Source organism: Rissa tridactyla, chromosome 5 (assembly GCF_028500815.1).
Source record: "Rissa tridactyla isolate bRisTri1 chromosome 5, bRisTri1.patW.cur.20221130, whole genome shotgun sequence".
NCBI classification, from domain to species: Eukaryota; Metazoa; Chordata; class Aves; order Charadriiformes; family Laridae; genus Rissa; species Rissa tridactyla.
Genome location: NC_071470.1, coordinates 21,487,493 through 21,745,853, shown reverse-complemented (window position 1 = coordinate 21,745,853; position 258,361 = coordinate 21,487,493). Strand labels below are relative to the sequence as shown.

At 40.8% G+C, this 258,361-nt stretch overlaps 6 protein-coding genes across 14 annotated transcripts; 3 read left to right on the top strand and 3 right to left on the bottom strand.

Moving 5' to 3' along the window:
- The first annotated feature begins 41,428 nt into the window (after positions 1-41,428).
- Positions 41,429-42,935, top strand: SOD3 (superoxide dismutase 3). The gene is made up of 2 exons (XM_054203140.1): positions 41,429-41,563; positions 42,015-42,935. Exon 2 carries the CDS (start codon positions 42,031-42,033, stop codon positions 42,739-42,741), a length of 711 nt encoding a protein of 236 aa, XP_054059115.1. The 5' UTR covers positions 41,429-41,563; positions 42,015-42,030; the 3' UTR covers positions 42,742-42,935.
- Positions 42,936-43,792: 857 nt separating this feature from the next.
- Positions 43,793-98,895, bottom strand: CCDC149 (coiled-coil domain containing 149). 3 transcript variants are annotated; one of them, XM_054203407.1, is made up of 13 exons: positions 98,757-98,895; positions 89,489-89,650; positions 88,912-88,950; positions 76,334-76,441; positions 70,679-70,795; positions 68,326-68,498; positions 66,771-66,843; positions 65,352-65,436; positions 63,962-64,106; positions 57,674-57,750; positions 52,499-52,606; positions 47,345-47,938; positions 43,793-46,723 (listed from the first exon to the last, which is right to left on the bottom strand). In XM_054203407.1, exons 1-12 carry the CDS (start codon positions 98,802-98,804, stop codon positions 47,346-47,348), a joined length of 1,728 nt encoding a protein of 575 aa, XP_054059382.1. In that variant the 5' UTR covers positions 98,805-98,895; the 3' UTR covers positions 43,793-46,723; position 47,345. The 3 variants fall into 3 exon arrangements, with proteins under 3 accessions (XP_054059382.1, XP_054059383.1, XP_054059384.1); XM_054203408.1 differs by having other exon boundaries at positions 47,345-47,935; XM_054203409.1 differs by lacking the exon at positions 98,757-98,895 and adding an exon at positions 98,088-98,452.
- A 31,619-nt stretch (positions 98,896-130,514) lies between these two features.
- On the bottom strand, positions 130,515-147,393 carry LGI2 (leucine rich repeat LGI family member 2). Its single transcript, XM_054203035.1, has 8 exons — positions 147,206-147,393; positions 146,995-147,066; positions 144,178-144,249; positions 141,225-141,296; positions 140,640-140,711; positions 139,370-139,539; positions 134,018-134,182; positions 130,515-132,222 (listed from the first exon to the last, which is right to left on the bottom strand). Exons 1-8 carry the CDS (start codon positions 147,391-147,393, stop codon positions 131,405-131,407), a joined length of 1,629 nt encoding a protein of 542 aa, XP_054059010.1. The 3' UTR covers positions 130,515-131,404.
- Positions 147,394-158,970: 11,577 nt separating this feature from the next.
- Positions 158,971-198,627, bottom strand: SEPSECS (Sep (O-phosphoserine) tRNA:Sec (selenocysteine) tRNA synthase). 5 transcript variants are annotated; one of them, XR_008466775.1, is made up of 13 exons: positions 198,359-198,623; positions 196,944-197,098; positions 195,750-195,868; positions 195,504-195,662; positions 192,767-192,920; positions 188,627-188,729; positions 186,240-186,369; positions 186,034-186,125; positions 178,640-178,733; positions 177,905-177,995; positions 175,615-175,917; positions 162,694-162,961; positions 158,971-160,871 (listed from the first exon to the last, which is right to left on the bottom strand). XR_008466775.1 is itself a non-coding variant. In XM_054203994.1 (12 exons), the coding sequence occupies exons 1-11, from the start codon at positions 198,470-198,472 to the stop codon at positions 175,653-175,655; spliced, it is 1,476 nt and encodes a 491-aa protein (XP_054059969.1). In that variant the 5' UTR covers positions 198,473-198,623; the 3' UTR covers positions 158,971-162,961; positions 175,615-175,652. The 5 variants fall into 5 exon arrangements, 4 of the variants coding, with proteins under 4 accessions (XP_054059969.1, XP_054059970.1, XP_054059968.1 ...); XM_054203994.1 differs by having other exon boundaries at positions 158,971-162,961; XM_054203995.1 differs by lacking the exons at positions 158,971-160,871; positions 162,694-162,961 and adding an exon at positions 171,363-174,745.
- A 3,299-nt stretch (positions 198,628-201,926) lies between these two features.
- PI4K2B (phosphatidylinositol 4-kinase type 2 beta) lies at positions 201,927-224,917 on the top strand. The gene is made up of 10 exons (XM_054203997.1): positions 201,927-202,321; positions 206,629-206,786; positions 212,100-212,300; positions 212,818-212,949; positions 214,326-214,479; positions 216,078-216,145; positions 216,602-216,701; positions 219,309-219,442; positions 220,537-220,596; positions 223,192-224,917. The coding sequence occupies exons 1-10, from the start codon at positions 202,045-202,047 to the stop codon at positions 223,363-223,365; spliced, it is 1,458 nt and encodes a 485-aa protein (XP_054059972.1). The 5' UTR covers positions 201,927-202,044; the 3' UTR covers positions 223,366-224,917.
- Positions 224,918-225,033: 116 nt separating this feature from the next.
- On the top strand, positions 225,034-257,333 carry LOC128910581 (anaphase-promoting complex subunit 4-like). 3 transcript variants are annotated; one of them, XM_054203990.1, is made up of 40 exons: positions 225,034-225,171; positions 225,459-225,577; positions 226,946-227,028; positions 227,428-227,703; positions 228,199-228,279; positions 228,589-228,661; positions 230,288-230,438; positions 230,938-231,038; positions 231,916-232,037; positions 232,668-232,743; positions 233,244-233,295; positions 233,816-233,960; positions 236,070-236,166; positions 237,588-237,693; positions 239,883-240,015; positions 240,961-241,035; positions 241,177-241,203; positions 241,308-241,352; positions 242,945-243,029; positions 243,424-243,534; positions 244,080-244,163; positions 244,418-244,504; positions 245,199-245,263; positions 245,357-245,399; positions 245,511-245,587; positions 246,031-246,131; positions 246,211-246,262; positions 246,565-246,620; positions 247,835-247,881; positions 248,802-248,858; positions 249,021-249,077; positions 249,575-249,668; positions 251,338-251,435; positions 251,947-252,008; positions 252,092-252,130; positions 252,218-252,319; positions 253,412-253,489; positions 254,293-254,463; positions 255,477-255,600; positions 255,984-257,333. In XM_054203990.1, exons 1-40 carry the CDS (start codon positions 225,069-225,071, stop codon positions 256,197-256,199), a joined length of 3,771 nt encoding a protein of 1,256 aa, XP_054059965.1. In that variant the 5' UTR covers positions 225,034-225,068; the 3' UTR covers positions 256,200-257,333. The 3 variants fall into 3 exon arrangements, with proteins under 3 accessions (XP_054059965.1, XP_054059967.1, XP_054059966.1); XM_054203992.1 differs by lacking the exons at positions 225,034-225,171; positions 225,459-225,577; positions 226,946-227,028; ... (8 more) ...; positions 233,816-233,960; positions 236,070-236,166 and adding an exon at positions 236,637-236,821; XM_054203991.1 differs by lacking the exons at positions 225,034-225,171; positions 225,459-225,577; positions 226,946-227,028; ... (8 more) ...; positions 233,816-233,960; positions 236,070-236,166 and adding an exon at positions 236,637-236,821 and having other exon boundaries at positions 247,835-247,884.
- The last annotated feature ends 1,028 nt before the right edge of the window (positions 257,334-258,361 follow it).

The following is a 258,361-nucleotide window of genomic DNA, read 5'->3' as shown; positions in this document are numbered from 1 at the left end:
GGTCAGAAACGCTCTTGGTGCTTCGATGGACCAGCCTCTGGTCTCACACAACTTCCTTCAGCCTTTTCTGCTCCCTCCCAGCACGAAGTCTCAGCAGCTGTCTCGCCTTCCAGTGCGGTCACTTGATACTTCAGCACAGCTCATAAAAAGCCAGTCTCTAAGAGCTTCTGGAAAGGCAGGAGACACTGTTCTTCTGACAGCTATTTGGAGAACATCAACCATTGGACGTTCTGTTCTCTGTCCCTCCCCTCTCCATTCCCAGTCTATTTCATGCTCCTTAAGCACCACTGTAGTGATTTAAATTCATACCATAGACAAGTAGTGTTAAGATGGAAATTAAAACACTAGCATTGTATCATTATCTCTCTTCATCTAGGTACATTTGTTGAAAAACATGCACTTTGCAAGGCTTGTTCACCGTCACTATTCACAGCCCTTCTGCCAGAGATTACCCCAACTTTTGCTCAGCTACTTGCATGAGCACTCGCTCCCTAAGCATTTTGGTCAAAGGAATTGGGTTAGTTCAGATGTTTTAAATAAATTTTTGTTAACTCCATCTGACTGTGAGAGCAAGGGAGCATTCACATAAATAGCTCAGCTAACAAATACAAAAGTGGTGAGGAAAGATCATCTAACAGCAGTGACCTGTTCCACAAGTCCAGTCAGCTCAGCAAGTGTGTGTTTGTCCATAGCTTCATGTTCCAGAGATTTTTCTGGGATTACATCAGGGCAACTACTAAAATGTCTCATGTAGACAAGTCCTTAGAGTATGTTCTTTAGTAGGAGAGCATTCCTGTCCCTAATTTTAGATAATATAATAAAATGGCACCCACAGCTCAATTGGAGTTCTAGACAGCAGTGTAATAAAAATAATTTTTTTCTGATTATAGCTATCAACCAAAATAAACAGTCATGAAAAAACTGGATTTTGAGCTTTTCCTTTGAAGCTGGAAGTAGTTTTTAAGTTATATTACAAAAAATGCTGGAATATCTATGTCAGAAGTTACCAGAGGGTAAGTGTTACAGGGTGTCTCTCTCTATCCCAAATATCAAGCTTATTTTTCAGATGCTGTGGTAGTGTACACAGAGCTGCGTTCTCAGAATTCAGCTAAGGGAGGGCTTTCTGCACATCTCCCCAAGTGGATTTTAAATGATGGCAGTCTTAAACAAAAGCAAATTATTGTTGAAATGGACTGTTTAAATAGCACACATTTAGCTTCTCAGAGAAGGGAGAGAAAAAAAAAATTGTGGGTAGGTCTCCCTGGAAAGTGGGAAAGCTGGGAGGGAGATAAAAGCATTACATGCATTAGTCAGGATGAGCTGTGTGGTTCTCAGAAGGCAGCAACCATCCAAGAACGGGAGCCTGGAGAGCTCTGCAGCTACACATTCCAGAGCTTGATTGCTTCTCCCTAGGCACAGCAGCATAAAGCTACTTATGGTCTTGCTCCAGGTGACCACATGGCCAACACCAGGGAATTTTCTGCTTTAGGAGGTGGGAAAAAAGGAGCAGGTATCTCAGCAGCCATGAGATCTCAGGCTAAGCCTCAACTGCAGATGCAAAAAAGAAGGGAAGAAGATTGTGTGTTAGTTGGGGAGAGCGGCTGCCTGAGTGCTGTGCCCCAGACATCTCCCACATACCGGTTCACTCTGTTCACAATACTTTGCAAACTCCTGAACTCATCTTCCACCCAACCATGCTTTGAGCTATACAGCTGCATAATAAATGATCTGGTCCCATCCCAGAGAGTTTATAATCTAAGGCCTTCATCCTGCAAGCACACACATGCCTTATTTCACTAATGCAAATAATCCTTTTAACTTCAAAGGGATTACTAAGAGTAGCAAAACTAAGCATGTAGGTAAGTGTTTGCAGGATCACAGCCTAAATATGAGATGAGACAAGAGAAAAAAAAAAAGATTGGTAAGCACAAATTGACATAATGACAAAGTGATAAGCATTACGTCAAAAGCCTAAAGGATGAAAGGAATGTGTAAAATAGGGCATATTTAAGCATATTTTCTGCCTTTTCAAAGTCATTTGTTAAATAAGAGGTTTTTATATTCCCCCCCCCAAGCCTTTTATATCCATCTATAAAAATTAAAATCTTAGATTACTGAAACAGGAGACATTAATATGAGTTGCCATTTGACTATCTGTTCTTCCACTCTCCGTTTCTTACCCTAGTTTTAAAAAGTATACTCATTGGTATCAAAATCCTCTTAGCCAATTTCCAGTGAATATTTCTTTGCTTTGGGTATGGGCATAATACTTACTATGCTATTTGGGTTGAAAGGAGCATTAACATTTAAAACTGAAACGATGGCTTAGGAGAATAACGTTATCTTTAAAAATTTTTTTTTTCTGATTGTGCGTTGCCTTCTCCCACAAAAATAAACATGGGTCTCAGACAAGCTGTAATTCAAAGACATACCCTGAATCAGGTGAGGTTTCTGACAGAGGTCTAGTGTCACAGTTTAGGATATTATTGCCTGTAGCTGGTTGCTTCACCCCTTTGCTAGAGATTACCAAATCTATAAAGGGCAGAAAAATGAGATCTAGCATCTTAGTTGAAACACACCTTCTTCACTGGCTTAAGCTAAAACGGAATGGTGAAGTGAAACCACACAGTGCTGCTGCAATGGAAGCCATAATCATGAGCCGAGTTGTAAGCCAGGCAGCTAGGAGAGGTTAAATCTGCTAAAGTTTGTGTGTTAGAGCGCTAAAACCTCTGTAGTACATATTTCTTTTACAGCTGGCTGGCTTGTGGTAGATCCTAAGCTACAGTCTATATGCTCCCAATGCTACAGCCACACTTGTGCTGACAATATTTTTTTTTTAATAGTTTGCTTTCTAAAAACAAGTCTAACCTCTATTTTTTATAAATCTACAAAACATGGTATTAAATATTTTCCTGCAAATTAATTTAAAAATATTAAAACTGGAAGTATTGCTGATAATTAACATTGCAACCACTGTTTTAAAAGAATATATATAAAAATGGGTAATACCCCTCAAAAATTATGCAGCAGCCTTAAATGCAAATGCTTATCACAGACAAGCTCTCATTCTGTCCTCTCCCACCAAGCCCATGTGGATAAATGGATCTTATCCTCATGTTCTGTTATATCATCAGAGAAAGAATGCTCGAGACAAGAATCCACAATCAGAGTGTGTTTAAAAATGTCAGACTTCCACATTTTTCAAATTTAAAAATATGAAGATGAATACATGAACTGATCTCAATTTCTGCAGTGGAGAAGCGAGGCAGCTTCTCTGTAATTACAGAAACTAAACTTTGCAACACTTCAAATATATATAAATCAACACCCTGAATTGCTCTGGGAGGTACGCTGTAGGAAGCCAGCAGGAAACAGCAGTATTGCCATGACAGCAAACTTTATCAGCCGTACAGGCACCATCTGAATTTTGTGAATGGTTGTTAAATGTTATCCCATATAGAACATGCCATTGTAACGTCTGAATGGTTTTGGTAAAGTTTCGTAAAGAAGAAAAGAGAGAGAGAGAGAGAAAGAGAGATTGCAGTTGTTGTACCTACTAGAGCATTAACCGGAGTGACAAATCACTTTTTAAAACAAACCGCATTCTCCATAAGGAAATACATTGTTGTGGACAACCAGCTGCTCTTCTAAGCCTCTCAGTCACCTGCTCAGGCCTCATGGTCACCTTTAGTACCCTCTGAGAAACCTTGCAAGAGCAGATATTCATTATGTGCTTTGAATACCAGTTGAAGAAACAGTGTAAATAGAAGATATCACCCCTGAGTAAATTAGGTTATGCATCTACTTTAAAGTTATTATACACTGAATTTACACATTGTTCTGGGAACTTCTAGATCTTTGTGGTTAAAGTGGCATTGTTTTAATACTTTACGTCTCAAAGTACAGGCTAATATGTAGTACATGAAGGCAGTTTATCTTTTAAGCTCCTTACAATCTGACTGCTTTCTAGGCCAAATCTGAAATCTTGGGAGAAGCTCCCTAAATATAAGGTGTTTTTAGGGACCAGTAACTATTTCACAGGGAACTGTTTAAAATCAGGGATGACCACAGTTTCAAGCTTGTTGTTTGACCTTGTGCTGGAATACTGGAAAAAGGGCAAATACAAGTTTTTCTGCTGGCACTTCTTTTGCAAAGGTCTGATTCTTTCTTGCATTTTCTTTGCAAATTTTTCACATCAGCGGATGGAAAAAGTGTGCTACATTAGTATATGTTTTTCATTCCTTTTGTATTGAGTACAATCGTCTCTTAGTCACTGTTGTGTTAGCTCCTCAAAATTTTTTTTTTTTTTTTATACCTAAGATGAGGCATGCTGGTTATACCAGTGGTACATCTTCACTTTGAGTATCTATTTAAGTATTAGGAAATTTATTTGCTTAGTTTTTGCTATCTATATAGAGCATACACATCTTCAACAAGCTAAGATTACAAAAAAGCTACTAAGCGGTGAAATAGGTAATCTAGTAGCCTCTACTTCACAGGCTACTAACATCTACATGGTAAATGCTAATCCTTATCTTCATTAAAAGTTCCAGACTACATGACAAAATAATAGCAGTAGAAAATTATGCAGACTAAAAACCCATCATATCCTAGAAATAGTTTGTAACAAACCATAAGCATTAACAATCATACCTTGCCCATCTGGGCCCAGCTTTTTAACAAATGGTCTTCCTTATTCTTTCCACAGATGATCAAGACTTTTTCCCCCAGCTGTGTTAAAAGACCACTTGCAGAAAAATCCACAGCAGACAATGAAAACACTGAAAGCTGATTTAAACTTGTGCAGCTGTGTAACCTCCTGCTTTACAACTTATTACCTTAATGCCCTAGCCTTATAGAAGTGAGGTTATTTGTTAGTGTCTGTCATTCTACCCCCAGCTCACAGCTGGGAGTAACAACCTCAGTATAGTCTGAAAACCAGTATAAGAGTCCTAAAGGAGCTGAAAGAAGATATTAAATAAGTTCTGGAGGTTTTTTTTGGGGGGATGGGGATTAATGCACTATTATATTATATGGCATGCCCTGTAATGATATCCTTCTATCTAACAAGCAAGACTGTTCCCAAAGGGGAAGGAGAAGGTGCTGCTGCTAGAGCTGCTCCTTCTTGTAAAAACAAAAGAGCTGATACAATACTCTGGTGAGTGACCTTCTTTGTAGAGATAGAGCAACTTGTCTCTCAACTGAAAACAAGGAGAATGCTATACTTACAGTATTTTTAAAAATTGTAACAGCCCTATCTAGGTTAATATAAAGAACTGTCTCATGTGCCCTGAGGCTCATTTTTGTATTTAGTGTAGTGGTGACCTTGTCTTCTACACAATTCTGCATTTGCAAGGGTGAGGCATACGTATGGCCTCTTTCTTGTCTTATAACTGGGCCTGTCCTAGGCACATAGGATAGTTGATCTATACATGGACAGGTTGGATTTATTATGTAAGTGCTGCTTTCTGGACAGATCTGGAAAATACTGGGAAAGAGGATGGTGAGGAGCAAGCCGTTGCCATAATGTCGCTCAGACTCTTTGGACCTGGACTGCAGAGCAAATAACTTGTTCAGAAGGCAGCAGCTTGCTTTCAGGCTTCGTTTTCTTGGGCCCCATCTTGCATCATGTCAGTGAACATTTACTTGTTGTAGGAGATGCCTCCAGAAAAGAGAATGGCTGGGAGTCATCTGTGCTTCTTAGGTATTATGCAGCCTACGTGGCCTAAATAAAGCAATGCTAGTTCTTTTTGTCTTCTGTGAATGTGTGATACTACTATATTGTGCATAGCATTGTGTAGCATTGTGTATGGTATTTTCATGTACTATATAAATGTGTAATACTATTATAGCAGTACTGTACTATTACTGTAATACTACTATAATAAAAAAGGAGGCAGAATTAGGGTTATCAGAGGTAAAGAGGTGCTTTCCTCTGCAATTCTAACGTTTTTTTGAAGCACCTTCTGTCTACGCAATGGTACATGAAATACATAATACGCAGCCCACTGTTACGTTATATTTAACATACAGCAAATAGTTCCATGGGAGTAAATGCGGTTTTTCAAGATCGTGCTGCAGCACTACCTAAGCAGTCCCTGACCTTCCCGGTCCTGACTGCTCAGTCCCATCTCTGCAGTCCCCTCTCCCTCGGTATGGCCTAGTTGTTTGGGTAGTCACGCAGCGCATCAGGCTGTGAAACTGATATGACTAAGAAATAGCCTTGCAACAACAATGTAAAAGCAGTTTCTTAGCCTGTTTGGTTTCCCAACAAGGACAACAGACGGAGCAGCATGGGGACACAGACAAGCAAGCGGAGACAGGACACTGTGTCAGCTGCCAGATCACCTGAAAAAGTCCATCACATAACAGCCTGACACTGCTCAGAGTGAATTAAGTTCAGTACTTGAATGTGTCTCTGGAGGATCAGGACCAAAGAATTGTGTATTTTCTTGTAAAAGCTATTTTTTAATATGCATTTTTCCATACCAGATGACTGATCTTGCATTGAAGTGACATCCTGATTGATTTGGATACATTTACATGAATAATATTAGCTGTTCTTAGAAAAACACTTATTCAGCATTTGTTTGCAGAAATATTCAGATATTTGACATGTGCTTTCTTTTTCCACAGGTTCTAGTGGAAATTAATTAATACATTGCAGCAATTTTATAGTGGAGAGAGAATTTTCTTTTCTTTAGAAGAAGGCAATGCTGCTTAGCACCCTGTGTGGGAAAGTCATGGGGTAAGGTCTGAATCTTCAGCACAAATATCCTCAGAAAAGCTTTCATATTCTATGAAAAGCGTGCAGTATCCTACAGTGAAGCATGTTGGTCTGCAGGAATGGTAAAGTAGGAAAAACCATTTCAAGTCCTCCAAGACGTAGCTGAAACACCGTGGACCTCGTGGAGGATGTTAAATCAAATGAGACTCTTATGTGCTCATCTTTTTAGCAGTGTCTATTTGAACACCTAAAAATAAATCTAAAATAACCAGAACAAGACTTGTGCGCTCTGTTGCCTGCCTATTGATAGACATTCATACAACAGAAAGCTCTAATATCCCTCCTACACATCCTTTAACTCTAAAGTTCTCCCATAGGTGCAGTTTTTATAGGCTTTCTGGTCTACTTTTCTCAAATAAGCCGCATTAACAAAGAGCTGATTTTTGAACTATTTTAAGTTAACCTTTCTCATTTGGACAGAAATGAGTTAGAGAGCGCTTACATAAATTGCTTTCTTGAAAGATTAGGGTAGTGGGAAACTATTAGCAGTCCAGCAGAGGACATTGCTAGGAAGCTGAGGGTAATAATGTCTTGTAATCCTGAGGATGGATCTGGGAGAGGTTTGCTGCTTTGTGTTTTAGGAACGCCACTAAAGAATAACCAATGCAGATTCTGCAGGTGGTCTATGGTAGCTTTATTTGTAGCCACAGCATTTCCCATCTCTATTCTGATTCAGAGTAAGTGCCACCCCTGGCTAATGCCATGGTGATTAATACTATTGAATTAGCACGTTCTCTGTAGTTAATACTAAGAAATAGCTGGGAGACATGTTCATAATCTACTTTGTCATATCTTAACAACAAATCACTTTTCTGTACTAACTCCACAATAGTTAAGACTGAGATTGGTGTGAGTGCTTTTAAAAACATCTGCTGACTTGCTCTGAAAATTGTGTTGTTTCATAGGTCAGTATGAAAAATACTAATTTATTTCAGCACAAAGTTTTTGAGATATAGTTTGTCCTATGCACTCTTGCATTCGCAAAATCATCGTGTTCTGCTCATGCCTTTCATCTGTATGTTCCCTGGAGGGATACTGCTTCTTTACGTTTATCTCAGCCCCAACATTGTGTTCCCCTGGGACGAAGGAAAAAGAGCAGGGTGTATAAAAGATGAGAATGCCAAGGGAAAAAACAGAGGTGGCAAAGGGACAGAAGAACATAAGACAGCTTACAGTTACAAGAGAAAGAGAAGCAGAAACAGAAGAAAGATGAAGAAAAATTCAGCCTTCTGAACAGAGACTCTTCTCAGACTTTCTAAAGGGATAAACCTTTAAGTGAAGATGGAAGAGTCACAGGAAGTGAAAGACAAATCACTTAAGGAAAAGCAAGGATATCCCCTTCTTTTGGCTTAAAGCCCCCATCAAACACCTAATGTGCAAGCTTGTGTCTCTTCACCAGCGCATTTATATGAAATAGCAAACCTCAGACCTGTTTCTTACCCATTGTTCCCCCTTTATCATAACACTCTAAAATATGTACAGCTTGTGGCTACACAGCCCTGCCTGTCCTCAGCAGTCTTCCTCTGCGCTGCACACATGCACAGGCTTGCATGGGCTGTGTATGTACTCCCACGCACCACCATTTACTTTCAATTAAAAATAATTTGCAAGTTACCAATGGTGAGAGATCAATTCTAAACCACAAAGGAGAGAGAAACAGAGCTAATATTTCATTGGAGGAAAAAGAAGAATATAGAACAAATTAAGAGAGAAGGCTGCAGGTGGAACTTTGGTCAGGGAAAACGCAAAGTGGCCATATGTTCTAGGTACAATGTCACAGATCTCCCAGGAGATGAGCCCAGATGCTACGCAGAATGCTACTGTGACTTTGTCATTGAGGCAGGTGAGGATAAGAAAGAAGAAACAGAAAGAGAAAAATTCCTAGTGTTAAATAGCACATAAATCTAATTACCCTACACTAAGTCAAGATCAGAGCTAAGCGTTAACCTAAATTCTGACCTTGCTGTTGTTCAGTGAATGCAGCTTTCTGATTTTCATCATATTTTGTTTCAAGACACCTGTGACGCAGTTCATCCCAGTCTGCACTGGTGCTACTCTTAGTGCCTCTTCCTTCCTGCCCATTTCTCAATGTGGTGTGTACCATACACGGCTAATCAGCACTGGGCTGCTGCACTATATTTTTTATTTCTTCCGTCAGCTTTCATTTCAATTCAAATAGATCTGTTGCTATTGCAAGCAGCTCCATAAGCCAGGGCTGTGCTGGAATATTAACAAGGGCTTTGAATTTTGAAGAGAAGATAAGTAAGGGTTTCGTTATCTCTTATTACAGTGTTCTTGTACCTTCAACATTAAGACGCCCTCCCAGTTTGCATTCTATATTTCTGGGTAGGTCTTCACTGACAGAAATCTGTACATAATATTATGTAGCAAAAAATTGCCACATGATTAAATTTAGCTCTTGAAACTAGCATTACAACCCACCCTCCCCCCCACAGTTCCCCAAACCTCCAGCTCTTTCCCATCCCCATCAAAGAGCATATTAGGGAAAAAAACAGAGCAAAGGACTGTATTTTGCTTGATATTTATTTGGAGTGTACTTAAATTGTGGTTTCCTGAAACCTGTAAGCAGCTCCAGTAGTCAAGAGGCAAAGCCAAGACTGTACCAAAAGTTGTGTATTCCACAATAGTTCTCTAAGAACCGTAGGTCTTTATGGTTCAAAGTCCTAATACAGGAAAACTACTGCAAAAACTCAATAGCCAACAGTATTAAATAGTACCTGTTTTCTTAAGTCAGCTGTGAAGAGGGTGATTCATTCAGACACTCTGAGTGAGGTGCACTGGCCAGGGCATATCTGGAGTCTGTGTCCAACTTTGAAGGGGATGCGGAGAAACTGGAGAGGGGCCATCTGAGGGCCACCGAGACAGTTGTGGCATCAAGGAGGAGTGGTTGGTCATTGGCCATCACTGTGCAATGGGGGAGCCGGGCTTGTTCAGTCTGGCAAAGAAGAGCTGAGCGGCAACCTATTAGCAGCCTACAATGCCTGAAGGGGAATCACAAAGGTGACGGAGCAAAACTCTTCTCTGTAGTAACAAACAATCTGAAAAGGGGCAATGGGCACAAATTTCAGTTAGGTTTGGACTCGCTAGGAGGACAGTGCAGCACTGGAGCGGGTTCATGCTGTTGTTTCCCCAGGGAGACAGTGAAATCTCCATCCTCGGGACTTTTCAAGACTCACATGGATAAAGCCACAGCTGACCTGACCTAGCACTGGCAAAAGTCCCAAATCACACAGGCAGTTAGACCAGATGATCTCCGAAGGTCCCTTCTGACCAATATTTTTACGACTCTGTGAACTGAAAGTAAAACAAAAAGTCAGGAGTGCTTCAAGACCAGTTCAGTCATGGCAGAATGAATTAAGCGACATCATCAAATTATTGCTTGGCTGATGTTGCTGACATTTGAGGTGAAGTAACTATATTCGAATTGCATAATTCAGAATCTTCAATGATGGTTTCAGTAAGAGTCCTTGTAATGTAAGGTACATGGATATTAAATCACATTACCCTTTAAACTGTAGAGATGTAAATTGCTGTAGATTACTAGTGGATAACTTACATCATAGATGTCCAGGCCAAGTTACATATCTATGCGAGCTGCATTATTTCTCAGTTTTATCGAGCTGGCACTTTTTCCTAAAGGTAAATTCACTTTTAAATAAAAGCACCAAACAGACTGAAAAAATTGTCTCCCTCTAAAAACAAGGCTTCCCAAAGAAATTCTCTGAAAGTGAATGGAAAAGAAAAAGCAGCCAAGGTGGGGAAAAAAAAGGAAAACACTGATTAATGAGATTTGTTTGTTCTGGGGTGTGATCAAACAGGCCAGCACCACAGTCAATGATAAAAGAAGGCAAAGTGCTGCGCAGACTGTTATATTCATCTGCTTAAAATTCACATGGTCTGAGTGCTAGAATAATTTGCTCCACACCATCTGGCAGACATAAGAAGTACGAATATGTAGCTGGGGGAGGGCGTGAGGAAATTTTCTGCATTTCTATAACATGTAGAAATACTGTGTTGGAGTTTGCAACTTAAATCGCATGTGACTCTTCGATACATTAAGTGCACAAGTAAGCCCTAAACCATCCAACGGTAATTTTTAAAAACATGTAGAAACAAACTTAGTACACTAGTATAATCCCACTCTTTGTGCTTTATATTTGGAACCAGAATATAATACAAGCCCTGAAACGCAATGCAGTAAGTCAGTACAAGTATTACTCACTGGACAGTATGAATTGTACAATGTCATCCATGGCCAAACCAGAGAGGATGACTGTTGTAGCTCTCAGCTAAACCTCTTAGCCTCTCTTATAAGGTCAGGTTTTAAAAACTTCTGCTCGGAACAGTGAAAACCTTCAGCATTGGTCAAGGAGGGAGATGCCACAGAAGCAAATATTCCTAGAAGATTCTAGCTGCTGCAGGATAGAGATATGTAGAATGAACTTGCGTATCTCAAGGAAATATGAAAGCCACTTTTCTAAATGTGTTTCTATATTCTCTCTGTAGACACCATAGTATTCTCATACCTTTTCCTTTCATAGTTTGGTGTGCAAGCTGTGCAGTTTTTTCCAGATTTGGTTAAACTTGCTATCCGCTGAAGTGGTGGCTGTTTGACAGAGGTATACAAAAACCGCCCTGGATGCAGCCAGGTGGTACACGAGTCTTGAGTCAGCCATAGTGTCCAGGTAAACCTGAAGGACAGAAAAGTTTCTCATTTACTCACATAATTTATCCCTTAGCTATTTTGGTTGGGTGTTGTTGTTGTTTTGTTTTGTTTTGTGTTGTTTTGTTTTTTACACTGTAGAAATAGTGTTATTTCTATATATTTAATTATAATGATAGTGTGACTGTATACAAGTTTACTGCCATAGAATAAAATATCACTTATCAGAGTGAGCCGTTCCCAAAGTTTGTCCTTACCTTTTGTCACCAAAGAATTCTTGGAGAGCACAGAAGCTCATATTGCATATGCTACATGTACTTATTGCTCTCAGATTCACCTGTAGCTACTAAGACAGAGAGGAGTAGCCGAGTAGCTGTTTTCTCTAACGTGAAATAGCTGTGGGGGTGAGAGCCTGACAGATGGGCTCAGGAGGATTCAGCCGGACAGTTTTGGATGTTCCTGGTCTGCCAACTTCTCCATTCTGTCTTGGAGGCTACTCATGTCCAGTGGGAGGCCTCCATGCGCCTCTGCCACCCCTCCACCCCACACGTGTTGTAACTGGAAATCTGTCTGCTCTTTTGGCTATGGCACAGACACACATCCCATCCTGTTCTCTCTGCCCTTGAAAGTGTAACCACAAAAGGCTGAGGGGGGGAACAGTCTCAAATGGCTAAAGCTAAATCTCCCAAATCCCATAACAGACAGCTTTAAGAATTCCCTCATTCATAACGACAAAAGTTTTGATTAATAAAATATATAAATTAAATCATTATATCAATACATGCTGCTGTCTGAGCTATATATGTGGGTAATGATGCTGTCACATTTCAATGCCAGAGAAAGAGTTAACCCTTGTGCACATCTCAGTCCCAAGGGTGTTGCTCTACTCCGCATCTTAGATGACCAGAGTGTTTCCGCTTCTTCAGGCTGTTGCAAAGGATATTTAATTACAGCAATACTGCTGTCCCAGTGCTATTACAGTGTTGCAAGGCAGTCATAAAGGCTGAGAAAGCATTCTCCTTCTAAGCTTCTGTTGTTAAGTGGCTTATAATGTTTCCAAAATGTGACCTTTAGAGCTGGAATTTATTGTGTTCTTGCATTCTACCCAAAACTAATTTAATTAGGAAGTTCAAAGAAAACCTGTTTACCAAGTTTTGAGTAATCTAGGTGGTTTTTCAATTGCTAAAATAATTCTTCGAATGCAGGAGAAAATTGTACAAAAATAGAATTCTTTTTCCCCCTCCACTTTAGGCATGCCACATGTCACAACTGAAGAATAACCTCATTGAGTGCAACCTCTTTTCAGATTTCTCTGTGTCATTTGCAGTCGGTTTTCTCTCTCAGAACAGTCTCTGATGGCAATTTCCACATGTTGGCTGTTATTGTCTCAGCTCAGTCGCTGCATCTTTACTCTTGCTAGAGCCATGACAACAGCAAGTGGTGGCCAAATCGCATTCTTACAGTGAATAGCGAGCGTTCACTTCAGCTTAGGGTGTGGAAGAATGTCAGTATCTTTGCAGGGTCTGCCTGTTTGTTCTTATTAGAAAGCCAGCGTATTTTTTTCTTGTAGAGAGAGATGAAATTCTAGTGCTTAGTAACGCCCCCCCTCCCCGAAAGTTAGATGAAGACAGTCATGCAAGAAACTAGTAGTTCACGTACATAACTCTGCTGTGACTTTCAACATTGATAGAGTAAAATAAAGAGTTCATGGCTTTTTTTGTAACATTTTACTGGCTTGTGTCAGCACTGTACTGATACAGACTTGGGCATTTAGACAGTAGAAGCACTATTGCCTTCAAAGAAAGGAAAGGAGGAGGGAAAATGTGACTGGGAAGTGGCTGAGTTCTGCAGCATCACAAGGCGTGGGCAGCTTGACACTTGGGGTGAAGGACCAAGAGGCAGATGGAGGACGTGGAGCAGGAGCTCCTGATGCTCTGAACATGACAGGGCAGTGCAAATGAGCCTGAACATCACCTCTTGTGATGGACAGAAAGCCAAAGATGACAGGGAGATTTATAGGAGTGGGGTGGCTGGGAACAGATGTCCTGGAGGTGAGGAACCCCCAGGATGATGCATTGTGGAGACAGGATGAAACCTAGTCACTTACCATATTTTAATCTGCAATTGTTATTAATAGTTTCTAGGCTAATATACTATTTCCATCAGTCTTACTAAAGAAAAACCTAGGGCCTGAAGAGCCTACTGTGGCAAGAATTAGTACATTTACTTCTAAAATGTGGTTCCTTATCATACTAGTGAGCATCTGGGGACTGGTGTGCAACCATTGCAGGAGAAACAGTCTTCTGTGGGATCAGATACAGTAGGAATTTCACCCAGTCCCTGTATGAAAGCAAATGCCAACTAGTAGATAGGCCAGCCAGAATGCTAAGACAACTGCTGGAAATCTTTACCTCATGGAAGAGGACAGAGTTAGGAAAAATGAAGAAACGAGTAGGTAAGTGTAGATCAAAAAATGGAATGAGAAAACCAAGGAAAGAAAAAACAAAGCGTAAGGACAGAATGATGGGGAGAAGGATTTTTCTATCAAGGAAAAAAAGAGAATGGAGAAGGCCAAAAAGAGACAAAGGAAACATTAAAGATGACAAAATGGGTCAAGGAAAGAAGATGTAGAACCTCAGGCTGCTGTGTTTTGTGTAGCTCTCTGCGTATGTTATGCAAATAGACTGCTTTGCATATATAAGAATAATTACAAACGTCAGTTTACAAAAGAAATTAGAAGTGCTAGATAATAGCTTTTTTGAATTAAATCATGTGTTTATCTTCAAGAAAAGCTTTCCACAGATACAACTCTGCCTATATGACCCCACCCCACTCTGAGAAGGATGTGTCTCCTGGGGATAACTGCTTCGGCCTCCAACGCTCATGCAATTTGCAGCCTCTTTGATAAACCTGCAAATTATTCCATAGTGTAATAACAACATGATTTAGGGGCAGAAATTTTTCAAATTCCAGGTTCTGTGGATGGATCTAACGGCTTGAGTACGTGCAAATGTTACTCCAGAACAATGTAAGGTACAAGCTTAAAGAAGAAACAGCTCTTCCACAATAATTCTGAGTGTAAAAACACCAGCTGGAGCTGAAGCAAGTCTTTTTCCAGTTCTTAGTTTAATCTACTCCCAGCGTGGTTGATGTAATGATTCCTATACTGGTCCCTTCACACAGAAGCTCTTAAAGATGAAATTTTAATCATTGTTCAGTTGAGTTGGTTTTAGCTAGTGACTTACAGGTGGAAAGCTCAGTGTCCAAAATGTCACACCTACCTCAGCATGTGTCCCCAGACCTGGCTGGCTGGCTTTTGTTTCCGAACACGTGTACTTAATCTATGAATAAAGAGAGTAGGGAGGACCAGAAAACGGGTATGAAATGGATGAGGAAATGATACATGATAGAGAAGGAGATGCAAGTAGCAGCTCTCAGCAGTTCCTCTACTGAAGGGCTGCATGTTGTCAGGTGTACTAAGCGCTAAGGTAGGTCTTGAGATTCATGTGTTAAATAAATGGAGGTAAATAATGTCTTCTTTCACACTGAAAGCACACCTGGATTCCAGATATTTAAAGAAAAACAAAAAGTGATAAAGTACATAAGTTACTCACATGGTCGTTGCTTGGTACCTGGACTCTAATTGTAAGTAGATACAGAAAATGAACAGTTAAGGATGAAACATACCATATGTCCTTCTGGCAACAGCCCAGCAAGGTACCACAGAAAGAACTGTCTTAACGCCCCCTGTTGAGGTCTCATATTGAAGGCTGTTGCATGCTTCACCCCTAACTTCATATTTCCTGGAATTTCCTGGTTTTCCCACAATTTTAGCACTACTAACATGGAGCTTTGATCTTTGGAACTATTTATAATATATTTAACAAAGATTGAATTATTTTGTATTTAAATAATTTAATAGCCAACATGCAACAGGACTCAAGGTTTATCTTTGGAATACTTATAAAAGGTACCTTTAAGGACAGAAGAAGATGTATTTGTCTGTCCACTTAACATACACATTCCAAGTAAATATAGTTACACTATTCACACTTTACTAGTAGATTTGAATGCGTTTCATGCTATACAAGTATGTCACTCAGTTTTTTTCCAACAAAGCCCGCCAAAATTAAATAATGCTTTCTCTTTCCTCGTCATTATTAACAACTTTACTATCTTTAGCTAGTTACAAGCTCATGGCATTGCTGGAATTTCTCTCATTCTAACTATACTTCATAAAATTATCATTCACTGGCATGGATTTTTTTCCTTGTCTTTTCCATCTCTTATCAATTTGCTGTACCTGTGACATTCAGTCTGTTTGTATTGACACTTCCCATTTGTTATGACTCCCAATGTAATTTATTATACACGCAACTAGTAGGTTTGGTTTCTAATTGCTAAATTTACTTTATCACTGAATCTAGATGGCATTTAGCCAAACATTTCCTTGATGTGAAACTGATTTCTTTGGTCCAGTCCTGAAATATACAGCTGTATTTAGAAGGCCAGTAGTAAATTTTAAAGAAAACCTTGTTTACATCACCCAAAATATTACAAATATTTATCCAAGCCTAAATAAAAGACAAATATATTTGCCTGTTTTGTACAATGTACGCCCATCCTGATGCATCAGAATGCTACAGTTAGAGAAATAAATTTATGGGTGAAAATATTTAATTGCACGTTAAATACAGTTTGTATTATTCTAAGTGTAAAATATGAAACCAAGTATTAAGAATCATTAGTGGTATGTGATAATTAAAGCCTATATGTAACTGAGGATTTCTCATCTGCAAGTTTACTGTAGAGAGCTCATTGGATTTCTAAGACAAATCATCGGGGACTGGACAAATGATATTTACACTCTTTTAATTATCCAGTGAGATTAGCGTTTGCGGTCTGTGTAAGTAGGTCACAAACATAGCAATGAAAATTAATTGTGCTACAGAACAGCAATGATTCATATGTTTTCTAGTCATAATTCTGGTAGTATTTTAAAGATAAGCCTCCTTAAATAATTTATTTTTAAGAAGATCTATTAACAACATTAAAAGGATACTTAAAAAACAGAACAAAACACCACTCTCGGTGGAAGTAATTTCTCTCTGCGTTTATCCAGTTTTACTTTGAGGTACAATTACTTCCATTTTCAGAGATACGCAGAGTCAGCACTCCATCACACATGCTGTCTGTCAAAAATCTATGCCTTCAACTGAATTTTTTTTTTTTCCCCAAGTATGGGAAATGGGAAGGGATAGTATGTCACAGAGAAAAAGGTTCTGAGCCTATTTTTTAAATCTGCTGTTTTGCCAGTTTCAGTAGAAATATGCTGGACTTGACCACATTTATGTCCACACACAGGTAATTCTTTTTCACTGTGCTCCAGAGTTCATTACGTTGCGATGTTCTTGCTCTCAGACACTTCTTACCACAGTGCTGGCACAGCACAAAGCTCTGCGAATGGCAGCAAAGACTCCTGCTATATGCTGTAGCTGATGACTGGTTTGGTTTTTCTCATACCCCCCCCTACACATTAGGCTCAAAATCACACCATTTTAAGGCATTACCAACCTCCGTGGGTTTATTCTTTCATTACACTCATTCGTTTTAGTTATTACATTAGTTCCATTTCCACAGTCATGGTTACACTAGTGTATCAGCATTTCCCACTTCAGTTGTTTTCAGTGCATTAAAAATTAGTCATAAATACTGTTTCATGATCAAATTTGGCATAACTTGCTTTACAGGTCAAGCAAACATATTTTTCTTTCATGGATTAAAAGCAAAATCTGTTTGATCGCATTCAAGCCCTTTCATTAGTTGAAAAACATTTAGATTTATTAATTTGGAAACACTGTGCCAAGTTCTGCTGTTATTTATACCACTGTTAATCCAGAGTAACCCAACTATATTCTGTAGATTAGTCTTAATTTATACCTGTTTTTGTAAAAATAGTCAAAAACTGGCCACTTTCAGCTTAAATAAATAGCAAGTGGGAAAGAAAAAAAAAAGGGAAAGAAAAGAAACAGACTGATTAGAAGAAAAAAATGCCTGCTCTTTGAATGGTCAAAACGAGTTGGTGTATAGTGCTTTGTTGCTGCAATACTTGCCCCAGGAAGGGAGATGACTGCAAATGCAATTCCCACTGATAGCTCTGTATTTCCAGTTCAGCTGGGGATTTAATTTACTTATATTTTAATTGTTGAATAGCAAAAGGAAACTAGTGTCTCAAGGAGCAAGGCTGCTTTTCCTGAGTAAACATTAACCTCTTTCACATATGGGAATGGGTTAGCATACAAAGAGACTTTTCTACACTATGTCCAGTTGGAAACCACTTAGGTCACCAGAAGACCTTGAAGATAAGTATTCAGAAACCTGATAACCTTTCACTAGCATTAAAAACATTTTACAAGATCAAGACCTGCCGTGGAGAAGTCTTCTCAAGCGTATCTATTGCTCAAGAAGGCAATGCTATAACAGCTACAATGACGTTTTAGGTTACTTTGATGCAGGTTGTGTATCTTGAAGTGAAGATTTCTGAATAAGGTGAATCAAACACATCGTGTTGGAATAGCTCCTCTGAAGGTTTTTAAAGTTGCAAATACTGAAGAGCCATTCCCAGGGAGGTCTCAGTCCTTTGCACATTACTCGGAGGATTTCAGGATTCCACAGCTGTATAAATCCTTTAATTAAAATTCCTCTGTGCACGTTTCAAGGTGGGCTACGGTGTTCTTGTTGTAGGTAGGTTGCCTAACTGTTCTTTCCATCTCCTACTCAAAACCCCAACAGCTTTGCCAGGTGACAGTAGCCACCTCTGCTACTGAGCTGCAGTTTTTGGCTCCTTTTTGAATTCCTGCGTAGTCATATATCTCTCTGACAAGGATATACCTGCTGCCTTCCGTTTGATGGCTGTGCCACTGATGGATTCCTTCTCCAAAAACCAGCAAGGAAACCCTTCCAACCCAAATGAAGATCAATCGCACTGCACCTGAAGTTTTGATAAATACTTTTGATCATCCAATAATGACTAATTGCTTCAGGAGAGCACAGTAATTCTGATGACACTCATTTATCAAACAAGGGAGAAGAGAAACCTGGACCTTTATAGCAAAGTCAGCCATCCCACTTTAGCAACTATATTTTATTTCATACACTGTAGGTCAGCAGAGAGCCTCTCCTACCCTGTTCAAATGAATAGGTAAGCTGCTCTGAAGCCTCAGAGTGAGCACAACATGAATGTTAGTGCAAATGATGCTCTTTGTCTACACAGTCTCTGTCCTTATCCAGTTCATTTGATGTCTGAAGGAGATTATCAATAGAGTTTAGTAAGAAATGGCCAAAGCACATTGTAAATTACAGAAACTGTTTCCACATCTGCAAATGGTGATCTTCTCGGACCTTTTGCTTTCTTCTGAAACCCACATGGCTAAAATAATCACAAGTATTTCATGTTATGCCCATGGGAAGATGAATCCCCATGTGTGGAATACAGAGCCGGTAACTGCACTCCTCTCAGATGTCTTACTGTGCCTGACTTTGGGGGACCGTGCCAAAGTAAAGCCAGAGTTCTCCTGCTGGAAACGTGGGACCTACCTGCTGTTACAGCTGGTTTTGTCACACAGTGCAGGTCACCCTTCAGCTGCAGTATGCAGGGCGACCTGCGGGTGGAAGTCCTGCAGAAGGAAAAGGGAGGCACAGAGGCAAGTTTCTGAAACACTGAAAAACCAAGGGTGTTACCAAGACCCAAATATGGTGTCACTCTGGAGGACGTTCTTGCAGTCCTCTTCCAAGTGACACAAGGTAATTGTGCTTCTGTCCTCTCTCAAGGTGTCGGTGAACCAAAGGGAGTGAACGAGTATCAACTGCACTCTGTGGGCTGCGCAAAATGTCTGGTACAACTCTTCTCTCCCTTCGATGCATGCAGTGGTGGCTGAAGCTAATACATCAGTCCATAAGCTACTGCTTTAGTTCATGCTGTAGAATACTGTTTCACACTGAGCTCTAGCTATGGGAGCTAAGAAGCAAATGCGCTTATTCTGTCATATCCATGCAAAACGATAACTTATTTCAGAGGGCATTGCAGGCAGTGGGGTGATGATCTTTTAGTTACTACAGAAAAACTGAGCAGGAGTGGAGGATCAGAACCCTTGGAAATAAGAAGGAATCAGTGACTGTCTCTTTGGTCAGCTCACCATTGAGTTTCATAGTGTTCCCTTGCACATCTTTATGTAGCTTCCAGTCAGGAAGTGACTTAGCTGATACCTGCAAGATTTCATGCTATACACAGGCATGGGTAAAATGCTGTCAATTTTAGGGTGATAGCCATAGAGGCTGGTAGCCTCAGAGACAAACCTACTTTGCTTTGAAGGGAGAAAAAATTGCACTTGACCTCCTCCTTTGTGTAGAAACTGCCTCTGGAGCCAGCTGGCCACAGTATCCAGTACTCCATCTTCATCTCAGCAGTCTCTATGGAGTTTTGAACTGCCGCCTGCACTTAGAAAATCTAAGTCAGATTCCAAATACTGTGGATTGTTGTCACCCTGGAGGTCAAATGCCTAGAAGAGAGGAACATCTACAGCAAGGATGCTTTAAAGGTGTACGCATACATCAGATGCAATGCTATCTTTGCTACATCTTGATAATATATTGGCCACTTTTACTTTAAGCAGTAGCTGATGTGAACTTAACTTGTCCCAAGACAGTTCTCAAATCGAGCTCTATATACATAGGTATATAACTCACTTGTTACCATTAGTGCCAGAGAGCATACTGATGAATACATTCAGATTCTTTCTAAGGTTGGTGGTTATTATTCTGGCAAATCTTCATGGCATTAAGAATACTGCTCCTCAGAGGGCAATTTATAAAAGCCCCAACGTCATCCCTGTTAACGCAGTATTGATGCTATAGGAAGAATTGCGGGGAACAAAGAAAGAAAAAAAAATGCATGCATGAATATTCCTGTTACAATTTCTATATAATTCCCACCTTAACGATAGATAAGTAAATAGATAATACTGATTGACCTAGCCAGCCAACAACTCTAATGGATTCTTGGTAGAATGGCAATAGCCTCATCTGCTGGCTCAGAGCAACCATGGAGCTGAGTGAGTAGTTGTTGCCTTCTTGGCCACCACTGTTCTCTGGACAGAGAAGAGACGTTATACACCTGGTTCTTTCCTAGTTTGGCCAATACAATGATTCCTGATAAGCCAGGCAGCAAGGCTGAAGAAACCAGTTAAAGATTTGGGTGAGAACATGGTGTGAGGGCTGTTTCTTTCTGAGGCTCCCCTTGCTTGGTGGTGCAAGTTTTAGCTTGGAAATCAACAACTTTTACATACCGATGGTTACTGCATGCTTAAGTGATTAATTCAGTATGTAGGATCTAGACCATCCAGATCCTTGGATATAAACAAATATCCTTTATTTATGACAGATGAAATGATAATGAAAACCATTGTCCCTGGGTTGTGGTTTAACCTTGGCCAACAAGTAACCACTAACTAAGCTGCTCACTCACTCACTCACTCCCCCCGCAATGGCATGGGGGGAGAACTGGAAAGGTAAAAGTGAGAAAGAAACTCGTGGGTTGAGATAAAAACAGTTTAATAATTAAAAAGAGATCATAATTTTTAAAAAGTAAGGAAAAGAGGAAAAAAATTACCAAAGAGAGAGTAAAATAAACCCAAGAACGACAAGGGATGCAAATGAAAACAATTGCTCACCACCAACTGACTGATGCTCAGCCAGCTCCTAAGCAGCGTCCCCTCCACCAGTCTCCCCCCAGTTTTATTGTTGAGCATGACCTCACATGGTGTGGAATGTCCCTTGGGTCAGTTGGGGTCACTGTCCCAGCTGTGCCCCCTCCCAACTAAGTGTGCAGCCCCAGCCTGCTCGCTGGTGGGGTGGTGTGAGGAGCAGAAATGGCCTTGGTGCTGTGTCAGCACTGCTCAGCAGTAACTAAAACATCCCTGGGTTAGCAACACTATTTTCAGCACAGATACAAAGCATAGCCCCATACAAGCTACTATGAAGAAACCAGCACACCCAGAAGAAACCCAGACAAAACCAGCACACCCTGATGGATTTTTTAGAATCCTTCACTTCTCCGCACACCAGCCTCGTAAGCCTGCTTTATGCACATAAGTGCACCAATATTTCTGCGTTCCTATTATCATAAACTTGTTACAATGTGAGCTGCAACTACAAAAATACAGTTTTTTAGCTATTCAAGAAAGAACACATGCAAAGGGAGCTGACTTTAGAGAGGCAGAAGATGAGATGATGCCATTTCTTTTTTCACTTTGTTAGTTTGCTTGGTTTTAAGTGCTGCATTTGTCTGAAAGAGAGGCAGAAATGGACTGGCTGGACCCCACTTCTCTAAAGTGCCAACCTTTTTGCCACTGGCATCGTGGTAGTTTGCTCCTGTTCTGCAACAGCTCTCCCCTGTTGGAGTAGCCGCTGTAGCTGTGACGAGTCTGTGCTATAATGATCAGCAGATAACAGTGGCAGGAGCTTATCAGAGAAGGAGAGGGATTTCTGAGCCTGTCAGGCTGCTAATACTAACTCCAAACAGCTAGCCTGTGCCACGATATTATACCAGGAAGACCATGGTTCAGTACAAACCACTGAAGAGCTATTTATATCTCTCTCTTCCAAAGGGAAAGGACAAAGTATATACGCTGTGAGACACCATACCTTATATTCTCAGTCTGCGAGGTGGTTTGCTTTCTAGAGCTGTGAAACATCTCACTTGTGCTAGGTCTTTGCATTGTTCTTCTCAGTCCATCCTTGTAAAGATGTCAGACTCTTCCGTGACCTTCTGATAATGGGATTCAGCGTCCAAATCCCTTTCCTCTTCTGAAGGCACATCCTCTTCATTTTCTTAGTCTGTTCTGGTTTAAAAAACACAAAAACAACTTAAAAAAAAAGGTTTTTTAACCTATATTTATTCTTCATATAATATTCATATTGTTCTGCCTTAGCATAGACTGTAGCTCCTTTTTCATTATTTCTGTGGTTTTGTGTGCTTGCTTCTAGCGTTTAAAAGACTCCACAGCTCCCTATTTTTAATTTTCAGGCTTCAACAATCAGGTTGTTTGGTAATAACCTTTCTGTTGAACAACTGTTCCTGCAGGTGACAGCTCTGCGTGCAGGGGTATCACATTCCTTAGCTTTTTATTTAAAACATTATTTTAACCATGTTAATGTTATCTTCAATGGAACCATTGGCTATTCTGGTCTCAGAGGAGAGTGCTTGTTATCGTTTCTTCTGATAAATATTTAAACACGTAACTATCAAGTTACAGCTCAGTATTTCTTACTACAAGTGGTTTCTGTCAATGCACGCGAGATTACCCATTTTGTAGCTGCCTCCACAAAAAACGCAACTCTGGACAATGGTGGTAACAATCCAAACCCCATACATATTTGTCTGCAGTGTAAAGAAACAAAGAAACAAATGCCAACCTTAGACCACGCTCTTACAATTTCTGGATTGTCCTTCCTGATTTTTCATTCAGCTATTTTTTGATAATATTTTTTAAACATCTGTTGATATTTTTTCTCTACTTAGGTTCATGTGTCCCCGCATAGCACGGTTCTGACCCATGGTCTAGATTTTTACATATCTACATATCCTATAGCGCAGATGTAATGTTTCTTGCTTCAAGGATTTAGGAACAATCAGTCCGTTCCACTCCAACAAAACTCTAACAAGATTATGATATATGTGTCGCATAGAACAACCAGTTTCAAAAGCTGGGGTTACTTTTGGCGATTCTCATTACATTGTGACTTTCGCAGTGACCACCTCTTCTTAAAGGCTGAAAACCTCCTCTTGAGCAGTGGTGCGCAGGAAGGGCTGTACTCAGCCAGACTACCAGTCAAACTAGTCGGCATCCTCTGCTGATGATGGCCAGGGGCACATGAGTGAGGAGAAATTGCAAGAACAGGGCAAATGCAGCATCAAACATTCCTGAGAATACTCTCAAGTCCTTCTGCAGTCAGTCAGTAGTCTTTTTCTTTTCTCCTATGCCAAGCTCTGCCTTTTTCTGATATAGTCACAGCTAAAGACAAAGAAACAGAAACTCTGGGTCTTGTTCCTTCAGGGCAATTACTGCACTCTGGATGACATCTCTTCAAGAGCCATGCATCCTCTCACTCGTTGCTTTCTACCTGTTCTGCAGCTACTCCCACTCCTGCCTTTACATCGTTTTTTTTTTTTTTTTTTTAAACTCACATTAAATCGGAAAGAAAAAAGTCTTGTAACCTATGTGTGCCTCAATTTCCCATTCCGCTAAATGTGAATTGCAAAACTGAGCACTACTTCAAAGGTAAATTATAGAATAGAGTAGAATAGGCTATTTCAGTTGGAAGGGTCCTACAACGATCATCCAGCCCAACTGCCTGAGCAATTCAGGGCTGACCAAGTTAAAGCATGTGGTTAAGGGCATCATCCAAACGCCTGTTAAACGCCAACAGGCTTGGGGCATCAGCCACCTCTCTAGGAAGCCTCTGCCAGTGTTTGACCACCCCCTCAGTAAGGAAATGCTTTCTCATGTCCAGTCTAAACCTCCCCTGGAGCAGCTTTGAACCATTCTTACGCATCCTATCACTGGATACCAGGGAGAAGAGATCAGCACCTGTAAGTTTAAGTAATTCATGCAGAGTAATTTATCGTTATTAACATGAAAAAGGGAAACTGGGTGCCAGTGCTACATACTCTACCCTGTTATTTCTACTCTCTTGTTAATTGTTGTGCTTATTCAGATAGTACCTTTAATAGAACATCACCTCTGACACACCAATCAGTATTACACAAATGCATAATAAAAAGAGAGTCTGAGTCTTCCCAGAGCTGTTGCTCACAGTTGGTTGGAGCGAGGAGTAAAGAATGATGCTCCTTGGTCCTCTCTGTCACCAGCTCCCACTGGCCTGCATGACAGGCTTTCCCATGAAATTCCTTTCCTTCCTTCCCCCTCTTCTGCCCTTACTACAGCTCTTGATATATTTTACTGTTACTATAGTTATTCAAAAGACCGATTCTTAAGCTTCCTTTGACCCAGTTATGGTGGGATGTCCACACATCTACTTACCAAGGGAACACGCTGAGAAGTCAATCTAAAGGACGCAAATAGTTGTTTTGAATAAGACTCTGTGTGGCTGCCATCAGAGGCAGCTAAGGCAAAAGTAAAATCCCTCTGTTCTGTATTCTGATATGGAAAAGTTTAGGGAAAGAGAGTGATACACAGGAGAGAGCTATGATAAATTATCCTTAAGTTCGCACTCTCGCTCTGCATGCTGCATAGCCCTCAGGAGCATAAGTTAATGTTCCAGTAAGATGAAAAAGAGATAGAGTTTTGGGAGCTGGTGCCACCTATATACACACTGAATATCAATGTCATTTATTTCACCTGACATGCTTACACAAATATGTTAAACTTCAAGAAAATTAGCTTTTCATCTTACTCTAGAAAGCTGAATTTAAGCTTTGGAAAGAAACCACAGAGCAATTCTTTATTTGTTAGAAAGCTAGCAGCTTTCTAAAATAAGGCGCTTCTGAGAATAGATGCATTGATCAAAGTTGTTTTGATCAGGGGACCAAAGGCTTCGGTTTTGGCATGGTTTTTCTGTTTGTTTGTTCTTTTGTTTTTGGTTTTTTTTTCTTAGCTCCTTTTCCTTCCCCCTCCTTCCCGCGTAGGTTTGTGGGTGTTTGTTTTTTTTTCTAATGCCGATGAGAGACAGCAGATACTCCCCACCTTTTCCTTTCAAACCCGAGCATCAGGAGGAGCCCAGCGCCATGGTGATGGTGCTGCTCGGCCTGGTTCAGCAGCCGACACAAACCGCTGCCTCTTCAGAGCCCCAGTGCCTTCACTTTTGCCGTCTCCACGGCGCTTGCCAGGACAGTTGCTAAAAGCAGCACTGAGGATTTGCAACGTGGTACCTAAGCCTCAGCCTTGGACCACTATTTTAAGTGGAAGTAGGATCAGGTCCTTAATTCTTTTGGATCTGGACTGTGGTTTCCAATCTGATTTAACACGGTCCGCAAGAGGCAGCAAACGGCTGGTGCCTTGCATTCTGCACTAGCCTCGGCCGTCTGGCTTACAAATGAAGCCCCAGCAGCCTTCATCTCAGTCCCCCGAGCCATCCCGTCCCCATCTAGTTGGCATTTTTAAATTTACGCACTTTTGTTCTCAGAAGCAGGTGAGATGCAAGATTAAATAGTCATTTTACAACCACCTTTCAAATAATTGGAGAAATCTCTGGCAGTTACGTTAATCCTCCTCTCTCTCTCCTCCTCACACGAATACTTTGTATGAAAGTAAATTCTGCAATTAGTCTCCTAAATCCTCTAATCCCACCTGTCGTGCTTTGAATCCTGGCAGATGGCTGGGTCGGTGCGGTCTGTGCCTGCACCTCCATCCTGCGATGCCGGTGGCTCTCCCTGGCCGTGGGCAGGGACAACCCGCTCCTCCGGCTGCCCTGCACCATGCCGCTTGCAGCACAGGGGGAATTCTGCACAGGTACAGCCTCTAAAGGTCCCAGAGAGCTGCCCTCTGGCCATGCAGGCAGCACCGAGGGAGAGGTTGTGCTTTTTGAGGTTCTACAGCTTGGTCCCCAAATGGAAATTTTGTTCCGAGCTCCCAGGAACAGAAATAGGATCAAAAGCCTCTGGTTGGGAAAGTGGTCAGTTGGATGCGGTTTGACACAGCTTGGCATCATGGCATCGGGATGTGTAACTGTCCGGAAAATGAAAGCAGGCCTTCCCTGGGCTGTTGATCAGATGCCTGCCTTCAGACCCGAAGCAGTTAATACAAAGTGTTCATAATTAGACTTCATATTAGCTCTCAATTAAGGTGAACGAGGAGCGTTCACACCTCTCTCAGCACTATTATTTCAGCCTTGCTGGCTGGCAGACTCCACAAGACAGCAATGTATCCTTGTCATAGGGACCAGCTGTCCCTGCTTAGGTGAAACAGTCCCTTTTTTGTCATTCTGTCCCATTAAAATAATTCATCAACTCTGACGCATTTTAGTAGGGGCTAATGGTGCGACCCTATTTTCCCTTCAAATGTCCCTGTTAATTACTTCTACACATTGTTGTCTGTGTTATACGGTAAAATATTTTGCAACTTTTCTTTTTTCTTAATTCTTGAAAATCGTGAGTAAAATAGCTGAAAAAACATCCACAATAAACAACCACCCTGTTTCTAACACAAGCCCTTCCTTGAGGTGGTAAATCACCACTGGATTATTTCGTCTCTCCAAATACACGGCAGTTAATTGCTTTTTGGGCAGATGTCTATCACTGCCCTCCTCTGGATGGAGTCCAAACAACCCAGTCATATATCACAGCCCCTATGTTGTGAGCACCCTGCCTCCATTTTTTGGACAGCAGGTAAAGAGGCAAAAAGGAAGATTAGGAATCAGTAACTTAAAAAAAAAATCCTGTTGAGTTGAATATGGCATGTTGAAAATACTTTAAGGTGTAGAATAAAGCTGTGTAGGTAATTTGTGGGAGGGTACATGATGATACCAAACCTGATCGTATGGAAAATTAGACAAAATTTCCAGATCACTGAAATATTTTTTTTTTTAGAAGTTAGTGAGCTAAATTTGAGGGGACAAATTCTCTTCTGTGTCCATCTAGGAGAGATCCACAAGGAAGAAATCTCCACTGTTTGCTTTGAAGGCCACTAGTGCTGTTTTCAAGGCTTGTGGTTACCTGGTGCAAAGTGGCTGTCCCAAAGCACGGGCTGAGTCTGGCTCCTTAGATTAGAATAACGTCTTTTATTATTGCCATGAAAGAAGAGGCATGGTTTAAAAATCCGTTCGATATTTGAATATCTTCTTTGTAGTCCTTCCCATTTAGAGAAGGAACACGGATAGCACACGTAATTTTTGTTGACAGGAAGGCCTGGAAGAATTTTTTTTAACCTTTTGAGGCCTTCATATCACAGGGTGAAATGGAGTCACGCGATGATCATTAGGGCCAGGGTGGGCTGCACAGCTCTGTGGCCGTTCCTTCTGCCGTGGCCCAGGTTACAAGCATCGTCCCAGGCTGTGCTGTCATAGGATACAGCATCAGACCGGCACGGAGGCAGCAGCCTCATCAGGTGTTTGGAGCTGAGCCATCCTCGCTCCACGAGCGGAGCCTTCAGCAGTTGCCACCCACAGCATCAATCTCAGGCGTACCTAGGACGCAGCGCGCACCTTGCTCTCGAACTCACACCCCAGGAAAGCTCAGGCGTCTCTGCTCTGCGGCGCCGGGGGCGAGAGTGACGGAGCCCATTCAGCCGGGTCCCCTGCCACAGCCTCGCTGTGCCCTTTCAGCAACCTTCATCCCCCCTGCACGAGCTGCTCTATACCATTAAGGTCCCAGCACTTTGAAAATAAAGCCCGCAAAGAACATACATCTTTAAGTGTGGTCTTTAACGACTTTCGGAAAAGGGAAAAAAGAAAAAAAAAAAAAGGTAAAGAAAGAAAAAAAATATCAAAGCCAGCATATGCTTTTAATCCTCATTACTAGAAATTCCTATCACTAATGTGGCGATGAATTAAATAAAAGCCAATGAAATCAATATTAAGGTGCGTCATGGATAGATATTTACGTTGCTCTCCTCTTACCACCCTCTCCTCTCTTGGAAGGTGCCTTTCTCAAATAGGAGAAGATACAACCTGCGGGACATTTCCATGGGGTCAGGAGTTTTAAGCAGATACACATTAAAAGAAGGAAGCAGAATGGATTCCTTCGGCCAGCCAGCATTAATCTCTGTTGGACAAGTACCTCAGCATTCCGTGGCATTCCTGCGGATCGAAGGGGAGCAGACATCAAGGGGCATGAAACTCACAAAGCCTGGGCTTGCTTTAACTGAATACTAAGGTTTCCCTCAAAACATCTTTCCTCATAAGGCACCGGTTTCCCGCCTGTAGGGGAGAGGATGGGGAACGGGAGAGACATGGCTGGGTTTCCAGCTGATTTCCTCACATCCCATATGTTTCTCGGCAAGAGGGAAGAACTGGCTCATTATTCAGAAAATTGAAAGATGCCCAGATTCATCAGTCAGTTCTTCACAAAGCCTTTATCATCTGTTCAGCTCTAGCGTGATTCTTCTGTTTCTTTCAAGGGGGCTCTTCTCTCATCCTCTCTTTAATTCCTTTAAATTCAAATAAGTGAGTCCAGTCAGCTCGATAGCAATAAGACAATAGTTCTACACCTATGAGAGGACTCTGAAATTTCCCTTTCACACGACCTCTTGTGCCATACCCTTACGAACGCTGAGAAACTTTGGGGTGAAACTGCGCAACTAAGATGCAGGCTCAGGGAACAAGAGCCTGGTTTTCACTCAGTAGATAAATATTCACCGAGGCTTGTATCAAACTAAAGGTATCGCTAAAATATCTCAAGCGATACAAAATCATTAGGATTATACAAAAGAAGCCGAAAACTGAGATGGACTTTTGAAGTGAATCACAGATGTACAGGCTACGGCAAGAAATTTTGCCTGGTACAATTATTTTCTGTTTGTCTCCAAACCATTTCCTCTTGGAATTGACACGTGTGTATGTGCACTCCTAGTTATTTAAGCACAGGCACACGCAAACATATCATATATTATTGAGATTTGTTCTTCTTTAGCAGAGTTTTTCTTAATGATGAGAATGAAGCATTTTTTCTGTGCTTTACACTCGCAAAATCCCAAAGGACTTTCAAAGTCCTTTCGTACCAGGGACACTGTCCTTGCTCTCACTAAAACCAGAGAACTTTCCCCGTTGTCCTCATGGACAGGAAAACTGGCATTTTGCTTGATGATATTCCACCCATACACAGCCTCGCCTATTCTAATTTTTTAATTTATTTTATTTATTTACAGGGAAAGTAATATCATTGGGGGATGGAGATTTTCTATGGTTTTAGTGAAATGCCGTGGAGTCTTTAACTCCACCTGGACAGCCACCAGGGACAAACAGAAAGGACCTTGGGTTTAATGTCTCATCTAAAGGATATTATAATGTGTTGGCCTCATTATTCACAGCAGAAAAGGCCTTTGTCATGGTCAGATGGCTTTAATGTGTTTCGTATGCTACATAAATTCAAACTTGATGGCTCATTTATTTGTTGGATTGCAGCGTTATTCAACCTAAATGAAGCCTTGGTATTTACTAATAATTTGGGCTCTGGCTGTTGTTTACTTAAGCAAGCGGTGTCCACTCTCTCCTCTGTTGTCTGTATTAAGTTTGGACTCTACTAATTCAAAGAATATTAGAGAGGGGGCCAAAAAATTGCAGATAAAATAGCTTTTCATTTGCGGGCAATTATTTACCCAAGCCTCGAAAGATTAGTATTCCAATATTGCAATTTCTGACATCAGTTTTCTCAGGGTCAGAGACAGATTCTCAGACTTCATCTAAGCCTCCAAGTACCCCCATGAGGAAGTGAGTCATCGTTATGAACATTTTGAAGAAGGGCAAATTGGAGGTAAGGGGAGGTTAGACGGCTTATTCCATGTCAAGAGAAAGACACTGCCTAAAATGCATCCGGAATCCAAATCTGCCTTTTAATCTTAGGACCCGGTTTCCTGTTGTGATGTGACAGTATTCTTTGATGAAGCCACATACAGCAATTATCAAACTATGTAGTCACACCACACCAGAAGCATTCAGAACACCGAGATTCTCTACCATTGCATGAAAAATGGGACTCTATGGCTATAACGAGGAACTACGTAACTACACAATTACATACAGTGTGCCTCCTCTATGCTACCTTAGAGAGAGATTTACTTTTTGATGCGATGTTTTTCTTACAACCTGAATTTCATAGTGGAATTCTAACTGAACTCTCCCAAAGCTAATTTTAGAATCCCCACCCAGTTGGATATTGTGAGAGCAATCTTGAAATTAAAAATTACCCATTGAATCAAAAGATAAACTAAGAATCTTACTGTGCCAGTTTAGATCTAGTCAGAAACTTGCGTAAGTATCCATAACCAAGGCAGAAACAAACAACTGGATTTTAATAAACTGAATAACCAGAAGAACTCAAATTGATGAATAGAGTCAGAGTGGAGCGGGATCTGTATGACTAATTCACAGCTAGGAAATACATGAATATAGTATAAATACCAACTGTTCATTTATGCCATTAATTACACTGTAAAATTATATACATGGACCCAAATTTTTCCCTTTCACTGTGGATACAAGTAGGGAATAACTTTAAAACTTAGGAAAAAAGATCATGGTTCTGGCACTGAACGTGGGCATTCTTGGGCCAGTTCTCCCAGTCAGGTTTCTAGGAGGAAACAGCTGCTGCTTGCTGGATCTCCAGCCAGTTAATAATTTGCCACTCTACCAAATAACTTTTCAAGTGATTTATTAAGCGATTAGGAGTCTGCTCAGACAAATCAAGTGGACTTTATTATCACAGCAGTGGTGATTCAGCCCTGTAGCAGAAGGAAAGGTGTACCTGAGAGCACAAAACAAAGTCCTTATTCAATACTTTTCACTTTCCTCTTGGAATTGCAAACCACATTATCTGTGACTTCCAAATCTGTTTTCTCTTTTCCCTTCCAGTACAGGGCTCCGCCAGCATCCAGCCTGGCAGCTGTACTGGGTCTGACTGGGAGGGAGTTAACTTGCATCATAGCAGCCCAGAGGGTGCTGGGGTTGGGATTTGTGACCAAAGCAGCATTGACAACACGGGGATGCTTCAGCTATTGCTGAGCCGTGATTATGCAGCGTCAAGGCCTTCTGTAGGTAGGTGAGCAGGCTGGGGGTGGGCAGGGGTTGTGAGGGGACACAGCTGGGACAGCTGACCCAACTGACCAGAGGGATATTCCGTACCATATGACATTGTGCTCAGCAATCCATATGATGTCATGGTCAGCAATAAACCTAGTGGCCAAAGCTTTTCCAAAGTTGCCATTACTCAAGGACTGCTGGTGGGTGAGTGGTCGCTTTTGCATCACATGTTGTCTTTGCCTTCCCCCCGCCCCATCCCACTTATTAAACTGTCTTTATCTCAACCCACGAGTTTTCTCACTTTTGCCCTTCCAGTTCTCTCTCCCGTCCTGTTGGGGGGGGGCGAGCAGCTGGGTGGGTCTGAGCTGCCCGCCGGGGTTAACCCACCACAGCAGCGTACAAGTTGTTATGCAAAATGCTAGAAGCTTCTGGAAATTTCTTGACTCACCCTCCTTTTAAATGAGGGACCTGTAGAAATTACCTCCTCAGTAACTCTTGAGTGGCCTTAGTTAAACAAATTCTTAGAATCATGGGATGGTTTGGGTTGGAAGGGACACTGAGAAAACGGTGGCTCTAAGGTCAGATTTTATTTTTTTAGTGTTGACGTTCTCCTCTGATCCCTTGCTTTAGGTTCACCAGCTTGAGGTAGCCCCTCACTCCCAGACACACCAAGGTATCGACATTAAGAGAGTTAGTTGTATGTCATCACGATCTCATGCCTTAGGAGCAACAAGTTTGCCTAAGGGCCTAGTGTCTGTACTAGGGATATACAAGTTATAAAAAGCTACAAGAAGTGTTAGATATTTTCACTATATTTAAAACTAACCTTGAAGCACATACCTCATATGCTGATTTTATTTTGTTGCCTACAATGTGTGCCAGCAGTGGAAAAAGATTCTGAAGTGAACGAGGCATTGGGATATTTGGCATTTTATGGTGGGTGAGATATTTTCTGCCGTAACCACAACACTTTTCCCAGAGAAACCATTACCCATCGTTTGCAATGATCCAGCTTTATGCATCGCAAACGTGACCTATCCTCGGCGTGGTCAGAGAGCTGGGCCTTGCGGAGGTGCAGCTCCGTGTCTGCCTGGGGATCAGATGTTTCGTAACAAACACGGCAGAATTACTCAGGGGAATTACTCAGGCGCACTCCTGTTAACAAAATTTGGTAATCCTCTAATAAAAACGTCCAATCTGTATCTGGCTTCTACCACCTACTACATAACCTTATAATCCTCAGTTTTAAAAACAACTGCAGGTTTGGGGAATAAAGTCTTGCAAGTGACAAAACAGATGACAACTCATGGGAGGGAAACCTGGAGGCTGAAGGTGGAAGGAAGGTTTGTAACAAAATAAAAGGACAAAGAAAATGGAATTTTCTCTTTGTTTTTTTCCTGAATCTATTAGAACAATTTCTGATGCATTCAAAGAATTGCTTTCCCTTCAAGAAGGCCACAGTGAAATATTTCTGTGTTTTTATTCTTTTTTTTTTTTTTGCAGGCATCCTAATGCTGAGAGAGTAGGAATAACAACCAGTCCAAGGATTTCTCCGTGTGGCCTGGAAAACAGCTGGTTATCCTATTTAGCTGGAACTGAAAGACTCCACATTCATAAAATGCCCCAGCAGGAACCTTATTTTGTACAAATGTGTACTAACTTCATGGGGGAAATCTGCACCAGCATACCTCATTATATCTAATGGAATACTATTAAGAACTCCATGCCCTGTGAGTTGAAAACCTTTCTGTAAGCAGGTGGCATTCTCAGGCTTGCTTATTAATGCGCACACCGGGGCTAGTATAAACATAGTCCCTTCATGTGTTTTGCCTCCTGTCTGTCCTCCGTTTTTCTAGAGCCAAACACCCGGCTTCAGAGATGCTCGAATCCTTTGTGCTGCTCGATTGGAACTAATGGGATTCACCTGGTCTGAAATGAGAATCCGCGGAACCACGCCGCATCTCTGCGGAGATCCTAAAACCTGACACCGTTTGGGGAAACTTTGTTACACTGCACGGTTAAAAGAAAAAAAGAAAAAAAAAAGCAAATGCAAATATAACCAATACTGAGAGGGTTTTCAGATAGAAGGGACTATTCCTACTTGCTTTCCTGGCCCCTGACTTTAATTGTGTAGTTAGTTGGGAATTAACCTTCCCAGGGGAGGAATCCAGGTGAAAATATTTACCTCAGATAGAAACTTCAGAGCGTGCAAAATATTTATATTCCAGTTCTTAAAAGGTGAGTCATTTAGAAATTAAAGTGGTTTTATTTAATTTTCCTAAAAATGGTTCGCCCATACTGTGGCCCGTTTGACAGCTCAAGAAAACAATCTTAATGACTTACACTAAAATGTCAAAATGATTTTAAACAAGGTAAAAAACCTCTTGTGTTCCTAATCCCTGAACATCTGATCTCTAAAACCATTCTCCACGGGGGAACTTAAATATGTGCACAGGCTTACAAAAGCTGCATGAAACTAAGAGATGTTAAGGTCAGATGAGGGGCTGGAACCTGTGAAATTTCAGATGGTAAACAGGATTTAGGGTCCCGTGTTTTCACTGAGACAACAAAAGTGGATATAATTAACACACAGTGTTAAACCTCATTAGTCTCCCAGGGTTTCAGTTATGCTTACAAAAATCAACCCGCTAGAATAAATACGGCTAAAAAAGTGGGGAGCCACTTTACAATGAAAACAATTTTTACTCTACAAAATACGCATGTTTCCCCCCCGCCCCCCGCTGTTCTGAAAGATACAAAGCGCAATGTTTTTTACCACGAACTGCTTTGAAAAGCACTCAGAGGTTCAGGCCCTGAGCTACTCTGCACATTTTTCAAAGGAGATGGGTATCCAACAGTAAGCCATACTTTCATTACTTTTTTTTAAAAAATAGTAGCATACCACAACACCTGTGGTGAAATACCTGCTTTGAGAAAGCCTCCAGGAACTCCACCTGCTCTCCTGCCCCCTGCAGCGTTCAAGGACGAGGAACCTCCTGAGGAGCCTCCCGGATGCTGCCGAGTGTCGACTTCAGCAAAAGCCCAGGGCTGCTGCCTTTTGCAGCTGCGGGTCGCTGGTTCCTGCGTCCAGAGGCAGCGTTTGCAGCTGGGCTCTTACCAGAGCAGGAGCTGCTGTTGGCTATCAAAGCCAGGTGGGCTTTTGTCTTCATAAAACACGATGGCCCTCAGCTTCTGCTGAGCTTCAGCTTGCGCTCGTGCAAAGCAGAGCCTTTGGCGCCTGCAAGAATTTACGTGGTAGCGGGAGGCTTCTTGCCTGCGGCATGGGAGTAACCAAGATCCTCCCCAGTTTGTAAATAAAACCTCATGATTTTTCACTTCGGTTAGTAAGTTGACATGCAGATGTGACTCCACGTTAAAGTGCAAACTTAGGAATGGGCATGGCTTTCCTGGTTTTGGTGAGGTGTGCCTTACGGTATTGGCAATTGCAATGAAGGTGGTGGGGAATGGACGGAGTGGGAGACTTTTACAAACGGGGGCTGCTTGTGAGAAGTAAGAGCGTCAGAAATGTGAACCCTTGGAAATGTATTTAGTCTAGTTAGCATGAGTAACCTCATCTGTGCTTCCATAGCTGATGTAGCATTAAAACACAACAGGTCCCATCACCTCTTCTGGCAGAAGGGAGATACAGCAATGTGGGGATGGGCACATAAAAGGTGGCTTTTCATTAGTTTTTGGATGCCAAAGGTTTCAGACACCACTTTGTGTCAAGCAGCACTTCAAAGACACTTCTCTCCCGAGGGAATAATGGCAATGCGGATACATTGGGATAGGGCCAATAAATGATTTTGGTTCCTATGAGGTCTGAAGATTCAGAGAGGATAGGTGAGGCTCAACCCAGGAGTCGCAGCCACAGAAAAACCACTAAGAGAGGCAAACCTTTTGCATTCGCCTGAAAGTCAGAAAGGGAAATATATAAAAGACACTGGGAACTTTTTTTTTCTTTCTTTGAGAGAATAACAAGTCTTGCATATAGAGAAGTAGTAGATGCTTATCTTAACTTTACTTACTTTACTAAGTACCTTAACTACTATCTCACATGAAATTCATACAAGCTGAGGAAAAAAAAATGGTCTTGATCACAGTCTTATAAAGCAGGTACAGAAAGGACGGGAAACCTGCACCCAGACTGGAAACCAGTCCGTTCCCAATGGGGAGAAGAGCCTGCCTCGGGTGCAGAAGTTTGTCTGCGATTTGCTATTATTCAGCCCTTCTGTTAATGACTTGGATGACAGAACAAAAAGTAAACTGATTAAATTCACAGCTGACACCAAGCTGGAAGGGCTGTAAATACACTGTGGGGAAGGATTAGAATTCAAAATGTTCGTGACAAGCCGGAGAAACAATAAGGGGTGGGGGAAATAAAAAAGAAAAGGAGGTAACTCAGTTAAGGCAAAGGTAAAATCCCGTATTTGACAGGAATGGCCAACTAAAGAAACATAAAATGGAAACAATTGCACAGACGGCAGTTCTGCAGGAAAGGATCAGGCAAAGATCACGTTGTGCTACAGAGAGTAATGCAGCCTCCAAGACAAGTGCCGTAGCGCTCGACACCGGCCAGCCCACGCGCTGAGATGTGTGCACTTCTCTTCCAGAAAGAGGTGCACAGTCCATAGGAAAAGGCGATCTACTCAACATAGGAGCCTACAGAATTTAGGAGAAAAGCTTGAAAGAATTGGGGCCGTTTAGCTGCAAGAGGGAAGGGCCATCGGTGCAGAGCTGAACTCTCGAGTCTGCCGGAGGCTGCTGCAAAGAAGTGAATGATCCGTCCCCATCTCTGCAGTGGGTACAACCAAACCGAAGGGTCTAATCTGCAGCCAGAACCAGGCTAGAGAGCAGAAAAACCTAGAAGAGAAAGGGTGATGGTACATTCTTCCTTAATGACGAGTTTCGAAAACAGGATAGACAAGCTTAAGTCATGATTTACACTGTTGTGGTTGGGTAGAGTTTCTCTAAACCCCTTCCAGCCATTAGCACAGGTACGAAACAAGGGCTCATGCGTGAACACACTGCCACTTTCCTAACATTCTTTAAAATAACTTGTATTTCTTTGCACATTTTTTTTTTCCTCCTACTCTTTTACTGCACTGGGTATCCAGGATATTCCATAGCCTTTCAAATAGATTTTGGAGGTTATTGAGAGGGAATGCTGGGTTATGTTTGGTTGAAATATAGCAAAGCGTATCTGTATTGCAATATGTAAATCAAAAGAATTTAAACTCCCTTATGTGAACTACTGTCTGCTGCTTAAGTGAAACCAGACCAATTCTTTACATGTGTTTATATTTATATAAACATATTTATGATATTTACAATATTTCTATTTCTATTTAACAGAAGTTAAACTTAAATGTGTGAAGAAGGATCAGGCCAGTTTTGGGACTCTTAAGTAATAACCTAAATTATCCAGTAGCTGGGTTCCATCCCTACATTTTACATTACATATTTATATTTTATATCCACATGTGAAGATGAAATTCTGTTACAATTAGGTTGACAGACCTAGATTGAGTTTCTGAATGCAGCTTTTTCAAAAAGCTTACTTACAGTTCATCTCTCCCTCACTCTGATAAAATGGTTTCTTCTCAAGCTATTAAAGAGGAAGAATTTCAAGAATTTTTCAAATCGGCTGATGTAGAGTAGTTTGACAGTTGCATGATCTTCTATTTTCATGAGAAATTATTCCCCAGAGAGAACAGTGTTGTTTCCCTTTTGTATATTTATTTAACTTGATTTTTTATGGGTAATGCCCTGAAAAGTTGGAAATGCATATAACTCTTTTGCAAGAATATTATAAATGGATGCTTATCTCAGGCACTAAATATCTTGATTTCTTTAAATAGAAACGCTAAGACAAGGAAGAGGAATAAACAGGAAGAGTAAGCCTAGACCAGTGACAGATTTTCTGTTTGCTACAGCAAGATTTTTCATTTTCTTTTCTTTTTTTTCCTCCTGATAGCAATTGCAAACGAGTTCCTCCGCTGTGGTTTCTGCGGGACGAGGTGCTGCTTGCAGTTCAGCGCCAGCCTGGTGGTGTGTTCCCCCTCCCCAGGCACCAACCTCGCCTTTATCTCCCGTAACCCTGCCCAAGCGATAACCACCCGTGGGGGTCACAATGCGTACATCTAGTCATGATGGCTGCATCCAGCTCAACGTGGTTTTGGGGAGACAGATAACAACACAATAGCCAAGGGCTAACTTGAGCAATGCTGGTGCTGTGGTCAATGTGCGAATACGACTATAAGTCAATCATCTTACCCCCATAAATAGTGAACAGCCCAAGAGCCCTTTGAGCTCTCCTGCACGGCAGCGGGCTGCACGCCAGCATCTCCCCTCGAGCAGGGACACCTCTCAAGGTTACTTGCTAAACCTTGAAATCTTAGCTAAGTCATATAAAGGATTGATTGCACGTATATAATCGTTTAGATAAACCATTGGCCAAGTCTGGCACTAGGATTGGATCCAGCTGCCCCTAGACTCCTCTCTGAGAAGGAGTTCAGAAAGCAAGGGGGTCCTCTCTGAACCTCAGGACTCAACGGGAGGCTCTCCCTGACAGCTCTGTCTGACCCTGTGCAGTAAATAACCAAGCGTGCCTTGCCATCAAGTCTTGTTAAAACACTGTCACATTTACCATCAAACTTTGTTAAACCCCTGTTTTACATCAATAAACATATTGCTGCTGCTGTCTACCAGTGAAGCGCATTGCTTCCATCCACGCCACAGCCCTGTGCTTCCCACCCAGGCCAAACCCGCTCAGCCCGGGAGGAAGCCCCTCTCCCCTGAGCACCGGGGCTCCATGAGACATCAACAGGCTGCGCTGGACAACACGACAGGCAGTAAATCGCCAAAGTCATTGCACCTTTGCGGACACCCTGCCTCTGCAGCACTGCTCATCGCTCTTACGGATGAAAATCAACACTGCAGCTTGACCCACAGGTCCTGGGACACGCCAGATGTCAGCTGAGGCTGGCGATGACCTCGCAGGCAATTGCTGAGCAGAGCATGTATGATACGGTGCCAAACTCAACACGTAGAAGGCAGTTTTGGCACCCTGCAGTCTCTACACAGCAAGCAGGTAACTCCCCCACACCGACAAATGCCGGATGCCCCTGCTGCTGCCTGATGACCCACCAGCGCAGTAACTGTCTCCCAGGCTGGGACCATGACTCAGAAATGGCAGAAAGTGCCCTGAACTGAAGGAGCAGATTAGGTTCCCAAAGATCTTGACTGCTTCCCTCAGGCTACAGACATCCCCATTCTTTTAGTGGCTCTAGCCTCAGCCATACGTGGAGAAAAGCAGTCAGCTCCATCACCCACTGCAGAAGATGTAAAACCTGCATTCTCTGGATGTCATTTTTATGGAGAATCATTCTACCATAAAATCACTGAGAGCAGATCCAACTGCTGGAGACACAAAACAAGGCTACTGCTTGCGACAAAAGGATGCTCTCCTATGCAGCGTTTCTTCCTCATGTTTAACTCTACGCCGGACAAATCAAATGATGTTAAATTGAACAGCAGGGTGATGCAATGGGACAATGTCCCCACAAAACAAACCAACTGACCAACCAACACTGAAGGTCAGAGCATGGACTGAGAGCTTGTGAGAAGAGCCACATATAAAGTCCATTGTAAAGCCCATCAGTAAAGCCAAGTGTGGTTTTTCTACGTGGTTTAGAGAGCCTTGCAGAAGTTGATTTGTCGACTCTGTCTTGTATAGCCCGGGAAACTCTAGGACATTGCATGAAATTCAGGATACGATAGATCCTGTACAACTGGGACAAAAGCAGAGGTCTGTTTTTTAAACAGGGATTGTAACACAAGTACAAGTGCGTGGTCAGGTCACCATGGGCTTTCCTCCCATCCAGCGCTGTCTGCTTTAAAGGCTATTAGCCCGTTATTCGGCACCTCTCTTTAACCAGAAAACTAAAACATAGGCAGTAGGTAACAATAGACTTTAATGATACACCTGGTTAGTACTTAGCGACCATCTTTCAGACCCAGACTGAATGCCAAATCACTCTGGCAATTGCATTTCTTGTAGTTACCAGCCCTTCTCCTTTTTAAAATATATCTTTCTGACAGCAGCCCACAGCTAGTATTTCCTTCTCATTCTCTGAAGCGCAGAGCACTACAAATACATCATTTAGCTTTGCTGCAGTCCTTTCTGTCCCTTTGATCATCTCCTTTACACCCCTCTGCATTTCTGCTTCGTTCCCGCATGTGCAGTACATCAAAAAAGAGCTTTGCAGCAAGTACCTTGGGCTTTTCAGGGTGGGTTTTTTTTTTCAGGGACACAGTCCCAGCTGGTCTAAACCAGCACAAACGCCACTGAAGTCAGCAGCATTATTGTATTTAAACCAGGTAAAATTCTGACCCTAGTTCCCATTTCAAAATGCCTTAGAATTGAACTAAAGCTTTAAAATTCTGTTATTGGAGTGCTGACTGCTGGCTTGGAAATTTCCTTGCAGAAGTGTGAAACTCAATTGCAGTCTGTTACTTTGTGACTCAAGGAGTAGACCATGAATGATGGTCCTTTCTTCCTTCCATTCATCCTGTCCCCTTAAAAAATGGTTTATGGCGCTAAGAAATAGTTTTTCTAATAGTAGCTAGACTGGACAGTTTCTTTTTGCATTTTACAAACGTAAACCATCCCCCTTTGCATTTGGCTAGCTGTTGGCTGAACATTTTTGGCATATATTTATAAAACCTGATTATAAGACATTTTACTTCTTTCAAATGCTTTAAAACTGAGCAATTTCATAGTGTTATCGTGTTGCAAGTATGGATTTCCCCAGCTCAGAGGCTGGTAGTGAATGAACTTGGGAAAAGGCTGCAAAGGAGGTAGCGTAAGGCTTGGGGTGACGGGCAATCCTGGCTCCGGGTCTTAGAGTTCAGCTTCCTCTGAACACCGCATGGCTCCCACAGGCAGAGTCATCTGAACAACTCATAAATACCCTGAAGAAAAGAAATACTAGTTGTCCTATTTCATAGATTAGGAACGGAAGCCCAGGGCTAACGTAACACCTTCAACATCCCAATATCCCAAGCAGAAGTTAGCTCTGCATTTCCAGTCTCTGGCTAACGATCCAAGTAGTGGATGCCCATTTATCTCTAATCTCCCTCATACAGAAAGAAAAAAGAAAAATCAGCTCTCAGATGAGTATCTCAGATCTGATGTAGAATATGATAGCAGCAAGACTAACACACACAATTCTACCATTCGAGAAGCCGACAGCCACATTCCTTACCCAGCTGGCAATAGACCTGAACTGGGAAAAAGGATTTTCTTTGCAATTTTCTTGCGTTGAGAATTGTTCCCGCGTAATATGAGCTACTCCCCTCTCTCTACAGAAATCTCAGCCTGGTAAATTGCTCTCGTGAAGGCTGAATCCACATTTCAGCTACAACAGTGGGAAGCGCTGCAGGCAGGGCAATGCCCCCAAGAGGAGAGCATTTCTCAGTTCATGGGATGATGAAACACATGTGAACTCTCCGTGCTCCAGACAGCTTCTGGGAAACAATTTCTCCGCGCCTCAGTCTGATGTTGCACTGCCTCGGTACTGCTTACTGCTCTCTTTGGAAAGAAATCACTGCTGTCTGGAAAAAAAAATAAAAGGAATAAAAATGTACTTCAGGGGAGCGGATAAGTTGGCGAGTAAAGCAGCAGACAGTGGCTCTAAGACTTTACAGAGAAGCATCGCTGAAATGTACCTCAGCATCTGACAGTTTGAATTGCGCCCTTCAGGTTTTAAAACCAGAGAAACTTCGGTAGACGTCCATGTTTATGTTACGTTTACGTTGCTCAAGCACCGCTTTCAGTTTTGGCTAATAAAGAAATAAAAATGCAAACCAGCCCCATGACAACCAGCACACAAGCGAGCGAACTGCCCAGCTGTGCCCTAATAAAGCTCCTTCCTCTCCCCTCGCTGCATGTTGGAGGTCGCTTGTTTTAGATAAGCACATTAGGTCATCAAAAGGAAGATTAATTTACAAGCTTGTTAACTTTTTTCCCCCCTTTTTTTTGGAATGTCCGTGAGGACCGAGAGCCAGGCTAATAAAGTAATCAAGAAAGGACAAAGCGTTCACCCTGCCCCAAATGAAAATGACCAAAACTTTTTCCCCCTCCCTCCCTTTCTTCCTCCCCTCCCACGGTTCTCCCGGTGACGCCTCCCCTGAGCCAGCGTTACCTAACTTTTACACAAACACGCAGTTCCCATAAGCATCAACTTCACACAGCTCTGGCTTTCTCTCTGATCACATCTCGGGTTAGGGGAGCAGAGGCAAAGAGCGACCACCGAGGGCTTCACCAGCAGCTCTGCAAGGTAACCAGCTCCTTGGATTTTCACTTTTCGTTTGTCATGCCTAACTAGTGGTTAAGTAGATGGACCAAAAAAAGCCTCCTGGCAAACGGTTTTGCTGGAATTTGTAGTAGGAGAAAAGTTTCAATACAAACAAAAACAGATTAAATAGCACTTTGGCTTAGTTGCTTCCTGCAGCGAAAAAAGGGCAGTTTTTAAGATCAAGATCTAGCATGAAATATAAAATCACTGGGATTTCTTTTAGTCATGGGTGTCAGTTGTATGTGTTTCAACATGCGTATGCGTTCTGATTTAGTTTCAATTAATCACATTAGACAGATTTAGAAAGCAGCTGTCTACTGGGACCATGCTCCAGCGGTTTTGCCCAGCCCTGACACAGGCTGCGTGCCTTTCTCTCCAGTCATTCTGCTGCAAAAAGCCCTTAATTCGCTGTAGCTTCTTCTACCTTTCGCAGGCTCCAAGTCGCCAAGATGCTTCTGCTTCTTTCTCTGGTCACTGGGCTTGCCCTGTCTGCCTCTGGTGTCATGACAGGCAAAGAAACTGATCCAAGCCAAGAGTCATTTTTTGAGATCCAGAAAAAAGTGAATGACCTCTGGCAGAATCTGCTCTATCCCGTAATGCCTGGTAACGGGACCGATGGGATGATTTACGCCACTTGTGAAATGAAGCCCAGCTCCAAAATAGATGCTGACAAGCCACAAGTGACTGGACAAGTCTTATTCAGACAGTATTTCTCATATGGAAGATTAGAAGCCATTTTTCACTTGGATGGGTTTCCGTTGGATAATAATCAATCTGGTAGAGCTATACACATCCATGAGCTTGGGGATCTCAGCAACGGCTGCGATGCTACAGGAGGACACTATAACCCTTTCAGCGTGAATCACCCCCGCCACCCAGGGGATTTCGGCAACTTTTTTCCTAAAGAAGGCAAAATCAGAAAATACAAAACAAATCTCTCTGCCACTATGTTTGGTCCGTATTCCATCATGGGCAGGTCCGTTGTGATCCACGAGCAGGAAGATGACATGGGCAAGGGCAACAATAAGGCCAGTTTGGAAAATGGAAATGCTGGGAAACGCCTGGCTTGCTGCGTGATTGGGATATGCAACAAGAACTTGTGGGAAGAGAAACTGCCTGAGGTTACAGACAAGAAGAAGAGAGGGCTCAAACAAACATAGAACCAGGCTTAAGTGAAGACCACCAAGCCAGCTACAGCCTGAGCAGCAGAAAGTACCTTTTGGCCATGCCACTGGCCACTAAGATACATGGCTAAAGGATTCCCATTTCCATTTGCTTGCTCCTCTAAGAAACGCTTATCACTTTGTAGAGCCTCCTTTCTGTAAGCCCACCAATAAAACCAGCATCAACTCAACATTGTGATGTATTTTCTTGAAGAGAAAAGATTCCCTTTTATGCAGTTTGGGAGTTGAATGCATGTAAGTAAGAGTGCTAACGGATATGGTTGATAGTCTGTTAAGAGTGTGTGTTGGAAAGGGCTCTTAAGGGATCATAACTTAGATACCAAAGAAAAAAAATAGTGAATATGAATAAGAAATTGCCTCTCATTAGACACTATCCTGTATTCAGCTGCAAATCTGAAAGGCAAAGAGATCTCTGTGCTTTCAACCGTGTTGTGTTGCAAGACCAGGATAATGGACCTCCCCTAAAAATAAGGGAAAGTACAGACATTTCTGGTTTAAACTTTACATCCTTTACGTTATTCTACTTGTATTTTCAGGGCTTATTCTCAAACACGTATAAGCTTCTTAACTATTTTAAATTGTCCACATGGCTACAGCTAAGTCACACTGTTTACATCTGAAAGTACACTTAATAGAAATATTCCAGTTTACCATCACTCCCCAGCAAAAATTCCCTAAAGCCTCTAGCTTGTGCCTGTTAGTAACTAAGTTTGGTGTACAAAACTTTGAATGCTGCTTAGACAATGATGCTAAAGTTAACGGATCACAGATAAATATTTTCAAAGCCAAAAAATACTAAGTGTGTTTCTTCATGCAAAAATGTAGGAAGTAAATCAGACAATTTAGACTGGGAGAAGTCAGTGAAAAGATTTAAGCCATATAATTTTTAGACTTAAAACTCTCACTCAGTAAAGCTTTACTTTTTTAATTTAACACAACTCACTGAAAATACTAAAACACTCCCTCATGACTATCGTTCATCTGATACTGAGAAGACAAAAGGAAACAAGCAGGTAGAACAAGCATATCAGGAAATGTTTTTATTAAAGATGACAAAACATATTAATAGAGTTGAACCATGTTGTGCAGTTAACCCAGGCAGCAACAAGAGAGAGGTTTGCAAATAAATTAAACTGCATAATTTACAAAGTAAAACTACAAAAAGAAGCTGGTAAACAAAATCCTATCTTTTAGAAATGTAGCAGGCTTTCAACTTAATCTTGGTTAAGATTTTGAAATACATTCCTGAGCTCATATGGATTAAAGAAATTCCATTGTCTTTATTATACAAATTTCCATACGCTTAAAATAGTCTCACTTAGAAAAGAAGCAGCATTCTAAAAGATGCTTCTTAATCTGTCATTTTGACACACTTATTTTACAAATTCGGTGAACATTGTTTTTCAAACAACCGCAACATCGCACTTTCAAATGAAATACTTCTCACAGGCAATGCATGAATTCACTTTTAGGTGAGACAACCTCCTTAAATTCACTTTGCGAAATGTATCTTCTCCATACCCCTGCCACAACATTCCCTTCCCAGTTTGCCTCCCCAGAGCCCAACACCAAAAAGGCTTCTATCTCTGGATGCGACTTCTGCATTTCTAAAGTCCTAGAAAAAGGGAACACAAGTCTAAAAAAAACCCAATCAAACAAAACCAAACCACCCCTGAAAAACGTAAAGTAGTGTTGATTTCACAACAAAACAATTAATTTACCGGGAAAAAAATAAATCATTGTTCTAATAGCACAACAATATCAACTACAGCAATATCCAAGGAAGATACTGACGAGAATATTCAATTAGTTACCACATAGAGCAGCAAAGATGTCTTACTTTTACAAGTCTCCTGGCTTTGTAGTCTTGTGTTCCTGGGAGAAGGCTAAAAACGTAGCTAGAATACGCATTCACTACAGCAGAAAGGAGAGGGACAGTATTGCAGCATGATATAGAACTAAAAATGAGTTTTCCAGAGATCTAGGTATCTCACTGGAATGTAATGATTGCAATGATATAAAAATGGCATCTAAGAGGGAGAATGGCGTGAGGATAATTACCAAGATGTCCTAATTGCTGGGCTGTACATCACTATGTTCTCACAGAAAAAACATACTAAAAAGAATCAACGAATGAGGCACTAAAAAGCTGTTACTCCGGCACTGCTTCTATCTGCTCAAATTTTTGCAAGAAGCTCTTCATTAATTAATAGCATTAACTGGCTGTTAAGGGACCAGGAGCAAATGCCGACTCACTCAACTATGGGTCAGGAAAGAGAGAGGACAAGGAAACACTATAACGCCCTGAACATTCCAGAGCTCAGCTACGTGAAACCTTGACCTTCTTCTTCGTTTGCCTCAGTTCTGACTGCATTGATATTTAGCTCTGCGCAGGATTAGTCTGTGAAAGATGGAAAAGAATACATCTTGAATAAAATGCTACTTCATGTGACGTTCAAGCATTAAAGGAAAAAACCCTGCCACGTTCTCCCGGAGATTTCAGTTTCTGCAGCTATTTCTCTTCCGACTTGTCAGTACTGTCACATAAATGAGTCAATAACACAGTCAGTTACAATTAATGGGAACAGCATAACAATCTTTCAAATGCTTAAACTCTTCTTGTTTTTTCAGGTGATGAGGAACTTTAATGATGATCAGGATAGTGAAAGGAAAACTTTTTACTGCTTCGTGTTCCTAACACGCTTAAATATACAGATGGCTTTTGTTCCTAAGGGCTGCTGCTTAATATCAGTGAAATGCTGCAATGTCAAATTACCTTTAAAGAGAAGGGAAACATGTTTGAGGAGCACTCTGAGTATGGCTTTACTGCCTGCAGACAGACACTGAAAGGGTTACATGAATGCACCTGCTAGGGAAAACACATGAGAACGGAGACAAGCCACATTTTTCACCTTCCCACTACCATTCCTTATACTTATATGTAATCATTTACATACAGCCTTTCTTCTGCTGAATACAAACTGTTCATGGACTCTGACACCTTGATTACAGCAGCACCTGCTAGCTCATCTTCCATATACAGAAGAGTTTGTCAGTATTGCTAATATAAACTCTGTTCATTCAGTAGCTGACAAGTGGGCTGTAAAAATTTGCAGCTGGCAGTTATTTGTCAAAGGAGGACTCAATCTGGGAGGGATTTTCCTTTTTATTAGTAGTATTTTATTAAATTTGGTTTAATTCTCTCTGATTGGTTTCAAGTTCTAGGAGTGAAAAATGAACATTTACAGACAATTAGGTCCCAAGCCAGCAGAAAAATTGCCTTGACGGCTGCTGGCCCATAGAAGCTCCACAGCTGCAGAGACTATTCCTTATGCTACAAACAGGAGAGGAAGGACGTGCCTCCCCTTCTCCAACAGCTGCTAACTCCAACGTTAAGCATTCCCTTGTTGCTGCCTTCCTAGGAGCAGAGTGGCACAGCTCCAGCATGAGGAGCGAGCTAGGGAATGACACAGCAGCCTCCCTTTTCGCCAGTTATTACAGGAAAGCTTTCCTATGGCTAAATATCAACAAGGGAGTAAGTTTAAGAAAGTGGCAACGATGCAAATAAGCCTTCTACCACACCACAGACTGGTGAAATGAGAAGGAAAGGAAAAGTTATCCTTAATTCAAAAAAAAAAAAAAAAAAAAAAAAAAAAGAGACACAGATTCCTTTAAAAAGGAGGGCACAGATGGAGTAGGCTGAAATCTACCACCCGTTACTCAGCCCGAGGGCTGTTCCAGCTCCTGTAGGTTGAGGAATGCAATTCCAGTAACAGAGGGCCAAGCAGGTGGACAGGGCATCACCGGTTCTCCTCTTGCTATTCTCCTTGCTTTGGAACAGCATTGCCACTTCTCACAGAAAGAATTCTGGCTTCTCTGACGATGTTTCCTTCAGAGCTTCATTAAATTGGCTTCTCAGTAACTGGCGAAATAACTCCCTATATTTTCATGAGATGAGCTGGGAGAGGGAAGAAAAAAAATTTCATACAGTTGAGAAGATATACAGGTTTGAAATGAGAGAACTGTATAGATGCAGGGATCATTTTCAGAAACTTCCTATAAGGGAATAGTGATTTTATTCTATGGATGTACTTGCAGGGGCTATATGTAAAGAGAAATAGAATGCAGTCTGAGAAACAAGCAAAAGCTTCCAACTTTAAGATGCTTCTCAATTTATCACTCCAAGTTTTTCATCCTTGGAAGACACTTCTAACGATTAAACTACAGTCCAACACTGGACCATACACATTACAGAGGCCTAGCGATAATATGATACATCATTATCACTGGTCTCTTTGCTACACTAATGTAAATTAGATCAATCTATGTAGAAACTTCAAATCATTACAACGAACCAACATGATTAAGCCTCATCAGCTTCAAATTCTTTCCCTTAGGTAATTTACATTTTTGGTACATTGTAGCCCAAAACTAACAGAAAAACACTTTCATTAGACAAATATTAACAGATCGATATAAAAATATACCCTATGGCATGCAGTTTCACTGATCATATTTGCAGCAGCTCAGCCACTGCAAAAGGATTATGGTGAGAAGCCCCAGGGCCTGGATTTCATACCTCAAGCCAAACTGTTATCCAAATATTCACAGTTTTCAGCAGAATCAGATGGCTTCTTGTTTTCAGATTCAGGAAGCTCCTCAAAGCTGTTATTGGTGTGTGCAGTTGTAACACCGAGCCCTCCGTGCCTTCCAGGGTCCTCAGTATGCACCGCATCCACGGTGCTGCTATTTCCATCCCCTCTTTCATTGGGAATTTCACAATCGCTCTCTGAGGTTTCGTCATTGTCTTTCAGGGCCTCAGTTTCAGCTGTTTGTTCATTCTCCGAGTTTGAGGGATCTGTGGGGTCAGATGAGTCAGGGCTGGAAAGTGGGAACTCTCCCTCAGATGAACCATTAAACTCTGCTCCAACCACTGTGTTCTGCTCCCCTGCGGAAGCGCCTGCTCTTTTCCCTTCCAGTTCTGCAACTGCCTGCTCTGTCAGTTTAATTATCTGACTTCCGAGCTTGTTTATTTCTTCTTCCTCGGAAGGTAGCTGGGGTAATGAAGGATAAAAATGTTTATTTTGGTTTCTGTTATTTAAGTCGGTTCCCTCTGGAGCCAGGGACTCACTTGCAACAGCACTAGTTTCATCACATTCTCCCTTCTGTTCTGCTGAAAAAGAAATGGAATACCGAGATGTTCTAGTCAGTCACATATATTTATTACATATCTGAGCTGAAGACCATCACCACCAGTGCCAGACCCCAGAGATGTTTATCTCAGTAAGGAATTTCTAAGAGTGATTCCCTATCCCATCCCAGGCCCATTTCTTAGATGATAAGCAATCAACACGAAGTTTCTTGATGGATCGGGCCCTGTTTTAGAGCCTGTCTTTCCCTAACACTGACTACTCTAAGAGAGTCATATTTGATACCATGCTGTAGAACAGCAGGCTCAGGCAAACTTTTTCAAAAGTATAGCAACTCTAAGCAAGGCACTCAGCTACAGAAATTTTTGGCACAGCTTAACATGAATCCCCACATCACTACCACTTTCAGGGGTTAACACAAGCTCCATTTATTTGAAGCTTTTCACAGGCTTTCATCCAATAACAAAGTTTCGTTACTGGTCCTGCAACATTTCTCCTAACATAAAAGATTATTCTAATTTGGGTAACAGCATAAACCAAAGCAGCAGTGGAAGAATTTTAAACATACCATTATACCAAAAGGCAAACACTGAACAAAGTGTCAGAATAGAGAAACAGCAACGTGTAAACAAACAGCTTTGTGAAAGAGAGAATTTGTCCTCATCTCAGTTAAGGACAAAAAGCCTCATTGAAAATAAGCTTGCGAAGTCAAGTAAGAAAAATCAGGAAATACCAGAAGTACGTCTGCATTGACAGCTTAAAATGACTCTTGTCATGCAGATGCATTACCTTTTAGTATATGAGCATTTACTCCTTCTCGCATAGGAATGCTGCCTCACGCAATGCACGGGACAGCCTGGCTGCAGGGAGGGACCAGAGCTACACAACAGAGGAGCCCACTGCCTCTATCAGACCCGCCTCATGTATAATTCGGGAGCTGCCGAGTGGGTGAGACAAGGGTTGGCGTGAAGGGAACAGACACTCTTCCTACCATTAAGGAAGCCAAGAATGCTAGTCTGAAGAGCTGGAATTTAAGTCTGTGGAAAAGGCAGGGATAAATTAACTTTCAAAAGGTGACCACCCACTGGATCTAATCCTCATTATCTGAGCACTCAGCTGGAAACCTAGGAGCTTGATTTGCAGTACTGCTCTGCTCATGTTGTATATCTAAACACGCATACCCCAAGTGCTCCAAAAAGAGCCAAAATGTATGTAGCTCAGCACTCGAAATTAGCAGGGACTCTACCTTATTCTTTGTGTGCCTCAGTTTCCTCCCTCTACAGTGGGACAACACCATCCCATCACCTTGCTGCAATTTTCTGAAGATAAATTGTTTCAAAGCACTAGAACACCAGAGAAGAGTTCATAGAAAACCAGTACTTTTTCTTCTGGGAATGCTTGAAATAGCACACAGGCAATACAGCAGGAGCAATGCATTTAACAATGGAGAGGAAAAAAACCTGAATAGCTGTTCATTAGCAGCTGCGATGCTCAAGAAAATCTATCCCATGACACTATCCATCCTGTGCGTTGGATAAAGTGAGATTTAGTGGCACAAGACAGTCTTTAATTCATATTACTGTACCATGTCATTATGCATTTTCACACAGGAACTGCACAGTACATCCTACAGACTTCTATCATCCAGCTTAACTGAAACAATGATAACAAGTACAGACTAAAACAGGCCTTGATGAGATCAGGGTAAGCAGATAGATTAGATAAAAAAAGCCTGAAAAAGCCCTCTGATTATCTGTAGATCTAGCTAGAGCAACACTTGACGTAATACAGAAAGTTCTGATAAAGAATATATGTTAGTGCAAAAGCTAAAAATGTTTCCCGGGCCAAACAGGCATCAAATACCAACGGTGCTATTTAAAGGACCATAGCTGACAGACTTGACATCAGGCCTAGTATTTAAAGATATGTAAGAATTTCATTGCTATTTGCTTATCAACTGTTTTCACTCAACTGATCAACTAATCGGAAAATAAAAGTGGTTTTGTTTGTATTTCTGGAATACTTTTAAACCAAGGGCATACTTCCTTGGTAAATGAAGGCAGATGGACACATTCCTATGTTCTTCCCAGCTGCCAAGCTCCCCCAGATTTTGGAGGTACACTGAATAGATGAAAAATTGCAATACGCACCAAGCTCCTAAAACTCTGCAGCAGACATTAATTCTCTATGCTGAGTGGCACAAAAGGTGACTGGGTGTATCACTCCCATATAGCTGCTGACTGGAGAGAAGCGGGGTGACTCCAAGCACAGGGACATGCCCTACAGCTGAAAACACACTGCTTCCTTTCCAGGCTTCGAAGGGAAGACGACAGCCCCAAACATCCTCTAGAAAAAGGATCTGGAGCAACAGAAGTTATCGTTGCTCCATCTATTGCTAGAAGCTATGGCGTCCCCTGCGCAGCTGGTAGTATATAAGTGCTCATCTATATCACCGAAACGCTGGTCCAGTTTAAATACACTATCATAGAGGTGGCTTTTGCCTGAGTTCTCACTGCAGGTTATCAGGTATACTGGAAAAAAACGAGCTGTTCAGGCAGAACAGTAATTTCTTAACCTATTCCAGTTTAATGACAGGATTTCTGTGACTGATCTTGGCTCTGTTACAGTTATGGGATAGGGAGGAGGAAAGAGGGCAATGACCTACTGGGAGCCAACTCTTCCCATGACTGCCACAGCCCTAATCCTTGTCTGCTGCCTCCTCTCCAAGACTGTTTTCTTCTACTCTTCCCTGCCTAGCTCTTTGATCCTGCCAGATATGCCTTTGTTTATCCAGTCCCTACACTCCCTCTGCCAATTTCTCATCGACCTCAATCTTCTTCATCACACCTTACTTTCAGCATTTTGATTCCTCGCTCCTGCGCTCTGACCTCTGCTCAGCCAGATGCAGGTCGCCCCTCACTCAGACTTCCTTCGGGTCTGTCAATCCCCATCTACTCTAGTCTTCCCATCACTTGAGAGTCCTGATCTCAGCCGCCTTCTCCTCTCTGCTCCAGGTTTTGTTCCCTCTAGGTTTACATTATTTTGAAGGAATGGAGCATGCAGAGTTTTACCAGCGTTGGTGGCACAAAGCAAGCTCAACAGAATCATTGGTTTGTTTTTCATTGTTTTTAGCAGATAAGATTTCAAAGTGAATCGTTTAGAATGGGGTGGAAATTCCAACCTGTTTTCTCTGCGTGGAAGCCTTTTCCCCAGATTTCAAATTCCTTTCAATTACAGATATACTAAATACTTGTAGGTTAAGAAAAAACAAAACAAAAAAAACCACAACAACAAAAAAAAACCCGAACCAACAACACACAAACTAAAAAAAAAATAAACAAACCAAAACCCAAAACATGTGGTCCTCAGAATTTAACACAAAAAAGTGATTTGGCTGACATTTAAAAAATCAGCTGAAGTAGAAAACAGAGCATGGAAAGCTTCAGTCCAGAGCTAAAAGTTTGGCAGTGGTACAAAGTAACAGAAACAGGGTCTGATGAGATCTGACAGGCAGCTTTAATCACAACTGTAATACCAACTTCACCTAGGATAAGTATGTAAAGGAAAGAGCATAATGCCACCAAGTAAATACTTTCAGTTACTGCAGATTCAATTAAAAAAAATAATCAGTGATTAAGCAAGCAAAAAATTAATATTTATGAGTTATTATTACTCACCAGAGAACTATTCACTATAGTTTACTTCTTATTTGTAGCAAAAATATCAGCTGATCAAGATTACAAAAAATGATCAGTCTGGCTGTCAAGTTTTACCAGATGATAATAAAGTCAAAATTAAGCCACAACCTATTTAGTTTCAGGACTAACAAATAAATGGTTTATGATGCTTCATGGTTAGCTGAGTAAGATCTGGGCAAACAAAAATGTTATGCCCACTAAAAAGCTTATCCAAATACCTATAGGCAAGCATAATAATCCATCTCCCATCCATTATGAAAAACTAAGGAAAAAAAATAAATCAAGGTTATCAGTAAAACACTATCTTTTGCTACTGTCAAATAAAGTTAAGCTTGACTTTGGAGAGATGTTAAAGCTTGCTATTGGGGAAGGATTTTTAACAAAACACATGCAACACTATAAAAAAAAAAAAAAGCAGCAGCGAATTTCTCTGGGAAAACGAGTTGGGTATTTCTATTTACCAGGTGCAATCAGGAAGCCTTTCATCTAGGTATCAGCTATAATGCAGTAAAGTGCTAAGCCAGTTCCACAGACTGGTTTCCCACTGTGCATTTTAACTGAGGGAAAAAGAGCAGGAGGCAGTTAACTGTAACATAGATGGCATGAATAACTTCCAACAGTATCAAGTTATCTGGCAGGAAAATTCTTTGAGGACTAAGACCTGATCCCTAGCCCCGTGCAATCTATTCAACAGTCCTTTTTCAGTCGTTTCTTTGCTATTTGTACTGGGACCATCTATCCATTTTACTTGTGGATGATTTATTCAATCTCTGTGACCACTGAAACTTTGCCTTCTGCTATCCCAGCATGAAAATTTATTGCTTTTTATTTGGAAAGAAATGACTCCTCAGGTCTCATCATGTTCCTTACGTTCCAGGTGCTCACCTTGTACTTCAGTTTTCTGTGGCTTCTCAGTAAACGCTAACAACGGTGACCTGGACCTCTGTATAACAGGCAAGGCTGGGTCACTGAATGTTATGGTATCCTTTCCACCTGAAACAAAGTGTTAAAACCATTAGTTCACCAATTACATCTAATGATATCCAACCGTATCCTACTATTTTTTTTTTTTGCAGTGTTATTAAAAAGTACAGAACAGGAAAAGCATCTCAAATGATCCTTCTACAGCATGGAAAAAAAATACTCTGTACTGGAGCTGGAATATGCAAGTCAAATACAGAAAAGGCGTACGTTTTCACCCACAGTACTGAGTAAAGGACAGATTTTTAAAGAAGACCAGGTGCTGTGTGCAGCAAATTGTATTAGCAATTAGCATTCAATTCAGAATATTAATAATCAGATCATACCAAAAATTTTACAAAGAGCAATGGATCATTTGCATGCTATTACCAGCAAGCGTTCAGCACTGACTTTACTCTCTATTACTCTGCCTCAGTGATGAACCCGCTCCTATCACATAGGTAGTTTTACACCACAGATGCACACATGTTATCCTACAATGCTGCCTTAAACAAAAATATTAAAAGCTTAGCATAACTAAGAACTGAGGGAGCGAACAAGTATACATTGCTGGGGAACAGGAGGGATTTTAATCTGAAAATTCCAAAAACATTTCTGAGCAGTTTGGTTTTAAGCCAGATGGAAAAGGGCAATCTTCCAGCTCTTCTGCAGACAAAATAGTGCAAGAAACTCTTCAGCTAGGACTCTGCGGTAGATGCCTAGTCTTTACATATTTTAGCAATACAGAAAGCAACACCTGCAGATCCTTTAGGAAGTCCTCCACTATTCAGGATGCTCATGTTTTCAGTGACTGACACTACCTTAAACCTAGAGGGGAAATGGCAGGAAATGTGCAAGATCAGCTAAGCGTGGTGTTTGTGTGGCCTCCGGAACAACTGCCAACCCATAAGTAACGGCTGGGGAGGCAGCAAGCTACTGCTCTATTTATCTCCATAAGAACGGACATTTATGTAACAACCACTTCTCCCCTCTAAATCTGTTTGCACGTTTCACCTTAAGGCAACATCCTAAATCTAATCACCCATCCAAGACAAAGACTTTCAAAAGAGCACCAGGTCAGGAGATATCCAGAATAAACCCAACTCTGAGAAAGTTCTGGTACCTACTAAGAGATAATGAAAGTCAAGCTGTTCCCATGGAGTCTAACCGGACTATCCCAACCCCTAACTACTTTTGAAAATACTGGCTGTAAATACCTTGATCCTGAAGGTATTAATGACACTTTTATATCCTTCAAGTGCTGGGGTATATACTGCAGCAATATGAATGCAATTAATGCTTTTTAAACATGGATTTGTCAAGCTTTGTTCCCCCTGTCAAGTATGCATCAGAATTCTGCCTTCACCATAGCAAGTAATAAGAAAAATACTAACTAACAGCAAAGTGGAATACCCCCCCACTGTAAGGCAAAATTAATTAAAATGAAAGAAAAAAAAAAAGGGGGGGGGTAAAACAGATCTGATGGCTATTTCGAAATGCCAAAGTCCCTGGAAGAATGCACTGTCCTGTAACTGTGAAGGAATTCTGTGTTGGAAAAAGAACTAAATCATACAGGGGAATAGTAGTATGAAAACATCCAATAGATATTCAAAAGTAGCCACATATCCAAAAAGATATGAAAAATCTAACAGAGGAAGTAAAATTCAAAAAGACGATGAATAAAGAATTGGGAGGGCAAGCCTTTAGCAGGAGAGTAGAAAGCAGTCTTTTTTTTTTTTTTTAATAAAAAAGTAAAGCCTGAGCTAAACCCCCTGAAGATTGCAAGACAAGCTTGAAAAAAAGAAACTTGTTGACTTCCAGCCAGCATTTACACAGTAAACACATTCACTTTCACATTTTTCTCTGAAAACCAACTTGGTTACAGAAAATAGAGCTAAGTTCAGTAACCACACATCTAAGCAACAGATGTGGCCCAAAGAGTCCAGTGCATATTTATTTATTAACAGTGACTCACATCCATTCATGAAGGAGGGACATGGGGGTATTGCTGCACTATAGTCTGTGAATCAGTATCTGAAGTTGGATTACACATGGGGAATTTCAATCAGCTGGTGTGTAAGCTCAATTTTGTAACTTATATAGCTTTGTGCTCCTCTAATGATTTTTTCAAGGACTTTAGTGAAAAGTATGCAGACCTCAAAATAAGCAGACGTATAAATTTTCAATAGTAGTAAATTCTTAATTTTCTTCTCCAGGGTTGGGCATCCTTTTATAACCCCTGCTGCACCCTACACCACTGCAACTGGTTAAACCCACGGCAGCTGCTGAGCCCATTAATTCTACCTTGCCTCTGCTCCCTGCTGATTACTGCAGAGCAAGAGGCACTGCCGAAACTTTCTTATCATCCCAGACAGAAAAAGGCTGAATCATGGTCGGCTCTTTTCTTAGGCTTTCCCCCCCTCCCGCCCAGTGGAAATCTGGAATTTTCAGGAAACGACAGATTTTAAGAAATACTTTAAGAATTACTTATCTGAATGTCTAGTGACATCAAATTGTGAGAGGAATAAGGTGGTGTTTACTATGTACTATTACTGAATACACTTAATATATTATGCATGCAAATTTGAACCACAATGTACCCAAGACAATACTTTTGTGAACATCACATTCTCTGCTTCCTTTTCAAGGCAAGTGGGCTCATAAAATGAAAATCAGAGCCAAATCTACGCCCAAGCTTGCTATCTTTTCAGCAATGAACTTTGCAAGAGATTCACTTAATTAAAGCCCATTTTCCAAACAGGGGAAACCTAAAGTTTGTGGTAGGCAGAACTTCTACAGAAAACAAACTATGTTACCAGTTTCAAAAATTAAGTATGTACTTCCTCTTGATTTAGCTTTCCTATAGTTCATTCATGCATAGCCCAAAAAGCAGATGACAACTATGCCACCTAACAAAAAAAATCAGAAGTGGTCAATCTCTTTCTTCAATAGGATAAAGTTTATTAACCTCATTTATTAACACCATTTGGAAGATATTAATACCATGGTGACACAGGATGTCAGAAATGTTATATGGACAATAATGCCTAAGTAGGAACATTAACTTCAGATTAAAACCTTGCCATTTATAATATGTGTTTCTTCCAGTGCTAGACTGAACATCAGCTTTCATTTGCGTATTTTTTCCAACGACAAGAAGTTCAACTCACAACCAAATAATAATTTTTTCTCTCTGGCTTTAAGACTGCCTAGATGATATACCTTCCATGTTCTGCCCCTCACCCGAGCCAACATTCAGCTGCAGAGTCCACTGTGGTAGTTCCCACACTATTTGGTATGTGCTGCTGTTTTATGGAGTGGAAGCTTTCCACCCTCTGAAAAGTGAATTGGTGACCCACCCGGTGTTGCAAGGCTCTTTCTGACCACCTTGGGACTAGGAGACAAAAGTGCACTCTTGATTTAAAAGAGAAGCAGCAAATCAACAAACCTCAGGGCTCAAAATCCCTTTACAGCTATTTAAGATCATCCTTTCTTACTATTTTCCTCAATTTAAAGGAATTGTCTGGTAGAGCAGTCTCTATTTCTTTTGTGGTCATCTAACTCACTTGACCGAACATCGTAATCTGTCAGATATAAAAATGTTCAGATAACATTTCTGTTTATTTACATGCAGTGACAATATTTAACGTACTGCTAAAATCAGTTACTAAAAATATATGTCAAGCAGAACCTACTCCCAAATCCCACTGAGACATTGTAGCTCAGGCCTTCAGGCAGCACAAGAAAGGAAGGAAAGAGACAGCTGTTATTGCATAAACATTAATTTGATGTTTTACCTACGTAAACCAACAATGGTCCAAGAAGTTCCCACGGATCCATTTTTTTAATACATTTTGCAAAGACTAGAAACGCTGCATTTATTAGTATTAATTCCATGGAATGCTATTTTTGAAGAAAAAAACAAAACCCCCAAACCTACAGTACCTTAAATTGGTGAGTTTATGATACACGTTTGTAGTAAGGTACGAAACTGCATTAGCAGGTTGTTAGGCAAATATTTCACCTGCATCTTTTGGAGAATGTGGGGAAGGACAAGTGCACTAAGTGCACTATGTACGTTAGGTGACTAACTGAAGAGTAATCCATGGAAACAAATTTGTGACCTTCAGTCCTGGAAAGCATCAAAAAGAGAGCCAGTTCCAGAAAGGTGATTTAGAAAGCCTACAACAGGCAACCTAAAGCGGAAATACACCACATCAGTCCAAACGGTTGAACAGCACAGGTTTGTCACAAGGTCTGCTCAGCTTTGTCGGATGTTTTTTTCTAGATGGAAAGGTTAGGTGGGAAAAAACACAGATCGAAAAAACCAGAAGCCTAAACCACACTATCTCCCACCCCCAGTAGTCCTGATACGAAGCTGTAAACAACAAAGCCTAATGATGCAAACACCAGCAATGGAGTAGCATAATTTACAGTGGTTAAAAGACGACACAATTAGGTGTAATGGGAAGAAAAGAAACAAAAAGTAAATGTAAATTAAATATTGCACATTTTCCTAACAGCGAGGTCTATTAGGAAGCAGATTAATCTCCCATTACTTGAGTAATTCAAAACTAAATACAATACTTAAGATGCTACAGGGAATAAGCCTGTTCTGGAGAGATGGACTAGAAAATTTAAGATCATTTACATTTCCAATTTCTCAGAGTTTATGATTGTAGAGAAAAACATTAAAAATACAGCGATAAAATCCATGGAAGTTACAAAAAGTACAAAATTAATAAATAAAATTTATTGAAAAACATAATGGCCAATATCCTGTGTATCATTTTATACAACTGTTCAAATAAAATACTTCCTTTTTTTCCCTGCAGACTGTGGCGACAATTTGATTTTGCAGTATTTGCAGTATTTAAAACTTTTTTTTTCAGTATACGTATTGACTTAGAGTTTAAAGGAGTCTAGTGATTCTTGGTTTCAACTTAACATTTACTAGAGGTTTCTAATTTTGCAAATGTGCTGAACAGCATATTTGCAAAATAACTGTCATTGAAAAAAATTATAGCCAAGCTTTTGTTAAATGCAAATATACCCTTGAAAACTAAATAAGGCAAGTTGTTCTCCTGAATTTTTACTAACCTGGAAGACTCCACAAGCCAGCAATTTCCAAGGTTCTTAATTTCTTTTCTAGTTCTGCCACTCGATTGCCTAGAATTCTTTGGAAAAAGAAAACAAAAACAAACCCCAGGGACAGTTAGTTGAGGTGAGATTCTTTGTTGTACTAAGGTAACCAAAGCCCAATTACCTACATAGCTACAGTTGAATTTTTAACTTAACTAGTGCAGTAAACCTGTACACAGTCATCTCTTTTCACTAATGGCAATGGACAACCTCCCCCTGAGTTAACAGAAAATAAAATATAGTTGTCTAATCTATCCCATGGTTTAAAAAAAAAAAGTCTAGTAGATTTACTGGTCTTCCAACCTTTGTCCTTTGTTAAAGACAAGAACAGCAACTCACAATATTTCTATTTCCTTGCCTGCAAATATCTCTTCCCAGTTACTTTGACTTTCTCTACAGCTAAAACCAGAAGGTAAACGCTAGGCAGACAAAATATGGGAAACTCAAGACAACATCTAGACTGATTTTAAAGTTCTAAGACACAATTTTGGCCTAGTCCTTTATTCACAGAGGTTTCTCTATCATTAAGATTGCTTAAAATGGCAAGGAATATCTTTTCCACTATATCTTTTCTTTTAGCGTTGAACTCTGTTTTCTACTTCACTAAAAAGCTTCAAGCTCTTTAGTGCCTTTATGACCCACTCCCAGTTTTCACTGCATTTCTTGGGTCATCTCTTCCTTTGTATCTGATTCCTACACGAATACTATTTGCAGTTAGCTCTCCCGCAGGATTTAACTTTTAGTCTTAATTCTCTCCCCAGATCAAATGAGAGATTTCTATCTTGCAAAGAAAGCTCTTTTTCCCAATGAATTTTTGAAAGTGTTTCTCTCCCAGGCACAGCAAGTCTCCTAGAGCCAGATGTCTTTAAATAAATCCCAAACAATACTCAATAGAGTGAGAAACCTAGACGAGGCAGCAATTCTAAACATGACAGCAGAGATAATGGACAGCAAGTTTTACTCATCAAATTACAGCAACAGGATAAGTCAGTTAAATTTGAACTGAATGCTGAGAAGCAGCATATCACAAACAGCAAGGCAATAGTATCTTCCCGTGCCCACCAGAGCTGTGTAATACTGCACTGCATGCTCTCCAGTGAGGGTTTTATGCTGCAGACATTTGAGCATACTGGGAATGTCATTACTGACAAGATGGCAGAATCTGGGAAGGACGTGAAGAATAGCAAACCCAGCAAATATCAAAGGGGCTAGAAAAATTGATTAACAGGGACTAAGTTTTTTTGAAATCTCTACTGTGAGGGCTCTGCAAAGACACGATAAAAGCCTGTGTTTTAAAGATTACGATAATATCAAGATTAGAGAGAATGTAAAAGAGAAAGAGAAAGCTTATAATAAATACCAAAGAAAGCACTGACAGGTACAGGGGTGTGTATCAACAGAAAAGCAAACAGCCCATCACGTTTACAAGCGGACAAGAGAAGACATTTGTAAGCAGTTATGTTTATTTCCCCATTGAAACTGCGTAGTCAAATAGGTTACCAAGGTTATGACGGATCTATTACTGTCTTCTCTGATTACAATCAAAATTGTTGATGTCTAGATTTTGCTTTCAGAATGTTTCTGTGTGGTGTGAGAGACTCAGCCTTAAGAACTCTATTTTCATATCCCAGTGTATGGCCCGACATCCAGCAGCTGCGCTCTGCAGTGCAGACAACAGGTGATGGAGAAAGGCACAGAGCAAGTCAGAAGAAGCTCTGCCTCACGCACAGGGAGCCCACTGCCGTCTCCCTGCCTCAGGTCCCAACAAGGGGCAGCCGAAGGAGCTGGAGTTCCCCTGGCTCAGAGGGGCCAGGAACAGACAGAGATGATGCAAGACGACTTCTGCATCATGTTAGCTCAGCCAGGGAGCTGACAAAACAACGTTGATATGGCTAATGATTGTCACCACAAATGGGTCACAAGTTTAGCACTTCTGCCAGGAAAAGAAAAAAATCCTTATTATTTTCCTAAGTAGTTCACCAGTAGTTCCAGGGCAGAAAAGGGGGAAAGATACTGCCCTCCCTGTTGGCTGGCCGTATCACAGAAGGCAACTCAGTCCTCTGCATCAAGTTCAGTTATTGCTACTGCTCTTGTTATTCGGACAACAATAGCAAAGTCACTGTTCCCTTGCTTCTCTTAAATTTTGTAATTCATTTATCAGCTGTACCACACTATTTCTAAAGGTTTTGGAGCAAATATATCCTGATAATTCCTACTAGATCCTCAGAAGAGGCACTGAGCTATTTTTTAACCTTTGTTGCAGTTTCTCACGTAGAAGGATCATTCTGCAGCTGTGAACAATAGTTGGCAAAAAGAGAGGACAATACTTAAACCTGCTCTTTTCATTCAGGAAGAAAGCAAAGTACATTCAGTGGTGAGTACGATTCTAGTTTGCTCCAAACTACATTATCTGACAGGTATGGCAGAAATGAACCCTACAGAAAGCTGCGAGTTATTATGGAAACCTTTTTTGAAAAATAAACATGTAAGCAATCCTGAACACAGTGTGGCTTGCCCCATTCCTCCCTTTCCCCAGCGACCTCCAGATAATTTGCCACCTCTATATGTGCTCTGAGAAGACTGAGCTGTGGTGGCCTGGAACAGCAGATATTTTTAATGGGGCTGCACAGGTTGGTAGCATCAAATTCCCTCATCTCTTTTTTTTATCTCTAGCCATGGTGGACCAGCTCCTTTGACTACAACAGAAAGATCATGTCATGGACAAAGGTGCTGATCGATAGCTATTGCCGTTGTCCTTTGGTTATGTGTCTAATGCAACACGGGAGTTAGTGTAAACCTCCCTCCAGGATAAGGTTTTACAGAAATCTGTTGTTACTGTGACAGCAGCAATGCTTCCACTTGAATTTAGAAGCTCCCTTCTGGTTCTCCCATGCTTCCAACACACGTGGCCATAATCTGAAGGAAGCCGTGCTGATTTACTGCACCTGAGCTCCATTCACCTCTCCTTCAACTTAGATCTTGCTACAGAAGACATTTACCCTCATACAGTCACCCAAGTGTCTGTAAATAGGGTCTGTCACGGTCACATACCTACTTCTACACATCACGTGGAAACATTTACTCAGTTACAGACTGACACAATCCTTTTTGTAATTTTGGTCACGACCGAGCTTGCCCAAGTTAGAAATGGTAAAATTAGTGCACCATGTCTAAGCAGCAGAGCAGCTTCCTCACTGGTCTGGTTTGCATGGGTGCTGGCAATTTCAGGAACACATTGCACTAAAAAGAACATCTAATAAACAGTTTATTGCTGGCAGAAGAAAAAAGGATTTTTATCCATTTGCTCGGCAGGGTTAGGACTGTTTATTTTTGCATTTATGTAACTATTTAATCTTGCAAGACATTACTGCATACAGAATTCATTTACAACTGCCTTTTCAAGTTAAGCTAATGTGCTTGTGAGGAAAAACATAGGACAATACTTAAACTTAGTAGTAGCTACAAATCACGTGGTGAAAATGACCTGTTTTCTTCCCAAACAACTAATTTTTTTCTTAAAAGTGGGGCTAAAAAAAGAAGGCTGGATTTAGCCTACTTGTTCCTAGGCACATACTCCCACAGCTCCTTTTATCGTGCCACATATTTAGAAAAGCGTCAATAATAATAGTGTATCTGTTCCAAGAGCAAGTTGCAACGAATGTTTTTAACAACAGTGTTACAGCAGAAAGTCAACTTCAACAGCGCATCCAAATTCTAATCTATGCAAAAAAATTCACTGTCTTGTTATTGCTGCAGTTAGTCAGAAAGAAAATCTACCATTCCGCTATTGTAAATTTATATAGACATTGCTCAATCTGCAAGGAACAAGAGAGGTTTTGACTTCAGAGCAGGTTAACTGTTTGGAGGAAAATAAGTTCATATGGTCTGAAAAGTCTCATTAACTGATAATAGAATCACTAATAGGTCAATCAACTATCAAATATCAAAAGCAGAACTTCTTCCCTGAATGAAACAACTGCCCCAAAATATCATGTTCTTTATCCAATAAATCTCACTTTCTTCACGCAACAATCTGAAGGAGTAACTGTGTCCTCCAAACATGCTCTTTGCATGGGGAAAGCCAGGCAAACAGCACAGAGGGGTGAAGGAGACTTTTACCTTCTGATTTATGTAAAGTCTTTTGTCATTATAGTTCTCCCTAGCCCAACATCCTTCTCAACTTCCTACTTTGAACGGAGAAATGTCTTCAACAAAAGAATGCACCTTCTACCTGTACCAGTTTATGGACCTTACTTGTAACTTTTTACATGGCAAATAAGTGCCCCAACAACCAGCTAATGCACCTCAAATAAAGGATGTTTTTCCCTGATGACCTATCTGCGTTTCCCTTTTTCACTTTAACTCTTTTGTGTCTTAGGTGTTTCTACTCACAGTAGTTCCCATTCCTCCCAGCTCCTTAAAAGCTTCTTTAATCCCACTAAATCCAAAGGTGACAAAAAGAATAAGTACACCACGCAGGAGTGTTGCTGACGTTCATCACTCAACTTGCCCAGGATTTATCTTTCTCTTTTTTCCCCTGAAGCATCCTGAATTGAATACAACACTACAGCTCTGAGCACACTCCTGTCCTGGGAGAGATGTGGACTGTCACCTCCCTCTACGACCTAATCTTCTATTGGGCACAGAATATTAGTTTGTGCACAAATCCAGTGTCTACTCCCACAGCTATATATGACTGGTTGGGCATGCAGATAAAAGAATTGTATCTCCTTGTGAAGGCTCACAAGGGTTTTTCTCAAGAAAAGCCATACTCAGTAGGTGAAAGCAGAGACAGGGGTATCAGAAAGTAAAGCCATCATCGCAATGATACACGTGAGAGATGCAAGAGACTGCATGTGATCAGAGAGAGATACAGAATTAAGAAAGAAGTTTGCTATAGTTACAGGCAAGCGTATACAAACTAGAACACCAGGTAATGATACAGCATCAGGATGTATAAGGCAAAGATTGGTTATATCTGGAATGACAAAAAAATTGTTCGCTGGATGTTTTCCTTCTGGTGCTACATTAACAGCAAGAAGGGAGCAAGCAGGTGTTAGCCCTTCATTAGCACTGCTCAGTGCAGGAACTCCTCTTGCATTACATGACACACAAACGTGAATTGACTGAGCTGCCATCAGTTAGATCTGGGCTACATTTTCACCGCTTTAGTCTCCCTTTAGCTGATTAGGCATTTGCTTTCTCAAGGGTATTAAGAGTGGCTATAAACTGCTCCTCCACTTCTGTTGCCGCATCACCAAGAATTATGCAATGGAGTCTGCCTAGTATCAGAGTTATCAATTTTCAAAATGAATCATCTATTCTAGTGCAATACAGTTTACTTCTGTACTACTTCTTCCTTTCATGAAAGATGTCTGCCTGTTTCTGGCATCTGGTCCTGATGTGCTTTTGAGAAGCCTGAATAACCTCTGATTACCAGTAGTGACTCAGTGTTAAAAAAAAAAAAAAAAAGGAAGAAAACTGAGCACAGAATCAAGGAACACTTCCTAGCTGATTTTCATGCACTGTATAAGGACAATAATATCAGAATGTCAGAAAATGTGTCAAAAATTATTATATTCTGCCATGATAGGAGCTGTGCAAGACACAAAGAATTGTACTGATGAGTAGAACAGCTAAGAGTAAACAAATTCTCCTTGAAAGTTCAGTTCAGATTTTTAAAGAAAAATCGTATGGTAGCAATCCAACTGTGTTGATCTACAACTTTTGGCAAAGTAACTATAGGAGCAACAGCTATCATTTGTATGACACGTAGGCCACTAGCCTGTGACAAATGTTACACTAAATCTTTTCAGACCCTTTCCGAGGTGCAACATTTACTATTCCCACCAGTGTTCATTAGCAAATTCCTACATTAACAAGCAATTATCACATATCTTCTCCTCCAGTTCAAGGGCGTCCTTCCTCCCAGCAGCTTTTCTTTAGCCCTCCCTACAGACTACCTGCTAGAAGTCCCCCCCGTGTTATTATGGTTTGTCTTAAACCTGAGCAGCAAACCAATCCTGGCCTAGCAGAGGCAGACAGGTCTGAACCCCAGACTTCTAAAACATAATTCTTCTCTAAACACATAGCTGATCTCAAAAACTAAAGAACCCACCAGTTAACAATAACAATGAATTTTCTGTGAAAATGGACCTTCCTTCCCATTTCCCTGAAACTCCCCCAAAACTATGACTTCTGTATAGCTTGGTAAGTTCTATTTTACTTAGAAGTCATGCTACCTACTTGTTGGTTTGCCTTTGGTGTTGTATGACCATGTTTTTTTCATGGATAGTTTCCAGCAATGCAGTGGCCAGTGATTTGAGATCTGAAATGGACTGTGGTGTGGCTGGTAGGCTACATCCATGATCCTCCGACAACAGCTCTTGGACTATAACATTAAAAACACAAATGAGTTTTTGATTCTCATGCACAGAGATGTGACAAAAACATTTACTTAACATTAAAGAATGATTCTCATTACTTAAATGAATACATATTTTTTTTCCTTCCATTAACAAACAAAGTCAAAACACCAGCAATATAATCTCTAGCTGGCATAAAGATGGTGGCTTTCTAAGCTGATCGTTATTCCACAGCAATTGCCAGAACAAGTATAGGCAGACACATCTTATGTTAACTTAATTCCGCTTTTGGAATATTATTTTTGTTCAGAAGAAAACAAATCTATTCTTTTACAGGTCTACAGATTGGCAAAAACTGGTCATTTCTCTCTTCCTTACATTAAAACATAAGCCGACAAGGAAGCCTCTATACTACTTTTTAGAATTATTATGTACTTCAGGTTATTTAAGACCGATGTGAAAATACAGTTACCCATGAACTCTTTCTCTGCAGCTTAGAGCCTGTATCTCTCAGCCACATCAGGAAGTTCACTAGTATCATTAACTTTTGTAACCGGAATCTGGCTCTGCCCTTATATACATATAAAAATATATCCAAGTCCACGGAGAAGAGAACAGAAGAGAAGCCAAAAACAGAAAAGCAAGTACCGTGACAAATACTACTGATCTCGTGTGTGTGTGTGTGTGTGTTTATGAATACAGCAACACCTGTTTGGCTCAGAGAATTTTCTCTTCCCCTTTCTTTCCTAATCTTGACATTCTCTTTGAAGGGGGAAAAAGAGACTACTCCGTTTTGCTGCTACCCATGGGTAGCAAACATAGGACAAAAGGATTTCTTGCGAAACATCTGAATGTAAAAGCTTCCAGGAACAGTAGCAGAAAACCTGACTTAGGGCCCCCCCTCTACCACCCAGTCTATTTTTCATTGGAATATGAATTGTGATTGCCATTGTTAGCAGAGCAAAGAGATGAATAAAGAAGCGATTTGTCAGGGTCAAAGCTGCAGAGGGTTTAGAGATTAAAAAAAAAAAAATTGATAAAACTGTCAGGGGAGAGAATGAATGGCAAAAGAGTAACAAAAGGAGAAACAGTACTCAAGGCAAATTTTATATTGTCAAGTCAACGGAGAAAAAAAAATTAGCACATAATAATAAACGGGAAAGAGAAGAAAGATTTTGCTTTGGTTGGTGAGGAAAGGGTTACTGAAATTTAGACGTAAAATGGAAGGAATTCAATGAGATATGCAACACCATGCTGCATTTATGGAATACCTTGCTTTGCAGACAGGACTCCAGTCAGAGCACTGCTACTGGATCTGCTATGAGCCTTTGAATTTTTTCGTCTCTCTAGTGCATTCTAAGGAAAGAATAAATACCTTATTTAGAAAACCAGAAGCCAACAAATCCTTTCATTAGGAGTAAAGAATCTGGAACTTTTTGGATTTTGGTCTCAGAACAACTCTGCAGGGCCTGGAGCTTACACCCATAGTAACCTACGGGAGTGTGACTTTCCTGGAGTATTATTCTCCAGCCAAAACAGTCTTTGCAATGTTACAAAGGCTCATTCTGTCTCACTGCAATCACTTTATCGTAGTCTCTCCCACCCAGTTCCCCCAATGCATTCTGAAGACTTGCCTATTTTTCAATAATCTGCTGAGTGACAGTGAAGATACTGCAGTATCCTGTAGAGAACATCAGCTGGGAACAAAATCAGGCTTTTCCCAGCATTTCTTTGGATAGGCTTCAAAGTGAAAGCTCAAACTCCTCTATCAGAGATTTTAGAAGCCCTTTTAGTAGCAAATACTGACTTTCAGGAATTAGCAGCAGAATGACCCTGCTACGGAAGCCCAGGTCTTCCAAAACAATTACAGTTCTGTCAAACCCACCAGACCACCAAGATGCTCAATTCTCACCAATAAACTAAGTCACAATCTGAGAGACCCAAGTCATAAGTGTGAACAGACACTGAAATGAACCTGGTACTTAGGGGAGTTTTGCTCACGCACAAAAAGCAATTAGTGCTGGGACTGATTCATAGTGACCTAAATGGTTAAGAATTCCTGTTGACAGTCCTAAGACAACCCTTCTCATGCCCTGACAAACAGCCCTCCCACACCCCAAAATCACTTGCAGAAGAAAACAGAGTGCTTGACTTCAGGGAAGAGCAAGAATATTTTGCCCTCAGGATTCAGTCCTGAAGGTTGCACGCAAAACAGCATATATCTTAACCCACGAATGGAAGAACAATGAAGACTTAGCAATCACTAAGACATATGAAGAAATCATGTGGCCATTAGGGCACCGGGAAACAAGACCTGCTTGTGACAGCAACACAGTGGCAGTCACTCACCACACACAGTGTGACCGACTACTTTTCACCTACCATCAGGATGGAAGGCTGCTCACCTGGGGTGGGGTGATCCCAGCAGGAGGGTTCCCCCATAGAAGTTAAAAAAAGGAATTTAATTCATTTTTCAAAATACTTTTAATGGGTATCCCTTTGTACTACATCAGACAAGAAGCCTACAAGGAAGACTGGGCATGTAATATGTATATGTACTGGTATTGTCAATGGTGGATTTTTCTTCGAAGACACAATTGTGTTCTTTAAATGCATATGAACATGAGAATGAACAATAACCTCCATGAACAACGAAGCACAGTTTAGATGATACACTGAGAGGATCTTACCTTATATTTAGTAATATTAGACTTAAGAAGGTTGACTTCCTCTTGAAGCTGTTTTAATCTCTCCTGAAGATACCTGAAAAAGAAAAGTAATCCTTTACTTCATGTTACCTTCAAGTACTGCCTCAAGCGCTCCTCTTTACTATTTGGCATGTCCTCTCTTTGAGCTACTGAGAGCTCTTTTCCCTCTGCAGTTCTGTGAGGGATAAAATAACAAAATCTTACTGCTCTTGAGCCCATAAAACTTTAAGTAGAGAAACAAATTGCATCAGAAAATGAGGCTGCCCTTCTGTTAGATTTATCAAGCATGCTGCACAACCATTTTATATCGGTCCTCAGGTTTTTGGGGAGGGAAGCTAAAAGGATATATTTATGTCTAGAGGAAATAGGAAGCATTTACTCGTGCCCTCTGTACTTGAGGGTTTGTGAGATGGACACATGAAGATTTGTATATATGTCAACAGAAGACTCAACTATGCAGAACTTTTGCATTGCAATATCCATCACTTACATGGCACTTCTCATTAGCAATCACAAAGTAGAAAATTTAACAGTCTAGTTGAAAAATGGTATACAGTTAACTGAAACAGTACAGTTCTTCCTAATAGAGTTTATGCACTTGGATTAGATGGCTATTTCCACATAGGAAAATACCTTTTTCATGTATAAAGGGTCTATAAATTATCCTCTTTCAAGTAGTGCAACTGCAGCTGTATTAGGGTTTGTGACAATTTAACTATTTTAGAGAAAAAAAAAAATCACATCACTGTCAGGGAAAACAGGGGCCTTAAATTGATACAGAACTCTGTAGGTCACGCAAAACAGAAAAACTCCTGGAGTTGTTGGGAGGAAGTAATGCCTTTGGTATTACACTTTCCTACCTGAAGCAGAAGTCCCTGTAAATGGAAAGTGTCTTACAAGATCTATTTCACTTCAAGGTAATTGTTGACATTAAGGGAGGTATCTGCTCTGGCTCTGACAGTGACTCCTCTGTGTTGTCCTCAGCAGAGACCATAAAACACATTCTTTTCCCAGGGAAGTGGCAAGAATATCTACATGGGTGATTTCACCAGCAACTTTTGTTGGCAAATCACTCCATGTTGACAACCTCTCCCTGTGGTGAGAATTATGTCCAAAACTGTTAACTCAGGGTACTCAAAGTCCCCATTTCCAATCCAAGATTAGCTCATTACAGCTCACTATGAGCTTCTGAAGACACCGATTTTTAATATTCTTGGTTTTGGTGCCATACAGTGATGGGAATAAAAAGGCCTGAGCTTCCCTTCCTTTCCCCTGTTTAGCTCTGTTTGGGAATATCACTGACATCTCTGCAGCCAAATAAAACATTAGTAATTTCCTGCAGCCTAACTTTCTCGATATTAGTTGATGGTTAGCTACAGTACCAACAAAACAGACAAAACAAATTACCAAAATCTCTTGACTTTTATTCTTGGACATATTTTCTTTAAAATTTTGTTGTGACTGACTTCCTGATGCTCCCTGTTAAAGCAATACAATGCTTGTTCTAGGGCAACTGTAAGGTTTGCAATGCACTCACCTGTTTTCCATACATAGAGCATCTACATCGATGATACGGTTTTCATGCCCTCCTAAGACATGGTTAAGTTCTTGGTTTAGTCTGTCAGACTTGTCTTGGTAAAAAGAGCGTTCCTCTTTCACATCCTGTAATTCATCCAGTGCAGCCTGAAAATCGTATCTGAGAGTCTCGATCTGAGAAGGAAGGAGAGCTGTATGACTATTTTGAAGTTTAAACAAAAGATTACATAGCGACCAAACTGAAAACAGCAACAAACACCGCATGTCTGAACAGGATTGATTTCGGACAGTCAAAGCTCAGAACCCCTGGCATTTTTACTCTATTTTGGTATTATTTCATTAATTTGAAGTTAAGTAACTTCAGCAGTTAGACGTGTTTTACAAAATTTCTAGAAAACAACTTGGGGAAGAGTGTCTGGAAAACTGCCTGGCGGAAAAGCACCTGGGGGTGTTGGTCGACAGCTGGCTGAATATGAGCCAGCAGTGTGCCCAGGTGGCCAAGAGGGCCAACAGCATCCTGGCCTGTATCAGGAATAGTGTGGCCAGCAGGAGCAGGGAAGCGATCATCCCCCTGTACTCAGCACTGCTGACGCTGTGTACTCGAGCACTGTGTCCAGTTTTGGGCCCCTCACTACAAGACAGACATTAAGAATCTGGACTGAGTCCAGAGAAGGGCAGTGAAGCTGGTGAGGGGTCTGGAGAACAAGTCTTATGAGGAGCAGCTGAGGGAGCTGGGGTTGTTTAGTCTGGAGAAAAGGAGGCTGAGGGGAGACCTTATCACTCTCTACAATTACCTGAAAGGAGGCTGTAGAGAGGCGAGGGTCAGTCTCTTCTCTCAACTAGCAAGCAACAGGACAAGAGGAAACGGCCTCAAGTTACGCGGGGGGAGGTTTAGATTGTATATTAGGAAAACTTCTTCACCAAAAGGGTTATTAAACATTGGAACAGGCTGTCCAGGCAAGTGGTGGAATCGCCATCCCTGGAGGTATTTAAAAGATGTGTAGATGTGGTGTTTAGGGACATAGTTCAGTGGTGGTTTTCGCAGTGTTAGGTTGATAACTGAACTCAATGATCTTAAAGGTCCCTTCCAACCTAGATGATCCTATGATTCTAAAACTTCAACAGCAAAAGAAATCTTAATCCATACTATGATTCTTCTACAACCATATTAAGCTGGTTTTAGCATATAATTTCTAGGACTCCGAGAATGAACTCAACTGAATAAGAATTTGGCAAATTTGGAGGATAAAGAAGTAGTCTGTAAGGGGGAATTTATACTAATTATGGACTTTCAGCAATGAAGTTCCACAGAATAGGAAGAAGAACTGAGAAAAGTACAAAATAAACCAGCGTGTGGTTGACAGGGGGAGCTTTGCTATTAAGCAAAAGGGTGAAGGGGTCCAGTACGAAAGATACTCAGGGACAAAGAGCTTCAAACTTCCAAGGAGAGGCAATGGAGAGTGTGAGGAAAACATGCAATGAGTTGAGAAATCTCCACTGGCACCTCAGAAAACACTGATAAGCCAGGAAGGACAACAGAAGACTGTCTGAAAAGAGGCCAAGTGATGAATAGAGAGAGTGCGAGCTTGGGAACAGAGATACCAGAGAGGATCATGTTTAAGAAGACCAAGTGCAGTCAACAGTTCTTCTGGTAAGCTAAAGTAGCACTGCACTTGAGTGAAGACTGAAAACCAAGAAATACACACCTGCTTATGGATCACAGAACGGCTCATTCAGGGTGGAACTGACATTGGTAGGAATACGTGTGGGAACAACAGGGAACACAAACCCCTCAGATTGTCCAGAAAGCTATGTATTGGTATTAGGGAAAGAGTGTGATGAACTGGATGCTGCATGGTACATAGGATTAATACAGACTTGAAGGAAGGAAAAGAAGCCTGATGCAAGAATTTTTCAGAAGAGAGGAAGAAACAGCTAAGAGGCGGTAGTAAGGGGAGACTAACAACACTTCTACAGAAAATTTGATTCAGACGGTATCTTTGTAAGATGCATCAGGTGCCACATATTGTGTTGAATACTTGTAACAAGCTTTCGCTAAGGAGTCTCTTTCATTGACATTCATTGACAATATTCAATTGTCACAAGTTGTTGCTTCACATTATAAAAAGAGGAGAATCAATAATCTAGAGAAGGAATTCCTGAGATTAGGAAACTCACTCTAACCAAGTATGCATGTTTAAGTTAGTGCTCAATAAGAACTATTTCAGTAAAAGTCCCAACTCCTTCACCACTATTTGCAACGTTAATCAGCTACCAGCCCTCCAAACACAACAGAAGCAGTCATTTACTTGCTACTGCACTAACTCTGTAACACATGCTCATTTAATTATTACTTGTTCTCGAGCCTTCTCCAGTTGTTGAACAAGGTCCTCCCGTTCATGTGCTGCAAAGTGGCGAGCCCCAACTTCATCATCTCCAAGTCTTTGCTTTGCTATTGTCATTCGAAGGAGCTGCAATTACAAAAAAAGATGCGGTAAGCAAGAGAACACAGGCTGTAGCATTAGACGACATCTGTATTAGAAAGAGTAAAGCTGTCACAGAGTCCAGTCTCTTCCAGGCCAAACAGATGGTACTACTTAAACTAGAGGAAGTTTTCTGAGCTGAGGGCTCAATCCTGTCCTTACTGAAAAATTCCAGTTGAACACTCAAAGCATCAGCAGGAGCTGAATTAGAACTTGCAACAACAGTCACCAGAGTATATAAATGATGACAGACCAAGTAAACACAGACACGTGGTCAATGATTTTTAGGAGTGACAGGAACAAATTCCAGTCAGAATAAAACCAGAGAATTCCCAGAAAGCCATTTTCATATGTAAATCTTAAAATTCTCTGCAGCAGAGAACTCTCCCTAGTTAAGACTAAAAAGGCACTAAGTGGCTTGCGCAGCTTCATTTTACTGCTACCACTTAAAATCCCACTGCGCTACATCAGTGCAGAATTTGCATTAACAGCTGCTAATACATTTCCTTGTGCATTATTTTTTTCACCTACTCACAAAAGTTAATTCATGTTAAAAAAAAAAAAAAATGCAAATGGGCCAACAACAAAAAGACTTGGCCAAAATGCTTGAACAGGTAATGAACTCACGAGCTTTGCAACTGCTGAAAACAGTCTGACTTGAATTAATACACAGTTATGTTCAATAACCGAAGGAAAAAGCAACTACCTTTCAAGAATCATGGAGTATTAAAATAACAGTCTGTAAGGCATTCAGCATTTACAGTTGTTTACACTGAGTACAACTAGGCAGAAGTGTTGCCTCCCCATGGCCTCATTTGCAGTAGCTCCACAGAGACCAGAGAAACGCACCACAATAACCAGCCTGACTTTCCCCATATCTTTGACTGCACCAAGGAATTAATGTACATCATTATATTGCAGAGTTAGGGGGAAAAAAAAAAAATCATCAATCTTCTGAAGTAGAAGATTGTACATTAAAATCTATCTTTGGTATTTATGGGTTGCCAGTCACCATAGCTGCAATGTGCCAATTAAAATCCTGCTGATGCAAGACAGACTACCAAAATCATCCTCCCCACTTATTTCAGCTCCAGTTCAGTGCAAGTCACTGAAGCTAGTACAACGTGTTCTGATAAGCAGTTCACTTGTTCAGGGGAAGCTGTGCCCCCCAAAGTAACTGGTTTTGGCAAACTGCATTTCCCTATCCCCACAGGGAAAGTACAAACCACTGCACAGTTAGTAAGGCTGAATGGATCCTAGGAGATATAATTCCTATTAATTTCTTTATCTATACAAATGAATCAGAAAAGCAACTAGCAAGTCCCAGAATGGCTTCATAGCTATAGGACTGTTTTGGTTTTTTTTAAATGCTAAAAGGCTGATGAACAAAAGGCATGGTAATGTGATTTAATTCAGCTAGATTAATTGAACTTCTCAAATCTCTCGCTAGTGAGAAAGGCAGGAAGAAACAAATGTAATAACATTCTGAGGACTCAATTTTGTTCAGAAAAACTGGAAATGGGAAGGGGAATCACTCTTTCCCAACATCTTCAATGCCTGCAGCAGAGCACAACTTCGGTGTAACGCTCGGCCCCAGGCTGGGAACTGGATCAGAGCTGTGACTCACACACTATGATCAACCCTCCTCTAGCCCAGGAGGGGGTGAGGCATACGATGCAATTACAACTACAAGCAATTATTACTTGCAAGGTCAAACAGTCTGCCAATAAATGGAGAACTCTTTATTTACTATTAATTTTGAAGCCAAAAAAAAAGTATGAAGTCTTATGAAAAGAATGCTTCAGAAATCCAAATTAAGACAGTAAAAGTGGCTTTATAAACATACATAAAATAAAGTAAAATACCAATCCATAAAACAACAGAGTGCTTCTTCCCTTCTTCCAGACAGTTGGCCAATCAGAGAGTTGACAGGGCAGAACAGGCCAAGTCCTTTAATTCTGCATCGGGAATGTCTTATGAGGCAGCACCACCTGCTATAAAAATCTTCCCTGAAAATGCTGTGACCCAAAGAGACACTAAGTGTTATGCCAGAGGGTTAAGGGTTTATTTCATATATTAGTGCTTTGTTATAAACTTTATACACCTGCCCTCTGGCTGCCGTATTTTTATTTCTGTCATTCAGAAACCACTGAGGAAAGGACCGCTCAACTTCATTTTGCAGCTAGAGAATAAGTTAATGCTACCCCTCAGGATTCTGTGAACAGCATCCACAGCAGGGTGGGTTAAAATTAACGGCACCTTACCAGAGATAGCGCCTGTTTGTCAAGGACCCATAGATTGTTAACCAAAACAATCCACTGCTGCAAGCCACTAGTCTTTATTATTTTAATATCACACCTTCTTCTTAATCAGTGTCAGCTAAAATAATTATCCATAAAGTAGCAACTCTGTAGCAGCCCCACAATGCCCCAAACAGGCTTCACTGCAAGACGTGCTGTGCAGGCTGGGACTCCACAGACAATGCCCACGCCAAAGTTGTGCATTCCTGATTATCAATAAAACATGCAGAAGGAAAATGGAAACAACACAAGCAGTAAATTCTTCACGGAAGACAGACACCATCATGTTTAGCCACTGCCACTGACAGCAATTGTCTTCACCACGTTGTCTACAAAAAAAATCTTAAAAAGTGGACCAGAACTATGCAAATTTGCAACCTTAAGTCCCAATTCTGCCAAAGCATACACACCACATTTAACATTTTGCACTGTTGCTGCATGAATGATTGTCTGCCTTATAGTAATGAACTGTCAGTAATACCGCAGCCATTGTTTTCCGTGTATCTTCTTCTTGCTCAGCACTGCCCTCAACAGCTCACAAAACCATTTCTTTGTGTGGGTAGGAATTCAAGTGAAGGCAACTGAGTCATCTAGTCTTCCAGAAGCCTCCAGTTTCTCTTATGCTTTCCATTTTCACCCTTTTACAAGAGAGAATTAGATTTCCTAACTACCTTCTTCTCAGTTTCAGTAATTGTTCTCCAAGCATTGCTGCCAGAATGTTAGGAAGGAAAAAGATTTACAAATAACTATCATAAACAGAATAGTTTTCATGTGTCAGAGCTGATAAGAGATTGCGATCAATCATAAAAATAAATAGTCTTAGATATCTGTTTCTGGAGCGCTGCAGTCTAACTATTACTGTATTTCTCAAACTGCAGCAACAAATCCTTCCAGAGACTGCCTGAAGAAGTTTTATTATTTGTGCCAACAAAATTCCAGCTGAAATTAAAGGAAAAAATTAGTCCAGTTAAACCAAATGCAAGTAATTTGTTATTGCCTAACTGGTGACGTACTTAACATTTCAACAACCAGTAAAATGTCACCAGTTTAAGGGCTTCTTGCTAATCCAAGTGACCGTATGCTTCTAGTAGCAAACATTAAAGCGGTGAAAAACAAGCCAAGCCATCAAAACATTTCTTTATCAATAGAGCTAATGTGTGATATTTAAAGAGTTTTTTTTTTCTTTTTTAGTCCTACAAAGCTCTTGCCACTCAGTGACAAAGCCTGCATGAGTCACCCCTGCTCAGACACAGGCAGAATTGTTCATCCATAAGCAGCTTCACTTGCTGCAAAAGCAGCTGTTTGTTCATCTCTTGCCAGAAGTAAGGTTGACGTAGACCAGCTGGGCAGGATGCCCTCCCTCACTTTGGAAAAAGCAGAGAGAAGAATGCAGGGGAAAAATGTAAGAACAAGCAAATTATTAAAGTTCTTTGTTTTTGTATATACCATGCATTATCTGGACTCCACTGCCTGAAGTAACCCAGCTGCCGGTACAGGAGAACTGATGCGCAGAGCAGAATGGCTTCGGGAAGAAGCCTAGAATTTTATCACTGAAGCTAGGAGGGAGCAAAATCTGACACAGGAGGAGAGTGTTAAATCCCTCAGAGAGATGGCAATGCTTTTTTAGGCACTTCAGAAACCAGCAACCTGACTCTAAAATAAGCTCTATTTCTCATCTACTAGGAAAGTGAAGAATGTGTTCCAAAAATGAAAAACCTAGTCTAAATTAATCCCTGTCTGATGCAGTTCTTTCCTCCCCCTCTTTATTTAGTGATGCACTATTTTGCACCTTTTGGAGAGGGGCATGGTGGGCAGAATAACCCTTTTTGTATTTTTCCATTCGTTATGAGAAGCATGAATTTAAACTCGCGCTGAGAATACAGATGTCACAAAGACGACCAGCTAATATCAAGTTAACACGCAACGGCAAATCTAAACAAAGTCAGTTCAAGCACAAAGAAGTAGCCTCTGTTACCAAGATCATATAGTTGTAAGGAATTAGAATAGGTACATGACCTTGGTATTTGAATAGGTTGTAGTTTTACTGCCTTTGTGTTCTGCTTGTACTTACAAACCCTCGTTATCTGTTCAAGAGTGGCTTGGGAGAGGCTGCATGGCGTAATATTGGTACTGAAGAACTGCACAGCACTGTCTTCTACACTGTAATATAGTTCAAACAATAACATGCAAAATGAAAAGAAACACTGGGAAAGCTGGTCCTTGAAGACTTGAGCGAGTTACACTGAATGCTATGCATACTACAAATTCAGGTCTCACTTGACCCTTTCCCAGCTCCCTGCACACCTTCAAGGAAGTCCTTTGTGCTAAACTATGAATAAAACTGCATTATCACAATATACTTATGTTTAAAATAAAATAAATAAAATGAACTTAAATAGAAAGAAGAAAACCACCTGAATAATTAAAAGTTGCATCATTTTTAATCAGATTTTTAAATCCCGTAACTTTAAAACTGTAGTTAAGGGAGGGAAGTTATCATTCATTATTTCTTTCATTTTTTACTTCGTTAACCACCTCGACTCTCAAATTCAACTTCTCACTAGTTTGATCTCTGAATGTACTTTTGCATACAGCTCCAGCTGTGAATGTTACACACATTTGGCTTGAGTTTAAATATTTCAATTAACAGAGACAACAGGAGTTTGATTAATACCAAATGGCAGATTTTGAGCAATGTTCCATATAACTTGCTAAATTTAGCAATAAAATAAATTGGTTATGTAAGGGTAATGGGACGAGGGCTTAATATTTGTGATCAACCACTCCATATTTTTGAAGGGGAAAATTATGCCTCTCCTGGTTTTACCATCTACTAAAATTTTGCATTTTCATTGCAAAAAAAATGAAAATTATCACATGATGAAGACATGTATCTGTACTTATTTCTAAGAGGAAATACCACTAATAAAATACATTTAAAAAAAAAAAGAAACTAAGTCTGAGATTATTAAAGCAAGGCTAGGTGCAAAATATGTAGTTACGGAAAACAGAGCAAAAGCAGCATTAAAAAATGTATAATAAGCTGCACTTACTGGTATCTTTTACAAGCTTCTTTTGTTCTACTGTTTTGAGCATTTATTGTAATCAAAGTATTCTAGAAGTTCTGTAACTCATTGTTTTATTTGTTTTCCTAAGAAGTAAATGCAAAACTTCAGCCCAGTTTACACATTCCATGTCACTTACTGATAACAAAAGTTTATAATACCTTATTGTCCCCTTGTACTTCTCCCAGTCTCTGTTGAAGCTCTCTAATCTCTTCTCCAAGATGCTTATTTCGATCTTGAGCCTCACTCAGTAGTTGGGCAAGATTTGCCTAGAAAAGGAGTAAATATCAATCAGAAATTAGTGCTTATGGAGAGAAGTGTAGGTGGTGATGAAAAGAAACCCTAGACTTACTCCTTATCAACAAAGAATCTTTAGTTTTATTGTTGTTGGTACCGAGACTTCATGCTTCATTCATAGAATCATAGAATCTTCATGGTTGGAAAGGACCTTTGAGATCATCGAGTCCAGCCATACACACACAACCCCCCTCCCCTTCATTACAGAGATAACAAAGAAAAAGTCACCAGGGTTCCTTTATCTTTAATAGTAGGAAATAAAGACAGCATGTGTGGATTAGGGAAGAACAACTGACATCATCTACCTGGACTTGTGCAAAGCATTTGACACTGTCCCGCATGACATCCTTGTCTCTAAATTGGCGAGACATGGATTTGACGGATGGACTACTTGGTGGATAAGGAATTGGCTGCATGACCTCACTCAAAGAGTTGCAGTCAATGGCTCCATGACCAAGTGGCAACCATTGATGAGTAGCATCCCTCAGGGGTCGGTATTCGGATCGGTACTGTTTATCATCTTTGTCGGAGACATGGACAGTGGGATTGAGTGCACCCTCAGCAAGTTTGCTGATGACATCAAGCTGTGTGGTGCAGTCGACACGCTGGAGGGAAGGGATGCTATCCAGAGGGACCCAGACAGGCTTGAGATGTGGACCCATGCCAACCTCCTGAAGGCCAAGTGCAAGGTCCTGCATGTGGGTCAGGGCAATCCCAAGCACAAATACAGGCTTGGCAGAGAATGGACTGACAGCAGCCCTGAGGAGAAGGGCTTGGGGGTTTTGGTCGATGGGAAGCTCAACATGAGTTGGCAATGTGCATTTGCAGCCCAGAAGGCCAACCGCATCCTGGGCTGCATCAAAAGAAGCGTGGCCAGCAGGTCAAGGGAGGTGATTCTGCCCCTCTACTCTGCTCTGCTGAGACCCCACCTGGAGTACTGCATCCAGCTCTGGAGCCCCCAGCATAAGAAGGACATGGACCTGCTGGAGCGAGTCCAGAAAAGGGCCATGAAGATGATCAGAGGGCTGGAGCACCTCTCTTATGAAGACAGGCTGAGAGACTTGGGCTCATTCAGCCTGAAGAAGAGGAAGCTCCAGGGAGACCTAATAGCAGCCTTCCAGTACTCAAAGGGGGCCTACAGGAAGGAAGAGGAGGGACTCTGTATCAGGGAGAGTAGTGATAGGACAAGGAATAATGGTTTTAAACTGGAAGAGGGTAGATTTGGATTAGATATTAGGAAGAAATTCTTTACTGTGAGAGTAGTGAGACACTGCATCAGGTTGCCCAGGGAAGCTGTGGATGCCCCATCCCTGGAAGTGTTCAAGGCCAGGCTGGATGGGGCTTTGAGCAGCCTGGTCTAGTGGGAGGTGTCCCTGCCCATGGCAGGGGGTTGGAACTAGATGATCTTTAAGGTCCCTTCCAATTCTAACCATTCTATGATTCTATGTGTGCATAGACACTCACAGAACAGCACACAAACCCCAAACAAGACAAGGTGAGAACATCTGCGCTAGTTCTGGTATCTTGGCTGGTGGGAAGAGCAAAATGCAGAGCACTTTGACAATATTTATACAAAGTTGCCAAAATACTAGTTTTAAACTTCCATATAATAGGACAAAAGGCACAGCTGATAAATGATTATGATACAATTATATTACCTAATAGCGTTTAGAGCAGATTCCTAGCCAGTAACGAGGATGCCAGCCGGAGTCCCTGCCCCTATACAGAGCTGAACCATAGATATCTAGTAGCATAAAACTTCAAACATGACCTGACTTGCGTTGTTAGCAAGTACATAGACTTCTAGAAAAACAGAGGTGAAAGCTAACACCCACCCCACCCCCAAATAATCCAGGTCAAAAGTTATCATTCCCATTAACCTACTAAGTTAGCAGGGCGAGCAGTCTGGTCTATAATTTTTATAACTAAATTCCATAAGCTTGACCACTAACCAAAAAATAATGCAATCTCTTCCTTCCCTACCTATGATACCTGAAAATAGGTAAATACTACAGATAAATTTATTTTTACCCTAAAAATATCTCATGAATACACAAACATTGACCCAGCGCAGGAAAAGCCTACCAATGAGATCTCTTTTCTAAGAGAGTTACAATCATAGTGGATAACGTGCAGCCTTTCGAGACATTGCCTATGGACAGCTAGGTGTATCATCCATTGCCATAAATCTGAAGAGTATAAAAAGAAATGAAAAAAGAATTTTCAGATCTTCTAAGCATGACTTGGTAAAGCCTCCTGAGCCAGTATACCTTGGATACCCTTGCACACGCTCCCTGGGTTTGAGGCCAATGCATCAACTGACTGTTCCTAGTTCTCTCTTGGTATTTTAGGTTTAGCTTTAATTTCCCTACTTGCCATGCTTCTCTTTGAACTCACCCATTTCTCTATCTTGGAATTTCTCTCTTTTTCAGTCCTGCTCTTTCACCCAGTCATTCTCACTACCACCTGACAGTCTCATAGGATATTTTTGTGAGTTTTATCTTTAAAACTCATACACTATCAAATCAACAAGGTGTCTGATAGCCATTCCTGCAATCTTTTCCCTTGCTTACTAACTACTGCTATTTTCACATGTCCTGTTTTATATTTAAGAGAACTATTAACCCAAATATATTAACATGAATATTAACATGAACATAGCTATACATGCATCTGACCATTTGGAGGATTAGACTATTAAACTACTACACTATAATCAACTGGAACTTTTGTACGCTACTATATGAAGAAGCCGGGTCCAAATTCCACTTGGGTTAAAATAGCAATAGCTTCAAACTTTTAAACGGGAAAAATAACTCGAGAAACTGATATACCCTACTTGATGAACAACAAGCCTAATTCACTGCTACAGCTTCTGTACTTCTGGTACTCTGAGATCAAAGGTTCAGATGAAAGTAAGGTAAGTTTCCCACAGTTTTAGAAGAGATTAAAGCATTTTTTTAAACTACTGATAAACCTGAAGACTGCAAATAAATAATTTGGGGAAAGAGCGTAATAGCAAAAAAAATGTAAGTAGCCAATTATAGGGCCAAAATAAAGCTATCTCCAGTTTTATTTTCAAGTCAGCAACCATTCAAGCAACACAAAATGTTCCTCAAGTATGCTTTGGTAGAATGATTTTTTTTCTATATGTTAAAGAACTATGTAATAGTCAATCATATATTGAATGAATCAAGGAGCTTCAGAACACATTCAATAGTTTTGAGGGGTACTTCTTAATGGCTGTTTAGAAGAAAGAAAACAAAGAACTCATGTTTGCAGGAAACTATTTAAACTGAAGCATCTGTGGCTACTGCTCAGATGCAATTTGTTTTGTTTTGTTTTTTAAGAAAGCTGACTTTCAATAAAGGCCATCCAACCACCAGACCCGGTTAGTTAAAACGAACGTGATTTGCACAAACCTCTCTGAAACACTTCTATTTATAAAGTCCCTTTTTATGAGGAATTCAAACAACTCATAACGCTGCAATAGCACATGTAATTTCAACACCTCGGAAGAACTCAATCTCACTAATCAGTGTTTACAGACACAACACCAGGATTCTAGCAGTCTGTAGTTAAAACCCAGATCCCAGTAACTGCAGGAAAGGCATTACCATGCCTATACTAAATCTTCCTGCTCAGATTTATTTCTTTTAAAACCATTTCTCTGGGATTGCAATTCTATGCTGAATTTTATTTGTCAGTCATATAAATGACAACGTGACAAAAACCTTTATACCCAAGACAGGGATTTTGGAAAAAACTTGAAATGAAGAATTTTAGACACCAAAATAAAACAGCCTCGTTTAAGCATGCTAAGAGCATTACAATGAGCTAAGTATAGACTTGCTTCTTAATGCAAAGCTTCTATTATACTTCTGTTAAACTAAAACAACCAAGCTATGTCACAGAAGTAGTCTCCAGCAATTATTCATTTCCCTGGCTTAGAGGTTCCATACAATGTATAATTTAGATTGTTCCGAGTTTTAAAGGTTTTGGCAAGATCTCATTAAAACTCTCGGTTAAATGTGGATAGAAGGAGAAATATTTGATTTTCAAAAGTGCTCTACTGGGCTTAAGGAGAGCCAGCCAAGAGGATACACTGAACAACACCTGAACTTGGTGCCATTTCTTTGGCATATATAAGAAAACATAGCATATGTTTGAAAGACGATAAAACTAACAATGGAGGACTGGCTTCGTGAACCTGTAAGCATGTATTTTTTTTGAGGAAAGGGGAGAAATCTATGCAAGGAGAAAGGCAGTTCATTTTTCCACCTGGCAAATTCTTTTCAATATTCATAGAACAAACACAGAATTAACTTAGAAATTCAAGACTGGTTACTTCAGCAGACAATAACGCTCATATCATTTACCTGTGCAACAGAGAACAGCTCTGAAAATTAGCCAAATTCAGCTTCTCTAGACTCAACTTCTTCAACAGTTTCTTTTGATTCTAGGTGAAGCCTTAAAAAAACTCCTGTAACTGCCAGAGACTTCTTTCACTCACCCTATTCAAAACTAACTACGAAGTACTGATGAAGAAAGATTTCTGAGCCATGGGTAATGGAGAGAAAGATGCAGAGGTCTATACCGTTCTGCTGCCTCATCTTGTCTTGCCTCTGCAACAACCAACAGCAGTGGAAACTTGTTTGTTTCTCCTAGCCTCTCTCGATGCAACTGTCTGTAATACTGAATAACAGATAGTGCTTCATTCAACTCTCCGATTAACTGCCCCGTACCAGACAATCTTTCTAGAGGTCTACCCACCTCTGTCAACATTCAGTTTCCAGAAGGTATTCTTGAGCTTTTGTAGCATGACAAGCTATTTGTTTTACATCTATCTGTCGCGGGAAGCTTGCATGTATTATAGAACTATAGAATATCTAAAGTTGGAAGGGACCCATAAGTATCAGCGAGGACAACTCCCTGCTCCTCGCAGAACTACCTAAAACTAAACCATATGACTAAGGGCATCGTCCAGATGCTCCTTGAACTCTGGCAGACTTGGTGCCGTGACCACTTCCCTGGGGAGCCTGTTCCAGTGACCAACCACCTCTCAGGGAAGTATGCTCAAGCGCAGTCCAAACCCCCACTGCGGTACTAGACATAAGAAACTGTCCCCATATTCCTTTCTCCTCTGACCAAAAGCAAGCATGATCATAGTCAATGATCCCACCAGAAGCTAGGAAGAAAGGAGAAAAAGATTGATGTGAGAGTGCTGAGTGGGAAGTGCCAACCTTTATTACATAGGGGAAAAAAAGCACCACAAATCAGTACAGATCAGAGAGTGAAAGATTCAATGGGATGGGATTACAGACCTCACCCTTTTCCACTTAGAATTTGTTAAAATTTGCAAGAATGTTTTTGGGATAGAAGGTGGAAGAGAGCCTTACTTTTGGCTACAAATGAGCATAGGAAACTACTGAGGAAAATACCTATAAATATTTATTAACATAAGCCAGTGAATACCTATAAATATTTATTAACATAAGCCAGTGAATACCTGTCTGACAGCAACAGATCTTTGCTCACTACTGACCAATGACCCAAGAAGAAGGGGGGGCAGCGGGAAGTAACTCCACATAGTCATCCCTGGCATTATGCACTACCCTTGAATTTGGCTCCTTTAACACTTTTGCAAATCTAGCCACACATACACACAGTGTTATTTTTCTTCACACCACTTTAAAAATGATGGATAGTAACACAGTCTTTAATATAGCTCTCAATTCTCTTGCACATAAATCTTATCCGACACTTAAAAAAAACAATTTTAAAAAAAAGGACTTTCTGCCTTTAGATACTGCTTGAAAAAGTAATTTGGCAAGGGGGAAGAGGGGGACACTTCCAACATACCTTTACAGTTTAAAAATATTTTTAAATACAAACAAGCATTTCTATACTGCAGTTTACAGTCTTTTGTTTCTTTCAGTCACACATTCAAACAAAGAACACTGAATTATAGGCCTGACAGAAAGAAAAGTTTGATGAAACATTAAGCACACTTGATGGGTGTGACTGATAGCAAATTTAATTGCAGTTTCTCCTCCAGTGCATTCATATGATTGCAATGGCTGAATTAACGCAGAAAAACCTGCTTTGCTCACCAGCTACCACTCTTCACTCCAAGGTAGAAGAACTGACGACCTCCCCTAGCACTAGCTTCCTTAGGATAAAAAGCAAAAATTATTGTATTTTTCTCTTCAAGATGAAAAACCCCGTAGGGAAGACTTACGAAATTATAGGTCCTGGGCATACTAAACAAAATACACTTACTATGGGTCATATTTCCCCACAGAAAAACAACAGCAAAAATCAAAGCTTTGCCAAGCAGTCACTTGACATGAAACAAGAGAAGAAGAAAATCCTCTCCTCCCCTGAGTATCTGCCACTCTGAGAACCAAGCAGCGATGCCACCACAGAAGCACACCAGCCAAAACTTGACAGGGCTCCACAAAACAAGAAAGACTCGCTCGCGCTCACATACCTTCAAGACACTCAGCAATCGGAATTTTTATAGAGCTGATTAATAGAACCAAAATGCCATTTTAGCAGTAGACATGTAAAATGAATATTTTTTTCTCTCCTTTTAACCAGTCTTCTGTGTGTTAGATTAGCATAGTTTTGAACAAGACCAAACACCACCAAGATGGACCTAGAGCATTTGCCAAAGGCTGACAAACAAAATAAGGTTAGCACCAACTACAGACTCCTTTATGAGGCCAGGTTTTGCAAAGCAACTTCTTAATATACATCATAACCAGCAACTGAGGATGTCAGTATGAACTAGTATCATTAGAAGTCACTTGGCAGAAATTCCTTCACTGTGGAGGTTCAATAAGGTACTTCAGCCCTCCCGTACTTCACATAGGCATCAATTTTTTGTTGACAGCAGATGAACATAGTCAAAGAGAAATGATTAATTTGTACTAATACAAAGACTACTATATTAGAAGAAAAGATTGTTTCATTGGCTTGTTTTATCAGAAATATTTTAGCTGCTTTAAGACCTTAAGGACAACTTAAACTTTGAGATAATGCACAAAAAGAATCAAAATCCCTTAAACGTTTTGAGCGTTCTGACTAATAGAGTATTTATTAAGAGCATTCAGGTGCAGGGGTGCGGACAAGTGTCTCTCTATTCCATGAAGGTAAGACGCAGCAACCAGAGGAGAGGTTGTTGTACACATCAGGCCTGAACAGCACTCCAAACTTTAAAGAGGGACTACCAAATCTATCAGAATCAGCATTTCTTCTCTCCTAGCCTCATGTTTACTGAAGAACCTACAAGGGTGAAGAAACAACAGTGTCATTTCACAAAGCAGGACTCCTAGAGCGGCTCAGAAGTTCTAGGTTTTGCACACTCCCACCTGCTCCTATTGACGGAACAGCAAATTTCAGTGTGCAGAAATCAAAATGTCTCTATCGGCTACGTTCTCAGAGCAGGCACGTTTTGAAATCCATGGGAATATTGCTCTCTGATGCGTTGCAAGGGCAAACGATCTCACTGTTTTCCATCTGCTACTTCGCATTATGGGAGTCAAACACATGCACCTACAAACCAGAGCAAAGCGCACAGGTCTAAGTTTGGCACATGCATAGTGGTTTTCATCTTCAAACCCTCTGAAGAGAGGGGGAAATCACATCAATCTTCACAGAACCTTTGTGAGATAAATACTTACCCTGTAGTGTATTTTATCTGAAGATTTTCTCTCATAGGGCTCTCATCTCATTTATCTCATAGGGCAGCTTTCATGCCTTAGCACAAGACTAGCAAAACTTCCCAAATTCATTAATTAACAAGAAATAGTCACACTATAGTCACACTCATCATCTTTGCTGATGACGTCAAAAACTGTCATAAGGTAATCCCTGAAGTTTGTTTCGAAAGGGAATTGTGACAGCTGAGTATGTTAAGCTAGAAGCTGAGAGTGGAAGTGAATGGGATCAAAATGAGTCCATTTGTGGTATGTCACAACACACTTCTGTTTGGAACCTCTGCTCCTTCTGATGTTCTGCTTCCCCAAAATGCCACACTCATGAATTTATTCATTAGTGGAAGTTAAGCTGCCTGACCAATGTCTCGATGAGTGGGTAGCATGCTGCTGTGATGTCAATGATCACTGAGGCAGTCAGAGTCTTGGTTTGAATGAATCACCTTGGAACACCCACTAATAACTATAACAGAGTTAAGGGCTGCGACCTTCAGGAAAGATGCACAGTTTCTCTGATGAGACTTTTTGCCTGGCAAAAAGAGTAGCTATCAAGCTGTGCTATACAGTACGACTATGTCATCATTGCGTCATGAGGCTCATTATTAGGAGCCTCAAAGAGGGTTCTATGACCATGGGACCCTCTCTAAGGCTCAACAACTGCTTGGAAGACACAAGATCCACTTGACTACATGAGGCAAAAGTATCTTTGCCAATAGGCTGTCCGACTTCAGAAGGAAAGCTCTAAACTAGAAATTATGTGGGAGGGAAAAAGGAGACTTGGGATAGGGTAGGTAAGCCAAGACCCTGGGGTGATGGGAAGAGAAGGGACATAGCAATTCACAAAGCAACTGAGCTGAAGTTTAATTCCTTTGAGCACAGGCACATAAAGAAGTAAATGCCTGAAGATCAGCCTTGTGGGGAAAGCTCTGAAGCCTGTACTGTGGAACTTGGCACACTTGGATGCCCCTCCGAGGCCTGTACTCTAACTTACGCAGCATGGGGAACAAACAGGAGGAGTTCAAAGACTGTGTTCAGTTACAGGGCTGCAATCTCATGGGGATCATGCAGAAATGGTGGGATAGCTCACACAAGTGGAGTGCTGTGATGGAGGAATACAGGCTCTTTAGGAAGGACAGCAGGAAGGCGATGAGGGGTGCTGCCCTTTACGTGACAGAGTTGCTGGAATGCATGGAGCTCTGCCTTGGGACAGGTTAGGAGTCAGTTGAGAGCTTTTGGGTCAAGACTAGTGGGCAGATCAACACGCATGCTGTTGTACTGGGTATCTGCTACAGATCTCCTGATCAGGAAGTAGTAGATGAGGCCTTCTTCACACAACTGGAAGAAGCTTCATGTTCACAGGCCCTAGTCCTCTTGTGGAACTTTAGCCAGCCCCATACCTGCAGGTATCTGAAGAGCACCCCTCCCCCTTTTTTACTATGAAAGTGGTCAAACACTGGAACAGGCTGCTCAGAGAGGCAGTGGAGTCTCCATTCTTGCAGATATTCAAAACCTGACTGGAGACGGTCCTGGGCAACCTGCTCTAGGTGGCCCTGCTTGAGCAGTGTGATTGGACTAGTTGATCTGCCTTCCCACCTCAACCATTCTGTGATCTTGTGATGTTTAGCTCCATTTAATTTGATTCCTCATATATTTAAAATACAAATATAAGCCCTCACCAGTGAACATATGCATTGTGGCTTTATTCAAGACACACAGCCCCACTGCAAACCCATTATCTCCAACTGAGTGGTCTCACGAGATGAAATTAAGCAAAGCATATTTAGGAGTGTGGTCCAGCACAGTCATTTTCCTAATCATGCATTTTACTTCACCTTTGTTTATTCAAAGGAACTCACTTGTATTAAAAGAACTTCCATTTCATATAGAAGGTCAAGGATTCACTGATCTGTTATTTCAATGACAAAGCTTCTCCCAAACTGAAGTTATACCGAAAATACAAGCAATATAGATGAAAATAATAGTCAGTATAAATAAAGCTAGAAATCCCATCTATGTTTTTTTCTTTAAGTTTCCTAGTATGGCAACACTGTCCAAGAGATAGCCAGTATTTGTCATTAAAAAGTTCTGTATCGCAGCAGATGCATATACCACTGCAGAACGGTAGAATTTCTATTTATATAGGATGCACAACAGAGGCTCTGTAGACAGAGCAACATTTTAACATGCCTTTCAAAATGGGAAGTGTCTATTCTTTACCATCTCTGGTGAATTTTAACATTAAAATCAACTCTTCGTTATTCCTATCCTCCTGAAACATTTCACCCTTCCGTTAACTTATCCAAAAACTACCTTACACCTGACCGCACAAGACACTATAAAACTATCTTCAACCGCAACATTTAATTGTGAATGTTTGGTAAGAGGGGCCAGGAAAGCACTGACAGCTCACAGGCTGCGATAACAACACTAATGGTAAAACACTTACTGCAGGAAAAGAGGTTTCAGTAGCACAGTTTCTTATTTCCCGCTTTTGTTGGTCAGCAGAAGTGAATACACACAGAGCAATCTTTGGATTATGTCAGAGATGCGTATCACTGCACACACAGCTTTGAGAGGGAAAACACTGCAGAGCACTGCACATGAAGACACCTTTAAGTAACACCAATTTTACAAAACCAAATTCTGAGTTAACTGCTTCCTGATAGAAATTGCCTGGTTACATGGTATTTCCATACAAACCATGAAAATTCTGTGTTGCAAAACAAGGAGAGAAGGCACGTTGTGAAAACAAGATATTTTAAGAAGTCACAAAGCGTAATTGATAATAAAGGTGAAAAATGAAGAGATGAAGGAGAAGAAAGTAGCAATTCCAACCCACCTATTACATTTAAGGTTCTAGATTGCAATTTCAACAATGATTTCTCAGTTACGGTAAAGAAATGTAACAGCAAATTGTTCAGCATATCATTTTTTTATCTCATTTCTGACCACGAGAACAGCATGCACTTTTGCGTCACACAAAATTCATTATAGGATCAGGGTCTCTGTTTTTATAAAATGAGTGAGTGAGGTCACAAACTTCTCCCAGCAGGCAACTAGGCTTCTGGGCAAAAAGGCGATGGAAAAAGTCCGAAAGAGCATAGAGAACTTCACTCTTTCTTAGATGAGAAAATGCTAAGAAACATACGTGCATGAATAATGGAGAAATATTCATAACTTTGCTTTATTATTCTTCAATGTATTTCTCAAATCAAAACTATACTCTTCTTTAGAAAGGTTGCCCTAACTACTCCAGATTATCCACCTTGTATGCAACAGACACACTTCTCGGGAAAATGAAAACTCAAGAAGTGCACTAACAGCCTATTACTGTACAACCTAAAGTATATATTGTCCTTGGGGGAGATCTATAAATGACCCCATTTGAGAACAAGATTTTCTTTCTTTCACTGTTACCTAGCGTGAATATGTAACTTCCTCAGAAAAAAGACCCTTAGCTAGATTATTAAATGACTTTCCAGGCACTCACCACAGTACGATTTGCCAAAACTTAATATAATTGCAGCTTCTGAATTTAGACTAAATTTTGCTATTATTTTAGAAACAAGTGTCAGATTTATTTGTTTTCAAAGATGGAAGAGGAATTAGAACAACATCCATGGGATGGCATCCCTTCCTACTTATCTCTGTAATGACCCATATAGTGCATTGGGTTTTGTCCTTCTAATTGTATATTCCTCAGCTCCAGTTTTAGCAGTCAGAATGCACAAACTTATCTGGTCATAAACTTTTATTAGAACTTTGTTGAAATAACAGAATTTCAAATAAATTATGCTAAATATTGAAGAAGTTAAATGATTCTACACTGAGTCACTGACTTCTTGGCAGCTACTTGTTTACGTGCCTGAAGGAGTAATTACATTGCATCTGAAAGTTTAGTTTAAAACAACCAAAACCCTAAGTCCCTAAAGCCTTAAGAAAATAGCAGGAACTACATGCAAACTCCCAGGGAAAGCATAATGAGTAAAACTTCTGACCCATTAAGAGAATGCAATAACCATGTTTTAAACACGGTTAAAAGACGTTCAGAACTGTCAATTACAGTAACAATTTTTGTTCTTTTGGGTTCTCCTCCTCTCCCTGCTCAAACGTGGTGTTTTGGGTGCCATTTTTCTCTAAAAATTAAGATAATTTTAGGATGTGACAACACGCACTTCACAACAGGGACATACTACGTGGATCTCCAGGAACAAAAAAAAAAAAAGCGAGCAGGCAAAAAGTTTTTCAGGGGAACCATAAAATGCAATTACCATTGTTCTACCATTTATAACTCATAGAGCCTAAGTGACCTGTGAGAGTACCTAATGGAAATCAGTACTCACAACAATAAATTAACAATTATGGAATGAAGACAATGCATTCCCAGATTGCTTTTAAGTATGAGAAGTCCTGTCACAAACGCATTTTACGACTCAATACAAGAAGGATAAACAAGGTGAACAATCTCAAGTCTCCGTACACTGACCAATTTCAGTCTCAGGGGAGTTTAAAAGCAATAGCCATATATTCTAATTAATGATGGTTCAGATATTTTAGAGCGAAACATGTTCAGACAAAAGCACAAGCAGCCACAGTTTAGACTGAGCTTTTCAATAGACAGAAAAGCTTGCTTTTTACCAGATTTCTTAGCTAATATTTTCACATTTTTGCAAAGTAATTTTGTAGCAGATAAATAACACCAACTGAAAAATAAATCCTACCTGTTTCCTCTTTTCAGGTGGAAGGGATGGATCCCCATCCTACAAATAAATGGACATATTTTATTTGCAACTTATTTCTCAAGCCAGCAACCATATTAACTTTGTGGATCAAACTTTAAAACATGTATTTTAGCTAAACTGTTATCAAAATTGTTTCTAAAATACTGCATCTTGATTAATACCAGTAATATTAATTTCAACTCAAAAATTTGTCTGAGGCTGAAGATTTGTTTACATTTCTAGAACAGCAAGTTATTACAAATTTATGTTGCATTATTTTTCATAACAGTACATTAAGTTGCTGTGGAATAATAATACTGCAGTCAGTTTTTAAATGAAATTATGACTGAAACTAATTTCCTCAGAGCACGCACTGTCTTTCTGTGTCTTATATAACAGGTACTACCTCATCAATGCGGAACAAATGAGGAATAATACGATCAGGGCTGTACAACTGAAGGACTACTGTAAACAAGTACCTAAACATTTTTACAGGAGTCGTCATGGACTTCTTTCCATTTTTTTGGAGGTTCACCCTTGTCACCCAGTTATAGAGTATTCATAAAGAACAACCTACAATCAGTTCCCGGTACTTCTTTTTCAGAGACTGGTGTCGTTCCCGCAACTGGTTGGCCATAAGCTTGTACTGGTCTCTTTCTTGTTGACAGGTGTCCAGCTCTTTGGAAAGGATTAGTAATGCCTCCTTTTTACTTTCGAGCTTCCTTTTGCACACCAGATACTGCAGAAGAAAAAAACACCATAATTGTAACAAGGCTTTTCTACCACAACCAGTACTGTATTCAAGAGGCTCAAGTCTTTCTCTGAAAAGATGGAGGAAGGCTCCCTGCACAAGATCAAAGTCTGCTGCAAGTTGTCTTAGCTTATTAATCACAGGAAAGAAATCTGTTGTATCAGAAGCCTGAAATCCATTTGTAACTTGTGTCCCTTTTCTACTTGTGTCTACAATAGCCAGCTCTCAGGTAGCAACCAGCATTTCCCACCTCATTTCCCCTTCTTTCCTCCTCCTCCCTGCTCCCAGCAATGTCCTCTGGGGGGAGTCTTCCACCAGGGCAGTGAAACTACAGCAGAAGGGCTCGCATGAGTGACAACCAAAATTTACCTTGAGTCTGAAACAATTACAGTGTGATACCCTACCCACATGGGTAAAAAAACTATTTCTGCAGTGATATTATACACATGTGCTTGTTGAGTTAAAAGAATGGGAAATAATGCAGGAATATTGCAAACACCTGAATGGGGAGGGAAGGCAGAGGAGGCAGAGGTGAGCCTTCCCCTCCAGCCTCTGCCTATGAAGCATAGGGCTCAGGCACAAAGCAAAGCAGAACTTGCAAATCTTAGCTGTTCTGCATTAGTCTGATCTGCTTCACTGCCCTTCCCCACTGGGAGGAAGAGATAGTAACGTGTATGTCTTCCTTTCCTGCAGTGCCTGAACTTACCTATCAGAAGTTTCAAGCAACTTTTTTCACTTAATGTGATGTTCAATCAGCAGATTCTTCTTACCCATTACTTGACACTGCTCATGCTAAAGCATATATTTCTATTTGTGATGTTACTCACATAAGACGTGGCACTAAATACTTTCTGAATGTGCTCTGCAAGAGACCAAATATCACAGCAGTCATGAAAACAATTTATAGTTTCATTATATACTCTGACAAGAATACTTTGTCATTATGGGCTCTTGCACAAAGCAAGAGCATCAGCATTTCCATACTGTTCAAGTCAGTGCTGTTCTTTGGGACACTCGTATGTACTACTTGCTTGGAACTGACTTTGTTAACCTCAATTTCAAGTCAATGAGAAAGGGAAAAGTGAGTTTGGTATATTAGTACAGCCAACATTTTACAAAAATGGTAAACACTTAGTTGCAAAAAAGCCGGAAGAGAATGAGAAAACCAATTCCAAGAAGGATCTGAACTCTCAAAAAGGACACTTCCACCTTGGATTAATTTTATTTCTGGCAATACTGAAGTTGAAATCCTGCCATAAATTTTCTGGATTATGATGCCTTGGCATCAACAAAGGCAACTGTACCTATGTACTTATGTCCTTACTGATACCTTACACAAATGTCAAGTCCCCGATAAAGGACTGAAAGGTATTAGAAGCTAAACTTTAATATTGTCAGCAAGTGATTGTAGTGACATGGTAAATTGCTTCGAACTTGAAAAAATAATTCCTTTCCTTACAGGGAAAGATTTGCCTCTGACAATCTCCAATCTCTCTTCTTTTTTTCCCAGTTTCGTCTCATGTCTTAGTCAATTCTAAAATATGCTTCACTAAATTGTTTTTGAATGCTAACAACCTGATACAATAATTGCAAGTAAAAATGAGTAAAAGCAAACCTCACAATCACTTTAAAAAAACCAACAGCCCAAAACCCCTGAACCGAGTAGCCTGTCCTGCTCCTTTAACCACCAGGAAGAATGAAGCTGGCCCATCCAGACACCACCTACGTGGTACAGAACAGCCTATACAATGTACACAGTGGGAGGGGAGCAAAGCCAAACATCTGCCTTAGGACACCCACACCACCAGCAGGTGCCTCCCAGACTTGCCACAAGTGCTGGTGTACGGAACAGTGTACGAGAGAGTCGGAAGCCAACTGGAGCATGTGGATATGGCTATAAAAAAAATTATACTTATCAGGCAGGAAATGCAGACCGAATGCCAAACAAATCTTGCTTCTGCCATGAGTCACAGCTCTCCACAAAGGACACACTCAAAGCACAAAAGAAGGCTTTACCTTTCACAGCAGCATTGGTGGGGGCAAGGGAATTGTCCGTTATCTGTTAGGTTGAGGATAATGAACCATAAACAGATTGTGGGGACAGTTGTGTTCAGGGTCTAAGTGAAAAGGAATAATGACCTCATCCTTGTTTAAAGTATATTTATACTTGATGACTGATATACTGATGATCTGCCATACAGAAGGAAGGGGCTTGGCATCTCTCATCAATGTACTGTTTGGATTTTACTGTAAAAGTGACCACCTAGAAGACTTTTTGAAGCCATTTTTACCTTTTGCATATATTGACTTTCCCAAATAAATGGGATAAAAATAGTAATAACGTATAGTAATTTGTTTCCATGGGCTTATGGTACAAGAAACAATAAAGCCAGAGCATTTCTGTGGAATTTGATTATTTGACAGAGCTGTGTTTCAAATTCCCATTACCAAGGAAAAACAAATTATACAAAGACAGACCTCAAAGAGGTTATTCAATATATGTGACTCTGAATGTTAAAAAAAATAATGGCCATAAACTGACCTAACAACTGTACACCAGAAATGAATTCTACTCAGGGAAACAACTGAGTCCCACCCATTTTCCCATATATAGACAAATAAGTGCAGCAAAATTGGTATGCTGTCAAAAGGAACATAGGAGTTTAACAGTCTTTTTGGAGCAATGCAAGCAATAAGAAAAATTTTCTCATATAGTTTGAGCAAAAGCATTCAATAGATGCTTCTGGCATTGATACAGAGATTTCTTCCTCTGCAATTGAAGGAAAAAGCCTATGTCTCACATACTATTAGTGAGAGAAAGAAGTGAATTCTGTTATGCGCTACAGTTACTATGAAATATTCTTATTATCTTTTGTTTCTTTTTAATTGATGTTCCAAAAGAATCTTAAGTTTAAAAAACAAAGTTAACCAAGAACCAGCTGCTACACTTTCAATCTCAAAGCTACAGAGTACAACTTTTCATATCTGTCTAGTGACTTTTATCTACCAATTTACTGTTATCTGCAATAAAGCAAATTATAATTGCTACAAGGAAGATCATAATAATTAAAGGAATATATATGACATCCTACATTACTGCCTGAACTGCTTTACAGCCAGATAACTACTTTAGTGAAATTGAGTAAAAAGAGACTGACATTACAGGAGAGTGTAACTGCTCCAAGGTGACCCTCTACATCAAACACTTTGTATTTGTCCATTGCTATTTTTAGTGACAAATCTGGATAGATCTCATTAACGACGCCGTAGACATGGTCTAATAATCTGATGAAGCTGGGACACTGTCAAGGTTTTAGACTTTCTTTTTTTAAACCAACAAACACACCAAATTCCTATCACAAAATAATTTATTTTAAATTTGTACAAATTACTGGCCTATACTTGGGTATTTTATGGCAATTAGTGCCAAGAGGAAAATACCTAATTTTCTGAGGGTAAAAGTAGAGATACTATCTCCAAACTGTGCTTTGGAATCACTGTGGATCACATCCTGTGTTCTCTCAACATTCCAGGACCTAGCATTCTCCCAAATGCTGATGGGCCACCACATTGTACGAGGGCCTGGAAGCCCTATTGTCCACCATGCTCTCAGAGAAACCACGAATCCTACTCACCACCTTTTGGAGAGATCCAGCTGCTATTGAACTGTCTGGAGTTTTATCAAATTTCTCCTCACGGTACTCTTGAAGGCAATTTTGTTGTGCCAATGACAAACTGAAGAGTCACAAAATGCATTGTACCATCACTATTTGGGGTGCTCGTTGACTGTGTTTCAGTGATGTTGCTGCCCTTGACTTCAGATTAAACTGTTCAACTTACCTGAAAGAGTCAAGCTCTCAAAAGCCTGAGAAATACACAATTACTGGCCATTTGCCTGCCATCTCATCTCATGTCCTCATCTCTGATAAAACCCGAGACAATGCAGTGTCCTTGGTTTTATCCTGCAATACCAGCTCTGCTTTTCCTGCTGCCCAGCACTTGCTTCACCAGCTACCTCCTGACTGCTGAAACACACATCAGGCTGGTATCATTCACTGATGATCTAAGCGATATAAGCAGCTCCCCAGAACACCATGTCTTGTCTTGATGATAATATTACACCACATCATCTTCACTGGTCACTTAAGAATTACCATCATTTGATTTGATTAGTCAAAATAACACTATTTTGCAAGGCAGCCCAGCCCTTAAAAGTTTTGTATGCATTGAATTACGTGATTAATTTCTCTGTGTTTGCTCTTTACCATTGCTGTATGTACCTTAGTCCAATCTGGAACATGGAAACATGAGAAGAAAACACTTGTTTGGTTGCCTGAAAACCCCAGCATGCAGGTCTCCGTAGCACCTCTCCCATAGGTCCCGAGAACTTTGGAGAGCAGTTAAGTCACAATGCCAACTCCTTTAGCATTTCCACTTCCTTTTCCAAATGACAAAGCCATTACGATGCCAACCCAATCACCTAGGGACCTCAGAGCATCCGCTCCACTTTGTTCTTCCCTACAGCCACTGGCATTTGCCCACATTTAGAAAAGCTCTGAAATTAGTGGCTTCAAAGCCTGTCAGGTCCCCTCATGTAGGTTTGGTGAATTACATTTCATATCCTGTTTGAAAAGGCAACATAACAGAAAGTTAGAGAGATTATTATAAACATGAAAATCTCACTAATTTTCCTTCCTCTTCTCTCTTGTCCACATAAAAAAAAGATTGTGCAACTAATGGGAAGGGTATGCTCTGCCAACTACAAGCAGGTTAGGTTTCTCACTCTTATTCAGAATTCATGTCTGGAACATTTAGCTATTTCAACTAGAACTACCGCTCAATAGTCACACGTTCGATAAATAATTCCCCAAAACTCTTTCTCCAAGTGTTAGGTTGGCAGTTCCTAGGCAAGGGAGCTCAAGAGCACAAGCATATCACTTCCTTCTGTATTGCCGAAGACCATACACAGTTAATAATCAAGAAATAGCCTCTTGAGAATGACAAATTAAATGGAGACTAAATTTCTTCAAACTAATTTTAGGAGGCTCAGTCACATATGAGTAGCTGTAAATAGCACAGAGTAAATGCTCTAATGTGTGGGAGGTGACAAGGAAAAGAGAAGCGTTTTGACATTGGATTTAATAAGTTGGCAAATCCGAGGGAGAAGCTAGCAGAAAGGACAGAGGACAACCACTCTAGTCTTAAGGGTTTCCTAGGAAACCTTTCTTGCTTCCATTGGAAAACACCATCAAAAGTACACGTTCTCCAAGCAGTATTAAATTAGGACTGGTGCCAACTCTCAATGAAGTGAATGGAAGCACACTCACTGACTGCAGCAGAAAGGAGGCTGAACTTGTAGAAGTCAGCTCTCTAAAGCAAGGACAGAGGTGGTACTGCAGATTACATAAAAGTGTTCTTTCCCTACCACACATGATGTCCAGTACTGTTCAACTCATCCCACCGCCCCAAAATCATGCTACCACCTACTACTTTCTCCATCCCTGATTCTGTCATCCGTCCTCAGATCAAATGATTCCAAGACAGATTACACGGGATTCAGGCAAAAAGTGAAATCACACCCTTCTCCACAGCAGAACATGGTTGGAAGCTTCTACAGCCTTTCAAAAAGCAGCCCCCAACTACCCTTGAACAAAGTTCATATATTGTGGTTTTAATTTGTATTCATGAGATTTAGTTATTTTTCATCTCCCTTATCAAGACAGGAAAACTGAGCCACTAACTCAGCTGACTCACATGAGTTTGTGTAAGTCAACAGCGTAGCATACCCATAAACACTGTCGTCAGGCTGAGAAATAAGTACAGACATTTAAAAACACTTAGAATCAAACAAACAAAACTCTGCAACCAAGACCCTGGTGATGAAAATGATTTTCAATAATTCTATTCTCTTGAGTGAAGAGTACTGTATAACCACCTTTCTGTGATTGCTTTCTAGCAGGGCACGCTGCAAAGCAACTAATAACTGTCACACTTTCCTCTTTACATCCTCTTGCAGGTAGGAAACGTATTTTGTTTACAGCAAGGATTTTTCTTTTTTTTTTTTAATAAAAGACATTCAAAAGCTTGTTCAAAGGAATAGGCCATACTCTTGGGATAGTATTTTGAGATTTATGAAGATCATTTGTTTCTGGAAGACTTAGGCCACCATCTCAGTCCAGCCAGCAAGAAAGTTCATGCTATGGTTCAGTTTCACTTGTGTCAAACAAGCAGTTATTGACCAGGTCTTCATCCTACAGCTTTACACAGGCTTTTAAATACCCTAAACATGGGTCATTCAGTGAGGTAAATGTTAAGACAAAAACCCAGACTCCAAGAAAAAATTCTGTGTTAACCCAACAGAGTACTTTACTTTTTATATATGTATTCATCCATTGTCAATACTTGAACTCAGCTTAAGAACGGGCAAAATTTATGTGGATTCTCACTCCTGAAGCTTGTTCTTTTGTATTCAGTTGGTAAGATTATCAGTGGAAATAATGACTCTTTCTGCTCCTTCAGTGTTTGCTAAGTTGGCTTTGTCCCAGTATTCCTTCCTACGTCATTCTATTTAGAATTAGCTTAAAGAATGTTCAAGGTACACATGGTGCAAAGATTGTTCAGAGTACCAGGTGCACACTAGGCCCCAAACGCATGTGGCTCTAAAGTGGAAAAATACACAAACATGGAAGCAAAAGAACAAGAAAGAAGTTAGTGATGAGCATAATAAAAGCAGAGAAAGATGTGTGAAAGAGTACAGGGAAAAGGCACTGAAATGGAACACAAGTAAAAAGGGAAAAAAAGAGTAAACACAGAAAGAGACTGGAACACACCTAAAAAAAAAACAAGCATTCTTTTTATCTAATGAAGAATGAAAAACCAAACTACAAAAAGGTCTGTGTACACAAATGTTTGTGTATGTCTATATATAAGGACCAAAAATACATCCTACCAGACTTTTAAAAATATCAGACTTTTAAAAATATTACATTTGCTTTGATGAGTATTTCAATTACTTCTGTCTTTCAAATTTGGAGGACTGAGACTGTGGAAATGAAAAAGAATGTGACCATGGATCTGAGCCCATCAGCTTCTGGTCTTTTATACCAAGATTTTGAACTCCATTCTATATTTTAACTGCCCAGCATCAGCAATGTGAAAGTGTTTGTTTAGAGCTACCATGTCTTTTATTGCCTGTGTTATCTCACATTTTGAAAGCACTTCAAAGTACCTACGAAATGTGTAGGGAACAAAAATTACCTAGCACTGAAGCTGAGAGGCCTGGAGAAGTTCTGTACCACTAAGGGATACAGGAAACTGGAAAAAATTATTACAAGTTACCTCAGAAGTTAGAGCCACTTTCTCACAGACCCATTAGGATGTTGGAGTTAATGGGTAAATCGCACAAAGTTAATCACAATAGCCAAAGGAAGGGGAAGGCAAAAGGGGGAAGTCTATACCCTGACAGCATGTGCTACAGACTTCATACAGAAAAACAGGCTGCAAGCCTGCTCTGGGAACAGAGAGAAAGGAAGGAAAAATGGAATATAAATCACTAGGCTCCTAATAGTTCCTGAAAAAAAATAAAATTATATGTATACCTAAGTATTTGCAAGAATGTAGCTTAGCACAGTCATTAAACTTCACTACAATCAAGAAGCCCCTAAACCAGAAATAAGTGTTCTATTTCAGGATTGAGTTTCCAGGTAAAATCATATCAAAAGTAAAAAAGTTCCAAAGCAATTCTAGATAAGTTTTAAAAGCCAAAAATAGGGACATTTCCTTTGAACACACCTCGTGAATTGTTTCTCTCTCTTACCCTTCCCCACCATGTGACACCACCCCTGCCCCCAAATAAAACTCCATTTGGCAAACAAGATATCAGATGCAATGCCGCACAAGCAGGATGCTCCTGAAAGCATACTTTTCACTTTCTTCTGGATTAGTTTGTGTGCTTCCAAGCACTCTGCGCACAGGTAGACTCCAATTCTGGACGTACTGTACTAGCACCGATCTAGGCCCACACAAACTCCCACTGAAATCACTGGGAGAAGTGACAAGTTCAGGACCCTGAATTCATGCATCTTTTTGACAGCTCAGGGCTTCAAGCCACGCTCACTTAATATAATGGAGGCAAAGCCCTCCTGAAATCAGAGGATTTCACCAGTGTGAATTGTACTTTAGGGCAGAAGACTCGGTCAGGTTGATCTAGGCCCATGCCATTTGCACAGAAGTTTTGTTTGCGGGCTGTAAACATAGAAATACTATTTTTATAGTCATGCAAAATTAACGCAACTCAAGAATGCAATGTAAAAATCGTCATTCCAACCTACTTCAAACTTTATGGCTTTGCCTGTTAAACAGCCTTAACTTTGATGATATTCCTTTAAAGAACACTGACCTCAAGTCGTTACAGGAAAATGCGTACCTGTAAATGCTGTGGATCTTTTAATGTGGTCGTAGAAGGTAATAAAATTTTCTGCTCTTGCCTACTGAAAATCCTCCCTCTACCTGTTGAAGCTCATGGTCCCCCTACCCTATTACCAGACTGCACTCAGGACACCGTGGGTGTCAAACCCCTTTCACTCGTGACTGCAGTGAGGAAAGAACACAAAGCCTGTGCCTGAGGAGGGGACCCGCCGGGGCAGGGCTGTCCCCCGCCGCCTGCCCGCCCTCACAGCCGGCAGCGGGGCCAGGGCCCGGGGGCCACGGCCGCGGGCGAGTCCCCGGCCACCGCAAACCAACGGCGGCCACAGGGCGGTTGATGGAGGCCAGAGGCTCGCAGGCACTCGTCCCTGCTATTTAGCGGCCGTGCAGGGGGTCGGCGCCGCACAGCTCAGCCTCGCCAGCCGACACTTCGATGCCCCCCTGCCGCTGCCCCAGCCGCGGAGGTCGGGGCCTCTGTCGGCCCCGGGCCGGGGTCCCCTCCCGCCGGCTGTGCCCCTCGCCCCGGCGCGGCGGCAGCAGGGGACCGCCCCCACCCCCGCCCGTCCCTCTGCCCCGGCGGCCCTGGGAGGGCCGGTGCCCGGCGTCCAGGCCGCGCCGCGGGAGGCTGGGCGCCCCGGCCCGGCGCCTGCCCCCGGCTTCGCCGCCTCACCTCGCTCACCAGCCCCTGCCAGTCGCTCTCGCTGCGGTGGGAGCTCATGGCTCCGGCGGGCCGCGGCGGAGAGCGGCTCCGCCCGCCCCGGCCTTCCGCCGAGGAGCCTGCGGGGAGAGGCGGGGCCTGCGGCCGCCTCTTGCCGCCCGGCGGCGGCCGCCCAGCGGCGTCCTGGGCACGGGCCTGCCGGAGCCGGGCCCGGGGCGGCGGGTCACGGCCCGCGGCCTAGGGCGCCTCTGCCGGGCCCCAGCAGCCTCCACACGGCGAAGTTTGCGGGCAGGGCCGCGGTGGCCGGGCGGGAGGGCGCCTGCCCAGGGCCCTGCAGAGGTGTCTAGGTGTGTTGGCCAGAGAAGGGTCTTCCTCTCCTTATGTGGTCATCCTAAAGAACCCCTGCGGTCTGTCACCACAGCCACTGAACAGCCAGACATACTGCTAGAGCCGTCAATGAGGGGACGGGCATCAGGGTATTGCATCTGTACTGCAATACAGACTTCTATATACAATCCCAGAATGGTTTGGGTTGGAAGGGACCTTAAAGATCACCTAGTTCTAACCCAGGGACACCTCTCACTGGACCAGGTTGCTCAAAGCCCCATCCAGCCTGGTGTTGAACGCTTCCAGGGATGGGGCATCCAACTGGGCAACCTGTTCCAGCATCTCGCCCTCACCATAAAAATTTTTTGCCTTAAGTCCAGTCTAAATTTACCCTTTTCCAGTTTAAAACTGTTTCTCCTTGTCCCTACAGGCCTTGTAAAAAGTCTCTCCCATCTTTCTTGTAGGCCCCTTTTATATATTGAAAGGCTGCAATAAGGTCTCCCCGGAGTCTTCTCTTCTCCAGGCTGAACAACCCCAACTCTCTCAGCCTGTCCTCACAGGAGAGGCGCTCCAGCCCTCTGGTCATTTTTGTGGCCCTCCTCTGGACACGCTCCAACAGGTCCATGCCTTTCCAGTGCAGAGGGCTCCAGAGCTGGACACAGTACTCCAGGTGGCAGAGTAGAGGGGCAGAATCATCTCCCTCAACCTGCTGGCCACACTTCTTTTGATGGAGCCCAGGATACGGTTGGCCTTCTGGGCAGCGAGCGTACATTGTCAGCTCATGTCCAATTTTTCATCAACCATAGATATTGTTTATATGTAACAAAACCCCTGTGAATTAGGTACACAATCACATTGTATGTGTAAAGTAAGACACAGCAGGAGGACAAGGAGGTAGAAAACCATCTTCTCAAAATGTGATACTGGTACATTGCTAACTTTGGGCACAGATCTCTACTGTCATTCAGTTCATGGAGGTGTAAATAATGCAATGACCCAGGACTTGGTCTGAGTTCTTTTTCTCCCTGCTAGTGCAGACTCCTCCATCAGCACTGAAACCCAAGCACACTACCCACGTGACACTCCAAACCCTTCCAGATACCTCCATGGCTCAGATGCACCCTCCACAGCCCTGTGGCCACAGCCACTGCATGGTATGTCCCCACGGACCAGGTCTACCTTGAGGCACATCACGTGCAATCTTTGTTATGCTCCTAATGTGGCAAGTGCTCCCAGGACATACGTTTTCCAGGCAAAGTCCAAGTAATTGCATGGAATATTAGGGCAGTTTAAGCCACAATTACTTTTTGTTTTAAATAACACAACAAGCAGTGCAAGACAACATAATAAAATATGCGTGTCTCATTCCTTACCACAATTTCCCCATTGTTAAGATTTGTTTGTGGTTTGGCACCTAGACAGAGTCCTTCTGTTCTCTAGAATGGCTGAGAGATCCTCCTTTGACAACTTCACATCCCTTCGAGCAGATCATGCCTCAGCCTTGCCACTGACAATATTTCTGTTCAAGGTGCTTAATTTATGGCTTATATGGGAAGAAACACAGGGCACATATAAACCGAGCAGGAGCTCTCTTTGAATGTAACATTATCAAGTTTAATAAATACCTGTGATTATCTCCATATAAAAACGTCCAGGAGAGCAGCTAGCTTTAGCATGGAACTTTAGTTTGATAAATACCGAGTTCATACATTTTACCTGCAAATTATAAATCAAACTTAGACATTTTCTCCAAATTATAGCCTATTTTTCCAAAATCAGCTGTTCCTCAACTCTAGGCATTCTGTAACTTTAGTGCTCTAGAGGGTACATTTGTCTTTCGTCTTTGGTCATATTTTTCTATGGTTTACGTTGTCATGGGTGTGATATATCACAATCCTGCATATCCTCACAGGCTTCTTGGCAAACCATTGCTGAAAACAGCATCTTGTTTGCACGGGCAAATAGCAAATAATGAAAATGAAATGAACAAGAAAACTATGTTAGAAACCCTATCATTTTCACAGTATTTTTAATAGTTAAAGCCATATAACTGCTAGTATAGGTGAACCAAACAGAATCTTTTTCCCACTTCTGCTTCTTTCTCTCCTTCATTTTCTTGGTCTTGTAGTACTCCAGACTTAGAATGCTCTTGCAGAAAGAGCTCTGCTTGTAAGAAAGATAACCCCCTAATAGCCCTCATTTTTTCAGGATGTCACTCATTTTAATCCCAAAGCTGCTCGCACGCCCCACAAACATAAGGTTTTAATTTTTATTGTTGATAATTATTCAAATGAGAAGTAAATATTCATGAAAGAGAGGTTATTAAAACAAAAAAACTCTCAATGTTTCTAGCTCTTATGATTTTATCAAAAGTCTGATGAGAGCTGGTGTTTTTCAGAAAGCCCAAGCTCTTGGATGAGAATAACCACTTTCTTTTGAAGTAAAAGAAAGATTCAAGGGAATAAATAAAAAATAAGCTGAAATGTGCCTTGAGTACACTTGATAGGATCAGAAAAGAAATAAAAGAATCCAAATATGTATTTTTAAGTAATCACTTTTAGTCCCTGGTATCAAGCCTTTTGGCAGCTTCTTCAGTTTTCCTGATCCTCTCTGCCTCCCTCACCAGTGGTTGCTGTGACACTCCTACATAACGGTCCTGCCTGGGACCAGGTTACTCTGCCAGCCTCCAGGCAGACATGTATCGAGATACGGCTCCTGCCTTAGCTCAGACAGACAAGAAGGAGGTGATAGAAAAGCAGTACTATCACCCCTCGCTTATAAATAGGAAACCGAAGAGAGAAGTAATTGCCTTGCCCAAGAAAACCGAAGTTTCAAACATAACCACGAAGCAAAACTGCAGGTTTCAGGAGTACTGATCCGCTGTTTTCATTGCAAAACTAACAAGGTGTCTTGATGCATCTCCTACCTGCTGCGGTGACTGCTTTTGCACCGTTACCTTGCCAACATCAGAAGAATACAGTGTTGGCATTGAACGTCTGAGAAAAAAAATCATCTCTCAGCCTTCCACTCCAGCTACCATCCCATTGTCTTTTTCTCTAGATCCGTTGTCTTCTTTGCTTTCTTCCTCTATACATTCACTAGATAAACTTACCTGCTTCTAGTGTTTCATCTCCCTTCTCTGCAATTCTGCTTTGTGATCAGTCTTTCCCTCAGTATCTTGAGTTCATCTGTCTTTTCACCAGATTACCCTCCACTTCTCTAAGCATTTTCCACATTTCATTAAGAAGGCTCCAGACTTCCTAAAAAAAACCTTTTTTTGGCCTGGACAAATTACACGTTCAGAATCAGATCCAAGCTACTGTGGCACCTTGATGCAACTGTTCAGTTAAACATACGTAGGAGATTTAACCAACAGTTTTCACTTGCAGGAGATTTAATCAGCAGTTCTAAAACACAGCTTTCAGAAATCATTGTCTTTGTCAGACATTAAGAAAGAAAACAACCCATTTTTTTTATCTGTAGGTAAGCCAATGAGTGGATCGCTTCAAATTTTGCTGCTTATTTTTGTCAACATTTGTCTACTGCACTAACATCATCATTACATCCATGTCCAACTCTAAAGAAATATATGATTAAAAAAACAGTGTAAATCCTTAAGACCTGGACAGGCTACATAATTGAAATGTAATGAAAACATGTAGTGCTTGTCCCCTGAAGGATGATTCAATCTGACTCTCCACAGATGTTTCAGGGTTCCATTTAATCAGGGTTTAAATACCTCTGAATGAGGATACAACCTATCATAGATAAAACATCCACTTTAGTACCTTTGTTAATTTATATCAGCATTATTTTAGTTCATGCTCTTGCTAATCTGATGATAGATAAATACACGCTCAAACCCTTATGCACACATCTTGTTGGAAGCATCCTATGTTTGTGGGGGGTACCATTACTTTCAGCGTTTATCTGTTCCCCTGTTTGTTTTCTTTCCTTTGCTTTTGCCTTTCCTTGTCAGAGGCTGCTTTTTGTCCATTTATATTCCAGCTGCGCCTTCTCAATTTTCTCAGGTTCATTGCTGGTTTCACTATCCTGTATCAGCTCTTCTACTTCACATGCATGATCTGTCAGCAGGACAATATGATCTGCAGATCAGAAGCAGTTTAGCAGTTATTCATTTATGTTGAATCCTTTTGTGCCCAGTCAAGTCCGTGAAGGACACATCTTAGGCAAACAACAAAGATCTTTAAAGTGATGGTGTTTCTTTTTTCCTCTTCAGCAGTTTTGTACCTTCAATGTATTGTATTCCTTTGTGTATTAGATGCTCCATGTAACATTAAAATTGGAGACAGTCTTTATTTTCTTTTTCTTTTCTTTTTTAAAGCTATTGTATGACTGTTAGCTGGTGCGACTGGATACTGGCGTTCAAAGTAGAGGAGGTCTCTCCCCTAGAGAGAGTGGTAAAAAGAGAATTAGAGGGAAGAGACAGGAACTGACTGTCATCTCACAAGCCAGGTCTAGGAAGGAGCTAGGAGGTGAGGTCTGGCCAAAGGAGGGAAGGGAAGAACTATGCAAAGCAGCAGCCAAGAGGAAGGAGTGCAGGTAGCGGGTGGGATGCTCATGGAAAGAATTGAAGGAAAAGCTGTGAGGTGGGAGGGCAGAGGAGAGACTGCAAGTTTGAAAACAAACTGATTTTGAAAATTAATGAGCACATATAAGCAAGAGAACAATCCTAACTCTGGGGTTTTCTGAGTAATTGAGAATCCAAAGTCAATAGTAGCCTGTTGTATAGATTTTCTAGGAGTATTATAGTATGTCTAACTTCATATGTAAGTGCTTTCAACAATTTTGTTTTAAAGGCTGGTTTCTCCAAGGCCCTGTGGTGTTGCAGCATCTACCTCTTAGGCACGCTTCTGTCTAGAGAAATCTTTAGTGTCAGGTAATATGGAAGGTTTCATCGGAAAATAGCTGTTTGGGTGCTTCCTAGCTAGCTATGGCTGAAGTGCTCAGAAAATGGGTAGGGTGGCACAGGTGTTTGAGCAGGTCACCAGCCCTTAGATATTCCTGGTAAACACCCATTATACAGAACTGCTCAGTTCAATCACACTCTTGTGTGGGCGTACTCAGCCTGACACCAAGCATGGACTTCAGTGAAGTCCCCCAAAACTGTAGAAGAGACTCTGGAAGATGCTGGGGGGAGTTCAAATCCAACTCGGCCAAGAAGGCTCTAACTTCTTTAAGAGCATTGGTAAAATTAGTTGGTTTGATCTAGGATGTATTGGAAAAGTTTGGCATGTTGTCTCTGCTAGCAACAGTAGATAACTGTGTAGGGATTGTCAATAAGTTATTTTATGTTCACCAGAAGAATTCATGTCTCTTCTTCCCCTCACCATAAGAATAAGGACAAATCAGTAGGAACTAGACAGCAGTAAAGAAAAAAAGTACAAAATCTCAGAGCCTGTTTTAAGGCCTTGTCATTACGATTGAATATAGAGTTAGTGTAAATGAATTCTGTTTTCCCAGAGGCATCAAACTCCTCCTGTCAAGACAGTCTCTCAAGGGAGACTGGAAAGTCTCTCACTGCCCTCCTCCTGCCTTATTATTATTTCCCTTAAAATATAGTGCTATTGATGTAACTAAAATGCAATATAAGATCAGAGAAAATATTTTGTCAAGTGACTCAGACAGGCACAACTGACGGGTACTAAGGAAACGTGTACTGCATTTTATGTTCCTCTGAGTGTGTTAGGAAAATATAAGAAATAGTTCGTTTTACTAAGAAATCCAGGTGGGGAATTCAAACTACCTTCTGCTACTATGAAATTGAAGAGTGACCTAGTACTGTCATCAGATCTGACATATGAGTGGCTTTTCAGACTTGCAAGTTCATTTTTCAACTGGTAGGATATATCAAATCCCTGAAAGCTGTCTGACCATTGCAAAGACATTTATTGCTGTGACCACACCGGACTCTTCGGCACAAAGACCATCACTTTACATATGTGGTCAATACTTGACAGACTGTAAGCAAAGAATGAGGTGGGGAACACGAAGGACAACCAGCCTGATCCTGTGCTGCCCAGTCAATGTAGAGGGAATAACAAAAGAAAGCTCACTGACTAAAAGCACAAAAATTAAATTTAAACAAAACTTGTTGAGAACATCACAGCAAAATAATTTTCCATTTGAAACTGTCTATCTGGAAAAAACCAAAATGTATATGCTTTGGTATGCAGTTTTTCTGGATTAATGAGGAAATTTCTCATCAAACCCTGACTGCATGCCTTAGACTGGGCAATGGCACCATACAGAGACACTGAGCCGAAGTTTGCCTGTTTTACATTCAAATTGTGCAGATCTTTGGGACTTCAACCTCAGTCTCTTCTAAGAGAAGTTTGGTGAGCATTCTTTTATCTCCGTGGAAGCTTCTCCAGTTGGTAAAAGCAGTTAAATGTTAATTGGATCAAGGAGCTGAAGCTTGAGTTTCTACATCCCAGATAAAGCCACAACTGTCGGGATATAGCCTCCCGCTCTTCACATAAATACTTCATTATAAAAGTGCAACAGCTTTAACAGAAGAAACTGAGAGATCTATTTCTACGCTTCAGGTTTGAATCAAATGGAAAGAAATCAAACCACATAATGCATCTATCATAGGAGCCATTGGAGTAGATGCTGTTCTGGGGTGACCATCTCTTTTTTTTGCCCCTGCTGCTTTCTTGTATTGGTGACAATTTTACTGATGAGATTATGATCCTATTAAATTATTATTCCACTGAAATTAGATCTATACCTTTAATTTATTAATTGCTGCTTGCTTTACGTTTGCATTTCATAGCTTTTTCTTTTTATTCTCAGTTCCTAACTGTTTGTTTTTAAAATAAACTCTTTCACCAAGAAAGGGTTTTTTCTTCATGCTTGTTGGTCACTGAATCAATTTAAAATATAATCTCCTGGTCCTAGTGAGAGGTCATATGTGGATGGTATGTTTATTTATTTACTCTGACAAGTGGTGGAGGCACCAAACAGTCAGTACCAAGCAGAACCCCATAAAACTGGATAAAATAAGGGCTGAGAGCTCTGACTTGAATTCAGCAGGGGGCAGAAATCACAGGCTGAAGTGGATACTCTCCCTGGCCCTTGCCCTGTCTTCCAGAGGCAGCTTGTAGGGACAAATGAAAATTATGAACCAGCTTCTGAATCATTATTTTAAGCCAAGCTTATGGAAATGAATGAAACTTAATTTCAATTACTGCCATGCGTATCTATGGTACTTTCTTTAGCCATCTGTTTTATATCTGCCTGCTCTGCAAGCGAGATTCCTGAAACCTGGCCAGCAAGGCACAGGCAGTGGTTTTGAGGGCGTGTACTAGCAATTTGGTGTGGTTAGCTGTATGCAGAGGTAAGGCGCCAAAGACATTCAGATCCCTGCTGAATAGTTCATACCCTACATGGTTTTGCCAGAAATATTTTCTCTGCAAAGGGTTTTCTCCATCGTGGACTTTAAAGTTTTGTATCTTCACTGAAAGGGTTGCCAAGCATTGGAACAGGCTGCCCAGGGAAGTGGATGAGTCACCATCCCTGGAGGTATTTAAAAGATGTGTAGACATGGCGCATAGGGACATGGTTTAGTGCTGGAGTTGGCAGTGTTATGTTTACCATTGAAGTCCATGATCTTAGGTTCTTTCCAACCTGAATGATTCTATGGTTCTATATCAAGATTGTCGTTAAGTAGAAGCATCTTTGCTCTACAGAAATGTGTACATTTAAAGGCTGGGGTAAATAAAATTAACTAGTGCTTTCACCACTGGAGGTGGGATCCAAGAGGACCACACTGTTTAAGAAACTCTAGGGCTAGAACATGTGTAGAGACCCGTGGTGGAACTTTAAATGCTACGAGGAGCCTAATTCCCATCCAAACTTTAAGACCTCTGGCCCTTCTGCTTTGAAAGAAACAATAACACTATTGTCTAGCAGAGTGTACTGAGTAGTGAGGCCCCTTGGTGTTTCCGTGTTTGAGTAGGATGGCAGCCAATTTGTGTATGCAAAAAACGAGACTTTGGTGGAACATTGCTAGTTTTTAGGACCCTCTTATGAGCTTGCTGTGCTTAGTCATAGTTGTTCTCAGTTCTAGACTGTTCTCAGTCTATTCCTAAAATAAAGATAAAAAAATCCACATAGTAAGAACAAAGAAGTAAAAGCCTGGTTAAGGCATCTCTTTGGACATTTTTCTGACAGAGAGCGCACTCTGCACTCTCCAGCCCTCCAGTTCTGCACTGTTCATGGCTTTCACTAACAGCACAATGTCATTTGTCTCAACTTTAGTGGTTGGGCAGATTCTGACACACCAGGAAAATGTATCTGTTTCAATTTGGTATTTAACAAGGTGCACAGATGGTGTTAAAAAGCAGGTAGAAGTGGTTAATCACCTGTGAATTTTAGGCATTTTTCTGCTGTCCATAGAGGACTTTAGAAGTGCATTTACTGCATGGTTTTCTCCACGATGATTTGCATTTTCATGGTTGTTTTCAATCAATCACCCCAGAGAGGTTTGCAAATCTTTTAATTCCAAAGCTGTGAAGACCTGCCTATGTCCACATTCCTAGCGCAACAAATGATTTGGGACCTGAATCATGTGGTATTCAGTATTCGCATTCAAGCATATCCGTACCTCATCGCACCCTGAATTGTTTCATTTTACTGACACCATCTGTTTCTTGTGCCTAAACCAATTTGTATTCCATTTCAAGAGTTGTCCCCTATGCTCAGCTTTCTGACCTTGTAAATCGATCTCCTGTACAGTCTGTAACAAATACTTTCCTGAAATCTGGATGAATTATGTCAACGATTTCATCTTTATCAATTCAGCAATGCATTGAAATGACCCTAATACATTTGTCATACATGATCTTCTTTTAACAGAACCATGCAGCTTTCCCTTTACTAAATCACATCTCTAACTGAATTGTAATCTTCTCCCTTATAAATGTTTCCATTATCTTGCTCACTACTACACTCAGTCTTACAAGTCTGTATTTCGTTGGGTCTTCCCAGTGTCTCTTTTTGACAGCTACTGAAGCCACTCAACAATGAAGTGCATTTCAGGTAAATATAATTGATGTGTTCTTTAAAAGAAGGAGAAAAAAATTAAAACCTAGTAAAATATACTCCTGGTGTTCAATAGTAGTTTTAGAAATTCACTGGAATGAATGGAGAATAAAGGAGGATTTCTTTATTGCTGGCAGTTAGTGGCATTGATGGATCATGGCATAGCCGTTCTCAGTATGGCCAAATAATTTCACTGTATGGAATTTTATATAGCTACAGCTAAAATTCAATGAACTGATTCAGAAGGTTCAGGATAAACTATAACAATAAGTTAAGCCCTTAAATCGATTTGGTATTTTAAAAGGATAGGGAGCAGCAAGATGTCATCTTCCTTCACAGATGTAACTTTAACTGGAACTGTAAATCCCAAGCAGAGTATTGGGGGATAAGGGTATATAATGTGTGATTTAAGATCCATCCTGGAAATCAGTGGGGATTTGAGTACACCAACTCTAAAACATAATCAGAGCGTTATAAGAGTCCATCCAGAAAGTTAGGAGGATATTTTTTTAGAAGAATAGAGATAAATTTCGTATCTTAAAGAGGCTATTTTTGAAGAGTGCCAGGCAAGTTGAGAAAAGAAAATGACTGTGAAAGAAGCAGCAGAGGCACAGATAACCACTCATCCTACTATCCTCTCAAGATACGAGCTGGGGATGATTTCTATCAACGACTTCCAAATATAACATTATTCATCTTTCATTATGTTGTCAATCTAATTTGAATGTAAGCTATTCAGAGCACATGGCTGTTTTGCCTTGTGTTTGCCTGTAAAGCGCTGCACACCCCAAGCCAGGAAAAAAAGCGAGAATTATTGGATTAGAGGGAGATAACGTCCTCATTGAAAGTCCTGTGTGCAAACGCTTGTTTTCTAATCACCTTTGTGAAACCTGCCCCTGCCGTACCATACAGAGGAATTCCTCTTCAAAGTAAGACGAATTGCAGCTTATTTTATACTAACCCTGTACAGCCTTTCTACTTAGGAGGAATGGGAGAAACTCCTGCCAACTTACATTAGTTTCTGGGAAAAAAACACCTGAACTCCCAAGATTTGGCTTTGGTGGTGACCTTCAGTTCACAGAGCTCTCAGTATTGAACAAACTCCATGTTTGAGATGAAATCCTGAATTCACACTGAAGTGAAATAGAGTTTTTTCATTGACGTTAGAAAGGCCAAGGTTTCAATCCTTCCTTTTGAGACAGGAGTTATAAAAGTTTTTGTGTGCTGGGGCACGGTTACATCAGCATTGAGTGCTGTAGAGATACTCCACAAGTAATACAGAAAATATTATCCCTAGGGCTGCAAGATCTAAGATAGTCACTGTGACCTGAAATAGCAGCTCGTTATGTGCCGACAAGTCCATCTTCTTTCTCTTAACTGTAAATAAAAGCACAAAAGTTTAACTGAAGGGACAATTAGAGCCTGAGAATATGCATCTACCTGCCCTTTACCAAACTACTGGGTAATTTTCTAGCTTTCAGCTTCCCTTTCCCTTTTTCCCCCCTCTTTACAATAAATCTACTCTGAATTTCCCTATTTTTGTTGCATTGTCTCTTTTTCCTCCTCTTTGTATTTTAATTTTGGTCTCTTTCTGCCCTTTGGCTCTACATGGGCCCTTTTTCTCTCTGATTTTATTTTGCGCGTCTGTCTTTGAGCAGCTTTCCACGCTCTCCACACCAGGGCCTGACTGAAGGACTAGTTCATGGTTACGAAAGCCTAGATCAGAGAGGGTTTCCTCTCCTGAATCCTCAGATCTGTCACTGGCCCATCCACGGCACCCAGCTCGTTCTCAGACGAGGCCAGAGTGAGGACTGGTGTCTTTGGCATAACTCTGGCAGTTACTTTTGGGCAAGAGGTGCATTTGCAGCTTGAACAGAAGCCATTGTAGAGCATCATGAAGAAAGCACTTGTGAGGCACTACAGCACATCCTCTCCGAGCCTCTAGTAATGTAAGCCAAGGATAAATAAGTCCAAAGAGCAACTACTGTCAGCAGCCTGAGCAGCACACTCGGCCTGGAGTGTAAGCAGAGGCTGTGTGTGACAGACCTGGATCCATCAGCGTGCTGTCGGACCACTGCCTTTCCTTTGGGCCATACACAAGAGCTGGGTCCAGCAGATCGGTCCACGGCTCTCGCAGACTGTTCACTCCACTGCCTGCGAGGGTGGGCTGGGTATCTGAGGCAGGATTTTGAAAAATGCCAGCTAATGATGGAAAGCACAAGAATTGACCAAACAAGATGAATACCAGCCATACAAAGCTAGGGATGTAAAAGGTATAGGCTTGGGCTAAGCCAAGTGCATTGAATATCCGTCTGATAGTATAATGGGAACAGTTTTACATACAAAGACAATACTGTTTCCATCTCAATAGCCAAAAAAAGAAAATGGGGGAGAAAAAAAAAAAAAAGGAGGCTGTTACTTAGGAAAAAGCCAGAAGATGGTTCTTGCCTTCATACAACAGGACGTACATACTGGTGGTGTGTTGCATTCCTGTTCTGGGAGCTGGGCTACCCTCTGTTCACAGTGGCAAGACATGTGTCCGGGCATGTGATGCAAAGCATGGCACATCCGAGCCCATGGAGCAGGTCAGTTAGTGGTGAAGGTGTGCAGCTGCAGAATGCAGAACAGCTCAGTGAGGAACACCTCCTCGCCAAGCAGCACAAGGGATGAAGGACAGGCACAGAACAGAGGAAGAGGGCTAATGATGGTGGATTGTCCCTGTAGTCCTTTCAAAGACTAATAGGCAGCCAAGCAGAGCCTGACAGGTAGAAGTACCAGCACCTGAACAACTTACAAATGGTGCAGGAGCAACTTGGACAACACCAAGGCAGGCTGAAAGTGTTCCCACAGCAGAGTCAAAGCACTAAGCCATTACCTACCAGCAAGCAAGTCTGGGTGTGGGCACTAAACACATCCCCAAGCAAGAGGGGAAGGTGGCACAGCAAAGCTGAGGAGAGGCAGATTCTCAAGAGAGCGATGGAGACCAAGCTGCTCAGCTCCCAGCCCAAGCAGAGGGGTTCTGGCATGGAAGAGCGAGCTGCACCCTGTGCAAACTACACAGAAAATCAGTGGTGTTATGTGATCCTATGTGCAAGTGAAAAATGGCAGGATTTGGTGACTTTTCAGGGGTCTGACACAAGGTTTTTGAGCTTCAGGTGAGCACCAGTAGTATAGGCAGCTCTGCAAAATATTTTCTGCTCAAGGATCCATTCCACATGTACCGTACTTCTGCTGAATTTTACAATAATTAGGCATATTAAAAAATGATACTGGAAAAAGTGATCTATGGTAAAAGGAGGGAAAAACTTCATGAGTTTGAGCAGTCCACAGGATAGTGTTTGCCCTATGGCTTATCTACATAAGAGGCAAAGAGCTGTCCCACGCAGGCTGCACCACAGATGTTTATCCACAGCTGTCTTGTTGCTTTGTAGCTGCTTCTGTCACCTGGACCATGTGTATCACGCCGGCAAGAGCCAGTGTGGGAGTGAACCCCCCCATTGCATTGGTTGCTGCAGTCACACCTGATACTACAGCTACCATTTTTCTTTTTTGTTAAGGGAAGGATTTAAATCAGAAAAAAAAGCAGTTAGTAACCAGTGGGGAAAAAAACCACTGCCACAAAAGAAATAAATAGCAATGAGGTATTCTGTTACAGTATTAGAGCATTTCAACCCTCAGGGGTTATTCACGTAAATGAATCTTGTGCTTATTCTGTCAGGGAACACAAATTAATAGCACATGAAGAAATATGAACCAACACTCTTAAAACCCCAGATGAAATCAAACCACACAAATCAGATCCCATTATAGATTTCAAGACCATGATCTCGATCAGAGAGAACTTTGCTTCCGTAAATAAAGTTGTTAAAGGTGACCCCATATTAGGGTGAGAGTTTCAAACTTGCCTCCCAAAACATCTGAGGTGTTTGGAGCACAGTTTTTCTTTTGGATTGTGCCCGTCACCACATAAGACTGAAAAGTCTACAAATATGGTTTCTTTGGAAAGCATCTGAAGGTTTGATTGATCCCAGAGCTCTATTGGTATAGAGACTTACCAAAGCGTGCTTTCAGAAAACGTAGTTGACTGTTCAACACTACCACCATAAGAGTTAGCATCGTTCCCTACAGAAACTAACAACACTTCTTCCGCTTAGCTGTGACGCTGAACAATATGTAAAGTTGAACTGTGACAGGGAATACTCCCCATAATTCCATTCCTCAGTATGTGTAAATCTCCAAATACTGAAAAAATACAAAAATTTAGACTAGTACAGGAGTAAAAAAAAAAATTTTAAAAAAATCAAAGTTTCAATGATATAAAAAGTGATCACAATAAAGAGAAACCCCTCTTGATATCAACATCATCGGCAATCCAAATATCTGGAATTTACCTGCTGCCTTGTCGTCTGCTCATCAGAGGCACAACATTGGGTTTTTTTTTTTGTCTCCTTGTCTCTGAATGCTGACTTTCCACTAGATCACACTTCCAAACTGTATAGAGGTGATCCGAAAGCAAAGTGATGAAAAGAAGGAAGATTTTTTGCTTGGTCATTTGAACCTTGGATTTGGATATCTAAATTACCTGAGACTAATCTAAATTACCTAACTTACTTCTAATGAGAGTGAGTTACCAAGCTTAGTCTGAATCAGAATGGCTTTCAGTCTATGGAAAGCATGCTTTGCATCTCACAGGGGATGTACAGTTCCACAGCAAAGGAATTGAAATTCAGCCCCTATCTGCACTAGCCGTATTGGTACACAGGTATCTTACCTTGCTTATCTGTCTTTAGAGGTCTTTGTTCAGCAAGAGAGCGTCGCTTTAGTCTTTCTACAGCTTGTTATGTTGTTTACGATCCTACTCGGGCTGCTGTTGAAAACGCTTTTTTCCTCTTCCCAGTGTGAAGGTACACCATGCTGTTACTGTTTACAGCAAACAGGCTAGCATGACTATCCACGCTGAGGTGGAACATATATGCACTGGTGTATTTGCTGTAGAAACTTGAATATATACAATTTTTAAATAGTTTTGGTATCAAAATGGGTCATTTTGTAAGGGAAAGGGAAAAAAGCTCAAAACGAATTTGTGGAAAATATCATGAAAGAAGTAACTTGAAAATATGACCTGCTCTTAATAACTTCTTAAGAACTGGCCTAATTTTAGTGACCTCTTAGAGGAACGTAACACTATCTATCTAGTCTATTTGGAGGTAGTATATTCTTTCCAGAAAAAAAACCAAACCCTCCAGATTAGTGCAAGTAGAAAGCCTGAAAATGGCATTCTGAACAAATTATTTTTGATTTCACTTGTACTATTATTTTGTATTCACTTGTGTACAACTCCGACTGTGAGCCACTTTACAAAGATGTGGTCCGACCTCTAAGGAACAGCCAGACTTGCAGACCTCAAAATTCATCTTTAAGACTTCAACAGGAAGCTGCTCTCTGAAGTCGTGAAATTACATGTAGGTATTTAAAGCCTATATGGTGTTTTTTGTCCTGCCTTTAGAACTCAGCCTGCCTACTTCCAGCATATGTGTGTATATGTGTATGTGAGTGAAAACACGTTGCCCCCTCTTGGTAATATAAAAACCCTTGTCAATTAATATGTCAGAAGGACTTTGGTATCTGTCATAAAATCATCAAATAATTGAGGCTAAAGGGACCTCTGGAGGTCATTTGGTCCAACACCTTGCTCAAAGCAGGACAAACGTCAAAGTTAAATCAGGTTATTAAGGCTCTGTGCAGTCACGTTATGAGTATCTCCAAGGATGGAGATCCTACAACTTTCCCAGGCAACACGGTGCAGTGTTTGACCATACTCATTGAGAAGAATTTCTCCTCTTATATCTAACCAGAATGTCACTTACAGCAACTTGTATCTCTTGCCTCTTGTCCTTTGGCTGTGCAATACTTAAATTTAGAAGAAAAATAATTCTCCATTCCATCTAACTCTACACAGACCTACCCATATTACAAGGCGGGGAGAATGAAGATATTTTCTGGCTATTATAGTTTCTTTTTGCAGGCTGTCCTAAATTAAATTATACAGTCAATTCTCCATTATCAGAAGGTAATGGCTGAATTCAATGTTTTTTATTGATGCATCACATTGGTGTTCAGATACAGGATTTCCCATCCCTCAAGGCTGCCTTTACGAGGATTAGCAAGTCTTCATTTCTATCTTAGAAGTAGATTTTTCCTATTTATTAACTAGTGTTATTCACTCACTGTTCTACTTTGTCCTTAAAACATATGGGGCAGAGCTGTAACCACTGAAGTTGCTAGTTAATAGTTAAAAATGTATTTATATTAGTGAACATATAGGTAGACTGTGTGGAAGGGAGATTACATCCTTAATCTAGATTGGTTTGCTTAATTTTTATTTAACTGAGATTAAAAAAATCTGACTTACAATCTTTGATTTAAAAATTAAGAATTTTATCATTGTCATGATTTTTATACCCAGAGGCAAATAATAAATTAGGTGGCTACCTCTGCAATACACCTGGAAGATTAGGAAATACGATTATCAATGGTTGAGGTTAGGAACCGAGGTAGAGTGAGACTAGTGCCAAAATCCATACTTAGAGCTTGCATTGGACCTTGGGCTGGGACACCTTTGTTCTGCCTAAGGCTGCAGTCCCTCATGCCCTATCTGATGCTGTTTTGCAGGTAAAGTTTGCTGGGCACCTGCATTTATACTTGTGCATGTGGTCAGAACCACCTTTCCATTTGGACTGAACAACTCCATATCTGTCTCATGATAAGGTCTGTTCGAAAACTTCCAGACGGCTTTCCTCTATTTAAGCCCCTAGACTTGATCCACTGTGTCTCAGAGCACAATTGATATGTCTACAGTGATCACAACCACTTTGCTTTAAAAGCAGCACTGAAGGAGAAGATACTAGAGATAAGGATGTATCTGTGCTCCACCTAAAAGCCCCCAAACGCTGATGAGCAATCAATCACACACATTTCTCGCAGGCTGATGCAGGGTGCAGCTCTGCAGCAAGTCATTTTACCTTTGATAGGTCCCCAGATGTGTACAGCGCCTCGCTTTCATGGGAGTTATGCAAGTTACCCTGCATAATCCTGGATTCATTGCAGGGTATGAGCAAGCACCCACAAAGATGCTCTGGAGCACTCATCTAGCTCATCCCACAGAAACTTGCCCATAGGGTTCATCACCGATCCTGCTCCAGGAGAGGCCTGGGCTGTGAAACCCTACCTACTGATAATAGGGATCTGCATATTGCAGGAAGGCCGGGGTTAAATCTCAGAAACACAGAATGGTTGGGGTTGGAAGGGACCTCTGGAGATCATCTGGTCCAAACCCTGCCAGAGCAGGTTGCACAGGAACGCGTCCAGGCGGGTTTTGAATGTCTCCAGAGAAGGAGAATCCACAACCTCTCTGGGCAGCCTGTGCCAGTGCTCTGCCACCCTGAAAGTAAACACTTAATCCTGAGAGGGGAAAATCCCACAGAGTGGTTTGTGGATGCCCATCACAATTTTCAATCTCTTCTGAGGTGGCTGCCTCTACCTACGAGCTGTGCAAGGCATTGGGGACAGCCCCCAGGCTGTTTGGTTGGATGCCCAAGGGACACATTAGCATTCCCCTGACATTCCCATCAGTCCAGCCCTAAGTGACTTGATCGTGGACATATGGACTGAAGGCAGGGCAGAAAATGCAACTTAAGACGTTCAGCATCCTGTCCTGAGGCCTAATCTTATAGATACCACGTCCTAACTACCTTATCACCCACAGTTTTGTATGCCAAAGTTGATGAGCTCCAGGTAACCTTCCCAGCTTCACCGCAGAAGAATTTGTCCTGTACTCGCTAGAGGGAGCCCATGTGGTCCTGGCAGAGCTAAAGAAGAAAGAAACAGATCTAAAGGCAGAGACCAGCAGCATTGCTCTTTTCCCAACTTGGTTTAAATCACTAGTAAACTTAGTCCCTTTCTCTCATTTCTAGATCTGGTATTTTTACACAAACTGCAGTTGGGGAAGGGAGAATTCAGAGCACTTTCTGAAGAGAATCTTGCATTTTATGAAGACAAGACTATACATCAAATGCTAACATGGTCAGCTGAGCACTGGTAGAAACGTTGTTGACCGAGGTCAAATAGCATAAAAATGGCAGCTGTCTAGGTGTTCCCTTCAACATCACCCTGACCACCAGCACCCTGCAATGCTAACATATTCAGACACTCCTCTGCACCTTGAGACTGAGGGCTCAAACCCTATTTACAGAGTGGTGTAATGAGGAGGTGACCTCCTCCCCAGGCTCCTATGTCACGGTGGCTAGAGGGCAAGCGTTCAGCCCACCGGTGGAGATATGGATTCACCATGCAAAGCAATTAGGATAGACTTCAACCAGCGGTACGGCTGGTACAGGGCATATTTTAAAGATGTGATGTGGCTGCATTTTTCTTCTCTTCTTTGCTCTGCTGTGGATTGCCGTTGTAACTTCTTCTGGCACCTAAGGAAACAAACCCAGAGCTGTTGCAATGTAGAGAGACGGGCAAGAGTTGGGGAAGCATGGAGTTCAGGAGGCATCCTGTTAACTAGAAGGAGAGACAGGGTATAGGTACCCTAACATGGATCATAGCACAGGTGACTCGAGCATCATGGGATTCTGGAGGGCAGGGTGTACCCTTGCCGCATGGATCAAAACATGCAAGAACATGACAAACTGAAGGTTCCTTGAGGGCTTGGGCTTCCCAGTGCTGCGTAAGCCTACCATTAGGGCCATTAGCCCTGCGTTTCACTCATTGGCTTGTGCTCTTGCTGTGCTTCCCTTTCCTATTTGAAGAGGCTTGTTTAATTTTGCTAACGACTCTGAATGAAGATAAGGCCCATGTGTGTAATAACAGACTAAAATTAAACTTCAAACAAATTATCTGTTAGGATTTAGGAAAATCTTATCTGGGGAGGAATTAATCCTTGCTGCTTGGTTTGGGGCTTTAGCAGGCCACTGGGGATTTGAAAGAGAACACTTTTTCAGTCTGGCGCATACACAGCAACTGGAGCAATGAGCATAATTCTGTGGATGCGCTAAAAAAACAAAACTCAATAAAAAAACCCAAACCAAAAAGACACCTAAACATCTGAAGTGTAGCCTGAACTGATTGCAAACCAAATGCAGGTGCTGTACATCATCAGCTGTCGCTGTCAAAGCCCGGGTCTCCTTGTGACTAATGTCCCTGCTTCCTTTGTCATTGCTTATCAGGACAATTCTGTAAGCCGTCTCTTAAGCCCTAGTGCTCCACACTGCGTGGTTTGGAAACCAGCCATTGCACCCAGTGACGTGAGGTTGCTCTGAGAAGATGATGCTGCTCAATCCAGCCTATTAATCAAATTACCAGACAGGGGGCAAGAAGTGCCTGTGGGTGTTACTCTGCTGAAAAATGCTCATGTGGCTCAGGATGGTGTTGGGAATGGGACTAGAAGGGGAGCTGGCAGAGACGGGGCAAAGTCAGCCCCATTTGAAATGCAACCACCCCATGATGGTTTGAGGGATTTAGCCCTCAAATTATTTCAGACTAACACTTTAGTTCTGCTTCACTCACCTGCAAGTAATACCCATGACAGACAGGAAGAGACAAAGACAGGAAGACCTCTGGAAACACCTTCTTACCCTCTGACCACAGAGATACCTCAGATTTCCATCAGTGAGAGATTCCTGGTGGAGGTCTTTCATCTTTTCTCTTCCATCCATTTTTTCTTTCTTTCAGCTTAGCTGCCCACACCAGATGTAGCTTGAAAGAGCAATAGGAAGAGGGAACAAGAGAGAAAAGGAGCTTTAACAGCCAGGAGGAGATAAATGAGTGCTCTTCAGAAGCATAAACTAGACTGATAGTCAGAAAAATCATGTGGGAAAATCTCCAATGTTTACCAAGTTTTGTGGTTTTCTTAAGCATATTTTGCTTGCAGCTCTGGGGGCACAGATTATGCAGGGTTCAGAGTAAAAAGCCCTCTTAGGACTGCACAACAGTATGAGAAGAGAAACTGCCTGAAAACATCGCCTCAAATTTCCATTATCCTCAACCACATCCCCCAACCAAATGGGATAAGATGCAAGTCTTAGGTGGAAATATTAGGTGCCTGAGTTCTGCAGAGGTTTCCACTGAATCCATTATGTATTCCAGTACTGTCTTGGGAATATTTGACTACATTGCCATGCTATCAGATGGTTATGGTTCAGGGTACTGAGAGCAATCTAACGAGTAATAGAATGGGCTAAACCTGCATCCTGAAATCCCAGAAGACTGAATGCACCCACTGTGGGTGTTCAGAACATCTGACTGCATTCCCTGAAGCTGTGTATGAAGAGGGATACCTTGCCTGAGGGAAGTGAATGCAGTCAGAAACTCAGAACCCAGCAGGCAACACATACAAACAAAAAGAAAAACATCTTTTCCCCCTCTTTGACAGTTGGTTTAGGTTCCTTCCCACCCAAGTAGATTATAACTCTTTGGCCACTCTTCTTCCACATCCACTTTTCCCTCCTTGCAATTTGCAGCAGTAGTCCTTTGGTATTTGCAGGTCTGTTTCCCATTTCAAGGGCTCCAAGTCACTGTTTGGCCTACCGTAATGATGCGATTTATTAGGAAGTTAAACAGACGAGCACTCACTGAAGTCCAGCTCTGCTCCCCTTCCCAGCCAGCACCATGTCTTTCTGCAGAGGTACAGATCTGCATCGCTGTTCCATCCTGTCCTCCGTCCATGGATTGCACCAAAGGGAGGAGCTGAAAGGGCTCAGTTCAATGTGTGGTCTTCCTGGTCAGAAATCACCTCTCCCTCCAGAACAGAGCTCTTTCTACTCCCTGAGTTGCTCATGATCCCATGCCACTTATCATAAATCTCAGATATCAGAGGAATTGAGGATAGGTGGACTATGCAAGGAAAGATCTTTGAAATCGCCTTTTCTGTTTCTTCACAAAGGGAGTAAGAAGCAAAAAGTAGGATGCCTTCTTTACCTCTGAAGCTTCCAGCAGGGACGCCAAATTTACAGCCGCTGAAGCACAGTGGCACACCTCCAGTGGTGCACAGTGCAACGATGTCCAGCCGAACAGACCCACGCGCGCTGTGGAGACCTGAGGATCTACCAGCCCAGAAGTGCTGTGTTGGTGCAGTACTTTGCCTCAGCCATCCACCCCTTTTGGATGGGCAAATCTCCCGTCCCTCCTGGTCCCCAGCAGTGCTGCAATCACACGCATCACACATAGTGCTCTTGGTGTTACCCTTACCTACCTAGCCATCTGCTGAGAAGCAAACCAAACACAACTTGCACCAGCTGAAGTCATTCTTTCATGCTATTTCTTGAAAGTCATCTAACGACCTGCTGGTTTCACTACCTGCATGGTCTTTCTCAGTATGCAGCCAAGCAGGATGAGGCAGAAATCCCTTGAGACACACAGTCTTTTTTCAGTCCAGCCTTTAACTGGGCAGAGAGGTCACTACTGAGCAATCTCTAGTCCATGCAAAAGGAGTATGTTATCTTGGCAACACTTCAAATGCCTGCTGACCTGAAGTGTGAAAGACTAGAGACGAGAGGTTAAGTAGTTTGGTGTGCTGAACCCACGGTATAATAGCTCCTTTTTACTTTTCTTGAATTTCCATCTGTATCTCCCGTGCAGCTCTTGACAATAAATGTCATATGTTTTATTGTAATAGATATTACTAGCAAAAAGCAAATACATTTCCAAAGGATTGAATTTGTTGCCATGGGAGGCAATGCAAATAATTGGGGGTTAAATACAAAGAGACAAAAGAAAGCTCTCCTGTTAAAGTAAATACAATCTCATTGCTTTGCATTCAGTTTTAGAAGGTTCATGAATATCCTTGTTTTCTGTAACCTTGCATGTTATTGAAAAAGATCTTTCATTTGCTTCTACTTTGCAGTTTCCTTAGATATTCTATTTCCTTGCATCTGCAGAAACTGAGTTGTGTTTCATGTGCTTGACAAACCATCAACATCTGCACGTGAAAGATTTCAGAGAGAGAAGAAACAGTAAAAAAAAGAAAAAAGAAGAAGATAGAAACCTTTCCTAATCAATTTCCCTTTGATTTTCATACACTTGTGTAATAGGATGTATCCAACAGTGGATTTCTCTGAAACTATATTTAATATGAGCAAATTCAGATTTGACTTGTTGACGCTGGAGAACAAACTCAGTGAAAGAAGTGGTCTGTCTTGCTCAGAAGCTGCCTCAGACTGAAGCTGTGTACTCCTCACAGGACTGTATTTGTACCTTTGTAGAGGAACCAGTTGGAAGACTGGTCTTGATTTGAGAACATGAAACAAAAATACAGAATTTTGCAGGTGTGATACCTACTGGAGGTAGTGCCTGTAACTGTAGGGTCACCAGCCAGCACACCGAGGTGGCACATTTGAGTACCTGCTCGAGGTCATGCTGCAAGAAGAAGGGAGTGATGAAAGGTGCTGAGAGCATCCAAGCGTCCTTTCTGCTTTCCCCACACAAAATGGTTTGTAACTCTGTGCTGTGCTTTGGTTTCTTGGTGACAACGATTGTCAGGTTTTACCAATTAAGGGAAGGGAAGCCCCAAACCCCATCCTTACAAATTGGAGCAAACTTCCTCCCAGTTTCTCTTGCTGAATTGTTCATGTAAATCAGGTGCTTCTGACTGAAATTTTCTTTGTACCAAATAAGCTGCAGGAGCAGTTGCCACACACTGTGCCTTCTCCAGGTGGGAGGAGCTGCTCCCCGAGGAGCTCCCATCCCCATTTTCTGTTGCTCAGAGAAATTCAAATCCTTATAACACTCTGTCCTCTGCCCAAAGACCAGCACACCCTCAGATGCTGCCTGTGCCCATCAACCACGCATCATTTCCAAGGAACGAAGTGGGTTGTTTATCTATTCCTATTTCCAAGTGTAGGCTCCGGGGAGCCCCAGGACAGGGATACCAGACCCTGTCTCCCCAAATGGATAGGGGGTTGGTCGAGCTTTCCTACCACCCAAGCTCTTACAAATAAGAGAGGGCCCAATAAGCATTCTCCTTTGCCTACCCATGGTGAGACCCTGAGAGCAACTCATAACCTATGTCAGATCAGAGGGTTTGTGGAACACCATTTTGTCATCGTTGTTATGACTCTAGATAATTTTTACACTGTTTACCTCAGTGTCACAGTATGCACGGATAACTACAGATAATTGGTCTTCTTGGGTTGAATGGGAAGATCCTGAGCTAGCTGTCAGTGTAGACAAGCGAAGGTGAAGTACAGTGGGGAAGAAACCCATGGATGAGCCTGAGATGTTTTTAGTGAAGACAAACTTAATGCCTTGGGCTGCAGTTGGGAGCAGTAGGAGTGACTCACTCTCTTCCCTAAATTATACCACTGTGTGGGGCATGCATCAGACATTAGCAAGCTCCCAGTTATTCCAGAAGTTAGTATGCTGTGCCAACTCATTACTTCCTAAATAGCTTCAGTGTCAGTGCTAAGTGGTGACTTAACTGACTGCTGACATTCACTACAAGGTCACTAAGCTAAGTCTATACTTAGGAACACTTTGGTGCTGTAAATGACATGGAAGTGATTTCATCTATACACATTTTGACAAGGATAGGAGGAACAGAGAATTAAATGTTCTTAGAAGGGCTGGATTTTCTATGCAAGTGGTTATAAGCAGTATATTTCTTCTTTGCTCCCCTTACATAGGGAGGACTTGAACATAAAGAAAAAAAACGAACAAAAGGAAAAACTTTTTTACTGTGAGGGTGACCAGCACTGGCACAGGTTGCCCAGAGAGATTGTGGAGTTTCCATCCTTAGAGATCAAAAGTCTTCTGGACATTGTCCTGAGCAACTGACTCTAGGTGACCCTGCTTGAGCAGGGGGTTTGGACCAGATGACCTCCAGAGGTGCCTTCCCACCTTAGCCGTTCTGTGATTCTGTGACTTTTTCTGTTTTGGCTCAGGTCATGGTCTAACAGCCTTTCTGATACCTGAATGTTTTGTCTCTGCTGATCCTTCCTATCGCAGGTCTGACCAACATGGACAAAGAAGGTAGAAAACACAATTAATATTCAGCTCACTAAATAAAACCCGGAGATGGAGTCTCAGGAAAGCAAACACTAAAGACAATACCAATAAGGAATTGAGTAACAGCTGAAAAAGTGAACATTCCTGCATTTTTTCCTAAGGAATTTAGTATGCCTCGACCGATGACTGCAGCAAACGTGCAGCATTTCTCACTGGACTTGCACAGCTGTCTTTACAGTCCCCATATTGCAAATGGATTCTTCCCTCCCAGTGCTCACCGAAGAGGATCTCTCCAAAAGACCCAGAGCCTATGGTCAGATGACAAAGGCGCGTACAGCTTCACCTGGCAGCCTGGAGCTTTCAGCATCTTCATGAACTCCCAAATTCAAAGGGTAGCTCTCATACCCCTACAGCTGTTAGCACATCAGCAAGTAACCTATTCCCAACTGCATCCCGCTCCTGCCCCTTGCTGGTAAATCTCTGCCTATCCTAAAGCTCCAGGCATCTTAGAAATGCTTCCTGCAACCCTTGTATACCAAGCAACATCATAGAAGCTAGCAGTATCGTGTTCGAAGTCCTGGTCATATTTGCCAAAATATTCCAGAGTAGAGCAGGACACTGAAGTCAATGTCTTTTTAAAAGAGGTTTTTTTAGTTCGTTACTTTCATGGATAGGTAGTTTAGCGTTTCCCTCTGCACCTTCCATGGGGAAGCTGGTCTCTTTACGGAGAAGGCGGCTCCTGGAGGTGCCTAATGCCAAGCTACAAGAAACTCTTTGTTCTCCTCCGCCCACCACACCAAAGGGCCGGGATTTGCACCAGTTGGCCCTCACTGATAGTCCATAAAAAATATCAAAAGGCAAGTTATCCTCATCTGACCTGCAGATGTTGATATGAGTCTCCCTACAACAATGCAGATAAATATCTCAGCTGTCATTTAAGGGGAAATGGCATACAGTTCTTCAAACCTGATGATTCAGACAGAATAATCTCCCAGCGATTAGGAAGACAGAGGCAAATAAATTGGGGGCAAAGGGGAAAGAAAGAAAATTGAAAGGAGATAAACTCTCTATTACCTTCCATTTTACCCCCAAATCTGTCTTGATCCGTATTCGAGAAAAAGCAAAGGAACCCATCACTATTTGTTACTAGCGGGGCAGCACTGGATCGGGAAGTGCGTCTGCATGCGTGTACACTCCATTTCAAGCCAAAAGTGGCAAGAAGGCATTAAAGTCCCAGTTAGTTTTGTATTTCACTTTATTTCCTTGGCTTAGGTCAGGCGCATCCTTAATGCACACTGGGACAAAGCATGTGGGAGCCGTGGAGCTCCCGCAGGGCTGGAGGGGGCTGCCTACACCCCTCTGTCTGCACCGCTGCATGGAGCGGGACCGAGATTCAGCATGGATGCAAGCACAGCCCTCCCCACACAGTTGCCACCCAGGGTTTCTTTACTGTTTTCCCAGCCCAAAAAGCAGTGAATGTGGGTTTTTTAACTCCTACCTGCACCCATTTTCAGCCAGCAGTGTGCTCCAAGCTCATCCAGCCTGTGTTGTGACAGGGAAGAAGAGCTGCCCAGGCTCTCACAGTCCCAGCTGCGTAGGATTTTATAGGACAAACTCCAAATATGAGGTTTCACCTTTTAAAAATCGTAAAAATCAGGTGGTAGCTATTCCTGTGATAGAGGCAGATGCAATAAGTTGGTGGGGAGTAACTGCAGGACTCCATAGTTACTCACTTCATTAAGTCTTAACTGTAACGATTTCAAGGTGCAACCCAGGCACCGTAATCAGATCCCGAGGTGACAGAGGCACAGATAATTGTAATGAGCCTTCCTCCGAAATGAAAGGCCTGCAGTTTTCTCCCCAGATGCTAATGGTACAAAGCAGAGTTGGAAAATGCTGTCAGCAGGAACCAGGAGAAGCTGGGGATTCAAGGAGACCCCTGGGCTACAGAGTTTACAAACAAATAGTAGGCAGATGCTATTAACCAGGGTTGCTGATTTAACTTCTGTTTCCCCTTTCTATTTCCAGCTTGCTCTCAGAAGCATCTCAAGTAAATCTGCACCATCCTGGCCTCAGTGGTACTTTGCTTTCTGTAAAACTCTGGTAAGACCATTTACCATAGTGGCGAGACCAGAAGAGAAAGAAATGGCAGAGAGCGAGTAATCAACATGCAGAGAGCAGCGCTGCTCTCTCCTTCCATGTGCCGGCCCAGGCTCCGCACTGACCCCACCAGCGGTGGGTGGTGAGTACTTTCTTGACCTGCTGGCCTTTCATTCACGGGACCAAAATGGAGAATTAATTGCCAGGGCACACCTGCAGCTGGAGGATGAGTCAGCCCCAAGGGGCTGCTGAGTCAGAAGAACTGAAATGGCCATTGAAGTTGGAAAATGAGCATTCTTGTACAATCCAGTGCTAATGTCCAAGCAGGAAATAGAAATGAACTTTGGAATAAAAGTCAACAATTGCAAATGAATAAAAATGGGAGCAACGCTACCTCAAGCCCTTCATTCTGGTGATGTCATGGTTCCTAAATGCCCTTCAGAAATGCAAATTGCCTACAATGTAATAAAAAGGGCATTTTCCAGAGTGTGCAGAGCTTGCATAGTTTAATTAAGCATAAACTAGGGTGACTCTGGAAAGGAAAATGATGTGGATTGCATTCTCTGAGTGACCTTGGAAAGGCACTTAGACACTTTCTCGACACAGCAATTAAGTAAACTCACACTTCATATGCTGTCACTCCTATTCCTTTCCTTTACTTTGAAACATATTTTTTGTTCTCCCTGATTCCCTGATCTCGCATCAATTTATCTCTGTGCTGAGAGAATGTGATTTGTTTCCCTCAAGGTAACTAAACATTTGTCTACAGCCTCACCATCTCTAGTTTTCTAATCTCTACTTCAATATTACTTATATTAAACTTCTGGCACCTGCTTTCCTGGCTTTCCACCAAATTCCATCTAGGCTACCTGACTAACATGGTCTTCTCAAGACCAACTTAGTGGCCTTCTTTGATGGAGTGACTACATCAGTGAACAAGAGAGACCTGTGTAAGGCCTTTGACACAGTGCCCCACAACATCCTCCTCTCCAAACTGGAGATATATGGATTTGATGGATGGGCTGTCTGGTTGGATGGTTGCATCCAGAGGGTAGTGGTCCATGGCTCAATGTCCAGATGGAGATCAGTGACAAGTGGTGTCCCTCAGGCGTCCATATTGGGACCAGTACTGTTCAATATCTTCACCACTGACAAAGACAGTGGGATTGAGTGCACTCTCAGCAAGTTTGCAGACACCACCAATCTCAGCGTGTGGCTGACAAGGTGGAGGGATGGGATGCCACCCAGAGGGACCTGGACAGACTTCAGAAGTGGGCCCATGTGAACTTCATGAGGTTCAACAAGGCCAAATGCAGGGTCCTGCACATGGGTCAGGGCAACCTCTGGTATCAATACAGGCTGGGTGATGAAGGAATTGGGAGCACCCTGCCGAGAAGGACTTGGGGATACTGATGGATGAAAAGCTGGACATGAGCCGGCAATGGCTGCTTGCAGCCCAGAAGGCCAACTGTATCCTGGGCTGCATCACAAGCATCAAGGGAGGTGATTCTACCCCTCTAATCCGCTCTCATGAGACCCCACCTGGAGTGCTGCATCCAGCTCTGAGGCCATCAGCACGGGAAAGACATGGACCTCCAGAGGAGGGTCACAAAAATGATCAGAGGGCTGGAACACCTCTCCTACGAAGACAGGCTGAGACAGTTGGGGTTGTTCAGCCTGAAGAAGAGAAGGTTCTGGGGACACCTTATTGTGTCATTTCAATACATAAAGGGGTCTTATAAGAAAGAGGGGGACAGACTTTTTAGCAGGGCTTGTTCCCATAGGACAAGGGGGAATGGTTTTAAACTAAAAGAGGGAAGATGTAGACTAGATATAAGGAAGATATTTTTTATGCTGAGGGTGGTGAAACACTGGAGAGGTGGTAGGTGCCTCATCCCTGGAAACATTCAAGATCAGGTTGGATGGAATTCTGACCAACCTGATCTAGTTGAAGATGTCCCTGCTCATTGCAGGGGGGTTGGACTAGATGACTTTTAAAGGTCCCTTCCAACCCAAACCATTCTATGATTTTATGAAGACCCATATCATCTCTCTCAACCCAACCCACAGATTGTAAAAAATATATCTCCCTTGCTTGCCTGTTGGAGTGCATCATACCCCTCTGTGAATCATTCCAGGGTGGCACTGTGCAACTCCAGATGCTTCCTTTCAACATTTTCTTCACTGGGAGTCATGATCTTAGGTTCAGGCTGACTTTGATTTTGCTGTGTGTGGCTTTGTCACGTCCAACTTGCAATGTATGCAGCTACCCAACATGTAAGTGGATGGCTCCAAACCATCTGCTCAGACCTAAAGAAACCAGAATTTGCCTAGCGCTTCATAACATGGACTTCATCTTCCAGAAACTTTCCTCCCATTCAAGATTTTGCAAAACCCCTCCGCAAATCATCACGCAGCTCTGTAGCAAGAATGGCAATGGCTTATGGGGAAAGTGGTACTGCAGGGTGGATTAATTTTTTGTAGCTGTCATTTGTAATGCTTTCACAGTATCAGGCTCTTATTTTGTGGAGGATGTAACAGCACGTGGCCAGCTGGTTTTGTCAGATTTTGAAGGTCAGTTTTGAAGCTCATTAGATCATCTAGCCTGCAGTTTCTCAAAAAGGAGGATGGACTGTACGGGGAACGCAAAAGGGGTTAAGGGGCTGGTTTCCAGACACTAGGAAAAAAACGCCCCAGTGTTAGCAGCTCGGCTCCATTTTTTCTGGGTTAGGGTGTGAAACAAAAGTTGCAGTAATTCCTGGCTGTGAGCATTGCTGCCAAGAGGGAGCAGTGGTAGCAGCTCAGGTCTGTGGGCCAGGAGTGAATGGGACTTAATTGGGGTGAGTGGGACTCTTACAGCTGTTTCTTACACATCTGCCTTCGGCTTGACCTTTTGGAAAGACCCCACTCTCTCTTCCCCTTGAGATTTGCAGAGGAGCGACCATCCCCGCATTGCTCTTTGGGAATGCCGTTCTCTTGGTATCTCGCTGTTACTTTCAAGGAGGAATAGAAACTTTCTGAGGAAGATTTGAAGAAGGTGGTAATGAGTGGAAAAAAAATGTTCATCTAGGAAGGGCAAAGAAAGCGGGGGAGGGCAGGTGGGGCAATGGCGCTGATTTGAAGCTGATGTTTGATGGAGTTTCAGTGAACCACACCATAAGGGCTGCTGACTCATAAAAAGGTGGAATACCCAAAAGGAAAGCAATGATCCCGGAGCAATTGCATCCCATTATGGTATGTCAGACATGTCTTTGATTGCACAAGCCTATAATTAGTTACAGAGAATTGCGCTGTTTCTGAAGAAAGAAGAGGAAACAAAAAGAATTATTCCCCGCGTTAGTGACCAGCAGGATCAGTGGATAATGCTCAAGGATTGCTTTAAATAAAATGTATTCACTGTTGATAGATTTATACTTATTTCGGCAATTTCAGAGTAAATGGCAATGATTCAGTAAAATTTAACAAATCTTAAGAGACCCCACAGCTAAGATCTGAAAGTCTGGGGATTAATTTTAGGGCTTGGTTCCTATCCACTCTGCATGTAAGAAACCCGCTTAAGTATCTTAAGTATCTTTTGAAAACTATTTTGAAAATTAAGATCTCTCGGTTTCGTGGTACAAAAGAAAGAAAGGAAACAACTGAGTTCAATACGAACCGAAAATCGTAGTAATAGCTGCATTACATACTTGCTAACACTAGATGGGGTGTAAGGAAAGAGTGAAGGGGAAAGCCAGGGAACAGCAACACCTTGGAGGGCCGAGGTACCTCAGGCACAGAAACTGAGGTTAACTACGCTGAGCAGGGCTTCCTCCACGGTTTCAGAAGTCAAACCCGATCATAAATGGAGAAGGACTCGTTTGCCCACCTTGTCCATCTCTCTGGCAGTGTGAATTTTCACAGCGCGGATATTTTACCACACACACCCCGCACCACTATTAGTCTCATTAACTACATTTTATTCATACATTGAAAGAGTACATACATGTGTCAGTGGCATAGATTGCATCAGCTCTTCTTTACTAAAAAATGCTCAATGTATATACAGCCTTAAAACGCTCCCACTGTAGGTAGCACACTGTATTAAATCTACGCTTATACAAACTACCGTTCTTTACACAGTTGTATGTATTTTAGAATACATTAAAAATTACCAGGTGGCATGTTCTGTTATCCTTTCTCATTGTCCTGGCAGTCTAACATTTGCAGTAAATTATGGATATGCATAGTTTATTTATTACTCAAAACAATTTCTATTACTGAATATAGGCCATGGAGACAAAACTGTTGTCGCATTTGGAAAGGCAGAAAGTATTTTCGATGCTTAGTGATTTCTGTTGTTATGTCTGCCTCCTGCAGCTTTTCCTTGGGAGCAGGAAGAGCAGAACAAGGCTCTTTTTGAGACACTGCCTTTGTTTAATCCTGAGAAATGTACCGCAACCTTTTCTTCATCAACTGGCGCTTTTTGCTCTCCCTTTTAGCTGCTTTGACCCCCTGTGCACTAACTCAGCAGAACAGGCGGGCCGGCGTCCGATTCCAAGCTCCTGCTGAAGCCGGGAGCGATGCTGAGCTGGGCTTTCTGACCAGCCAACACGGCTACTCAGCAGAAGCATCAGCCTGCCCGCAGAATTCATTTCCCTCGCTTCCTTCTTCTGGTCCCATGTGAATGAGCTAGACTCCTGTGGCTCACTCTATCCTCTTTATTAAGCCTGTCTCTTCAGAGATCATTTTAATTTAATTCAACTTAATAGCCAAGTCTCAAAATCCCCGTGGCTCTCGAAAGAGTGCAATCTCCTGGTATTGGATATACAAGCCCCCTTTCACCATCCTCTTGCTTCTCTTCAAGTAAAGAATGTCAAGATCCAATTTCTCTAAACTAGCCTTTAGCTGTGAGTAATGCCCCTGCTGAGGGAATGGTACTCACAGTGAGCCCTGCAAGAAAGTGCTGGCGCACTGAGAAATGCCCCTCCTCATCAGAATACCTGCCTCTTATTTAAACACGCATGCTTGACAGAAAAGCAATAAAAAACGCCTTCCTACAACACAGGTTAAAGAAACATCGCTTGCCAGCTATACCCACGTCAAAAAGTAAACTGGGAACATGGTAAGAAATCACATTCACTGGCAGACATATGAATCATCTCTGCGTTTTGTCAGATTTGTTAGCTTAATCCTAGGAGAGCTATTGCTAAAACCTACTGCAGAGGATTGGTTTGCATCTACTGGTCTGATTGAACAACAGGGACTGACACCGCGTTGGGATTCGGAGGGGAGAGTGCAATACTTCAGATGGCTGGATGGGCTAAGTTGCCAATGTAATTGGAAATAAAACCAGGATGAGCACCTCCACAAGAAGAAAAAAACCTAACACACACTTTTAAAACAGAATAAAACGAGCTATGTCTCTGACAGGCCAGTAATAATTTTATTTCATAGCAGCAAGGCAAAATTTGGGGAAGGCTGTGATACGCCAGGTCACTGCTAGGTTATGACTCCTCATGGGAGTCCTTGCGCATAATCTTCTTCTGTGGCACTGTTCACATCTTGGATGTCAGAAAGCCCCTGAGAACCTCTCTATTTGTGATAATAGGCCATGTTCCATGTGTCCAGGGGAAAAACGTGAAGCTCACTCAGCACAGAAATGGTGAGACAGCCCTGAGCATGAAGGAATAAAGGACAGTTTCCTTTGCTCCGCCTGCTTTACGCAAAGCCTCCCTATTATCCAAGGCAGAAATGCAGCAGCAAGACGTGATACAACAACGTAGTATGCTAAGTGGCATGAAAACTTAAAGAAACATATTGTGTAAGTGAACAAAAAAGGGCTCTGACACACAACTTTGTTGGGTAAGGATGGTAGAGAACCTTTCCAGGGAAACAGTCCCTAGCTGCTATCCTGACAGAGGCTCTGCGTACTGGTTCTGCCCTATCTAGAATGACTAAATGCCTTGGTCTGTAGCCACCCAAAACACCAATGCAGCACGGTCCCTTCACATCCTCCCATTTAACCTTCAATGGCTTGGCAACCTGGCAAAGGCATGGAGCTACCAAGAGGAAAACCTTCTTGGAGCCAGGGTTAACTCTAGCCTGAAACAGCTCCAGCTGCCTTGGTTTCAAAAGACTCGGGTTTTTTTTCAAAAGATTCCCCAAATGCAGCTTGTGATGGCCAAAACCTGAATTTATTGCTTGTGAGCTGTGCTGAAGGGAGAACACCATAGAATAAATCATCTCATTGCGTACAGACAAGCTACAGCACGGAGAAGGTGAACGTAGATGTTTCAGGCTAAACTTAAGCTGCGCCTTCTAGAATGAGAGATCACTACAGATTTACTTGTTAAAACACCCCAGAGTCTACTGGGATCATCATAAAGAGTGCAAATTGGGGCAAAATGGGGTGGATTTCTGGAATACCTATGAAAACAGAAAGTGGACAGAATTTGTATTTGATTCATTCATGGCCCCAAGCAGACCTCTGTTACTATCTGTCTGTGTTGTTAACATCTCACAGTCCAGAAATGACATACCCTGCTTTTCCTGACTACCCAGATACTGTGGGCTGGGCTATTTGTTATGCACAATTTATTGCTGAAATAGTGATTAATGGAAGAAAAATGGCAGGAGATTTTGACTTTCCCTTTAATCTACAATGAATTAAAATGATGCTTCAGTCTTGCTATAAACCAGAAAGACAGATTTTGAAGACAGACCTCAAGAAACCAAAATAAAGTGTATTCTGGAGCGTTACTTTTACAATCCATCAGCAACCATGAAGAACTGTCTCTAATCTTAAAATCATTACTAACATGTTAGTTTAAGAGTTAAGATCATTTCTATACTTTGTATGGCTTACTCTTTGCTTTCTTTATGAGATGATCAATTCAAGGTAGTTTTCTGGGTAAAATTTAGACCATTCTCTTAGATGTCAACATTAATCTTAATGCACTGCACTCTCCTCTGAATGACTGCAGATTGCAAAGTGTCTTTGAAAAAGGATAAGACGGACATGTCATGCAGTAACCAAGTAAATGCAATCCCTGATTAATATGCAAGTTTGAAAAGTTCAGAAAATGTCATCATACTCCATAGGTGCACCCTGGTTTTGGAAAGGTCTCTTTTTTGTTCTGTGTATAAATGTCATTCTACACGAATTTCACTCCAGCAGCTTTTCATAAACTCAAGTCAATGACGATATGTTCAAATATTTGAGTATTTCCTTTAAAGCTAGAGGCAAAGAAAAAATCTCTTCGATCCGTTGACACAGCTGTGAAAGACCGTGGTGCTTGCACATAGATTTCTTTAAATAACCTGAAGATCTTCTTTTCACCATCCCACTGGTAAATCTGGGAGAAGGTATAGTCACTTCCCAAGGCTAGGTAGTAATTGTTCTTGAAGGAGAAAGGCTGCAGCGTCATGGCTCCTCGGGATGGAAGAGCCTGTATCTCCACAAACTGTTTGCTATTCCATTTCATAACTCTGGAGTCACCAATGAATCTCGTGAGCGTGATGTACAGGCTATCTTGCATCCTGAAACTCTTCACAGCCAAGACATCTTCCATGTTGGGGATTTCACTGTGTGGGACAAACTTTTTGGAAGCTTTGTTCCACTGGAGTATAATGGGAACCTGCGAGCGGCTGGAGAGGATTAAATGCGATTTCCCATCTATATCGAGAAACTCAGCATCGGTGTCCCTGAACCACTCATGAAGGGACTGGTATGAGTAAAATCCTTTGTTATTCCACTTGTACACTGTTGACAAACCTGCTTTAGAGCTATCTGCTATGACAAAAAACATTTCACTGTCTATCTCAAAAAGCTCTATATCATTTGGCTTGGAAATGCGAGATACTTCGATATCCTGGAATTTGACAAACTTTGTCCAGCTTTCATCATACTTGTAAATGTGTGAGCCACCAAAGAGCTGTGCCACCACCACAAAGACTTGGTCACCAACAAGAATGGCTTTACATCCCACTATGGACTGACCTATTGCCCAAAAAAGAAAAAAAAAAAAGCACGTATATTAGCACAGTACAAAGCACCTTTTAAACCAGAGAGATTATCAAATCATCCCACCCCTTTTTTAAACCTGCACCATCTCATAATTTTGTCTTCTACTACATGCCTTAAGAGCTTCTTTTCATGCTTTATTCTCCCTAGTAACTGGAAAGATGACTTCAAATGTTCAAAGGAATTTGAAATTCTCTTATCCTTAGAATGTCTACCTTTCCATCTTAACTAGAAGAATGAAATAGTCTATTTTTCTTGCTCCAAGAGGATGAGTCAACTTTTTGCTACTGTAAATAGAAATATTTACACATCTTGTGGAGGTATCACCCGACAGCAAGATGAAAAAGTAAAATCTAACTCTGTTGTTTCTGTTAGGTACTCTTGAGATTACGTTAAACTAGAAATATTTAGGAATATTGCAGTTGCCAGATTAGATCAGGTGGGGTTATGGTCTGTTTGGAGAACGTCAAGTCACTATACAAGAACTACATCAAAAGAAGAACAACCAGACTATTTATGAGAGGTTTTGTTGGAAGAAGGGAGGAATTCCTCCCTGAAGCGCACGGTTTAAGTAGAACTGTAACTACACAGATTCCCCAACGCGTGCTTGGTCACAGTCACTACAGGAGACTTGCCCTGGCACCTCTGCTGGTCCCCTACCCATAGTTGTTTCACAGCCAGGCTGGGATGATCTACCACCACAGTGTAGGAGGGGTGGGATTCATCTCAAGTACCGCACGGTATCTGCAGCGGAGACGTGAATGCTCAAGCTGATCACCCAGGCTCTTTCTGGTCTAACTTAGTCAAAAAGCACTCTAGAAGAGATTCCACCTGGCCTGTAGATGTCTCCTTTTGCAGAGGACAGCAATGCCTATTCTCTGCATGTTGACTGTAAGGCAATCTGGACAACTAGCTCAGCTCCAAAAGCCCATGTCGTAAAGGGCTAAATTCAGATACCCGGATGCCAAGCATAGAGTGAGTAATGAAACTCCCCATGGAGTGCAAAGCTGGCTCCTGAGCTCTACAAAACACTCTTTAGGCTCCGCAAAAGGGTCTTTAAGTGCCTGTGTCCCCTGGGAAAAGTCTCTCACTCACATTTCAGGGTCCAGAGCTCAAGCTCAGGCCTTCCAGGAACACAGGACGGTTGTTTGAGAAATGAGTCTGGGCAGGTACAGTGGGTACGGGGCTAGGACCCACGTCCCCAGCAGAAGTGTCTCCTGATCATGTCATTCACAGGAAGGTGAAATATGTTTGGAAGACAGCTGTCTTTGGAAATGACCCAAAGTCTCAACATCATTTCCAGAGCTTTTCTAGAGTTCTGCTAACTCTCTTTGGGCCGTCGATTTCCGAACTTACATCCTTTAATTTCCCCCATGTCTACCAAAACACAATGAAACCTAAAAAAGCAAAATTTTTCATTTTCAAAATTTCCTGAGGGAGGGGTAGCATCTTGTAAACTTTCATTAACAACACACACAGCTGATGTGAGGAGGTAAGGGCTTGCTGCCTTTGTAGACACCACCAGATTAGGGTGCAGCCTTTAGAACAATTTACAAGATCAGACAAAAAAAGCCTAGTTTGTGTTCTTCAGTGAGGTTAAATGTGCGTGTATTCAGAAGATGAAGTCACTCCTGTCCAAAAATTACACACTTTGATCTGCCACATTCAACAGAGGTTCAGGACAAAATCCATCAGCTGGTCCCATCTACGAATCTCGTCCTCGTGAAAGACCAATAGTTCATCAATGACTGGAATCCCAGTGTTCATATACCTGTGATATTGTCATAACTCCTGAAATTCATTTCAATGTGATCCCACTCCAACACCATGCAGTTCTCCATGCTGGGCTGTGCAATGGCTACGAACACATCATTCTTTGAGTTGAACGTATCCACTGAAACTGACTGGTAGGGCAAAATCTGGTGAACAACAAAATCTAGAAACATACATTTACAACAGTTAGGATACATCATTGCTGGAAACATGGAGTAAGTGGTCACTGAGTATAACTAACAATTTACACTGAAAAATGAGTGAAATACTCTGGATTCGGTATAACACTAGCATGGAAGTGTCAGTGCTCACGTTAGGCATGCAGCAAGAGGGGAAAGCATCTCCTGCTTTAGGCTTCATAAACTGTCCTCTGGAAATATAGTTGCCAAGGAGATCAAATGGGTAAATAGTGGCAGAAATCAGATTTTCCAGCTAGGCTGGCTGGTATCCAATGAAATCAGGATATCGAGAGAGAAGTCTCTTTCCCCACAGCTGGAAGTTACTTTCCCGTCAAGAGACATGGCCTTGCTAGAATCACTTTCAAGCTGAGAGACAGCAACTTCCAGCTGAAGTCCAATAATTTCTTAAGTCATGCAAATTTAATCACTAGCAATTTGTGTTATGCTAAACCAGGCAGAAAGCGAAACGATAATCTGAAGTTTGCCTGGGGATAACCCCATTTTGGCTAGACCATAGACAACAGGGTGTAATCAAAAACTTAGTTAACATAACATTTTATGGGGCGTTGTAAAGTGGTTTAGGCATAAAATACAACCAACCTGCAAATTACTATCCACTGGAAAACTTATTCTAAATACTAAGACTGAGGAGTTGGAGCAACCTGTAAAGACTAAGAGCGTAACTTCAAAATTCAAGATTTCTTCTCAAAATCCAAGTGTCTTTGTAGATTTAACTCTAAAATTCGCCCTGGGCTAAGTCAGCAGCCAGCATAGAGCCTATCTGGGGCAAAGCGAGGAGACTTGGGTCTGAATTTGATCTTTGGCCTCACAGCTGGACAAGGTCATTATTATGAGAAAAAGGAAAAGGTATAGCAGAGCTGACAAAGAAAAGCTGGCACTTGCGTCTAGAGCGGGGCAGAAGGCCTGTGCCGAAGTTATGTATGGATATAGATATACAGAAAAGGAAACGCATCTTCTGCTATGATGGAGGTTCTCTGCAGAATCGTGCACCGCTCCGTTTCAAGCTCCATTTGCTACGTGCCTTCACCATGCTCTCCTACGCTTGAAGGGCCAGAGCATCCAGGGATTTTGGTGAAATGGTAATTAAGTCCTCACTCGAGTTCCTCATTTTGGTGCATTATGAAATAATTGTTTTTGAATGAAGAACTCTCCGCCTCTGTATGCTTGAAAGCCTTGCCCTTGAGGAGTTACACTTCTGGAGAATAAAGATAGATGACTACCATTAAACAAACAGAGCAGATTCTACAGCTTCGAAAGAAATGACAGTCTCCATTCTTCGAGGGACTATTATAAATAGAGTTTGGGCTTGATTCATAAATGCTGGTAGGAAAACAAGAAAGTTATCTTCATTCTCACTGGGAAAATGAAAAGACTGGAGAAAACTGACACTGAAGTATGCAGAAAGTAAAAGTAAGCGATAAATCATGAAAGGGAGCTAAGGATGGAACAATAGCAGATAGAGTCACAAAAAATCAAAATATTTTTTAAATCTTGAGAAAAAAAAAACAAACAAAAAACTAGTGCTGAAAAAGACATCTCTTGAAATCTGAACAGTTGTGAAACACTGAAGGAATCTGTGAATTAAAACAAACCCGTCTGTGAGTTAAAACCCACTGCTCACTCAGAAATGATTCAGCGTTAACACCGCTATTTTTACTTGTACCTGTCATTGGGCTCTTTATGTCACTGGATGAGTAAAAATGGGTAACAAAATCAGTCGTGATCCGTAAAAAGCAATCATCAAGGTTGTTTTTAGCACCAGTTGGAAATACCAGGCTGTAATGTGGAACAGGGTCACACAGTAAGGAGGTGCTGCCACATCAGGCTTGCCAAAAATTTAGGTCCTGGGGGCTCAATTTAGTTTTACAGGCAGGTCCACATGCCTTGCTTTAATGCTAGAAAGAGCTCGTACAGTAAATATAGAGATGGGGGGGGATGTTTCCCAACATTTTTCACTTTTAAGCTGGATCAGCCTGCTCAGGAGGGGGAAGGGGATGTGGCCCTTTCTTCCTGGCTGTCGCCCTCTGCCTCTCACCCCAATGCACAGTTTTACTCTCCCTGTCTCAAGACACATCTTTTTAATGCTGTTTGTTTGCCAGCTAAAGGGCTGGGGTGGTCCCCCCATCATCCAGCAGCCCAATCTGCCTCCGCTCCTTTGGCTGTTGAACTGGTGCAAGCCATCACGGATGAGGGACACAGCGCTTCAGTGGTTGGGCTGATTTCCCTGATTCCCCAACACAGAGGAGTGCTGACGCAGAGGGGAAGAAGGTGGGGAATGCTGGAGGACACTAAAGAGAAAGGGGAGCAATGACCTGGTTGGGCAGCACCTCCTAAATTGCATCCTGTGACTCAGCTGCCAGTCGGTTTCCCTGTTCTCATGGCCCTTCTTCCCCATGGTGGAGATGACTACTCCAGGTGAGGCACCTGGAAGTGCTGTCAGGGAGCATTAGCCATCCCTTCCCATCTCTCACCATGGTGGCACAGTTGACCTCTAGCACAGGAGTGACTATGGAGCAGGTAACTCTTCATTTGTAAACTACCTTCCTTCCAGCCAGCGGGGAAAGAGAGGACCACCTCCAGAAGACAGTCTCAGCTAGGTAAAGAAAGAGGAAACCAAGCTTCCTAAGCTTGGGGAGAAGATTGCTGCTGGCAGGCCTGGGCAAAGCAGGTTCCAGGTACACACACAGCCTGTTCCCAGTGACTGTGGGAGCCCGAGGCCCGTTTTCACAGTCTCCTGAAAGTAAGTACACGTTCCCCTGTCATGCTTATGGCCACAGCACAGCCCCCTCACGTGGCCTCCTGCTGCAGGAGAAAGACAACAAACAGAACGAAACAGCTTAACCTGCCTCCATGATGCAAGCCGTGAGAAAGGGAAAAGAGAGATGCTATCACAAAAAGAGTCAGAAGTGCAGATCACTGACACTGAGAATCACTTTCTCTGTGAAGAAGCAATAGGAGCGTTTTGTTCTTTGGCCTTTTTTTTTTTTTTCTTTTTAATTTGGTAGCATCTCTTTACACCTCTCCTCCTGTTACCATCAAGGCAGTTCAGCGGGTGCAATGAACTGATGGAGCCACTGAGATGCACGTTTTACCAAGCAAACGGCTTCATTACCACATCCTATATCCAGTCATGCTTGACACACAGTACCAGAGACCAGAAATGATGGGAAGTTCGATCATGCCTGGCAAAGAAGGGAAACATGATGCTAAAGACTAGGATGAATGACAGAGGTTTGCCCGTCACCAAGTGGGAAAGGAGAACACACCTACAGGGTGTGTTGCTTTACTTCAGAATTAGGTACAAGCCTGAGCCTGTGACCCATCATCAATCCCCAGGGAATGAATACGGGCATATTTACACTCCCTTTGGGTCTGGGGGAGGCAATGGCAGAGAAGGAAAAAGCAGCTGTGGCCTGATGCCACAGACTGCCAGGGCCACCGGAGGGTTACAGCTCGAGCAAGGCAGCCTGCAGTTCAGCGCGGGGGACGCGGTGCTGTCTCAGGGGTGACACACTCCTGAAGATTTGCATTTCTACTCTGTTTGTCTCTGGTTTGTCTCTTACGGGTCACTTCTGCATACAGTCTGTCCCTCGCGGACACTTTGTAAGGACGCCAGAGCTCCATGTCTTCCACACCCTCCACCTTCAGGATGCAGGGGAGCTCCGGGAAGCGTAGTGCTGCCTGTCCCCAGGCCAGGCACACAGCCTGCCCTCACAGCAGCCAGAGAAGGAATGGTTTGAAAACCTCCTCTGCTACCTGAAGAACGTATTAAAGCTCTATGCTGTGCTGCAAGAACAATTCTCTAATGCCATTTGAGCAAATACTCAGCTGGGCAACGCTTGCACCACGTAATGCCTTAGCTCCCCAGCAAACTCTGCAGCATGTGAAATTAGATTTATGCTTGGTGTAATTTCGTCACTTACAGAAGACAAAGGGACTAACGTGAAGGGTGAATTTTGCCTGCAGCAACTTTATAGTTAGCTTTCTAGGCACAAAGAGAAGGCAGAGGGCAGCTGGTCAGTGCAGGTCTGAGGACTGGGGAGATAAGGCTTCTCCTCGCACACTGTTAGTGCTGCGCAACTGCTTAAACGAGATTGAGATGAAACGAAGCCTGCTTTTACTTTGTACTTTTGCATCTCGGTGGATTTACAGACACAGGAACGTAACTTCGGTACCATTCTAAGCTACATTGCTCTCCTGGTTTTGACATCCTTTTACGTAGCAGATTATTGCGCTTTACCTCTGCTGCTCTTCTGACATATCTTTGAATTCTGAGTTCATTCTCTTTTCGTTTATATATTGCCCTTGGATTACCTTGTCCTGAAACTTTATTTTACGTTGCTAGTAATCAACTTTTCTATTGTCTTTTAATAGTGACGGCTGACTTGATGACAGATGAGAACTTGAACGCCTCTGGTATTACCGTATAGGAAAAAGGCAGAGTGCTGACATCATGTACATGAAAGATGAAAAACAACACTCGCAGCTGATATTCTCAGTTATATGATGTGACTACATTTAAAGGTAGGTAACTGCGGCTGTTCGGTCATAAAATATAAGCATTACCACATGCAAGTTTCTCTTCACTTCCTTCAGCATGCTTTACATTACCTAAAATAAAAATCAAGATCCTAAACAAGACAGTAGTCAGAATATTATTGGATATTTCTCCCCAACTTAATGGAGTTCCATAAAGAACTGCTGGCGGTATTGCTGCCACATTTGATGCTATTAAATTGTGGCCTATTGAATAAAGATAACAGATATAGCCACATTATTTGAACTTCTTTTCATTGCTTTCTGTGAAATACAGAGATTTTGGGAAGCTCATCTGCCATAACTATATGGCCTTATTCCAGACAATAGAAAGCATTCTGTGATGAAAATTAAGTCACAAAGTGAGTCATAATCAAGTCCTTTGGAATATGAATAGTCACAGCTCTTCTCCCATTATCGGTTAATCCAAATAAAAACTCGGTACTTACTTGGGCTTCGAAATGTAATTTTCCTATTTTATGCTTGTACTGGGAAGTGCTTTGTACGTAACCCTTTCCTCCCCCCAGGTCATGCTCACAGAAGCGAAAGGGTAAAGTCTAAACTTCTGATATTTAACCATTTGTAGTGTGCTTAGAAATATACATTCTGAATACCTGTAGTGGTGCATTCATAATCAAAACTTGTCACATCATTTAACTTCTTATCCTGATATTCTGCTGGACCAATACACAGGACATCAGAAACAGTGGAATTTGTCATCTTTAACCACAAAAACAACCACTTGGCTTTGCAGTCACACTCAAATTTATTTCCCCTTAAATCTCTAAAAAACACACAGAAATAAACATATTTGAAAAGGTTGATAGCAATATGAATACTACAGAACTGTTATCACCCTGACATGCTGAATTTAAAAATATCTGAGTAGCCTTGGCTTGGTTTTGAACTGAGAACAGGGAAGTTTCTTAAGTTTTATTTGGACTCTCTTACTACGGACTCTTCCTTCACGGAGTGTTGTCCTTGGAAAAACCGATTTAATCTAGGAAATATGCTCACATATAATTGTAGCAATAGAGCACCGTAATTCACGTGTAAAGTCACTCATGTTTGTAAGTTTTCGTAGGATTAGGACTGTAAAGTAATAAAGCCTGACAATCTGGTCGTCTGCTGCGAGCATCCTTCCCACTATCTACTGCTGACACAGATAAATCCCATTCCTTCACTAAACTACTCCAGTACCGCCGGAGTTGACAGAGTGGCCTTGCTGGTACCACTTCTGCATTACATTAAAAAAACAGATGTAAAGCTTGCATTTTTAGAGTCACTGCTGATGTGGAGTCAATTTAACCTCCCCCAACTAATGTACGTGCAATTTCAACACTGTACCTGCTCTTCGATCCCTTGGCAATTTTTGTGGCTTACAATTATACTTTGCTGTTTGGCCAGGCCAAAAATAGAGGAAGCTGACTAGCAGCTCAGTTACACAAGAAAACACTGACAGCAAGTCAGCAATGTGCTACAACTGCACAAAAACAAGAAAAAAAGCTCTTTTTTTTAATGAATGCCTTTTACTAAAATAATCTCAGGGAACATATGCAACAATAACAGGAAAAAGTGTTCAGAGAAATTGTGTTTTTAAAATTCATTGTCTCCCTTTCCCTAAAAAACAATTTATATGAAACATCAGAAAGAAGTACAATAACGCAAGCTATGTACAGCATCACAAAAAGCAACAGTGATTTGAGAAATGGCAGTTATTTCAGAGGAGTCTACCAAGTCAACAATTTTCAAATGAGAAAAGCTGGAACAACAAAACGTGCATTTCTTTTCTGTGCAGACATCAGATACAGCACCACACAAACCCAGGATGTAAAACTGAGAATGACAGAGCGGGCAGGCAATAGAAAGAATCTTGTTACTTACAGTTCAATTAAAGAATCTAAATCACTGAAGACATCCCTTGGCAGAGTTTTGAGATGGTTATTGGCCAAAGAACTAGAAAAGAAAGTTAGAGCTTAGTATCATTGCTGCTTCTTGTCTGGCTGACTCTTACTAAGCCTGAGCTCACTTAGAGGTTGTTAATTATCCGGTTACCATCCAGCCACTGGCACTGTTAATAGTTAATGAGGACCAGGCACAAATTAATTATTCTCATTCAAGAATGGAGATTGCTTGAAGCTCAGGTGAAAGTAAAATACATCAAGCTTTTTTTATTGCCCAGGTGGGGATGTAACACACTGAGCAATCAGTGAGCGCAGTTAAAAGAAGCGGGGGTGTTAGCCACACATTGGCCGTGTGACAGTGGGACCGGTACTGTATTCCCAGGTTACAGCCGCCCCCATCTTTTAAGGCTAGTTTTTAATTTGTGGAAGGCACACTGTCGACAACAGGAGGAAGCTGACATGGGGAGGGGAAGGGAGGTTTTCTGTGTAAGCAGGAAAACCAGCCGTTCCCCCAGAAGAATTTTGTTCTAGTTCAAATTACTCTACCAGCTGTTAAATAACTTACAGGTGAGTCAGGTCTCGAAGGCCACGAAATGCATTTCTTGAAATGGTTTCAATTTTGTTTCCTTCAATGAATCTAAGCAATAAATAAAAAAAAAAGTATTTTAAAATACTTCAATTAACATTATTATTAGCATCACCAGGGCTTTAAGCTATGGTCTCCAAATTCAGCAGGTTCCTGGGCAGCCCCTTCAGACTTAAAAGGTGGGGAAGTCTCGGTGGAGCTGCTCACGTTCCCTTTCCTCGGGTGGACCATGAGGAATGATGTGGGTTCCAGGCAGCACAAGGGACAGGACGTGGCACAAACATCCAGCAGAAGAGGAACAAATTGAACAAAACAAAAACCACTACTCCTCTGTTGGTTAATCTTCTTGGGGTGTGTTGTGTGAGGCAAGAGACCTGTGTAGGACAGGCTTCTGAGATGGACTTTAGAAGCTTCCTCTTGCCAATCACCTGCATTTTAAAGCCAGGGGGCAGCACAGCAGTGCCCTGGCTGCAGATGGACCCTCTGATGGGGACCTCCTGTGTGGCTGCATGCACAGTGTCACTTCTGCGCCCACAGAGCCGTGACAGGACCTGCAGACAGCCAAAGGCTGCATAAATGGCAGGACCACTGCCTCGGTTTTCTTCTCGCTGCCCCAGTCCAGCTGTCTCCCACCTCTGCAGGGCGCCTGGCTGCACTCGAGTCACGGCCCAGTGCGCCAGGGAAACAATGACAGGCACGTATCGATTCCAGGAGCATGTTGCTCCCCCTGACTGCATGTCAGCATTTAAAGGAAGAGCTGATATTTGAGCATCTTGACCCCTGAGCGCTTGAGGACGCATTCCTAAATACACCATCAGCCCTGCAAAGCGATCGCAGCCAGGTGGCCATCAAGATATTGCACGGTACAGCTGTACCTGGATGAAGACTTTATGCTTGCTGACTTTATAAAAGGTTTTATGAGATAAAAGTGTCTCCCTTCCTCCAATACATTGTTTTTTGCCTTCCAGGGTAACAGAGGAAAAATGCTATGAGCCAAGGTCTCTTCTCGAGAGAGTCAAGATGGGGATGTAGGAGTTAACAGTAGAACCCAGAGCACTTGTCTAGACGAAGCCAAAATCCTTCACAAAATAACTGGGACCCTGACTGCGTGCAAAGGGTGCAGATGGGAAAGTGTTGTGTCCACATGTCAGAGGAGGGTCAGCTGTTACAAGGCTACCTGGGACATGAATTCAATCCGCAGAGCAGAGTGCCGAACTGCCTCCCGACACCCTCACCGGCACCTGCCATCCCCGCACGGCGCCAGCTCAGCCCTGCGTGCAAAGAAACACAGCTTCACTGCACGCACTGCAGCGAGGCGATGCAAATCCGGGCTGGGACTCCGTAATCTGCCAGATTCCTGAGTCACCAAACCTGGCCTCAAAGGGATGCTACCCTGGGAACGCCACTCTGCTCACCAGCAAAGCTCCTGTCTTTATCAGACTTGTCTTATCCAGACTTGGTACAGTCAGTTAGTTTAAGGGTGTATTGAATGCCGTTATCAGTGCTGCAAGCACAGCAGGACACAGCTGGAGATACATATAGAGATATCTATCTATGTATACACCTATATATAGATATATATAGGTAGGTATATATAGGGATAGAGAGATAGATATAGGTATCTCCCAGGGTGGTCCCCAGCTGCTCTTCATCCAGAGACTTTGCTTTGTACCCAAAGAAACGTGTCATTCTTGTTTGTCAGGGAGGTTTTCTTATCCTCTGCAAGGTCTGGTCACTGGTAACTGAGAGACATGAGTTACAGAAGGTGTAATGGTGTTACTGGCTGCAAGGCCAAGAAAAACCCCAGGGAAAGGCTCCCAAGAGGTGGAGGTGCGATTTGCTGGGAAGAGGAAAAGCTCTGTGGACTTGGCAGGGTGGGCGACCACAACCATTAGCCGAGACCACTGTTCAGCTGCTGCTAAAGGAAATTGAACCTGTAAGGCTTTACCAGTCTTCATTGCTGGCTGCTCCGCACGTATCAGACGATTAATCCTGAATACATACACCCCACCTTAATACCTATTTGCCTGCCAGACTTTAGCAAGAGTCAGTTTTATGAGCATTGGTTTTCCTTTAGAAAAAGACGGAAATGTTTTCCACAGCCACCTTCAGCATGGGAAGGTGGGCGGAAAGAGGGATTTTTTTCAGTTCGTATTCGGAGTTTCAAACACACCAGCTCATGTCCAGTAACACAGAGACATGGCAGTCCTTTGGGGTATGAAGTGAGGACAACCTGGTACCAGGGCTAACACATTTTTTAAAAGAAAAAAGGGTGACCTTAAACAAATAAAAAAAAAATTTAAAAAAATCAGGAAGTGAAGGTAATGTAAAAATCAAGCAAGCGAACTAAGTAAAGAAAAGTTAAATAAATTTAAATAATAATATAAATAATTACAGTAATTTCTATTATATGAAATATATATTTATGTATTCATATATTTATCATCATTTATAATATAAAGATAAATGCCACCTGCATTAAATGGCATATCAGAAAAAAAGGCAAAGTTGGGGGCAAAGAACAAGTCTGGTAACCAGGGTTGTTCTGGGCAGTACACGGATACTCCGCAGCTCCTCTTCAGGCTGCCAGCGGGCCAGGAGAGGCTTCCCCCCGTCTCTCCTGAGGTTCAGAGCCCCTCGGCACTATTCTGGAAAGCTAGGACAAGGTCTTGCTCAGCAACGCTTTTTTGGTGTACTGTGATTGCACAGAGGCACCTCACATTCACAGCATATTTTAAAAATCCACTGCAACCTCTGAAAAATGGTGAGCCATCGTAAAGGACATTTGCACAGGAGTGGAACATAAATCCTTCATCTCCCCTGCTCCTGGGAATCACACTAAAGACTCAGACTCCACAGCAGGAGCCTTGGCAACTTATCAAAACACCCTGATTTATAAAGGACTGGGGAAGACATAAAATACCAAACTTACAGGTATTCTAGATGGAAGAGACCAGCAAAGGCATCATCTCGTATAACGGTGAAGGAGTTGGAGTTGAGCAAGCTGAAAACGGAGAGCAGGCATTAGGAAAGCACATTAAAGCTTGACACGCTGGATTATGCCTGTTGTGTTTATTGCCCATGACCAAACTAATCTTACTGACTCGAGCCCATATTGCCCCACCAATGCAGCACACATAAAATACTGTGGAATGATCTATTAAAAAAAAAAAAAAATCAGAGGCATAATGTGTTGCTAGTTAATGTCCACTACTCCCCAGGAATAATGCTCACTGTGCCATTCACCTTGATTAAATGCAACCTGGCCCTCGACTTTATGGTCCCCTGAGCAGGACAAGCTGTCTTTAGAGGGCAGGTCTTGCAGAGTGTGGACCATGGTTATCCGCCACTCCTCTGGCCACACCGACAATTTCCAAGAGACCACCTCAGCACTGCTCCTGAGCTCCCAAGCTCTCATCTATGCAGTGGCAATGGGCCAGCGCTTGCTCATTCTGTGCTCCCGGGGGGATGCTCCAAGCCCGACGCGCCGATGCGCTACGGCCCATGGCATAGGAGGACAGGACACGGTTCATGCAGCCGGTTCATCGGCTGGAAACACAGACGTGCCCAAACCGCCAGAGACAGAGCCCTGCTATCCCTGCAAAGCAAAGCCCTGTGTCCGCAGGCAGCGAGGAAGAGCGGCGGTGCTGCCTGCTCCAGGCACTGCCTTGCCCTCCCATGTGAACTTCAGGGACAAAACATGTCAAAGCAGCGCCAAAGCGGCTGTCACCTGAGCCGGGACAGGGCGGGCAGGGAGAAGGATGCCATGGAAAGGCTTTGCCAGCAAAGTTCCTTCTTTGCTGAATCAAAGCACAACAGCAGACGATCTCCGATGTTCAAAGGCACAGAGAGTGATCTCCTTTTAAGAAAACAGCAAAACTGCTTCCTTGGTCTAAAAACCGAACGCTACTCAAATGAAATCATTTTTTGAAAATCTCTGAATTTTCCACTATGATAGGATATGTCTGCACTAATCACTTTATTAGAGTAACATTAATCCTCTCTTTGTATGGTTTTAGGCGTTTTACTAAAATTAATTTAGAAGACTAATGAACATGAAATGCAAACTTTCCCTGTGATCCTTGGTTATTATGCTAATACTAGACAAATGCTCCTTAAATTATCCCAAAGAAATCTGACAAAAATGCAGACCGCCATCAAAAATAAATCCTTGCGTTACTATTTTACCATGGCTACTGCCCCAGAAGATGTAGTCCTGAGGTACCCAAGTGCTCAATTATGCATGTATCTCTTTTGTCATTTCATCTTTCCTTTTTTTTCTCCTGTTTGAAGGGAAAAGTCACAAATTACACTAACCAACACAATTTGTCAGGGCCCAAGGTGATGGTGGTGGCGGTGACAAACCCCTCTCGCTCCCACGAGTGACATGGGCAACTTCTGACTTTCTCAACAACTGACCTCTGTCCCACCACCCCACACACCCCGCCATCTCCTCCTGGAAATCTGCTACAGCTAAGGAAAAGGGATAACCTTCCTCTGCTCTTCCTCCCTCTTCCCAGTACCGCTAGCCAAAACCAGCCAGATTCCCCCCGTCTCTAATTTTCCACCCACAGTTTCTCTCAACCCACTCTTGGATTCATCCCTTTCCTTCCCAGCTGGCACAGGTCTGCTCTTTGCCCCCATTCACCAGTGGGCAAAGTCCTCCACCCTCTGCCCAGGGCTCTGTGCTAGCCCCCGTCTCCCACAAAAACTTGGCTTTGGGACCAGTGCCACGCTAAAGGAGGTGACAGCCTCCACCCCTTGCTTTGCCCACTTCTCCTCAGCGTTTTCCATGGGGTGCTGCTCCTCAAAACAAGCGAGACAGGCCTTTGAGAATGAGGTGGATGTGCCTGAGGAGAGGAGGCTGGCCATTGGGCTACCAAGTGCTTTTAGGGACTATCTCTTGCCAAGCCCAATTTTAACATCCATCTCTGTGGCAAGCGCTTAGCCTGGCCTTCTGGTGTGCCTTGCATCTTTTTGCCGAATTTTTATTTGCAGCGTGTCTTTGCTTGGGGGGTAACCGGGACCTTACAGGGGGAGGTGTGGAGGGTCCGCATGGCATCAGGTGTCCCAGGCAGGCTGCCAGGGGGCAGGCAGTGGCATGGCTTCTCTGCAATTGACCAGAGAAACAAGTATCCGGGCTCCCCGGGGGGGTTGTAGAGCACCACATTATCTCTGTGCTTTCCCTGCTGCTGCCTCCCAGAACAACCAAATTAAAGCAAGTTTGGGGAAGAGCGGTGGGAGGTAGACCGCCGTCCCCTGGGACAGAGGACCACCAGGTCAGAAGGCATCTGAGAGGCTGCCCTCCAAGTGGGATGCTGAAGCCCAGAGTCATGCTGCAGACACCACAGAGGTTCTCCTCCATGGCGTGTCCCGGCAGCCTCCGCTCACCCCCCGTGGCACCCACAGCGTCCCAAAGCCAACGCGAGACTAACGGGCAAAAAGCGAGCACGAGCAAGAACCACCACATGACTCCGGGGGGAAAACTCAGCCTTGAACTTATTAAAGCTGAAATTTTAAAATTAAGAACTTTGGGCATCAGAAAACATTTTGTCCTCCTCCTTCAGGAACTAAACACACGTTTTAGGAAGTGGTTTATGAGCGGAAAATGCATCCCTCTGTTACGAAAGAGCAGCTCTATCAGCACAGGCTGGGGATTGAGCCGTTTCCTCGCTTTCACCAAGGGCACCCCGTAACTCTAATTAGGAGGAACGGGCAAAGAGCTAATTACTTTCCGTGCCATACTCACAGCAGCTGCAGGGAGGGCAGGTGGGAAAACATCCTGTCCTTGACTTCGGAGAAGGTCCCGTTCACCAGGCTCCTGCAAAAAGACAAGCCACCCATCGAGGGGGACCGCACAGCACCCTCCCCCCCGCCCCCCCACCATCATCATCATCATCATCATCATCATCATCATCACCACCACCTTCCTCCCGCTCCCGCGCATCCCCCGCACTCACAAGGAGCCCAGGCCGGCGGGCAGGCTGCGCGGAGCCCCCGCCGCCCCCACGCAAAGCGCCGACTCCCGCCAGCAGCTGCAGGGCGGCGAGCAGCGCGGTGGCCTCCGCGGAGCGGCGGGGGACGGCAGGAGGAGGAGGAGGATGAGGACGGCGGTGGCGAAGGACAACAGCCGCAGCGGGGCCGCCATCCCGGCTGCCCCCGCCGGCCGGCGGACGCTCCCCGCCGCCTCCCGCGCCCTGACATCAGCGCGGCGCCGCCCCGACGCTGCGGGGATGGGCCGGGGGCGGGCGAGGGGGGGTCCCGGCGTGGCGACTGGGCGGTGCGAGGCGGGGGCCACCGACGCGCTCAGCCTCCCGGCGGGTGCCCCCCCCGCCCCCAGCCCCGCCATCATTTCCTTGGATGTTCCTGCAAAAAAAAATCATCAAAATTCTGAGTTGGAAGAATCGCTGGATCGATGCACACTTTAACTTCAGGATGGGTTGTTTACGCAGGGATTCCGAATTTACTTTTAAAATAAAATAAAATAAAAAAAAAATAAAATCAGATGAAATGGTACGGCTTCTCAGGGCAACTAAAAATAATCATCATCATAATAAGAATAATTAAAAAATCAGCTACAACTTCTCAGGGCAACTTGGGCTAGTGGTTGAGTGCTGTCTCTAGGATGTTGTTTTCCTCCTAGCTAGCTTGAATTTTGTTAGGAAAATCTCACTCCCTATCAGTCTTTATAGCGTGAAATTGTATGAACTTGCTTAACTTTTGTTTGTTTGTTTGGTTGGTTGGTTTTTTTTACATTGTGTACTGCATAGTCATGCTGTCCTGGTTTCAGACAGGAAAGAAATAATTTTCTGTCTAGTAATTGCCCTGAAAGAAATTTCAAGGAATGCCAATACTGCATGTTGTTTTAGTTGTTGCTAAGTGATCTTTATGCTTTTCAAGGGCTCTTTTCAGCTTCCCATAGAAGCTGAGAAGGAGCACAGACAGAGCCATGGAAGCCAATGGAATATTCTGTACCACAGATGTCATGCTCAGTATACAAATGGGAGTTGGCTGGGGCAGGGAATCCATGATGGCTGCTCGGGAAAGTACCAATTTACCGGGCAGTGAGAGTGACTTGTGTCATTATTATTAGTAGTAGTACTGTTATTTTCCTTTTCTGTTATTGTTTCTATTAAACTGTCTTTGTGTCAACCCGCGAGATTTTTTTTTTTCTCTTTCCCTTTCCCTTTCTTTCCTCCCTCTTCTCCCTGCCCTCCTGGGGGAAGGGGGAGAACTGTGCGAGCGGCTGCATGGTCCTAGCTGCTGGCTGGGGTTAAACCATGACACACGCCTAAATAGAATCACAGAATCACAGAATAGTTTGTGTTGGAAGAGACCTTTAAAGGTCACCACGTGCAACCCCCCTGCAATGAGCAGGGACATCTTCAACTACATCAGGTTGCCCAGAGCCTCGTCCAACCTGACCTGGAATGTTTCCAGGGATGGGGCATCTACCACTGCTCTGGGCAACCTGGGCCAGTGTTTCACCACCCTCAGCGTAAAAAATTTCTTCCTTATATCTAGTCTGAATCTTCCCTCTTTCAGTTTAAAACCATTCCCCCTTGCCCTGTGGCAACGGGCCCTGCTAAAAAGTCTGTTGCCATCTTTCTTGTAGGTAATGAAAGGCTGTAATAAGGTCTCCCTGGAGCCTTCTCTTCTCCAGGCTGAACAACCCCAACTCTCTCAGCCTTTCCTCACAGGAGAGGTGATAATAAATAATAAATAAACATCATAAATGATAAATAAATAAGCATGACTAAAAGACTCCTTGCTCATTGCAAGGAGGAGGATGACAGCTCCCACCCTGAAGAAAAAAGGATACCGTTGGAGTACCGAGATGATGCCAGCATCCTTATCCCCCCTAACACTTCTGTGATACCCTCCGATTATCTGCCATCATAAATAAGTCACTGCAGCAAGACTGACTCCATGGACGTCTAGATCAAGAAAGCAGCAGATGGATGATGACGCCGCAGAATTACAGTTGCTTTGCACAACAGTGACCTGTGTATGTTAAGTAGTGATTGATCAAATCATATTGTATCTGAATGCTTGAAAGGTATCAGAAATGTGTGCCCCACATTTCTGTTTTGGGGTGCCCCAACCTGAATGGGACACCTCATGCGCATGAATAAAAGAATTACTCTTGTCACTCTATCCGTTGCACCCGAGCTTCTCTCCTCGGTTGGCACGGGCCAGCCATGAAATTTTTGTGACAATTTCCCCTGCTGCAACCTGTGTCTGCTGCCTCTCGCCAGTGACTGCCAGCTCTGGCATGGCCTCCCGTTAGGTAGTTGAAGACAGCAGTGAGACACCTCTTCTTCGTGCTGAGCAGAGCCAGGGCTCATCATCTCCATCCATACATAATCCCTCGGGGGGGAGGAGGGGGAACAAAAATTCAGAAAGCATGAGAAACACCTGAGTGAGCGGGTTAATTCCTTTATCGTCTGATTAGGTAGAAACAAGGCAGAGAAATGATTTGAGGTCAGTGGTATTCCCAGTTCTCCGTGCTTGCTTTTATCTCTTCAGTGATTTTAATGATTCATGTAATACACCTCTTAGCAGGAGCTCTTCCGCACCACATCTGCATCTTAATTCAACAACCACAATAATCTCAGGATGTTTATTTCATTGTCAAGCAGACAGAAATTGTTGCAAACCGTGAGCCCTGTTGGATTTTCCTATCGTTCTCTCCCAGCTGGATCACAGGTGCTTTATCCTGAGGTCACTGTAAGCCCCCCCCAAAATAAATACAAGAAGACTACCAGAAATCAAGAGCTTTTGATACTGTCTTTCACAGTATCCTTCTGGACAGAACACCCAGCACACAGCTAGACAAGTCCATAATATGTTGGGTGAGCTACTGGCTGATGGGTCGGGATTATAGTAAATGGGGTTCCATCAAGCTGGCAGCTAGTCACCAGTGGGCTTCCCCAGGGCTCAATTTTAGGGGCAGTGCTCTTTCATGTTTTTATAAATGATCTGGACACAGGAATTGAATGTACATTAAGTTAGTTTGCTGATGATACTAAATTAGGAGGAGCTGTGGGCTCCCTCAAGGGTGGAGAGGTCTTACAGAGAGATCTGGACAGACAAGAGAACTGGGCAAGCACCAACTGTATGAAATTTAACAAGAGCAAGTGCCAGATTCTCCACCTGGGACAGGGTAATCCTGGTTATATGTACAAACTGGGGAACTAAAGGCTGGAGAGCAGTGCCGTGGAAAGAGATCTGGGTGTTTGGGTTGATGGCAAGTTGAGTATGAGTCACCAGTGTGCCCCAGCAGCCAAAAGGGCCAACCGTGTCCTGGGGTGCATCAAGCACAGCATCACTAGCTGGTCAAGGGAAGTGATTGTCCCACTCTACACTGCTGCGGTCCCACCTCGATACTGTGTGCAGTTTTGGGTGCCTCAATGTAAGAAGGACATCAAACTATTAGAATGTGTCCAGAGGAGGGCAACCGAGATGGTGAAAGAGTTTGTTCATCTTGGAGAAGAGAAGGCTGAGGGGTGGCCTCATCGCAGTCTACAACTTCCTCATGGGGGGGCAGTGGAGGGGAAGGTGCTGATCTCTTCTCTCTGGTAATCAGCGACAGGACAGAAGGAAATGGAACGAAGCTGTGTCAGGAGAAGTTCAGATTGGATATTAGAAAAAGGTTCCTCATTGAGAGGGTGGTCAGTCACTGGAACAGGCTTCCCAGGGAAGTGGTCACAGCACCAAGCCTGACAGAGTTCAAGGAACATCTGGACGAAGCTCTTAGTCATATGGTTTAGTTTTAGGTAGCCCCGTAAGGAGAAAGAAGCTGGACTTGGTGTTCCTTATGGGTCTCTTCCAACTTGAGATATTCTATGATTCCATTAAATAAAAAAGGCACCACAATAATTTTCTAAAACGGCAACAAAGTGATGTTCCCATGAACCCAAGACATTCCCCCATGAAGCATGGCTGCTGTGACCATCCTTTCCAAGGTGTGTCCACCCTTTCCAAGTGGCACTCGACACACTGTCAAGAAGCCCAGTCTGGGGTTTGGTATGGCTACAGTTTAAACAAGGGGCTGCCAGGCATGTGTGTTAGCGATAATAGAGGATGGTCTGAGTGACACATGATGGAAAATTACTACTTGAACCAAACCCAGTATACGTGCTGAGAAAAAGGACCTCAGTACTGTTGCTGCAAAAACTATGTGTGTATCCATGAGAACCTGACTTTCGAAGAAGAAGGTAACAAGGAGGGAGTACAACAGTGTAGTCAGGTATCAGACAGCCGCTGTTAGCAAAGCTGGATCATGAGTCTGGTGAGGCTCGCTGCATGTGCTGGCCACGCGTGCAGCGACTCTAGCCTGTACTTTTCCACTCAATCCGGTGCAGGATATAAGGGGGGCTGTTTTGGGCCGGAGAGGGAGAGAGAGAGGTGAGCGCACTTTGAAGATACAGGGGATGCCCTGAACAAGCGCTGTGCCTGCCTTCCCTCTGCCGTACCGATGTAGCTCCTCATTATCCTGCTGCTCAGTGGTACTGCTACGATCTGTGGGTTGGTAAGACTCGCTGAAGTAACTTTTGGGACATTTGGGAACTGCTTAGCAAGAGCCGTGCCTACCTCCCTCTGCCATACTGATGGGTCTGCTTGTTATCCTGCTGCTCAGTGGTACTACTACAATCTATGGGGTGGTAAGACCCTCTGAAGTAACTTTTGGGACATTTGGGAACTGCTTAGCAAAGCTTCGCAATAAAGTTGAGTTCACTGCTTTTTTTCTCTGTAGCAAGGCTTCACAACAGAGTTAACCTTTTTTTTTTTCCTTTGTGCGGGCTCTGGTTTGTACGTTGGAATCTTTAAAAACGAACCAGTTACAGCATGAACCATGCTCTCTGGGGGGATCTCGGAGGCTTTGCGGAGCCTTCTTCACAAGCCAGAGGAGGATGGGTTGGAAGGGGAGGCAGGTGCGGCAGGGCCGGGATACTGCGCAGGAGGGAGCCGGCGTGGAGAGCAAGGGCTTCATTGGAAGCTGAGGAGAGAGCCTGGAGTGCCAGCAGGATGCAGCAGACGGCCCTGTCTTGCTAAAACTAAGAATGAATGATTGTTTTGGAACATTCACATGACAGAAAACAGGTGTGTGTGTGGGTAGAAGTATAAATATGCATATACACAGGTGTACACACACACATATATAAATTTCCTTAAAATAACATGCAAAAATTGCCTGGTTTAAAAAGTGATGTCTATTGTATCCATACAGAAGCCCTGCATAACAATGAAATACTCTGTCTTCTTTGAGAAGAAAAAAGGCATTGAAATAGAGCTCCAAAGAATGAGAAGTGACACCGAAATGTGTGTTCTGTTGCTTTCCTTCAAATTCCAGTTTATAGGCTCGGGTGATTTTTTATGTAGGCTTGCAGGTGCATCCATTTAAGTCATGCCACAAATAAATGCAGTCAACTGCATATGAATGATTGTGCTATCAGATGCCCATAGATAAAACGGCATTTCAAACGGGTAACACAATCAAAGCAGTGCTCAGACAGCATGTCGATGGGCATGAGATAAAACTCCAAACAGGTACGTGCGGTGCAAAGGATATGCCGTGTCTTGAAGCAGTCACCGTGACCGGGTGTGCAGGGGAACACGCAGGTCCCCTGGGACACCGCGCATACCCCAGCGCAGACACGTCCAACGGGGTGCGTCACCCTCCAAGTGGACGTTAAATGGGAAATATTCTGATCCCCAGCGAGGTACAGCTCAGACATCTTGTCGTTTTGATGCATTACGTTATCACCGTCATTCCTGCTAACACGACGACTCTTTCTCTTTTCCAAAATCTCGGATATTTACCTTGAATTGCGAAGAGAAATGGAGGCAGATGAACATTTAGGAGCACATAAATATTAAAATAAATACCCTGATGTGAAAGTTGTCAGCTCTGTTTCTTCAAGATCAGGAAGGTATTTCTCACACATTCTCATTTTTGCTTCTCAAACCCTTTTTCATAAAAATCCATGCTTTATTGAGTAAATGTTAACGTAAATGCTTTTACTGTATTTTTTCCAGTAGCTTGGCGGAAGTGGAGAAAAAGCTGCTGATCAGCTCACCCCATACAAAGCGAGAAATATAGAAGGGAAGAACACTTCAACCTTTTGTCTGAGAAAATTTAATTTCTAGGTTAAGTTGCAAATAAAAATGAGTTTTGTTGGATCATGACTGACCACCTGTCCAAAGCAAGAAATTTGAAAAAAAATGGTGGGTGAGAGGAAAGTATGCCAGGTGAAGTGTTCCCACTATGAGGACTCTTAATTGCTTGTGACCCTGCTGTGGAAGAAGGTATGGGAAAATTAATGCTCTGAGCAATATTCATCTTGCTGAGTGTTTTCCTTTCTTTCTCCACTCATGGCTGATGTGACCTTTTTGGACTCCAACTGCTAGAGGAGATGTACTGCAACATGCAGAGTACATTATTATCATCTTGAACATTCTCCAGCTTTCCTACCAAATGTTTAGTCTGCTTGGTCAGGATTAAACGTCCTTTGCTTTTGACTCCTGAAGATTTCTGGTCCAGATCGCACACCTGGTATGTTACCGCAGTTTTCCTTTAAAGAAGCGCAAAAGCAGTTTTCTTTGCCTAAATGCAGCACTACAAGATAGGCTTTTATGAAAAATATTAAAAAAAAATATTCTCAGAAATCAAACAAAAGTACAGCTTGCCAAATCCTGCTTTGGGAGAGTGGGCAAGTCCTCTGCAGTGACACCTTGCTCACCAGCCCCGGTGTCTTACACCAGAGGTGTGCTGCATGCCGTGTGTGGTGGAGGTGGTTATTCACATTACACCACCAGGAAAAGAGGGCTTGGTGAGACGTGCTGTCCTTCCTTTTGTGTTTTCCAAAAGGCTCCTAAATAGGGATTCACGGTGGCTCCAAACCCCCAGACCTGGAAAGGACTCACTATGGAAAGAGGAGCAGGCAGAACAAGTTGGGGTGCCCCAGAGGTTTTCACATGTAGCTTCACCTGTGGTCCTACCCTGCAATAAATCTCTTTAGAAAAGGTATTAATAGTATATTAGAACCATGTATGGAATAAGAACTTAATAGACATAACAATCCACATGCCTTTCTCTTTCTTCACTTGTGAATGCCTAAGACACCAAAGGATCTGCAAGTTGTTCATTGAAGAGCAAAATGAAGGGAGTCTGATCTAAGGCTGCATATCCACATCCCACTGTGCCTCCCCTCCCTGCAGCATCCTCACCGACCCGGGATCTGCGCTTCCCTGCTACCCCAGTTTCAGTGATCTCGTGCAATGGTCACCTCCTTCCTAAGAGCCACGTGCCCCGTCGCTGTGCCTGCCAGGTGGGCAAGAAATTGGGAGTACCTCCAGCTGGCACTGTGCTCTGGGTGTGCCGAACATGGCTGCCACCAAGTGCTGGTACTGCGAAGGGTGACCAGAACAGGGAGCAGCTGAGCTCTCCTTGCCTGCCCCTCATCTCTTCTTCCCACCGGCTCAGTGAGAACTCAGGATCAGGGGGTTGGGGGTGTTGGTTGAAGAGAAGCTCAATATGAGCTGGCAATGTGCATTTGCAGCCCAGAAGGCCAACCGCATCGTGGGCTGCATCAAAAGAAGCGTGGCCAGCAGGTCGAGGGAGGTGATTCTGCCCCTCTACTCTGCTTTCATGAGACCCCACCTGGGGTATCCACCTGGAGGGTGTCCAGCGCTGGAGCCCCCAGCATAAGAAGGACATGGACCTATTGGAACAGGTCCAGAGGAGGGCCACAAAGATGATCAGAGGGCTGGAGCACCTCTCCTGTGAAGACAGGCTGAGAGACTTGGGCTTGTTCAGCCTGAAGAAGAGAAAGCTCTGCATCCTCTGTCCTTCTCTCCAAACTTGTTCAGACCAAAAGAGCTCAAAATTATCAAAGGGTTCTTGCAAACAGGCCCAAATGCAAACAGATTGTGCAATAACAGAAGTCTCATTTCTTTAGGACACCAGGCAAAAGAAAAACCCCATAGACAGATGACAATTCTACAAGAAAAAGAGATTTTCATATTTGCAGGATGACTGCATTTCACTATTTCACTATGTGAAATTTGGTATGCCATTTGACCATCTAACCTTTTTCTCTTTCTACCTTAAACTCGGTAAAAAAATATTTATAAATTAGACTTGTAAATGAAAATAAAATTCATCCTTTCTATTCTTAAGGACAGAATATCTATAGCATTGGCTACAGAGAAAGTGGTCCACTCGTGGGTGGATTATGTCCTTTGAAATCAATGAAACAGAATTACTGTATTTTTTTCCATGTATGGCCAAAGCTCAGATAACCTGCAGTCACTAAAAATCATAGGCACTTGAAAATAAAACCTTAGATAACCTATAATTTCAGATAACCCACAAAAAGAAATAGAGAGGCTGGGGGAGAAGGAAGGCAGGGAATCATGGCAGGGGACTATTAAGATGAAGAAGGCTAGATTTTGCCTTGTATACACCTGTTTACTGACAAATTGTACAATCAGCTAATAAATTTTAATGCCATTTGATCAACGGCTGTTCCCTGACCATTTCACCCCAATTCCGCTTATTGATTTCATGTGCGCTGAACTACTTCAAACCTTGCCATTAAACCAGGATTGTTGGGTACAGCACCCTTGCGGAAGAAACAGTCGCTAGGTTTCAGAAGAGGACCAGTTCTCTGCAGTCCCACTTTCCCTGAAAGTGACCCCAAATTGGCTTCTGCACACTTGAGATGAAGCTAAAGATAACGTCTGTCACGCGACAGACATTGCTGAGCTTGGAGGTTGTAAACACCAGGTCGTAAACACCAGTCAGACTTAACCTGGCACAGCTTTATTTATGCTAGAAAGTACTATGCTGTTTTCTGAATTTCAGGAAAGTCAAACCCCATTTCCTCAGCGCAGGAGGACAGGCAGAAGAGCCCAAGATTACCCAAAGAGATGTGGAGCAGCTTGGGTATATTGGCAGCATAGCGTTTGGTGCCATGTTTGCTAGTTTTTTCTCATCTTCCTCCTAATTTCTATGTGGTTTCAGTTCGCTGTGCGTCCTGGGCATACTAAACGCTGCTGGAAGTGTGAAGGGGCAGCGCTGACCAAAGGGTAAGGGGCCCTGTCAAGCTCTGCCTGCTCCTTTTTCTCTCCCTTGTAAGTCTGTCCTGCTCCATTTCCACCACAGTATTTATCCACTGAAATACCTGTAGATGTTTCTGCTCCCTTGCCAGGTGTTTCTTCACAAAGCAACTACCTGAAGGTGGGTCGCTCATCGCTGGATGCCCTCCCACTTGTCTTGCCCACGTGGAGAGCATCAGGATGGAAGGAGGCTCCTCTGTTTATACTCATTTCTGTGGGAGAGTCCCTCCTTTCATTTTCTCTTATCCCAGTCCCATGAAAATCATGCGTGGTAACCACTGTGCTACAGGGTGTAAGTAGGATTTTCACTAAGTGCGTTCTGTGTTTAATGATAGAATCATAGCATTCTGTTATATATATCATATATCTATATGATGTTATATTATGTTCAAAAATGTTTTATATTTATAAAATGTATTTATATTTTATTACAACGTACAACCTAATCCAGTGCACTGAAAAGCTTATCCCAATGTACAATAGCAAAGAAGGCAGGATTAAAACTGCAAGTATCAGGTAGGTGGAAATCATGGTACAGAGACCACTAGCTTACGATAATCGTAACATCATTTTGCCTAACTTGGCAAACCATACCACAGACTACAGTTTAATTTAAGCAAAGCATAAAATTGCCAAGTCCATCTATATTGCATTTGTCAAGCAGTTGAACAAGACTCATTTGATTTGATTTGAAACAGTACAAACACTCCCACGTAACAAGATCAGGCATATCCATGTATGTATTTTAGCAATTAAAGCAATGGCGCGCGCACACGCACAAGGTCAAGAGAGTAACTAAACCCCTTTACTCAGCAGCAGTGAGACCACGTCTGCAGTCCTGCGTCCAGTTTTGCCCCTCTCAAACAAAAGAAAGAGGACGATGAGCTGGGGTGCGTTCAGCAGAGGGCCCCCAGGCTGGCTGGGGTCTGGAGCACTTCCCCATGAGGACAGGCTGAGGAAAACAGGCTTGTCCAGACATGGAGAAGAGATGGCTTTGGAGGCACCTGACAGCAGACCCCTGGCATCTACAGGGACGTCATAGAGAAGGCAGGTCTTCACTCACAGAGGTGCACGGTAGGAGAGTGAGAGACAACAGATGGTGAAACAAGAGCGGTTCAGACTGGATATATGGAAAAAGGTTTTCCCCAGGAGGACAATCAGTGGGACAGCTGCCCTGAGAGGCTGTGCAGTCTCCCTCCCCAGGGGTTTCAAGGAACAACTATATCAAGCCCCAAGAAACCGGGTTTGACCTGAGAGCTGGCCCTGCTCTGAGCAGAGGTTGGAGTAGAGACCTCCTGAGGTTTCTTCCAACCTGAATCATCCTGTGATCACATGAGTCTGTGGTAATGAGCCTTGTTTATAAGACTCCATAAACAAGGAGCCTGGTTGTAGGTGGTGTCGCTGAGAATAAGAAAACCAACTTTGGATTTTTTTGCCTTCCCTATATTTAAATTCTCATTAGAAATGATGGATTATTTCAGGATTGCTTTTTTTACATCACCCAGATATATTCATATACATACACATCCATATATATATATATGGAAACAGAGGGCGTCTGTGCATTTTCCTGTGTATTTATCTACTAAATCCTCAGTGTTTTGCAAGGCTACAGGGTAATATGCTTCATTCAGTAGTTACTCTTGCTCAGGAAATGCACAACAGTCACAAGCGCTCCGCAGCTTGGTTGCTGGGTAAACTGTAGCTCATTTGTATTCAGCACCCTGCGTAAAAGTGATAAGAAGCCAAATACTCCTAGGAAACAGCACAAATGAAATACAGCACGCAGGAGGCGAAGTATTTATAGAAACAAAATATCAGCATTTTCCACACATTTACACAAAGCAATTTCAGTCTTTTCATAGGAAAAAAAAGAGCATCTCTGGCACTCATTTACTCATTTCCCTGCAGTCATATATTTTGGCCAAAAAGCACTGACTACATAGAAAACCTTCAGGTCACAGCAAATTAAAGATCAATGACAACCTAAAATAGACGCTGTCATATTTTCACTCCTAACATGTCTTTGTAATAAGAGCATTGTTTTAGTAAGTAAATAACGTGACATTTCTGCCTGAATGGGATTTTAGCATCGTGGTTGAACCCTGCCCGCAGATCCCCAGCCTGCTGTGAGAGAAAGAATTATGTCTGCCTTTAACGCCTTGGGCCCTCTGGGTTGATTAGCTGAAGTCCGTTAAGCGCGAGGCAGAGGCTTGATGATCAGGAAAGCAGCTGACCACATCTTCCTTCGTGTGCGCCTACCAGGACGGTGAAACCTCGCTGCCTTCAGGCGCGATGCCCACCTCCACCCCAGGGACAAGCACCCTGCCCCGCACCAGTCCTGCACCGGCTAAAGGTGCTCCTCTAGGCAATTTGGCCAAAATCCTTCAGCCTTGCTCAAGGGAAGTCTTTTAAAGGACTAAACATTTGCACCCGGCTCATCTCAAACACCGGCGGAGGGAGAAGCGGGCCAGGCCTGCTCACCAGGCCCCATCGCCTGCTCTGGTGATGTCTCTGGTGGTGGTGCTGGTGCTCACCCACCCGTCCCCTCCCCGTGGGCACCAGCGCCACCGGGCACAGCACCTTTGAATTAATAGAATCATAGAATGTGTTGGGTTGGAAGGGACCTTTAAAGGTCATCTAGTCCAACCCCCTGCAGTAAGCAGGGACATCTTCAACTAGGTCAGGTTGCTCAGAGCCTCATCAAGCCTGGCCTTGAATGTCTCCAGGGATGGGGCCTCCACCACCTCTCTGGGCAACCTGTGCCAGTGTCTCACCACCCTCATTGTAAAGAACTTCTTCCTAATGTCTCATCTAAACCTGCCCTGCTCTAGTTTAAAACCATTGCCCCTCGTCCTATCGCTACATGCCCTTGCAAACAGCCGCTCCCCAGCTTTCCTGTAGGCCCCTTCAGGTACTGGAAGGCTGCTAATAGGCAGGAATAGGAACTGCTTTTAAAACGTAGGTGGTTGATTCTTAAGTCTAAGGGTGACATTTTAAGACTGATTTTTTTATGTGTACTCAGCCCTCCTTGTGTGTGTGGCTCATACAGTTTTGTGAGTGGCATTGAGCCTATGCAGTAACACTTACAGACTAGAGCAAAAATACTGTTGTTTCGTAATTCCACAGTAAAGTAATAGAATATATAACAATTTTTGCAGGAAGTTCAGAAAATAAGCACCTATTCAGCTAATTCCAAGCATTATTCCCATTTGGCTAATGATGTGAGCAACGGCTAGGCGATACCATCAGCGGTACCTTCTGCTATGATCCCTTGGCTTAAATAATGATTTCCTATTTGTGGATTTTGGGGGTGGGGATTTGGGAATGCATGAAAAATACACGATAAAATCCCAGCTGAAGTGTGAATTTATCTTTCGTTGCTCTTTTATTGCTGGAGTTTTTATTAGGAACATTGAGAAACAGGAAAAACAGGAGAAAATGTTGGAACTGTTTAATACAAATTAAAGAAATAAAAGAGTGAATAAAAGAAAGCATCTGAACCGGGAAACACCAGAAAGACACATAAATGTCTTTTTTTGCAGTCATAGCCTACACTGAGTCAAAAATATTTTAAACAGAAATAGTCTTATCTATTAGAAGAAAAGACTTTTAATGGCACTAAGTAATTTTTTGCACATCTCTATTTTAACCTTTGTTCTCTTCAATCTCCGTCAAGGTTAAATAAGTGACTAAGGTCACTTAGCAGTGGTCAGCAGAAGCCAGTGATTTACAAACAGCACAAAGAAGGCTGGGACAGCACTGGAGGCTGCGCAGCAGGAGCCACGAGGTGCTATTGGTTACACGTATTTTGACGAGGTATTTTCTTGAATCTGTTTTCCATCCGTATCTACCTCCATAACGTGTGCAGGTAAAGCAAAGGTATTTAAAAAACACATTCCTGCAGCACAGGTTTCTTGCTCAACAGGACAGCAACCTGCAAAGCTTCAAATCTGTTCCTACCTGGCAGAGGAGTGACGATATGTACCAGCCCTAGACAAGCCTGATAAAACGGAATAAACTGGGGAAAAAAGGATGCCGTTAGAAAATGTTTGAAAACCTGATCCTAAAGCAGCTGCAAAACAGCAAATCCAAGAGTCTCTCTGTCCAAAAATGCAGAGGCCTTGCAAGTCACTCTGCCTCGAAGAAATTGATGCAATGTTGCTTCTTACAAAATCCCTGAGCCCTGTTCCTTCCGGCATTGGAGGGATTAAGTAAACAAAGACAGTTTCTGTGTTTCCACCAAGTCTCTTCCAGACAGCCTATTTCCAAACCTGCCTCTCGGGGGTTTTTCTTAGGGTCACACTTATTAAGGGTAGGTCTGACTTTCTGCTCGGTTCTGTGTTTTTCTCTTCCATTGCAGGTGTAGTCAAGGATCTTCCCAGATGACGCTGCTTCTTCAGTGAATTTACGTATGTCTTTTGCTGTGCCTGGTGCTGGTACTAAGTGAAAGACAGTTGCTTCACCAACTTCCGGCACACAGCTAGATTAATATAAAACCTACTGGAGACAAAGCTGAATATTCAAGCTCAGGACACCTGTTTCACCCTTCAAGATGCTTACTGATTTACTGAGGTCTTTAAAATTAATGTGGACACTCCATTATGTTTCGGATCATACGGTTAACCTGATCTGGTTTCTCCAGAGCTGTAACAAGGATGTCAATGTTTCCAATTTGTGTACCCAAACAGCTTCTCTTTTCCTCATATCAGATTTCTATTTCCCTTGCTGGGATCCTAGTCTGCATTTCAGTATTCATAAATCATACTGATGCAACGAAATGATTTCTTTTATTGTGAAGTCTCTTACAGGGTCAGCAAGATCTTACCTAGAGCAATGCACACATGTTAGAAGCTGCAGTTTAGCAGTTGTACCTTTCATTTAAAGAAAAAAAGACAGGCTGGGAAACTAAGATAATAGCTCTCTGTACAAAGGCTCGGTGCAGAACACTTGAAACCTCAGCAAAGTATCAGATGGACCTTGAAGGCCACATGAGGGAGGGCACAAGACTCTTCCCTCCCACAGGCAGGAGGATGGATCAGTAACAACAGCTAACTCGGGGTAGGCTGGGGGAAAAAAGAAGAAAACCTGATGTAAAGGTGCTAGATTAAATGATTGAGTCACCCCTTCTCGTGCCTTGACCTTTCAGAGAAGAATGATAATGTCTGAAGTCATGCAGGCTGTACAGCTTGGGAATTTGAGCATCACCTACAGAACATGGTTTTCGGTAGTGAGGTGGCCACCCCTTGAATGAGCTTGGTTGTTGCTTAACTCTTGTGGGTTCTAAATTCAAAAGGTGTCCATGCACAAAACTGCTCAAGACTTAGTGGTCCAGATCAGGCATACTTAAATTCAAAGAAGATGCAGAAATGAGGCATTTCTTTGCCCCTGTCCCCATGAAACCCTTGAGCCACCATGTTTTCTTAGAGCACCTCAACATACCGTCCCTTCTAAAGTATCATTATAAGCACCACCTTCCATCAACAGATTTCCGATCACCATTTGTCAAGGAAACGTCAAATCTATTCTCAGACTTGCCCCAAGGGATTCTCTGAGCCTAGAGGGAAGAGTCTTTGCCTGAGGCTTAGAGTCTCCTCTGGAGGAGGAGGAAGGATGAACTTCATCCTTCCAGGTGTGCCAAGGAAGGAAAAAAAAATCCCCTCAACATTCATTAAACTGAGGAGAAGGAACGAATAGGTTGATGACCTGTGGCCTCATGGCCCAGGAAGGAAGGGGCAGTGCTCTGAGGATGCCACCACTCTTCCAGTGAGTGGTGTAGGTTCCCCTGCTGAGGCCCAGCTGGGGAGTTCCCATGGCTGCCTGCACCTCCAAGTGAGGCCCTCTGGTCCTTCAGACGTGTCCTAGGGCTCAACGTGTCTATAATTTTTAGGTCAAAAGGTCAAGAGAAAGGCAGCTTCTTTATAAACACTCTGGGGGCTGTGGCTGCCATCAAGGGGGTCAGGGAGCACAGAATCACATTTGAGGTACCCATGTCTTTTTTTTTTGTTCCTGACCATTAGGAAATTAGCCTCCGGGGAGGCAGTCTCCTACCAAAAGTGTTTTTGGCCTAGATATACCCTCTAGCAGGAATCAAGAGGGAGCTGAGGGAGGTGGACTGGCCCTACTGTGCTGCAGGGGCTCCGGAGATGGCAGCTTTCCTCCTATAGGTTGTGCCCCACTCCAGATCCAGGCTCACAGACGCAACCCCAAAGTCCCCCAGTGCGCATAGAGGATATGCTCACTGTTGTGTTGAGTCTACTGCTTTTTATGGACAGCACTGGAAAAAAGCCTTAGCAAAACCGTTAGAAATGCGAATAGGTACCCTGAGTATGACAGCTCCGAAAGGAGGACGCTGGTCTCCGCTGTGGAGGTTTGGCTCACGGAGTCCCTCTCTGGCCCAGCCATCACTGGCGCTTCTCAGCTCCTGCAGAGGGCTCAGGACAACGCAATCTGCAATGCCGACGGCTGAATAGCCACGAGCCTGGTTCTCCCCATCGATGCAAGTCTAATGCCACAACTGCATCGGGAGAATCAGCATTGCAGTACCTGCCAGCTGAAGGAACAGGATAGTGCTCTGAACCAGGCAGTCACTGAAAACAGAAAACACCTATCAGTTTGAATTCTGAATCAATGAGCTTAAAGAATATTCTTGCTCAAGATAAAAGACTGAAGTCACCAGAGTTATTCTATACCATCCGACTGCCTTCACTTTATATGACCTTCTCCTTTCTTTACATTTTCCCTTTTGCTTTCAAAAGCACAAGTTTTAAAAAGTTGTATTAAAGACGAGTTTGAGTGAAAATGATTTATTATTTTTGGAGCACTGTTAAGACCCATTTCCATAAAGAATGGAAAAATACAGTTAAGATCAAAGAACTTTGAACAAAGACAAAGGTAAGCTCTTCGGGAGTGCAGCCAAAGCTCTGGGTGTGGGAATCACGTTCCCAGAAGTTCCTGCTTGACAGCTGGCTACAACCAACTGGAGCGTGGGGAAAACCCAAAGACCAGCATGCGAGAGCAACTAAAGGTCATAGCAGCAAAGAAGGAATATGAAAAGATGAGATTAATCTGTTGGGAATTGCATATTTATCAAGAATAGGCTTTGAGGAAGATCTGCCAGGAAGATGAGGCAGGTGGGAGAACTCGTTTGAGGAACAAAAGGGAAGAACCTTGTAATGAATTTGGAAATAGTTAGCACCACCTATTGGTGACCATTTTGTATGGGAAAATGCTGGCATATTCCCAAGTACACTTATGCAGATAAAAGAGAAAAGCCATTGCTACTATGATGTTTGTTTTTATAACGGACACTTAAATATTTATAAAGATGAGATTCTTAGTTGCACTTCTTGTGACATATTTTAGGTTGATTCTTCATAATGCCGTAAGTACTTGGAAAATATATATGTTTGAGCTTAACAAGATATGATTAGGCCAGCATTATATCTGACCTCATTTCAATTAAAATAAGAGAAAATCCGCTAAAAAGCCCTTCCCATGTCGCTCACACTCATTAGTATTTAAAAATACATGCAAAAATCTCCACATGCACTAACAAGCAGCAGAGTGGAAAAGACTACAAGATAAATATCTGTAATAAAGAACTCGGTGCCTTCTCTCCAAAGCCCGTCTAATCAATCAAAACGTATTTTGCTCTGCACATTTGCCTATTATATTTGCTGACCTGTGTGAGTAAAGCTTACAAATATTGGCAGTCTTGTGCTTTTCGGGAAAGGAGATTTCAAGTAAGGCGCCATCCATCATAGCATCAGTGCTCTTAGGAGTTGTTTGGAAATAAGCTTGGACCTCTTGGGTTGTTCTGGGGGCTTTTAGTCAGCACTTGTCATGGTTATAGGAATGGTTACTGAATGGTTACCAGCATCGAAGGAGTTGCTATAACGGCACATGTAACTTGGACGTGGAGCAATACAGTTGCTGCCCTAGTAAACCTACAATTTAAATACATGAATTTGTCTATTCGCTGTGCCCATCTTCTTTTAATTGCCTTTTTGTTTTGTTTTGCTTGGTTGTTTTTTTTCTCTTATTGCTAGCCTGTTAGCTAGAAACCTCCACTCGGAGGACTCAGACGGGTCTGCAGTTCAGACAGGTTAAACATTAGTGGGAAAGGCCTGCGTGGAGAGACTTGATTAAGGTCCTGCAGGAGCTGGGGCCGTTGCCCGGACTGATGTCAAGCACCAGGGAGAGCCTCAGCTTTCCCTGAAGTTCATTTGCTGGTTGGTAGGATCAGGCCCTGCTCCTGCAAGCTCTATGAACACCTAATTGGATTTATTCAAAAGCGTTCACAAACAGCAGTGGTTTATCTCGTGCCTTGGTTATCTTCCTCGCATTTTAACAGTGGGTTAAATAAAGGGCAGGGGCAAGAACGAGCAATCCTGCTGGGACCTGCCTGTGCTTGGCCCAGCCGTGTGGTAGCCATCAATAACCTACCCCTGATCCAGCCCTCGCATGAACACAAGCCGGCCCCAAAAGGCAGACCCCGTACAGTTTATGTCTCTGTCTGCTGCATGGGCATATCGCTTACTTCTCTAGTGTTTGACATTTCTGCATGCAGTTGTTATTTCCATTCGCTATTAAAAATACCAGGATTTCACAAAAATCTTGGGAAGGTGTTTGCGTACTGAAAGCATTCATGTAACACGTGAAACGGTAAGGGAGATTTTGTGTAGGTATGGATTAAATGTGGCTTAGGTGATCAGGATTTATGGCACCTATTTTTTACTAAGAGAATAGTTTAAATTCAACCCAAACCGTTCTACGATTCTACGATAAGTTAAACTATTAGGATTTAAAAAAAAAAATCAGAAGTGACTGGTTTTGTTAATTTTTGCCTTTAATTTTAGGTATTTTTGCATGCCTTCTCTTTATTTTATTGTTGAGACTTTGCAGTAAAATTGAAACCAGAGCTCAGCAACTCCCTAAGTTTGGACAGAAGTTATAACCTCATTGGAAAGCGACCCAAATTCTGTGTATAGATGCAGTGTATGCTGCTGTTGTTCCGCACTCTCTGTCTGTTAAAATTCAAAGAAAAAGATCTACTCTAAGGTAGAACCTGAAAGAAAATTAATGTTTCCAACTAACTGATAGTGCTGAAATTTTTGCTGTCAAAATCTTCTTTTCAACACATTGTTTTCTGGAAAGCTACAAGTAACAGGGAAAAAAGAAAAAAAAAAAAAAGAGTTTTATAATATGACCAGACTTCCATTGCACATAGCTAAGTTATTGGCTTAACTTTAAGCAAGCTGTATTAAACTTTCCTAAAACCATAGACTTCAAAGGCAGGATTGGCAGCACGCAAGTGGCTATGTAACTATCAGCGCTGAGGTACTTCAAATACTTAAGAAGAATATCTGTTGACAGGCCTGAAAACTGGCATTTTCTGGCAGTGCGTATTCAGTGAAGTGCGAGCAATAGAAACGGTGATGGCTCAGTGTCACCTCCCTGCTCCCCCACTGCACCTCTGGGAGGAAACCAGAAGTCTTTGTATTTTTTTAAGCTCCTTTTATCTCAGGCCCTTTGAAATCATCCAAGGAGTCAGCTAGTCAAAGCCACCAGCCAGGAAAACGGGAGCTGCTGATTTTACCCCTGTATAGGCCATAACGTGGTATTTGGTCTTGTGCATCCCATAGCAAACCGCATTCAGGCAATAACGTGTTTATCCTTGTTTAAGTAGAAAACAGTTAGAAATGGAAGAGCTGAAGTAGTCTGCGCCTGAAAGAGAAACACAAGGCCAGGGCCAGCACATCTCCTGAGCTACCTGTCTTGGGCATCAGGGTTTGATCCGCTACTTTGGGCTCTCCGAGATGGAACCAAAGGGCAGCACCAGCATCAACCAGCACGGCTACACAAAAGGCAACCGGCACTCAGAGGCAATCCTTACGTCTTACCTATAAAATGCTCAGCTTACTCAGCTCCATCTCTCAGAATGATGGAGAAATCCATGCTTTCCATTACAGGCTTTGTAGACCTCAGTCAAAACTAAAAAATACACGCAAGTGTTGCACAACCAAGATCATAAAATAAAGAATGAAATTGATTTTTTTTAAATGAAAAGATTTAGGGGGCTTTTTTTACGTGCCAAGGTTTCTCTGAGACCAGTTTTTCCCCTTTTTATGCCAGCTGCTAGTTTCTACCGGTCTTTTTGGAAGGCCTTGAAGCAAGTCCCTCGTGACATACGTGCTCTTAGTCTGGACCAGTGACACGATCAATCTTCTGCGCCACTGTCATCCCCGGCACTTTCATGACACAATGCTTACGCGGCTATATTTTACTGAGGAAATGAGGTCACCCAAGACTCACAGACTCCTAAATGCAAATGCCTGTTACCGTAGAGCAAGGCAGAAAAACAGGAGCAACCTCAACCCCAGCGTGACTGGCGAGCAGAGCTGCCTGAACAGCCCTGTCACGCAGGGCATACGACTGGGATGTATTTGTGCATGAGGCCGTGAAGTAAGTCCCACAGCAGAGGATTTCTGACAAGGAAATTTGTTTCTCTACATCCAACACAGGGGTGAGGAAGAGAGAGCAGAGCTTCAGGACTGCCCCGTAAACGCAAATAATATCAGCACTGCTGCAGTGGAAAAACAAAACTGGAGCAAACGGTGGGGAGGGAGAAGCTGGAGCCACCTTATCATTTAATAAATTCATGCCTGGTCAATAAAGACGCAAAACCAAACATAAACCCCCCGGAGTCCTGCCTGCATAAAGGACTGGGTTAAGGCTTGCATTAGGCCTAGCCCATTCAGAGAGCCCTGGAGTTACAGCTCCACACCTAATTTCACACCCATTGAAACCTTTTCCGAACAATTCCGATCAGCACTTCACAGACACCAGGTGCAGCTGTGGCACTGCCTGGGAGGCAGCACCGCCTGCGTCTCCTCCATGGATGGGTCCCACCTCGACCAAAGGTGGGATGCAGCAGAGGGTGGGATGCAGCCGCAGAAATACAAAAGCAGCAGCATGCAGAAAAACAAACCCTTAAGGAAAAAAGGCAGAAGGAGAACACACAGCCACTGTAAGAAAAAAAGGCAGGGGGTGACAGCAACCTGCTAAACTAACAAAGGAAGAAGGAGGGACAGTTATCAGGGCGAGAAGATTTATCATTAAAAAAATACCCTGCTCGTCCTGATGTGTTTATTTTGGGAACACATTCATTGTGCACGTGCAGCTTATCTCCGTGGCCCAGAGGAGAGTATAGATCAGCTCTCTGCTGTCACCTCCGCTGACAGACAGCTGCTGCTGCAGCAGAGTGACAGCTGAAAAGCTGCGCGATTGATTCCAATCCCGTCTTGCTCCATTGCAGCTAACGAGAGGCTCGTGTTCATTCCGCCTTTATTGAAGTGATTTCTTCTAATTGCCTATTTAACGCCTTAAAAAATACCGGGAGTTACAGGTCAGCGCTCTAGTAAGCGGATGTTTGGGCAATGTTTCCCAGGTACAAATGAAGATTTGCTTATGCTCAACACAAAGGCTGCAGAGAAAAAAATTAATGATCTTATCAGGTAAAGCAGGTGTTGTGGTCACACCACCAAGGTCACACGCATTAACAAAACACTCTGAAAACAGAATTGTGGCATGTTCCCAGCAAGGTGCTGGAGTGTTGTAGAGATAATGCACTCAGCCTCGAGGGGAAAAAAAAAATACGATGCGCCAACACTCCTGAACAGCTGTTAACGGCAGAGTATCGTGGATGAGAAGGATGTTTGACCTGCCAGTCCTTTGGAGGAAGATGTAAACAACTGGCTTGACTCCCCGTTGCCTTGCCCCCGCTACGGCCTTCTATGCTTGTGCCAAGTAAATGCGGCATATATACTAAATGCTGTCACATCAGAATTGCTGAGTTTTACCACCACTCGCACGGATGTAGAAATCTACAGGACAGTGCAAGGCAGGGGAAAATGAGGGCCTGGAAATGCAGGAAGAGGGGCTTATGCATGAGTGAAGTGAAGTGAACGGAGGCTCAGAAATGCAGTTATGTAGCCACTAAATGAAAACAGCATCTTTCAACTCCGCTAAACGGTGCCCCAGGAGCCTTGTGAGTCACAGCTACTTGCTTCCATGACAAAAATACATTGTTATTGCCTCTTCTTCCTGAGCCCGCCGCAGAGCCGGTGCATCTAGAGAAGAGAAAACACAAGTCCCCTCTGGATCAGCAGAACAAACAAGCCCAGGCCTGCTGCAGTTCACATTTGCCCAGCTCACACCTGCCCGAGGGCCACCGCAGCCCCCGCCTCACTTGGCGGTGTGGTGGCATTGCACTGTTCGGAGCACAAAGCCTACCCTGGCTGCTCCTACTGGGGCTGGAACACCCATAGCCCTGCTCCATGCCATTGGCAAACCCACACATGCCTCACAGCCTTGCTGAAAGTGGCAGTAGTGTTTTTAATACTGATAAGGGTGCACAAGCAATAAAGAAGCGTCTGTCCTGCCCACCTCGGTGCAAAAAGAGAGATAAAAAATTATTTACCTGTATCAGAGCACACTGATCCAGAAGTCACTGCATGAAGCCACCACAAGGCACTGTGAAGAGTATATGTAGCCTACAAAGGGCTCCAGCAGCCACAACAGATTCTTTCTGAACTCGCAGAGTCATTGAGAGCTACCTCACTTCCAAAGGCCTTGGCGCCAAGGAGGCTGAAGTTCCTAAGCACGCCTTCAGAGAGGGGAAAGAACTGCATGGGGCCTGACCTGGCCACCTGCTGCTAGAAGACTGACACGGCGTGCAGCTTTTCTGCAACCTGAAACGCTGCCCTGACACAGATTTAACATTCAGCTGAAACTTTTAGAAACAAAACCGAAGAGAAAACCAGAGCGTGACAGTTGGTGCCATCTGCACGGAATACCAGCTTGAGTTTTAATAGCATCCGTTATACCATTATTAAAAAACACTTTTATATTCAAATCCATTTACTGATGATAGACCCTTCAAAAAGCTGTCGGCATGTGCACTTGCACCTGCTGCCTTTGTGCGGTCCAGGCGACTCCTTGCACTGAAGTTCTGCCTCAGTGGGGATGGCAATGCACTGGCAGGCATCCTCCCCCTTCCCCATCCTTTTGCTGATGTACTGGTCCAGCAGACTTGGCTAAAAAAACCCACCCCAAACTACTCAGTGGGGTGAGGGGAGAACAGAGTACTAGAAATTCATACTATTCGAGAGCGGGCTACTATTGCGAGGAAAGACAGCTGTATTTTGCCAGTATTCTCCAGTGCTTGCACTGTGCAGCAGCAGGTCAAGACTTTAGTATGCATACTCAGATCTTGCTGGAGACTCACTACCTCCTCGGCTGCCCAGCATCTCAGGCTATTTCTATTTTTATAAACTTCCTAGACGTTTTCCTCGTCTTCCATTTCAAAAAATGTATCCTTATCCGTATACCAAGCCCCTCCACCTACAAAGCTATTTGCAATTCCTCTACCACTATTGAAATAGATGCTGTACAAAGTCAGGAACCAGAACCTGCATTACAGCTTCCTTGTGAGAGAACCAGAAGAAAACAACAAGAGTAGCAAGACAACTTGGATTTAGTCAAGAGTTTATACAATACGTTGCATGTTTTTTTTTCTTTAGTTACAGTTGACAGATTTTTCTTCCCTGCATTCCTGTTTGACATATTACAGACCAGACTAAGCACTCTTCCCCTCTGCAGCTCCTCAGGCTCCAGAAAGACTAGTTATAGGATTAACTAACTGCTCAACAGTATTGTGTCTGCAAACTAGTTCTGCTTGTCACAACCGCTTGGCAGTCCAGCATCACACCAAAACAGGAACCTCTTCCCCTCCTCTTCCGTGCCCTCCTTGGGTATGGAATTCTCCTCCTGCAGCCAGACCTTGCTGCTGCCCTAGAGAGTGAGCCCTGGGCTGCAGTGCCCGAGACGCACACGCTGCCCCAAATCCAGCTCAAAAACAGTTAGCTAAGGGACGAGAACGGCTGCAAACATTTTTTCAAGAGTTTACACAGCAATATGAGCTTTATACGTAGCAAAAGCCAAGCACATATAACCAATCTAGAAACCTGAAATGTTGGAGACCTTGCTCCTTCTCCCTGTATTCTGGCTACATGCTCCTCCAGTACCCGTCCATCACAACGTGCCTGAGAAATGGATTTTGGAGACAACGGATCAATAGAAACACTACATGTTTGCCTTGAATTCCCAGGGAAGTGGTGTGTTTCTACTTGAGGTGCCTCGAGAAAAGATTAATAACACACACACCTCTGTTGCTGTCATGTTATTGGTACTGAACCAGCTCCACCACCACCAGTAAGTGTAAGACGGTAGCCAAACGTCTGCAGCTCTTTGAGAACAAGTAACAGGAAAGGTAGCACCCGACTAAAACCATTATATTCTTTCTGTTCACTTTAGGTTAAAATAAAGCAGTTATAATTTTGCTATAGCCGACTCAGCCTGGATTTGAATCCAGCATCTGAAGGCAAATTAAATTTCACCATCCACGTTAAGAAAGCAATTCAGTGTCTGAACTGGATCAGCTTTGATACCACGCTAAAGAATTTAGTCGAAATGCGGTATGATGAAAGACTCCTGTTCAGCAGCAGATATAATTATCACACCGATCTTAATTAGATCATGAACTTGACTTGAGGATCCCCAAAGGAGCATTGAAAGCTTGGTCCAGTTACACTGAACTTGGTCCAGAACACTGAAGCTTATCCATCAAGATAAATATATTACTAGGTTCTTTGATATGACAGATGCTTGATGAGTGCCAGAGCAAATGCCTTTTTAACTATGATTTTTAAAAAGAATTATTAAACTGCACTAAAGCGTATGCTGTTATCTTTGAGGGGAAAAAAGTATAATACATGAAAAACAATTATTACAGAGCACACAGAGCACAATTTTTCAAGCACTGTTTTCAGAATTAAAAACATTTGAACAAAGGTTCTCTTTGTGGAGAGTCACTTTGTAACCAATTCAAGCCTTTAAATAGCTATTGTTTAAAAAAATTGTCAGCTACAGAAATTGTTTTTCCTTTGGATTCCAAATCTTGTCAGGCCAGGTTGATTAAAATGTTGCATTTTAAAAAAATAGGGGGAAAAAAAGGCAATCTAATCACCCCTTATAAAAGTGAAAACAGCAACTCAATTTTTAAAGCATCATGAACAAAAGGCTATAGCCCATCTATCATTCACATATGGATTCATGTAATGATTCTTCAATTAGAATTATTATCTATACAGCAGCTGAAGACTGAGAACTGCTGATACACTGCAGATGAGAATATTTGCTAGTCTCTGGGCTCCAGCCTTTCTTAAAAAATGATGATCGCACAATACAGATTGCTCAGTTTATACGTGTATTAAGCTGCAATGCCAGCATTTACATTTGCAACATTACAGTTTTGCTTTCTTAGGCTCAAGAGAATTTGCTGCATCTGGTAGATTTTATTTGCTTTGTGTCTTAGGCAATCGTTAGGAACAAAGTGTGAATAGGCAGTATTATTGCTCAAACGGTCCTTCGTTTTGTTTATTATCTCAGATACTACAAAAGAAGTAAACTAAGAGTGGGCCTGTGAGATGGGTCATTCCGTGTCAGTTTGCTTGCACTATATTATCCCAGTGCTATTTTTATAAGGCACATCCATCTGCTCCTTCATTTCTTTCACTTATACGGATCCAGATAGCATAAGATGTAATATCAGATGGGAAGAAAAGCATCTCTCAGAACAGTTACAGGCACCATAAGTGAGGAAAGTCACTTTGGTGATCCAGACTGCAGCAATTTGAAGGGTCCCTGCCTACCCATGCATCCTGCCCCATTACTGCCTTCGGTAAGCAAGTATCTGTAGAATATACATTCTGCAAAAGAAGAATGGGAGACACGCTCATTCTACAGCCTCTGCTTCTCGTACCTGCAATGCTCAAACACACCCCAGTTTCACTATTTGTTAATACACTGTATGAATTGCAATAGCTGCCAAGCAGATCATTTTCCTACCTCTGTTACAGGGCAGTAACTCAGCACAGCAGATTAGGCATCAAGAATGGTAACCTCCTAAACTTCTCTTTCTGAACCCTCAGCTCTTCTGGAATATTTTAAGTGCTTGCCGATTGCTATTTCACAGCTGGTAACCACATGCTGTGACCTAGTAGATGATGCAGATAGGTAGCTAAATAGTAGCTGTGAGAGAGCCCTACTAAATGGGCATCTGTTCTTGCCGTTTCTGCTACGGCTTCTTGCTGTATGAACCCCAAGTACATTCTGAAGTCCAGGCGGCCTTCCTAGATGTCTCACTAGTAACGTGGATTGGCAGATTTTTGAGGTATGTGGAAGCCCTTAGTGACATGTGCCCATGTAGAGGCCAGGAAAAGGGATGCACAGTTAATTAAGAAGCTTCTTACTTCACTGTACAATCTTAGAAAGATCTTCACAGAAGGCAAATACTGCTAAAATATATTTGTTTTACTCTGCATAGTTTGACAAACCTATGCCCATGCTATTACCATCTTTCACAGTACTACTTTTAGTGGGTGAGACCTGCCATAGCCATGAAATCTCCCCATATCTGTTATACAAAGGAAACAAAAACTCTGATCATGCGTGTATGTTCCAATATTATTTCACTACCTTACCATAGATATTAGTGAATAGAGAATAAGTGATTTATACTCTTTCTTGAAAAATACTTTTTATCTACCGAATCTCCTAAATAACCAATTCTTCTTCATTTACTTGAAATCATATTGCCATTCGAATTGCTTCAAATTTCATTTTATTTATAATGACATTATATAATGTTTTCATCTCTAAAAATTTCATATTAACTGAAGACATTTAAGGGGACAAAGCAAGCAAACAAAACTGAAAACTGGTACACCAGCTTACCAAAGCAACATAACACCAATATTTAGTTTAAGAGTTTATACATCATGATGGAGCACATTTCTCAAGATATTTTAAATTTCCTGACTTTAGGTGGCATCACTAAGATTTGCAAAGATGTAATGACACACAAATTAAAAATGCGTTGTCTTTTTTTTTTTTTTTCAATTAAAGACATAATCTGAAACTTTTTTTTAAATTAAAAAAAGGTTTACAAGGTTAAAATGAGAACAAACCATTTAATTCTTTCCCTGGATACTTGTTTATAGAGATTCATTGACATTTCCACCTTTAATTTCAAATGGGAAACATTTCAAAGACAGGAAAAACACTACCTGAGAAAGCAGTTCAGTTAATAGTAGAAGTGAGTGAATTATTTGCAGCAGACAATTTATTATGAGAACATAAAAGGTAGAGGTTTCTTCCTCTCAGAGAATGCAACTGCTGTTTTCTTTATTCAGTTTCAGGATATTATTCATCAACTGCTTATTATTTTAGCTGCTACCATGCACCTCCCTAAACTCTCGTAACAATAGTTCTAATGCTCACATTCTGTGACTAGTCATCTAAATCAATAATTTATACTCATTCAGGCACAGCACAGCAATACCGAAAACCAGGAAGAAAGGCATCACTAAGGCATTGCGGTTTTCACTGGCTACTCCAATATACTGAATTCTGAGGCAGAGTTTTGACACCCAAGTTTGTAGAAGGGCTTTACTGACTGGAAAAACTGAGGCACAGCATGCTCTCAATAAAAAAAAAAAAAAGAAATGGGGGGAAGGAAAAAAAAAAAAAAGAAATTTATATCTCCTTATAGCCACAAAGACTCAGTGGTTAAGTTATATTACATTTCTCCTAGGATGTGTTTGTACAGCAAATAACAACTGTGACTGTAGTTTGGGGAGCCATACCTTTACAAGCTTTAATCAATCTAACCTGTAACGATAGCAATAACAATGTAGAAGCAGCAGTTCAATTTAAGCTTAAGATACAATGAACCTCGCTAAGTGACAGCCCCGTCATGATGATTAGTGTACTATTAACTTCCTCATATTAACATCACCTCTTGTATCAATTCATTTCAACACGCTGGATAGACAATCCTTTCAAAAAGCACCACTGTTTTGATTAAGCAATTTACAGAGGGCTCTGAAGGATACACGTCTCAGATCCCACCAAACGCAGCAGCCAGGATATTTCCTGACATTTAGAACTCATTAATTGTGGTGTCCCAAGTATTACTACATTACAGACAGACAAAGAAAACGTCTTTGAACATTAAGCTCACTTTGAACAGCAAATGACGTAAAAACTACATACAATGTAGTAATTGCATTTAATAATAATTAACTGAAAGTTTTGCAACCCACAGCACTGTCACTCTGATGATACGGAACCTTTGTTTCAGGAACAGACTCTGAATCTACTGGTTGCTTAATGAATTCAGATCAGCAACAGCACACAGCCACAGAAGCAACGGTGCAAATGGCAAGAGATGCTTCAAAAATGGAAGTCTATAAATTAAAAAAAAAAAAAAAAAAAAAAGGAATAAAAATGCCAAAATACCCTCAGGTCTCACTGGCTCTTGAAACTGCTGCATTAATCCCACAAGGCATTCCTCCTTTTCAGTGGGTCTCTGACCTGATCGCCCTATCAAAGAAAAGATTAAATGGAAAAAAGAGAAAGAGGAAAAAAAAAGAAAAAAGACAACTGTACCTCTCCACTCCACAACCCCTTGCTTTCATTATTAAAATTCCTTTGGGTTGCTGAACTATGCAAGTGTTTCCAAGAGCTGAGTACTGACAGGATATGAGGTATTCTAGGTTTTTCTTTGCCACTGAGGGCTGCTTTGTTCTAGACAGTTCTTGAGAACTGAGAACAGCTGAAAACACTACTACTCCAACTCTACCATTTCCTTATGTGGTTTTAATATTGTATTTAGTAAGGGCTACCCCAACAGTTATATAAATCTTCAAAAATAAATGAAAATTGGCAAGTATGCTGATGAGAAACAGATATTTTGATAGCAGTGCAATGTTTCTTGCTGGATGGCCTATACCTAGGAAGGAATTCAACCACTGCCACAGAAAATCTTGTTAATCAAGAATATGTGAATAAGCATTCTGCGTTTTGCTGAACACCGGTCCAAATAGTCTTCCACAGGCTGAAAGGCCAGCTCAAGTTTTACTTTGGCAGACATTAAGTGTATTTATGTGCTGCAAAAAAAAATTGCGTTTGGCCCTCTGTCTTTGAGAGAACATCACCTACTGTCTTTAAAACTGAATTTCACCCAATTATTTTCATGTATTTTTACACAGGTATATTTTCAGATCAGGAATATATTTTCTCCACTGCAGATTCAGAATGCTAACCCAATACAAACCTGACATACGTCAAACAAAAGCGTATCTTCCCACGTTACTAAAACTCTATCTTCTGGCCTTCAAGTTGTTCTGTGCCTGTATTGGAGTTACTTATTTCATTTACAACTTTTCCTTTCTTTGATTCTTTTCTAGAAGTCTTCAAACACTTGTCGAGTCTTTTTAGGAATACATCTACATCTTGCTTTTTAATTCCAATTGCTGAGGCAGCATTGAGGTAAGCACAGGGATAGTCATTTGTATGTGACATAAAGCCTTTAAAAGTGTAGTTATTCACTGTTTGTACAGACCCACAGGGAACAACCCTGAAACAAACAAACAAAATTGAGATTCAGTTAAAGATGCCTTGGATATTTTATGTGTTACCCTATGATGAACACAATTACACAAGTTCCTATACAGTGTAATATCTGCTAACTCTAAACAAATGAATGTAAGAAGGCATTCTCCAGGTTAGTGCCCAAGCATCACCACAAGTGCCGGTAGTAGCAGATCCTGAATTAGCTCGAGTCTGTGTGCATATGCATATGTCCCTTCCCCTCTTCCGTTAAATTATTAAGGTCTTCATTAACCGGTATTTATGAGCTCCCCAGTGTGGGGCGAAAAAGACAACTGCAGCAAACTTTCCTATTCCATAACAAGCCCTGACTATCTGACCTGGGTCTGTTCACCCCTCCTTAGGGGATGTGGTGATGCTGGGATCACCACATTGACATATGGGATCCCCATATTGACAGCAGCCTTTAGTGCAGACACCTGCTTGGCACGGTGTACTGCAGTCCGAAATATCTGCGTTCAAGTGATTCAGCGGGCTCAGTATCCCAACTTCCTCCCATCCATTCCTCCCTACTACACCTCCCCTTCCTCCCAGCCTATGATGTTAATCCCATATTCATCCCCTCCTTGTAGTGGATACTTTCTGCCATTGCTTTTACCTCTTCCTAACATTAAGAGCCTCTAACCTACTACACCCTATTTCTCAGCACTTTCAGTAGACATCCATTCCCTGATAAATCAAGACCCTAATCCACATCCTTACTTGCTAAAGAAACACCTTGCCTTGTGGCTATAGTTAAAGCCTTCACAAGCAGTTCACACCAATCAATTGATAAGAATTTACTACCTCTACAGAGAGGTTCCCTGCAGTTTGTAAAAGAAACTGCATTCAGATGAATGCCACTAGGATTAGCAGATCCTTCCTCTGCCCAAGTGTGCAGACCACAGGTTATGCAAAGCTAGCGAAGTAGGGAGTTGCTATTCCCACCACTGACATTCAGCACAAGTATAACATTTAAAATTTGTTGAAATGCTAGGTCAAACAGTGTATATACTACAAAAGAATTATTTGCTTATGTAAAAACAGGAAAAAACCTGAAACCTTTCTATCAGGCAAAGAATTGGAGAGTTTTAACTTCAAAAATTGAATCTCTTGAATCATTTCAGCCAAAGATAGCTAAAATTGCAGGACAAGCCAAGGTTAGGACAAGCAAATTAAAAGAGAGCATCTAACTACAGTACATATAGATTTACTGTCATTCATCTGTGCAGGAAGTGGAATAATCCAAGCTAATGAAGCATGCCTTCTGATGTGGAAACGTTCAGCTCTGCTACAAAAAAATGACATTAAGTCTATGGCAGAAGTTAGCATGGCAGCAGTAATATTCAGATTAAGGAATCCTGCCAAAACAAATTTTAAATCATTCTCTTCTTCTAAAAGGTTTAAATCAAAATAATTAAAAATTATTTGGCTTGCATTTCCATGTACCAGTGTCTCTATGAATAAATTGGTTCATGTTGTAGATCTACAAAAAAATATTTTTTTTTTTTTAAACACAATTAGTTACAGAAAGCAGGATTTTCTTCCATATGACAAAAAGCCGTGTAGGGTATTAAAAGCTTATTCCCCTGACATCCAGCACAACCATATTTGTGGTGCAATAAACAAAACAAAGATCTTCCCTAAGTAGCTTACAACTTAACTATAAGATCAGGCAACAGCTGGAAACTAAATGAAACCGATGGGTACTAGGGAATAATGACACGAAATTAAATGGGCATAGTTTATCTATTTAGCCTACCAAAGCTAACAAAGGGGGCCCCATTGCTAACTCAGGCAGGTAGACGTTATTAGTAGGTAACAGTGATAAAGAAGGTTGTACTACTCTCTGATTCATTCTTGTCAGACTGTAATCTGCAATCATGAGACAACTGGTACAAAACAATTATTATAAGATTTCATAAAACATATGCTAATAGAACACCCCAAATTTTTCAAAATCACAGCATCCTCACCTTGCTCCAGAAACTTGTCTTGTGAAAAGCATAGATCCAAGCTGGGTAACAGCACCATCATTATTTTCATCTAGATTCTTCAGTGACATGGCTAAAGTAACAAAAGGTCAGGTTAAAACTACTACAAAACTCCTTTTTCTCCAAAGGAGAACCACAGAGAACAAGCTGCTTTTCAACAATAAAAATTTAGACAAATGCTTGTGTTCAGATATAAAGAAAAAAATAAATACAAATACTACATGTCATAATTTTTAATTTTCCCACAAGCTATCATAGATTACTTCTCTGGTTAGACATAAGGCACATTCTGCAGAGGCAGGCAATGTTACTTTGGTGTTCAGCAGAATTTTGGTTAAAACAAATATCTTGAGTAGGAATTCCATAATATCTTTTACAGCACTATAAGACGATGGTTAAAATAATTATACTCTAATTTATTTTTAAATCTACTTATTTATAAAGTATTACTACATGATAACATGCTTCTGCCTGCCTTGATTATAATAAATGAGTACATTGGACAGGAACGATTTTGTAAAAAAATAAAGGGGTCAATTCACTACTCTTTTATAGTAGGTTACCTTATTGAACTCAGTGGTTTCATATCAGCCTAAGAACAATTTAATGGAGGGTAGTGAACAATGTTTAATATATAGGAACTGTATATGAAAGTGCATTATGAATGCACAGTATATTAGAATTTTATTTTTAAAAAGATAAAAAAACAACTGTTACCTAAGGAAATGGGATTATGTGGTGTGTCTAACAGTCTCTCGTTGTGGTTGTCTGCCAGCTTCTTCAGCTCACTTGAAAGATAGGAAAACATCTCCTGGAAAAAGAGGATGCAATATTTTTGTTATTAGCTATCAAACAGAGAAAATAGTACCTATTTCACAAAACTGTTAAGACTCCATTATATCTTACAGGTGTCCAGCTGATCCTCTTTTCATGTGTACCAAGTAAGTGGATGAGACAATTCTCTGAAATCATTCTATAAAGAAACAGCTCCATTTCCTGAACACCGTTCTTCCCCCTCAAGCTGGTACAAAGCTCTCTATCTTGTGTAATATATGTGCTTGGGATGTCAGTCATTCTCTCTGTGGCCCTAAAACCTAGGGAGGTAAAATCTTGAAGGGATTCCCACTGCACAGCAGGTCATACCCCACCCCACTCCTGCAAGAGCTCTCCCCTATACTAGCCCCCCGAGTCACCAAGAACGAACTGCTACCATCGCAGATGGCCATGTTATGGCAAATCGCTCCTTACTTCGTTTTCTCTCTATTAATACATTTCATACTAAAAGTAGTGCATTTTGTTACCATGTATCACACCATCACAATTACCACTGGTGCACAGACTACTTCTTCTGTATGAGAATTGCAATACAGTCTCTTAAGAAGGTTATGAATACACATCTGAATGTATTTTGTTTCACGCAATATATACTCTCCTGAATACTCAGCTCTGTTGTGTAGCCAGTGCTCTTCCTGGGACCAACTTCTCCTGTGCAAGCCTACTAAAAGAATGGAGATACCTGAATTTCTGCTACCACTTAATTAGATTGCACCTTTACTGTAAAGTGTCATAAAACTGAGATTCATAAATGTTTTGGCTCAGATACGCTGCACATAAAAGCCTGCTTCTCTCACTTCACCCCTATTTTATTTCCCCAGTAGAAACCTATGATAATTGCTCATGGTTTTCCTTAGTTTAATACCTTCCTCTTCACACATCAGCTCAAAATATTCATAGACAGAGTGAAAATAAACACCACCCTTCTTATTGTATCATTTGACTTCTTTTCCATCCTTTTTAATGCTTAGTCTCTCATAAAAGCTAGCAAAAAATATAGAGATACTGCGTAGTCTTTTTAAAAGACACTAAACACCAGATTTTTCCTCTTTCTGGCCGTAAAGATTGTGCTGCTCGTCTGCTTCAATGTGACTGCCTGTTTCAGCATCCTCATCAATTTCTGGACCTGACAAGTGATTTTTCATTCTTTAAATAGAGTTGCCTCGTCTGTTTGTAGGCCGGTATCCTGTTCTGACCTGTGCACTCTGACAGATACAAATTATAGCTTGTGATCAAAATGATGGTTTTGAGCAGAACCTCCCAAAGGCCTTATGAAACCAAATGAGCTTTGTGGTAGCTAAGTTAGAAGAATGTTCCAGCTGCTTTTCTTAAGTTGCTGCAGTGAACCCAGTCTCACTTCACAAGTGACCAAATGAACACAGCTCCTGACCTGTTAATCCTAATACCATCGAATTAATTCAGCCAGAGAGGAAAAACTACCACGTTACTGTCTAAATGAATTAGGCTATTGATTCAACCATCAGCAAGAGCATAAAGCTTCTGTAACACTTGGAACAACAACAAAAATTTTGGGAGGCACCTATGGTTAATTATCAGAACTTGAAATTTGTGAAAAATCACTCTGATTTTTCAGAGGCATTTGTAAATCAAGTGATTTTATGGTTTCCATTCATCAGTTTATTTATAGTTCACTTGCAGAATTTGAAAAACATTTATGTTTCTAATGTTCAGGCACTTTTGCCATCCTTCTGGTCCCTCACTGAATACAAACACATTACTCATTTGTTATTTGCTTTCCACAATAAGCATCACCAATGTGTTAGCCATTTTATCAGTATTTGTTTGTAATCCAAATCATAAATTAATTTGTGCTCCCTCTGCTGGCTATTTACTTCTACAACTGAAACAAAGCATTACAGAAATATACATAAATTGTGTCTACTATGGAGAAATTATTGTTAAAATTAGTACTGAGAAAAAACTGTACTGGAACAGGAATAAATTCCCAGGTAATTAATTTTTGTGTGTTGTACCTAGGGAATTCTCTATTGCATCTCTTACAGTATTTATTACTGAAAGGACTGCAAGTTGGTATAACCAGTTAGCCACTGTATAAATTTATGAAATTAAATTAAGATTAAATACCTAGGTTACTGGATGAACCTTTACATACATGGAATTTGTTAAAACACGGGAGAATGGAAAGATGGCCAAAAAAAAAATCCAAGTATATATTTTCATCAGTTTGATCAAAGGTACCTGAACATAAATTCAAAATTTCTGATTTTTATGAACAACACTATTTCGCATCTTTCCATTGGAAGCCCTCTAGATATTTTATAGTTTCAGAAGTTTAGCAGTTTGTTGCAAAAAAGCAATATTTTTGTGAGGTCAAATCTATAACCAACCTCTATTGTAAAATATTTCTATTTTGTGGAAAATTTATAAGCACCCTAAGCAGTTCTATACAAATGATCTCTTAGATAATTGATTTTCCATGGTAGGCACTGAAGTTTTCCCCAATGAAGCTAACTATTATGCTAAAGTTGCACTGAACAATCCAAGCACTAAATGTCAGTTAAATTTCATTATTTAATTCACTCTTTCCCCTTAGAAACGGATCCCAATCCTCACCAGGCTAGTGAAATGTATGCTAAACTATGCGAAAATGTCTTGCTCTTCTGGTCTTTATAGCACCTAAATCAATAAAATACCTTAAAAAATATGAAGAATAAGTCAACAATGGTGTATGCATCAAATGGGCCAAATGATTCAATTATTTGGAATAAATGGCCTCTTCCACGTACGTACACAAAAATATTTCTGAGAATTTTTGTAACAATTATTAGAAATATTTGAATCATATTGTATTTACATTATAAACCTATTTTTCAATAGAATCTAAACTAATATGGGTGACTCTTCTTTTGTTGCTCCATTGTGATAGGCACTGTCCTTCTTCCAAATGAAAATAACCAGAGGGAAACAAGCAAGGAAAAAGGCAGTAACTCCAGAGAAAATGCAGAAGATGGGGGTACTAACTATGCCATTAGTCCTAATTAGGTGACAGAGGGATAACTGATGAAGGCCAGAAAACTTTTTGTGCATGGTTGAAACTATCCTAGCTGGTTCTAAGCATCCAGCTTGCTTATGGTCCAAGTCTGTAGCACTCTGCCTTCCTCCCTGTTTCACTCTCAGCTGAAAAGACGAGTTGTCCTCAGAGAGCAGCCATATAGCAGTTTATGGTGCTGAAGAAGACACAGAGAAGAATTTTACAACCTCTTTGCACTAGGTACAGACTGACACCTCTCATATGCTGTACCTGAGACTGATCTGCTCCCACCTTAAATTCCTTCGCAGCAGCAGCTGTTTATAATGCACCCCCCGTAGCCCCTCTGCTGCTTTGTGTGTTAGACTGCCCACCTGCATCTGACCCGTGATCTGATCAGACCCCTTGGCACACCGCTTTCCTGAGGACAAAGAGAGGCTGTGGTGCTGAGCATGGACACCTGCTCAGACATGCCCCAGAGAGCCCCAGGAGAAGGCTTCCTTTCTTGAAATGCAGCCAAACACATGACAGAAACTGTATGTGTACATGTGTGACACCTATATATACCGCATATCCTCATATATCGATTCTCTTCATTGCAAGATCACGAATTTTGTTCTGAATTTTCAATCTAATGGAAAGTTTTACAAATATGAAATTCATTACAGAACCTTTAAGTCTTCATAGCATATAAAAGTAATCTAACAGAAACTGCCTGGTACATCTTGCCCACCTGACATGGTAACACTAATGCTGTCAATTACCACATTCATATTTTTTAATAAGGTCTCCCTTAACAACATGGGTCAAAACATTTTCTCTTCAGCACTTCCAAAACCTTGATATCAGGCTCCTTGCAGGCCATACGTCTCCAATGCATGCTTCTAGCACGTAGGCCTCTGAAGCTTCCATTCATACTTGGCCCTTGGTTTGACTACACAACACCATTTAAGATAATGATTACATTCAGTTGAATTATCTTGCCTCCAGCCACTCTAAAATTTCAATATGGTTTCACAAGCCTCACATGAGGAAAATACTTCAATTTTCCCACACATTTGACGAACTACAGCACAGCAAACTAACTAGACAAAATAAAAAAAAACCAGAGGAGTAACAAATGTCTATTTCTAAGAATATTTGATTTTTTACATTTTTAATATCCAGCATTAAATGACTTTTCTCTTATTCTTAAATTCAATCATAAATAGAGCAGCAATATAAACTCATACTGAACCATACAAATAATTTATTCCTATCAGAATAATTGCATCAATGATAAACCATGAAATGTAAGCCCGGTATTTTACTGAATTGTAAAAACCATGCAATTTCCTCCCATTCAATGTGATTTTAAATATTTTAGATACATACTCCATAATGACATGAAAATTACTCCAGTTAATCACTCTTAGAAAGTATACAGACAGATGGATACAGATATAAAAATCTCCATCACGTCCCAAGTAACACAGAAATACATTTAAGAAAATCAGAATTATCTTGAACATTAGATTGTTAAGGAAAGTCTAATGAGGAAAACTCCAACTGCTGGAAACAAAATGAAGCCATCACCTCTTCAATAATACCAGTGTAATAATTAGTTAAATGGATTAAATGGGCCACAGTGGAAAATAGTTAACCGGTATTAAACCTGATATGTAGGGTCCTGAATGTAAACCCTGAACGTAGGGTCCTTGCTCTCCATCAGTTCTGAGGTGAGAGCTGAAGTATACTGTTTATTTTACTACACAGTGTAACCACTGTATTTGCTACACGTGGCCTGGTTCAGACATACAAATAGATACATGAAAATAGAGAGTTTTAAGACCTGGCAATGCAGAATAACCTGTACGGAGGAAATCAAAGGAGTTGCTACAAAAACATAACCTTTACATAATATTATGAGTTCTTTAAAGCAAGGATATTAACAAATTTGACTATGGATCAGCTGTCATTACCTGCATTACAAAAAGACCTAGAAGCCCCTACTGATACCAGAAAACCTCTGTTCAAAACGCCACATAAACATAAAAAGAAGGAATACTGAAGACTTAGAACAAGTGAGAAAACATTACTGTTGGTGGTCTTCTTCCATCCTTTCTCTGGAAACATCAAGGCTAAATATGACTGTTGAAAACATTCCTTATTAAGCTTTCATATACGGCCACCTTTAGTCAGACACACGGACAGCATGTGTGTGTTACTCCTCAGACCCATTTTACTCCTTCATATCGTAACATCTAATCTCATACCCTTGAACAACTGCACACTCCAGAACTGCCGACTTGCCAGAAAAATCCCACTCCATGTACATGCCTCTCCCTCATACAATCTTTTCCCTTTCTATATTTGACAGTTCATCCGTGTAAAAGGAAAACCGGGCAGACTATTTCTTCCCTTGGTTGTGTGAGATTAATCTCCTCTCAGTAATATTCTAGTCTTTCTGGCTTGAGCTCAAATAACCTGAAGTAACACCCATGTGAATAAGGGTAAGGTAAAAAGAGAAAGAAAAAAAAAAATCTTTAAGTTTTTTATAGCTCACTTTTTGTGCGAGTAGGTGTTGCTGCACCGATATAGAAAGGAGTACTCAATGTCAAGCTATAAATAGCTCCTGCTGGGAGCCTAATAGCTCTGCCTCTGCTTTCACAGAGCACAGGCAATAAACTATCACTATTACGTTTTTACAATTCAGGAACAAACAGATTTAAGCAAAAAAAGGTTTCTATTTCTACAGCAAATCCAATAAAAGAAACATATTTATGCCATATATAAGGCTGCATTTATAGAGTATACTCACATTTGGAATAGAGAGACCTGAAGTTGTAAAAATATAATGTTTTATTCACTGTAGAATTCTGCTTCCAAGAAAGTGACATGATTCAAAATATACAGCTATTCATTAAGACATTTTATTTATGAAAGAATTATTATTTATGACTTGAAGAATATTTATACTGCCCATTATGTATCTGCTACTAGTGTAAATTTAACACCAAAATCAGCTTTGCAGAATACATGATACATTCGCTTTGAGATTCTTTTGGAGATGAGAGCAAAGCAAGAAAAAAATATAATCTGCTTTTAATGAAGACACAAACCATACATGGTGATATATACAACAGTCCAGAACAAAATGTTAGAAACTGTATTGCAATAGTGGCAAAAGTGGTAACTGCTTTCAGTGTTTCATAAGCCTTGCTTTCACTTTAGTTGCACAGTTCCTTTCTTAGTTTTTGTAAGGCCACTAAGCTGGTTTGGTTTCCTACAGTCTAGCTATTCCTATGGGAACTCAATTCCAGTGCAGAATTTCTGGATGCCTCTACAAGCAACCAGAAACAAATCACAGCACCCACCACTATTGCCCTTTCAGGTAATCAGAGGCATCAGCAAGCTGTCAGCAGGAAACAATCGGAGCATAGTTTCTAAATAAAATAATGGAATAGATCATGCGTGATTTAAAACTATTAACTTAACAGTACTTAATTCACAGCATTTCCTTACCTAAAAAACCCTCTACAAAAAGAATCCTCTGTGTTAATACATTAAGATAGCAAAATCAGGCCTGTATTATGTCCAGAAATAAGGACAACTCACGATGTACAGCTTTTAACCTTAGACCACTTGAATGTTTGTGCAATGCAGTTATACTCTACATAAAACATGTAGGCTGTGAGAGGCAGAGAAGAAACCTAGCTCTGTATCTAAATGAATACCTGGAATAACAGTATTTTTCTATTTTTGTGGCCATGCACAGTATTTATAATCTAACCAGAAGTTGTGATTCTTCAGAGAACGTGGTACACAAACATTTAATAAAACATTATCATAACACAAAGGCACAACAGGGCCAAATGATGAAGAGCAGAGACCCCTGGGTTACCTCTGAGTATCCAATCTGATGCTTTAGTCCTGGAAGCAGTGTGACCATGATAACGCAGCACAGTACTTCTCAGATTAAGCTTTTGTGGGCAAAATTCCACTGTATCAGTCACACTTTAGAATAACAAATATGAATATTCTAAGAGATAGTACAGGACCTCCGTTTAGCTTTCTGGTTTGGAAAACAACATAGAAATCATGCTTACTCATGAGCACCATTTAGCCAAGTAATTATATCATACTGCCTTTCCAGATTCAGAGCTGTGAGCTCAGAAGTCGTTCAATGTCTTTCTAGACAGAACTGGATTTACTACACAAAGCAGTTTTGCAACAAGACTTTGTTAACAGCTGACTTCAAGAAAGTGCTGCTTAACAAAAAGCTTACCTTTCTCTCTTTCAGTAACTGTTTGTAGCCGTTGGCACCTAGAGACAGAAGTGTAATGAGGACATCTAAGGAAGGAGACGCAGATGCTCTTCCTGAAAAAAAATACAGATAAAATTGGCAAAAATAAATTTTATGTGAAAGAAAGCTGATAATCAAGTTTTCTACAGTTATTTTGTATGGCTGAAATCAGTCCATGAACTACTTACCTGGATACATTTTGCTGATCTCCTGAATGAAGGACTCACTGAAGCCAGCAATGATAGCACCACCTACTGGAACCATAAAATTTTTGTCCAAGCTCTGAACAAAGGCATCTATTCTGCCTACTCGAGCACCCTTTATCAAAAAGGAACAAAAAAAAAAAAATCCACAGCGTACGTTAGGAAAAGGGAAACACGTGATAGCACCATAATTACATAGCAATGTAACTGAAATAAGTATAATTCCTGAAACTCTCTCAGATATTGTATTTGTGATGACAAATTAAAAATCGTAATATTACCTTTTCCTAGCATTGCTCACTATTATTACCATTGTCTGCTTACATAGTACCTTACAAATTCCTATTTTGCTATGATTTACAATATTTATTTTAGTTCCTGCAAGTCTAAGTGTAGCTTATTTTCAACAACAACAAAAAAAGAAAATCCTTGGAATTTAATGGGAATTATACAGTTAAAACTGTTCAACCCAAAACATTTCACAAATTCTTACAGCAAAGGGCTACAGGTTAATGCTTCATTAGCAAAGAAGATTTTTCTTAATACACCTATAAATTTGCATTAAAACCAGTGGTCTGTGACAGCACTCTTTCTTATAAGGCTGCTTGCAAAATCAAGATCCAGGTAACTTCCTATAGCAGATTTCCCCGCTTCCCAGAAAACAAAACCTATACCTAGTCACTCAGATATTCTTAAAGGAAAAAATGTAAATTCTGCAGTATATTTTCATTTGAGTAATATGCTACTGTGAACTGTACAATTAAAAAGTATGCAGCATAACAGAACCTAAAGAACATACATATTAAAGTATATTCAAATACATACATAAAGTTCTACATAATAAAACCAAGAAATAGAAACAGAGTTAATAGCTATGGCAAAAATAATGAAAAAAGCAGATCCAACTAAACCACAGTTATTATTTCTATGTTTTAATAGCTTAGTGCATGGGAAGAAGCACTCCAAGTTTGTCAGCTTTTTGATGGGAAGATGAATGCCAGCAGCTATCATTTGATTTAATTGACAGGAGACCATCAGAGGAAAAGCATGACAAATGAAATGGTCTCAAAAGCACTTTCCCGTGATACTCTTGCAAGTTCTGTTCACACTGTGCTCAGCATGTACATATTCCTAAGTATTCGTTAATAACTACTTCTCACAGACAGTACATTTTCTATCACAGGAAATACATTTTTGTAAATAAATGTAAAACAAATCAGAGCTCAAATGAATAACTTTGCATAGCCAAAGAACAAATAAACAAAAAAAAACCCCAAACAACCTATCAAGAGACAAGAAAAAACACAGAAAGCAACACAGTAACAGTTCTATTTGTAGCTTTGTAGTCTGAAAAGGTTACCATTAGATACATTTCATGCAGTAAAACTCAGCAATTCCACAGCCCCCTTCATGTCAGAATTTCACTAAACTTGTGCAAGTTAAATAGAACAAATGTGTAACAAGTACATTACAAATAAAGCATATGACACTCTCTATTTCACATATCACTTCAAGTTTTCTCAGATTCCTTCAGTGTCTCAAGATTTAGAAATGCCAACATGACGTTCCTGTCATAATTATATACCAAGTTGGTCTGTGCCCAGTTAATAACATAATGTCGTCTTAATTAGAAAAAAAATGGCCAGCGTATTATAAATTCATAATAGTTCAGGATCCCCTGGATCCTGTTAAAAAAAAAAAAAAAACAACAAACCCTATTCTTTTGATATGGGTAAGAGAGAAAAGAGAAACAGTGAAGAAACAGTGTGTATACATTGCAATGAGCAAAACCACAAGAATTCTAAGCTTCAGGGGTATCTCAGGTATTAAGCAACCTCCTTTTCAAACTACATAGGAACGGAAATGTTTTTTTCAAACACAACATTGAACTTAACTCAGTTTCCTCCGTCATTCTCTCTACCAACAATATTTTAACAGTGACAACACCTATAAAGTGTTGCTGTAGCAACACTTGTACCTTCAATTGAGAATCTGCAACTCACATTCTGTTGAAGGCTTAATCCCTATTCAAGTATGATCCATTATTTTATTTTTAGTTAATAAGTTTATGAAACATTTTAAGAAAGCTTATTAAGGACCTTTTTCCACTATGAAAGACACTTCAACATGAGCAAAATCTAAATAAATTTGGGGTTAATACATAAAAAGCACATAATAGAAATAACGAATATTATTTTTAAATTCTATTTCCTTCTGGTCCATTTTCTCAGAAAATTGTTCAAGTATCAGACGTGCACGGGATTAGTCTCAAAGCTGTGAAACACACGATAAAATTTGCTAGTGTTGTCTACAATCAGAAATTTACTTGTACTTTAAAAAAAAAATTAGTATTTGAAATACATGGCTCCTACCTGCTGGATAAGATGCATACATTTTGAAGACTGAACTCCATAGGCATTGTTGACAATATGTGGAATGTCATAATTAGCACAAATTACAGCCAGTTCCTCCAGCCTATGAGCACAAAATTTTAATTTAGAGAAGCATTAATAACTGTAACTCATGTTACAACTCAGACCATTAAAAGACTGAAAGGCCTACTAGGAGGTCAGAACAAGGAAAGAAACTTCTTTGATTAGTACCTCAACACCTTAATCAAAAAAGGTTAAGAAGAAATTCTGTTAGCTTTTACATAGACTACAAATTGTTGACCTGGGATGAAATTTTTCATGCTTCACTGAAAAGTTCTGTCTAGATTTAGTTAATAGTTAATAGATCCCAAAACATACTGCTTCAGATATAAGATTTTTTTAATACTACTTTAACGATAACTATCAGAGCTTTAGTTATCCACACTTTTTTTCCTTTTCTTCTAATATTCAACCTGAAAAATGGCCTAATGGAAGTTTCAAGATGTGTCTTGGGAATCAAAAGCATCATATAACAGGAAGTTTTTACATACTTCTGTTTATTTCAAAGAACTAATATTCCAACTGGTTGAAACCTCACTTGCATATTTCAGATAAACTGATTAACAGAAGAGATATTCTTCAAAGGAATGGAGAGCCCTAAAATGTTTGAATGTAGAGATCAACAAATCAAAACTTCGTTCAACTGTTTACTCAGAAATAAAGACAACTCTTCACTTGCCTTTAGAAATCCCTGAAATCACCGTCACCTCTGCCTGGATTGATTTCTCAGTCAAACTTGGATTTATGTGGGTGCATAGGTCATTTTGGGCAAGGGTCTTCAGATTTTAAACATACATGTTCTTAGTACACTTTTTTGAAGCGCTCCAATCATGCTGTATTTTTAAAAAAAATAATCTTTTTTTCCCCCCAAACTTGTGAATACATTTTAGATATAAAATCTATTTGAAAAATAAGGTAATACATAATAATTCAAAGTGATGATAGAGGTAATATTATTTTTAAAAAAACAAACTCTAGACCTCCAATGCATTTTTACTCCTTCATTTTTATCTCCTTCTGTACACCCTCTCGCTGTAATTTACTGACATTCATATAAAATGTGACAGAGTATGAAAGCATTTTCCAAGGGGTGACGTTCCTTTGCATTCTATTTCTATTACATTGCCTGGCGTTGTTTTGTAACACAAAATTCAGCTGCAAACGTCAGATTAAATTTTTGGAACCTGAATCCTTAGGAAAACATCATAATCACCATATTATTCCTAAAGAAATCACAAGTATTTCATGAATAGGAAACACCAAGAGTATAATGTACATGTTGATCTTCTGCAGTCAAGATACTCGTCAGGAGGTGCGTGTCCAATAGTTTTTCACATTTATCAAGGTCCTGAATCATGAACTATGCTACATTAACAGAATACTTCAGGAAACATAACACTACACAGCGCAAAGTTTTTGCCTTCTGATCTGCTGATCTTAATCAGACTCATTCCTCACCTTCCACAGAGACTCAAAGGAAAACAATTCCCCTCTTACACGCTTCTTTTCAAGTGCAGGTAGAGAATTTCACCAAACTAGAAACATACAGGGTGTACTGCTACGTATGTTTGTCTTTCTTACCTCCTGAGACTTAAAGGAGCGATAAGCTAGCTTTCACAAGTACTGAAAACAGAAAAGTCTCTTTACTTTTCCTAAAAATATTCTATTGAACAATTAGATCCATATTACAATACAAGACAAGAGTGCTACAGTTTGAAAAGCATATGTGATTATGCAAGGGAAGCAAACACACACAGCACTTGTCTGCTTCCAAGGTTTAAAATGAACTATTAAAAGTGCTGCTAGTCATATCAGGAAAATAAAGCATTAATATAAGTTTGGCTACTACTTGAGTTCTTAAAAGTCACAAATAGGACTCAGAGAAATATTTTCCAATGTATTTTTTCTTTCTCTCCTACTTGTGAAAGTTCATGAAATGAAAGCTTTGTTCTTTCTTCTAATATTAATTAAAGTAACAAGATACAGAGTTCTGCTAAGTACATAACCTAAGTGAAAAATACCCTTTTTTCTTTTAGTTCTCTTTTAAATACAGTAGTTTGAGAGACAACTCCCAGCAACAGCAGGTAAAAGACTAAGAACTCAAGTCTCTCTGAGAAAGGGGGTTTATACACTCTTAAAGTGTATATTCCCGTAAAGTTAAACAATACTTCAAAGGAAAGCTATAAGTACACAGGCATAAAACTCTTATCCTCACTTTTTAACAATCCTAAACCACTTAAAATTTTAAAACACCACCACCACAACTAAACAATGCCTTACATGTGCAAGATATTTAAAAATAGACATTTAAAATGGTACCCTCCAGAAAAGCTGTATGGGATTTTCCTTTCTGTAGGAAGATGAATGTTATGGCCTTCGATAGTTGACAGTATCCTTTAAATAGAAAGTGTCTTCAAATCCTCCTGTATCTGTGGTATATCATAACACAGTGCCACTACCTAATAATTCATCTCTTAGTTGCAGAGAACAAAACAATCGCATGTCAAAAAGTGGAGGCAGATAAGGAAAAGATTCATTTACCCAAGCTATAAAACAGACCATTCAATTTTGATAGCTGTGATTTAAGTTAGCCAATAAATCTGCAAGTCAACTTCAAGCAATGTTCATAGTATTCTGGCAGAATTATATGGTTTTAACTTCCTTCTAGCAACTGGGTTAACCTATGATAAATACTGGGTGTTTTTTAAAGGTAGGAAAACAGAGTGGAACATATCTTTGCTTGCTGTGTTGCAGAGTCAATGATCTTTCTTTCCTACGCTTGCAAATATTTAATTAAATTTTCCAGATAACAAAGTAATTAACAAAAAAGCATGCACTGCAGAGGAACTCTGAACATAAGTCTTTTCAATTTCGTGATAAATTAAAAACAGTTGAAGTGGAAAACTGAGACACTACGTTTAAAACCATATAAAAAAAGACATCTTACTAATATCTCACACTTCAGCATACTACATACAAGCCCATAAAAATATACCAGTTCAATTGTAAAGCCTACGGAACTTGCTTCTTGATACTTATTTTCATAAGCAAATAGAGAAAGCATGTTTTGCAAGTAACAATGGCGCTCATTTTGGACAAATGACTCAATATACCAAGTACTTTAGGCACCTCTACTCCAACATGTCATTTTCAGATTGAGAAGTTTTTCAAGTATTTCATAGCCAAGCTACACGTTGCAATAATGTTTCAGATACTCTATTTCCCACCCATAACCATAACGCTCATCTCAGCTTCAGCTAGTGCTTGAGTGACATCTTCGTAGCAACTACGGAAGTTAGGTATATGGACACATAATATTAAGAAAGAATGCAATGTATTTTAAGCTTATTTTAACAGTGATTTAACAGCTGGAAATTATAAGTAGCAGCATTATGCAATCTGCCAGCAAATGCTCAAAACAAGATAAGTTACAGCAGGGCAAATTACGTGTTATACTTGTACAGCACATCTGCCCTAGATGTTTCCAAGAATTTCCTTACACCAGTCTATCTTAATTAGCCCTATAAACATCAGTACAATACAGGAAAAAGTAACTCAAACAAGGACTTTAAAATTTAGCTGTAGTTTGGTTTTTTTTTTGGTTTTTTTTTTTTTTTTTTTTTTTAAGAACTGTATTAACAGCTTAGAAAAATTCATCATTGGCTAGAGGAGAAGAGTAGAAAAGGCAAGAGTAATATTAAAACATGGCATTAGCTATGGAACTACATTTCCTGGACTATGCTTTTATGAAAGTCTACTTTTACCACTTCCATGAAATTGTAAGAAAACCACTGCCAAAATGACATTCATTCCACCACAACAGATCATCACTAACCTCAGTTATATGACAGAAGGCAAACCTTCTGCATTATTCTCACTTTTTTAATATACTTTCTCAAAACGGAACATTGTTTCAACCTGCCATTTTTCCTTAAGCAAGGGGATTACAGTATCTTTACTAATTGTTGGCAGTAATTAAGCAATTTTAGGAAGACGGACATTGAAAACACACAGGGGTTTTTTTGTTTGCTTTTTTTTTTTACAGTAACAAATAACACACTACTTAAAAAGACTACTTACCTATCAGGTACCCTTGGAGCAAAGCAAGACGTTGTAGAATGCACACAAAGAATATTTTCAGCACCAAGAGTCTTGATTTTAGCCTCCACTGCTTCAATGTCTGTCCGTAGCTCATCACCTTCTAATACATTTTCTATCACCACAGGCTCAAAACCTGACCAAAAAAAACAAGACCCGAATGTGTATCATCAAGTCTCTGACTAATTGTGGGTTTTTAGTCCCAGTATAAATCTGAAAAAAATCTTCTTGCTTCTGTTGTTTTAACAAATTCTTTCAGACTTGGGTTAAGAACACAGATAGATAAATTTGTTGTACAATGTCCATATTGCTAAAAACTACAATAATATTCTTGTTAAATGGTGGACTACAGACAAAAGCTTACCTTACATTCTTTGCACGCAAGAGCAACAAGTTTGAAGATTGCTTTAAAAACAGATTAACTTCTTCCCTCACAATTAAAAAGAAAGTGTTTGAGTGGCATTCTCGTAAAACATGAGCATACTAAAAGAGCCTCTCTAAAAAAAGGATGCTGTTAGATGTAGCAATGCAATAATGATTATTATGAATTGGCTTTCATCATAAGCCTCTGCCTTAGTCAATCTATAAACTTCCTAATTACTTCTTAAAAGACAAAAATGCCCACGTTTTACCTCATTCTGAAAGTGAACTTTGTCATATCAAAATCCAAGCTGTTTCCCAAGACTTTTATTTTATAAGTTTCCAGTTTAAGTTTGTATTTAAGAAGTACAACAGCTAAACCATGTAAAGTTGTTTCTCAAGGACACATATGAGAAACACATATTCCAGCATTCTTCTAAATGGAACACATGTTCCAGCATTCTTCTAAATGCTGGAACGTTTCCAGTTTTGCAAGAGGCTGCTCAGGAGGGATGTTGAAAAACCAGAGAAGGTCCATCAGAAGGCTACCAAGTTGGGTGCAGTATAGCGTGCACAAATTAGAAAGAAAGAATGTAAGCTAGACTTGTCAAGTATGAAGAGGCTAAGGAGAATACCTAATAGCAGCCCCCGAGCACCAGAAAGGGAATTACAAAGACAAGAGAGCTGAACTCTTCTTGGTAGGATCTCCTAAGAGGCAACAGCAACAAATTTTGGCTTGAGAGGTTCAGAATAAACAGCAATAAAAACTTTTTTTTTCATGCAGAGGACAGCACAGCACTGGAACTGCTATGCAGAAAGACTGTGGAATCTCGATCCTCAAAGATTTTCAAGATTCATCTAGATAAAGGCATGGTCAACCTAACCTAGCGCTTAAAGAGTTTTCTTTCTTAAAGAGGAAAGTCTGTCATGGTACTTGCTCAAATTTCTAGCTTATAAATAAATAAATAAGAAAGGTTTTGTTTACAGACTAAACCACTGGAAACCATATATTCCCTTCCCCAAACAGGTCTGGCATAGCAGCAACATCACGCTAGCTGAAGTGACTATTACTTTCTTAAAAAACAAAGAGATGTTCAGTTTACTGAATGAAAGTAAAGGAGAAGGAGGGGAGGAGTGATTTCCAAAGCAGTGTAACATGGCAGCAGCTATGTGAATTTTTCCTTCATGGCTCAACACCATTCCTTAACGCAGACATGTAAAGCTCAAACTCTACAGAAGAACTTGGACTAGAATGATGTACTGACATGGTTAGCCCTAGTCTGGTTTTCAATTAGTGATCTAGAAGACAGAAATTGCATTCCATAGATAATTGTTAGATATCTGATACCTGCTTCTCTCTTATTTTTAGGTGATAATTCTTTTAATCAATTTTGTGATAGCTGTCTTAACTATTCAAAAAGTTAACAGATCAATTATATTTCCTCACCACCTTCTCCATTATAAACATAACTTCCTGAGCTTGATGTTCTAAATTGAGCATAATATTCCGAAAACACTCCCACTTTTCTTATGTACATGTTCTATTTGTTCCGATCTGATCCCTTTTAAACATCTCTGCATTGGACAGAATTCCAATTGTTTAGTCATTTTTATCCAATGATTCTTTTATGCAAAAAATAAATGTGTCCTAGGAACTAGGACCAAAATCTATGCCACCACCTGCAGGCATGTGCACTGAGCTGGAAAATTATGGTCTCCCTTATTTGCCCTTTCCTTGATCCCATGCAGGAGGGGACAGCTTCAGTGCAGGGACAGACTTCTACCCTTAGCTTATTTATAGACTGGTAAACAAGGAACTCCATTTGAGAGATATTAAGGTTTGAACTAAGAAAGGCACCAAACTTATTTCCTGAGTAAGCCGAGTGACACCGCAAGATTAAAAACAAATAGGGCAGCTAACACTTCCCATGTTCTGAAATAAACAAATGTGCAAATCAGACAGCTTGTCACCTTCTGATCACAATTCCTAGGACACATATGCTTTTTGCATAAATCTAAAAGAGATTTGAACCACGAGCCTTGGTTTCACATAATTAGCAGGACAGCAAATTAGGCATCTCACTCTGAGTGTGAACTGTAACTTCCTTAGTGTTGTGTTCTCTATCAACTACTTTATACAACCCTGTACCTCAGTAAACACCTACACGTTACAAGGCATTAGGAAGAAAACTCGTATGTGTGATAACATATTAGAGATCAGGAATATAGAAATAAAGCACTTAGAACTACTATGCATTAGGCCTTTTATGGATCTTACTGCATGCAAACACATGAATTGATCATTCTGTTTTATATCTGTTAAATGAACACACTGTGTAATCAGTGTAATCCTTCTTACCTGCAGTTATCATTGACTTAAAGCAAGATTTCTGGTCTATACGTGGCCAGATAATGTATTTTGCCTTTGGTCTCTTGTGCCGCAATGTTAAAAAACACAGAGTTAGACTCATGCCAGTTGCCATAGGAACCACAAAGCAATTGGTCACTGTCCGGACACCTGCACATAAAAAGCAAGTCAGAAACGAACATGAAGAACTCATGACATGCCCCCACAAATGAAAGATACTTTCATATTTACACCTACCAGCCAGCTTTATAATATCCAGAACTACTGAATTAGTAAGCTTGTTCAAGAGGCTAGACCCTGCAGCTTTAGGCTGGACTGCAGAAATATCACCTGACCTTCCAATTCCATGGATCAATCTAAACAAAAAAAGTTGAAAACATACATCAAGTTTTTTCCACATCCCAAAGCAATAATTCTTGCTCACTAAAGAGAATTTAATTTAATAAACAATTGTGGAAAAAGCTGTATCCAATGCAATATCAATATCTACTACAATGATTTCCATTATAACAAACTACACATATTCATATGAAACTGACTTTTTTTTTTTTTTAACAGCAGATTAACAGTGTTCCAGTACACAAGTAAAAACTTTGAGAAGACCCATAGTAGCAACACCTTTAACATCTGGCAGGCTTCCTTTTAAGCGCACCTCAGCATTTCTTGATGTCTGTTGAATTAGCATTATAAATGCTGACATGTTCAGACACAAAACTCCAAGGAAAACAAAAATCAGTTGCCTACAGTCTAGCATACCATAGGCGTCGTGGTATTATACAGATACTCCCCTGACAAATGCTTCATCTCCACAAGGCAAAGAAATAATACATACGGTGACAAAATGTCCTGAAAGACAGTTAGGTTAATGCATCATTTTGCCCATCTTTTTCTACATCATCACTTCATCTACCTCATTCTACTATTCAATAGTACGTATCATGCAATACCATCTCTCTCTCTCTCTATTCTGTTTATAAATTATGCTTGTAAACTGCATTTATAAGTGTTGGATATTATTTAGCATCTTTCAGGAGTGGAGGATCCTGAAATTGTGTATAAAATACAAGCTTACAGAACTTGCTTTACCCATGGCTGAAATGCAGCAGCTGCTCAGGTAAACTAGTAACAACACACATCTATTTATGGCTTTAATTCTGTTTTTGTCTTGGGAATAGAGTAAAATGCAGTCTGATGAGTGTCTGGAATTCAGAACTTCTTGGAGCATAGTTTTACAGCTTAATTTTTTTTCCCCATTTCAAGCGATAGGTTGAAATCAACAATAGCTTGATAATTAATTGAAAGTTGCACATAATATTGCATTATATTGCTTATTTCAAATGCTATCAAGGTCTCAGATAACAAGGCACAATAAAATATGCCATTTGAAAGCACTAATAAATCTGAATAATTCAAATTGCCAATAATTTGTACCTGTAGTGCCTTCGGGCAACGAGTCCTGATGCCACTCTTCCTTCCCTCTCACCAACACCACAGTTGCCCAGAAAGTTATTGCTATCCATTATAGCAAGTTCATGCAGAAACAGCTCAATGGTGCTTTCATCCCATCCATCTTCGGGACATTTTCCCTTAACAATAATATAAAGGTAAGTACCAAATTTGGAAATTAAAAATGAACACAACTTTATGCAACTTGTTTGATTAATGTTACCCTTCTTTCCCACGCTGAACAGCAGTTTGTATTTTCATTATGCTTTTTTATATTATCTAATGTTATGAAACTGTATTCATAGAAAAGTTAAATAATGATTTTTCCATATATTAAGTGCAATTACATTAGCATATCGTGATATTAAAATAGTCAGGATATTTTTCACTTTCAAGTGTTCTTTAAAGTACACACAAAACCACTGCAGCCCGTACATGTTAATTACTCCCTAGAAGACTGTAGATTATTTGATGTATTCTCTAAACAAGAACCTACTACTACAGGAATTCAGAGAGAACTGCATGAAAAGGAGATAACTGGGTGTTATAGAACGAAAAATATTAATTATGACCAGAAGGGAAATATAGTTTCACCTGTAACACATCCTCCTATCTTTTTATAACTTTGCTAGTTATTACCTAATAGGTAAGGAAACCACTTACAGAATGTAATGTGTCAAACTTGCAACCAGACATGCTCTTTTTTGAGCAGTGCGTTAAGAACTGCGCTCATCTTTGAGAACTGCAGAAAAGACCCTCAGAAGAAAGGTACACATAAACTCACGAAGCATTACTACAGCACCTCCACAGTCCAACGGCTTTTTTTTTTTTTTTTTTTTTACATGTCCCAATAACACTTCCGAGGTGTGGTATGAAAGTTTGAAATAGTGGATAATGTGACTAAGGATGCTCAAGAACTGAAACATTTGAGAATTCGTTGCTAATGATTTCTGCACGTTGGAGACAAAGAAATATACTGTTCTGGCACCTTACAAATATCACTTTTTACCTCACGTAACAATACACTAGTACCTTATTACTTTGAAATTTTTCTTTAACTGTTTGCCGGGCCTTTCTCAGCAAACACACAACATAAGGCGATCACTTTTTACTCCCAAACGCAGCCCTTCATTTCGGTGCTCCGTAAGGTCTCTGCCATTACGGCCAGGCCGGCCGAGCCCTCCCGAGCCCGGGCCGCGCCCCTGCCCACCGGCACCGGCTTAAAGAAGGCCACAAAACTACCCTGCGAGCTGCGGGGAAGAGTGGCCCGGCCGGCCTGCGTGCGTGCTCACGTGGCTCTGCGGGGATGCTCCGGCTGGACCCGGCTCCCTGGCGGGGCGCCGGGCCGGGTCCAGTGCCGCCTTCCCGCGCTCCACGGCCCCGCTGCCGGCCCCGGTTACCTGCTCCAGCAGGGCCCGCAGCCGCAGCTCGTGGGCCCGGCGGCCCTGCGCCCCCTGCCGCACATAGGCCGCCGTCACCAGCCGTTCGCTGGAGCCGAAGTTCTCCGCGTTCATGGCCGAGGGGCTCCTGCTCCTGCTGCTGCCGCTGCCGCTCAGCCCGGGCGCCGCGGGGCGGCCGAGCGACCCACCTGCGAACCTCTCCGCTCCCGCCGGAGAGGCGCGGAGAGAGCGCGCAGGCGCCGCAGAGGAGCCTCCCCTCAGGGAGGCCGGGCCGCCCCGCCGCTGCCCTCCGCGCTGAAGGAACCGCCTCGCGGGGCCGCCTCGGTCCGGCCCACGCAGCAGGAGGCCTGGCCTGGCCTGGGCTGTCCCCGTCCCCCTGCTAGAGCTGCGGAGGCGGAGCTGCCGGGGGAGGTAGGTCTCCGTTCCCGCGCTCCTACGCCGTGAGGGGGAGCCCAGCAGGAAGCAGGCTCCCGCCTAAAGTTTAGCATCAGGCTGTCGAGAGCGGGCACGTGCCTTCCCTGAAGGCTTCTTTCTGTCAGGGTAAGAGCCGCCTCCGCGCCTCGCAGCGTTTCTGTCAGCGAAGCTGGTTGTGTGTCTGCGCACAGCAAACAAAGGCAATCTGCTGTGCCCGGCCTACCCACCAGGGCTGTTGGGGGCCATGTAAAAATGTCATTACAGGCAGGGAAACAAGCTACTAGGAGAGAGACAATTTGCTTCCTTTTTTTTTTTATATTATTTGGGAAAAGGCAGTTACAGAATGACAGAATGGTCGGGGCTGGAAGGGACCTCTGGAGATCACCTGGTCCAACCCCCTGCCAGAGCAGGTTCCCCCAGAGCAGGCTGGAGAGCAACACGTCCAGGCAGGTTTTGAATATCTCCAGAGAAGGAGACTTCACTGCCTCTCTGGGCAGCCTGTTCCAGTGCTCTGCCACCCTCAGAGTAAAGAAGATTTTCCTCATGTTGGGCTGGAATTTCCTGTGTTCCAGTTTGTGCCTGTTGCCCCTTGTCCTGTCTCTGGGCACCACTAAGAAAAGTCTGGCCCATCCTCTTGACACCTGCCCTTTAGATATTGATAAGCATTGATGAGATCCCCTCTCGGTCTTCTCTTCTCCACCCTAAACAGACTCAGGTCTCAGCCTTTCCTCATAAGAGAGGTGCTCCATTCCCTTGATCATCTTTGTAGCCCTCTGCTGGACTCTCCAGCAGTTTCCTGTCCTTCTTGAACTGGGAGGCCCAGAACTGGACACAGTACCCCAGTCATCCCAGTAGGAAATCTGGGACAGGCATTGCACATTTACCAGGAGCTGCCAGTGAAGCCTCAGCAAGTAGAAGCTTACCTGGAGCACAGGGGCTCCTCTGGGCATTGGAGCCCCTCGCTGCCTCCGCTGTTCTTGGCAGTCCGGCAGCCACCAGGGCTGGCAGATTGCCGCTCGCCGTCTGAAAATAACCAGTAGCGAGCGTGCAAAAATGGAAGAGGTATGTTAAGTACACAGTGCGTTTGTTCCAGTGTTTAGTTTCAACCAGCCTGTACCTGGTCAACTGAATTTGTTTATGAAGTCTTATCCGATTCTTCTGTTTTACAGTTTTAAGCTCAGGCGGCTAATTGACATGTGCGAAGTACATAGTGACCGTCCTGCTTCTGTAAGTTTAGTTAGCCCGATTAGGATCTTTCAGGCGTTCTGACGAGTAATCTTACACACCTGTTTGAATTGTTGTCTCAGACTATAATTAACATAGTTTCTTAGTCCTTTTGAACAGAAAAGAGCTTTGCAAGTTGAATTGTCACGCTCCTTACTCCCCGTAGTCATGTGGCATCCGGATTGTTACGATGTGTCGTGTTGGCGTTTCTTTAGAAATTCTGAGCAGCTATTCATCTTGTTCTGTATTTCAAACTATCACAAGAGGGCGCTCACCTAAAGCTAAAAGTGCAGGATTGTGCATGTATTCCCCACTTTTTTTCTTCCCGTTTTCCCCACCCCGATGTTTCGACATGGTGCTCAGATGTACACTGTAACCAGTGACAAAGTGTGCTCTGTGGATTAGAAGGATAGGGGCAAAAGTGTTAGCGTGAGGAAAATGATACAACTTATTTGCATGATTTAATTGTTAGTAATTTTAATCCAAGTGGGTAATTGAGGGTATTAGCTACTCAGAATTAAAATTAATAGTTTGTTAATAACTATGATGGTGATATGTATTTTGCTTAATTATGAGCTGTCATCGTGCTTGAACTCTGCACTACTGAAGATTGAAGCAATGTAAAGGCTTCGTTAGATCAAGACGTGTGAGCAAGTTACCGAATTCTCTCTTTGCAGTAGAAGATAAAAACTAAGTTAACTGCATTTAGACATACACTAGCATGTGTAGATGAATCCCTAAATCAGAAGAAATAACTAATGAGTTATTTCTTGTTTAGTTTATTCAAAAGAAAGAACTTACAAACTTTTTAGAAACACATGGATGAACTGTTTGACAGAACATTATTGAAACAGCCACAACGCACTCATAACTAATGCAGCTAAGGGGAGATGCAGTCTTCCTTAATGGTCTGCTGGGCAAAATTTAGATTTAAAACCTCCCATTTTGGTCTGATCTTTCTGTCTGCTTCACACAGGAATTAACATTTTGTATAATTTTCCATACAGAAAATTACATCCAGTTGCTGTAGCCTTCATATACTTGTTTACTAGGCATAAAATGGCTATTCATCTGGAATCACAGCTGACTGAATATGTTCACTTTTAATAGAAAAGAACGGAAACAGAAATGCAAGTGTGAACGGATTTTATCGAATGTTACAGACATTAATAGTTACATAAGTAAATGACACTCAGCTTAGTTCCAAAGTCCAGTGGCTGGTGAGTAACCTGAGACAAAACAAACACAAGTCAAGCATTTCGGTAAGGTTTGCTTTTGTCGGTAACCAAGCACGGTAATTTTCTTTCTATGATCCAGGTAAAGTACAGAATTAATCCATTTTATCATGAATAATTATGAGAATAATGAATAATAAATATGTGCAATTGCTGTTTTAGCTGAGAATTGATTTGCTCCCAGTATGACGCAGAATCCCAGTTCCATACAAGTACTCCATGCGTGTATTTTTCTCCTGTATTTCACCAAAATCTTTGAGTACCTGTACCCCTATTTCACCAAAAACCTTTGAGTTTCCTGAGAAGAGGAAAACCCCTCTTCTCTGGGGAGGCATGGGAGAAGGCATCCAGGCCAAAGTCTGAGCAGCTGTGGGGGTTACATCTGTGTTCCCTGTCTTCCAGTCGATAACGCCAGGATGGGCGGGGGAATAATGGGAATATATTCATGTTGGGTTTCAGCTTCCTTTTGGAAATTACCGTGATAGTGCCTTTTAAAGTATGGGGAGGGAGAGCAGCTGGCTAGCGGAAACTGGTGGCCCGGAGAAGGCCCTGGAGCCCCGCACTCAAGCCCGACCTCGATCGCTGTTGGGATGTCCCCTCGGTGCCGGGACACCGAGGCGGTGCCGCTTGGGGCCGCGGCCCCTTTAAGGCAGGTGGCGGGGGCGGGGTGCCGGCGCCACGCGCGTGCGCAGGGCCGTGCCGGGAGCCGGGGCTGCCGAGCTGGAGCTGGCGGCCGAGCTCGCCATGGGCTGCGGCGGAGGGGCCTGAGCCCGCCCGGCGGCGCCTCCTCCCACCGCGCTCGGTCCCCCGCCCATGGCGGAGACGGGTGCTGAGGGGCCCGATGAGCGGCTGTTGCTCCTGTCGGAGCCGGCGCCTCAGGGAGGGCCGCCCTGGCGGGGCCCGCCAGGGGCGAAAGCCGCCCCCGGTGGGGCTGTGAGGCTGTGTGGGGAGCTGGGGCTCCAGGAGGAGGACTCGGGTGAGGAGGACTCGGGGCCCGAGGGGGATGGAGAGGACGAGCCTCTCCTGCGGGCGTCCGGCCGCGGCCGCCGAGCGGGCGCCTCCTGGGAGAAGGAGCCCCGCGCCGCCGCAGGTACGGCCCGGGGCCGCCGCCTTCCCGCTGGGCGCGCGGGGGAGCCGGCGGCAGGGGGGGCTTGCGCGGGTGTCTTTGCGAAGAGGGGTGTCCGCTGCCCTGCCCTGCCAGCGGGGCTGGAAAAGCCCCTGTGGGGCCTGAAGTGCGGCTGATATGCTGTGGCTGAGGTGGCGGGGACTCCCCGAGGTATCCCCCTCTCATGGGGATCTTGTTATGAGTTTTCATCGGAAGGCATAGTGTCGGCGGGGGGCAGAGGTGCGTTGCCCATGCTGGGCTTGTGGGCTCGCTGACTAGTAGCCTTTGAAGGGAAAGTGTTGTGAATGGCTTGAAGTTCAAATGCTTTGTCTCTGTGTGCAGGGCTGCACGAACTCATTTGCATCTTCATGAGTGTCTCCACTGTTACTTCTCCTTGTTCTCAGTCTTATGTTTTGTTGTGCTTTGCTCTGTTTCTTTCTGCCGTTTTTTTTGAAACTTATGACTTTGCAAGTTTTACAGACTGTTCTGTGGTGGGGCCGGCTGCTGCTTCCTGAACACTTGGCAAACTCTGTAAAGTTTTCTATTTTTCTGGCCTATTCCAGCAATCACTTGCTTGCGACCCCCATCTTTTCATCCTGTAAAAAATTTTTTGCTCTGTTTCTGTTCTTTGCTCCAATCATGCGTTCGCTTCTTTGTGCCATCACATGTATGAAGAGCTTTAGGTGCGTACTCTTCTGTCATATTTTTCATTTTCATAAAAATGTATCTGCTTTCCATGTTTGGAAATCCAGTCTTGAAGAGAGAAAGAAACGTGATGTGAAAATTCAGAAATGCAAGAACTTAGATATGAGCTTGAAAAGAAGCATAAGCCATTATCTAATTCTAAATATGGGTAATATGATAAACTACATAATATTTATTGCTTACTGTTTTTTTCTTTAGACTTTCAAGCTTTCTGATTCTGTGCAACTTTGTAAGTAGGTGTACATCTAGGAAAGGTTTGCTGATGGAAATCTGTAGACTTCCATAACTTAATAGTGTTTGCTCTTGCAATTGTACCACAGGAGTTCTTGCCAGAGACTGGTAAAAATTATTCCTTTTGCAACAATAGCATATTAAAAAATCCAAACAAAACCCCCATCAATTTGAGCAAAATAAGTTATGCTAATAAATTTTTTAGTATCCATAGGGAGCTTTTGCTAGTGTACTGTTTAATCATAAGAAAAAAAACTTAATCTTTTAACCAATGGTCCCAAGAGTAGACCAGACCTGTAATGTGAACATGGTGTTAAAATGTTCTCCTGTTGAGACAGTTCTCCTGTCTCATTCCCACATGTGTTACTGAGACTACATTCTAGCAAAACGTAGTAGTTAATGCTTCAGAGTGGAGACTAGAGCCGTGGGTCTTGCACTACTGCGGCAATTAAAATGGTGAATGCAGAGTACCTGGGATCTGCCTCAAGAATATGAAAGAAAATCTCAGAACTGTGATTGATTGCAGCATCTCATCTCTTGCTCTTGTTTCCTTGTCCTTACCTTTTCTGTATGTCTAACACTTGAAGGTACAGGATTGTTTCATCTGTCAGGTGGAACAGATATGCAACACATGTTATTCATACATGTTATTGCAACATGGAGAGTGTTTTCATAATGGAATTATGGTCACAATGTGAAACTTCACAGAGGAAGATGAAATTGGTTGAAGGGACTACCTTTAATTATGTTAATGTTAAAATGTATAACGTATAAAGCTAGTTTAGTATTGAAAGGGTTCACACATGTTACTCTTGCAAAGTGTATTTGTTTAGCTTATGTCATGTTAACTTGATGGAAGAACAGATTGAGGTGTCTACATGCATTTGTATCATCTTTGGCTCGTCCTCATTCAAGTATAGCAGCTTCACAGCCTTAGGCCTTGTCCACATTATTTTGAAAAAAATCTATTAAGCTTTGTAGTTAGACTATATTTGCGAGCCCTGATCTCCTGAGTGGGAGTTTAATGAGAATAGTTTTCAGGAGTGGTTGCAAGAAAAAAACCTTGATAAATCATACTTGTCAGTTTAGAGACTGGATTAAGACTAGAATTAAGTTGTGACTGTAACATATTTTCACAGTGGAAAACTTGATTAAAATAACTTTTGAAGAAGAAACCAACTTGGAAGACCCTGCCGCGTTCTGCAAATGTTAGCTTCAATTAAAATGGCTTATTTCATATGGAGAGTGTAGATAAACAGAAAGGAAATTTCTTAAAGCTGCCTGTTTCCTTGTTTTCAGCCTATATGTTTTTGTACAGCCACATCGCTTTGGTAACAGAAGACTTTCTAGTAGCACAGCAGCAATAATGAATAAATCATAAGTTTCAGAATTTTTTTTCTCTTCTCTTCTTCCTTGAGCATATGGCATAATGTGGTTTGTTTGTTTGTTTTTAACTAGATTTTTGATCAGATATATTTTTCCTGCAGTTATCTTTTGTGTTAGAAAGTACCTGGTTGAAGAATTTCCTCAAGACAGACTTCTTATGGTTTTAGATTCTGGAATGAATGCACAGAAATGAAAAACTGACCTCTTGGAAAGTTGTCTTCTGCATAGACAACGTCAGTCCCTGTGATAGAAACTTAATCTGGAGGTCTTCCTCTGGAAGACTAATGTACAGAGAGCAGCTTCATATGGATGTTGCATTTCGTTTGGTAACAGTATAGTGCACAACCCTAATTTTACTTCCACTGACAAAAATATGTAGTAGTCGCAGCTCAGCTGTATGATGTGATGTTTCTTGTGTAGAGATAGTCGAGGCTTGTATATGGAGTAAGATCCACTGATTCAAAGTGATTTTTTGTCCATAAAAATAAGTGTATTGTAGGTTTTGGTGTTTATTTCCCTAGCTCACTTAAGTACTTTGACAGGGAAATCTTAGACCTCTTTCCCTTTCTCTTGGTGGCTGGCTCCGTGAAATGCAATTCATTGATTATATCTGACAGTCCCAATAATAGTCTTAAAATTAAACTGTAGTTTAGCGCAGAAGTATTGGCCAAGTTTTCTTAACAGGTTCTGATCCAATGGGTTGTAGTTGTTGATCCTTAAGAATGAACTGTTACTAGTTCTAAGGTTTTTCTTCCCGTTGCCAACTTAAACTAAGGTTTTCCTACGTTTTATGCTTTTTAGTTGTTTTTGTTTGGAATCCATGTTATTATTTGTGAGTGGTTCATGCAAGCAAGTGGTAACGTTCTAGAAAACTTCAAAGAATGTACTGTGCTACGAAAAGGTGTCCCAAAACACCAAGAGTATTTTTTTTTTTTTTTATTTGGCTATCCATAAACTATTTAGGAGTATCTTTTCTGAATGGATTCTGTGTCAGTTGTCATTCCAGAAGAATGTGTGTGTTTTATTTTATCTTATGTTTCTTCAAGTGCTGAAATGGGAAGTAGGCAACTTTATCTGTAAACGTTTTATTTAGAATAATGTAGCTGTTTCTTAATGCAGAAATGAGCCCTAATGCACAGGCTCATTAAAATACACTCAGTAAGAATGTGGAATAATTCTAGCCTTAAAAGTAAGGTACAAAAATCTACAGTTTCAGGACTTGCAAAGGAATAGTTTGAAAAAGTTTAAAGAGCAGTAAAGTATTAAATCCTGGCAACTTCTCTTCTAGTTATCTTTCTAAATAGAGTCATAGAGTTTGCATGAATGCCTGCATAGAGATGATCTTTTGGTCGGTACGTCAAGAAATTCTGTAAGTAGGTGATAGTGTTTCAATGTTGGAATGGTGATGGCATGCAGTGCTTCACTGGGATATTGGTGCCACTTCTCAGTGCTGCATGGAACGGACTGTTCTGTGAATAGCATTGCTGTGTCTTAGCAGATAATGAACATGTTAGCCAAGCTGTTAAATGAATGGTATGATACCATTCCAATAGTTAGTGGGTCACGGACAGTTTACTTTTAGGTGGCTTTTTCTACAAAAGGACACAAAAATCCTAATAAAAATGGTATGTAATATCTTTAGCACCACTTCTACAGTTCTGATTTTGAAGGTATTTTTTTTCTTATAGGCTTCCTTATGTAAATGAAAAATATCCTTGAAAAGTATAAACGCTTTGCGATGGTAGTCTCAAATTAGTTGTTGCAGATTCGGCTGATTTACTTTAAACAAAAGGTTGATTAGACATGGGTAAATCAGTGGGAAAACTTGTACTGATTTAATGGGCTGTATCTTTCAGCCTGCTATTGAATGGCCATTAGTAAAGAAGGCTGTTAGCTTTTCAATGTGTTTATGTTGTTATTAATTCCTAATACAAATTACACTTATAATTGCTTGTTTTCTTATTTTTCAGGGCATACAGGACATACTGCTGATATGAATATATTTTTAGATGATCCAGAATTTGCAGAAATTATTCTGAGAGCAGAACAAGCTATAGATTGTGGAGTTTTTCCAGAAAGAATCTCTCAAGGATCCAGTGGGAGTTACTTTGCCAAGGATCCAAAAGGGGTGAGCACTTAACTGCAAAGTCAGAGATGCTATCAGCAGCGAGTTTAAAATGGAAATTTTAAACTTATATTTAAATGGAAACTCATTTAAATAAGTTGTTTAATAATTTATGGTATGCCAAAATCTATGTTGGAAAAATCAATGCAAGTAATATTTAGATTTCTAATTATGTTTTGCAGCATAAGCTAAGCCAAAATAACTATTATTTCTCTGTTGCAGTTTTACCATGTTTTCAGTGATCTACACCAAAGAAATAAATATAAAATAAAAGACCCTCTTTAACATCTGAAAACAATTCAGGGATTCCTTTGTGCAGAACCTAACATTTTGTTCTTTGTACGTTTTAATTGATTTTTGACACAACTGAGCTTCTGATTTGTGCACTGTTTGTCTTTCTGTAGCCAAGCCCCCTGTATTTTTATCTCTTCTTTTGAGATAGCCTTATATTTAGGTCATGTCTCCTTCCTCTTGTACAATTGGTAGATGGGCAAGAAGAGTGATGTGAACACATCTACCTTTTAACTTGTACTTGGCTGCTGAATCTTAGAAGATTTGGTTTCCCCTCCCTTAGTGGTAAATGGTACCTTCAATAGTGATCATCGAAGAGATGTCCTGAGGTTACTTTGAGACAGAGAACTAACAGTTACCTGAAAATCTTGCTTGAAAAGTAACATTTGGTTAGCATTATTAAGAGAAAGTGACGCTTCAGACATACTTTCACATTGTTTTCTTTAAATCAGAAATACTTTTTCTGCCTCCCAACCTGTTCCAAAAAAGAAGGTTCCTGACCCCCACACCTTTGTTAACCTGTCATATCTGGTTTTATTTTAAGCTCAATGAACAGTCTTCTGGTCTTAGGCAGATGTAGGTGTTCATTAATCCTGAGGATCCCAGTTGTGTTAGACATGGAAGTTGTAACATTTTAAGTGCCTAGGTTTCAGACCATATTCAAGATTGTTGTTCTTCCTTGCATCCCCAAAATGGTAACTTCCCATTCATTTAGGAAGGTGGTTTGATTTTTTTTTTCATTTTTGTTTAGCTTTTATTCATAATATTGGTCATTACAGAATATATTCCTGTTTTGCCACTTAATTTTCATAGGTGTTTGGTTCAATGCCACTTTTCTGGTGATAGTTTTACACTTTTATTGGTGTGTGATTTTTTTAGAATAGTTACCTGATTTAATACAAATAAATATATGAATTTATTTCTAAGATGGAAAGTGGCAGAAATACCCATTCAAAATCTTTTAAGAACTACACATTGCAGTTTATATTCCTGTATTCCAGGAACACTTGTTAGTAATGACCCCTTCATTCTGGTGGTAGAGAGCCAAAGTAGGTTGGGAAGGAATGTCTCTCACTCTTTGAAACTGGAAGGAAAAAAAAAAAAACTTCTTTCCTCTAACCACTTTGTGGGATTCTTGCTGTTGTGTACAATGCTTTTTATGTGAAAATCTGTTCAAAGTTTCAGCAAGCTTTTTAAACTTCAGGTCACTTCCCTGCTTCAGTAGTTTGGTCCTTTATAGGTTTTCAGGTTGTATGCTTATATATACATATTCAAACTTTATACTGTTTTAAAAAAGGTATTTTAAATTATGATTACATCTTCTTTAATATGGAATAGGAAAAAGTCTGAGTAAGTAACTGAATACTGGTTTAAATCAATGCTTTTTCAAAAAGTCAATGCATGACGTGTCTAAAGAGTATTCTACACTGTTATGCTAAAAATGCTTTAAAACTGGTTGTGTTTTGTTGGTTTTTTTTTGAGTATTTCTTAGTGCTGTGCAATTGAGATCTTTTATTCTTAAAAAGCTAATTAGTAGAGAAATTACTATGAAAAAAAATCATACTTGTTCTGGATTGCCATATGTTCAAATCTGTTTTGTTTGAAGCCTCTCCAGACTGATTTTGCATTTTTTTGGTGACTGGCAAATGCCTGAGAGACTCACTGTGCCCTAGGGCTAATGAGAGAGTACTTACACGTCATTTTTATAACCGTAGTGTTTTGGATGGAACACCTTATTTCCTGGTTTCTTATGTGGTGATTTTTCTTGTTGGTTTTACTTTTGTTTTGCAGTGAAGTGTTGTTTTTGTTCCTAGTTAAGTTTCTAGTAGTGATTTGCCCTCGCCCTTCATGCAGGTCATTGATTTGAATAAGCATTTAGGAGAAATGAAGCCTAAACAACACCCGATTTTTTTTTTCTTTTTTTTTTTTTACGTGGGCCAGAAAAATCTTATTGCAAAATATGAAACTATTTGCCAACATGGGACTGTGAGAAGAATGATACCGAGTTCCTAGCCGACCTTCAATTTTGCTTTTATTCTTTGCACTAAATTTAGACCTTATCGAAATTTGTTATCCATATTAAAGGTCTGATAAACTTTCATTTTGTCAATAGTGCAACTCCCATTTGTGGAATAGATTTCATATCTTGTTTGACAGAGTATTGCATCATTCGGCCTCAGACCAGTTTTGTGACTTGCTTTCTCCTATTCTTCTTGAGTAATCTCTTCTTCCTTACGCTGGGAAAGAGCTTATTAAAGACACGCTAAGCCTTCTTACTTGTCCGCTTCTGAAGTGTTTACCCACACTAATACCAAGTTACAGGTAAAATAACCTGTTTCCATTAGGTCATCTTACTTGCTGATTTGGCTCTATCAGAAAGATAAAACTCAAATTGCCGAATCAAAATTATTAACTTTTTACATTTATTGGCATAGTTCTATACTGGTATGAAGTAGTTCAGTACTTAAGCAGCACTATTGCTGAAGTGTTGAATGTTTCTGCATTTGTTGTTCGTTGTGTAACCAACAAAGTAAAAGACCTTGTGTGTGTTACAAACTATTCTGCAACATGTTTTTGACAGTTTAGCTATTGGCTATTTGGTAAAGCCAATGGAGTCAGTCTAGAAATTAATTTTGACTTGGAAAATTAAGACTGGCCTTGGTAGGTTGTTTACATATTTAGCTTTCTGTTTCTACGCTCGTCCTCAACAGAAGTGGCTCTGCAAAATTTAGCAAGGTTCTGACTCAGTGAAACGTTGAAAGCCACATCTAGATTTGATAGCATAGCGCAGTATAGTCTGGGCAAGGAATGGGATAAGCTAAGCCCCTTTTTAAAATGGGCAGTTTGTGGGAAGTCTTACCCAAAGAGTGATTCAGAAAAGAGATAATTAATGACTTGGCATATACTGCCAAATATGCCACTACGTTTCTGGGAAATGAAAAGCTGCTAGTTTTGTTTTGAGCAGGTAGATACCCGTGATTCAATAGAAAAAAAATTAAAGAACTTTTAAACAATTATAAACCTAACATTAGAAAATTGACTAAACTCATATACCAAGTAAATTCATTTTCCAAAGTGTTGTGATTTAAAAAATAAAAAAATAGTAAACTGTTCAGAGAACATCCCAGCCTTTCAAGTTGCATAGAATATTTATTGTAAGTGTAACCTTTTATGTAAGTCTAAATTGAATTGTGCCTGTGCAGTTGCATAGAATTTGTTCATGATTTTAAATGTAACCTTACAATCACAGGTAACAGCATATTGAAAACAAGAGAATTTTTGTCAATTTGTTTCCTGCCCCCCTTGACAGGAAACTTATAGGATGAATGCAAATAGTGATATTTCGTAACTTATTTCTCCTGGTAGTTGATGGGAATGTATCAAAATAAATGGACAGTACAGGTGATGCCACTAATGCCTGGTGTCTTGCATAATCTGTTTACAAACTGAATGAAACAAGTTCTCTGTAGTTAGTTTGTCTTGGACAAAGCATGATTGTCTTGGGCAATCTTTGGACTAGTTAGATTGTCTTGGACAAAGTGAAAATTCTCTAGAAGCTAGAACAACTAGCCAGGTCCTCTTTCTAGTCTAGTTGAATCAGCAGTTACTGAAGCAAAATGCTGGTTTCTGACTGCCAGCAAATTTGTTCATGACATAATAGTGTAAATCAGCTATGAGTGTTGGTGCAACAACAGGCAGTGTTTAGCTTATTGAAACACTTTTTTTGATAAGGGTTCGGCAAAGTACTAATATGTGAAAATGCTTCTTAAACAGTTGTTCTTAAGTATGGTCCTGTGAGAAGGAATGAAGATAGGGCGTTTCTACAGCATTTCTCTTGAGCTGCAGAAGTCTCATTACATGAATGTTATGCACTAGGCTAAAGTTTATCACAGACAATTGGAAGGTTATATATTTTTAGTGTGGTAATAATCTTGTGGTTTGAGGTTAACGAATGTAGAATCACGTGTAGGAGGCGCCTTGGGAAATCATGTATTTAATGCCTGTGTTGTGGAGCAGGATCATCTTAAAGTGATTCCTGATGAATGTCTAACCTAACCTGTTGTTAGTGACATCCTGTTTTGCAGACTCCACAACGTGGCAGTCTGTTCCAGTCTTGAGACACTCTTAAGGTTCAAAAGGGTTTTTTCTTTGCAACTTATCCGCTGGGATTTAAGCCTATCATTTCTTGGCTTGTTAACAGTAGATGTGTTGTTGCTTTTTTCTCTATAGCAACCTATTACACAGTTCATTGTGCCCCATTTTCTCTTAGGCTAAACAATCCCTGTTTGTACAGTCTTTCACATTTTTTATGCTTAATCTCATTGGTTTTTCAACTTTCTTGAGTTTGTTAACAGATTCCTTCAAGCATAGTGTCCAAAATTGGATAGAGTACTCTGAGTAATTTTAAGCTTTACTACATGTCTCCAATGTAAGTGGTGGCTGATAGTGTGAACTGTCAGCTTTGAGTCGAGGAATCTACAGCGTGGTAAACACCACCACTCTTTGGAATTGCGAAGTGCAGCACGTTTTGATCCATTCTAACCTAATGCAATAAATAAAATAGATATAAAAGAGAAATGGTAACATTTGATTATTAGCATTCTGTATGTTTGTCGCTTTTCCTGGAAACATTATGTCTCTATGTGAATCATCTCGTCAATGAGTAATTGGTGGTCTGAAAATTATTTTTAAAACTATTTTTAAAACCTCCTTTTTTAAAACCTCAGAATATAAAAACGTAGTATATTCTAAAATGCAGTCCTAGTTTTGAAAAACTAGTGAATGTTAGCTGGTTTTGACTCTGTTATAAAGAGCTTATTTTGAATTTGTACTACTTCTAGACAAGCATTTGATGATAAATTTATTTGGAATACTATTTTGATAGTTTTATTACTTTATGATCTAAAAGGAGGAACTGTAAAATGCAATTTATTAAATTATTTTGAAAATTAGTTATTTGAAAGTATTGGTTAATCTTTTGCAATTTAAAGCATTCATACTTTGATTTTATATTATTTATCCTAGAAAATTATTGGAGTGTTCAAACCAAAATCTGAAGAGCCTTATGGACATCTAAATCCAAAATGGACCAAATATTTTCACAAAGTTTGTTGTCCTTGCTGCTTTGGCAGAGGCTGCCTCGTTCCAAATCAGGGATACCTCTCTGAAGCTGGTGCCTATCTTGTGGATGACAAGCTGGGGCTGGGAGTTGTACCTAAAACCAAGGTAAAAGTTAAAATACATAAACTATTGAATGCAAAAAAATATATAGTGACAGATTTATCAGTCTTTAGACTGTAGTTGTGGAGACGTGCTTGCATATCGTGCATTATCCCCAAGTCATTTATAAACTATTGCAAGGCCAAAGGTGCAGGGGTTTGATGTAGAAATAGTGACTGTGATTTTTGTTTTAAAGGATAAGTTTGCGATCTGAATTGAATCTCTCTTTTTTGGAACCACTTCTGTTTCTAGCATTTTCTGACTTTTTCTGTCTCATGTTTTGGTGAGATGCATCGGAAATGCAAAAAGCAGCATATAAAGATTCTCACTTAAGTCTTTTACCACGTTTTTGTTTGAGATATGAAGAATAGTAAATATTCAACTTTTCACATAAAATTTGTCTGTTGGAAATGCCTGATGCTTCCTTTTTCCTTTTTTGACAACCAAGCATAAAACTTACTGTAAATTTATAATTGAAATAATAAGAAATTCTGAGTTGTGTTTTTAACTTTCATATTTTAAGGTTGTCTGGCTTGTCAGTGAGACCTTTAATTACAGTGCAATAGATCGTGCAAAGTCAAGAGGAAAAAAATATGCTTTAGAGAAAGTGCCAAAAGTTGCTAAAAAATTTAATCGAATTGGACTACCTCCTAAGGTAAGATGGAAAATTAAGTTATTTGTACATTTCCTGATTCTTATACAAAATTTTGAATTTAAAAAAAAAAAGAAAAGAATATTTGTTGGTAACTTCAACAGTAGAAGTTGCTTGTTGAAAACTGTCTCTGAATGACAGGTTTGATAACTATGACTCTTTCTATGCAAAAATCTATCCACTCTTACATCATTCCTTCATTTGAACTACTTTAATAATCTTGCCACTCCTTGTATCAGTCTGCAGTCTTGCTTTCTGCTGGAGGAGTAACACATTAAAATGTTGTACGTCTCTCACTGTTTTTTCTTTTTCTTGACTGTTTAGTACGCTTCATTTCAGTATCGTGTTTTTATATTGTCTAATTTTTTTCTCCCCTGAAATTTATCTAGTTATTTAATTTTTCCTAAATCTTTTTTTTTCTTCTTTTGTTTGTTTTATTCTTTTAGGTATCCTATTGTTTTCGTCCTACCTTCCTTTCATCTTGTGTGCAGTATTCCACTGACTAAAACCTTACATCTTTCTTGCCTAATGAGCCTTATTGTATCCCCAAAATATCACCACAGTGTTCTACTCCTAAACTTTTAAAATACAGGTTATGTACAGCTTGGGTAATCCACTTGTGTCAGTTCCCATCAATTTTGATCCATGTGACATATGTTATGCAAGCTTGTATCAGCATGGTTATTCCACATGCTGTCTGTTTATCCGTGTCTCTGCACATGTGCATCTATTTGCGTTTTACTTCTCGACTATAAGTTCTCTCTTCAATTTTAATCTTGAGCACCTTTCTGGTTGCCCACACACATGAAGCCTATGCCATCTGTAGTATTCTTCCTTGGACTTTTTTGGGAAATGTATTTCAGCCATTTTCATGCAAAAATTGTCAGTCTTGAAAAAATGGTTAATGCTGCAGTTCTCATCAATGAAACTTAGAAGCTTTTCAGAGAGGAAGATTTTTCTCCTGTAGTTTTTGGTGAGTTTCCTATGAACTATTGAACCAAGTGTTTTCAAGGAAAAAAGACAATAGATACCACTTCTTCCTCTTTGTTTCAAATATTGTTTGTAATACTGAATGTTCATTTTATGTTGAGCTGTCTGGCTACATGTTATTCCTGGTAAGCTCAGTCGGTGCTTATGCAAATGTTTTTTTTTAAAAAAAAAAAAGCCACCAAAAACCTCAGGAAAAAACCCTCATGATTTGAGTCTTACTTTTTTTTTTTTTAAGAATTTAGGGATGAAAGAGAAACTACTTTTTTGTAATGTCATACTTCCGGTGTTCTGAACTTTGAAAGTGTATAATCAGTTTTTCTGTTAATATCAAGATTAGTTGTGTGGCCTACCCGAGTGCATTTTCCAAATGCAGTTTCTTAATGTTACAGGTTGGCTCCTTCCAGCTGTTTGTTGAAGGTTATAAGGAAGCTGACTACTGGCTCAGGAAGTTTGAAACTGATCCTTTACCTGAGAACACAAGGAAAGAATTTCAGTCACAGTTTGAAAAATTGGTTATCTTGGATTATGTCATCAGAAATACAGGTATTTGTTAGTGTCTCAGTATCTGTCTGATTTTGTGAAGCAGAAGTGGTAAGCAGTGCTGGCTGAAAGCTGTTGAGGAATGCTTTTAATATGTTTCAGACGCTCTTCTCACAATTGAAGGCCAGAACGTTGCATTTTACACTTTAAAAGAAAATTACTTTGTATTCAAACATTAAATGTTGCAATATGACAAAATCCAAACAGACCTTTTTGGCTGTTACGGGATATTTTTAAGCAATGTAAGAATTCAAGAACAAATACTTTCATTATGTTTTAATTCTGTTAGTAGGCTATTAACTGTCTGTTTCCCCTGATTAGGATGAGGGATGGTGGGGTTTCAGGACCTATAAGAGTAAGCCATGGCTATCGTTCCTTTTATGCTAAGCTGGAGCCGGTAACAGCACAGTTTCGCGTCAGTGCGAAATAGTTCATATTCATTGTGACTAGGCACTGAAGTACAACTGTGATGTTTATCTCTGTTCTCCTGCATTCTTATTGCTTTCACTGAGAAGCTGGGATTCTTCTGTTGACTATGTAGGTGATTTATTTCCTCAAGAATTCAAAGGCAGTTTTATATTTGAAATACTTTCTTTGCTGCTTTGTCAGAGGTGGGCACCTTTACTCTTCAGATATACCAGCTCTAGTTCATTTTCCTTTTCTTAAATTCACTTATTAGAAAGGAATCCATTTGAAAATGAGTCACTCTAACATGTGACTTTTTATAAGTAAACTAAAAGAAGAAAATTTCATAAGAAAGTAATACTTTCTAGATGCTGCTATGGTCTGTCAGCTTTACCAGATAGATTCCCGTGTTTCCAGACAATTACTGTGCCTGTGACTTTCTTGAAATTGTAAGGAAAATACTCAAAATGCAAAACTTCATTATGTGGATGATTTTACCTTCATCTAGTATATGTAATCATGATAGAACATGAAAATCTTCTGATGGATGTTTAACTAAACTTAAGGCAGCAGCCTAAGATGACAGAAGGACCTACAAATCCATGCCGTCATCCCTATCAAAGACCTTGTCAGAGCCTTCAATGTCTCAATTTTGTCTGAACAGTGCAGACATTTTTAGCTTCTGAAAGGCTCTTCAGCTGCCCCCGCCCCTCATCTTTGAACAGTATGTTCTCTCCATGTAATCAAACATCAAACTATCTATAATTTTTGAGGACCTCTCCCTTTTCCTGTCAGCATTAAAACAAGCTTAAAAATTAAGTCATTGTTGCAGCTGCTGCTAACAGTCTTTTCCCCAGGAAATACACAATACAGCCAATCTTTCTGTATGAAATGGACGAAAATAGTTTCTCTTAGTTTTCTTTATATTTTGCTGTATGTTCAGCCAGTTGGGGAAACTAAAGCTGTAATACATACCAAAGAATACTTGGTAAATTTTTGTTCTTTCCAGTAAATCAGTTGTCTCAAACATTTCAGTAAAGCTAAAACCCAGGTATTGTGAAAGAAGAAACTTTTTGAACGGTTTTGCCTGACTACTTTGGTAAATTCTCAATTTACGATATCAGTCATTGTATATCACTCTAGATGATGATTTCTTTATAAATGACATGTCGTGACATGCATTTTCCTGTTTAAAGACAGAGGTAACGATAACTGGTTAGTCAGGTACGAAAAACAAGATGATGGACTTGATCTGTCAGATAAGGTAAGAAAACTGTACTGTGAAACTTATGTTCTTTAAATTGTTTAGTTTTATAACTTGGTCTTGCAGGGGATTAAATGTGTGGCTTTAATCCTGGTGCATGGTCTCAAGAAATGTGATAACTGCAAATTATTCTAGGTGAAAAGATTGAAAAGATATTTGGATTAGACTAGTCTGGATAGAACAGTGCTAGAAGCTGTTTTTTTCTTTACTAGCTTGGGCTATAATAAAACAGCAGAGCACATGAGTAGCTGATCTTGTATTTGCGGGAAGAGCTCCTTCTTAATGGTGGTAGAGTCAGAATTATACGTGCTGGAGTTTATTTGGATACTCCTTTATATTGTTGAAGTTGACTTTAAGCAGTGAAGCTAAAAAGTATATTATTTAGTATTTTTAATGTTTTTCACAATTTTTGTAAGCACTTAGGTATCGCTTATTTTTGAAATATTCCTTCCATAGGATAGCCAATGGACTGTAACTAAAGAATCTACTATTAAAATTGCTGCAATTGACAATGGTTTAGCATTTCCTTTTAAGCATCCTGATGAGTGGAGGGCATGTAAGTATTGCATTCTTCAATCATCTTCCTTTTGGGAGAGTAACTTCCAAATTAGTATTTTATTTTTTTTTTTATTTGGGTCGTTGTAGTAAGAAACTAAGAAGTCATCGCTGTAGTTATATATTGAATTTTTAAATAACATGCTCATCTTCATGAAGTTAGCAACAAATGCCATTTTTGCAATGGCATACATGATTTTAGTCCTTGTTCATAGTTTTTTCCTTATACTGTTAAACAATATTAATACATGAAAATTCATAAACGTACTACTGTATGTAAGCTGACTGATGGTGGGACTGGTAGAAAATTATTTGAGTGCAAGGATATGCAAGTTGTCTCTCTGATGGCCAAATTCCTATTTCAATACAAAGTGTAATGTTTTAGGTGAACAAGGAGTCATGTTACATGTTATTTTTATTTGTTCTTAGCTTTAGCTTATTTTGTAGAAGTTAATTTTTGAGCAGACTGAAAATTGATATTACTGTTAAAGCTAGATTGCTTCTGACCATGTTTCTTACCACTTATAGTTTAGCGGGAAGTGCCCAATAGGGTTTACAATTATCTCTGTTGCCTATTAACCAATCGGGTAATTATGGCAGCTAAGTGTGGGCTAGTTTTGCTGTCAAAAGGCTAGTTAATTACCGCACCCAGAGCTCTGTATTGTCTCTGTATATCTTGATACTCAATAGTTACTGTCCTACATATCTCTTTGCTACAGTCACTTCTGCAGCTATTCTAGAGACATGGCAATTATTGCTTATTTTATACCATCTTTTACTTCAGCATCAAAAGTAATAATCTTAGGTGGTCCTTTAGAGTTCTTTTGCAGTTGGACAAGCCTGTGACAATTCTGCAAAGGTAAACTTGTAGCATAATGTTGTTTAAAATCACAGGCTCTTGAGGGGTAGAGCATATTTTCTTGGTGATCAGAGCTGGTTGGTTGTCAAGGATAACCTCCTCAAAGCCAGAGAACAGCCTATCCAAAAGGCAGGAAGTTGGTCCAGCATAGATGAACAGGGAACTCCTGACTGAACTGGGATACAAAAACTAAGGACCTTTAAAAAAAAATAAAAAAAACATCTAGAGACTCCACTGGAAAAACAGGGACTTTGTCCAAAAGTGCAAGAATGGAGTCTGGAGAGTCAAAGCTCAGCTGGAGTAAAGCTAGCAGAGGACACGAAGGGCAACAAGAAAGGCTTAAGTAAATCAGAAGTGAGAGTGAAACTGAAGAAAAGTGCAGCAAGGACCTAAAGACAAAAGTCATGAGAAAGAGCAAGTTACTCAATGCTGACTTTGCCTCAGTTTTCACTTGTAAGATTTGCTCTTAGGTCTCGGAGTTCATAAGCAGAGCTTCTGTGAATGAGTCATTGCCCAAAGCAGAAGAAAGGGAGCACTTAAGCAAAATGGACATACAGAAGTTCAGAGTAGGGTTAGGTTCATATTTTGGAGTAGATGGGATGCATTGGAAACACAGTGGGAACTGGCTGATGTTGTGAGGCTCTTTTCTCATTATTGAAAGACTGTAGTGATGTGGGAGGTTGTTGATGACTGGAAAAAGTTGAGTATCACATCCATCTTTAAGAAGGGCAAGATGCAGGCTACAGAGAATGACAGGGTAGCCAGCCTAACCTCAGTCTTCATGAAGGCTGTGGAATGAATCCTCTTGGAAGCCATGTTCAAGCATGTGAAGAGCAAGAAGGTGATGGGGAAGCCAGCATGGATTTACTAAGGACAAACTGTGCTTGACTGACTAGACAGCTTTTAACAATAAGATGACTGGTTCAGTGGATGAGGGGGGAGCAGTGAATGTGATATAATTTTTTTCCTCCTTGACTTTTGCGAGGTCTTCTGCGTGGTGTCTCGTAGTATTTTTGTAGTCAAGTGTGAGATACGAACAGGACAAACAGACTGTGAGGTGGGTGGATGGAAAACTGGCTGGACTGTCAGACTCAAAGGACTGTGAGCAGCGTTAGAAAGTTCAGTGGGTGGCCTGCTGCTAGTGATGTTCCTCAGTTCCAGCAACTGATACCGTTTGGTGTCATGTTTAACATCTGGTAATATTAATTACTCTTAAAATATCTCCTGAAAAAGCTATTTAATAGTGATTATGTGAAAAGTTAAGAATGTCTTTTGCAGCATGCTTAGAAGAAGGCATTTTAATAAACTAAACATTTTATTAAAAAATAGCAGCTACTTTTTTGTTAATTCTTCAGTATGAGTAAAAAATCTTTCTGATGTCTGATTGCAGCCATTATTTTACTCCAAAGGAAACTGCATTACTAAACTAGGAGAAAGCCTTTACTGTTGCTTACAGTATTGAATTTATATATTTCAATTATTTATATTTTAATTTACCTTTTTTACATATTTCTTCAACTAAATATTTATTACTTAAAATATATTTTTGTTCTTTGGGAAAAAGGCTCCGTAGCTGTAATACTGCTTCTGTTACTGTAGCCAAAGAGGTATATGGGGTAACAACATTGTGAAAAACGGTGTGTTACTGAGACTTCCAGTAGGCAGCAGAGTACTGTGTCAGTAGTAAGCACTTGAGTATTTCATTTTTGCTTGTTGTTAATCAGTAAATGTACTGTTTTTCTGCATTAGATCCCTTTCACTGGGCTTGGCTGTCTCAAGCAAAAGTCCCTTTCTCTCAGGAGACCAGAGACTTAGTTCTTCCTCGCATTTCTGATATGAACTTCGTACAGGATCTTTGTGAAGATCTTTATGAACTATTTAAGGTGAATCGAGTGCCGCTTTGAATAGAGCGTTACTGAAATAGCTAATACCTCAAATAGAACAATTAGATGGTTTTTCTGTTTATGAATTTAACTTCTGTATGTCATGATACTGTACTATTTTAGCTTTAACACTGGTGTGGTAGAAATGGTTTATATAATTAAAAGGAAACTGTGTCATTAATGTGGCTAACTGATAATAATCAGATCATCTGAAAACATAATTACCTTCTCTATATCTGCTTCACATAATCAATTAAAGCTAGTTAACTTTTATAGCACAGATCTGTGTAGAAACTCCATTTAACATACCTGTGTGGTGTGTATACATTTAAGATAAACTGTATCAACCTGAAGAAATCACATATTTAATGTAACTTAAAGTAACTGCACACCTTTCACATACTTAATTTTAAATACGTATATTGTGTGAAGCTGATGCTGGAATCTTGATCAGGTAAGTCTAAACTTATTTTAAAGATACCATAACTGTGCTACAATATTGACATGTGAAGGAGTGTCTTTCTCTGAAACACTCCATGAACAATTGTGTCAGCTGTTCGAGTGAAATAACCCAAATGATCAGGATGGAAAAAAAAAAATGGAAATTTTAAACTTTCAGTGAAAATGCAGCTGTGATGTCAAAACTAGATCCTGAAACACATTTGTAATATTTGCGTCTTTGACTCAGTTGTATTCAGAGTGACTTTGGGTTGTCTCTTGAACCCAGTGGAAGTGGAAGTATTTAATAAATCTGAAGGAAGAGGTATTCTTTTGTGAGAGTCAAGGTGAGAGACAGAGTGGTGTAACATTATTTGATGGTATTAAGATTACCTACCAATGCCCTAAAGTGGTATCCACTGATGTATTTTACTTTTATGATGTGGAATGTCCTTCATTTTCACATATGTAAACTTGCTGCAAAAAATAGACCTTTTTGTAGGTCATACTATGACTATTTGAAGCTTCCAAAAATTATTATAATGTTGGTAAATATGACTATGCATATTATGAAATTGACGAATTTGTGTGCTAAATACACGGCTAAAAAGAAATGTGTCATTTCCTATAACAACTGTTTGTTTTCCTTATTAAAGACCGACAAAGGATTCGACAAGGCTACTTTTGAAAACCAGATGTCTGTTATGAGGGGGCAGGTAAGACCACTTCTTTATGGTTTTTTTATGTATTTTTAGAGTTATGTAAAGTGACTCCTATTGAACTGAAAGACACTTGAAGGTATTTTCATCTGAGAAGACTAAATTTGTTTCTAGAGTTTGTTCTTATTTGCATATAGATGAGACAGCAGAAGCTGTGTACTGATTATTATTTTTTATTTTTATAGAAGACTTTCTTAAATAATGTAATTGTGTTTTATTGCTTTTGTGGGGGATAAGGGAGGACTTAATACCTGTATATTCTTAGAGGGTATTTTAAAAATGAAACACTGGAGAAGAGCCGTAAACTTGGATGGAAAATTTGGTGGGTAATTTTGTTATGTTATTAAAATAAATGTGACTTTATTTTGGAGTGTTAACTTGATAATTGAAATACCTCTCACAAGAAAGCAATATTAGGTAATAAAATTTCTTAGTCCTAGCAAATGTCAGAACCATACTTGGAACCAATCCAGTCATTTTTAGATTAGAAATTTGATGATAATTAATTGTTGGGTGGTTTTGGTTTTTTTTTTTTAATACTGAAAGAAGAGAGGAGAAGGGTTTCTCCATCTTCCTGTTTTAAAATTTAAGACTGGTGTGACATACTGGAAAACAAGCTTTAGATAAGAACAAATTATTTATTTCTTTGTAGGCATAAAACAGTGATTTGTGAAAACATAAGGGAATTGGACTAGAAAAATTAATAGTCCCATTTGCTCTGAATTTATTGAAACTGACTTCTGCATCCATAAATTCAGCATGGATAGTTTAAAGCCAGACACTCACAGTTCCTAGAGTGGCTTAATCTGACCTTTCTCTGTAGAGTTTCCCATATCAAGAAGTACCTTGCACAAGACTGCAGCTCTGCTTAGTCAAACATAATCCCAGGTAACATTACTTATGTGTGGTGACTACAAGTGAGCAAACCTTACTTATTTCAGAAATAACTCCTCTAATTCAATTTAATAACTTTTATGAGAAGTTTGTGCAGTCACTGGAAGGTCACTTCTGAAGTATTCATCCATTTTGAACTGTGCGAAGTAGCTTTTTTGTGATGAGACAATTGGCTACCGGGCATCTGTTCCTTAACAAAAAGATTAAGGAAAAAAACTTGATCTATATAATGGAGTGAAAGAGAGAGATCTAGCTAAGATTGTCTAAATTAATTTCCCACCATAAAGGCTAAATCTGGACCCTTTCTTTGTACCCTTTCCCTGAGGCGGATTTCAGCAGAGATTTGGGGTTTTTGTTGTGAGTTTTGTTTTGTTTATTTTTGTTGTTACTTCTTTTTAGATCTCTCTAGCTAGATAAGAATGTGTTTCACTGTGGGAGATGCCTGAAAACCTGACATAGATTTAGTGAAGCAATGCAGATAATGAGTTATTCTTGGTTGTGATTAGAAATACATCAGCAAATGATGCCTCTTAGCACTGATTTTAGACTTGCTTTTGGTGTAAAACCAAAGTATGTTACAAGGGCATTATAGAAGAGTTGGGTATCTAGATCACGTGATAACGGATTCCTTCACTTAAGATGAATTTGCAGGATAGACAAAACATCTGTAAATATATCCTTAAAAATGAAAACTTTAATCATTGTAAAATGAAGAATCTAGTTGATAAAGATAAGGAGGCTGAAAAGAAATATATCTTGCATGTAAGGGACGAGATCTTTAAGGTACCAAAAGTAGAAGCATATTGTTGTGAAGCAGGGCGGGGGGGAAGTTGGAATGTTTGAACCCAAGATAAGCAGTTTTCTCAAGAATATAGAGACTAAGCAACCAGGTAAGGCAGGTGTACAAAGGATTGCCTTAGAAAGTATAAATGCCAGGTAGATTGGCTGGAAGAGACAAATTTTAATAAACCATGCAAATGACTTTATCTGTCAGGGTTCTTCAGCCATGAAAGTGCAGAATGAGCAAAGGATGACTAAGTTGCACAAGGAAGAAAAGGGTGTTGTGGAAGGCAAAAAAAAAAAAAGGATTGTTATTCAGGATAATGCAAATTTGTCACCAGAACTAAATTGAATACTTGCCCCAGTTCTCAGCAGGATAACCTTGAACATGGAGTAGACTATCAGGGCAGTTCATGAGCACTGAAGTTTTGGAAGGAAGGTAACAGAGTCCTAGGAGCCGAGGTCTGAATTTGGATCTTAGCACTGGGTTTGGTGTGGGTTAATAATATGACTTCATGTCTTCTGCTGTGAAAATAACTTGTAGCTGAACTCCTGGTAGATCCAATGTTAAATATATGTTGATTACTTTCTTGTAGGTTTTTTGTTATTAAAGGTGCAATGCTCTTAAGAGATGTGCTAAACTTAAAATGCTCTTAAATTTTTGTCTCTAACATTTTCCAAAAATTCCAAGAGGATTACGTGAACTGTTCAAGAAAAGAATAGATAGTCAGATAGCAGTAAGATGTCATAATGTTACCACATAAATAAATATTTCTACTTGAATAGAGTAATCAATTAAAAACAATTGGACGGCTCAGTCCTCTACAGAATTGATTTAAGAGTGGCATCTAAATTTATAAGCCTGTTAGCTACAGTTTTATTTGTGTGCCTTCACCTTACCTGCTTTTACTCTTTCAGATACTAAACCTTACTCAGGCATTAAAGGATGAAAAAAGTCCCATTCAGCTTGTTCAGATGCCACGCGTGATTGTGGAGCGAAGCAGCACTGGAAGTCAGGGCCGGATTGTTCACCTGAGTAATGCGTTCACACAGACCTTTCATAGCAGGAAGCCTTTCTTTTCCTCCTGGTAGCAACAAAAAAATGCGTTGGAAGAGTAAGTTTGTCTTAACTTTAGAAAGCTACTTCTGTGTAAAGGTTCTGCAATAACGTACTTCTGCTGTATACCAAGAGCTCTGACTGCTGACACCTCAGAACTTAAATTCTAAAGACTTAGGAAATGTATTTTGAATGTAATAAGTTTACAATTTTTGTCTCAAAATTGTGAATTCTTATGTCAGGGAGTGAGAAGAACTTGTCCATATTGTATTTTTATAGGCTAAATTAATGTATTCTGAATAAAGGGAGATACACAGTTTGCATATGCTGAGAAACTACTTTTGAATACAACAGGATTTTTTTTGTTTAGTATGAATGTGAGAACCTATACACTATCAGTTTCTTTTTATATGGACTTAAAAAAAAGCGTAGAATGTTATCTTTGATTATGAAAATGCTTTTCCTTGGAATTTCTTCCTGATATTTTAAGCTGTTTGTAGATTTTCATAGGCTACTTGAAAAGTCATGCACTAAAAAAAAACAAATAAATAATAAAAAAAATCAATCTGTCCTTGACAGACAAGTGAAAGAAAGGGAGAAGGGGGGAAAAAAAAAATGCTCCAAGTTGGTTTTTTGCACATGGGGACCAAAAATAGTTAAATAGTTGAATTACAGCAAAATTCAACCCGAGTAAGTACACACAGTTCCTACTGTGACAAAATCAACTGAGTGTATGTTCCAGGGGTTGAAATTTCACTTGTAGCTTTTAGAACTTGTGTCTTTGAGCACATGTGTGGGGAGTTGTGATATTTCTTGTATGGAGCCATCACAAGGAAGGAGTTGCACTGTGTTGTTACCGGCTTGTTTTGCCATACGTGTGTAAATGTGTCCATCGGTTGTCACCAGGGTGGTTCTGCACGATTAGCGACAGAAGCACTGACGTGTTCATCACAAAGCCGGTCTGCCTTCTGAATTTCTGTCTAAACACACTGTTATTTTTTGACTGGAGGAAAAAAAAAAAACCAACTGTAATACATAGAGCACAGAGACTTCATATTGTGCCCTCAGCTGGTTGCCATTTGCGTTTGTGTTTAAGTTTCGTGGTTTAAGACCTGCTGGTCATGTTTCTAGATCTGTGGCTTATGTAACATGGTAAATATTTTTTTATTTCAGTAATTTTCTGGACAGTTAAGACTGGGAATGGGAGAAAAATTGCTGCTTTTATGAAACTTTCAGTATTTCAGATGTTGCTGTATTTTGTAATTCTAAGCAATACTGTTGAACTAAAAAAAAAAATAAAATGCTTGTATTTTATATAATTTTGAGTGGATGTAAACATTAATGTAGCATGTTGGCAATTCACATGATTAACTGAAACATTTAAGCCTTAAGTGTAAAATTCACTGTACAGTGGAGTTCAAAGTAAATTTGAAGTGACCACTTTGATAAACTTCCCGTGACTGTTTTTATCTGAACAGTTTATTAAGAAACCGAAGATGGTGTTTATGTACCAGACGTGCCTACCGAAGGAAATAAACGTCCTAGTCTAAACCGCACGGGTTCGGAGCTCAGATGTCTTGTTTGCTCTGCGATAACCAGACCCCAATTTGGGTTTGTTCCGGCCCCCGCCCAGTCCCTCACGCTCCCTCTTCCCCCGGCGCTGGGGCCGCCGCACCGCTGGGGGCGCTGCCTCTCCCCGCCGGCCGGTGGCGGGGGCTGCCGGGAAGGAGGCGGTGACATGGCGGCCGGCGGGGCGGGTGACAGGGAGGGAAGGTGCGGCGCGGCGGCGGGCGGGCTGGCCCTGCTTGGCCTGGCGCCCGGGGCTCCCAGCTGCCCGCACGGTGAGGCGGGGGGCGAGGAGGCCCCTCGGGCGGGAGGGTGGTGCGGACCCCGCCGGGCGGAGGAGGGAGCCGGCCGGGGGCTCCGACGGGCCCCGCTGAGGTGGTTGGCACGTCCCTGGGCGTCCCTGTTTCTCGTCTCCAGCTGCTCTCGCGGCTGCCCTGACAGGGGGGTTGTGTTTTACAGCAGCCTTTGTCAATGCTTTCTTCTGGAAGCCTGGGGGTTGCAGCGGAGGCATTAAAACAGCGTGTGTTCTGTGTGTCATCGTATAATTGCGTTTGTCCTTCAGGTCCCGCTCTCCTGTTTGTAAAGACCAGCCAAGGAAAAGAGGAGGGAAGAAGATTTTATGCTTGTTCAGCTTGTAGGGACAGAAAAGATTGTAACTTTTTCCAGTGGGAAGATGAGAAGGTAAGAGAGCGCTGCTTAAAACTACGGTAAATATTGGGGATTTTTTCCTCTATTTAACAGAAAAATTTTTTAAAAAGTGTATTTTTTCTGGAAATCTTTGGCGATTACTGTTTTGTAAACTTTGTCTAATAGTTTGTATTTAGCAGAGCACTTATTGCTGTGAGGAGGACATGTTTCAAGTATAACTTCCCAGGAAGGCTATGTACATTTTGAGCAAAACTGGCATTTGCTACTGTATTGCCAAAACACACAGGTGTTCAAGTGAACACCTGAACTATGCCAACACTATGCAACGTTGAACAAAATAGGATAGTTCTGATCCTAAGATGTCCTCGTCTTTCATGATTAAGACAGGGAAAATCTGATGGATACAGGCAAACAGTAGGGTATACAAAATAGTGAGATGGTGGGGATCAGCGTGATGCTCGTTAGTCTCAGGCTATCTGCAGTAATTTCTCTTTGTGTGAGGAACTTTGGTCAGATAATTGTAGAGGAACAAAATTGGGATTGACATGTATTCATGGAGAATTTATCGCTGTGTTTGTCCTCTACATATTGTGTTACTTTTTTTGTTTCCTAAATGAGTATCTTGTGTTGTGGTCATTGTCCTCAGCAGGTTGGCAGGCTGGAATTTCATCAGGTTTGGAAGCGTTTCATTGCTGTTCTGGTTATTACTGAAAAGTTGTATAAAGAGAAAATGAGATGGTTAATCACTCGGTTGTGTAGATTTAAATGGTATTCCTAGTGACATTTCATTTTGAAGTCACTTGTATCACGGTGTCTTTTTTCTATTGAATTTAACTGTCTCCCCCTTTAAACAAATCAGTTCTGTAAGTTTTGCACAAATGTCTTGAAACTACTAGTTGTGAAACCATTAAGTATGTTTTGTGGGAACAAAGCAGAAAACCAGAGAAGAGCTGTCATACTTTTAAAATAATCACACACAAAAGACTAGGGCAACATTTATACCGTCATCAGTTGTGCAGGATTAGATCATAGTTCTTCAGAGGGAATGCAGCTGCTGGCATGCAATAATGGAAAGTATATCTCTTTCTGTCTTCGTCATAATCATGTTTTGCGTTTTTCCCTGAGTATTACGTGTGGTCGAAGAGTGAAATGCTTCTATTTATTTTTTGCACAGTTTAAATTCACAGTGAGAGACTCGTGTTGTTATGCAGCATGCCTCTGTGCTGCAGTCGTGCTTGTTCTTCTGAAACAGCAATCCAAAGAATATGGTATTTTTTCTATGCCGAGTAACTAAAGCATGAGACCTGCGATGCACTCTTTTTGTTTAATATTGAGATTTAATGTACAATGTGGAGTGATATCTGTTCATTTTGTAACTTTTTATATACGTAAATTTTACAGGTGTCAGAAACTAGGCTTGCAGCACGCGAAGAATATAATAGAAATCATCAGCCTTTTTTTACACACAGACAGAATGTGGAAAGGTATTGTTATGTATATTTTCTTCATTAAAACTTGACTAAGGTAATATAGTAATAAATAACGTCCGAGTTCTGTGTATAAACGCACAGGACTGCTTGCTGGTAGTTGACATAGAGTCTTCACTCTGTAATCCAGTTATTTTATGGGGACTCTCAATATATTTGGCCAGCGTATTACATGCTTGCTTTCAGGGGAGGCTTTTTCAAAGTGTCCTCTTAATATTTTTTCATAAATATGACTTTGTTCCCATGTAGATAGTGGAGATCTGCAAGATCAGCTTAAACTACATTGTCTGTTTAAATGAACTCTTAGAAAACATGAAACCCCCTTCATAGCTCCCCTTCACATCTCTTATAGAGGCTTTTACAAAGTTTGTTCCCTATTGTCTTTTGCATTTAAAGGTACAAGAATTTTGTTCTGTTGCCGTTATCAAAAAGGAGGTTTTGCCAGGAGTGCCAGCAATTGCTATTACCAGATGAATGGGAAAAACACTCGGATCACCAGTTCCTGTGTGATATCTCCACTGCCCAGTTAAAAAGTCCCAGTCGACTTCTGTATCCACTAGAGAATAAAAAAACAAATGCACAGTATTTATTTGCAGACAGAAGTTGCCAGTTCCTACTGGATCTTATTATTGATTTAGGATTCAGACGAGTGCTCTCTGTTGGCACACCCAGGTACGTCGGAATTGCTAGACTTTCAAATAGTATTTCTGTCTCAAAACTGTGCAGCTTACTAATATTTAAATAATCAAGGATTCTCCAATAATAAGAGGTTCTCTGTGCTTTAATTGGTTGAGATTATCCAAGTGTCTAATGGGGTCTAGCCTTGAGTTCATAGGGTACCAAAGAAGATTGTAGCTGCGCTGCAAATAACACACACACACACACACACACTTTACATGTCTTGTTTTCGTACAGAAGTGACAGTGAGTTTCTTTGCTTATGTTTGGGGGTTTTTTGTTCAGGCTCCACTGACTTTTCATCTTTAAGACTAACATGTTTTTCTAATTTTGAATATTAGCCAAATGGAATAATCCAAATTCAGATTACTCCATTTTCTTTATCTGTTTGGTTTTAGGTTTAGTAAAGTACCAGGCATTCTTGTCTTGCAAGATAATTTCTGAAGCCAATGATTATGTGTTAAATTTATTTGCTCCAATTATACTTCAGGCTTCATGAAATCATCCAGTCAAAAGCATCACAAGAAGAAGACTTCAGAGTTAGAAGCCTTCTGCTAGATATTGATTTCAGGTACGTTTTGATAAATGTTTATCCGTTTGAAGAGTATGTACAAAGATATGTGTTCTTACTGCTTTAAAAGATCAGTTGGTGGTTGTTTTCCCTTCTCTGTCTCTGCATCTCTGTTCCTGCACACATACACGATTGAAAACCAGTTTATGAGAACAGTAATTATTCTTAATAATTCCCAGTATTGGTATGTGTTGTCAGTAATCAGAACCCAAAAATGTTTTTCTTAAGGCCTTGATTTCACTATAAATGCCCTTTAGGGCAGGCAAGAAGTTATTTATATTTTTCTACTACTTAAAACTTATTTTACAGGTACTCACAGTTTTACGCAGAAGATGAATTCTGCCACTACAACATGTTTAATCATTATTTTTTTGGTGGAGAGGTAAGGCCAAGTATTTCTTGAGTGCTTTGTAAAGAAGTACATGTTGTTGATGCAGAATTTAAGAAAGTGATGGGTAGTGTAGTAGAAAACAACCAGCATGAGATAAAAATGATTGACAGTAGTGGAAATCAAAGAATAACAGTGCCTCTTCAGTAATTCTCTCCCACTTGATTCAAAGATAAAGTTGCCTATTAAATTTATGCTAACTAATGTTACATACACACCTTAACTGCTGCTTTTATTAAAACAACCATTTGGTGTGAGTTGTCACCTTATGTAAGTATTCATTAGCCCTTCGCTTGTGTTGCTACAACAGAATTAATTGCTTTATTCACAGCCCTTACAAGCCCAATGGATGCCATGGGACTTGTTCACTGGTACTTGAGGTGGGAGGGAAGAGAAGGTTTTCCTGCTTTATTCCAGGCAACCAAGGTCAAAAGGTTAACCTTGTTGTCATAAAATGAAGTTGAATTAGTGTCATAGTTAAAAAAAAATGCTGAATTTCTTGTTTCTTTTTAAATGTCACATTAAGTGCTTAATTTTGTGTTCATTAGGAAACCTGTGGCTTCAGTAGGACATTTATGGTAGCTTTGTACAGGGAATCACAGTGTAATTCAATTCCAAACATTAATTTCAAACATTTGTCCCAATAGTATACTGACTCACTCTTCGCTTTTCCCCTGCCGTTATTAGTAAGCCACCATTGATTTGCATAAACATGTCTGTTGTTATACCTATCACACTATGTAGATAATTTTTGGATTTTTACGATTCTAAGGCCTAATTTTGAACAGGATCTTAAATAAAAAGAATTGTCTAGAATGAAACAGGAGGCTGGTCTGAAAGCCTTACCTTTGATTTTTTTTAATCCATTACTGGATTCAAGTTTTGTATTTTTCAATTAAGACAAAAGATTCTGTTCTTCTGCATTATAAACACTGTAGCATTCTTTTCAAGGTGTGAAGAGGGACGCCTGTAATAGCACTGTATTGCAGTGTATTCAAGGACTGAATTGCAGCACCTTTGAATGCCTATCAGTGTTAAAAATCTGATTTTGGAATGCAATAGAATCTAAGTAATAGATGAGAGAACACTGCAAGATGGCAGTGGATACAGAACTTTTTACATTTCCTTTAATAATAGAGTCCAGGTTGGTTTGCTAAAATTTTAACATGATATATATTTTTGTTGTCAGTACGGATTGAATCAGTTTTCAGTGGACTGAATTTTTTCCCATTACTTTGATAATGCTTTACAGAATAAAACTAAAGTTAAAGGGCATGAATAAAATGTATTCTGAGCCTGAACTTTGCTTTGTTGCTACGAATATCATCTTTTTTCCAAGTTAAATGTAGTACCCTCAGGAAGAAGACTATCTTATGAAGCCTGAACTGCATCTGCCTGTGATATGTTATATCTACCTGAACAGGGCACTTGTTTTCAGTACTTCAAATCTAGTTTGATTATTTTTTTAAAATGCTACATGAGAGGAAATTCACCTCCATGAGAGGAAATAACTTCCATGCTCAAAGTTGAAACTTCTAAAATAATCACTTTATTGCCAAATACAATATTTTTTCCATTATTGAATCTGTATGTCTGGAAATTAACCTCTGTTTCTTACAGGCTGCACGTGAAACTTGTAGGAAATTCTTGTATCAACACAATGGCGAAAGAGTCATTATGGTAACTGATCCCCCATTTGGAGGTCTAGTGGAAGCACTGGCTTCTAGTTTTAAAAAACTGATGGCAATGTGGAAGGAGGCAGAGGAAGGAGGTATGTATTACAACCAGATCAGCGGGTTGAGCTGTAACATCACTGTAAGAAAAAGTACCTGTTTAAAAGTCTGTGATTCTTGCTATTCAGGTGAACGTGAACACACTCATGTTATAATTTCTAAAGATGAATCTATCTAATACACTCTCCTGATGCTTTCAGTTTAATAATACTCAATTCCCTAAGTCTCTCTTAAAAATTTTTACAAATTGTTTAAAAATCTACTTTGCAATTAAATTGGACTTTAAAGGTAGAGAAGAATAAGCTATCAAACCAGAACCATTTCTTACCAATGCAGGCAGGTGACAAGAGTTGTTAGTGAATCGGAGCTTACAGCTCCGCGTATATAAAATATACCAAAACTTGCTGTCACCTAAAGGAACTAGTTCTTTTGCCCAGCATGACATACATACACATTTTTATGTATTTATGGTAGAATTTTTCATGCTTCACGTAGCTTGTTTTTCTTTAATGTACATCTAACTCTTTTCATTACTAGGTCATAATAGCCAAGAGATGCCCACATTCTGGATATTTCCATACTTCTTTGAGTCTCGTATTCTGGAATTTTTCCCAAGCTTCAGTATGATGGATTACCAGGTATAACTGAACACGGTGAACCTGCTAAATTTCAGTCATGCGCAGTGTGAACAGGAACATGAATGAAAGCAAATACAATGGTTGTGCTTGTCTGTAGATGAGCTGCCTTCTTGAACTTTCATTTTGACTGCATCGGAGGCACTGCAAACCCTGTGGTGCTCGTCATGTGAACCCCAGGTTCTGTCATACCTTTGATAACTTTGTCACACTCCTACAGTTTATTACGTACCTTTACCTCGTCTGTCATCCGTCCGTTAACTCATTTCTTCTGCCTGGTTTTCTTTGTGACAAAATTTGCACTAATTTCAGCAGGTGCATATTGCAGAGGTGAGAGGGAACTTGAAGTGTTTCATTTTTCCCAGGTGTTGAAATGTCAGTAGCTTGGTGGGTAATGCCCAGCCTGGTCAAAAAAATAATTAAGGTCTTTCATCTCTAAAACTGCTGGGACCAGAGTAGAATTACAGCAATGGATATTTTTTGGAATTACGTAATAAATGAAGTTGACAGTGATAAAGCAGTAATCTGGCATCAGCTTCTCCAGTATTGTATCCATTCTGTAAATTGTTTAGGAATGCATACGTCAGTGACTTTTGAGAGACCGGTCATAGGTATTCATGATGTTAAAGTTTTATTCTCTCATATAACAGCTCTGCACGATGTTTGACATGGGTGTTCTGGGCAACATATTTGTATCTTGGAGAATGGAAATTTGGTGAAGAAAATTGGAAACTTGTGCTAGGCTAGACTTTGCATTGCTGCTAGTGTTCAGAGATGAGAATTTTTGTGACAAGTCTCTGAAGATACTAATGACGTAAATAGTTCTGTCTGTGCTTAGCGTTCAGTTTAAGACTCTTTTTCTATGGTTTTATTTTTCTAGGTAGACTATGATAATCATGCACTTTATAAACATGGCAAGACAGGTCGTAGGCAGTCCCCTGTCCGTATTTTCACGAACCTCACCCCAAGTATGATTGTACTCCCTGTGGAAGAAGGTTACAGGTAAGATGTGTTAATGCTCAAGTGACTGAAAGAGCGTGCTTGTTCTTAATCAGGGCATAAAGTCTCTAAAGGACTTTGGGATGGTGCTGTTCATTATTGTCATGCCTAATTTTTGGATGCCAGGCTCTTGAAGAACACATTTCTCCGTCTCATTCAAAGGTTACATGTTCTATAAACAATGTGTAGGAGAGCTGGGTGCCTAAAAAGACATTTATGTTTTCCAGTGTGGAATGATGAGATTCCTCGGCTAGTCCACAGGAAATGTTGTATATGTATATGAGAGACAGAGATTTACAGCTATCCCTGATACTCAGCTTGGTTGAGACAGTAGTTAATAAAGTGAATCCGAAGAGAAGCATCAAGGAGAAAGGAATGGATTTGGTTTGATTTACTGCTGATAGTGTTGATAGTGTGAATTCAAGCACCTGAATTTTACTATTTGAATGTACTATGTCTAAATGATTATGAGGCTCTGGGCCTAAGTGGTGATTTTATGTGTCAAAAACATCACCTTTAATTTATCAAAGTGACTTTGCAATCCTTATGAATATTGTTGAGCTTGTATAGAACCAATTTATATTGCTTCTTGAGCAAATAGTGGACCAATACTTTTATAATTATTTTTTCCAGGTTTTGCACTATGTGTCAGCGGTATGTTAGTTCTGGTAACCAGCACTGTGAGATATGCAATTCATGTACATCAAAAGTAAGTATATTGACTGCTTTCAGGATAGAAATTTCAGGAATAGTCAAATAATAACTTCAGTAATTTTTGCTCTGGTAAAAACCTATTCTGACATCGATTTCCTTGGAAAACCCCAGACAGTTCTGTTTTGTAGACTTATTGCTAACTTCACAGGACATAATTTACAGCCCACTGGGAATTAATTTCTGTTTCTCTGATTCCTTTGTGTTGCAAAGAGGACAGAAAAGTTTGCTAGTTGCCACTTGCACCATACCGTGTTCATCAGTAGTCTGTTGACACATTTCTTCTTGTTCCAGAAGTTGTAGAACTTGGAAACTTCAAAATACTGTTTTGTTGTGGTTGTCACAGATTCTCAGGACTGTTGTTTTTTAAGTTACAGTCCTTCCTACAGAGGACCTGTTTCTGTAAATAATGGGGACCATACGTCAGTAGTTTAGTTCTAAGATAGAATCAGTGGTTTTTTAAAACAAACAAACAATGCATTTATTCATCTTTTGCAGGATGGTAGACAATGGAAACATTGTGTTCTCTGCAAAAAATGTGTAAAACCCTGTAAGTACAGAAAAATACTTTTCTAAATAAAAGTATACTTACTGTTTAAGCTGTAGTCCAAAGAAACTGAGATGACAAACCAGAAGAGAAAATATTCTGTAAAAGAAATAAAATGTAATCATTCAGAAGACAGAGTAAAGGAAAAATCTCAATTTTGCACAAGTTGCCATTCAATAACTTAGATATATTTGCACTGTGTGGAAATTTGATAAATTCTTGCCAAGGCGTACTAGGTGCCGTTTATATTTGCTATGGGATTTGTTATTTGTTAAGATCACATACAGGATAATAGTTCTAATGGCAAAATAATTCAATTATGTTGAAATAGTTACACAGTATATCTAATGAAGAAGTACCTGGCAGCCTTATGAAACGTGATAAGGGAAGAGAAACTGACTACACCCATCTCTGTAAAACTAAAACCAAATTGAAAACCTAGTAATGCAGCCTATATTTAAAGCTTGGTTTCAGAGTGATCATTGTAAACATTTTGGAGATCATAAATCATGTTACTTTGCAGCTTGGTTTCACTGTAGCAATTGCAACTGCTGCGCTCTTCGGAACCACACTTGTGAGAAGACTGATGCTGGCTGTTTTGTCTGTGGCAAGGCAGGTCACAAACGCAGTACCTGTCCCAGTCTCTCCCACGCCAGAACAGCTTGCCAGTAAGTGTGATATTGCATTGATGTAATAAAAGATAGCATTCAGGTGAGATTAGGTCTTTTTTAATGGAAAGACATGGACCTGAGTCTAGAGGAGGGCCACAAGAATCATCACAGGGCTGGAGCACCTCCTCTGTGAGGACAGGCTGAGAGAGTTGGGGTTGTTCAGCCTGGAGAAGAGAAGGCTCTGGGGAGACCTTATTGCAGCCTTTCAGTGCTTAAAGAGGGCTTATAAGAAAGATGGGGACAGACTTTCAAGTAGGGCCTGTTGCCGCAGGGAAAGGGGTAATGGTTTTAAACTAACAAAGGGAAGATTCAGACTAGATATAAGGAAGAAATTTTTTACGCTGAGGGTGGTGAAACACTGGCCCAGGTTGCCCAGAGCAGTGGTAGATGCCCCATCCCTGGAAACATTCCAGGTCAGGTTGTACGGGGCTCTGGGCAACCTGATGTAGTTGAAGTTGTCCCTGCTCATTGCAGGGGGGTTGCACGTGGTGACCTTTAAAGGTCCCTTCCAAGCCAAACTATTCTGTGATTCTGTGATTTAGAAAGATATAATTTTGGGCTTTGGGTGGTGTCGTCAGCTTTCACTATTGTCCACTTGCTGTATTGCTGGGCAGTATATACTGGAGGAGGAGATGATAAAAAACATGAAGGTCACTTACTGTGGCTCACAATTCCTTCACTGTTACTTTTCTTGCAAAACTGATTTATATGGCTGCCAAACGTGGTGAATGGTGTGTGGGATAGCTCTGTCAAGAAGATTCAAAATTAAAGTACTGAAGCAATTTTATTGCCTTCGGATTCCTTATGAAAGGACAGAGAAGAGTCACTACACTCATTCCTTCCTGTGTCTTTTGCTTTCTTATGGCACCTTTTTCCCTACTGGTATTTCAGGTGCTCTCTGTAATATGTCCACCATGTAAGATCTGTGTTCGTGAGGGTCACATTAAATACTTCATTATGCCGTGGTTGTGCTTCTGTAACATACATAAGCACATACTTGTATGTGTCAAAAAAAAAAGGTGTGTGATGGTCTTCTGATGGAACTAACTGAAAAGAGGAAAGGGGATTTGCTAAAAGATGATCCAGCAGCTGGCTCAGTCTTTCCAGTTCGGGGTAGCTGTAACTTCCTCTCCAGAGTGTGTCGGTTTGTTTGTGGTTCTTGACTTGAACGGTTGTAGCTGTGGAAATGCAAACCTTCCCTCCCAAAAGACGTACATCCGTTGCATAGTGAGATTCAGATGGCGAACCTCTTGGGTCAGCATCAGGAGATTCACCAGATGCCTGCTGGAAGGCAGAGGACTACAGGGGTATTGCTTCATGTCCTGCTGTGACATTAATCTGAGTTTTGGTTATGGAGTATTAGAGCTAAAAGGTAGCAATATTTTGGTTTACGTATGTCTTTTAAAAATTCCGTCCTTCAATGTTTTTTCTTTGCTTAAAAAAGTAAAAATGATACTAAAAGAAATTAATGAAACGTCATCTGTTTCTTCTGTCAAGTAAGGTATTATTCTTCCTGTTGTACTGGAATGGTTTAGTCCCGTTAGGCCATCAGTTATTTCTTTTGCTGATTTATTGCAGAAGGTAATTTAGGACTTTTTTTCTAATAAAAATATGTATGTTTTATTTGTTAAAATTATTCCATGTTTTGTGGTACAGAATACATCCTTTGTCAGAGACAGAAAACAATCCACTTGCTAGTTATCTTTAGGTCCTGTATTATTTGTGGGAGTCTTTGTAATGTTATTAAATTGATGTACTTTCTTCTAATCCTTTACATTATATATTCATGCATTATATATTGAGCACAAAAGTCTGTGTGTGCTTTTTTGGTACTTGGTGAGTGGCATTTCTGAAGTTTTCTGCCTCTGTTTAAAGGTAAATGCTGAATAAGTACATACACGAAAAATAATTAATGGCAGTAAAGTGGACAACAGTTTTAGGAAGATTAAATGTCATAACATTGTAAGATGGAATGTTGCTTTTGCTTTTTGTGACAGTACTTCTGAGTTCATATACTTCCAAGGAGAGATTATTTAAAATACCAGCAAATGTAGAAGTACGTTCTCCATTTTATCCTAATCTGTGTGTTCCTTTTCTGACCTACAGAGCTGACAAAAAGCAAAAGCAGAAAACTCTGAAGAGGATAAAGGCGGGGGTCCGTCAAAGATCAGCTATGAAGCATGCTGTCTTCTTCAGGAAGAAAGTAAAGAATAAGAAAAAAAAGATGTGACTTTGCTTGCCGATACTTAGTTAATACTTTTTTTTATGGCCAGCCTTTGATTCCATTTTCTAAAAATGTTAATATTAACATCCAAAATAAAACCTGATTGAATTAAAAGTGCTGGTTCTTTTGTTATACATCGTTACTTGCACACATGCAAAGAGCTAAGTAAAGCACGCACCATGTATTTGTGTAAATAACCCTTTTTTGGGTGTAGGATTAGCTATTTGTGCGATGAGAGGGAGTCTGAAGTGAAGGCCTCGGGTGCTTCTCTCCGGGGAGGGGAGGGGAGGGACCTCGCACCCCGCTGAGGGGCATCGGCCGGGCGGGCAGGGCCGGGCCCGCCGCCCCGCCCCGCCCCGCCCCGCCCCGCTCCCCGGGCCCGCCGCCGAGGCCCCAGGCGCGCCGCGGCGGGAAGCACCGCCCCCGGAAGCCGGGAGCGGAGGGCGGGAGGCCGGCGGCGCGGTGGGGCTTGGGGGCGGCGGGCGGGAGGCCGGGGGTCGGCGGCCGCTCGGAGCACCCCGCCGCCATGCCCGCCTTCCGGCAGGTCGGGGAGAAGCAGCTGCCGCAGGAGGTGGTCTTCATGGCCTGGTCCCCCAAGAGGGACCTCATCGCCCTGGCCAACAGAGCGGGCGAGGTGAGTGCGGGCCGCGCCGCGCCGGGGGGCTGGCGGGGGGGCTGCGCCTTCTGTGAGGTGCCTTTGCTGTTATCCGTGCCATGATGCCTGTAAGTCCAGGCAAGCGTTTGGGAATAGTAGATTTTTTTATCACGCTTCTCCATAATTATTGGCCCTTCCCTGTTTACTTTCGAATTTCCAAACGAATTCAATGGTGATGCTCGCAGTGCCTGCATCTGTGGGGTTTTAAAGCACGCAAAATTTTCCATTTAAATTAAATTAGTATTCTCAATACATATTGCCGCTTGCTTTTTTACTCTCTAATTTCCAAACGAATTCACTGATGATGCTCTCAGTGCCTGCATCTGTGGGATTGTAAAGCACATGCAATTTCCTATTTCAGTTAAATTATTTTCAGGTGTTTTGTTCCTGGAACTGCTGTATGTATCACACATGAGGACAGACTGTTGTGCTTTCAGGCTGTCTTTGATGGAGAAGTGTGGGGAGCCCCTGTTGGTTACAGGCTTCGAGGCTGATACAGTGCACACCTTATTTCTGTGTTGCTGTATAGTAAACAGTAATCTGTCTTCTAAAATAACATAGGAGTCAGTCGTCTGCTAGAGGAGCAGCTGATATTTCAGATGTAGATTTATTAAAGAATGGTAAAAGATGTAGTAGTATTAAAATATGGTAAAAAAAAAAAAAGTGTGTCTTGGAGTGATTGATAAACTGGAATTAAGGGGTCAATGTGTTTTATTTTTCTGTCTTTGCTGTGTTTGCTCTGTAGGTTTTACTTCATCGGCTTGCAAACTTTCAACGAGTGTGGAGTTTGCCTCCAAATGAAAATACAGGAAAAGAAGTGACTGCTCTTGCTTGGCGACCGGATGGCAAAAGTAATGACAAGTACCTGAGGTGATATGGTGCCATAAAAATCCCATTGGAAATCAGTGAAAGTTATTGTGATCATACCTCTTATCTGTGAAGGAAATTTTCAAGTAAACTATGTTTAAAGAGAAGGGTGATTTAATTTTATGTAGGTTTATTCAAAGTAATAGAGAGAGTTACACTGTTGAAAGCAATTGCAAGAAAAATTTGCAAGGTGGATTTATGTCCAAAATACTTTTTTTCAAGGTATGGCAAAACTTCAGTTCTTAACTTAAGCAAAATATTTTTATATGAATGACAAAATTTATTGTGTGAGTAGAGATAGAGGCTGTCTGATCAGGGTTGACAAAAGAGCTTGGCTTATTTAGCATAGACTGAACTTTAGAGGCTAAAATTGCTCTAATAATACACCAGAGAAGACAAAAAAGGCTTTTCCTTGTCAACAGAAATAATGTTGAAATTAGTAGCTTGATAAACCCAAGATGGAAACTGATTAATTTTTTGACTCGTTAGAGGCCAGAGGATGTGAACAATTTTTGTCCATGACATGGACCTATACCTATATAGTCTTATAGTAGAGTTAGAGGAGTTTAAGAAACTTATTTTTAAGCTGTTTGCCTGTGATTACAAGGAAGTAAGCATAGAAACCTTTGCCTGCCATATGCTTTCATAGATTAATAAAGTTAAGAAGAAGGTGATGCAAAAGTTGCTCAGCAAATCTTAAATTGTATTTTGTTGTAATAAAACCCAAACCTTCCGAGTGGACCGTCTTTACGTATAATTTTGGCCTCAAATTTGCAAAAACTGAGCCTCTGCTTTATCAGAATTGTTGTTAGAAGTGTGTTCAGTTCAACATGTAGATAAATAATTGTGGGATCATGCCTTCGACTTAAATTTATCACCTGAAGTATGACAGGAGTTCAAACCTTCATTTTAATGAGTAGATTTCAAACGAGAATTTGGAAGGACTGTTGTACTGATTTCAGCTGGAACAGAGTTAGTTTTCTTTCTAGTGGTTGCCGTGTTTCACATTCGGTATGAAAGGAATGTCAGTAATGCATGTTGTTTTAGTTGTTGCCAGGTGATGTTTATATTTTTCAAGGTCTTTTTTTCAGCTTCCCACAGAAGCTGGGAAGGAGCACAGACAGAGCCGTGTAATGGCCAGTGGAATATTCGTACCACAGCTGCCATGCTCAGTATATAAATGGGGGTTGGCTGGGGGGTGGGAATCTGTGATCACTGCTTGGGATGGTGCCAGTTCACTAGGTGGTGAGAGAAACTTGTGTCATTGTTATTGTTATTTTCCTTTTCTGTTATTGTTTCTATTAAACTGTCTTTACCTCAACCCAGAAGACTTTTTTTTCCCCTTTCTCCTCCTTTTTTCCCCTCTTCTCCCTGCCCTTCTGGGAATGGGGGAGAACTGCACCAGTGGCTGCATGGTCCTAGCTGTGGCTGGGGTTAAATGACAGTCTTTTTTGGCGCCCAATTTAGGGGACCAAAACAGACTGTTGTGGTTTAACCACAGCTGGCAGCTAGGACCACGCAGCTGCTCGCTCACTCTCCCAGTTCGGATGGGGAAGAGAATCAGAAGAGTAAAAGTGACAAAACAGTTTAATAAGTAAAGCAAAAGCTGTGCGCTCAAGCAAAGCAAAACAAGGAGTTCGTTCACTGCTTCCCATCGGCAGGCAGGTGTTCAGACATCTCCAGGGAACGCAGGGCTCCATCATGTGTAGCAGTTGCTTGGGAAGACAAATGCCATCACTCCAAACATCCTCCCCTTCCTCCTCCTTCCCCTGCTTTATATACTGAGCATGATGTCACATGGTATGGAATGTTCCTTTGGTCAGTTGGGGTCACCGTCCCAGCTGTGTCTTCACCCAGCTTCTTGTGCACCCGCGGCGTACTTGTTGGTGGGGCGGTGTGAGGAGTAGAAAAGGCCTTGACTGCTCAGCAACAACCGAAACCATCAGTGCGCTATCAACATCGCTTTCATCCCAAATCCAAAACGTAGCACTATACCAGCTGCTAGTAAGAAAGTTAAATCTATCCCCGCCGAAACCATGACAAGTGTACATAGACAAAGAGAAAAATCTGTCCAGTAGTTGTCTTTGAAGACACATTATTTTCTATTTCACTATAAAGTAGCTACAAAGTTTTGCATGTTGGTTGTTTATACATTTTACTCCTCTTTCTCTAGTTTTGGCTTTTGGCCTTTCTGATACCAAGCGGATTATTCTGTGTGATGTAGAAAAACCTGAAAGCTTGCACTCCTTCTCCGTGGACTCCTCTATTACTTACATGCATTGGATGGAAGTAACTGAGGAAAGCAGGTGAGTCCAAAAAACTCTAGTGCCACCTTACTAATAATTTATACTTAGTATCTTACAAGCAGTCATAAAAAATAATATAACGTTACGTAGCTATAGCTTTTTGTTACCAGTTGGCTAAAATTTTCCTTTTGGTTAGAATAGACGCTTTTCATATGAATATTTTTGGTGCTGATATGAAGAGTCTTGTGGCACTTCAGGGTGTACACAAAAATTTCAGCATGGTCTTGGGTGCCCACCTCTTAAGAGCTGCTTACTTCTGATCCAATTTACTTCAGTACCCATTAATTTATTAAACTCATTATAATAATGTTGTTATGTTCGTAAGTATTATATTTAAATCTTTCTTCACCTGTGTTTTCAAGATCTTTGGTTTGGTGCTTACGTCTTTCACAATGTGCCTTTGGTGTTACATCCATCCCCAGTGTCATTTCTGTTGTGGATGTACTTGCTTGAAGAAGTCAGATTGCCCCTAGTGACCATCAGTGCTGTGGCATTAGACAACTCTCAGCAGCACTTGTGAGCTGGAGGACATCGTGGTCCCTATTCCTGTGGTCTTACAAAAACCTCTGATATGCACTTTTATTGCAGTGCAAGACAATAATTAAATAAAATATTTATTTAAAAAAGGGAGGTGGAGTAAGTGTGACTTGGGCATTCCCCCCCCTCCAGAAAACACCAGTCTTAAAATAGCCAGAAAATAACGGCATCTTGCATTACTCTAGCATTCTTTGGTGCTAATAAAAAAAAGATTTTCAGACTTCTTTTATTAATTTGATTATTTGATAAATTATTAAAGGCCCCATAAGGGATTACCCTCTGATATTTGTAACTCTTTAACATACACGACATATCGAGTACGTGCTGTAGCTTTGAAGTTAGAAAGAAATCCTCTTTCCCCCCATTTTTACAGCTTGGGTGGTAAAGACAGTCTTACTTGTTTTTCAGTGTTCTCACTTCCTTTTACAATGCTGAGGATGAATCAAATCTCCTGTTGCCTAAATTACCAGCGCTACCAAAAAAGTAAGCATTATACTGATAAGCTTGAGAAGAGATAATTTGTCCTTTGTTGTCATTGTTTTGGTTATTCATCTTTAATGCTCTACAGATGCTTTGGATTACATGTTTGCTCATTGTTATTGAGAATAATTATTTTGTTTTCAGTTACAGTACCACTGCAAAAATTTTCAGGTAAGAAATTGTCATCTTCTCTCTCTCTCTCGTTTTTGTTTTATTTGGTTTTCTGGTATTGAGACAAGCTACATAAACCCCAATCATATGTTTTGTATTTTCAGTGAAGAAAAGTCAGATGAGATTATGAAGCTGCTGGGTGATGTAAGGTATGTGGGTTATTACGTGTTGGGTTTTTTTTCCTTTGGTTGGTGGTTGTTTTTTTTTTTTTTTTCAAGCTATGAAGTAATGAATAAGGGGGGTTACTTTTAAGTTATTCATAGTCTGTTTTTAAGGATCCTTTTTTTCATGTACAAAGATAAAGTTCAAAAAATATATATAAAAAAAAGTCTCCATCAGTTTACACCTTTTCTCCTCAATTTAGAGAGATTATAAAGCACTTTATCAACAACTGCTGTTGGTGCCATATCTTTATTTTCCTTAGAAGAAGATTTCTTGGGGTGCATCTTGGGGTGCAGCTGGTCTTGGAGATGTTTGTGAATGCTTGTTATAGATGGGGAATTGCTGTGCGTTTAAAATAAACATCTCTTATTAGGAAACACATGATGGGCAGCTGGAGGAAGTGTAATTTAGCAGACTGAGACTGGCTTTGTGGAGTGCTTGTGTTGCATCTTTGAGGAGGGCACTTAACCTCCGTGCCTTGTATTTACATTCACTTTCTTTCCCTGTTCTTACAGTCTCACCACTGAGAATTGTTCTCCTTATTTCAAAATTTGCATTTCTGTCTGTCACCGGTTATTTCTTTCTAAGACTTTATATCTCTTCTTACAGCAGGACTTGCTAGAAAGAGAGGCTGTTGGTGGTGTAGGAGTTTTCTGGGTTCTGTGCTCCTTCATCCCTTTCATTAATGAAACCAAAAGCTTTTCAGATACTGTTTTGTTAAGTTCTGTCTTGATTTTAATGAAGACATTCTCCTTTAACATATATTTAGGTGTGTAACAGGGAGAAGTTGCAGTTAATTTTCTTGTCTTTATAAGGGGACACACAAAGCATTCTTCTTTTTTATGTGGTAGAGCATTACCGCTCGCTGCAAAGCAAGCAAATGTGCATAGTTGAAGATGTGTGTATGACAGCAGTAGACAACCTCCCTCTCCAAAGTTTAACGTTTTAAACATAGACACAATGGAGGGGCCATAGAAGAGCCTTTTCCCAAGTCATTGCAGCAAGTTGGTTTTAACAAGTGAGCAAAAGACAGACCTGTCTGTCCCAGACCCCATTTTTTGAACTGGGTTTCTGTTTCTGGTGCTGTTGTTACTTGTGGCTGTTCTTTGCTCGGGGGTGCCACTGGGTGACTGCGACAAGCTTACTCTGTATGTAGTTAGGATAAACTCAGGGGAACACAAAAGTACCTTTGTAAGAATGCTTTGCAGCCTGTATTGGTACATGGGCTGTTGCTTGAAAGTGTTACTCTTGTTCTCTAGAAGCTATAAAGTTAGTGAGGAGGGACTTCTGTGTCTAAATTGTGTTGTTTTTTTTTTTCCTATTCTCTCAGTTAATTTAGTAATTGATAACTCTTTCTGTAAGTGTTAGAGGCAAGTCTTATCAGTGGAATCCAAGCTAATACTTTTTTTATTTTTAAATTTCTTGGTTTGTAGACAGTAGTACAGTGTTTCTTTTTTGTTCAGTGATTCTTGAGAAGATCTTTAGTAAAGGGATGGAATTTAAGTATTAGGAATTATATTTGTATGCATTAGAATTTGTTTCAGTATGCTCATCAACACATATTCTTCTGTTTTTATAGGCTTAATGCTCTTGTCCTTGGTGGCAGCTCAGGATTTATTGAGATTTATGCTTATGGAATGTTTAAGATTGCTGCAGTAACTGGGGTACGTTCCATTTCTTTCCATGTTTTTTCTTCATCATATACCAAACTACAGCTGAATTGAATGAAAAAAATACATGTGTATGCTTACACATAAGTGAAACTGGGTTGTTGAAGTTTAAAGAGAGGAATAGTCGTTCCTCTTGATTGGGTTGTGCGGTTATTGTTGGAGAGACATTTTACCTCTGGCAATTTTAACATCTTGTTTCAAATGAAACAAAGTTCAACACTAACCCACAGTAAAAGGAGTGCTTTTGCTCCTGAACGGTAGCTCAAAATTCCACTTTGTTTTTACATGTCATTGAATGCAGCCTTCTTTGTGCATGGATGTGTTAGGGCAGTAAATACACCTAGAGGAAATGCAATATTTCATTAACTTTTATACTGGAATCCTTCAGGTGGCAGGTTCTTGTCGTGGACTATGTTTGTCTAGTGATTTGAAATCACTGTCAGTTATTACAGAAATGCGAGACTCTTCAGACAGCGAAGCAGAGATAACATATTGTCAGGCAAGTAATGTAATTTTAATAAAACTGCTTTTTAAATTACTTTCTGGTGGCTTTATTGCTTTCCCATTACTTGCAGAAAAACCACAAACTATTTCCAGCCTTCCTGAAATTCACCCTGATTTTGTTTTTTGATTTATCACGTTAACATGCAGTTTCACCAATGAGACTGATGATCATGATCTGAGGCATTCTTTTAAAATACGACTTTAAAGGTAGCATTCATTTATTCAGTAACAGTTACAGTTATTCAGATTTTCAGCATTCTGCACACAAAGACGTAGGACCAATGCTGTTGATTATCCAGTCTATCCACAACAGTCCTCGTTAAAACTATTACTGTTAAAACTCCAAAATGAGGAACTTAATCAGGGTTTTTATAGATGTATTAAAAATCTTTATTGCCCCTTTGAATTAAATGTATTTCCCCCTTAAAACAAACTTTAAGGAAATGGGAAATGAGTTTTTCTGTCTCTTCATTTCTGTAATCTAAAACTTCATAAAAGACAAATAATCTGTTAACTGTTGTTTGTTTCATTTTTTAACAGCTGGACACTAGTCTATTATCAAGTTACTTACCTGAGGTAACTCGAATGGCTCGGAAGTTTACTCACATTTCAACTCTGTTACAGGTACAGTTGTGTTACAACATCCTTTTAATATCCTAGTTCTTACAGGCTTCAATGTTCTTAATGCAAGTAAAATGTTTTCTAATAAGAAGCTGAAGTTGATTTTTAGTAAATGTAGAGCTCTAACTTGGAATTTGATTATAAATTTCATGTAATATCTACGGTATATCTTCCCTTTGCATTGTAACATTCAGTTCTTGCTTGTGTTTTTAAGGGGGGGGAAGGGAATAATCCTAATGTCTGTATCTGTATTATAGTATATAAAGTTGTCATTGACGTGCATGTGTGAGGCGTGGGAAGAAATATTGATGCAGATGGACTCACGATTAACAAAGTTTGTACAGGTACTGCAGTATTAACCATTCTTTTGGAAAAAAAACCATTTTTTTGCAGTAGGTCGGTTGTTCTTCTTAACGTACTGCATATCTTAATGTTGTTTAAGCATAATGCCTCCAGATAACAATCTCTAAGTTCAGAGGCAACCTGGAAGCTATTATGTGTCAAGTGTTCTGACGCCGAAGATATCAGAGTACAATCAAGCACGATTGTATTGTGATACTTCTTTATTTTATTTATTCAAAGTTATTCAAAGGTGATAGTTTCCAGCTTGCACAGCTGTTTAAGGTTGTGCTCTTTGTACTTTGGTCACTGATAAACTGAATACTGTAAATGTTGAGTAACAGCCCACCAGCACTTACATCCTAGTTCAATAGAGCATGTTAGGATTAAGATACTCTTGGATTTGCTTAAATTTTGTGTGCATTGACCATGGCTAGAAGTTAATTGAGTTAAATAATTTATTTTTATTTTTTTTAAATAGATTCTTGGTGATGGCAAACTGCATAGAATTTTCACTGTGTAATACAATTGAAAATAGCTTAAAATACTAAAAAATTTCCAGTGATTGGTAGTCTGATTTCAGCATTCAAGGGTATGAGTGAGTTTTCCAATACACTTTTAATTGAAGTGTTTGTGAGAATATCTGATAGCCTGGATTTAATCATTTCACCATTCTATTTCAATTATTTTGACTGACAGGAAAAGAATACAACCACTTCTGTTCAGGATGAGTTTATGCAGCTGTTGTTATGGGGCAAAGCAAGGTAGTTACTGTTGTGTTATCTGAGTACGCATTTGCATTTGATCCTGAAATACAAAATGAATTCATATTTTGTTCTCTCCCCCACCCATTTCAGTCTGGAACTTCAGGCGTTACTAATGAACCAACTGACAGTAAAGGTATATTAATATTTTTTTGACATATTAAAATAATCTATTTTAATATCTTTTAATCACTGTTCTGTTAAGTTAACATAACATTGTTATATGTTTGTATTTCTTTTTTAACAGGGTTTAAAAAAACTTGGTCAGTCCATAGAGTCTTCCTATTCCAGTATACAAAAGTTGGTCATAAGCCATTTGCAGAGGTAAGTCACAGAAGCTCCAATGAATTATAGATAAAATGGCATATTATATGCTTTGCTAAAAGCCAGTATGCTGTACTGGTGGTTCTTTGTATGTAGGTGTGCTGGTGCGGAGACCGGGATCATGGCAAAATGTACTATTTTACTTTTGGGTAACGGAGAACTATTAAATATTTTGAACAATCTCCATGACACATCACCTGTATATCAGTGTCTGATGTATTTATAGGATATATGCAAAATATTCACAGAAACTTTGGCTGGTGGTTAAAATCATTAGGACGATATTTGCTTTTCTGTGAAGTGATACTTTAACTCTTACATGCCAGACCACCTTATAAAGCTCTCCACTTTAGACATTAAAAGATAAAAAAGTAGCATGCGGTGAAGCAGTGAATTTCCAAAGGGTGACTAGAAGATTGTACTTCTGTCCTCTGCCTTCCTAGCGGCTCTGAGGCGCTGTTATACCACTTGAGTGAATTGAAAGGAATGGCTCTGTGGAAACAAAAATACGAGTCTCTGGGATTAGATGCATCTGGAATTGAAGGTACAGTAGTGTGTGTGGTATTTACCTACTCTGATTTCTCTTTTGAAAGCCTTATAATAATGGTTAGCTCTTTTTGCAGAGGCTATTACTGCTGTTGGTTCTTTCATCCTGAAAGCAAATGAGCTGCTTCAGTAAGTATAAAGTCTGAAGAGTTTAAAAAACGTGCCTGTTGGGTCTGGTATCTAAGGGGAAGCATGTGGCTGGGAGCCGAGGAGGTTGGGAGAGCAAGGCCCCTCTGTTGGTGGTAAGCTTTTGTCTTGTCTTACTGCATCTCGTAGACTCATACCCCAAGAATAGTCTTATTCAGAAGGTTGCACTGGGCATTTTTAAAAAAATGGTGCTTGCAGGCCTTTTGGTAGTAAAGATGAGACTTGAGCTTGGAGCAGTTTGTGACGCTTAGATCTGGTAATCTTTTCTCTTGTTTCTTGCTCAGAGTTATCGACAGTAGCATGAAAAACTTCAAAGCATTTTTTCGATGGCTGTATGTTGGTAAGCTTGATGACATAGTAAGCATCCAGTATCTGTTTTGTATTGTAAGCATTGAAATGTCGGCAAGTAATTAAGCCAATCTTAGTTACAACCATCTATTTATTTCTGTCATAGAAAATTTCTGGACATCTAGAAGGTTAGAGTTGATGAGGCAAGAATAGTTATAATAGTAAACACATAGATCATAAATTAAATGGTTCTCGATACTTACTGTGTGTACAGTGGGTATTGTGTATACTTATCCTGTAATGTTTGCTTCAAACTGTTGTCTGCTTCATGAGCAATTTGCTGGTCTTGACTTGGAGAAATTAAAGGACTTTATTTAGTTTACAACAAATTTGAAGTATAGTCTTAACTCTCCTTTACTCTGTCACTTGCTGTTTTCTCCTGTGGACACCTAGTTAGCTGTAAGGTTATACACCAAGGTAAAGTCTCTGAATGTCCAGATGCACTTACTAGCTACCTCCAATTTTAGCTGGGTAGCTGCAGGTAAAATGTTAGAAGGGAGTGCAGAATGCTATATTTTAGCCTGCTTGCTTTTATAAAGTGGTTATGAGCAGGTTTATAATTTTTAATTGATCTTTTTAGAACTACTTTACAGAATCTGGTAAGACTGATCAGTTTTTTTGTAAAAGCACCAGAAACGTAGTGTTAGCACTTAGTAGCAGGAATATAATAATTTTAATTTTAAAAATTGCAGAAAGCAGAACTGTCAGAGTTCTCTGTCATAACGTTAGAACTTTCATTATTTAAATGTTCACTGTGTTTGCTTGTGTTGAAACTAAACAGAGAGCTGTTTATCCAAGCCTCACTGATTTAAAATTACTTCTATGCAATTCTCTTAAATCACATTATTCTAGGCATGACAGGAGTCATGTATTTTATATATATACATTTTACTACTCTTAGTATATACATGCATAAATTCTTAGGAACCCTTTTTATAATCTTATCTCAGTCTTGTACAGGGTACGGTGCAGTTGGAAAAGATTAAGCGTAAAAATTTGCCAAGATTTGTACTGTTAGCTAGTGGTGGGACAAGTGAGACTTAATTTCAGTCTCAATTCGTAATCCTTCGTTCCAGACTCTTTTGCTTCTGACAAATTATTCTTTCCTATTTTATCAGCAGTGTCTTATTACATAGCCATGGAAAATTAAGAATAATAGGAAAACATATTAATATTAAAGCAGTAAGAATATAATTTTTCCCTCAGCCATGTTGAGGATGTCAGAAGATCATGTGCTTCCAGAACTGAACAAGGTAGTAGTAACATTTTCTAATAAATGGTGGTATTCTCTGTATTCTGCTTGACTTGAGCGCAAGGTTATAGGTTTATTTTTGTTCCAAAACTTACAGGAAAGTGTCTGTGTCATTTCTTTGAGAAAGGTGATGCCTGCAGATTCACACTAACGTGCTGTCCTACATGAATTTCCTTTTTCTGTTTTCTTTGTTAATACTAGTCTTTTTAGTACGCTATATGTGAATGTGAGACCTCTGTGTATAGCAGCTCTTTATATGCCCTAAATGACTAAGTTAACCAGAATGAGATTTTAACATCTTTACTGATGTCCTGGTAGAGGAGATGGAATACACCTGCATCAGATTTGCAGACACCATCATGCTGGGTGAACCAGTTAATACGCTTAAGGGCAGAGGTGCCTTCCAGAGGGAAACAGGCTGGAGAAATGGACAGATAAAGACCTCCTGAAGTTCAGCCAGGACGCATGTGAGGTTCTGTCCTAGGGAAGAGTAAAACCCCTGCAAATGCACAGCAGGGCCCAACTGGCTGGGGAGCAGCTCTGCTGAGACTGACCTGGGGGTGTTGGTGGACGCAAGCTGGGCATGAGCCAGCAGACCACCCCGGCAGCAAAGGCAGACAAGAGCAACCACGGCTGTGCCAACAGGAGCGTGGCCAGGAGGTCAAGGGAAGTAGTTACCCTCATTTAGCACTCTTTGGATTGCATCTAGAATACTTGCACCAGTTCAGGGCCCTCCTGTACAAGACAGACATGAATAAACTGGAGTGAGTTCAGTAGAGGGCTCCCAAGCAGGTTGGAGGCTGGAGCACTTGCCCTGTGAGGGCAGGTGAGGGAGCTGTGCTTGTTCAGCCTACAGAACGTGTTCATTGAGCTGCATTTCTTATCCTTTGCTTTTCTCACCATTGTTTGTTTTAATTTTAGATGACTCAAAAAGATATCACGTTTGTTGCTGACTTTCTTACTGAACACTTCAATGAGGTAAGGTGTATTGGTTTGCCAAGTACAGCATCTCACTGTATTTTTGCTGCCATGAAATGAATCTGAAAAATCTTGTAATAAAATAATTCAGTCATCTTTTTGTACACTACTTCTCATTAACTTTGGTCTTAAATAACGGTTTTGTTTGCTTTATTTTTTCAGGCACCAGAACTTTACAATCGTAAAGGAAAATACTTCAATGTGGAGAGAGTTGGCCAGGTAAAGAGCGAGAGAATGAATGGAAAAAGAATAAATGAGAAAATCCTTAGATGGAGAAGCTTTTAAAGCTGTGCCCACTTTTCTTCTCTGTCCCTTTTACTCTGTGTTGCACATTCCAGTAATGGTGAAGGACAGTATTTTAGTTATTTTCCACTATTACTAGGAAAAGGTGTGTTTAAAAATGTTTCTTATAGTTTTACCTCACACATGCTATATTTTTAGGAAAAGGGTCAAACTTCTTTGCAGCCAGCAACAGTAACATACAACTGAAACATGTTTGTTGTCTTTATGACATTGCTCACTGGATTTCAAAACGTTTGTGCTCAAACTTGATTTAAAAATCAGTTTCTTAAGGGAATATCACTATATGGTCTTAGACAGTAGTTGATTTTTCATAGTGTTTCAAGAAGGGCTAGAATATCTAGTTTTAAGAGCAGGGCATGTTAATGTCCCTTATTCTTAAAATGTAGTCTTATGAATGTCTGTTCCTTTTCTAGTACTTGAAAGATGAAGATGATGACCTTGTATCACCACCCAATACAGAGGGAAACCAGTGGTTTAACTTTCTTAAAAATAGTACTCATCTTAAAGGTAACGTGTGCTTTAGTAAAAAGTAAAACTGAATCAAAGATATATGTAGAATGTAATAAATGTGGAAGATTAATCTGTTTCTTCAGGCTTATGAGTTATTTCTGTAGTGTCAGTCATGGGTCTTCATCTGGGCAGAATAAAACAAATGGGCCTTGTTATTTTGCGCAGTTTTATGTAGCTACTTACCCAGTCAATTACCATTTCCTGGGTATTAGGAGTTTCCTACCTTTTATGTATCAGTCCTAGAAATGTTGGCTTGGAAGGAATCCCAGGAGATGTCTATTTTAAGAGGTCTTAATTCCAGTTCAGGGAAGTAATAATTGCATCCAGGTCATACCTGAGGGAAGTGTCCTAACTTATTCTCTTTGACTGGAGTCAGGCTATTTTGTTAATTAGTGGTGAAAAAGAAGTAAGAGACTATAACAAGCTGATGGTGAAAATGATTCTTGTTTAACTTTAACTAAAAATCCTACAGCATAAGCTGTCGTGTAATAGAATTTGCTATAGCTGCCTTTTTCTGCCTATTTAATTCAATAAAAAGGGGGGAATTGGTAACATTTTTGTTTGGCAAAGTGGTATTTAGAGAAATGTATTTTTGAACATACATTGAAAATACGTTTGATACTTTAAGTGTGTAGACTGCTTGAGTGGTCACTTCTGTTACCACCCAAGATTTGCGATTGTTTGTGGAGATGGTTTGTAAATGATTCTGTTGGCGTTAATTTGGCAAGCTTGCTTCCAGAACTCTCAGGTTTATAGGACAAATAACGCTTCTGTCATTGATACTTTCTACCCTTTGGTATTTTGTTGGTTGGTGTAATTTTTATCACTTTTGCAGCTAAATATGGGAAAAGAAACAGGTTATGTACTTAAAAAAGTAGTGAGATTTACCTCAAAAGCTAAATGTCTTCTTACAAAGTAGTTAATTTCATAAGAATGAATCAGTCCTATTGAAGCCAAATCATAGTTACTGTAAGTATGGAAATTGTTCTGCTTAAACAAGGTATTTTATGACAACTGTGTTTCTAGCTCTTGGGTAAATGCAATTCCATCTTTTCGCAATTTTGAATGGGCTGTGAAGAATAGCCGAAGGGGCAGGCAGGCCTCTCTTTCTCATTTGTTTGTCTTGTTTCATATTATAATCCAGTTAGTTACTTGAGTTAGAATTTATAATCAGGGAATAACTTGGGCGGTCACCTAATCCAACCAAAGCAGGGCAAATCTTGAAGCTAGGCTGGGTTGCTCAAGGCTTTGTGCAGTTGAGTCCTCTATGCCTGCAAGGATAGAGACCCTGCAGCCTCTCTGGGCACCCTGTTCCAGTGACTAACCAGTCCTTGTGAAAACTTTTTTCCTTATATCTGATTGGAATTTCCCTTGCTGATGGAGCTTACGACTGTTACATCTTCTCCTCTCCCTGTGTGCAGCTTTGAAATGATGTCCTCTGTAATTCCTCCTTTAGGCAGCTGAAGAGACCTATGGGTTCTTCCTTGTCAGCCCTCGCTTCTCTAGGCTTGAACAAACCCAGCCCCCTCAACTTCTCCTTGTAAAAGCGTGTGCTCTAGCCCCACGATCATCTTACTGACTCTTTCCAATTTGTCACTTTAATAACAGTGTAGTATGTTTTTATAGAGATACAAGCATTTTTTAAATTAACTTTATCTGTTTCCAGAAAGTCCACTTTTGTTTCCCTACTATCCTGAGAAATCACTGCATTTTGTCAAAAGGCAAATGGAAAGGGTCATTGATCAGTGTTTACAAAAGCCAGCGGTAAGTTCTGTTTATATAAATGATAACTTTCTTTTCGGGTAGCAGTCAACTGAAGATAGTAGTCATGCTTAGTAAGACGTGAAGTTTTAATCCTTGCCGTTGAGTGAGTACAGCTTAGGTGGTAGCGTGTAGCCCAGCTTTACCACTGCCAGGATGTCTCAAGCCTTTGGCTAGTGAGAGTGTAATGGGGAATTTTTTGTTTCACGTCTTCTGTTCCCACATTATTGGTATCTGTTTTTAACGTTAATTAGCTGGGTGTATGCACTATGTACTAGGTAACTGTGTTAGTTGGCAATACATTAGTCTACATTTATGAAGAAACATGAAACAAGTGTATCAAGTGACAGTAGTGTTTGCAACAGGGATGTTTATTCCAGTATAAATATTAGTGGATTTTTTTTTTCAGATGTAGTCAGGTGTTTTTGTTTAGTTGGGTTTTTTTGATCTTAAAAAGGTATATAGTTATGAATAACTACCTGCATTTTTGGCCTATTTTCATTATATTTGTTAGGACGTAATTGGAAAGTCTGTGCATCAAGCAGTCTGCATGCCTCTTTACAAAACTTCTGAAAGGTATTTCTTTACATTATTTCTGAAGCTCAGTTGCACAGAATTACAGTAGCATTTTATAAACTGGATTGTTTTTTTCTTTTCAGTGAAGATTCCACACCTCAATTATTTAAACTACCATTTCTGTAAGTATGCTGCTATTCCTTTTTCTATGTCACTTACCAATTATCAAAACATGACCTAAATTTTCATTTCCTCCCCCTACATTACAGGTGGAATGACAAAACATCCAATATACATTATGTTCTCTTCACCATATTAGAAAATTCTATTTCTAAGATACACATTTTGAGAAGACATACTGATACTTCCAGGTAAGACAAAAAGGGGGGGAAAAGTGGTTTGTGAGCTTGAGCATGAGCACATGTGTACAGAGACAATTACAATTTGAATCTTTTTATAAAAAGAAATAAAGAGCAGCATGAATACAGTCTGTCTTGGATACTAGAGAAATTGAGGAGGACGTTAGGAAACTGCAGCAGGAGGTTCTGTTGTATTAGACTCAGAAGATGTAATCACAAGACACAAGACCGTTTTAAGCTTAGGAAAAAATCAGGCTCCCTTAGTTTTGCTCCTCACAGGATTACTTGCTTGTGCAGACTTGTGAAAAATTACAGGGAATCATGCTTTCAGTGTTGCTTTGTCTTACTGTAAATACTATTCTTTGAGTAACCCCTTGCAGCCTGTAATTTAATACTCTAAGGGAAAATGGGAGGTGGGCTTATAGGTGCAACAAATAGAATACATCTTTGGCGTGTAGTTTTTTGTACCTTCAGGAGTTTCTGTGTCCAAGATACAGTTTGTCACTACCTAGTTGTGCTGATAAAACTGCTTAAGATGCATTCTGTTAGTGGGATCACTGAAATGACCTGGGTTTAGAAAACAAAAACTACTCCTCTCTGTAAAATACTGATATTTATAATCTGTGTTATTTAATTTGAGGAGATAACTGTGATAAGGTTGAGAATTCTTAAAGAAGTTTTGCTGCTGAAGAAAACATGGTGAAGCTATCTTTTGTGTTTACAGTTGAGAGCTGATGATGACAAAATTATCCTATTTCCTTCCTCGTTGATACCTAAAATAGTCTAAACTCGTTTTCTGTAGTAACGAGTAACTTAATGGACTTGAGACTAGGACAGTTGAGCCAAGAGTTTAGCAAAGAAGAACTGTATCCCTCAAGCCAGACACCATTTCCCATTTGACTCCATTAGTCACGTTTTGCTGAGGGGTAGAAGAAATCAGAAGGTTCCCATCCACCAGGTACATTATCTTGGGATGCAGCCATGTATTGTGCTAAGCTTAGACAGGCTTACACCATCTCTTACCACAGCTGCCATTAGAGATTTTGGATTCACTATGAATGGAAAAGAAATTAATCACCAAGATAATGAACACTGTTCTTCTAGGTCTGTCAGTAATGGAATTCTTTCAGTAGAGTTTGGAAACTTCTTGAACAACAGTATAAGTGACAGCTCAGACTCCAGGTCAGTATATTTGATTTTTCTTCCAGAATTGTAGATTGCTAAATAGAAGACCATGTTTTCGAGTGTTTATTTTACTTTAAGTTAACTTCTGGGGCATTATAGTTTGGCTTTTATCCTACAAGTTACTACTTCAGATGCTGTACCGGCTTGTAGTCCCTGAGGGAGTCAGGCTGTAAGAAATGGCACAGGTGCATGAAGCTGTAGGATTGTGGGAGTCTTATTTTGCACTTCATCTCAAGGTCAAGTAAAATTTAGTTTTCTAGTTAAAAAGTAGACCTTTGGCACCTGTGCAAGAAACAAAGCTAGCTGGAAACAGCTTTTGCTTATGTCTGGTGTTCTTTAAGTAAGATGGAGTGAGACTCGATATGCCTGAATGAAGGCATCTTAGAAGGCATGGCAAACTAATTTTGCCCTTTCCATGTAGAAAGGCCAGATGTGATTGCCCTTGGTACCTTCAGTTGCGTTCTAAATTTTCTTTGGTGTTTGTGTTTATTGTTTCTTTCATTTCACCTGAAATAGTTAAAAATAAGATTGCTAGTAAGTTGGTTTTTTTGGGTGTGGTTTGGTTGTTTGTTTGTTTTTTTTTTTTCTTCAGAATCATTTTTCCTGCATAATAAGGGAGTCTACCATGGTTATGGCTGTCTGTCAGTGTCTTAGCTGCATGACTGACCTTTTTTATTGTTTACAGTAAAGCTCACTGTTAACTACTGAACACTTTTTAACATGAATGCTGTGCAACCTAAAAATATTTTAGTTCTGTACTCACTTTTATTCCATGATGCTTTCTAAATTTTTTCCTGTAGATGCTACAGTTGTTTAGATGCACACTTCTATGATGATGAAACTGTAACTGTAGTTTTGAAGGAGAGCGTGGAGCAAGAGGGCAAGGAGAGAGTCTTGGCTCAGCTGCCTTTATCTTCACTATACACAGATGAGGATCAAGATAGGGAATTCATCTGGGATTCTACTAAAAGGTACTCAAAAACTTTGAGCAAGTCTGAAAATGCAGAACTGAAACGCAGGTTAAGCAAATATTTTAATTGTGTACATTTACTCATGATTTTTGTGTGTGTGTAAATATTTTAAAGACAAAAGCTCTTTTTGTGCCAAGGAGAGTGGGGTGATGGAAGCTTGTTTTGTGTTTTTTTGGGGGGTTGGGTTGGGGTTGGTTTTGCTTTTTAGGGACTGAATACTACCTGTGCATGTGGCTTTCATGAAATGGGAGGACCAATTCAAGACATCCTGTCGAATCAGAAATCTTTTCTTTAGAGGATGCTGACTTTGCTGGTCAGAATACTTGAATTTGGGATGTTTTCAGCGTATTTGCTCATACACCTCTGTAATAAGGATATACAGATATTGCTTCATCTTTCCTCTTTTTTTTTTCCCCCCTATGCCTCGCTGGTGGATTGCTTAAGGTATATTTTTACCTCAAAATAAAGAGCCATACTGAACTGTAAATATTTTTTTCATGCCACAAAGAAATTGGGTATTGAAGAATGAACAGAAAATATTAAAAACAAGATCGAAGTAATCCTGGCCACTGTAATAGACAGGATACAATCCCCTATGAGTGGGGGTGAATTGGAGTAATACACCTTTGAAAGGTCACGGTGACCAAACTTCTGTGTAAGTGGAGGCATCGTCTCCAGGACTTTGTTCAGAAACTCCTCTTCTTCCAGAGGAGAGGTTTGAAGAGCCATCCTCATCCTCCTGCTGTAACTGTTTGCTGTGGGAAGATCAGGCTTTACACCTCCCTTCTCACTTGCTGTAATCTTTTTACCTCAGTTGACACGTGCTGTATCTGTTGGATCCCCTGCTCTAGAATATTTGTTAGCAGAGTTATGATGGTTTCATATGCTTGTCTGCTTGTTGCATATGATATAACAAAACTTAGACATAAAAAACTGGACTGACGGAGTTTTTTCTTAGTATTGTAATTGTTTCTTATGTACTGTATTGTGCTTTTCTTCTTGGCTGTGTGCAGGCTGGATGAGCAAAGTGGCGAGATACCCACGCGTACTGTCTTCTTGGAGAGTCAGTGGAGAGTGCTGGAGAATATGAAAGCTCAGTATGTTGCTGTAAATGGCATTAGAAAAGTTTCCTGTGTGGTAAGTAAAGTATCTCTCAACAAGCCTGTAAACTATTAAAGAAAACATGCTATGACTGGAGAGAGTGATAACCTGTTTCTGCTAACTTAGTGAGATTTATCAGAACTTTTTTTAAAACAAATATATTATTTTGTCATAATCTGTTATCAGTGTGTCAGGATGCAGTCATACGTCTCTCATAACACCACATGGCAAAACTAACAGAAGTTATTAGACCTACTTGCTTTACTTTTCAGCCTGCAGAGTGGTAAAAAAAGGTTGCTAATTTCCTTGATACCTCCATTTCAAAGATAAAGGATGTTTTCAAAATAGTTGTCTGACATGAAAAATGGTATCGGTGCTTTTATTTACTTACTAACAGAAATTTCTTAATGTCTCTATAGCTAAGTTCAAATCTCCGTCATGTGAGGGTGTTTGAGATGGATGTAGAGGATGATGGCGAAGTTGAGGAAGAAGAGGAAGAAGAAACAACTCAGATTGCTGCTGGGGAACCTGATGAGCCGAATCAGTCTGCAGATAACCAGGACAATGTGTGTGATGCGTCTGCTGAAGAACTACCTGATGAAACCGAAGAACACGAATCGAGTCTGGACCCTTGACGTAGGCTTTTGTACTGGTAAAGGGACAAGACTGTAATCTAACTTCAGGCTGCTGAGATGATGTGTCCTGAACCTACTCGAGGAGCTGTAGTAGGATGTTGTGTGTCAGAATTACATACTGCTTCTCAGCTAAGACTGTCTGTGTTCTGGAGTACGTTTATTTGACCCTTTTTTGTCTGGCACATGGTTTGGTATGAACTAAATTTCCTTGAGAGCTTTTCCATTTGCAGTTTTTTATAGGTGCAGAGAAAAAGAAATACCAACTGACTTTTTTTGTAGTTAACCTGTTCAGTCCTGAATACTGTTATTAAGATAAAATGAACTTGAATGTGAAAACAACAAAACTCAGGACCAAATTCTTCTTTTTCCTCAGACTTCGTGTTCTAGTAACGGGTGCAGAAGCTTCCTGTAGAGCCAAAATTTAAGAGTGTGTATGGCCAACAACAAGCTTGCAGATCAGCATAAGACTAGTTAGACAACAAAATTTACCAATTGTTATTTAAATACGTACTTTTAAAAACTCCTCTGATAACATCTGTCCTCAGTAACACTGTATTTCAATCTGTGCTGTTCTTTAGTCCTCAGTGCAACATTTGTGTGTGTGTGTGTATGCTTTGCCAAATGTTCGTATGTCTCAGCCTGCCTAGTTTCTGTGAGATTGTTCCTGAAAGTCTGTATTCTCCATCTGGTATTTTTGTAATGAAAAGTGACAATAGAGAGTACATTTTATATTTTTTATTCTGATGTGGCATTGTATGTTGTGCATACGCTTCAGCATCGTCATGTTCCTTGCTGATTTATGTTTTGCTGTAGGAATAGCGTAGTGCTAAGCAGTAGAAGCTAGAAACAATGTTTAGAAATCTAAAATGCTTTCTTCTTCCCTACTAGCTGTCAGAGTCTTAACTGACAGCTTCTAAGTCAGCTTTTTGAATGAACAATGCTGCGAAATGCATGATCTTCCATCAGAACTGTGAGTGTACCTTTTATTTGTGAAGAGGACCAGGTATTATGCATGTGCTCCATTCTGTACTTCAAAGATAAATCTGCTGAAATTGCTATTTGGCGTTGCAGAAATCAAATACTAGACTTATCCTCTTGTTTTGAAATACACCATTTTAAAGTAACTTTTCTTAAGTGGACTTCTGCAGTTTTTGGACTGTGTGTGGGAGACCACTGTAAACAAAGCTGTTCAGTTCTGAGAGAGACTTACGTTTTGCCTGCCTTACCAACCTCCTTGAAAGCTGCGTCCTGTTCAGTTTTCTCATCTAATGTGCTAATGGTTGAAGGCACAATGAAGCAGTAGGACAGGAGCGGAAATGCCCATTCAAAAGTGCTGTGGATTTTCTGTGTAGAGCAGTTACTCTTGATGAGTACTATAGCAGAATCGACTCAGCTTAAGCCTGGCCTTGTGTTCTTCCAGGAAACTTTGGCTTCTGTTCTAACTTTTAAGAATTGTCAGAGTAGAATCCTTGGAAGCAATTGCTTTGCAGTGCTTTCTGCGAAGTAGTTTTACTCTATGGGCATATGGAAATCTGATTTGTCCTGCTGATAATTGTTTCTAAATTTGTGTTAACAGCAAGTGTGTCTTGTGCCACAGGGGCATGCCCTTCAGAAATCTCCCTGAGATTATTCTGTGCATCTTTCTAATCCAGTCTTGGATGGATTTGAGTCAATGGGAGTTTTGTTTCTGGCTTGGATAATCTGCATTTCACAGTGACACGATATGAATGCACCAGTTTAGATCAGTGCTTCTGAATGCATTGCTGATTCCTTCTGTCAAACTTATTTTTATTTTGCTACCAGATTTCTGTAATAATAAAGGTGTCAGTAATGTGCTTATGCATCTGTTTTCAAAAGGGCGATAGGAAATATACTTGATTTAGAAGTTTTTCAGGATTTTGGTGGTGTCTGGACGTGGTGATTTCACTTGCCACTTCGATCTCTTCTTCATTGTCCTTTTTTATGCTAACTGAAGGCTCATTCAGTCTTTTTCTGCTGTGAGTTCTCATTCTTCCTTGATAGTTTTGTAGTCAAAAGATTTTTTTATTATATTCTCAGCAAGTGTGCACACAATCCACTTTTTGTAATACTAGCCCTTATGTCTCCATCAATCAGTCATTTACTGCTGCCTCTTCTTTAATGTCTACCTGTGTTGTATGTGG

What these genes read in the sequence shown, in the direction of transcription:
- SOD3 (XM_054203140.1), top strand. Translation starts at nt 42,031, where the DNA reads ATGCTTCTGCTTCTTTCTCTGGTCACTGGGCTTGCCCTGTCTGCCTCT.
- CCDC149 (XM_054203407.1), bottom strand. Translation starts at nt 98,804, where the DNA reads ATGAGCTCCCACCGCAGCGAGAGCGACTGGCAGGGGCTGGTGAGCGAG. An exon ending in TGGCTTGTGGAGTCTTCCAG is followed by an intron (nt 52,607 to 57,673) that starts GTTAGTAAAAAT and finishes ACTTTGTTTCAG; the next exon opens with GTGGAAAGGATACCATAACA. An exon ending in ACAGAAAACTGAAGTACAAG is followed by an intron (nt 47,939 to 52,498) that starts GTGAGCACCTGG and finishes TTTCTTTTTCAG; the next exon opens with CAGAACAGAAGGGAGAATGT.
- LGI2 (XM_054203035.1), bottom strand. Translation starts at nt 147,393, where the DNA reads ATGGCGGCCCCGCTGCGGCTGTTGTCCTTCGCCACCGCCGTCCTCATC. An exon ending in CCCGCCGGCCTGGGCTCCTT is followed by an intron (nt 147,067 to 147,205) that starts GTGAGTGCGGGG and finishes GTCTTTTTGCAG; the next exon opens with GAGCCTGGTGAACGGGACCT. An exon ending in TTATGAATGCACCACTACAG is followed by an intron (nt 134,183 to 139,369) that starts GTATTCAGAATG and finishes GTATGTTTCTAG; the next exon opens with ATTTTGTTGTTCACCAGATT.
- SEPSECS (XM_054203994.1), bottom strand. Translation starts at nt 198,472, where the DNA reads ATGAACGCGGAGAACTTCGGCTCCAGCGAACGGCTGGTGACGGCGGCC. An exon ending in TAAGTCAATGATAACTGCAG is followed by an intron (nt 192,921 to 195,503) that starts GTAAGAAGGATT and finishes TTTTTTGGTCAG; the next exon opens with GTTTTGAGCCTGTGGTGATA. An exon ending in GTATGCATCTTATCCAGCAG is followed by an intron (nt 186,370 to 188,626) that starts GTAGGAGCCATG and finishes TTTTTGATAAAG; the next exon opens with GGTGCTCGAGTAGGCAGAAT.
- PI4K2B (XM_054203997.1), top strand. Translation starts at nt 202,045, where the DNA reads ATGGCGGAGACGGGTGCTGAGGGGCCCGATGAGCGGCTGTTGCTCCTG. An exon ending in GAGTTGTACCTAAAACCAAG is followed by an intron (nt 212,301 to 212,817) that starts GTAAAAGTTAAA and finishes TCATATTTTAAG; the next exon opens with GTTGTCTGGCTTGTCAGTGA. An exon ending in GACTTGATCTGTCAGATAAG is followed by an intron (nt 216,146 to 216,601) that starts GTAAGAAAACTG and finishes TTCCTTCCATAG; the next exon opens with GATAGCCAATGGACTGTAAC.
- LOC128910581 (XM_054203990.1), top strand. Translation starts at nt 225,069, where the DNA reads ATGGCGGCCGGCGGGGCGGGTGACAGGGAGGGAAGGTGCGGCGCGGCG. An exon ending in AGATTGCTGCAGTAACTGGG is followed by an intron (nt 243,030 to 243,423) that starts GTACGTTCCATT and finishes GGAATCCTTCAG; the next exon opens with GTGGCAGGTTCTTGTCGTGG. An exon ending in TGCTTCCAGAACTGAACAAG is followed by an intron (nt 247,882 to 248,801) that starts GTAGTAGTAACA and finishes TTTTAATTTTAG; the next exon opens with ATGACTCAAAAAGATATCAC.